The sequence below is a fragment of the Sphaeramia orbicularis genome, chromosome 22, assembly GCF_902148855.1.
Source record: "Sphaeramia orbicularis chromosome 22, fSphaOr1.1, whole genome shotgun sequence".
NCBI lineage: Eukaryota > Metazoa > Chordata > Actinopteri > Kurtiformes > Apogonidae > Sphaeramia > Sphaeramia orbicularis.
The window spans coordinates 49,391,850-49,635,642 of record NC_043978.1 but is presented as its reverse complement, the minus strand read 5'-3'; the positions used below and the strand labels follow the sequence as shown (position 1 = coordinate 49,635,642).

The 243,793-nt window shown below is 37.4% G+C and overlaps 4 protein-coding genes and 2 non-coding genes across 8 annotated transcripts; 4 read left to right on the top strand and 2 right to left on the bottom strand.

The window, feature by feature from the left end:
* The first annotated feature begins 351 nt into the window (after positions 1–351).
* Positions 352–9,028, top strand: LOC115414384 (eukaryotic translation initiation factor 5A-1-like). Its single transcript, XM_030127713.1, has 5 exons — positions 352–468; positions 1,391–1,565; positions 1,709–1,813; positions 3,245–3,376; positions 5,549–9,028. Exons 2-5 carry the CDS (start codon positions 1,404–1,406, stop codon positions 5,606–5,608), a joined length of 459 nt encoding a protein of 152 aa, XP_029983573.1. The 5' UTR covers positions 352–468; positions 1,391–1,403; the 3' UTR covers positions 5,609–9,028.
* A 6,388-nt stretch (positions 9,029–15,416) lies between these two features.
* On the bottom strand, positions 15,417–20,688 carry LOC115414334 (major histocompatibility complex class I-related gene protein-like). Its single transcript, XM_030127642.1, has 6 exons — positions 20,550–20,688; positions 19,028–19,264; positions 18,675–18,938; positions 17,583–17,846; positions 17,324–17,464; positions 15,417–15,979 (listed from the first exon to the last, which is right to left on the bottom strand). The coding sequence occupies exons 1-6, from the start codon at positions 20,611–20,613 to the stop codon at positions 15,750–15,752; spliced, it is 1,200 nt and encodes a 399-aa protein (XP_029983502.1). The 5' UTR covers positions 20,614–20,688; the 3' UTR covers positions 15,417–15,749.
* LOC115414335 (hereditary hemochromatosis protein homolog) lies at positions 15,988–42,433 on the bottom strand. Of its 3 annotated transcripts, none has more exons than XR_003934604.1 (6): positions 42,310–42,433; positions 40,606–40,842; positions 40,250–40,513; positions 38,063–38,326; positions 37,650–37,952; positions 15,988–17,161 (listed from the first exon to the last, which is right to left on the bottom strand). XR_003934604.1 is itself a non-coding variant. In XM_030127643.1 (6 exons), the coding sequence occupies exons 1-6, from the start codon at positions 42,368–42,370 to the stop codon at positions 36,244–36,246; spliced, it is 1,197 nt and encodes a 398-aa protein (XP_029983503.1). In that variant the 5' UTR covers positions 42,371–42,433; the 3' UTR covers positions 35,765–36,243. The 3 variants fall into 3 exon arrangements, 2 of the variants coding, with proteins under 2 accessions (XP_029983503.1, XP_029983504.1); XM_030127643.1 differs by lacking the exon at positions 15,988–17,161 and adding an exon at positions 35,765–36,473 and having other exon boundaries at positions 37,812–37,952; XM_030127644.1 differs by lacking the exon at positions 15,988–17,161 and adding an exon at positions 36,340–36,473 and having other exon boundaries at positions 37,901–37,952.
* A 9,044-nt stretch (positions 42,434–51,477) lies between these two features.
* Positions 51,478–173,611, top strand: rragd (ras-related GTP binding D). The gene is made up of 7 exons (XM_030125880.1): positions 51,478–51,683; positions 62,721–63,016; positions 66,684–66,883; positions 67,892–68,006; positions 104,294–104,436; positions 137,941–138,089; positions 172,680–173,611. Exons 1-7 carry the CDS (start codon positions 51,560–51,562, stop codon positions 172,829–172,831), a joined length of 1,179 nt encoding a protein of 392 aa, XP_029981740.1. The 5' UTR covers positions 51,478–51,559; the 3' UTR covers positions 172,832–173,611.
* On the top strand, positions 109,197–109,269 carry trnav-cac (transfer RNA valine (anticodon CAC)). The gene has a single exon. It is a non-coding gene; the product is annotated as a tRNA-Val (tRNA).
* trnaf-gaa (transfer RNA phenylalanine (anticodon GAA)) lies at positions 113,666–113,738 on the top strand. The gene has a single exon. It is a non-coding gene; the product is annotated as a tRNA-Phe (tRNA).
* Positions 173,612–243,793: the final 70,182 nt, after the last annotated feature.

The window sequence follows — 243,793 nt, the reverse complement described above, 5'->3', positions numbered from 1 at the left end:
GTATAAATTCAGATACTTGTATAAAAGTGCCTGTGTATAAATTCACATACTTGTATAAAAGTGCCTGTGTATAAATTCACATACTTGTATAAAAGTGCCTGTGTATAAATTCACATACTTGTATAAAAGTGCCTGTGTATAAATTCACATACTTGTATAAAAGTGCCTGTGTATAAATTCACATACTTGTATAAAAGTGCCTGTGTATAAAAGTATGGGATAATAGGATGAGTGCAGCAGGTGTGTTACCTGTTCTACCTGTTGGAGACACCAGCTTTGAACAGAGGCTCCGCCCACCACACCTACCTGCTCCTCCTGAGCGGCCAAATTTCCACGCATGCGCAGTTCTGTCTGAGCTACACTAGGTAAGTGTCATTAGCTGAGGGTGCTAGCTTGGGTTAGTTTGACATTTCCAACGGTGTGAGTTGAACTCGACAGCTGAGAGTCCTGTGTAGCGAAGTATCACCGGTACGTATTCATTCCTTCAATTTCACACTAACTTCAACCTGTCAGAGACGTGTTATGTCACTACTTTTGTGTTTAAGGGTGTGGGCTCTGTTAGCCGATGACAGGAGATAAACAGGATGGAAACACGCAGGGAACTGTCTGTGTACAGCTAACATTTAATACAGATTAAACGGCCAGGTAACAGGGCTTTGTGACCAAAACAGGTAACACTTTACACCTAAACACTTCGGTGCGAACTTGTGACAGTGTTTAGACATGTTTTTGAGTCAGTGAGGACAGTGAAGGTACAAGGAATCAAGTTTAATTCGACGAATATTAAAAAAAACAACAGCAAAACGTTAACATAAGTAAGCTAGCTAATGTTTCATTTAGAGTTAAGCTAATTGTCAACCAAGTGCTATTGCCTCTATGACTGTCAAGAGGATTTTCATTTATAGAAAATGTATGGCGATCATGAATATCTTAACTGGCATTTATCTGTTGTGGAAATGTTTTTTTTTTTTTTTTTTTTCCTGTTCATTTTAAATCACTACTTTACTCAATGTTCACCTCTAGTTTGACTACACATGAAGAATGCCATTTACCGTCATTGAATACAACGTTACATTATTCTGCATTTAAGTCTTTGTAAATAAAAATCACACATGACATGATGTGTAGTCTAATGTGAATGACAGTATTTTATTGAAATATACATGAAAGTAACTGATAATGTCAGTGGAAGTGGTGAAGGGTAATTACCATAACAACTATGCAAAATATTTGCAGTTGGATAACAATTGTGGCACAGTTTCCAGACTCCTGGTGAAAGCCTATTCCAGTGCCAGTAAACTTAATCCTCCATATCCCTTTTAGTCATATTGTGTGTTTATATCTGTAACAGAGTTTAACTCCTGCTGTGTTGTGTTTCCCTCTCCTCTAGCCAGAGGTTCGTCATGGCAGATGAAGATTTTGATTGTGGAGAGTCTGGGGCTTCCACCACTTTCCCCATGCAGTGCTCTGCGTTGCGGAAGAATGGCTATGTCATGCTAAAAAACCGTCCCTGTAAGATCGTGGAGATGTCTACTTCTAAAACTGGCAAGCATGGGCATGCCAAGGTAAAAAAAAAAAAAAAATGTACAAGTATCCTTTTGGAATGTAGATCTTAAGGCACTATTTGATTTATCTCTATGTTTTCCAATTTTACAAGAAACCCCTCGATGGTCATCTGACCTCGGGTTATAATTTAATACTTTTTTAGGTTCACCTTGTTGGGACTGACATCTTCACTCAGAGGAAATATGAAGATATCTGCCCTTCCACCCATAACATGGATGTTCCTCATGTTAGCAGGAAAGACTACCAGGTGATGTGTCATCACTGAATACTTTGTCATGAAATAGTGATGTGCAGCAAAATAGCAGTGATCCTTTAATTGTGCATTAGTAAAAATAAGCCAACTAGAAAAGTCTTTTTAAAAAAAAAAAAAAAAAAAAAAAAAGAAAGAAAAGGTTTTGCTCCATGAGTAAAGTTTTTGAATACATAGTCCTGTTGGAATAGTGTTGGAGGCACAGGAATAGGAATGTTTCTGGTCTGAGTAGGTGTGTCTCCTGTGGCAGTGCTGAGTTGTGTCCTCAGTAATTGTGAGAGGACAGACAGGTTCTGGGTACTGGCTGGGCAGGTTTCTGCTGTGCTCAAAAACAGCCATAAACCAGAAGCCAAAACCTGCCTCCTTGAGACCAGTATATAGACTGAGTGTTGCATACATGACATGACAACCCTTGCAGTAGGGCTGCACGATTTTGGCCAAAAAATAAAATCCCGATTTTTTTTTTTTTTTTTCTGTAAAATGTCTCTTTCGATTTTTGGGTAAAACTACAAAAGACAACAGAAGTCAGCATGTCGTTTTCGTGAGCAGCCCACAATGCAAGGCACCGCTCTCTTCAAGAAATTCTACCAATGTAAGTCAGTGACAGGCATCAGTTGTGTGTGCGTGCGTGGACCACGTAATATGAGTGATCCCCATGCGGTTACATTTAAATTGGGGGATCTGTGCATAGAAGAGACTGACCCAGGACACATTGGAGGGACTATATCTCTGGGCTGGCCTAGGAACGCTGTGGGATTCCCCCCGAGCTGGTGGATGTGTCTGGGCAGAGGGCTGTCTGGGCTATTGTGCTGAGGCTGCTGCCCCCGCAACCCGGGTGCAGATCAGAAGAAGATGGGACGGATCCGTGTGGGACAATGTAAGATGACTGATCCCCATGCGGTTATATTTGAATTGGGGGATCTTTACGTGGACCATGGTTTACATTGGTATCACTACTGCGGGCCATTACTGATTTAAAGTCTGTGGTCATTACACAGACTTCTGCAAAAGACCGCTCTCACAGATAGGAGGCGGAGCCTACGGTAGCCACGTGGCTCGGAGGTGTGAGAGAGATGAAATCGATTTGCTGATTTCCCTTTTTAAGAAATTGTCCTCATTTAAAAATTTGATTTTGATTGAATATCAATTAATCGCACAGCCCTACCCTGCAGCACTGACAAGTTTCTGCTAGATGGATGGTGTTACCTGGGTTGACTTTGCTCAGGGCCTTTTTTGTCTGTCAAACAAGCCAGTCATTTTGTTAAAACTTTATTCACTTCTCTTAATATTAAATAGCTTATGTGTTAAAGTGGTTCTAGGGCCTTGACAGACGTGCTGCACAAATTAAACATATTCATAGTGACCCACTATCAGCCTCATTGTAAAACCTTAATCATCATTTTTTTTTCTGCCTGATGTCACATTTAGCTCAGCAATATTGACGATGGTTTCCTTTCCCTGATGGATGACAATGGAGAACTCAGAGAAGACCTTAAAATACCAGAGGGTGATGTTGGCAAAGATATTGAAAAGAGATTTGATAATGGAGAAAACTTAATTGTAAGTTATTGTCCTTTCAGTTTCTTGACTCACGGTTTCGTGCCTGTTTGTGCTGTTACGATAATTTTACCAACTGTAACAAGTCTAATATCAGAATGTAATGTTTGCTTTGTCCTCCTCTGTTTTTAACTAGAAATAAGACCAGGGTACAATGTTAACTTTTAGCCCATCTACCAATGGCAGGTAATACGTGATTTGACTGAAATTGAATTAGTCAAAGATGTCAGTATGCATACTCATCTGACACATAGTCATCAATACATAACACTAGAGATGATGCAAAAGGACTAATGCCAGGAGGTGATGTGAGACAGTCTGTGTGGTGTTGTATGTTTTCCATGTGTCCCACAGTCCAAAGACATGCACCTTAAGGGGTTTTAATCAGTCACTCTCAATTGCCTATTTGTTTGATTGTGAGAGTAAATGGCTGCACTGGTCAATAGTGATTTTGCTACTGGGAGAAAAATACCTGATTGTACCTAGATTAGGTATGCTGATTCCAAATACGATTTTTTCCCAGCATGTCATGATTTTATCGTGCACAAGTCAATGTATAGTCATTGGAGGTATAAATAGTGGAGGAGGAAGCCAGTTTCACTGAGTCCGTTTACATTCACATTAATACTCTGATGATTATCCGATTTCTGGAGTTATCAAATTATTCAGGTGACCATGTAAAACAGTATAATCTGATATGCTTTATCGGATAACAGCAGGAATCTGATTATGAGAAATCAAAACACACCTGTATTTCTCCCCAATACTCCAATGTCCTCCTGCATGTATACAGGTTAATCTGATTTATTTAGTTATTTTACATCTGTGCATGTGCAAACACAATTAAAATCACAGAAAATGTTATGTAGTCAAACATGAGCGGAAAACAATAACAGGAAGTTTGAGTCTACCATCTCTATATACGTATGTACTCTGAAAGAAATCCAATAATGGACTGGAACATCTACACCATGGTTTTCTAGTATCGCATTTCTCAAGTACATGTAAACGCACATTTATCCGGTTACTCCCAGTTATCTGATTTGTATGGTCATGTAAACAGGCTCAGTGGTGTTAGTCATGATAAGGTTAAAACTGGCCAGATCAAGTCATTGTTGTTTGAGCCACAAAAAAAAAAATCTAGTCTCTTCCACTGCTCATTAAACTTGGTTTGATTAAAACCTTCGTGACAGCAGTGACTCAAAATCAAAAGACCCTAAAGAAAAAGTCAGTGCAGTCCAAAGTGATGTAAAGCTGAAATTTTCATTAGACCCCGGATCGATGGACTCATTACACTGGTCAACAACAAATTTATTGTTTAAGTTTTTTGAGCTGATTTAGGATCATTTTGGTGTGCTGAATCCAAAAATCACATGAATTTTGCTCAGTCAGGTCAACTTTCTGAACTATGCTACATATTGGCTTTTTAACATTTTTGCTTACATTTATGGGCATTTTCACATCATATGATACAAAATTCTTTCATATTTCTTGCAATAAACGAGTTCTGAAGAGTTTACTTTTGCCAATTTATGATTAATGTTTTTTTTAATATTACAGGTGAATGAAATGGCTTCGACTAGAAGATCTTGCAAAAATAAGCCTGATGTATTCTGCTACATCTGCAGTGAATACACCATTGTACCGAACAGGAATCCTGTTAGAAAATGATTTTTTTTCTCTTAAAACCTATTTTGGGTGAGAACAATATAAAAAAATCAACTGATAAAGTCACAAAAATGTAATCAATTTTGTGAGAAGATCAGATTTTTCAAAATCAAATTAGCAAAAAAACCTGACCTGATTGAGAAAAACAGATGTCATTTTTGGATTTAGTGGTGCAAAATGGTCCTAATTCAGTTGAAAAAACCTAGACAACTTGCAAAAAACATTTTTTTGTAACCCAGTGTTAGTGATCCTGTTTTCCCCCTAAAGCTCAGCTCAGTAGATGGAACAGCCTGGGATTCATCTGAACAACTGTTAGGAGCAGCTATAGAACCAGAAAAACTGACAGTCAGCTAGTTGAGTTTTTGTTGGTTGTCTGGTTCGTCTGTCTCTAAATGTCAGCCCTGATCCAACTGAGGATTATGTGGGAAATAAATGACTTGAGGTGGATGAGCATGTTCTCACCAGTCCTATATCTTTTTTTTTTTGCCCTTTCTTTTTCCTCTCCAGATCACTGTGCTGAAAGCTTTAGATGAAGAGCAAGTAGTCAGCATCAAGAACGTTTCCTAACCAGACCAAACTACAGAGACCTCACACACCTTATGCTCCTTCGTGGCTTTAAATCCTGGTCTCCATCCCTCCATCTCCATCACTTTCCCCTGATGGTTGGTGTAATGCAGAAACTACACCCATCTGCACTTTGGGCTCGGGGCTGACTGGTCTGCACCCCCCACCATCAGTGTGTCTTTGCAACTGATGCTTTATTATATTTCATAGATTTTTAACATTCCTCTTAGTGGGTGGGTGGCATGTCTTTGTGATTCCTTTTGCTTTTAAATTCCACTTGCTCAGTTGAATGTGGAGTTTCTCAGTTGGGTATTTAAATTCTGCAAAATGACTTTGTTCGGATATAAGTTTGTTCCCGCTTTGCTTGAGGCTTTATGAGAATCTGTAAATTTCTTTTTCCGAAGTCAAAGCAAACTTGGCTTTTGCTGTAATGTAACTCGAATTGATTTGATTGTTACGTCATGGGTCATCAAAGTCTTTTGATCGGTGACCTCTGACCCTGAGAATAGATCATGTTGGTCTGTTGCTGAGTTGTGGTAGGAAGCGAAGTAGTGCTAGGAGGTCAGTTTGGGAGCGTTATGCTGGATCGTAAACTTAACCAGTATTTGGTGCATTTTGCGCTTGAATAGCGACTGGGCTACACCCACATTTATACGTATTCTTGTAAGTCATTATTTTGTGCTGTGTTTACACCTCGTGTCCACACTACTCCAGTGTTTTAGGACGTTTAACATGGAGAGAAACGCTGTCGACATGGTTTTTGTTTGTAAACTCTGAGGTTGAGTTGAAATGCGGTTGGATAGAAACAGATACTTTTGGAAAGGATGATGCTAACCCCTGGTTCGCCGCGTTGGTGTCATGTGATTGTTTTGGGAGTAAAATAAAGCATCAGCCTAGACTAATGGCTTTTTTTTTTTGCCTCTGATAGCAGCTGTTTTTGCAGTTCAATTTGGTTTTTATCATTTTACTACCAACTACATTCAAGAAGGCAGTTTGAGCAATTTGCAGCAATTCCTATGGGATGTTTTTCCGGCGTGTTAGAATGTTTGAATGTTAGGACATTAAAACAATGAAAACATACTTGTAGATGTGTTGTTAGTTGTTTTTTCTTTTACGCTTAAATTATTTGTCTTATTATTACATTTGCATCCAACAAGAATTAGGAGAGTCTGAGGACTTTGGCTGATTGGAATGTATCTGGGCACTAGTGTTCAACCTGGATTGACAAGTGGCTGGGTGGTAAATTGATCCTCACCTTTCATCACTTTTTTTTTTTTTTTTTTTTTAATCTATGTAGCATGTAAGCATTGTGTCTGACACACTGTGGCCTACAACTTTTGTTGTAATGTTGCATGGATTTGGAGTTGCGCGATGTTTCCTTCTTAGTTAAAGCAATACTTAAGTGCACTCTTACAGCCTTCTTGGAATCCTTTCAGCACATAGATCAGAGTTTCTTCACTGTTTTACACAGTGTATGTTCTGTAATATCACATTACTGGAAAAAGATGAAGTGTGTGTGTATAAACGTAATGATTGTAGTACTGACAGGGGAAGTCTGTGTGCAGTTGGATTGTTCCGTTTTGTTTGTCCTTTTGCCCTGAACAGTCAAAACTCTGTTGAAGACATGTCTTCTGTTCATTTAATGTTCAGTACTACACCACAATAGTACCTTGGATTTGAAGGACCAAACATGGAAAAACGATTGTTCTCTGTAGGAAAGGGTCCGGCTCCTATTGAATTTCCATTGCTTTAGTCAGGAGGGTATCAGTTCACTAGGCGGTGAAAGCTAATGGTATCAGTATTGTAATAACTGTAGGGACGTAGGGTTGTGGGCTGTGGAGGTTCGCTGACTCTATATGAAATATGGGGCTACAGGAGAGATGATCTGAAACTGATTTCTTCTTTCCTGGCTCTTACTTGGTAGTAATAAAGAACGGTGTTAAACTAGTTTACCCGATGGGCCAATTCACACTGGCCTATTGTTGTTAATACTTCTGAGGATGCCGTGTGACTTTACAAACAGGATTTTGTTGCTTGTTTTACCTCTTTCTTCAACTCTGATGTTTTGGGAGCTTCATTAGAAATAGGATTGTTACATTGAACTCGTCTTAATGTCTACAGTCTTAGCTGAATTGTCTTCCAAAGGTCATATTAATACGTCATAATTCAGCAGCTTTGGTTGTCTCCAGTTACTGTGCAGCTCTGTGTAGCATTTTGATTCCTAATAAGTGGATCTGATTACCATGTCATTTTTTCGAAAGGGTTTTTTTTTTTTTTTTTATGTGTCATGTAGACAAAGGTAACAGGGCTGATATCTGGGAGGGGCTTTCTCAGATTTCACTAAATCGCATGTTTACACTGTAAAGGAGGCAGCTCTGTCTGTGTGGGCTTCAGTGAGCTGATCTGGGATCAGTCCACCTGTGGCGAGACCGGAACAGTGAGCCTATTTACATGACCACAAAAGTCCAACAACTGGGAGGAATCAGATCATCGTAATAATCAGATCTAACACATTTACATACACTTAAGAAATGTGATAATCAATAAACCCTGGTTTAGACGTTTCAGTCCATTATCGGGTTTCTTTCGGAGTATGGATGTATATAGTGGCGGTAGACTAAAATTTCCTGTTATTATCTTCCACTCACGTTTGACTACGTGACTTAGATTTTCCACGATTTTAATTGTGTTTACACGTGCAGACGTAAAAAAGAACTAAATAAATCAGATTAACCTGTGTACAAACAGGAACACATCAGAGTATTGGGGAGAAATCCAGGTGTGTTAATCCAATCTCTCATAATCAGATTACTGCCATTATCTGATAAAACATATCAGATTGCACTGGTTACATGGTCACGTCAATGATCTGATAACTCCAGAAATCCGGTAATTGGAGTATGAGTGTGTGTGTAAATGGGCTCAGTGTGTGAGGTGTGTGTCAGGATGGCCTCTTCTCAGGGTTCCAAACCAAAGAGTCAGGAGTGGTTACACTTTTCAGGAGCAATAACAAAGATTAGAACCATTGAGTTTGTTTTTTAATTTCGTTTTGTCAGAAACGCGTATTATTCTGGTGTTGGACAGTTCTTGTTTTGTTTCCCATAATGCCTTTCAATAGACACAGTTTCCTTTACTTTTTTAAAAACTGCTTATTCTTACAATGAGTTTTTTTGTAGTCAAAAGACACAGTATCTGATGTTGAGTCAGGGTTTAGACACCTGTATGATCAGGTGGACTCAGGTGCCTTTTTCACTCTGTAAATGTACGATACAAACAGTGCGCAGGTTGGATCTGAAGCCTGTATTGGATCATATAAAGTAAAGACCCTGTTCTAATGACTGTTTGGGCTACTGTCTTTACATCAGAATGTCTTTCTGTTTTTATTGTGTATGGGAAACAAAATAAATTTCATTCTGACTTGTTGCAATGATTGGATCAGCTGTTTTTTTGTTTTTCCCTTGAAGGCACAATGTGCAGACTCTACAACAGCACACTGTAAAAAATGAAGTGTTAATGATCACAAACACAACGACTCATGAAATTGAAAAAAAAAAAAAACAAAACTGGCTGGGCAGTGGTTTAATACATTGGTTTTGCTGTGTAGTGCATTATATTACAAAGTGTTAAAAGTGTATGCAGTACCAGCAACTGTTGAACAAAGTTCAAAAGAAGAGCTGAATCAGAGTCTATCTATCTATTGTTCTATCGTTCGTTCTATCGTTCGTTCTCTCTATCGTTCTATCGTTTGTTCTTTCTATCGTTCTATCGTTCATTCTTTCTATCGTTCGTTCTTTCTATCGTTCTATCGTTCGTTCGTTTTTTCTATCGTTCTATCGTTCTATCTGTTCTATCTGTTCTATCGATCTATTGTTCTATCGTTCGTTCTTTCTATCGTTCTATCTATCGTTCTATCGTTCCGTCGATCTATGGTTCTATCTATCGTTCTATCGTTCTATCTATCGTTCTGTCATTTTATCTATCTATCTGTCTATCTATCTATCTATCTATCGTTCTGTCGTTCTGTCGTTCTATCTATCGTTCTATCGTTCGTTCTTTCTATCGTTCGTTCTGTTGTTCTATCGATCTATTGTTCTATCGTTCGTTCTATCGCTCGTTCTTTCTATCGTTCTATCTATCGTTCTGTCGATCTATCGTTCGATCATTCCGTCATTCTATCTGTCGTTCTATCTATCTATCTATCTATCTATCTATCTATCTATCTATCTATCTATCTATCTATCTATCTATCTATCTATCGTTCTATCTATCGTTCTATCTATCGTTCTATCTATCGTTCTATCTATCGTTCTATCTATCGTTCTATCTATCTATCGTTCTATCGTTCTATCGTTATATCTATCGTTATATCTATCTATTGTTCTATCGTTATAGCTATCGTTCTATCATTCTATCGTTCTGTCTATCAATATGGAATCAGTCTCTCCAATCCAACTTTATTTTTAAAGCACTTTAAAATAACCACAGTGGACCAAAGTGCTGTACAGAAGAATAAAAGCACAATACAAATTAATCAAAGCATTAAAAACATTAAAATCAAATAAAATATTAAACAAATGTAATATAAAATAAAACACGTTACTATTCTCTCACTGAACGTCCTCCTGTGACTGACCAGGATGTCATAGAGTGAGTGAGTGGAATTGTCCAATATTAATGATGATGTTGACTCTAAACCTGACTACAAACATTCTTAATCAAAACTGGGATTCTGCTGCCACACAAGAGCAGACAAAGACAAAAAAAAAGCAAAAAAAAAAAAAAAAAAAGCACAGGACAAATGGGAAGAACATCCAATAATACAACTGCTCAGTAGATGGCAGTGCAGCCTCTCTTTTGAAGACACCATTTCACAACTGACTCCTGTTCACAGTGAGACAGGACACAGACCATTTCATTCTTTAATTAGATTAGATTAAAATCTGTTTGCATTTGTACAGAAACTACATCACCTACGTGTCATTTATTGGCGTGAAAATCTGTGAAATTATGAACAATTATAAACGTACAGCGTGAGAAAGCATAACATACGATGTATTGATGTGCACTTTTTTCATAACAGCCTGATATAAAATCAGCCATAGCAGGAGATTTAACCTTTTTTTCTGGAATGCACCCAGAGATCAGACCAACATTATGGTATGACATAGTTTACTGGGAGGGTGTCCATTCTAATACAGTTCTACTTATTAACCCTTTCATGCATAGTGGTCACGACAGTGGACTGCTATTCTGCAGCTGTTCTCTTGTATATTCATGGATTTTGTTGTTTTAATTGTATATCAACCAACACAGTGGACGCTTATTGGTCCAAACACAGTAATGTCCTGTCAGAGACCGAACTTTAATTGACTGTCATTCCAACATTTATATTTACATTTACATTTATGCATTTGGCAGATGTTTTTTTCCAAAGCGACTTACAGGGGAAAACCAATCAAATCACTCAATCGTTTATTTCAATATAGAGCAGCTCCTTGTTTTGGATGATCCCTTATGGTCCAACTAAAGCAAAACTGAATTTAAAAGTAAAAATGTGGGTCATTTAGCAACACTGATCTGTCAAATTGTGTCTGAAATGTCCCATCAGAGAGATTTTGAATACTGTGTTTTGACCCTTATGTATCATCCCATACACTGTAATTCATAGCATTACTATAACTTTCCTGTTCTACATAAACCTGATCGGCAGTCAAATATTTGAGTGTAAATAAATTGGTAATTGTTGTTTTTCTTCAAGAGCTTCTCAGTCATGTGACCCAGAGACTCCAAACCAGTCTCAGAGGACCTTTAGGAAAAAAAACAGACATTTTTCCATAAACATATGAATAATATTCATTGTGATCTGGCATTATATAAATAAAAAGTTGATTGATTGAGTGATTTAATTGGTTTTCCCCTGTAAGTCGCTTTGGAAAAAAGCGTCTGCCAAATGCATAAACATAAACATAATTTTCATGAAAAATATTAATATAGACGGGAGAGAAATATTAAGTAGTGTTTTCTAAAGGTCCTCTTTATTATAATAATTTGAGACTGGTTTGGAGTCTCTGGGTCACATGACTGAGAAACTATTGGAAAAAAAAAAAGTTTAGAGCAGTAATTTATTGATAGTCCCTAAGGTGATGGCTTTTGAATGTCCGTCGAATATCCAACCCACTGCTAACTTCACCTCGGTATCTCTGATACTCTACAGAAAAGTACCGTTGGCAAAAAAACGCAGCGCAATGCACAACACTTGCTGTGATGACAGCGCATGTCTACGTTGTGTGATGTTGGAGATGTGTGGGCCGAGAATGTTATTTTGATATTGCAGCGACTGCAACCTCGTGGTCATTTTCCAGTCTGCGGCCTTTGGGTCAAACTGAAGGATGGCTCTTGTTGGATGGTCAGGAGGGAGGCGGAGGACATGACCGAACCAGTGGGTGCGACGTTGCACAGCCAGGCTGGATGCTTTGGGCTGGCATGTGCGGGCTCGAAGCACCTCGTTGGAAACCCGCTGGGGCCACCTGATGTTTTTGATGGTTCTGAGAGCCCTGCTATCAAAGCCATCTATTCTGGCAGCCAGAGTCTTGTTTAAGGGCCATGTTTCCGAGCCATAGAGCAGGATGGAGAGGACGGCAGAGTTGTAGATCCGGAGCTTCGTCCTTTGTGAGATGGTCTGGTGCTGCCAGAGTGGTTTCCAGAGAGACTGCAGAGCTGATGCTGCCAGGGCTCTTCTGCGGGTAATCTCTGGTTTTAGGTCCCCGCACCCGATTGCTCGGCATCATTGCAGGTGACCTCCAACAACATGGAGTTACCATGGAGGACGCAGAGCAGCTGGCACAAGTCCGCCAGCGATGGAAAACACTGGTTCACCTGGTCGGCTCAACGCACTGGGACGGGACACCCACCCCATCGCAGGAGTCCTAGTAGTAGTAGTAGCAGCGACTGCAACGAAAAATGGTACCGTTCGATCAGGTATTCCTAATCGCAGTCTGACAATGCACTCCCCACGAAATGCACTTCAGAGTAATTGCATTTTGAAATCTGTGGGATTGTGTTGATATGGACAACCCATGTCTTTCAGTATATTTGCACATGGGAGGAGACCGGTGAAACTCGGGGTTTTTTAAAGAGAACCTGCCAGTGAGCAGATCATGTTCACGGAGCAAGTTACCATGGTAACAGACTCAGGGTTTAGACTTACCTCTCTTTCTGGAACGGAAAACCATGAGTTTCCGTCATCTCAGGGTTGACATACTGTGAGTTTTCACATAAGCCGCTTTCTGGAACAGGCCCCAGATATAGTTATTTACAAACTTCATCTTAGTTTCAGTAGACTCCAGATTACACCTGCAGTTCAGTGACGTGCAGTGGGGTTCATGGCTGGGGAGGCACTGACTCTTTCAGAGCCAGATCTACAAATATATGGTGGCCTGAGAAACTGGAATAGAGAGAGCGAGCAAAAGGAATGGCCTGGGTATATGGGCTCTGCATCAAGTCAGCATAGGTAGACTGGCAGGAACTCAACAGGAAACCTTCAAAAAGAGCCATTTCAAACTAAAAATAAAAAAAGTTTATGGTCTTACCTTTATTTGTACATGAAATCCATGCGCCGATCCTGGTGAATTAAAGTGTATAAAAAAGAACGAAGAAGATTATAAGCGCATGAATCTGTGGACTCACAGGCGCCATCTATCATGAGGCAGGGGTACTGTTTGCCTCCCCTAGTGACTTTTTCACTGCGGTTTTATGATTAATCTGCGAGCCTAAACACATTACAGAAATACATTCCATACGTTATGCAGATTCTGGAAGGACAGAGCATATAATCAGAGTGTTTGAAAGCATTTTAACTGCGATATACAGAGGGACAGCCACACAATATTTTCATCGGGTACCAGCAGAGTTCATGAGGGGAGGAGACAGTTCTCCTGGAGGCACAGCACAGCGCTGCCTCCTCCCTGTATTTGAACGGAGCATGCGGAAATTCTGCTATTCTAATTGACAAAAAAAATAATAATAATAACAATATTGGATTCGAACGGAAAATTAGTTTATAGGACATACCAGCTGACAACTATCAACATTTATTATATTTTATAGTCAAGTTTTTTTTCCTTTTCAAGATCGACAAGGGAAGCTCTGCCTCCCCTGCCTCCTCTGACTGCACGTCACTGCTGCAGTTACAAACCTCCAAAACTGAAATCATGTGGTTTGGTAAGAAGGGGAATGCTCCCTCCAACACCCCCAGTATCTCTATGCTTGATAGGACACCCCCAGACCAGGTTATTGAATATACACTAGTGTATATTCAGTAGTAGTTACCAGTCAAAAGTTTGGACTCAGCTGGTTTTTCTTTATTTTCATGACTATTTCCATTGTAGATTCTGACTGAAGACATCAAAACTATGAATGAACACATATGGAATTATGGAGTTAAAAAAGTGACATAACTCAAAGCATGTTTTATATTTTAGATTCTTCAAAATAGCCTCATTTTGCTTTTCTTACTGCTTTGCACATTCTTGGCGTTCTCTCAGTGAGCTTCATGAGGTAGTCACCTGAAATAATTTCCAACAGTCTTGAAGACGTTCCCAGTGATGCTGAGCACTGGTTGGTCATCTGTGGTCCATCTCATGTCATTTAAATGAGGAGGGGAGTCCAAACTTTTGACTGGTAGTGTAAGCATTTGGGAATCCAGCTGGACAACACTGTGTCCTTTTCAATCCACGATGAGGGTGGAGAATGTCTCCTGTTATACCTGGAGCTTACACAGGGTTTTTACGTGGGGGAACCGTCCCCGTAGTGAAACACTGTAATAGTCCAGCTGCCTGCATTTCAACATGAGGGGAATCTGCTGCATCTCCTTTGTACTAATAGCCAGTGAGTCTGTGATTTTTTTTTGGGTGATTTTTTTTTTCCTGTGCTCGCACCCCCTTGTGTCCTTGTGAATATTTTATTAAAATGTTAATGTCTTCTTATGTTTTGATTGCCCTGTTGGTTTAATTATCGCCGCCAAGGAACAGCGGAAGTTATGTTTTCATTGGGGTTTGTCTGTTTGTCTGTTTGTTTGTTTGTTTGTTTGTTTGTTAGTTAGCAAAATAACTCAAAAAGTTATGGACAGATTTGGATGAAATTTTCAGGAAATGTTGATACTGGCACAAGGAACAAATGATTACATTTTGGTGGTGATCGTGGGGTGGGGGGTGGGGGTGTGTGATCTGCCTTGGTGGAGGTCTGCAGTCTCTGAGTGCTTTTCTAGTTGTTTTAGCTCCCCTTTCCCTCTCCCTCAAAAGCCCTGCCTTTTGTCAGTCATAAGTAAGAATGTCTGCTTAATCTGTCTGGCCTGATTAAATAAAGGTTAACTATTATTATTATTATTATCATTATCATTATTATTATTATTATTTATTTATTTATTTATTTTTTTCTGGGGAACTATTTCTTTTGTAAAAATACACCCATTCCTGATGTTCAGGTTCCAACACATTCAAGAAGAAGTTGCAACAGGAGCAGTTTACAACAAATAATGACAAAAAATCATGAAATAATGTGATGTGAAATGGGTGATGCAAACAGGTGATAATATTCATGACCGGATATAAAAGAATTATCCAGGAAAGGTGGACGTAAATGTAAGGAGGATGATAAGCAATAAATACATTGCAATTGTGGTTTATGGAACAATTTAATCAATAGATCTGTAATGAATGTAAAAATAAATAAATAAATACAAATAAAACACACAAAACAATGACAATGTCAAAACGACATTTTAATGACATTTACAATGACATGAATTCCTTTGTAGGAGGAGGTCAGTAACAGGCTGTAAGTGTTTGTCTCCATAAAGAAAAGAAGTGTTCTTTATCTTTAGTCAGTTTTCAAACAAATGGTCTGTTCTGTCTTTACAGTTTTCACAGGTTCACTGTCCAGTTACTGATCTGTAGTTGTTAATCTATAACCTTACAATCCCAGTTACATGGTATGGAATATGCAAATTAAAAAAGAAATCAGTAATATGTAAACATACCTTGACTTGTATGTCATTACAGACAGTAAATCCACTTCAGAGAACAGAAGTGTTCTCTGTTTGACATTTAAATATGAGACCTTTGAGTTTTCATCATTTAAATTTTACTTAAATTTCACTGACATTACTATTGCCAGCAAAGTAATCAGGATCATAGTAGTTCAGATCTTTTTCCTTCATCCTCTTGGCCCACTCTTCCAGGGACTCTTTATATTTTTCTGGAATATTTGAACCAAATACGAATGAAAGAGCAATGATCTTCAACTCTGGAGAGGAAGAGTTTTCAATGAGTCTCATCATCAGTGAATCCAGTTTTTTAGGCACAGGGATCTTCTTGTCTACAAGGAAAATCACAATCACAAGTTAATACAAGATAATAATAAAATTAATACACAAGAAGAAAGGGTACCTGTGTCAGTGGTGTCCAGGGTTGTCAAGTAACAAAGTACAAATACTTTGTTACTTTACTAAAGTAGAAATTTTGGTTATCTATACTTTACTGGAGTAATTATTTTTCAGCTGACTTCTTACTTCTACTTCTTACATTTTCATGCAGTTCTCTGTATGTTCTACTCCTTACATGTTAAAAACAGCCTCCTCACTCCTATTTTATTCCAGTTTGTCATCGTTCAAATAAAAAAACCCAAAAACTATCCAGATAAATCGTGCCATCCAGATGGAGTGAATTTGATTATGGTTCGATGAGAAGCATAAACATGGACCATTCTGACACCCTGTTGGTTTGTATGTGCTCCATTACACCTGTACATGACACAAGTCAAGTCACACTCCAGCGAGAACATATTAGACATATGTAGTCTAGTATGAAGATGTCCATGGCAGAGACTCAAGAGAACTCCAGCCAAATGTTCCAACCACTCTACTGGATACAGACAACCATACAAGGGTAATAGTTCCTAAGCCTGCCCTGGGTACACCAGTTTTCTCGTCCAGTTTTGTTCTCTTCCATCTGTTGCCCTCACAGATTCCTGCAGCTAAGCTTGGAAGTACATTTACATTCCAATAAAGGTTATTGATAACATGCCTCTGAAGTTTGACTTCTGGCACCATTCCAATACTTATATTCAACTAGTCCTCATATCTTCAGCTCCATGAAACACATGTTAATACTCAGTAGGACACATATATGGTTCTTTAATACATTTGTATTGGACTAAAATGTGTTCATTTTCAATGGGCATATATGAAACAGGTAGACTAGTGCATCCCACATGTTTCAACATTATCATGTTAATATAACATTAATCATTATGGCCTTTAGAAAACTGTTTTTTGGGGAGGTGGGTAGTGCACTATAGGCCCCTGTGGCACCGCCTAAGCTTTTGTCCTCATGGCATTTTTTCCTCTTACATTTACTTTTATAATTTAATTAGTTTTGAAACTTTTACACTTTTACTTGAGTAAAAAGCTTGAGTTGATACTTCAACTTCTACAGAAGTCTGTTTAAACCCCAGTATCTAGAATTTTACCTGAGGAATGAACGGGAATACTTTAGACACCTCTGGTGTCAATACCAGCTGAAATGTTTCATGGTAATATGATAAACAGGTAAATGGGGGACATTCAGGGACAGTGTGTAAAGTCTGACATGCAGCTCAGTGATAATAAATTAACAAACTGAGAAAAGAAAAAAAGAAAAAGAACAAATAAATTAGTCTTACCACATTTTCTGAGAACTATGATTCCATAGAATAGTATGGTGCTCGCAATAATTGTGAATCCAAGTCCTATTAACAGAGACAGAACTTTCCAGTTACTGTTGAACTTGTTTGCCAGATCAGTTCCATCAAGTGTTTTTCCATCTGTAATGAAAGAAAATATGAAAATACAGAATTTCCAAATTTCAGTTTTAGAATTTCATTCTAAAAAGCAGAATACTTCTGTGGATGATGTTGTTTTTTCTGTTTAATAAGTTCCTACCCCAGTAGACGGTCCTGTTGTGACTTCCTGTTTGTACTGTACATCCGTAGGTGTTGGGTTTTTGTGTATAGATCCGAGCTGTCAGTCTGAGGATCACACATCCATCTCCAGATGGTACCGGACCGGTCACTGAGGTCCAAATGGCCTGAGGAGCTGCGTCTCCGACCAGATGAACTGAACCTGCTGATTTGTCAGTGGTGGTCACATGACACCTCAGCAGCGCCTGGTTGGTGTACGCAGTGGGTTTACCGAACACACGCAGTTCTGGAAGTAACAAAGTACAGTTAGAAAACTGTTCACACTGAGCTCCAGCTGCTAAAAACAGAGACAACTAGAATAGTTTTAAAAGAATGAAAGCAGACATATAACTTGTTTGGGATAAATGGCCATTGGATAATTCAAAACATTACAGCAGCAAACACACATGACACATACATCTTATATATTCATTAAAATGTATTACTAAAAAGTTGTGCTTATTGCAGCCTAAATATTTGACATGAGATTAGTTTCACAAGTTTTTTTTTCACAAGCTTTAATTTAGATTTGACAACTACTAAAGCTCAAGGTAACAGTTAGTTTAATTTACTTCATTAATCTCAGTATGCAAATCTAATTCATAAGTTATTTTTTGATTATTTCTTTCTATTGGACTCAGTGGCATCTGATACTGTTCACAACTTTTTACAGCAACAAAGGCTATTCAGTCATCCAGTTATCATTAAACTTGATTTAAGTGTCAAATATCACTGAAAAAAGCTAAAGAATCAATGTTGAATTTAAAATAGTGACATTAACTTAGAATTTAAAGTTGATATTTGTTCATTTGTCTGTTATCAATAGATGTTTTTAGTTGTATTAATTGTGTTTAATTCACCTTAATATTTGTCAAAACCACATTTAATCTGTTTTATTGAGGAAATATTTAATTTATTTATGACTACATTATAAATGCAAACACTTTACACCAGTCAATTCAGATCAAAAGGTCTTTGAATTTACTAAATCTCAATTCACCCCATCTGTCAAACCATTACAGGTCCACATGTCTGTTATTTAATACACATTTGTGTGAACTTCTTCAGCTCTCACCTGTGTTTTTATTGACTGATCTCAAAGTAATTTTCTGGATCATTTCTGGACACAGATGTCTGATGAAATGTCGAAAGGCAAAATTCCTCTCTTTGTCTTTGTTCCAGAGATGTCGAACTGTTTCTGAAGACGGTGATTGAGACGTCCACTTCTGAGACTCAGGGTCAAAGGTCAGGAAGTCCATCCCATTTACTGCCCAGGCTTCAAAAGCAGAAACGCTCCCATCATCTGATTGGATGCAGCCACGCCGCCGCTGCACAACACCTGGAAGATAAAAGGTTTCCATTTTTGTATTTAATAAAAATATTTCCAGTATGTGTCTCATATGACGAAATCAAATGTTGAGAACCCACCGACTGTCCTGTTGATAAATGGAGTGGTCTCATACAGAAATGCAAGGATATCAGCTCGTGCCTCGTCACACGTCTCAGGTAAGTGTTTTGTTTGCAGTGTGGGTTTGAGTTGTTCTTGTCTGGTTCTGCTGTCACAGTATGAGATTTCAACTCCATCAAATAACAGCAGCTGCTCAAAAACAGGTCGACCTGTAGACTTTACCAGTCCAGACGACAAAAATTGTAGAGAGTGAAAACCTAAAAAGACATTTAAATAGTCATGTCATTTATTGTACTAACCAGTTTTTGTAAGTTGTTGAAAGTGTTAACGTTATTTTGAAATATTTTATACATTTTTGTGTGTGTGTGTGTGTGTGTGTGTGTGTGTGTGTGTCTATATCTATATACATAGTTTTGGTCAAAATCTTGTACTGGTGATGGGAGAGTATACATCACTTTGTTTGATTTGTGGTTTTTTTGGTAGATCTGTCTGTATATATAAATGCGTCACTAACGTGTCTGAGCTCTCTTCGTTCCACAAACATCTTTCGTTTGTTTAACTTCTGGTATCGGTGAAACAGTGATACATGGTTAAACTATGAGATGGTTGTACACACACACATACACCCACACACACACACACACAAGATCACAGTTTTTCTAGTTTTTCCTCAGACTGAAGGTTTATTTCTTTCTTCTCTTTGTAGACAATCATACATTTGTAACCAGTGTTGATAATAACACTGATAGTGTTGAGTCCAAAGCTGTAGTTAACCAGCATCAGCCAAAACCTGCCACCTATAGGAGGACAGAAGCAGTGAGCTGCAGACTGAAGACACCTGCTGCAGAGTGTGAGGGAGGGGACTCTGCTTCAGTTTGGCTGCAGACACTGGAGGAGAAACAACTGTTTGGACAAACCATGAAAGGCTACTGGTAGGAATGGACTGCAGTATTTTTGTTTAATGAACTATCTATGATCTATCTATCTAAAAAGTTCAGTTAACGTGAACATATTTTGAATAATAGAGTACTTAAAAAACTTCAAGTTAAAATGTTTGAATAAAAGGTACTTGAAAATATTCAGTTAAAATGAGACAGTGTGAGTAATATGTGACTTCACAAAAGTTAAATTAAAGTTAAAATATTTGTTTAATGAAGGACTTTGAAATGTCTAAAAACAATTGTTTGTGTAAAAATGATTGAGTGATGTGTGTATATTTCTGTTTTGTTTAAAGGTTTTCAACCTATTATTCCTCTGAATAAACAGTAAAAGGAAGAAGAGTTGAGCCGTTTCATCTTTTATGGTTTGCCAGGCGCTGAACAATATAAAAACTGTGTATAACTTGACAGATACTATGAAATGTTTTTCAGTTTGTTTCATGCTTAGATGCTGAATCATAATCTTAACCTTAGATTGAAAATACAATATATATGCCCCTTTGAAATGTAACAAGAAAAAAGTTCAAAATAGATATATTTGACATTCCTGACAAACTGACAGTATTAGAACATGACTCATAAATGACAAAAATAGATTTCTTACCACATTCAGCTGCAGAAAAGATTAAACATAGAATTAAAAGTTCAATCCAATTCAGCTTCATCATTCAGTAAATCTTCACAGCAACTTTAGTGAAAAGAAGAGAAAATATGTGCAGAGTTGTTGCAGCTTTCATGTTGGCGGTTGTTGCTGTGAAACAATAGCAGTGAACAGCAGTATTTAAGGTGACACGAACATGAAAAACGGGTTCCTCTTCTTTGGATTGAACTGTACCTACAGTCAAGAAACAATTTTGTTTACTCACCTTCTTCATTCCAACCCTTGTACACCGCGGGTCACTTCTGGTCCGGAAGAAACACTGAAATCCTGACCAACAAAAGTCAAGACCGAGTTTGTGAATCAAACCTTGTAAATATGGACCAAGCAGTGACAGGGTGTGAATGAAGCAGACTGGTGCACACTGGGGAACATCATCATTCTAATCATTCTCATATTTGGTGCTGTTGTGTGATGGTGTTGTGTGACAATGGTGCAGGCTGTTCGTTGACAACATGAGGTAGGCAACAACAAAGAAAAACTGCAATTTAAAGAATGAAAACACCAGTGAGAGTGTTTCTGAATGTGTCACTCTACAATAAAAGTTTGAAGATTCTTTCATCCAAGCTTTAACCCATAATGACCTGCTGCTACTTTTGTGTCAGTTCCCAAATGAATTTTTCTCTATATTTACTCTTTTTTTAAGTTATTTGTCACCATTTATTAAAATATTATCCTCTGTATTTGTGCATTTTTTTGCAGTGTACATCATGTATTTTCCAAAATTTAATTCACTGATCATGTAGATTTTCATAAAAAGCTTAAAGTTGAGGGTAATTATATCAGAAACAGAAAAGTCAAAATAAAGTGACTTTTTCAGCAAAGACGTTCTTAACTGAACATAAACCAAGTGTTTCCATTCACTGTCACTGATCCAACTCCATTTGTTTTACTGGTGAATTAATGTTGTAGAAAATGACAGTGTTTCCATGTTCACTACGGAGCCTCTGAACGTCCAAATGGGTCATATCTGATGACCATGAAAAGATGACAAACTGTATTTTACACCAGTTACTTACATGTATTGATAGGATTAGTCGATCAACGGGTATTAAACAGTTTAGATCAGTAGATGCTTTGTGGATGTTTGGGTTTTTATGGGTTAAAATCAGGATAAGCATCATCATCTTCTCATCAAATGACTTCCAGGTATGTGTAAAGGAATTTTCATTTCACATAACTGTGGGTGTAGTTTCCCGTATACTTTTCAAACTGGCTCTTCCACATCCTGCTCGGAAGGTGAGATCATTTCAATAATAGAAACCATGCATGAACTAGTGTTTGTTTAACGGTTGAAAATAGGCTGTGTTTAAATTTACACTTGACATTAAATGAACTCAGGCTACATCAAACTCCTTTTGGATTATGTTTTTATATATTTCATACCTGCAGACTGATTAGTGTTTTTATACCATTAAATCACTGATAATATGCAGGTTTTATAAGTGGTAATGCCTTTGGGAGTTGGTTTTATGAATTTATGTCCTTTATGTGTGTTGTGCACATGTTATGGATCCACAGAACATGTTTTAACTGGTCAAAAACATATTGCAGATCTATGTATCAGTTATCTCTGGACTTGTGTCTGAAAAATGCCATTTCAAAGTCAGATAGTCTAAAGATGTGTGTGGCTTCTGTGAATTTAGTTCATGTCTCATCTCATCAATCTGTGTTCATCTGACCAGACAGATTACTATGTATCTATTTCTGTTTCTGTTTCTGTCTTTGTCTCTGATCATATGACATGTTCCACTAGCGGTCTCTGTCCAGTGGAGTGTTTGGTGATGCAGATCAGTTCCACCTCTGTCACGAACACTTGTTTATTTAAGCGGCTGTTCTCTGTCTGTTCTACCCGGCCCTACTCTGCTCTCTTCTGTTCTGGTTTTCCTGGGTCTGATAGTTCATCTCCGGCTGTTGTGGTTCTGGTCTGTCCTTTACCTGGACACCCCACCATGAATGCTGTACATGATGCTCACAGGATTTTGAGTTGCTTTTTACTGCCTTGTCCGTCTCCACTGTCTATGTCTATGAGCCGGGCTGTGACAAGTGGGGGCTCGTCCGGGATCATCCTTGATATGTACAACAATTTTATGTTTTCTGCATAGTCAGAATTTGGTCTGATATGTGTAGGATTTTTGAGTTACTTATGGAATCTGAAATAGGAGTTTAGGGTAGGTAGAAGGGTAGAGTAAGGGGGTGGGAGATTCTAAATCTAAAATCCTAGTGAGGATAAAGCGAGTTCAGAAGATGAATGAATGATCCATATACAAGGTGTCCCAAAAACTTGTATACACACTTTAAATAATTGTAAAGTAGGTGTTTATTAAAATTCATTTAATTTTCCAAATGTAATAGAATTTACAAACATCATTTTATTGTTTTGTCACCGCCTGTTCTCAAACTGACGTCTGTTCTGGCCCAGACACTGCAGACAACACCAAGCAATGGAATGGCACACATCACAAAACAGTTCCCTTGGTATTTGCGTGCATTCACGTTCAATGGCTGCTCTGAATTCAGCGACTGTTGCAGGTTTCATACCATAGACGTCTTTTAGATTACCACTACTCCACCTGTTTGACGTCTGGTGAACTTGCCAAACAAGTGGATTATGTTACAAACCCTGCAGAAGTTGGCTGAATTGAGAGCAGCCATTGAACCTGAATGTACGCAAATACCAAGGGAACTGTTTTGTGATGTGTGATTCATGTTCACGTTGTCAGCAGAGTCTGGACCAGAACAGACGTCAGTTTGAGAACAGGAGGAACAGACAAAACAATAAAACAAACAAAAAATCTCTCTCTCTCTCTCTCTCTCTCTCTCTCTCTCTCTCTCTCTCTCTCTCTCTCTCTATATATATATATATATATATATATATATATATATATATATATATATATATATATATTTTCAGCCAGATAAAGGCATCAGAATAATTTAAGATTCAATGAATGACTTCTAAAATATAAATCCCAGGTATATGTGTGTTCTCTGTTTCAAGTGAAAATAAAACAAATGGTCAGAAAGAAAAATGGGCTGGACTAGTTTATCAGGTTTGATGTGTTCAGACATGTATCAAGTGCTGCAAAGGTTGTTGTAGATAAATATCCTGGCTCTTCCGTGTAATCCTAGAACTCGTGAGCTGTCAGCCGTTATGAAAAAAGTCCTTGTGTGCGTTTCCTCCTGCACTGACACACGAACGCAACAAAGAAGATAGTTTTAAATAAGTTTCCAGAGTCTTTAAACCTATTTTACAAACAGACAGATTCAGAAACTATTTCCTGTCACATTCCATTTCATTAACTCACCTCTGTCGGATGTCTCTGGTCGTAAATCTATTTGCACTTAAATGTCATTTTGCACCTTCTCATTCTGTATATTAGAGCTACAGTTACTGTTAAATCCTGCCGCCTGTCTGTCTATTAACAAAGACTAAGAAATGCCACGTCCACACCAGTCCATTCCCTGAACCCCTCCTCTGGCCTCCCATGTACTTCAGGATAAAACTGAATTTCTCTGAACTGTCTTTAAATCACACACCTCTGCGACCTTATCACTCCTAACAGCATCACCAGAACAAATACAGGCCCACTTTTACTGTCAGGGTTTTATATCAATTGATCAATCAAATTTTATTTATATAGCGCCAAATCATAACAGAAGTTATCTCATGACACTTCACATATTGAGTTGGTCGAAACCAGACTCTACTTGTCATTTGTGTGTTTTTTCAGTTTGGTTTCAGCATGTCTGTGTGTGACACATGAGGTCAGGCTTCTAAAACCACCCATGTTCTCACTAAGTATGGTTCAATGTTTTCTAAATTTTTACTCTTGAGGAATGAAATCACTCCCACCCTTCTTAAACTAACTTGTATCTCTTATATTTATTCTATTTATTGAATCTCAAAGGGAAGGGTGGAATATATCAACTGGGTGTAATACTTAATTGTGATTATGCCGATTTAAGATTTTGTGACTGAATTGTTCTGTGATTGTAAGTGAAGTAAATGAAGCACTGTGTAGCACTGTTGTCCAAAGCAAATTCCCCATACGGAACAATAAAGTTTATCCTGAAGCTTTTTGCTGTAAATCTTTTTGCTTTTTAAGAGCTATATAAATGACGTAAACTTTTAAGGAAGTTATGACTCAATCTGATGTTTTGTAATTTTTTTTCATCATGTTTGATAAAATATGTCATGACTTCCTTCTTCATTCAAAGTTCACAGTAATAGATATACTGTAGAATGCTGTTTATTTAAAATGTTTATTAGGTAATATTGTATACAATAGGTCGTCTTCCATATCATTTCATCCTTAACCCATAAAAACCCAGTGTTATTTTTGTGGCAGTTCCCAAATGATTTTTCCTCTCTATGTAACTTTTCTTTTAGTGCTTTATCAACATTTATCATATTACTCTGTATTCTGCTTTTTTTCCAATGAAAATCGTGGATTTTTCTATTTTTAATACACTGATCATGTAGATGTTCTTAAAAGCTCAGATTAAAGTTGAGGGTTATTATATCAGAAACAGAGAAAACTGAAGAAAAAGTGACTTCATCAAAGTCTGTCATTAACTGAACATAAAATAAGTGTCCTCATCCACTGTCGTTGATCCAACTCCATGAGTTTTACTGGTGATTCAATGTTGTAGAAGATGGCCGTGTTTCCACGTTCACCACAGAGCCTCTGAATGTCCAAATGGGTCATATCTGATGACAAACTGCATTTCACGGCAGTTATTTACATGGATTGATAGGATTAATAGATCAGAAGTTATTAAGATGATGCTTTTGGTGGCTGTTTGGGTCTTTATGGGTGTTGGGACCAAGCAGTAAGACCACCAGGAGACAGGATTAAAGTTTCAAGTGTAGGTTTTTATTCACCCAAACATATTCCAAAAATGATAGTTTTAACAAATAAGTATATAAAAGAGGTCAACATAACAGAACTGTACTAAAAATAGCAACTAACTAACTGGTTGGATGCATCACCAATAATGATGAATCAGAATACAGAGAGGAGGTGGAACATCTGGAGTGCTGGTGCACTGACAACAACCTCTGCATCAACGTGAAAAAGACAAAGGAGATGACTGTGGACTTCAGGAGGAGCAGACACTGCCCCTCTCCCCTGCACATCGGAGGAGCAGCTGTGGAAGTGGTCCCCAGCGTCAGGTACCTGGGTGTCCACCTCAGTGAAGATCTTCCATGGAGCCACAACACCTCAGGCCTGGTTAGGAAGGCTCACCAGCGCTTATACTTCCTTAGAAGACTGCGGCGGGTTGGACTTGGAGGATGGGTCCTGTCGTCCTTCTGCAGGTGTGTGGTGGAAAGTGTCCTCACCTCCTGCATCACAGTGTGGCGTGGCAGCTGCTCTGTGGCACAGAGGGTGAAGGCTGCACAGAGGGTCATCGGGTGCAGCCTCCCCACCACCACGGACATTTACATCTCCAGGTGCAGAAAGAGGGCCAACTGCATCATGAAAGATCCCACCCACCCTGCAAATGCACTTTTTGTCCCTCTTCCCTCAGGAAGAAGGCTGCAGAGCATCCAGAGCAGGACCACCAGACTGAAAAACAGCTTCTTTCCAACAGCGGTGAGGCTGTTGAACTCAGGCACTGCTCCGTAGCCTCTCACCCAAGGGGACGGATACACAAGCACCTAACTGCACCTTATTGCACTGCCTCTGTGCACTTTGCACTTCACTCTGCTGTTTGCACTGGACTTCTGCGTCTACTGTGTATAGGCTAGGTTAGGTTGTAAATATGTGCCATCATTTTATGTAGGTGTTTTAAAGTTTTTGATGTATATTTGACTTATTTTTCAATTAGCCTTAGTTTTAGTCGTTTTTAATGTATTCATTTATTTATTAGTTTTTCATTCTATTGATATGGTAAATACGGGTCCTCAGAAACCAGTTTTGTCCTTTTTTTGTGATGGAATGACAAATAAACTCCACTGAATCCTTTGAACTAAGGCTGAGAACAAGAACTGATGCATCAAACAAACTGACAAAAACTGACTTGAAACTAGAAGCACTCGGAGAGCGCAGACCTCCGCCAAGGCTGATCAGTGGCCCCCCCCGTGGGCCCCCCCACGCCAAGGAGGTTATGTTTTTGCCAGGGTTTGTTTGTTTGTTTGTCTGTCTGTTTGTCTGTCAGTTAGTGTGCAACATAACTCAAAAAGTTATGGACAGATTTGGATGAAATTTTCAGGGTTTGTTGGAAATGGGCCCCCCCACCCCCGATCACCACCAAAATTTAATCATTTCTTCTTTATCCCATTTCCAACAAACCCTGAAAATTTCATCCAAATCTGTCCATAACTTTTTGAGTTATGTTGCACACTAACTGACAGACAAACAGACAAACAAACAAACAAACCCTGGCAAAAACATAACCTCCTTGGCGGAGGTAAAAATGAGAGAAGGAGGAACATATATAGTGGCTTGGCCAGAAATCTTGAAGTAATATTTAATTCAGACCTCACATTCCAACCTCACATCAATAAAGTTATCCAGCGCTGTTTTTTACATCTGTGAACCATTTCAAAAATCAAACCAGTTGTCCCAGACTCCGACCTGGAAACAGTCATCCATTCATTCATATTCACCAGACTCAACTACTGTAACTCACTTCTGTCAGGCATCAGCCAAAAATCATTGTCCCGTCTCCGACTGGTCCAGAACGCAGCAGCTAGGCTTCTCACTGGTTTGAACAGGTGACATCACATCAGCTCTATCCTGGCCTCCCTCCATTGGCTCCCTGTGTGTTTAGAATTGATTTTAAGATTTTACTGATCACTTTTAAAGCCCGAATGGGTCTGACCCCTACCTATATAGAGGAGATGCTAGTTGACTACGAGCCAGTACGCAGCCTTAGATCCTCGGGGGGGCAGAGGTTTCCTGGCTGTTCCAAAGTCCAGGCTTAAATCTAAAGGTGATCGGGCCTTTTCCATCAGGGCCCCTCGACTTTGGAACGGCCTGCCCGAGGAGATAAGGCTGTGGAATCAGTGACATCTTTTAAATCACTTCTTAAAACACATTTTTATAGACTTGCTTTAATGTGCTGTTTGTCCCTTTTAATTTTTAATTTTTTAAATTTGAATCTTATCCTGTTTGAGTGTTGGTTTATATTCTCATACATGATGTTTTATCTCACTCCTTTATTTTTGCATTGATTTGACAGCATCATGTTATGTTATCCCTGCCCTCTTTATTCCGATTCATTTAATTTATTCGAAACGTCATGTTTCTGCATTTGTTGTACACATCTCTCCTATTGTGTTACTTCTGTTTTAGTGTTTTTACTTACATCTTGTATCCTGCTGTTGTACCCTCTGCTTTGTCTGTCAAAAGCACTTTGTAAACTTTGTTTTTAAAGGGTGCTATATAAATAAAGCTTTTATTATTATTATTATTATTATTATTATTATTATTATTATTATTATAACAAAGCATAAATTATTTAATGGTCACCCTACACTGTTAATATAGTATGTGCACCAATAAAACAGTGTACAATTAAAATAAAAAAATACAAAATAAACTAAACTGTATATTAACCCTTTCATGCATGAATTATGAGAACCTTAATCAAGATTTTTTTTTTTTTCCTGAGTGTTTTATTCCTCTTTAGGTATGAAAAAAAAACAATGTGATTGAATTTTTTTTTTTTTTTTTTTTTTTTAAATCAACCTGTTTTTCATGGAGTTACAAAAATGTCCACTCAGCTACACCATGAATTTTATTCTTGAAGCAAAGAAACATGTATTTAAAACCCAATATCATAAAGTGATTTGAAAACAGTGAAATGAAACCATGTTTAATGCAGCTAATCTAATGTTTTCTCACATTTTAACATATTCTAATACTAGTTATTACTCACTTCATGGAGAAAATAGGCAAAAAATAAATATTAACAATGGATTTCCACTCAAGAACTAATCAAGAACAGCAAAGTTACAGTAATGGTATGAATTGCAGTTTATGAGATGATGCATAAGTGTCCACTGTGTTGGTTGATATGGAACTAAAACAGCAAAACCCATGAATATACAAGAGAACAGCTGGAGAGTAACTGTCCACTGTAGTGACCACTATGCATGAAAGGGTTAAATGACTGACTGCAACTGAAGACCATGTGCTGCTAACCAAACTTAAATAATGAGATATGAAAACTAATAAGGTGAAAGTGTGTTTGCGGACGTGTTACCATGTGTGGCTGCGTCCATGACAATGGGTTAAATGGTGTTTTTCCTGTATTCAGTCTAGAAGATCCAGCAACTCAATTTTATTACCTCCGCCAAGGAGGTTATGTTTTTGCCAGGGTTTGTTTGTTTGTTTGTTTGTTTGTTTGTTTGTTTGTTTGTCTGTCCGTTAGTGTGCAACATAACTCAAAAAGTTATGGACAGATTTGGATGAAATTTTCAGGGTTTGTTGGAAATGGGATAAGGAAGAAATGATTAAATTTTGGTGGTGATCGGGGGTGGGGGGGCCCACGGGGGGGGGGCCACTGATCAGCCTTGGCGGAGGTCTGCGCTCTCCGAGTGCTTCTAGTTTATAAAGCACTTTAACACAGACAAGAATGAATAAAAACAATAAAACATAGTGTAATGGGGTGTGGTTAGGACCCAAACACAGCACAGTTCTTGGTAGTTTAGAGGTAAGGCCCAATCCATATAGAGGGTATGCACATACATCACCAGTATCTCTCAGACTTCTGTGTGAGCTGTGAGTCAGTCCAATCCGTCTGGTCATCTGGATCAGGCCGCCTGGTTATAAACCTGGTCTCTACACTGCAAAAAACTAAATCTTACAAAGTGTATTTTTCCTCATTTCTAGTCAAAATATCTCATCACACTTACAATAAGACATAATCACCTAAGGCAGGCGTGGCCAACCCTGGTCCTGGAGAGCCACTATCCCAACTTCTACTCTCTTGCTCTGTTCAATAGCTTTTCCAATCTGCGATCGTGCTCATCTTTAGAGTCTTCCCATACCAGTAAATCATCAATAATGTTAACAACACCATCTAGACCCTCAATCACCTGCACAATGGCTCTCTGGAACACCTCTGATACTGAAGAGATACCAAAGGGTAACCTGAGGAACCTGTATCTTCCGATAGGAGTATTAAATGTGCAGAGCTTGGAACTTTCCTCCTCAAGTTTGATTTGCCAAAAAGTAAGTAAGTAAGTAAGTAAGTAAATTTTATTTATAGAGCACTTTTCACAGACAGAGTCACAAAGTGCTTTATCAATTCAAATCAGAATCAAATTAAGTTTACAGAGACCCAACAGAATCCTTCAAATCCAACAAAAACCCTGATTAGCGTCTAGCACTGAAAAATACTTGGCATTTGGCATACGGGAAACCACTTCTTCAACTGTGAGTAATGGGTAGTGTTCACATTGTAATGGCAAAATTACTTATATCCATATATATTCATATATATTTTCATATATTTCATATATCATATAGGCTTCTAACTCTATTTCAGATATATTCATGTCACTGTGTATTCTAGAGCAGTTTGGACCTCTTTTGTGTTTTGTCCACAGTAGAAGGCCAAACCAACATTTCTCACAGGGGTCTTATCTCTAAGTTCCTGACACTAACCAAAACACTTTTGACACATCATAATTTTCTCATGAGAGACAGAAGACTACATTGTGATTTGTATTTTTGGGTTCAGACCGTCTCAGTCTTTTGTCTGAGTGATATCTCTTTCTATGGAGCTCCAAATAAAGTGATTTCTTTGACACTGAACGCTTGAACTTACCCTTCTTTTTCGAAGATGAATTAGTGGAGTATTATTTTTCCATAACAATGTTTAATTGCTTGGTTCAGGTCTTTAGGGTCCATGCAGATACGTATTTTCTTTGGTGAAACCACAGACACCATACTATTGACCCACTCTGTTGGCTCTGTTTGCCTTTTTATCACTCCCATACTCTGCATGCGGTGTAATTCTTGCACTACTCTGTCTCTCAGTGCAACAGGTATCTTTCTGGGAGCGTGCACTACAGGCGTGACCGTGTGATCTGTTTGTATGTGATGTACACCAGGTAAGCAACCCAGTCCTTCAAAAAGATCTCCATAACTTTTCAGAATGTCATGCTCTTTTGTTACTTCATACAGTCTTTTCATTAAACCTAGATTTAAGCAGGTAGAACCTCCTAGGATAGTAGTGACATCCTCTTGTGTTATTTTAAACTCAATGTTGTGCTTTTGGCCTTTATAATCACAAGTTAGCGTCTTCTTACTCAATGCTGCCACCTTGTGACTGAAGTAGGGAACAAGCTTTGTTTTACTTGCTTTGAGTTTCCCATTGACTTCAAGTGCAGTCAGCGTCTTGATTGACATTGCGTTACAGTCTGCTCCTGTACCCAACCTGACTGTCATTACTTTGCCTTTTATTTTAAACTTTTCAGTCCACATGTCTTATGCTTCGTTTGACTCCGATGACTCCATTCTTGCAACTTGTTTAGTTTCATCCACTCCGACTGCGCCAAAGAACATTTCATTTTCACATTCACTCTGTTCCACTGCATGGACTTTCTTTCCATACTGCCTCCGCTGGTCCTGGGATCTGCACATCTTTGCAAAATGATTATTTCTATGAGATGCATTGCATGTTTGACCAAATGCTGGGCAGTTTTTTCCATGCTTCAGTTCACATCTGTTGCAAATAGTCTCTTTTGGCTCCGCTTTTCCTGTTTTTGGTGTACTTTTTGTCTCTTTGGTTCTGACTGTTCTGAGTTTGTGTACTTCTACTTCTTCAGTGAGCGCTTTCACTTGACTTGGCGTGATTTCGCTTGCATGGCATATATCAATAGCTTTGTCTAATGTCAGATCTGCTTCTCGTAGCAGCCTGCCTCTGACTTAATCACTCTGTGCGTTTACATGACAACTTTTATTCCTGGTTTAATCTGAATAAACGTTAGATCCTATTTCAGATGCCCATGTAAACACCTTATTCCAGTTGAAAAAGAATAGTTCGGAATAAATTTAAATCTGAATAAAGTCACTGGTTTAATCCCCTTTTAATTACGAACTAAATTATTCCTGGGACATGTAAACCCTTTATTCCGTTTGGACTTTATTCCTTCCATTCTGCACATGCTCGTTGTCTTGTCCTGTCGCGATGACGCACACATTCTGCGCTGGTGGAAGAATATGCACTGCAGTCTAGTCAACCCAAACTGTTCCAGTGGGCTATTCTGATGGGATCTACCAGCCTGGAAAACCCTGAAGGAAGAGTTCATCACCTGTTTTTTATTCATTCATTTGTCATGCACTAATGAGTTCGATAAGTGGGCTCAACAGTTTGCACTGCAGTGCACCGACTGCCTTGTTCTCACAGCCCTTCCGTTAGCTTAGCCTAGTTTAGCATAATCGCTTCATTCCTATGGTCAGACGTAGCCAGGCTTTTATAGGTGATTTGAAGTATTTTATGAGTGATTTTGGTAAATTCAGTTCTCCCTAATCATTCCTTTAGTCCGCTGGGGTCAATATGATCACAAACTGAGGCTCAAATCATGGCGATGTGACTTACTGCAGGAATAAAATCTTGGGAAATAAAAACTAACACAAAGCTAAAATGGTAAAGCAAAGCTAATTTAGCGCATGCATCCCTTCCAATAAAAAGATTTTCCAACTTCCGTCAACACAACAGTCCCAAGACTGTATGAGTGCAGTAAGTCGCAGATCTAAAGAAATAATTAGGGAGAAACGGATTTCACAAAATCACTTACAAAAGACAACAAATCACCTTTAAAAAACTGGCTACGTGTGACCATGGAAATGCAGTGACTATGCTAAGCTAAGCTAACAGAAGGGCTGTGAGAACCGAATAAACGTTTCTCATGTAAACCTTTATTCGGGTTTAACATTTCCATGTAAACAGAAGAGAAAATACTTTAGTTCTGAATTAATTTCTTCTGGAAAAATAAATCGGATTTAAAAAACGTCATGTAACTGTACCCATTGAGAATGCCGCATACGATTCTATCTCTTATCAGAGAATCGTGTAGATGTCCGAACTCGCAGTCTTTGGCTTTGTTTTTTAAATCTGTCACATATGTATCGATGCTTTCAGCTTGTTTTTGAGCTCTCGTGAAAAACGTGTCGAATATAAGGTAAGTTCTTTCTTGGTTCACAATAATCTTGAAACCTTTTCTTAAGTACTTCAATTTTATCTTTTTTGTCCTCAGTAAAGTGAAACATGTTACACACTTTTATCGCCTCTTCTCCTGCCACATGAAGAAATGTAGCACACTGTACCTTTTCAGACTTTGTGGCGATGCCGCTGGTCGTACAGAACAGTCCAAAGTGTTGCAGCCAGTTTTTCCAATTCTCTACTAGATAGCCTTGAAGTTCTGCGGTGGTTGAAACTGTGCCATCTTTGTCCAGTTCATCTTCTGACACCGTGTAATATTTATGAGGCAGGACGACCATCAGGTTTAAAACAAATCCGTTACTGCAGAGCCACCACCATTACAGTCAGTAACACTGTAGAACCTCCCCTTAGCTTAAGTACATTCCTATGACGTATGTGTTACGGGTGCCAAGAGGCATAGTCTTAAATACATCACATTTACCACGTTGGACTCCACCAGGGTATGCAGGTAAAAACCAAGATTTATAGAAGGGTGAGGGGAATAATCTGCTGGATGCTGGCGTGGTCTTAGATGTGGATGAGGTTATAGACGTGGTTGTTACCAGGGTGTGATTTGTCAAAAATAGGACCAATGGCCCTGTAGCTTAGTGGCCAAATTAAAAGCTTTGGGAAATGTATCCAGATGCCATTTATTATCACCCAGTTCTGTGTATTTATTATAAATGTATTACAGAAATAGCCCATGTTTTGGTCATATTCAATCAGATCTGTAAAAAAATCAAATTCCAACTTGATATCATTGATACTGATTTATTGGATCAATCCACTTCCTATCTGTTATAATGGGGAAATTTTTCAAAGTCACACCAAATCCAGAATCAGATCCGGAGCCAAATAATTTCACTAACTTTTGTTGACATCATCATAAAGAAGCTGTATACCAAGTTTGAAGTCAATGGGAATTGTAGTTTCGGAGAAGACGACGATTTAAAATTTTTGTAATGGATGACAGACAACGCCGATGGACACCGCATGACGACAATAGCTTATGACCTGTCGGCCGGTAAGCTAAAAAACCAGGGGGGGTAATCATGAAAAAAGAAAACAATCAATCAACATGCTTAATTCTTTTTTAAGTTAACTGTAGGTTCTTTTAAATGTAATGTGATGGACCTGTATGTAGAGGACGTGGTGTCTTATATAGCTCTGTTGGTTACCCCCCCCCCCCCCCCCCCCCACACACACACACACACACACACACACACACACACACACCTCACCTCATCAATCAGACCTCAATCTGTAAACCAGCCAGGTGGGGGGGGTGACTATGTTTCTCTGATATACGTACGTCGGAGCTTACACAGGGTCTTTACACGGGGAACCGTCCCCGTTGAGAAACACTATAATAGTCCAACCGCTTGCATTTCAACATGGGGGGAATCTGCTGCATCTCCTTTGTACTATTAACCAATGAATCTGTGATTTTTTTTTTCCCCTCCTGTGTTCGCGTCCCACCAGGAGAATGTCCCCCCAGTTGAGAACCACTGCTCTATAAGAGGGATGTCAAACTCATTTTCTTTCAGGGGCCACATTCAGCTCACTATGATCTCGAATGAAATACACCCTATAAATAATGATCTCGAATGAACCAGACCAGTAAAATATAGACTATAAATAATGACGACTCCAAATTTTTCTCTTTGTTTTAGTACAAAAAAGTAACATTAAATGCTGAAAATATTTACATTGACAGACTATTCAAACAAAAATGATTTGAATATCCTGAAAAAAGTGAAATTTCATTGAAAAATCAATGCAATTTTTACAGTATTATGACTCAACTTCATTTTCCTCAATTTCTACAAGTGCATTACAGTGCAGATCTACAAAGGCACAAAACATTTAATAACAGGCCGAATATTGCTAAAACTGCACTTTCAGGTTGTTCATATTTGTTCAGGTTATTCACATTTTGTTTTTAATGGATAGTTAGTTAATATTATTATTTTCATAATGTTTCTTAACGTTATGTTTTGCACTAAAACAAAGAGAAAAATTCGGAGTTGTCGTTATTTATAGGTTATTATGCTATTATTTTACTAGCGATTGTATTTATCTGTATGTGGAACTTGAACTAAAATGTTTTCAACACTTTTGATTGTTAGTATCTTCAGCGTCATTTTTGCACTTCACAAATTCCCGCAGACCAGATTGGAACCTTTGTTAGGGCCGGTTTTGGCCCGTGGGCCGTATGTTTGACACCCCTGCTCTGTAGTATCCACTTCTTTTTCACTTTTGCAGTTAGACACTGGTTCTAATGACCATCCTTCCCATGTTTAATAACGATGATGTAATTTACAGATTGACATGCAAGGGCTCACTGGAAAAGCATGTCGTCCTCTACCACTCTGCCATCTAGTTTATAATAAATGCTCCCATCAGAACACACCACTGCATAATGTATGGCTAATGTAAAGCTAATGTATAAAACTCTCCTTGGTCTGTTGTTGATCTGTCCTGTTATTCTTGCTGTTTTATGTATGTATTTTAGCTGTGTCCTTGTGAATATTTTATTAAAATGTTAACTTCTTCTAGTGCTGTGATTGCCCTGTTTAATTTTAATCTTGTTTTTGTTGTTGTTTTAGTTCCCCTTTCCCTCTCCCTCAAAAGCCCTGCCTTTAGTCAGTTGTAAATAAGACTGGTTTCTTAATCTGTCTTGCCTGATTATATAAAAATTAAATAAAAAAAATATTATTACTATTATTATTATTGTTTTTGTTTTTTTTGTTTTTTTCTGGGGAACTTTATTTCTTTTGTAAATATACACCCATTCCTCATGTTCAGGTTCCAACACATTCAAGAAGAAGTTGCAACAGGAGCAGTTTACGACAAATAATGACTTTAAAATCATGAAATAATGTGATGTGAAATGGGTGATGCAAACAACTGATAGTATAATGATTGGATATAAAAGAATTATCCAGGGTGGAGGTAAATGTAAGGAGGATGATAAGCAATAAATACATTGCAACTGTGGTTTATGGTACAATTTAATCAATAGATCTGTAATGAATGTAAAAAAATAAATAAATAAAAACTAAAATAAAATAAAACCCACAAAAACATGACTGTCAAAAAGACACGTTAATGACATTTATGATGACATGAATTTCTTTTTAGGAGGAGGTCAGTAACAGGCTGTAAGTGTTTGTCTCCATAAAAGAAAAGAAGTGTTCTTTATCTTTAGTCAGTTTTCAAACAGATGGTCTGTTCTGTCTTTACAGTTTTCACAGGTTCATTGTCCAGTTACTGATCTGTAGTTGTTAATCTGAAACCTTACAATCCCAGTTACATGGTATGGAATATGCAAATTAAAAAAGAAATCAGTGATATGTAAACATACCTTGACTTGCATGTCATTACAGACAGTAAATCCACTTCAGAGAACAGAAGTGTTCTCTGTTTGACATTTAAATATGAGACCTTTGAGTTTTCATCATTTAAATTTTACTTAAATTTCACTGACATTACTATTGCCAGCAAAGTAATCAGGATCATAGTAGTTCAGATCTTTTTCCTTCATCCTCTTGGCCCACTCTTCCAGGGACTCTTTATATTTTTCTGGAATATTTGAACCAAATACGAATGAAAGAGCAATGTTCTTCAACTCTGGAGATAAAGAGTCTTCAATGAATCTCATCATCTGTGGATCCAGTTTTTTAGGCACAGGGATCTTCTTGTCTACAAGGAAAATCACAATCACAAGTTAATACAAGAGAATAATAAAATTAATACACAAGAAGAAAGGGTACCTGTGTCAGTGGTGTCCAGGGGTGTCAAGTAACAAAGTACAAATACTTTGTTACTTCACTAAAGTAGAAATTTTGGTTATCTATACTTTACTTTAATTATTTTTCAGCTGACTTCTTACTTCTACTTCTTACATTTTCATGCAGTTCTCTGTACTTTCTGCTCCTTACATGTTAAAAACAGCCTCCTTACTCCTATTTTATTCCAGTTTGTCATCGTTCAAATAAAAAAAACTATCCAGATAAATCGTGTCATCCAGACAGAGTGAATTTGATTGTGGTTGGATGAGAAGCATAAACATGGACCATTCTGACACCCTGTTGGTTTGTATGTGCTCCATTACACCTGTACATGACACAAGTCAAGTCACACTCCAGCGAGAACATATTAGACATATGTAGTCTAGTATGAAGATGTCCATGGCAGAGACTCAAGAGAACTCCAGCCAAATGTCCCAACCACTCTACTGGATACAGACAACCATACAAGGGTAATAGTTCCTAAGCCTGCCCTGGGTTCACCAGTTTTCTCGTCCAGTTTTGTTCTCTTCCATCTGTTGCCCTCACAGATTCCTGCAGCTAAGCTTGGATGTACATTTACATTCCAATAAAGGTTATTGATAACATGCCTCTGAAGTTTGACTTCTGGCACCATTCCAATACTTATATTCAACTAGTCCTCATATCTTCAGCTCCATGAAACACATGTTAACACTCAGTAGGACACATATATGGTTCTTTAATACATTTGTATTGGACTAAAATGTGTTCATTTTCAATGGGCATATATGAAACAGGTAGACTAGTGCATCCCACATGTTTCAACATTATCATGTTAATATAACATTAATCATTATGGCCTTTAGAAAACTGCTTTTTGGGGAGGTGGGTAGTGCACTATAGGCCCCTGTGGCACCGCCTAAGCTTTTGTCCTCATGGCATTTTTCCTCTCACATTTACTTTTATAATTGAATTAGTTTTGAAACTTTTATACTTTTACTGGAGTAAAAAGCTTGAGTTAATACTTCAACTTCTACAGAAGTCTTTATAAACCCCAGTGTCCAGACTTTTACCTAAAATAAATAAAGAACGGGAATACTTTAGACACCTCTGGTGTCAATACCAGCTGAAATGTTTCATGGTAATATGATAAACAGGTAAATGGGGGACATTCAGGGACAGTGTGTAAAGTCTAACATGCAGCTCAGTGATAATAAATTAACAAACTGAGAAAAGAAAAAAAGAAAAAGAACAAATAAATTAGTCTTACCACATTTTCTTAGAACTATCATTCCATAGAATAGTATGGTGCTCGCAATTATTATGAACCCAAGTCCCATTAACACAGACAGAACTTTCCAGGTACTGTTGAACTTGTTTGCCAGATCAGTTCCATCAAGTGTTTTTCCATCTGTAATGAAAGAAAATACAGAATTTCCAAATTTCAGATTTAGAATTTCATTCTAAAAAGCAGAATACTTCTGTGGATGATGTTGTTTTTTCTGTTTAATAAGTTCCTACCCCAGTAGACAGTCTTGTTGTCACTTCCTGTTTGTACTGTACATCCGTAGGTGTTGGGTTTTTGTGTATAGATCCGAGCTGTCAGTCTGAGGATCACACATCCGTCTCCAGATGGTACCGGACCGGTCACTGAGGTCCAAATGGCCTGAGGAGCTGCGTCTCCAACCAAATGCACTGAACTTACTGATTTGTCAGTGGTGGTCACATGACACCTCAGCAGCGCCTGGTCAGTGTACGCAGTGGGTTTACCGAACACACGCAGTTCTGGAAGTAACAAAGTACAGTTAGAAAACTGTTCACACTGAGCTCCAGCTGCTAAAAACAGAGACAACTAGAATATTCTCTTATTAAAAGAAAGAAAACAGATACATAACTGAAGGTTGTGTGTTGTTTGGGATAAATGGCCATTGGATAATTCAAAACATTACAGCAGCAAACACACATGACACACACATCTTATATGTTCATTAAAATGTATTACTAAAAAGTTGTGCTTACTGTAGCCTAAATATTTGACATGAGATTAGTTTCACAAGTTTTTTCACAAGCTTTAATTTAGAGTTTAAATATACAAAAGGTCAAGGTAACAGTTAGTTTAATTTAATCTTAGTATGCAAACCTAATTCATGTTATTTCTTTCTATTGGACTCAATGGCATCTGATACTGTTCACAACTTTTACAGCAACAAAGGCTATTCAGTCATCCAGTTATCATTAAACTTGATTTAAGTGTCAAATATCACTGAAAAAAGCTAAAGAATCAAGGTTAAATTAAAAATAGCGACATTAAATTAGAATTTAAAGTTGATATTTGTTCATTTGTCTGTTTAATATAAGATATTTTATACTGATATTTATTAATATAGATCATCAATAGATGTTTTAGTTGTATTAATTGTGTTTAATTCACCTTAATATTAGTTAAAACCACATTTAATCTGTTTTATTGAGGAAATGTCTAATTTATTTATGACTTCATTATAAATGCAAACACTTTTCACCAGTCAATTCAGATCAAAATGTCTTTGAATTTACTAAATCTTAATTCACCCCATCTGTCAAACCATTAAAGGTCCACGTCTGTTATTTAACACACATTTGGATGAATCGAGGCTGGCGGTAGGCATGGGCAGGGGTGGGCTCGGCCCACCTAAATGTCCGTCTGGCCACCCAATTGAAAGTTGAGGGAAAATGTTTATCCAATAGAAAAATATAACAGACTATACTACTATTGGCTCTTATTTGCAATTGGATGGGCAGCCTACAGCCCGCCCAATTCAGTCAGTGATTGGTTGTTATTATTGTTTTGCATTTTCTGAGCGCTTCAGTCACTCATACAGCAGCTCACTGTCTGTCGTCTGTTTCTGAGCTGCGAGAAAATAAACTGCTGCACCTGTCGAGGTTTCTGTTTAATACTGCGATTCTCTCTGTTGGAGTTTCACTGTATCTGTGACTTTTTGACATGCTCTGTCTCTGAGCTTCTGCTGATAATAATAATGATATATGAATTATTATAATAGTTTTGTCCTGTTGGTTTATATGTATATAGTTTTACTGACATTTGAGTCTAAAGTTCAGGGTTTTAGATGAGAAAGCAAGATATGTTGTTTTCTTTGTCATTTCTGACTTTCCAGATTGAATTTGAATAAGACTTTTTGGTTTGTGAAATATGAAAAAATATAATTTAGTTATTTTATATTTACTTTTGGTCCAGTTTCAGTTGTTTGTGCAGTTCTGTTGTGACACCTTTTAGTCTGACTTTGAACAAGAGTAGACTGCCTTCTTTTTGTATAAATTCTGGTCCCAGTGAGAATCATTTTTTGTAGTAGTATTTAGTTTTCATTTTTTTTTAATTTTTCAAGCTCATCCAATGAAAAGAAATATCCATGAAGGACTTTTAAAATCATTTTAATTTTATATTAAAGAGTAAATGAACACAGATGAACCAAGCGACAATTGAATTTCTCTTTGGGGATCAACAAAGTGATTCATATTCTTAAATAAACCACCAGACCACTTCTTTTCAGTGCCATCAGGACTGCAGTTCAAACTGTCAGCCTTCAGGACACTGTTCAGCTTTGCTACCGTCTGTACATACCAACCCAGTTGCCCACCTGTTATTTCAACCAGCCCACCCTAATATGACCGGCTAGAACCGGTCCTGGTACGAACTCCTTCAGCTCTCACCTGTGCTTTTATTGACTGATCTTAAAGTAATTTTCTGGATCATTTCTGGACACAGATGTCTGATGAAATATTGAAAGGCAAAATTCCTCTCTTTGTCTTTGTTCCAGCGATGTCGAACTGTTTCTGAAGACGGCGATTGAGACGTCCACATCTGAGACTCAGGGTCAAAGGTCAGGGAGTCCATCCCATTTACTGCCCAGGCTTCAAAAGCAGAAACGCTCCCATCATCTGATTGGATGCAGCCACGCCGCCGCTGCACAACACCTGGAAGATAAAAGGTTTCCATTTTTGTATTTAACAAATTAAATATTTCCACTATGTGTTTCATATGATGAAATCAAATGTTGAGAACCCACCGACTGTCCTGTTGATAAATGGAGTGGTCTCAGACAGAAATATAAGGATATCAGCTCGTGCACCTGCACACGTCTTAGGTAAGTGTTTTGTTTCCAATGTGGGTTTGAGCTGTTCTTGTCTGGTTCTGCTGTCACAGTGTGAGATTTCAACTCCATCGTATAACAGCAGTTGCTCAAAAACAGGTCGACCTGTAGACTTTACCAGTCCAGACGACAAAAATTGTAGAGAGTGAAAACCTAAAAAGACATTAAAATAGTCATGTCATTTCTTGTACTAACCAGTTTTTGTAAGTTGTTGAAAGTGTTAACGTTATTTTGAAATATTTTATACATTTTGTGTGTGTGTGTATATATATACACACACACACACACACACACACACACACACACACAAAATGTATAAAATATTTCAAAATAACTTTTATCTATCTATCTATCTATCTATCTATCTATCTATCTATCTATCTATCTATCTATCTATCTATCTATATCTATATCTATACATATATATATATATATATATATATATATATATATATATATATATATATATATATATATATATATATATATATTCTTTCCACAAACATCTTTTGTTTGTTTAACTTCTGGTATCGGTGAAACAGTGATACATGGTTAAACTATGAGATGGTTGTACACACACACACACACACACACCTACACACACACATACACACACACACACACACACACACACACACACACACACACACACACACACACACACACACACACACACACTCACACACAGAAGATCACAGTTTTTCCTCAGACTGAAGGTTTATCTCTTTCTTCTCTTTGTAGACAATCGTACATTTGTAACCAGTGTTGATAATAACACTGATAGTGTTGAGTCCAAAGCTGTAGTTAACCAGCATCAGCCAAAACCTGCCACCTATAGGAGGACAGAAGCAGTGAGCTGCAGATTGAAGACACCTGCTGCAGATTGTGAGGGAGGGGACTCTGCTTCAGTTTGGCTGCAGACACTGGAGGAGAAACAACTGCTTGGACAAACCATGAAAGACTACTGGTAGGAATGGACTGCAGTATTTTTGTTTAATGAAATCATGTTAATGAGGAATGTGTGTTTGACAGCTCTGCACCTTAGAAAGTTCAATTAATGTGAACATATTTTAAATAATAGAGTCCTTTAAAAAACTTTAAGTTAAAATGTTTGAATAAAAGGTACTTGAAAATGTTCAGTTAAAATGAGACAGTGTGAGTAATATGTTACTTCACAAAAGTTAAGTTAAAGTTAAAATATTTGTTTTATGAAGGACTTTGAAATGTCTAAAAACATGTTTTTGTGTAAAAATGATTGAGTGATGTTTGTATATTTCTGTTTTGTTTAAAGGTTTTCAACCTATTATTCCTCTGAATAAAAAGTAAAAGGAAGAAGAGTTGAGCCGTTTCATCTTTTATGGTTTGCCAGGCCATTTTCAAGTTTGGGCAGGAGCTGAACAATATAAAAACTGTGTATAACTTGACAGATACTATGAAATGTTTTTCAGTTTGTTTCATGCTTAGATGTTGAATCTTAACCTAAACCTTTAATTGAAAATACAACATATATGCTCCTTTGAAATGTAACCAGAAAAAAGTTCAAAATAGATATATTTGACATTCCTGACAAATTGACAGTATTAGTACATGACTCATAAATGACAAAAATAGATCTCTTACCACATTCAGCTGCAGAAAAGATTAAACATAGAATTAAAAGTTCAATCCAATTCAGCTTCATCGTTTAGTAAATCTTCACTGGAATTTTTGTGGAGAGTTGTTGCAGCTTTCATGTTGGCGGCTGTTGCTGTGGAACAATAGCAGTGAACAGGAGTATTTAAGGTGACACGAACATGAAAAACTGGTTCCTCTTCTTTGGATTGAACTGTACCTACAGTCAAGAAACTATTTTGTTCACTCATCTTCATTCCAACCCTTGTACACCGCGGGTCACTTCTAGTCAGGAAGAAACACTGAAATCCTGACCAACAAAAGTCAAGACCAAGTTTGTGAATCAAACCTTGTAAATATGGACCAAGCAGTGACAGGGTGTGAATGAAGCAGACTGGTGCACACTGGGGAACATCATCATTCTAATCATTCTCATATTTGGTGCTGTTGTGTGATGGTGTTGTGTGACAATGGTGCAGGCTGTTTGTTGCTGTTTGTTGAAAAACTGCAATTTATTGAATGAAAACACCAGTGAGAGTGTTTCTGAATGTGTCACTCTACAATACAGGCTTGAAGATTCTTTCATCCAAGGCAATTTAGATTAACCAATTAACCTATCAGTGCATGTCTTTGGATGGTGGGAGGAAGCCGGAGTACTCGGAGAGAACCCACGCAGACACAGGGAGAACATGCAAACTCCACACAGAAAGGTCCCACCCCCTGTCGACTGGTGTTGGAATCGAACCCAGGACCTTCTTGCTGTGAGGCAGGAGTGCTAACCACTGCACCACCGTGTCCCCCCCCCCTCAAAAAAAAAAACATGATTTACATTGCAAAAAAAATGCACAAATACAGAGGATATTTTAATAAATGGTGATAAATCACTTAAAAAAAAAAGAGTAAATATAGAGAAAAATTCATTTGGGAACTGACACAAAAGTAGCACCTGGTCTTCATGGGTGTGAGAGTGATTGTTTGTCTCTATGTTCAGCCCTGTGATGAACTGGCAAAATGTCCAGGGTGTACCCCACCTTCGCCCATAAGTAGCTGGGATAGGCTCCAAGCGACCCCCGTGACCCTAGTGAGGATAAAGGGGGTTCAGAAAAGGAATGAATGAATGAATGAAATCATGTATTTTCCAATATTTAATTCACTGATCATGTAGATTTTCATAAAAAGCTTAAAGTTGAGGGTAATTATATCAGAAACAGAAAAGTCAAAGTAAAGTGACTTTTTCAGCAAAGACGTTCTTAATTGAACATAAACCAAGTGTTTCCATCCACTGTCATTAATCCAACTCCATGGGTTTTACTGGTGAATCAATGTTGTAGAAGATGACAGTGTTTCCATGTTCACTACGGAGCCTCTGAACGTCCAGATGAGTCATATCTGATGACCATGAAAAGATGACAAACTGTATTTTACACCAGTTATTTATGTGTATTGATAGGATTAATGGATCAACAGGTTTTAAACAGTTTACGAGTAGATGCTTTGTGGATGTTTGGGTCTTTATGGGTTAAAATCAGGATAAGCATCATCATCTTCTCATCAAATGACTTCAAGTTACCTGTAAAAGAATTTGCATTTCACTTCACTGTGGGTGTAGTTTCCTGCATACTTTTCAAACTGGCTCTTCCACATCCTGTGCTGAAGGTGAGATCATTTCAATAATAGAAACCACGTATGAACCAGTGTTTGTTTAAATTTACACTTGACATTAAATGAACTAAGCCCACATCAAACTCCTTTTGGATTATGTTTTTATACATTTTATACCTGCAGATTGATAAGTGTTTTTGGGCCATTAAATCACTGATAATATGCAGGTTATGTAAGTGGTAATGCCTTTGGGAGTTGTTTTTATGAATTTATGTCCTTTATGTGTGTTGTGCACATGTTATGGATCCACAGAACATGTTTAATAAAAATTTAGGTCAAACACCACACATTCTATTCCATGACCTACTATCTTGGTTTTTTTCCCCAGGGTTTTTTGCAGACATTCTTTTATTTTTCCTCCCCAAAACCCTAAATCAGCTTTCCGACCCCAACACCCTTGATGTCATATTTAATACATATGTACAAAAATTTGATATATATTTAATGCAAGATAAATTCCGTTGATTGTTCCACTTTTACTAATGTCACCTCACAGCAAGAAGGTCCTGGGTTCGATTCCAACCAGGGTCCTTTCAGAGTGGAGTTTGCATGTTCTCCCAGTGTTTGCATGGGTTCTCTCCAGGTACTCCAGCTCCCTCCCACCATCCAAAGACATGCACTGATAGGTTAATTGGTTCACCTAAAATGGCTCATAGGTGTGAATTTGACATGTATGTTACTGTTAAGAAATGGACAGTTTATTTTTGTGCATTATTGTTATGAAACAGTTTATTTTTGTTCTTGATATGTGTATTATTGTCATGAAAAGACAGTATATTTTTGTTTTTAATATGTGTATTATTGTTATGAAATGACCAGAGTTTATTTTTGTTGATATGTGCACTATTACTGCTGCAAAATGGACAGAGTCCATATGTACAGCAATTTTGTGTTTTCTGCATAGTCAGAATTTGGTCTGATATGTGTAGGATTTTTGAGTTACTTACGGAATCTGAAATAGAAATTTAGGGTAGGTAGAAGGATGGAGTAAAGGGGTGGGAGATTCTAAATTAAACTTTATCCCACTCCTTTCTGAATGTTTGATTTTCTTTTTATATAAATTCTTTTGTTGTTTGGTTTTAATGTTATGTTCGAAATAAATAAACAAACAAACAATGTGAGAGTGACTGGTTGTTCATCTCTATATGTATTTGTAACTGGGGTGTTTCAAGAATACTCGCAACTTTTGTCAACCAGAGGGCCAATATTTTTACCATGGTGAAATTGCTCAAAACTCACCTGGTCCCTAAGACAGGAACCTAAGGAAGAAAAAACTGAAAACTGTTTTCAAATACTATGCTTTATTATGAAATAACAGCAATTAGAAAACCATGACAACACTGTGGTTATGTACGGGACACACCCACCAAAAATAAGGTGAATGATGATAAAAATGTAATTCTCATCAAGAAAATGGGTTCCAGTTGGCAGGTTTTCCCAAGCATAAGTGAGCTGAGGTACTTTAAATCAATCTGAATGGATTTTAGTATCTGATTTTGAACCTGGTGCATTCTTAACGTCCAACAGCATTTTCAGGATTCGGTTCCATTTGTCCTCATTCCCCCAAATCACCAGGTAATGCCACCAAACAGCTCCTTTACAGTGAGTAGACATGTAACACTGTAAAACTAAGGGCATGAATCACTGGTCTTCGATCAAGGCTGAGAAAGTTAAAAAATTCAGAGTGTACAGTAGGGGCTATGTACGGGACATGAAGGTTAAGTATGGGACACTTGTTTGTTTTGCCTCCATGACCATCATTTTGAACTTGTTACTTCATGAAATGGGTAAAACATGATTAAACCATGTTTTGTAAATGTCATTTACTATTGCATGGTGGAAAGGGGGTTGTATCATTTGTATGAAACAGAAAAACATGACAAAGTGTCAACAATAACTAAAGAACAAACTTCCAAATACCTGAAATGTAGCTAAACCATAGTAACTGAAGTGTTTATGAGGCCTCAAAACTGATGTGGACTGAAGACTAACTTAAGTCTGATAAAAGGTGAAGTAAAATACTTCACTGACCATTGTCTCTTGTGCTGTCCCGTACATAACCCTTCCTGTTAGGGTTAGGGTTAGGGTTAACCTAACCCTGTGCATTTGAGGTTGAATGAGGCCACCATTAGAACATGAGCACATGTTCTAGTCAGAGAAAAGAAGTGAAAAAGTTTTTTTATGCATGACGCGAAATTCCCAGCAAAAAAAATTCACTTCTCAGGTACCATGGATGTAAAGCTTAAAACATCACTTATATTCCACACATCCTGGGTAAAATTGGGTCTACACTAATGAGATGGGTCATGAGATGCCCATCAAGGCCATCAGTTCAAATCAGCAAATCAGAATGTCAAGATTAGCTTAAATATATTAAGGTGTCCCGTACATAACTCACACTGGCAAAAAGTTATGTACGGGACACTCTTTTTAAAGATGGATAAGGATCACTGAATTGTTCTTTGTGCTATGATTTCTTCTTGTGAAGATTAAAGCAGTTACTAAACACATTCTTCCAGTGAAATATAGTTGCTCTAGTATTCAAAAGGTATGAACATTTGAAGCATGGTTATGTTCGGGACATGGCCAGTTTAGGTATGTTTCTTGCACTGTCAGATTTTGGAGATGTGCAGAAAGGTATTTCCAGCATGGGCTTCCTAAATTCCTTCTTTACAGTGATATTTTGGTCAATCTTCATCAGTGGGAAGAGTATTTGGCATAAACTATGAAGTCAATATCAAACCCTGCTTGGATGGAAAAGGCATGTTCCACACTGAAGTGGTTATGTATTGTATTGTATGTATTCCTGACGTGCAATGTTTCAACACTTACTACTGGCCTATTTCTAAAATGACAAGTTTCACATGTGGTTGTTTACCTTCCTCTGTGGTAAAGGACTGTACCTGATGTATTTTTTGGCCTTGCCTCTCTGTTTTATTTCAAGATATCACTTTGAAATTAAGTGAAAATTTTGGTTATGTACGGGACAGGTGAGAACGTCCTGAACAGAGGCACACCAATCACAAACAAGTTGGTTACTTGATGGCTGAACTAGTTATTCTCGATAACAGATGAGTATTGAATGAAATTGACATAAAAACCCATAAAAGCCTCTATTTCTTATCATCTGAGGGACAAAAGATTTAGAGGGTCAAAAAACCTGAGCAGTGGTTACGAAAACAGGTTTTTGAAAAACTGCTGTCATAATGTTAAGATCCATAAAATGTAGACCTAAATTGTTCTATCACTGAGGCAATACCATAGAGTATTCAAAATCATTCAATATGTAAGCAGTTGTTTGGGTTTTTAAACAGGGCAAAGGGTTGAAAATTGTGATTACCCTTTGGTTGACACAAAACTGGCAAAAAAAGGGTTATGTACAGGACACAAATGGAGTTGAGGAGGGAAATGTAGAGATTACTGACTGAATTTTCAGTTGTGCACATTGTAGATAATGTCCAACACACCAGGTAAAGAGTTCAGAATATGTCTATTACTGTACATTTCTGAGATTCACCATGGTTACAGGGAGTTTTTCCAACATTGCAAGTATTCTTGAAACACCCCAACTATCTATGTTTCTATATGTCAGCCCTGCGATGAACTGGCGACCTGTCCAGGGTGTACCCCGCATTCACCCATAAGTAGCTGGGATAGACTCCAGTGACCCCCGTGACCCTAGTGAGAATAAAGCGAGTTCAGAAGATGAATGAATGATCCTTATTTATTTGTTTTCAGCCAGATAAAAGCATCAGAATAATTTAAGCTTCAATGAATGACTTCTAAAATATAAATCCCAGGGATATGTGTGTGCTCTGCTTCAAGTGAAAGTAAAACAAATGGTCACGAAGAAAAATGGGCTGGACTGGTTTATCAGGTTTGATGTGTTCAGGTATGCATCGAGTGCTGCAAAGGTTGTTGTGGGGAAATGTCACAGATTTCCGTGTAATCCTAGAACTCGTGAGACATCAGCCGTTATGAAAAAAGTCCGTGTGTGCGTTTCCTCCTGCACTGACACACAAGCACTACAAATAAGATGGTTTTAAATCAGTTTCCAGAGTCTTTAAACCTATTTTACAAACAGACAGATTCAGAAACTATTTCTTGTCACATTCCATTTCATTAACTCACTTCTGTCTGATGTCTCTGGTCATAAATCTATTTGCACTTAAATGTCATTTTGCACCTTCTCATTCTGTATATTACAGCCACAGTTACTGTTAAATCCTGCTGTCTGTCTGTCTGTCTGCCTATTAACAAAGAAAAAGAAATGCCATGTCCACATCAGTCCATTCCCTGAACCCCTCCTCTGGCCTCCCATGTACTTCAGGATAAAACTGAATTTCTCTGAACTGTCTTTAAATCACACACCTCTGTGACCTTATCACTCCTAACAGTTCCTAAAGCCCACTTTTACTGTCAGGGTTTTATACTTGTCATTTGTGTGTTTTTTCAGTTTGGTTTCAGCATGTCTTTGTGCAACACATGAGGTCAGGCTTCTCAAACCACCCATGTTCTAGCTAAGTATGTTTCAATGTTTTCTAAATTTTTACTCTTGAGGAATGAAATCACTCCAACCCTTTTTAAACTAACTTGTATCACTTATATTTATTCTATTTATTGAATCTCGGAGGGAAGGGTGCGATATATCAACTGGGTGTAATACTTAATAGTGATTATGCTGATTTTTTTTTTTTTGTGACTGAATTGTTTTGTGATTGTATGTGTCCAACTGTGAATGCAGCAATGTGTAACACTGCTGTCCAAAACAAATTTCCCACATGGGACAATAAAGTTTATCCTGAAGCTTTTTACTGTAAATATTTTTGCTTTTTAAGTGCTATATAAATGACGTAAACCTTTCAGGAGGTTATGACTCTGATGTATTGTGATTTTTTTCATCATGTTTGACTAAGTAGGTCATGACTTCCTTCTAAATTCAAAGTTCACAGTAATGAATATACTGTAGAATGTTTTTTTTTAATGTTTAATAGATAATATTGTATATAATAGGTCATCTTTCATATTGTTTTATCCTTAACCCATAAAAACCCAGTGTTATTTTTGTGGCAGTTCCCAAATGATTTTTCCTCTCATTTAACTTTTCTTTTAGTGCTTTATCACCATTTATCATAATATTACTCTGTATTTAGCTTTTTTCTAATGAAAATCATGGATTTTTCTGTTTTTAATACACTGACCATGTAGATCAGTGGTAGATATTTGCTTGTGCTTGTTCTTCAGGTTTGACATGGTCGAGGAACCCAGTATCTCTCAGACTTCTGTGTGAGATGTGAGTCAGTCCAACCCGTCTGGTCATCTGGATCAGGCCGCCTGGTTATAAACCTGGTCTCTACACTGCAAAAAACTAAATCTTACCAAGTGTATTTTTCTCATTTCTAGTCAAAATATCTCATCACACTTACAATAAGACATAATCACCTACAGAGTAACTTTTCAGTGAGATATAAGAACTTATTTTTAGACAATAGATCTTTAAAATCTTATTTCAAGAAATCTTACCAAGATAATTTTCACTTGTTCCATTGGCAGAAAAAAAAATCTTGAATTAAGAATGAATGAATGAATGAATGAAAGAATCAATTACTTGTATTAAGGTAATTCGCAATATCCACAGGCTTACTTATAAAATGTTCCCCAGAATGTGTGTTTTTTTTTTTTTTTTTTAACAAAAAGTGTATTGGCACATCAACCTATACAACCACAACTGGCCCCACTCTCAGTTCGAGGGATTTCAATCCTGGACAAAAAATGTAACAATCATTTCATTAGAAACCGTCTCACTGAAATTCTATTCCCCGAAAAACAAAACAAAAATAATGTATTACAAAAACTGTATAAATCTTCAATTGATAAACTTAGAGCAAATTACATGAATTTCCCTGTGCCACCCAAAGTAAAAAAACAAAAACAAACACACTTTAAAATTATGAATAACATCTATAACATTTATCCCTCTAAGGATTTGCTCAGGTTACAGTTTAGCATTGATGATAATATTTGTACATTTTGTGGTGATGACATTGAGATTACAGACCATGTTTTTTTTGTTTTGTTTTGTTTTTTCTGTTCCATTGGTGGGTTGGAATGTTGTGTCAAAAAATGATACAAATGTGACATTGCATAAGCTTATTGAAACAATGGCACAGCAAAAGCATTACATTACTAAAGGTGAAGGTCTGAAAACATATTAGTATGGGACTTTTTTTTTTGGCCAGGCTGTGTATATGAGTGCAGTTTTATGACACTTGTGACTAATATATGTTTTTATACAGTTATAAAACCCTTTTACAATATTTCTTCCTTAAGTCTTTTCAGCTTCTTATTCAGCTTAATTTGTAAAACTCAGGCTAACCAATATTTTGAGTTTTTTTCCACAAAAGCATCATAATATTATTGTCTTTAAAATATGTTTTACTTTAAATAGTTTTAACTTCCTTTAGTTTTTTAATTTTATCATTGTTTGCTACATTTCAGCATCAGTCCAGCAGTGTTAAAGCACAGGTATTATTATTATTATTATTATTATTATTGTCTTTAGGGAATGTTTTACACAAAAGACTAGGCAAACTGGACGGTTGAGCCTTACCCTAGCTCACTATTACTATTATTATTATCAGTATTATTATTGTTATTACTATAGTTGTTATTAAGTCATTATTCACACTCTTAGGTCATCTTCATCCATCCAACTCACCCTCCCACCTGCTCATTTGACCACCATGGGGTCCAGAGCCTTTGGTCGCTCAGCCCCCCACCTCTGGAATACCCTCCTGGAACACATAAAAATTCAGACTCTGTCATCATGTTCAAATCCCAGTTTAAAACTTATCCAGACAAGCATACTCAATTCCATGGTTTCACTTTTGTGTTCTGCCATGTTATGTACTTATGTGTTTTATATATATATATATATATATATATATATATATATATATATATATATATATATATATATATATATATATGTAATTTTAATTGTTTTATTTTAACAATTTTGTACAGTGACTTGGAGTGTCCTGAAAGGCACCTATAAATGAAATGTATTATTATTATTATTATTATTATTATTATTATTATTATTATTATTATTATTATTGTTATTATTGTTGTTGTCATTATTATTATTACTATAATCAACACTATTATTATTATTATTTCCATTATTATAATTATCATTATTATTATTATTATTATTATTATTAGTAGTAGTAGTATTATTATTATTACCATTATTATAATTATCATCATAATCATTATTATCATCATCATCATCATTATTATTATTATTATTATTATTATTATTATTATTATTATTATTGCCATTATTATAATTATCATCATAATCATTATTATTATTATCATCATCATTATTATTATTATTATTATTATAATTATTATTATTATTATTATTATTCTATTTGGGCTGCAGTGTGTCGGAGCGGAGGCAGGGGGGGTGAAAGTTCAGCAGCATGGCTCCCACATATCAGGTGACAATGTGGGAAAGTTGGACACCACAAGCGGCTTGAAAACCAACCGGAGAAAAAGCCTCCAAGGAACGGGGAAGAAAGTCGGCATGACGAGCGAGAAGGCTCCGGCGCTGAGCGGGGAGGACGAGGAGGACGCGGCTCTGGAGTTCTTTGACGACGAGGACGACCTGGAGGCGTTTTCTGACGCAGAGCTGGGCTGTGAGGACGGAGGTAGGCGGGCAGAACCAGGCTGGAAGCGGGGGGAAGGTCACCCACACTGGAGCCCAGGAGCCCAGGGTGAGGGGGTGCTGGAGCGGCCTCACACAGCTGTCCCTACCGGGGCTGCGGTCCACTGCAGCCCGGTGCCTGCGGTGCTAACACAGGTTAGCTAACGGTACCGGAGCTGAGGAAGACTGTCCCCGGGGGTCAGTGGGACCCGGTGGGGGTCTGTGGAAACTTAGTCCCGTTTATTCACCTGCTGGAACTTTACTGTAGTCCTTTCACTTGTACTTAACTGCACATTTGTCCAGTCAAACTTTGTTGGACACTTGTCATTAATTGTCTTTATATTGTTAGCTTTTATTGGAGCTAATCATTTTTAAGCTAGTCTCTTATTCAGGTCACTATTATTATTTTCGGTGTTAAATTATTCCCAATGAAATTTTCACCTCGTAAAATAAATCACTGTGTCAAATATATTTAAAAAGAAAGAAAGAAAGAAAGAAAGAAAAATAAAGTTTAAAAAAAAAAAGAAAAAAAAAAGGTTATTATTAAGACGTTAATTGGAAACTCCTGCTTGTAAATTATATAATTTCATAATCAACGTAAAATCTTTCCAGGACTGTACAGTACTGATACATGGATTAATAATTTTAAAGTTGTGTCATTTTGTCATATTTCTGACAGTTAAATTGCTTTGGATAAAAAAAAAAGGATAGGTTTGGGAGGAAAAACAGTTTAACTTGATCAATTAATCAACATCAGCAGATTCGTCAATACTCCAGATAACTGCTTTACAACTGTAATATTTATTTCAGTGTATTCTAGTCTGTCAGGTACTTTACTAAACTATCAAATGTTCTGTAAAAGTGAAATATGAGGTTTGTGTAAAAGAACATGGCTTTGACATGGTTTAAGTCACATGACTCAGTTTTAGACAGTTGGACTTAAAGGCTGGTATCAACACTTTTAGAAGTGCATATTGACCTAGATGGAGCATATGTTGGAAAATAAATCTAACTTTAACTGTTTTTTCCAACTGTCCTTTACCTATGAACTTTCTGAAGCCCCTTCATATATTCACGACAGGGTTTCTGCAGGTCATTAAAGAACATTAAATAGATTTTGTGAAAATTAAGGACTTAAGTGGCATTAAAAAGCATTAAATTTGATGTCCAGAGGCATTAAAATTGTATATATTTGATGGGAAAAAAAGCATTGTTATCAGTTAATCAGCAACAGCAGATTCGTCAATACTCCAGGTAACTGCTGTACAACTGTAATATTTGGTTCAGAGTAGTCTAATCTGTTAGGTACTTTACTAAAATATAAAATGTTCTGTAAAAGTGAAATATGAGGTTTGTGGTAAAAGAACATGGCTTTGACATTGTTTAAGTCACATGACTCAGTTTTAGACAGTTGAACTTAAAGGCTGGTATCAACACTTTTAGAAGTGCATATTGACCTAGATGGAGCATATGTTGGAAAATAAACCGAACTTAAACTGTTTTTTTCCAACTGTCCTTTATCTATGAACTTTCTGAAGCCCCTTCATATGTACACGACAAGGTTTCTGCAGGACATTAAAAAGCATTAAAAGTAATTAAATAGATTTTGTGAAAATTAAGGCCTTAAATGGCATTAAGCAGCATTAAATTTGGTGTCCAGTGGCATTAAAAATTAAATACACTTGATGGATAAAAAGCATTGTTATCAATTAATCAGCAACAGCAGATTCGCCAATACTCCAGAAAACTGCTTTACAACTGTAATAAAATTATTTCAGTGTAGTCTAATCTGTCAGGTACTTCAGTAAAATAAAATATGTTCTGTAATAGTGAAATATGAGGTTTGTGGAAAAAGAACATGGCTTTGACATGGTTTAACTCACATGACTCAGTTTTAGACAGTTGGACTTAAAGGCTGATATCAACACTTTTAGAAGTGCATATTGACCTAGATGGAGCATATGTTGGAAAATAAACCGAACTTAAACTGTTTTTCCCAACTGTCCTTTATGTATGAACTTTCTGAAGCCCCTTCATATATTCACGACAGGGTTTCTGCAGGTCATTAAAAAGTATTAAAAGTCATTAAATAAATTTTGTGAAAATTAAGGCCTTAAATGGCATTAAAAAGCATTAAATTTGTTGTCCAGAGGCATTAAAAAATTAAATACACTTGATGGGAAAAAAAGGATTGGTATCAATTAATCAGCAACAGCAGATTCATCAATACTCCAGATAACTGCTTTACAACTGTAATATTTAGTTCAGAGTAGTCTAATCTGTCAGGTACTTTACTAAAATATAAAATGTTCTGTAATAGTGAAATATGAGGTTTGTGGAAAAAGAACATGGCTTTGACATGGTTTAACTCACATGACTCAGTTTTAGACAGTTGGACTTAAAGGCTGGTATCAACACTTTTAGAAGTGCATATTGACCTAGATGGAGCATATGTTGGAAAATAAACCGAACTTAAACTGTTTTTTCCAACTGTCCTTTATGTATGAACTGTTTGAAGCCCCTTCATATATTCACGACAGGGTTTCTGCAGGTCATTAAAAAGTATTAAAAGTCATTAAATAGATTTTGTGAAAATTAAGGACTTAAATGGCATTAAAAAATATTAAATTTGTTGTCCAGAGGCATTAAAAATTAAATACACTTGATGGATAAGAAGCATTGTTATCAATTAATCATATTCTAATAAGGTTTTTCCCAGGATTATCACAGATTCTTCCAGGATTATTTCTGGACCTGCTGCGGTGGTCCTGCCTCTTCCCTGCCCTCATCATCACCACTCACTTATCCTCAACTGCCTCCGTGTGTCTCCCCCTACTCCCCCCTTCTCCCCCAGTCTCTATCGCTCTCTCTTTTCTCTTTCTTTACCCTCTCTCTTTAACCTCAACTGGTCAAGGCAGACGTCCATCCTCCAGGAGTCTGGGTCTGCTCCAGGTTTCTGCTGTTAAAGGGAAGTTTTTCCTCGCCACTGTCACCAGTCACAAGTGTTTGCTCCTGGAGGATTCTGTTGGGTTTCTGTAAATTGGCTTAGAGTCTGGTTTTTGACCAACTGTATATATAAAGTGTCATGGGATAACTTTTTTTGTGATCTGGCATTATATAAATAAGATTTGATTGAGTGAGTGATTTAATTGGTTTTCCCCTGTAAGTCGCTTTGGAAAAAAGCGTCTGCCAAATGCATGAACATAAACATAATCAGCAACAGCAGATTCGTCAATACTCCAGAAAACTGCTTTACAACTGTAATATTTATTTCAGAGTACTCTAATCTGTCAGGTACTTTACTAAAATATAAAACGTTCTGTAATAGTGAAATATGAGGTTTGTGGAAAAAGAACATGGCTTTGACATGGTTTAAATCACATGACTCGGTTTTAGACAGTTGGACTTAAAGGCTGGTATCAACACTTAGGTGGAGCATATGTTGGAAAATAAACCTAACTTTAACTGTTTTTTCCCAACTGTCCTTTATCTATGAACTTTCTGAAGCCCCTTCATATATTCAAGACAGGGTTTCTGCAGGTCATTAAAAAGCATTAAAAGTCATTAAATAGATTTTGTGAAAATTAAGGACTTAAATGGCATTAAAAAGCATTAAATTTGATGTCTAGAGGCATTAAAAATTAAATACACTTGATGGGATAAAAAGCATTGTTATCAATTAATCAGCAACAGCAGATTCATCAATACTCCAGGTAACTGCTTTACAACTGTAATATTTATTTCAGTGTAGTCTAATCTGTTAGGTACTTTACTAAAATATAAAACATTCTATAATAGTGAAATATGAGGTTTGTTGAAAAAGAACATGGCTTTGACATGGTTTCAATCAAATTTGATGTCCAGAGGCATTAAAAATTAAATACACTTGATGGAAAAAAAAAAGCATTGTTATTCATGATTTATTTTGATTATATAATCCTTTAATAATTTTGATTGGAAGTATAGTGTGATGATTGATGGGTGGCTGTTGTTTATGGCTGTTACACAGTCACAACACCAGATGCTTGGAATACAACATGCTGAGAGCGTGCTCATGCTGTGGCAAAAGAGTGAAGGAAAAATGAGCAAATATCGGAAAAATGGGAAAATGCAAGGAGGAGGAACTATTCAGAACCGTCTTAAAACTATATATAAAACTGTATCTGCAGTTGGACATGGGCATTAAATTAGTCTAAAGTGGCTTTAAAAAGGGAAATAAAAAGCATTAAATTAGATTTGCTGATACCTGCAGAAACCCTGCATGAGTACCCAGAGGCCAAACAAAGTACTTGTTTTTTCTATCCAGGACTCTAAACCATAAAATGTTCTTCCTTTACAACATTAACAACAACATTAACTTCATTCATCCCAAAGGGGTAACTTGGTTTGAACAGTCTGCAGATCATACAAACACATATTTACAGTCACAGCAGACAGGACAGGAGTCAGTATAACACTCACAGACAGTAGATATAAACCAGTTAGAGATTAATCCTCACATGTGGGAAAACAAAGCACAAGACCAAATTGCCTTCCTTAACATAAAGACAACATTTTATTAATTTCTTCACTGTTTTCCTTTGTGTCACTTTACAGCAGGAGAGAGGTGGTCCTGAGTGTAGTCATTATCATTTAAGGATTCAACCCCCAAAGTAAACTGTGATAAATGAGGTACTAAGATATACGGTTACCAAGAATTTTTCCAACTTATATTTGGAAATAGAAGTACAGTTGTGCTGAAAGAAGATCATTACTTGGTCAAAATTCTTCTCACGGCTGGCAGGAAGGCCATAACAAGAAACTGGCTTACTATAGACCAGGGGTCTCAAACTCATTTTATTTCAGAGGCCACATTCAGCCCGATTTGATCTCAAGTGGGCCGGACCAGTAAACTAATAACATAATAACGTATAAATAATGTCAACTCCAAAGTGTTGTCCTCGTTTTAGTGCAAAACCCCACATTAAATTATGAAAATACTTACTTTTATAAACTATCCAAACTAAAAAGATGTGAATAACCTGGAAAAGCTAAAATTTCTTAAGAAAAATGAGTGCAATTTTAACAATATTCGGCCTCAACTTATCACTTCTACATGTGCATTATGGATCAGATCTACAAAGACACTAAACACTGAGGAACAGGCAGAAAATTGTTAAAATTGTGCTTAATTTTCTTTAGAAATTTTGGGTTGTTCATATCTGTTCAGGTTATTCATGTTTAATTGTTTCAGGGTAGTTTGTAAATGTAAATATTTTCATAATTGAATGTTATTTTTGCACTAAAACAAGACTAAACTTTAAAGTTGTCATTATTTATAGGCATAATATAATATTATTTTTTTCACATCAAACCGAAAAGAAAATCTGGAGTCATTACTTTTTGTAGGTTTTTATGCTGTTATTATTTTACTGTAGATCATATTGTAAGTAAGTAAGTAAAGCTTTATTTATATAGCACTTTTTAAAACAACATATTACAAAGTGCTTCACATAAAGGGGAGATAGATCAAATCAAATCAAATTTTAAGCCAATTTACAGAAACCCAACAGAATCCTCCAGGAGCAAACACTTATGACTGGTGACAGTGGAAGGAAAAACTTCCCTTTAACAGCAGAAACCTGGAGCAGACCCAGACTCCTGAAGGATGGCCGTCTGCCTTGGCCAGTTGGGGTTAGAGCGAGAAAGTAAAGGAGGAGAAAAGAGAGAGTGATAGAGATAGAGTGAGACTGGGGGAGAGGGAGAGAGGGTGAAGGTAGGGGGAGACACATGCACAGATAACTGAACTAGAACATGTATAGAACAGTATAATAAACACTATGGTAACTATATGGATAAGTGAGTGATGACGATAAAGGTGGAGAGAGGCAGGACCACAGCAGCAGGTTCAGAGATGATCTTAGGAAAACCTGTGAAGATCCAGGGAAAAACCGGTGATGATCCTGGGAAGACCTGTGAGGTGATATAGCACAGAGACTCCAGGGAAGAAGTCAAGTCAGTAACATGAATTCACTGGGGCGTAAACAGAAGAGATTTAATGAAATGCTTGTTTATAAAAGTGAGTTTTTAAGAGTCGCTAGAAGGTGTCTATAGAATCTGATGATCTGATGTAATGGGGAAGACTATTCCAGAGGGTTGGGGCCAGAATTGCAAAAGCACGGTCGCCTTTTGTTGAGAAGTTGGAGCGGGGGATGGCTAGGAGGCTAATGTTTGATGAACGGAGTGGTCGTGATGGTGAGTAGGGAACTAGGAGGTCAGAAATGGAGCTGGGGGTGAGGTTGTGCAGGGCTTTAACAGTAATTAGGAGTATTTTGAAGTGGATGCGGAATTTTATTGGTAGCCAGTGTAGGGATGCGAGTACTGGTGTGATGTGGGACCAACGACTGGTGCGTGTTAACAACCTGGCGGCTGAATGTATGTGGAACCGGAACTAAAATGAGTTCAACAGCCTTGACTGTGGAGTTTTTGCGCTTTGCTAATTCATCCCAGGGGCCGCATTGGAACCTTTGGCGGGCCGCATTTAGCCCCTGGGACGCATGTTTGAGACCCTTGCTATAGACCGACCTTGATACAAACAATAGTTAGATACAGTGATCCCTTATTTTTCGCGGTTAATGGGGACCGGCGCCCCCCGCGAAAATCAAAAATCCGCGAACTGGAGCCGGAGCCCCCCGAGCCTATCCTACACCTAGGTACATGTATGTATGTATCTACAAATAGTATATAAGTACTGCAAATGTAATAATTATGAAATAAATATAAAAGAAAACAATGATTAGTACATGTATACATGCATTCATTCATTCATTTTCTGAACCCGCTTTATCCTCACTAGGGTCACGGGGGTCGCTTGGAGCCTATCCCAGCTACATAGGGGCGAAGGCGGGGTACACCCTGGACAAGTCGCCAGTTCATCACAGGGCTGACATATAGAGACAAACAATCACTCTCACATTCACACCTATGGGCAATTTAGATTAACCAATTAACCTATTAGTGCATGTTTTTGGATTGTGGGAGGAAGCCAGAGTACCCGGAGAGAACCCACGCAGACACGGGGAGAACATGCAAACTCCACACAGAAAGGTCCCACCCCCATCGACTGGTGTTGGAATCGAACCCAGGACCTTCTTGCTGTGAGGCACGAGTGCTAACCACTGCACCACCGTGTCGCCCCTGTATACATGCATATATATATATATATATATATATATATATATATATATATATATAGATCTGATACATGTACATATACGTACTGTAAAACATCTGAAAGAAAAGAATGATTAATAACACAAGAAAATGTCAGTTGGACATGTACATGTACATGCACAAAAATATATACATAAATTTAATGTACATGTATACAAATAATACGTACTACATGTATAAATTACATGAAAGAAATTACATATAAATAAATATATTTTATGAATAAGTAAACAAAGCACACACACACACGTGCATACGTACTAACAGCTGATACGTACTCTCTCCTCTCTTCATTCGTGACGCTTGTCCATCGTATACGTACACACGAACACACGCACATCTACTCCCAGCTCTCTTTTCCTCTCATACGCACAAGAAACGAATCAGTTCTCTCTCTCTCTCTCTCTCTCTCTCTCTCCTCTCTCCTCTCTCTCTCTCTCTCTTTGGTCTCGAGCATCAACACACACAAACACACGTACATGGGCATGCATGAACTGACATTTCTACATTTTCTCTCTCTCTCTCTCGCTCTCTCTCTCTCTCTCTTTTAACATTTTTATATAAAATAACACTTACAAAAAATCCGCAAATAACTAAAACCACGGAACTTAAAGCGCGAATTGGCAAGGGACCACTGTATAGTGCAGGAAATATGGGTGATGGAAAAATGACTTATACCTTAAGATTAAAAAAAAGATGAGTTTGATAGAAAATGGGACAAATGGATTGGATTTAAAACAGACATCAGCGCTGAAATGGTCATGTTATGCCCTTATTTTCCTTTTATCGTGTTATTTATGGATATCTTTTGTTGAATACTGTAACCCTCAGCTGGCCTTGCTCTACTGTTTGTTGTATTTTATGTTCATGAACACGTGAAAAAGAAAAAAAGGAAGGATTCAACCCCCACAGTTGTTCATGTCTGCATTGGACTGCAACCTGACAACAGTCCTGAGAAGAGCCTATTTTGGGTTTAGATAAACTGGAACCATGTTTGACTTCTGTTCCTACCAGACGGTAAAGAACATGCTCTTTGCTGCACACTGACTGGAGATTCATCATTTCATAGCATATGAAAGTGTGCAGTCTCCTCAGTGTTTTCCAGCTGAAAGACTGTTTGTTACAAAGCACTGAGCGATCAAGGTCACAGTGTCACAGCAGGAATGTGAGAAACACACAACTACTGTATTAGTGTGAGTGTAGGACTGTCCACCAGCCTGGGCTGAGAGGAAAGGCAGAGGCGCTCCTTTTCTACTCACAGTCCCCTCATATTCACATGGCTTTCTTTTTTATAAGAAAATATAAGTTGAAGTAAACTGCAATCTGAGAGAAGTATCCTATAGTGTTGTATCTTCATCAACTTACAGTGTAACTCAGGGGTGTCAAACGCATTTTAGTTCAGAGGCCACATTAAGCCACACTGGATCTGAAGTGGGCCGAACCAGTGAAATAAAATACCAGAATAATCTAAATTATGTCAACTCCAAACTTTCCATTATGTTTTAGAGCAAAAAAAAAGTAAAATTATGCAATGAAAATGTTTACATCTACCAACTATCCTTTAAAAAAATGTGAATAACATGAACAAACTAACATTTCTTAAGAAAACTGGATGCAGTTTTAACAATATTATGACTCAGTTTATTATTTACACATGTACATTACAACTGACAGATCACAGTGGATCAACAAATACACAAAACATTTAATAAAAGGCAAAATATTGCTAGACTTGCACTTCAGAAATTTAAAAATGTTCATATTTGTTCAGGTTATTTGCGTTTTTTTAAATGATAGTCTGTTTTAGTGTAAATACAGTAAAATGATATGAAAATGTTTACATTTACAAAGAAAAAAATGTGAAGTGGTGAGTATTTGTAGGTTATTATGATAGTATTTTCCTGATCTGACCCACTTGAGATTAAATTGGTCTGTATGTAGAACCTGAACTAAAATGATTAATATCTTCAGTGTAATTTTTGTATTTCACAAATTCATCCCAGGGGCCAGACTGGACCCTTTGGTGGGCTGGATTTGGCCCCCAGGCAACATGTTTGAGACCTCTAGTGTAACTAAATACTAATACCTAGTGAGTGACTCTTATAGTTGTTTTTGTGGATGGATTAGTCACATGACCTGACAGCTACACCATATTAGAAAAGAGACTACAACTATCACAGATATTAATAAAACTATATAAAAAAAAAACAAAACTATAAGTTGCAAATAAAAGAGTCAAAATGAAAATAATCTGTTGTAATGTCCACAGTTTCCAGATGGCATAGGTGCTGTCTGGGTTCCAGGGTTATCTTGTTATACCATATTAGTAAAAGAACATTGACAACACTTATTGTTTTTAAAGCCAAAAGTGCCTATCTTTTATTCATATATTCCATATGTTTGTGTTGGTAAATTAATATTGCTCCTCCTCCAAGACAATTTTACATTTTCATTAAAAATATAAATAATTTAACAATATTATAACTATTATTCCTACATCTATGTACATAGGAAAAGGTTTATAACAAGGGACAGGAAAAAAATTCTAAAAGAAGTCGACTAAGAAACACCTGCACTCATTACATCTGGAAATGGTTTTTATTGTTTATACTTTATTCTCTGACTAATATGTGTTTCATTAATCAAATCAGTGTCTTTTCAGGTTCGCCTCTGCGCAGGACAGTTATCTCTCCAAGCAGTTTTTTTTTTTTTTACATGTGAATACAGCTTTATAGTGTGGGGAGTCACATCACAGAGAAAACACTTGAGAGGCTTCATGTTTCTAAACATCCAACACCACCATCTACTGACAGAACCTGGTACTGCATCAAAAATACAAGTACCTTTACAGTTTGCAACACTTGTTAACTCTGCTAGGAGGTATTGTGATCACTTTGCTTTGTGTGTTTTTTTGTTTGCGTGTTTGTTTGTTTGTTTGTTACCAACTTTACAGGAAAACTATTCCAACCATCTTTACCAAATCTTCCCCACAGATAGACCTAGGCCCTGGGACCAACCCATTAAATTTTGGGCCAAGTAGGCCAAAGTTCAAGGTCACAGCAAGGTCACTACATCCCAAATTTTCCTCTCTCTCATCATTGAGCAATTTTTGAAAATACATAAAAAATTCAAACGACTCAGATTAGTCTCCAATTTGATCCAGCCATAGCTTAGAACAATATCTTGTATCTGGCACAAAATTGTCCACATCCACTGTGGAATGTGGACTCTGTGGACATTTACATTTAACACTGAAAATCCCATTTACCACACATTTTTCATTATAACTCCACAAATATTGAACGGAATTTAATATAATTTGACATACACATGACTGGTACCAAGCTTTAACTTGTTCTGCTGTGTGGAACAACCTTGAAACTGTTTAATATAAAAAGAAATAGTCCATCTACACATGCACACCGTTCGGGGTGCTTGGCGGAGGTTTGCGTTCTCTGAACACTTGTTCTCCTTTTCCTTTCATGGCTCATTTAAGTAAACTTGGTAACTTGAAAATGGTCTGTTAAGTAGGTAATTGACTGAAGCAGTTTATTTTGTTACAGTTGTAAAAAAAACAAGATGCAATGGTAATCTTGTGAACTTTTATTGAACTTAAAAAATGTTTTGAAATATGTATACTGTGTAGGAAAAAAAAGTTTTAGTTCCATTTTAGAGAAGTTACTAGCCAGTATCAAATCAAATGCTGCTCTTAACAGTTTCATGTGTGGTGTTTTTTTTATCAAGTCAGTCCTAAAGTGGACAGATTTACACTTGTACACACTTAACCTGGTGTTTCTTTTTTGTTTTTATTTGTTTTTGTATTATGTAGTGTTGGGCTTCAGTGATTCTCTGAATGGAGAAGTCAAACCCCGCATCCTGCTGATGGGTCTGAGAAGAAGTGGGAAGTCCTCCATCCAGAAAGTGGTCTTCCACAAAATGTCGCCCAACGAGACCCTGTTCCTGGAGAGCACCAACAAGATCTGCAGGGAGGACGTCTCCAGCAGCTCCTTTGTCAGCTTCCAGATCTGGGACTTCCCTGGACAAATCGACTTCTTCGACCCAACGTTTGACTATGAAATGATCTTCAGAGGAACCGGAGCGCTGATCTTTGTCATTGATGCGCAGGTCAGGCTTTAATGTGTCAAAAATGATCACTTTGTATAAACCTTGAAACACAGTTATTGTTAACACACACCGCTGTGCAGTGCCTTTGGTGTCCTGCAGAATCTGTCACCATGAACACATGGCAAAATAATGAAGTCCTGAGGTTTTATTATGAATGGGCAAACACTTACACATATATCAGTACAATTTAAACCTCTTGAAATGTGATTTTATTATTTTATACAATTTTCTTTGAGGGACATGTCCCTCACACTGCCCTTCTAACTTTATTGAGATTGAGAAGTGTTTAAATAAAAACAAAAAAAACATACTTTTTAGATGTTGTCATTATACTCAGAAAGTCATTTTGATTATTTATATATTTTTTTTCATAATAATATTTAATATTTATTGTACATGTGTCCCTGAAATTGCTGTCCACCCTGTCACTTTGGGGGAATCGTCCCTTTAATAATGTAGTTGAGAACATCACTGATGACATCATTATTTTAAGTGTCTTTATTGGAGGTGGAAACCTAATCTATGGCTACGTTCAGACTGCAGTCAAATGTGGCCCAAATCTGATTTTTTTGCCACTATTTGACCTGTATCTAACCTGTTAAAGGCAGTTTCAACAGCACAAATCCAATTTTTTCGAATCCGACCCAGGCCATTTTCATATGTGGTCCTAAATCTGATACATGCTACATCAGTCAGGCTAGGTCACATTTATCCAACCTTTACGTCATTGAAATGCCAGTACAGCTCAACTGCAACACGCTTGCGAACAGATATAGGTCGCCATAGATGAGTGTCTTATCATAAGAATGTTACGGAGAGGCGGTCACAGATGTATTTGAACGTTCTTCTTCTCATTCGAAAATTCTGAATGAAGTCTGTGTGAGTGAAGCTGCTAACATCACTATCCCACCACTCCTGACTACAACTCTGCATCCAGATACTCTGTTGTGCAGACGTAGCAGCCATTGCACCACAAAAGGCCAAAGCAAAAAACCTGGCGCTCCTCTTTTTCAATCTTCTACTTAAAATTATTTGACTGTGATGGTGCTGACTTTGGTTGTAGAGAAACTTTATCAGTGCCACACACACCGATACAAGATACCTCCATATTTATTTCCGTAAACACCGTGTATGCTGTGTGGTCACATATTATGTCAGGACCTCTATTTGACATGCGGGTCACTTCAGGGTCACAGTTAGTTCATACTGAGAACTGATAGAAGTCACATTTAATTTGTAATATGAAGGAGCACACAAAAAATCAGATTTCACAAAAAAATCCAAATTGTGCATTAAGACCAGCTGTCTGAATTCAGTATTTACATTTACATTTTTAAAAAAGTTATAATTTTTTTGTTTGCACTTAGATGTGGTCAAGCTTAACGTGTCCACCCTGTCACCACAAAATATCATTTAATATAAAACTTCTCAGAAATTTTAAATATATTTGTTGAACATAACACAGTCCTCTTCAAAGATGACCTACTGACCAACATGTGGTCATTAAATGCTAACTTTAGCCAAAACTGTGCACCCTGTCACTTATTTTACATGTATTTGTCGGTGACAGGGTGGACATATTTGTTTCATATTTTGTGGTCTGCTTGGAAAAAATATATAAAAAATGTGGGAGATTGACCAACATTTGAACACAAATGTACCTGATGAAATTTGACCTCAAAAGTCTAAAACTGGGTGACACGGTGGTGCAGTGGTTAGCACTCGTGCCTCACAGCAATTAGGTCCTGGGTTTGATTCCAACACCATTCGACGGGGGGTGGGACCTTTCTATGTGGAGTTTGCATGTTCTCCCCGTGTCTGCGTGGGTTCTCTCCGGGTACTCCGGCTTCCTCCCACCATCCAAAGACGTACACTGATAGGTTAATTGGTTAATCTAAATTGCCCATAGGTGTGAGAGTGATTGTTTGTCTCTATATGTTCAGCCCTGCGATGAACTGGCAACTTGTCCAGGGTGTACCCCGCCTTCGCCCCTATGTAGTTAGGATAGGCTCCAGGTGACCCCCGTGACCCTAGTGAGGATAAAGCGGGTTCAGAAAATGAATGAATGAAAGTCTGAAACCATGTTTTATTTCGATCCACACTCTTAGGTCATCTTCATCCATCCAACTCACCCTCCCACCTGCTCCCTTGACCACCATGGGGTCCAGAGCCTTCAGTCTCTCAGCCCCCCACCTCTGGAATGCCCTCCTGGAGCACATAAAAATTCAGACTCTGTCACCATATTCAAATCCCAGTTTAAAACTTATTCAGACAAGCGTACTCAGTTCCATAGTTTCACTTTTGTCTTCTGCCATGTTATGTAGTTATGTGTTTTATACATAAGCATGTGTGTAATTACCTGCGCCAGGAGGTGTTGTGATCGCTTTGCTTTGTGTGTTTGCATGTTTGTTTGTTTGTTTGCTTGTTAGCAACTTTACGGAAAAACTCTTCCAACCATCTTTACCAAATTGTTCCCACAGATAGGCCTAGACCCTGGGACCAGCCCATTAAATTTTGGGCCAAGTAGGCCAAAGTTCAAGGTCACAGCAAGGTCACAGAATCTACAATTTTCCTTTCTCTCATCATTGAGCAGTTTTTGAAAATTCATAAAAAAATTCAGAACGACTCTGATTAGCCTCCAATTTGATCCACCCGTAGCTTCTAACAATATCTTGTATCGGGCACAAAATTGTCCACATCCACTGTGGAATGTGGACTCTGTGGACATTTCAGTTTAACACTGAAAATCCCATTTACCACACATTTTTCATTGTAACTCAACAAATATTGATTAGAATTTAATATAATTTGACATACACATGACTGGTACCAAGCTTCAACTTTTTCTGCTGTGTGGAACAACCTGGAAACTGTTTAATTTAAAAAGAAATACTCGATCCACACACGCACACCGTTCGGGCTGCTTGGCGGAGGTTTGCGTTCTCTGTTTTTACTGAATTCACTGCAAGGGTGAATTTACAAACTATGCTCCAGCCAGCCACTAGGGGGAGCCCCAGATATTTTGTCTTCAAATAACAGCATTACCATGGTCTCTATTGAGGATACAGTCTATGGAAGACACGCATACAGTCACGGAAAAAAATTATTAGACCACCCTTGTTTTCTTCATTTTCTTGTTCATTTTAATGCCTGGTACAACTAAAGGTACATTTGTGTGGACAATTATAATGACAACAACAAAAATAGCTCATAAGAGTTTAATCTAAGAGCTGATATCGAGCCATTTTCCATGGTTTTCTTGATAATAACCAAAATCACTGAAGTTCTTACACCATTGTACTGCCAAAAACAGTGCTTTTAGGCATTCCATGTTTTCTTTTCTGTCTGTTTTAGTCACATGATACACACAGGAGTTGGTACTTGATTGCATAACCACTGTTTTTGATGACTTTTAATGTTTCTCATATTTTTTTCCGTGACTGTACAATGTCAGTTTTCTTTGTAGTGACTTTTGGTATGTTTCAAATTTGCAAAACATTTTACAGACCAAGCGTTTCTGACAGTTTAGAACCAACCTTGACTTCAAACCATCCAGACATGTTACATCTAACTGTAGTTGTGATTTATCAGTGACAGCAGAAATAAGACGTCTATAAGCCTTCCCCCAGGATGTGGTTGAGTGGATCTTACCTGTCTCTCATTGCAGGATGACTATGTGGAGGCTTTGAGCAGACTGCACCTGACGGTCACCAGAGCCTACAAAGTGAACCCTGACATCAGCTTTGAGGTGTTCATTCACAAAGTGGACGGTCTGTCAGACGACCACAAGATTGAGAAGCAGAGGGACATCCACAAACGGGCCAACGACGACCTGGCAGACGCAGGCCTGGAACGAATACACCTGAGGTCAGCTTTATCTGCAGCTTTATCGCTTGGTTTTATACAAGCGGTTTAGGTGGATTAATCCTGTACGTTAAGGGTGTCAAACATACGGCCCGTGGGCCAAAGGGTTCAGTCCGGCCTGCGGGTTGAATTTATGAAATGCAAAAATTATATGTAAGGCATTAACAATCGAGGATGTTCAATTAATTTTAGTTCAGAACATTCAGACGAGTTTGCTCTCAAGTGGGTCTGACCAATAAAAGACTATCATACAGTTACATGACAATGTTTACAAACTATTCTTTCACATAAAATATGAATAACCTGAAGAAATATGAAAAAGCTGAATTGTCTTAACAGAAGTAAGTGCAATTTTAACATCATTTGGTGAATGTTTTTGCTCATTTTTATGCATATTTTCTTATTGTTTGTTAATTTGATCATATTGGTGGCTTATATTTGGTCTATTTATTTATTTCTGTTCATTTTGTACATGTTTCGCAAACTTTTGTAGTTTTTTTTTCATGTTATTCTTTATTTTGTTCATATTTCTTTTATATTATTATATTTTTTCCTAATAATTGTGTTCACGTTTTTCAAATTTCTCAAAATTCCTGTAACTTGTCATGCACATGTGTAGATGATGAACTGAGACATAATTGCACTTATTTTTTTAAACAAATTTCAGGTTGTTTGTGGATGCAAACATTTTCATAATGTAATTTTACTTTTTTCACTCTAAAACACAAAGAAAAGTTTAGGGTTGAGGTCATTTATAAGTTATTACTTAACTGGTCCACTTGAGATCACATTAGGCTATATGTACAGTATAAGGCTGAAGTCCTTTTTACACCCACTGTTCTCATGTTTCTTATACCATCAAAATTGACCACTATTCATACTTGTATCATTATATAACGGGCTTATTATTTATCTGTTGTGTCGAGTTTAAATTCTGATTATTCTTAGCTTTTTATTTCAACTAGTTTGTGGTCAAAGAGCTGAAATAAGTCTAATTTTTCTTTGTTCCAGCTTCTATTTGACCAGTATATACGACCACTCCATATTTGAGGCCTTCAGCAAAGTGGTCCAGAAGCTCATCCCACAGCTGCCCACTCTGGAAAACCTACTCAACATCTTCATATCTGTGAGTAATCCTGACCAGGCTGAAAGTGCAATATTAGGGATGCAATTTATTGATTAATCGTCATTGGCTTGGATTTTTTTTTTGCTCAAGTCAAGATGTTTTTTGTGTAATTCAAGCAAAAAAAATCTGCCAATTGAAGAAGTGAAAATCATCTTGGTAAGATTTCTTTAAATAAGATTTTCAAGATCTATTGTCTAAAAATAACTTCTTATATCTCACTGAAAAGTTACTCTTTTGGTGATTATGTCTTATTTTAAGTTTGATGAGATATTTTGACTAGAAATTAGAAAAATACACTTGGTAAGATTTGGATTTTTTCCAGTGTATTTCTCTGCCTGTATTTGGTGGACTTTTGCTGTGTGTGTAGTCAGGTGTTTGGTTTGTGTTTTTTGTCTGAATGTACAAAAGACTTGTGTTGTGTCCATGACGAAACCTTGAATCCCTTTTTGTTTAGTTCTGTTTTGAGACACTCATTTAGTGATGCACTGTCAGTAAGACCACGGCCTGTGTGTAGGTTTATCTGACCGTCACACACATCGGACTCAAGGTCTCACTTCTAGGTCTAAAATAGCACAAAATGTAGATAAATGTCTTAGTTGCAAAACAACTTTTAAGTAGTAATGATATATAGGAAATCTGTTTTTTTAATTATTAGTACCAACAGGAAAACTGATACCATCTCACCACATCTATACTCTCTAATTTTTGTCCTAGACATCTCCCACTTAATACCAGGTGTTAGTTAGTACTCATCCATACAGGCCATTAATGTGTTATTTATGTCAGTACATCAGTGAAAATATACTATTAATATAATTTATTATTTACATTTATAAACTTTAAAAGGGAGCTGGTTGTAAAATCTTTTTTTGTTTTTCAAAACAATGTTTTTTCTGGTAATACTTGTGCCCTTTTATTAAACATTAAAGGCAGACTTTCACAGAGAATGTTCACAACATGATGTTTAGCTCCCAGTCCATCTATTGAAAAGGCGCCGTGTCCGCCATCATCATCTTCATCATCATCTTCATCATCATTATCGTCATCATCATCGTCATTTCTTCAAAAATCTTCTCTGACAAAACTACTGTTCAGATTCATTTCAAATTTCATATGTAGCTTCTTTGGGAAAATGTCTACAAAGTTTGGTCGCAGTTTTGAGAAATTTAGATTTTTTGGATTTTAGACATATTTTTGCAATATTAAAAAAGTTGCCTTTACTTGTAATGGTCCATATGCTGATGGTTTATAACACAGATGTCAAACTTGCGGCCCAGGGGCCAAAACCGGCCCGCCAAACAAAAGGTCCAATCCGGTCTGTGGGATGAATTTGGAAAGTGCAAGTTAGGGCGTCAAACTCAAACATAATATAATGATAACCTATAAATAATGACAACACCAATTTTTTCTCTTTGATTTAGTGCAAAAAACATTAAATGATGAAAATATTTACATTTACAAACTATTCTTTAACAATAAAATGTGAATAACCTGAACAAATATGAACAAGCTGAAATATCTAAAGAAAGTTAAGCGCAATTTTAACAATACTTTGCCTGTCACTAAATGTTTTGTGCCTTTGTAGGTCTGATCTGTACATATGCATATGTATGAATGATAAGTCGAGGCATAATATTGATAAAATTGTACTTATATTTCTTAACAAATTTCTTTTTTTTCAGGTTATTCACATCCTTTTTGTTTGGATCGTTTGTAAATGTAAATATTGGCATAACTGAATGTCATGTTTTTTTACACTAAAACAGTTTGGAGTTGTCATTATTTATTGGCTATCATATTATTATTTTACTGGTCCAGCCCACTTCAGATTAAATCGGGCCGAATGTGGAACCTGAAAGAAAATGAGTTTGACACCCCTGGTTTATAACTTGAAAATGGTTACAGATATCAATATAGTCACTGTTGAGCTCTGATAGGAAGTCATATATGGACTTTCATTTGGGTCCATGACCTTTGACCTTGAGTGACCTTAAAGGGTCAAACTCAAGGTCACCAATGTCTAGATTTCAACAGTCTTCTTTTCCAAAACTTCTGGTCGGATTCATTTAAACATTTTTTATGTAGCTTCCTTTGTACAGCGTCTACAAATTCTGCTCACAGTTTTGAGATAATGAATTGCATTTGGAATATATTTGAATATAGGAAGTCATATATGGACTTTAATTTATTGAGTTCTCCTCCAGTGAAAGTACCACCCAGTTCTATTGGGAGATTGATTTCCTGTATCAAGACCACAGGACTCTAATATAGCGGCAGAACCTGACAACCTCACAAATTCAAATTGTTATTGATCCTTGACTGAACATGCCGGATATGTGAGATGCAGGGCCATTGGTTCTATTTTTTTTTGTTTTGTGTAGCATTCCTATATTACTTCAGATTCAGATTCAAGTTTATTTGTCATTTCAGCATATAAAAATACACAGAAACGAAATATTGTACTCAGGTCCCCGACTGGCAGCAGCATTTAGTTAAAAATAGTGTAAGTTACTGATAAAATAATAAAAATAATAAAATACTGATATAAAAAAATAGCAATAACACCCCCCCTAAAAATTACTTATAAATAACTAAAAAAAAAAAAGTTTTATTTATAAAGTATCCACATTCATTCATTTATTCAGTATTAACAACAGGATCTGATCATTCACTACTTGTTAAATCTCACAGAAAACTGACACACCTGTTAGTAATAAATAAAAGTCAGTGAAATCCTACATGAATAATGAAAATTTAAAAATATAAAAATGACATCTAAGGGTGTATTCACACCAGGAAAGTCTGATAGTTCACTTGCTTTGGGCCGGACCAAGTTTTTTTTTTTTTTTTTTTTGGTGCGGTTTGCTTTCACATTGTGCATTTTTGTAAGTGGACCAAAATCTGTAAACAAAACCACATGTGCTGAGGTCGTTCAGCCATTGGACAGAAATGAGCAGTGTCGATTAAAGTGCAAAGTCCAAAGTGAAAGGAGAGAATCATGGAAATTTTGCGTGCTGTTTTTGTTATCGTCATAGCGATATGGTTTTTACAGATGCAGGCGTTTGCACAAATGTTTGCGCAGCAAGAGCATTTGATGCAACGTCAGGTTTACGATATTGTAGAATTCATTTCTCAATGACGAAGACACAGACAGACGTCTACGGAGGACAGCGCTCATGTGCGCACATCATGTTGTGACTGTTGCTCTTCTTTACACAAGACGTAACAGGTCTGAAGTTGGAATTATGCTAGTGTATGAAAAGACTGTTATCAAAAAGCATTAGTGCTCCGTACTGCTGACCTATGTGTAGCTATCCTATATCACTGGTAAGTTTAGCCAGGGACAGAATTCCTTAATGCAGGCAAAGTTTGCAGGGGGTGATGAAGTAGTTTATTATTTTTCTTTTCAAGCACAACAGTCAAATCTAACCGGAGTTCTGAAAATGAAATGTCCACAAGTTATTGTTTTTCATAAGTACTGAATCCAACCCACACCCACAATGAAGCTCAATTACCGGGAACATAAACCAAAATTATACTGGCTTTTGACCTCTGCCTTTCTACAGTGACAATATGAACTAAGAACGCACCGTTTCCACAATAGTAAAAAAAAAAACAACTGTGTCGAATCGGGTCTGGTCTGCTTTCACACCTCAAATAAACCACACCAGGGTTTGTATGGTACCTCTCCAGCTGGGTCTCGGTTCACTTGTTTGGTCCGGAACAGAGTTCGGTGGTTTTTATTCACACCAGCCCAAAAGGTCCGAACCAAGGGAGCAAACGAACTCTGGTTTAAATGGACCAAACAAGGCAGGTGTGAATACACCCTTAATGACACACAGCTTCATAATAAAACATTCATGTGCACTTGGTTCTGCAGTTTGCAGTCCAGTCACTAGGTGGTGCTAAAACATAACTGTTCAAACGAACCACAGACGTAAACATTGGTTGAAATGCCACAAGTGCTTTTCAGATTGTTGTGTATGTTTATTGAATTTTATTCCTTCTGTGAGTATTTGTTCCTGATAGAAAAAAAGTAATGTTCTTGCTAGATGTTGTCTACAAGTGCTGGCAGTGCTGGCATTTGCTATGGGTCACCACACTTACCCACAATGCAATGAGCACACAGCACCCAAATGAATTAATGAAAAATATATTAACCATTTCAGGGCTGTGCACTGTTCTCCACTTTTAATTTTTTTTAAGTAGTTGTGTAACTAAACAGCCTATTTAGCCAAGGTCTGAGTGAGCCAGGATGTTTGGATTTTGCTTTCTTTAAATTTAAGATTTTGCTTGTGATCTTTTTCTCCAAACACAGTGTCCAATATAGTATATTTATCATTTATATGTATTATTTCTACAAAATATTTCTTTACCAGCAGGTAGTGTTCATTAGAGTTAGTAATAAAATGTAAATTTTATCTCATAGGGAGATGGAGAAGTGAATCAAGTGTAGGGATAGAAAGAGGTAACAGTCTGACTGAAAGAGTAACAGGGTTTAAATTGGCTGGAAGTGTGTTAAAGTGACTGGTCCTTGAATCTAGCTTCTGTTAGCTGTGGAAGTGGCAGGGTGAGTTTTTGAAGAGGTCCTGATTATTGAACGTGTTTCAGTGGATGGGATCTGCTCTGACTCCAGAACAGTGGTGTCCACTCATACAATCACACACAGATGGAGGGGGTCGGAGAGAGGAACACCCGTGGATCAGCACCTGGATAAGAGGACACTGAATCAGAGTTGGGGAGGCAAAGCAAACAATGAGCTGCTTTCACATGTATTCAAATATAATACACATTTTTGCTGGAGTTTTAGAAAGCTGCCATAAGAAAATACAGATTTTTGTGTATTCATGGCAGTTCAATCTCCGCTCAATGAACACTTTGAAACTGTTTGTTCCAAAGGTAAGGACTGAATTAGGCAAAAAATCTTTTAGTTTTCAGCTCCTGATGCCTGGAACAAGCTTCAGTCTGAGCTCCATATACAGACACTGATTCTTTTGACTGATTTTAAAGAGAGTTAAAACTCTGCAATCAAGGCTGTTGGTCTGTAAATGTTTCGGCTGGTTGTATATGGTTGTTTCTGCAATTACAAATGCTTTTATTATTGTAAAACTGTAATAATGTAACTGTAGTGCTGCCCCCCATCTCAATGGGACTAACCTGGTAAATAAAGGTTAAATAAAATAAATAAATAAACAAGTGGTGCTGGGCATAATAAAGCATAAGTAAATGGGAAGATTAAAAAAAAAAAAATCATAAAAAATGTGAACTTTGACCTACTTTTCCCAAAATATAATGACATCTGTTCTGGGTCACTGGCAAATTATAAACCCAATTTGGTAAGAATCGAACGAAGAGTTTTGCTGCTGAAATGTTAACAAACACACAAAGAAACAAACACACCGAATCAAAAACAATACCCCTTATCTTCCCTTCGGGGGGTGGGGTGGGGGTGGGGGTAATAATAATATTGTTAGATTGCAGTTTGCGCTCATGCCTCACACCAAAAGGGTTCTGGGTATAAACCTGGGGTCTGTATGTTTACACGCACAAAATGTTCTTGTTTTTGACTCACAAAAGAGAACTCCTCATAAGCTGTTTAAAAGACATGAAATGATTAAAAAACAAAAAAAATCCACTCATATTCCTGTCTGTATCCAGGAGTGCATACCTTCATTAAAAGAGTATTTTTAGTAGCACATTGTCTGAATTCATTCTCCCTCTTTCATTCTTTCAGATTTTGACGAGGTCAGCTTTCGATATTTTTTCATCCAAAATCCCATTATCATTTTTTCTTAAATTTTCATCTTCGCTCTTTGCCTCTACAATGAAAATAAAAAGGATTCTTTGAGTTTACTTGATTTTATTGTGGACATCGGTCCCACACGATCAGAACAAGGAGATGTGACACGCTTTTTCATTTTGTTTCTTTGAACTGGTGCATGTAAAGTTAGTGCATTTAATTCAAATCACAAAGCTTGAAAGAATCATGTTAATGCACATAACACATAATTTCCCTGTTCCCCTCATATAAATTTATTGCATTGTGTGACAGTATTTAAATCATGTCCAGGGTACACTCAAAGAAACAATTTCTTGGATGAATGTAATAAAATTATGGAAAGAATTCCCACCTAATTAAAATGCTTTCATTTAGTGAGACACAATTTTGTTGAACCAACTAACTGTAAGTATGCTAAGTGAACATAAAGTATTGGCATTACTATTACTTATTTGCAATGCATGGGTCCAACTTAATTTGTAAAAGTTGTTTCAACATATTTACTATGGAAGGATTTGACGTAATTGTCTTGGGTCACATTAACTTGTATAATATGATTACGGATAACTTATTTTGACAGGGTAGAGACAGCTGTGTTTTTAGTTGGTACAGTAACACTAATTAATCATGCTGATTGAACAGTACTATAGTAAATTCAGTCATCAGTGTATAGCCTATTAAGCTGTTCATAGATACTCAAAGATTTTCAACCCTTCCCTTCTGTCACGGTTCCTTACTTAAGGGCGTTTTCACTCAGCGTACTCGGATACGGACCCCAAAGTCCGCTTAATTTTATCCATGTGAATACAACTGTTCCGTGCTCGATAGGGATGGGAATCGAGAACTGGTTCTTTTTGAGAACTGGATCCCAGTAGCTCGATTCCTTGGAATTTTTTGCCTGCCTGCTTAACAATTCTGCTTATCGATTCCGCCTTTGTTGCGCATGCGTGATGACGTCGCGTGTACGCTGCATTGTTTTGGTCAGAACGTAGCCAACATGGCGTTGAGGCAGAAATGATCTAAAAAGATGACAACAGGTCCACTGGAACACTGTCAAAGCTTCCATGTCTTCAAAAGGGTAAAATCCCTCCAATATGTTCAAACATTTGTCCACAACATTTACAGGAATGTCACATATTTGATTCGCTACTTAGTGACGCTTGTGAATGTAGCAGCAGAGTGAACGCTGGGCCCAGTTCCAGTTCCAGTGTGGGCAACAAACGTCATACCCAAATACAAGTTTCTGAAGGTAGGGGAAAGGAAATGAGGTGCACAACAACGGGAGACGAGCTGAGTCGAACTGGCAATATGCGGCAATAGAGGAATTAGTAAGCGTCTTACTTTCACTGTAGCCCCCCCCCAAACCAGGCCCAGCGTCATCTGTTATTATTATTTGTACATACTGTATATGTTATATTTTCTATGTAGAGATGGAAATATAAAAGACAGTTAATGCAAACATGCCCGTTTGTACTCTTTTATTCCCTCACCCAATGAGAATCGATAAGAGAATGGGATCGATAAGCAAAATTGATAATGGAATCGGAATCATTAAATTCTTATCGATTCCCATCCCTAGTGCTTGAGTACTGTGCCTGAGTCCAGTTGAGAAGGTAGTCCTGGGTCTGGACTTCCCATACTCCAACACGGTATGTTGCTGTGTGAATGTGATCTCTGCCCGAGACCGGAAGTGACCTAATCACCATTTGGGAGTGGGTTAAGCACCACGAGACCATAGACGGCGCTCCTGACACAGAGAAAGCCCTGTGCTCCCAGGTTTTTTTTTTTTTTGGTTTTTTTTTACCTCTGCCTGGAGGTATTGTGATCACTTTGCTTTGTGTGTTTGTGTTTCCAAAATTCATAAAAAATTCAAAATGACTCCAATTAGCCTCCAATTTGATCCACCTGTAGCTAATAACAATATCTTGTATCTGGCACAAAATTGTCCACATCCACTGTGGAATGTGGACTCTGTGGACATTTCCATTTAACATTGAAAATCCCATTTACCACACATTTTTCATTATAACTCAACACATATTGATTGGAATTTAATATAATTTGACATACACATGACTGGTACCAAGCTTCAACTTTGCACAAAATATCCTTCTGCTCCATTTCTCTTCTGTTACGCTCTGTTGACTTTTGTTATTTTTTATGCACCACTTTCAAAAAATCATAAAAAATGCAATTCGTGAAATATCATTATGAAATTTGTTTTGCACATCCATAGTTTAAAAAGAAATAGTCGATCCACACATGCACACTGTTCGGGGAGCTTGATGGAGGTTTGCGTTCTCTGAACACTTGTTTAAACCTGTCTTGTCCATCATCATAACAGCAGAGTGGTAGTCCAGCTGCCTTTTGGTGCTGAACAAATTTGCTTTGCCAAGGGAAACTTCATAAAGAATAAGAGGCTCCCCCTGGTTTTAAGTGTCGTCTTAGGTAACACGAGCTGGAGCTGGAGCTGGCCCTCAGTGCATGCGCTGGGGTATAAATTTGGATGAGGTCCGTGACGTACTCTGGGGCCAGTCCATTCAAAGCTTTAAACACAAACAGCTTTTTACCGAGAAATGTTACATTTTCTCACAGGTGGAAATCCAAACCTCCACCCATCTGCCTAAGTCCACTACAAACTTACAGGAAATGCTGTAATAGTCTTAAAGTATTAGTTTTCAGTTAAATTGAGTGACATTAGATTTGCTGGGGGGGGGGGGGGGGGTGGATCCCTAAATCCCACAACAACACACTCCCACTGCACCAAACCACAGCACTAAAGCCAGAAATCCGGGGTAAAACCTGACCTTAAAAGGTTCATTTTTGGTTGGTGTAATTGTTAGAATGAATAGTTGTCTGTCTCTGTGACCCGTACTCACCTCATGAGTCCATCTTTTCATTCGCTGCTGTTACGACCAATGTGTTTGTCATCATCATCTCAGTCATGGTGTATTAATTTGTCACTGTTTTGCACAGTAGTAAACCAACTGAGTTTCTAAATGAGGAGCTGATACACGCTAGAGCAGGGGTATTAAACTCATTTCAGTTCAGGGGCCACTGTGTGGTAAGTCATATTTTTTGCTCTAATTATTTTTGTGATTGCATGGTTTGCATTTGAAAGTTGTGTAAATTATATTTGTGAGATAAACAAAGATTTTTGACACTGTTTATCCACCTTCACGATTATCTAATATAAGATTATTATATCCCGTGTAGATCAGTGTTCTTATTTCATATATCGGCCAATATATTGGTTATCGGCCAATATTGGATATCAGCCGATATATTGGATATCGGCTTTTTTTAACCCCCAATATCGGTATCGGCATCAGCCCCAAAAATCCCATATCGGTCGGGCTCTACATGACACCCTGCTGCCGCTGTGGATGGGATAATCCAAACGTACATTTCATCTCTTTTCTGCGTCGTGGGTGCTAATCAGTGAAAAGACCTCCACAAAGGACACATATATCCTTGCTTGTTGTTCCCCTGGAAAGTGTCTTTAATCATCAACATGCATTTTAGTAGCAGAGACGTCCTAAAAACATCATGTTGATTGATTTTCAGGTCAAACGCAGGAGGAATCAAGGAAGCACAAAACAGACAAATGAGATGATCCTATAGACTGCATTTTTGGTCAAATATGTATACATGACTTTTGTAGGTTTTAGATTCAGGTTTCTTAAAGGGTAACTGTTAGGGCTGCATGATATTGGAAAAAACTGACATTGTGATTTTTTTTAACCCTCCGATATATATTGCGATATGAAAAATACTCATGAGGATATAATAGCTGTGTGGTGCCGACGTAAATGGTCAAACGAATTAGTTGTGTTTCCTTTCATTGTGGAAACAGGTGCAAGGCACTGTCGACACAGGACATGTTTCAGTTTCATCCTTCTCGTAGCTGAAATAATTCAAGATAACTGACTGTGCTTTTCTTTTTGGCACCAAGTCTTAGTATTCGGTGATTTTCTCTTATTTGTTGCTCATTTTTCAGTGTTGTTACCAGCAGTTACATGACTTGGACAAAAATAGTAGACTTACCTCACAGAACCGCTGCCTCAGTTGAAGTGGGAGCTGGTCTATAGACGGAACCACCTACTCTTAACATTACTAGGAAAAGAAAGGTGATTGATTTTGCCTTTATTTGATGCAGTAGAGAGACAGACAGGAAAAAATGGGGGAGAGAGAATAAGGAAAGACATATAGCAAATGGCCTCAGGCCGGAATGGAACCCGAGGTAGTGAGAAAAGGCTTTGGACTGTTTTGGATGTGGTCCACCAGGTGATCCACCACACCAGCCTAAAGAAAGGCGATTTCAACATGATATCTAACATACAAATTAATACTCTGTGTGTCTGCACTGTATGTGTGATTTTTTTTTTTTTTTTTACCGCATTTGACTTGTGTGTGTACACTGTAAAAAATGACTGTAGAATTAACACCAAAAAGTTGTAAAATTGCAACATAAAAAAACTGTAAGTGACAATACAATGCAAAGTTGTTAATTTGAAAAGATTTTTGTGTTAACGATTAAATCAAATATAGCTGTAGTGTTTACAGGAAGAGTATGTAAACAAAACCAGATTTGTATGTAGAAATGATGTATTTCTATTGTTTTTAGAAAATAAAACTGGACATTGAAAACAATGTGGTGCTGTTTAAATTGCAAGACCATAATGTTGAAATAACAGCATATTTGCATTATATATATATATATATATATATATATATATATATATATATATATATATATGTTTAAAGTTGTAAAAAAGTACACATTTAACAATGTAACATTTTAAACTTGTAAATTAATGGGTTGGTAGAGTTGGTAGAGCAGCTCGTCCAATAACCAAAGGGTTGGTGGTTCAAATCCTGGCTCTGACTGTCCATATGAGAAAGTGTCCATGGAAGACACTGAACCCTAAATTGCTCCCAGTTGGACCTGGTGGATTTGGAAAGAGCTTTGGACACCATGGAGGTGGAAAAAAATGCGCTAAATAAGTGTAGTCCAGTTAAATCTACATGTTTAAAATGTTCAATCTACATGTTACTCCATAAATATTTTTACAGTTGGATGTGTTTTTTACAGTATTGTTCTGGAAACCATAGCTGCCAGTTTTTTTCCATTAAAACAACAGGATTTTTTTTTTTTACAGTGTAGATATGCACACTTCTTAAATGCAGGGACAGTCCAAATGAGTGGAGGTGACCTGAGGCCATGTTCACATGGGAGGGGTCCAGTGTTGCCTAGGGGCACCATGAGCTGGAGGGTACTCTACTTTGATTGGTGGCGCATTGGGACTGTTTTTATTTTAAATGTCTGTGTGTGACTAAAATCTCAATGGGGTGTTATGTTGCCTTTGGTTATAGGCAGTTGCTGATATTACCTGCAAATTTAACAAAGATCAGACAATAAACCTGCTCCAAACATAAGAGTTTCACAAAACTGAGTCTGTTTTTTTATGTCACATTGTAAGACGCCTCTAGGACAATTACACCTTGGATGAATGTTCCTATTACGTGGCTGTCATCTTCTCAGCTTAGACCCAGACTCATTTGTTAAAACACGTAAGTTATTTAATCACACAAGCAAACAAAAGCAATTGCTGTGTGAGGTAAAATGTGTTGGTTTTGTCTGGAGTTGGCATTGAAGCTCATTTCAGGGCTTCAGCTCCCTTTTGAAAAAGCCATCTGATGACAAGCGAAACAAGTGAAAATATCCTGATTAAAGCTCAGCTCTGAAGTGATAATTATTCTCTCGTCTGGGATCTTTTACTTGTACTAAGTAACCAACCTCTTAAATCATGCTGTGGATGGAGGCTCAGAACGCGGGTGAACTTTTTCTCTTTTAGTCATTAATGAGAGACGGCTGATCGTTGTGAGGCAGTTTAGGACCTTTAGCTGTCAAAATGCTGTAAAATTATCTACTGTACCAAAAATACTTTTTATTGATACCATGCCGTCTACATTCCTGATTTGTTCAAGCTTTTATTTATGGCAGCGTTTTTCAGGTGAAGTGTCTGATTTTCTCTTGCTAATTGAGAATCAAGCCTTGATGAAAACAGATGACAGTTTTGCATGTCCCTGAGGGAAAATCAAACACAAAAACTGCAATAAAGAGGATATTTTTAATTACACCGAGCCTCCCTTTCAGTTTGACTTTGTCACCAGTAACCTGAACTGTAAGATTACAAGAGGCCTAGTGACTTTGATCCTAAATATGTGTTAGCTCGGTTAGTGCACATGTGTTATAGGAGTGCAATTTATGACTCAAATACTTATTTGTACTTATTTTTTGCAATTGGTTACTCTAAAGACTTGTAAAAAGAAAATCCGAAATGTCTTTGTTGATGTATTCAAAATGCTTTACCTGTGGCAGACGCTGCTGCTCTTGTTGAAATCAATGTTTTAAAGTTTTAAAAGCTTTTCCAGCCTCTCTGTTGATATTCCTTATATTTTATTGACTTGAATTAATTACAGTACAATGCATATAAGATTCACAGTTTAACTTTTTGCTGTTTATAGATCGTACACATCATTGTCAGATCTGTTTTTCGATACGGCTTCACTGATAGACATTTACCGATCCAAACCACAGTCTCTGTAAACGTCATCAAAAATTAATACAGACTGCCTAAAGTCGGACCTTTCATCTGTCTCTCCGTCTCTTGCTGCGTTTCTCTGCCTCGAGCATCATGCCGTGTTCATTTCCTGGAAGAAAACTGCCATGCCGTTAAACTCAACTATGTATTATGGAACATTTTTGCCAAAATACAGCTCTGTAAAAACCAGTGGCAGCGACTGGCCATAGAATTTAATTTTAGTCCAGTAAAACCAGTCTTACATACAAGTAATCAAATCACTTTAAGCTCATAACAGCAAGGTTATGCCACTGTTCTCATCATTATAAACAACATATAGGCTTGTTTTTTCAATACAGTGACATTACATGAATAGTTTACTATTACTTTATGGATGTGATACATATGTTTGGTACAAGTCTTTGTTGTGTCACAAGTCCATACATTAACCCTTTCATGCATGAATTATGAGAACCTTAATCAAGATTTTTTTTCCTGAGGGTTTTTATTCCTCTTTAGGCATGAAAAAACAAACAAACAATGCAATTGAATTTTTTTTATTAATTTATTTTTCATGGAGTTACAAAAATGTCCACTCAGCTGGACACCATGCGTTAAATTTTTGAAGCAAAGAAACATACATTTAAAACCCATCATCATAAAGTGATAGACTGTGTGAAAACTATGAAATAAAAACATTTTTAATGCAGCTAATCTGATGTTTTCTCACATTTTATCATACTCTAATACTAGTTTTTACTTATTTCATGGAAATAATACCAAAAAAAATGTTTGAGAAAACTATAATTAGTCTTATAACAATTATAACACTTTATATGATAATATCCCTTTTTAATGTTGAATATTTAATTTTACCGTTTGGTTATTAATTTATATTCTCATACATGATGTTGTTTTATCTCACTCCTTCATTTTTGCATTGATTTGACAACATCATGTTATGTTATCTCTGCGCTCTGTACTCCGATTCACTCAATTTATTTGAAGTGTCATGTTTTTGCATTTGCTGTGCATATCTCTTTTATTGTGCTGTTTTCTGTTGTCTTTGCTTGCATCTTGTATCGTGCTGTTGTCCCTTTCTGCTTTGTCTGTCAAAGCACTTTGTCAACTCACTTTTTAAAGGTGCTATATAAATAAAGTTATTATTATTATTATTATTATTATTATTATTATTATTATTATTATTATTATTATTATTGTTGTTGTTGTTGTTGTTGTTGTTAATTAGCACTTGATTTAAACTCAAACACATTAGTGCAGACCAGGTTTATCAAGAACAGCAAAGTTACAGTAATGGTCTGAATGTCAGCGTAGAAAATGCACCAGCGTCCACTGTGTTGGTTGATATGGAACTAAAACAACTAAACCCATGAATATATAAGAGAACAGCTGGAGAATAGCTGTCCACTGTAGTGACCACTATGCATGAAAGGGTTGAGGTATATCCAGTAGCTGACTGAAAACAGTTTGTATATTTATACCGTAGATGAGTTTAACTCTGTTTGTAGTTGCTAAATGAACATATTCACATATATTCGCAGGATTCATAGTCCCTTAAAATCGAGCTGTTCTGACATCATGTAAATAGTTTGTGTAGTTTTGTTTTACCTGCCTGTTGTAAAATAATAGTGGATTTATCATCTATTCATGAACAGTCACTTACAATAAGCATAGTAACACTCAATCTGAAGTCTAAGCGTTAAACAGCACAACTAAGTGGATGTTTTTTTTATAGGGATGTACAAAAATATTACGTAAACATGAAGCCATCAATGGGGTGTTACACAATAAACATAGCTATACAAGTTCATATTACAGGAATGAAATGAACAGTTGTGAGAGCAAATCTGCATGTCATGTGTGAGCTGTGAGATTATTGTATCTGCTGCATCTGTGAAAAGCTGCTCACAGCTGGCATAGGAGGCGTCTACACACACACACACACACACACACACACACACGCACACACACAGCAGATGACAGAGTGTGCTCTGACAACAAAGGGTGAGTGTGGGTTTGTTATTGCATCCCATAGATCAGCTCCTCAGGTCATTATTTACTTCATCTCATCAGTGCATTGTAAATTCATTCCCTCATCATTCCCACAGGAAATGCTTGGAAAAAGTGTTACGCTGTTATTTTAGTGACTTGAACACTATTTATAAATAAAATCTGCATAAGTTTATGTGAACAGTGTAACTGCAAACAGTGGCAGCGAGCAGACACTTTTACAGCTGATGCCGTTCATCAGATTTATCTGTAATTATAATTGTAACTTAGTAGACTTAAAGTCATTTTGAGTAAAATACCAGATCTCATCCATTCACTTATACTGTAGCAGAGCTGAAAGAAAATGGTTCAACACACAGTAAATTATATATTTTCTGCCATTAGAGCCACTTTCCTAAATGTAATGACAGGGCACCCACTGCATGTCCTGCTGTTAGCTTTATAACACAACAATTAATACAGATCGTATTTGGTTTGAAGAGACGGTAATGGTAAAGTAGCTGGTGTGTTTGTTGGAACTGCTTCATTCATACTGATTGTTTTGCATATCCCTATTATACATATTTTGTGTGTAGCAGTATTTTAAGTTGTTACGCCCGGCCTAGGGGTTTACCAGGGCGAACATAATGTGCTCACTTTTGTCCCCTCCCAGCTCCCAAGCACACACGTCAGTCGAAACTAAAAATTCACAATATTTATTATTAGTATTTTTCTCAACAACTAAGGAAGGGTTAGGGGAGGGAGCGGCTAAAACAACAAACAAAATATCTTCTTTTACAATTCAAACTAACTTACCTAATCAAAATAAATGCAAGAAATAAAATACAGAAAACTAACCTGAACTCCCTAACCAAAAACAGGAGAAAACGGGAAAACAAAAGAGCCGACCTCCCCTACCAGAAAAAGGTTCAATCTACAAAAACTATTTACAACTAGATACAATCAAATTTTGCAGGAGCACACGAAGACTGACGGTCACACACACACGAACACAGGGTTGAGAGCTGGCAGGAGGCAAGAGCGAGCATGGATGGAAGCTCCAGGGCCATTTTTAAAGGGGCCAGGCAATCACCTTCCACCAATCCGCTTCCTGCAACAAACAGACACAAAAGGGGCACAGCACACCTACAGGACGGGGGAGAACACACACTCTAAACAGAAAACATAAACACATATACATATAAATAGACAAATTATGACTCAGGGTCATAACATAAGTACTAATGAGTAAATCACAATCAGATTACCGTACTTTCCGGACTATAAGCTGCTACTTTTTTCTCGTTTTGAGCCCTGCAGCTTATACAGCGATGCAACTCGAGTATAGATTTATACAGGCTAACGGCCTCCAGGGGGCGCTCTAGCAGGAAACGCAAAGTGAGACAGACAGGTGGAAGAGGTGACGTGAAGAGGAGAAGTTTGAAGCTTAACTTTTAACAATCATTTTGCGTGTCATGCACAAACCCTCATCATGGAAAACACACGGAGAAATGCGTACGATGCAGCTTTTAAGTTAAAAGCAATCCATGTGTCTGTCCAAGAAGGAAACAGAGCTGCTGCACGTAAGTGCCATTGAGAGAGACAACGGAGGACAGACTGAGAAGGTGTGTGACGAAGCCTTTCTGAGGCTGTTCAACTCTGACACTAAAGACGACTGCAGTGGTTTCAATGCACAGAAGGAAGATGAAGACACAGATCAATGACTTTTCTGGGTTTTTGTACCAGCCGTGTTAATGCCGTTTTACTGCCGTGTTCCAGGCACTGTTTGGAAAAAAGCAGTTAAGGTATGGAAATAAATATTTAACCCTTTCATGCATGAATTATGAGACCCTTAATCAAGATTTTTTTCCTGAGTGTTTTTATTCCTCTTTAGGCATGGAAAAAACATGTCTAAAGAAAATTTTCTTATGAACCTATTTTTCAGGGAGCTGCAAAAATGTCCACTCAGTTGGACACCATGTGTTTAATTTTCGAAGCAAAGAAACATGTATTTACTGATATATTGTGTGAAAACTACAAAATAATTTTTTTTTTATTGCTTAATGTAGGTAATTCATTTCTCAGACAGGGGTAGTTGTTTGTTTACTTGCTTTACTAGTTTGTCTGATAAATGAATTACCTATAATAATTGTATGGGGAAGACAGTATGAACCTTTACCAGACATTTTTAATGCTACTAATCTTATGTTTTCTCACATTTTAACATGCTAATACCAGTCATTACTCACTTCATGGAGATAATATGCAAAAAAATCCAAAAAATGACAACTTAAAAAAAAACAAACAAAAAACTGTTAATTACAGACTTATAACAATAACAAGCACTTGATGTACACCTAAACATGTTACTCTAGATCAGGTTTATCAAGAACAGCAAAGTTACAGTAATGGTATGAATTGCTGTGTATGGGATGATGCATAAGTGTCCACTGTGTCGGCTGATATGGAACTAAACAACAAAATCCATGAATATATGAGAACAACTGTAGAATAGCTGTCCACTGTAGTGACTACTATGCATGAAGGGGTTAAGTAATCTTTCTGTTTACCATCTTTCTGTGTAAATATTTCCTGTTACATTGTGGACACCTGGCTTATAGTCAGGTGCGACTTAAAGTCAGGTGCAGCTTATAGCCCGGAAAGTACGGTAATAGATTCAGCCAATTAATCTGAGGCAGTAGGATGTTCTAAAAACTATCTACTTTGTCCAGACATGACTTTGATCGCCGCTGATGGCTGTGCTCCCTCCACCTGTTACCTGGGGTGAACCGCAGCTTTTTACATTGATGTTGTTATGAGCGTCATAAGGTGTTTGCTCACTGTTTACTGTTATTAATGCCAAAAAGCACTCAAGATAAGTCTGTTTTGGTAGTAGGCATGGTCAACCAGCTTTTCAAGCCACTGAGTGTAAAAGTGAGCCAAGCTAGATGTCCAACAAGTGTTCATTTTTGATCATTTGTGGCCACTTTTGCTAAAAACTTGTTTACACAGGATTTTCTCTTGATAATAATCTAAACTGAGAGCCCATGAAGCAGTGTTCTGACCTGCAGTCCTTATACGCTTATATTCAGTGAGGCTGACAAGTGGTATTTATATTGTATCTCAAGCATGTTTAATTTATTTCTCTCCACTAAAATAAAATCTTGAATATAAAGCATCACTTCCTTATGCATGGTAACCTATGAGAAACTGTGAGGAAAAGAAATTAGGATTCAGCTCACACTACAGCATAACTCACACTTAAGGACCCTCCTTATCAGAAGCATTCAACAGACTCTTTAGAAGCAACAGAAAACAGCCTAACATGCTGTAGAAAACACACAAACACACACACACACACACAAATCCCAAACATCCAATCCACACATTCCATGATGTTTGTTACCATTTGACAACAAGAAGTTACAAATACTAGTGGGACAGTGGGACTGTTGAACTCAGACAAAATCAAGATTGTAATCGCAACTTGTGATGCTGTTGAGTTTGTGTATACGTTATACAGTGACTGCACTTTTTTCCTCAAAACAAGCCTAATCTACTAGAAAGCTTTTGTGATAACATCTATTTCATTTGTAACTTAATGAAATTTAAACATCCTACTTTGTAATAAACACATAATCATTATTTTTCTTTATGGCTTAACTGTAACTTAAGTCATCTTCAGATTTCAGCTGAATGAACTGCAGTGCTTGTATGAACTGTACCTTTGTGTACTACTTTGTTCAAAAAGACAAAATACAATGAAGTCTACAATAAACATGAATGTATGGGATCATCAGTGACCAAAACAAAAAGAAATACCACCAACTTGTGGACTCACCTTATGCAGAAACCTATTCTGATGCATTGAAAAGAAAAACACTGGATGGCCAGAAAAACTCACAAACACAGGCCACAGGTGTTTACATGGGCATCTGAAATAGGATCTAACATTTATTCAGATTAAACCAGGAATAAAAGTTGTCATGTAAGCGCACGGACTGATGAGCCTCACAACACATGAACCTGAAGGGACTGGAACAGTCAACAGATTGTGTTAAATGTCAAAGCTATGAATGAATCACATGCAGTGCAGCACATACAAGATGGTGGAGCTAACATGGGTACAAATATGAGGCTAACTGAACTTTTAACTGAACTTGAAATAAAGCCTGACCTTTCCAGTCAGAGATTTGTTGACATTATTTCAACCTTAAGAAGCTGTGCAGTTCGCTTTGGTCAGTTCTCTTTAAACAAAGTAGAACTGCAACCGATTAATCGATTAGGTGCTTGAAGCGAATGCAAAAATTCACGATTCGATTAATCGACTAGAATTGATTGAAGGGAAATATTCTATTGCAGTTTTCCTGAATTGAAGCTTATTTGTGCGTCACAATAAGCGTCCGTGTGAAACACAACAGTGGAACCAATGTTTAACAGCAGAGAAATGAAGGAAACAAAGCTTTGATTCAGGAGAATTGTGGTTGAATTATTTTTTTGGATCATTTTGAGTCGATTAATCGGTTGCAGCTCTTAAATAAAAGCTCAGAGCAGTTCAGCAAGAGCTTGGCCTCTTGATGGGGGCCTCGCATAACCATCCATCCATCCATCCATCCATCCATCCATCCATCCATCCATCCATCCCTCCCTCTTATCCGGGTTGAGGTCACAGGGGCAGCAGCTTAATTAGAGAAGCCCAGACTTCCTTCTTACTGGGCACCTCCTCTCGTTCTTCTGAAGGAATTCTGAGGCGTTCCCAGGCCAGTTGACAGATGTAACCCTTCCAGCGTGTCCTTGGCCTGCCCTATGGTCTTCTTTCATATGGACATGCCTGGAACACCCCACCAGGGAGGCGTCCAGGAGGCATCTTGACCAGATGCCCCAACCACCTCAACTGGCTTCTCTCGATGTGGTGGAAGTAAACCATCCTCCAATGGCAGAGGATGAACAAGCAGCAGCGTGCACTAAATGTGTATGTCATCAACCATGGAAATATCAGCTGTCTGTGCTACATTTGGGATATTGCACAGGTGTCAAACATGCGGCCCAGGGGCCAAATCTGGCCCGCCAAAGGGTCCAATCCGGCCCATAGGATTAATTAGTGAAATGCAAAAATTACACTGAAGATATTAACAATCGAAGGTGGAAGAATCATTTTAATTCAGGTTCTACCTACAGATCTCAGTTGGGTCAGATCAGTAAAATAGTATCAGAATAACCTATAAATAATGACAACTGCAGATTTTTTATCTTTGTTTTAGTGAGAAAAAAAAGTAAAATTATATGAAAATGTTTACATTAACAAACGATCCTTTTACAAAAAATGTGAATAACTTGAACAAATATGAACAACCTGAAATGTCTTAAGAGAAGTAAATGCAATTTTACCAATATTTTACCTGGTAGTATATGTTTTGTGTGATTGTAATGTAAGTTGTAACGCACATGTGTAAATGATAAACTGATAAACTGAGGCATAATATTGTTAAAATTGCACTTGTTATTCTCAAGACCTTTCAAGTTGTTCGTGTTATTAAGATTTTTGAGGAAACGTTGTAGATGTAAAGATTATCATAATGTAATTTTACTTTTTTCAGTTATTATTTTACTGGTCCGGCCCACTTGAGATCATATTGGGGTGAATGTGGCCCCTGAACTAAAATAAGTTTGACACCCCTGGGATATTGCATCAGACCTCATTGAGACACTGAAAGTATTTGAGGAAGTGATCCTTGAAATGCATCCTTCTGCCCCTTGTGTCTGTTCTTAAACTGATGCTATAACAAGAAGGTCCGTCTTCAGCAGGCTTAAAAACTTTGGGGAAGACAGTCTAGTGAGGTGATTCTCCAAGACAGAGAACATTAAATGTCTGGTCTTGGCAATTTTCCTCAACCCCTGTTACAAGGGCAAGGCATTCAACCAAACAAAGGCACTGCAGAAAGCCGAAGAAATGATGAAAGAATATGATGACGAGCAAAAATGGAACAGTCTGGTGAAACACAAAATCCAACATAAAGACCAGACTTATCCCTCTCCACTTCTTGGAGACAGTAGATAAGTCAAACTTCTTGAAGCAGCTCAATAGACCAGTCCAGCTTTGAAACTTGAAGTTGGAGTATTACTTGGAGGAGCCATTGATTGATCAGAGTGCCTGTGGAGTGGTTAAGGGAATTAAAATGCTTTCTGCACCAGACAGAAAGTGTCTGTGCCCACTCCACCGCCATCAAATGTCAGACCATGATTGGTGAGGTCAGGATCGTCTATGATAAGTAAAGGAGGCACCTTTCAGGGGAGACCATTGCTGTTTTTTCCATTACAGCCAGAGGGTTTTCAATGGGGACTACTAGTTAATCACTGATATTAGCCTGAAAATTGTCCATATTTATCTTTTCATTTAGATATTTATTTCAATGATTGTGATTTTAATTATTTCCTTTTTTATGCAAATAGTGATATGATATTATATACTATACATATTATGTTTGGGCGACACGGTGGTGCAGTGGTTAGCACTCGTGCCTCACAGCAAGAAGGTCCTGGGTTCGATTCCAACACCAGTTGACTGGGGGTGGGACCTTTCTGTGTGGAGTTTGCATGTTCTCCCCGTGTCTGCGTGGGTTCTCTCCGGATACTCCGGCTTCCTCCCACCATCCAATGACATGCGCTAATAGGTTAATCAGTTAATCTAAATTGCCCATAGGTGTGAATGTGAGAGTGATTGTTTGTCTCTATATGTTCAGCCCTGCGATGAACTGGCGACTGGTCCAGGGTGTACCCCGCCTTCGCCCCTATGTAGCTGGGATAGGCTCCAAGCGACCCCCGTGATCCTAGTGAGGATAAAGCGGGTTCAGATAATGAATGAATGAAAATTATGTTTGATTCAGGTGTTCATTTTCACTGCAGGAATGTTCATTTTCAAAGGATGCAGCCTCTTTGCAAAATAGTGTCAAGGAGACAGTATTCTTTTGTTGTGTCGTACACTTGAGGAAGCACACCATGGTCTTAAGGTGACCAGATCTTTATAGAAGAAAACAGCACATAAGATAAAAAGTATGACTTTGTCAAACCTTTCAGTGTGCAGCTGCAGCTCAGCGTTTTTAGTTTCATGTAATGAGTAGGGCTGTGTATTGGCAAGAATCTGGCGATACGATACAAATCACAATACTAGGATCACAATACGATATATCACGATATATCATGATACTGTTAAAAAGGCAATTTTTTGTTTGTTTCTTTTTCAAAATGATTATTTCCTTGAAGAATTGAATTACACCAGAAATATGCACAAATACTAAACACATTTTTATTTGATCACAACCAGATCTAAAGCTATATCACAAAATGTTTCTAATTCTCCTAGTTTCCAAAGGAACTACCATCTGCCTGTCAGACAGTAAAAAGTGCATTTAGGATGCTTCAAATAACCATTATTTAATAAAACAGTGTTAAATAATAATACGTAAAATATAAACAATAAAGAAAAACAAAAAACAAAAATGAACCTCCACCATATCTGCATTTGAATAAATACCTAAAAATATCGATAGTCATTTTTAATATTGCTACAGTATCGTGAAATGAAATATTGCGATATATTGTAGAGCCGATATTTTCTTACACCCCTAGGAATGAGGGGACTTATCATACGTACAGAAGAGGGAAGGAGAATGTGGCTTTTTGTGTACATTTTGTGTACATCAAAGGTGTGTTCCTAATGTTTCAGGCTGTAGAGTCTTGACCTGGGGAGATGGCTCTTCAATATTCTGCCATAAATCTGTTTAGTGGTTGCTGACTCTTTTTTTTTCCTACTGGATATATGTTGTTCTGTACACTCCCCACTGCTGAAGTCTAATTCAGATGTACACACATATTTACTTTTGAGCTTATATGTTTATTTATTTAGATTTTTTGCCTCTGGAGTGTCCGAGGACTCGTGTGCAAATTTGCACTTGCCTTGCAGCGGTAAATTTGCATATGTGTCTTATACATGAAATTATCTCCAACTTGAGTGACCCAACCAGATCCAGAATTATTTATAAGTTCAACGCCACTGCTGGGTTCTAAAGGCATAAGTTCAGATCATAGATAGTGAACAGAGCACAATAACAACATGCCATGAATAAATGATGCATAAAGCGTTTCTATACTGCTGACAGAAACAACCTCACACACTGTTCCAGAGGCTACCACGCAGAAATCTCTCATTATCAAGTCCTCTGAAGAGACACTGAGTACTCCAGCACCACTGAGACCTGAGCACTCCACACTCTACCATGTTTCAGCACGGTTTCTAAGAGCTGACTTTCTTCTTTTTTTTTCTATGTTATGGCTCCTTCTATTTGTTAACGTGTTCTTTTGTTGGAAGCTCCAAGAAAAAGTCCGGATTCTTTTAGGTCTCATTTTTATAAATTTAATTTGGCTTATCTGGGCGACATGGTGGTGCAGTGGTTAGCACTCGTGCCTCACAGCAAGAAGGTCCTGGGTTCGATTCCAACACCAGTCGACGGGGGTGGGACCTTTCTGTATGGAGTTTGCATGTTCTCCCCATGTCTGCGTGGGTTCTCTTTGGGTACGCCAGCTTCCTTCCACCATCCAAAGACATGCACTGATAGGTTAATTGGTTAATCTATACTCCGTGCCAATGAAAACGCAACACTTGAAGATTCTTATATTTTTTTAAATCGATGAGGATTTTTATTCCATAAGCTCTTTTAGGGCTGTGCAGTTAATCGAAATTCGATTACGATTTCGATTATTACACGCAACAATTACAAAAATTATGTAATCGAGAAAAAACGATTATTAATTTTGAGTTGTTTTAATTCACGCGCACTCAAGCTACCATGAGCTGCTCTGCCCCGCCCCCCTCTAAGCTACTGCTGCCTGCTAGCCGGCAGGTCCACCCCAAGAGGAAAGTTGTACCTAGCGGTCTGGAAAAATAGCAGGAGAATCAGAGCAGAAGTGCTTGGTAAACAAAAAAGGCAAGTCAAATACAATTGTATGGAATCACTTTGGGTTTGATGAAGAGCAAAAACCCATTACGTGCAAAAAGTGTTTCGTAGTTGTGCCCGCACCGACCGGTAACACAGCAAAACGTTTTAACCATCTAAAGTTTAACCACCGCGACCTTTATCATAATCTTATGAAAAAGTAAAACACATAAAAAAAAAACTCCGTCTACAACTTCATCCACAATGCAGTCTTCAGTCTCCGAATCTCTTTACGCTGCAACTCCCGGATTAACCTAACTGAAACCTCAGGGCACGCCACTGAATTTACTATGTTTCATACTACACTGAACATACTTGAATTTATAATTTGCACTTTACATGAGTTTTTTTTTTTTTTATTGCTCCAGTTCTATGGCAAGTCTAGAGCAGTTTAATTCCAGTGCACTATTTGTTTACAAAAGGAAACATACTTGAATTTACAGTACACTTATTTGCATTCAAAGATTTTTTTGTTTCGTACAAAAGTGAACATACTTTGTTTTAATGGTTAAAAGCTTTATTTATATTTAAAGAGTATATCTTAGATTGTTTTGCAAGAAAAAAATAAGCAACTTTAAGGTTAACAAATAATCGCTTTTAATAATCGTGATTTCAATTATTGCTAAAATAATCGTGATTATTTTTTTTTTTCTATAATCGAGCAGCCCTAAGCTCTTTGGAATTAATCATAGGCCGTTTCGATACAGTAAAAATAAAAAATCACATCCAAATTTGTTGACAAAAAATAAGGATAAAGAAACAAACTCAAGGACCCCCAAAACCAAAAGTCACAAAGCGGTCCCGGAGGTGCTGAAGCTCAATGTAGCGATCCTGCTGTGGCGTGGTCACACGTGCTCGTCCAGGGCGAGGTCTGTCTGCAGTTGAGCCAGTTTCTTCATGCCTCTGTTGCATCCTGACTATGGTGGACACATTGCATCCAAAACGGCGCGCCACCTGCCGAGCAGAGATTCCGGCCTCCAGGAGCCCCATAGCATGGCATCTGTGGTCACATGTCAGTCTAGGCATCGCTGAGTTACTGCAAATGATTTTCATGCTTTTCAGTTTATCTTTATATACAGAACATGACCACTCCTTAACTGACCACAATTCCTTAAGTTGAGCAGTTCATTGCTGAGCGATGAGAAAAACAAGTCTTATGAATGCAGACAAGTTCATTCAAGTGTGACAATAGCTCAACCCATCTGATGTTGTTAAGAAATTGTCTGGGATTATCTTATACAGGTGAAACTTAAACATATTGATGCAGCTCAGGAACAATAAAACACATTCAAGTGTTGCGTTTTCATTGGCACTGAGTATAAATTGCCCATAGGTGTGAATGTGAGAGTGATTGTTTGTCTCTATATGTCAGCCCTGCGATGAACTGGTGAAATGTCCAGGGTGTACCCCGCCTTCACCCCTATGTAGCTGGAATAGGCTCCAGGTGACCCCCGTGACCCTAGTGAGGATAAAGCAGGCTCAGAAAATAAATGAATGAATGAATAATTTGGCTTATCTGACCACAAACAAAGTACAAAGTATGACTCAGCGCTGAGGATCCACACCAAGCAGGAAATGGATCCAGACATTCCAATGCACATCACTTTTATAATCCTTGTAAACTGATCTTCAAACTATGGGCTGACCCCCTTCTGCTAGGTGGGTTGGATCACAGAAAATGGACTGGTGTCATCTGACTCTAAAGTCAAGCAGATGTGATACCTCAACTCTATGTAAAACCCCATATTGACAGTGTGTTTACCTCATATCTCCTGTGATTTACAATCGTATGTGGACATGTGTATTTAACCTTCATGCATGAATTATGAGAACCTTAGTCGACACTTTTTTCCGGAGTGTTTTTATTCCTTTTAGGCATGTAAAAACAATACAATTGCTATTTTAATATTTTATTTATGAACCTATTTTTCATGGCATTCCAAAAATCCATCATACTTTGAACTTTTGAAGCAAAGAAATGTGTATTTAACAACAACAGAAAATGATATACATTGGGAAGACTATGCAATTAAACATTTGTAATGCTCCCAATCAGATGTTTTCTCAGATTTTAACATATTCTAATACTCACTTAATGGAGATATTATGCAAACAAAAAAAACAAAAACAACTGTTAATTACACTTGAAGAACAATTAGCAATTGATTAACACTAAAACATGTTACTGCAGCTCAGTCGATTAACAGTAAAGTTACACTAATGGTATGAATTGAAGATGAAATACAGCCAGTGATGCATGGCGTCAATTTAGTTTTAATTGCAAATTTCTTCCCATATGAAATAAATATCTGGAATTTTTAACACTGATATTAATCCTTAGATGTTACAGGATGCAAGCATATTTTTCTGCCTACAGGGGTGTCCTGATATAGAAGGATTTACAAGATATTCCTGGGATGTTCAGCATTTCTGACTTCCTGTCAGCCATCTTGGTTATGAGTTTAACCCTTTCATGCACAGTGGTCACTACAGTGGACAGCTGATCAAAGGTGTTTTCTTGGATATTTATGGATTTGTTGTTTTGTGCTTCATCCCATACGCTGCAATTCAGACCATTTCTGTAACTTTGCTGTTCTAGATAAACCTGATCTACACTAACATGTTTGAGTGTAAAAAAAATGCTAATTGTTACTAGACTGTAATAAACAGTTTGGGTTTTTTTTTCTAAACAAAAAGTTATTTGTTTTTTTGCATATTATCTCCATGCAGGTACACTCAAAAAAATTATTCTTGGCTCTAATAAACATGAAGTAATATTTTAAAGTAAAATGTAACAGAAATATATGAAATTTAAAGTTTATTTATCCGAAAAAGTCAAACATAATGTGAATATGCTTAGTATAAAGTGAATCTAAACAAATAAAGTAAACTTTATTAACTAGATCACACTGAGCGTCACAGTCAAACACAGTTTATGTAAAAATTTGCATTAACTAAAGCAAATCGGACTGAAAGTATTTAATTTATTCATATTGACTCAATATGATAGAGAAAACATTGTATTAAATGCAACTCTTCACATTAAACTTATGTAATAAAATTACATGGAAAATTTACATGTCATTGAAATACATAAAGTCAACATTTTTGGCTTAATTATTTTTTTGAGTGTATATTAAAATGTGAGAAAACATCATATTAGCAGCATTAAAAATGTTTTTATTTCATAGTTTTCACGCAGTATGTCAGTAAATGCATGTTTCTTTGCTTCTAAAATTAAACGCATGGTGTCCAGCTGAGTGGACATTTTTGTAACTCCTTGATTAAATAGATTCATAAAAAAAATCTATCGCATTGTTTTTTTTTTTTGTTTTTTTTTTGTTTTGTTTTTTTTCATGCTTAAAGAGAAATAAAAACACTCCGGAAAAAAATCTTGATTAAGGTTCTCATAATTCATGCATGAAAGGGTTAAAAAAAAAAAAAAAAAAAAAAAGCACTTCCCATGACTGGCCAATAGGTGACAGTGTATGAGATCATGTACAAGCGTCCCACTGTGTTGGGAACTAAAATGTCAAAACCCCTAAATATACAGGAGAACAGCTTTTGAATAGCTGTCCACTCTACTGACCACTATGCATGAAAGGGTTAAAAAAGTGCCTAAGGTAAAACCTAAGTCCTGTGATCATAAATCTGTCAGTTTAGTATGTTGACCAAGATGTGACCTATCCTTTCAGTGAAACAAAGAAATCTAGTGACACAAAGGAATCCTAACTAATACTGACGAATATATGATTGAACTTAAGAATTCAACTATCAAAATTAAAATAGTATTTCATATTAATATACAGTATTAACATACATTATTGTCACTCACCATGTTTGAGTATGGAGCAGCGTTAATACCCAATAAACTAAAAAGACCAAAATAGACTAAACACGCCACGGGTATAAAATGGGACTTTGGCATTTTAGCGGGAGAGGAGAGGTGAGAGGTTGCAATGTCACTGCTAAATTAAAACTTGCATACATAAACTTTAAATATATGCATGCAGTTTGGTTTTATTTTTGTCAGTAAATAAGAAATGATGAAATATTCACAGCTATAACCGGTCGGTCTGATGTTATTCCAGTAGCTGACACCCATTTTCAACAGATGTGTTTAAATGAAAATGAAAATCTAAAACTGTGCAATAACTACTTTATTTACCTCACAGAAGACGACTGTCTTCACTTTAACTGTGTATGTGTGTGACTTGACAAAATGGGAGAGGGGAAGAGTGTGTGTGTCTTTTTTTATACTGTTTTTACCGCTTTTTACTATTTACAATTTTTTTTTTGCTTTGTGTATTTCGCTTTTTTTACTTGAGAAGTTCCGTCTTTTACACGCGCATCAGAATTTCCTAGTGTATGCTCTGTGTATACACTGACAATAAAAGGAATCTTGAATCTCTTCATTTTTTTCTTGATTTTGCTAGATGTATTTCTATATATTATTTATCTTTTCCATCATTTGCTGCCCATTTTTCCCCCACTAATCACCTGTTCAGCTTCTCTGTCGCCTTGTTATCTGTTGCTTGTTTTTGTTATCACTAACATACTGAAGGTCATCGACTGAAAAATCCAGTAACCCGTGTTTCTGTCTGTCCAGTTGCTGGGAAATGTTCCTCAGCTTAGTGTGATAAATGAAACTATAGGTTAAATGTAAGAATTTTAATAATAATAAAATGCTTAATTATCATTGTGTAATTTGCTGACATTTTTCAGATGCCATTTTATTTAAATGTGTTCACATTGTAGCAATGAAGTAGCAAAGTCCCCAGAGAGTGGCTGGTATTTATGGTTTGGAGCCTCACTTGTCTCCCTGGAATAAATTAGAATCACATTATTGCAGCAAAGCAATATAACGCTTAAAAACTACTCAGCTAGAGGATGCTTGAATATTAGGAATAATATGTGTGTTTTATGAAAATACAGGAGACAATTATTTAAAATGTATTCTCTCCGTGTTTAGTTGCCCTTCACTTCAAACTAAACGGTATTTAACTATGTGAAGTTCCTCTGGGGTTACACTAAATGAGATGTTGTGCTTTTTTAGAAGTGCTAATAAAAAGTAAAATGTTTCTTGGATGAATATGCAATATAAAATACGTCTTTCCTCAAAGTTGACCCAAGTTCATGAAGTTTCTACACATTTCTCCAAAAGGATGGGTGTTTTTGGATACAGTGAAACAACAGGTCTTATGGTGTCTGTAAATTGTAAATATTCAGCTCTTGAATGAATGAATGAATGAATGAGCTCTTTATTGCATCATCTTGGAAAGCCAAACATCCCACACTGTAGTCTGTTTTTTTGTGACAGAATGGTGTTACAGGCTCTGTTCCAATCTATATTCTGTGGTTATAGATCATGAAAGACCAGCTCTATCAACTGGTGGATCTGAAGTGAGGTCATCTCCGGTGTTGGACATGTATTTTGTCACAGATGTCAGTAAGGCTTCATGTTGTGCTAGCACTAAATGACACTAACAGTAACTTAAAGGGGTCATATTTGCTAAACCCACTTTTATTAGTCTGGTTCATTTATTTGTGTGTTTGGACACTAATAGTTCCAAAAGTTTGAATTTGAACCCTCCAGGTGCTGCAAAGCTATCTTTATTTTCATTTTGGGGAAAATTGAGTGGATTTCTACAACCTGTTTTAATTCCTTCTTAATTTGTTACGTCTATAACTAGTTGCGTCACGACATTTGCGCATATAAGGTCAAGACTTCCGACGAACATTTCTCCAAGAACGCCATAATTGTTTATCAGCAGCAGCAGTTGTAGTCCATACTGAAAATATGTCCAAACTTTGAGCAGATTACCTAAAATGTTCAGTTGTTGGTTGAACAGGACAGAGCAGTACAGCCAACAACCTGGAGGGGGCGGGGCCTGAAGTGGCTCATGTGCATTTAAAGGGCCAGCGCTGAAAACGACCTTTCTGGTGTCATTACTCAGAAATAGAGTTGAAGATGGACCTGTGGAGTTGAATTAATGAAGAATTTAGACCCAATAGTAGCATTTACAGTTTATGTAGACCACAGGGAAATGTTTTAAAATGCATAATTCCATGTAAAAAAAAAAAAAAAAAAAAAAAAGCAAAATATCACTCCTTTAAAAATATGAGAGTAATTGCATTCGGTAAAAACCTTCCTCCATTTTCAGAGCCAAGGATAAAAGAATTCAAGTAGTTATAAGCTCAATATGCAGTGCAATCAATCCATAATAGAAGCAACAGGAATAAAGTAAGAATGAAAAATGAAAATAAAAAATGTTTTAAAATGCATAATTCCATTTTGTTTGTTTTTTTAAAGGAAAATATCACTCCTTTAAGGTTTACATGAGGTCCTCCCCTTAATGCTTATTGACTGTAAAATTATCCACCATGGTTAACACACAATTTCTCGTTGACAGTTTGATTTATTAGCTTATAAAACATTTCCAATACCAGGTATCAGAATAAATTGAGGCAAGCTTGTCCCGGAAAAGAAGGTATATGTAGTGGAATTCAGAGTTAAAGTTTGCTCTGTACCTGCTACAAAATCTGACTCTCATTTGGGAAGATTAAACCTGAGTAGTTCACCTAAATGAGGCTGAAAAGATGGCAGGACCATAACTGTCCAAATTGTACACGGCAAATTCAAAGTAGACAAAAGTATCATTTTCAATCAAACCTAAACTAAGTGAGAAGGCCAGTCTGACATGGCTCTGAGAGTCTGTCTGTCACAAACACCTGGGTCTCCCCTGATATAGAAAAGACCCAAACTCACTGACTAACTTTGAAACTGTCATTTGCATGGTGTGCTTCTCCAGTAGTCGATAAATCAATGTCAGCCAGGACTTGTTGCTCAACCTCAGATGCAGCTGAATGTATTGGCTCAAAGGTCAGGGTCAGTGCCTGTTCTGAATCATGTATAGTCAGTTGACGCTTACCTTGATAAAAATATAGTTATATCCGTCCAGTGAATACATTATGTGGATCCATGCATACATTTCCTTTTATGCATGGGTAAAGTATTTACCTGTCAGACTTACTGGTTACTTTCACTGAAGGAATGGGACGATTACACTGGGTTACAAAAAAATGTTTTTTGCAAGTTGTCTAGGTTTTTTCAGCTGAATTAGGACCATTTTGCACCGCTAAATCCAAAAATGACATGTTTTTCTCAATCAGGTCAGGTTTTTTTGCTAATTTGATTTTGATAAATTTGATGCATGACTTGCATACCATGTGTGGCGCCCAAACTTTATCTTGGTCACCAAGTTTAATACCAAAGTAAGATTGGTAAGCACACTTTATGAAACTTGTGACTTGATTCCTGTTAGGTACACTGGTGTATTCACCGCAGATGTAGCAGAATACGTCAGGCTTATTTTTGCAAGATCTTCTAGTCGAAGCCATTTCATTCACCTGTAATATTAAAAAAACCCTTAATCATAAATTGGCAAAAGTAAAATCTTCAGAACTCGTTTATTGCAAGAAATATGAAAGAATTTTGTATCATATGATGTGAAAATGCCCATAAATGTAAGCAAAAATGTTAAAAAGCCAATATGTAGCATAGTTCAGATAGTTGACCTGACTGAGCAAAATTAATGTGATTTTTGGATTCAGCACACCAAAATGATCCTAAATCAGCTCAAAAAACTTAAACAATAAATTTGTTGTTGACCAGTGTTATTCGATACGTACCGATACGAGTGCACCGGTAGAGAAGCTACGAGTGACTGACCAGAGCCTGGCTTTTCCACCACATAAGTGCATATCTGCATTTATAGGAAGAAGATGCTCCTCCAGTTAATCCCTCATCTCCTTTTTCCAGTCGTTAATATCTGCTCCTCCCTGATACCGCAGTAAATGTCTTCAGTCCACTCAGTCGGACTCACTGATAACTCCTCCCCTAAATTAGCTGAGCACGTAGCAGCGTAGTTCAAGTGAATGGGGTGTGGTGGGACAACTCGAACTCGTAGATGTCATCAGTCGTTCAGGTGAAGGCAGCGTGGACAACTCAGACTCATGGACACACAGGTGAAGCATGAAGGCAGTGTGGGTAATCTGAATATAAGAACGACTCGTGAACGAATGGCTCGCAACGAAATGGTTCTTATCGTTCACTGAAAAGAGCCGTTCTAAAGACTCGACTCGTCCGCGAACGTCACACCTCTCGTGCCTGGCTGAGCGAGCCAGGATGGATAACAGCTGTTACAGATATCAGTGCAAAGTAACGCACCACATTTCACTGCTGGTAATGGTAACGGCGTTGTAACGTTTCAAATAATTATTCATTAGATTACCTGTTACTGGAAAACAATAATGGCGTTAGTAACATCGCTATTTTTAATGCCGTTATTCCCAATACTGGAGATGCCACACATGTATCTTTAACCCTTTCATGCATAGGTCACTCCAGTGGACAGTTCTTCTCCAGCTGTTCTCTTGCATATTAATGGGTTTTGTTGTTTTAGTTCCATATCAACCAACACAGTGATGCTTATGCACCATCCCATAATACACTGACATTCATACAATTACTGTAACTGTGCTGTTCTTGATAAACCTGATCTGCACTAACATGTTTGAGTGTAAAACAATTATTTGTTAGACAAAAAGTTGTTTTTTTTTGCATATTATCTCCATGAAGTGAGTTTTTAATTGCATTAGAATATGTTAAAATGTGAGAAGACATCAGATTATCTGCATTAAAAATGTTTTTATTTCATTGTTTTCATATCACTTTCTGATATTGGGTTTTAAACACATGCTTCTTTACTTCAAAAATTAAAAACATGAATATTTTTCTAATTCCACAGAAAAAATAATTCAATCACATTGTTCTTTTCACGCCTAAGGAGGAATAAAAACACTCAAGAAAAAAAATCTTGACTAAGGTTCTCAAAATTCATGCATGAAAGGGTTAATATATCGGATCTGAGATGCTGTATCGAGATGCGTTTCGTATCGGCCTTACAACTAAGATTCCCAACCCTGTTACGCTGTAGTTTAGTTAGGAGCATTTCCTCCACAGGACTACCACCCATCTTCTTCCCTTTGATGTGCCTTCAAAGGTCCTTCTTCTGTGGAGAATGCTCCTCCAAATCTCTTTTTTTATGGGAGGCTTATTTATTTCAGTTTTTGGTGTTGTAACTGCAGCACTCCCGAACTTCCACCCCCAGTTCATCTGAAGAAAACTTCTCCTTTCTCTGCCTTCCCTTGATTTGTTTCACGCTGATACCTGAGAGAAACACATGCGTCAAACCCATCCTTATATTATGCTCCTCTGATTACGAGCCGCTACGAACATCTGTGTTGTCATTGGAGTACTCACGCTCTCATTAGGTATGTCTGTGCTTAATTTTGTACTTCTCTTGGTAGATTGGGTTGGTCACTATGGAAATGAACTGACTGTGCCCATGTTCATGATTTGTGCATTGGTAGTAGATCACCTACAGAACTGGACCTCCCATTGGTGCTTCTTCTCGATTGTGACCTCATTCTGACTTGCACTGCTTAGTAGACCTGTCCCCTAGAAACAAATAGGGCTATGGATGTCATGTTTTTTGTTGACTTACAGTAGATCACATCAAATGTTTCCAATATTGATCTCATTCAGTCATTTGATCTATATCACAGGTGTCAAACATGCGGCCCGGGGGCCAAATCCAGCCCGCCAAAGGGTCCATTCCGGCCCACGGGATGAATTTGTGAAATGCAAAAATTACACTGAAGATATTAACAATGATGTTAAAATCACTTTAATTCAGGTTCCACATATAGACACATACAGTCCAATTAGATTTCAAGTGGGTCAGAACCAGTAAAATATTATCATTATAACCTATAAATTATGACAACCCCAAATTCTCACTTTGTTTTTTTAGGTGTAAAAAAGTAAAATTACATGAAAATGTTTACATTTACAAAAAACATGAATAACCTGAACAAATATGAACAAACGGAAATGTCTTAAGGAAAGTAAATGCAATTTTACCAACATTCTGACTGTTACTAAATGTTTTGTGCGATTGTAATGCACATGTGTAAATGATAAACTGATAAAACTGAGGATTAATACTGTAACAATTGTATTTGTTTTTCTTAAGACAATTCAAGTTGTTCATGTTATTCAGGTTTTTAAGGAAACTTTGTAGATCTAAACCTGGTCATAATATAATTGTACTTTTTTCACTGTTATTATTTTACTGGTCCGGCCCACTGGAGATCAGATTGGGGTGAATGTGGAACTGAACTAAAATGAGTTTGACACCCCTGATCTATAGCATCATAATGCCTTTAGTAACAGTATCATTAACAGTAATATTTAAAGGGCTTCTATGTAATAATTAACATTCCAAACCTTCAACAGCAGGGGAAGTTGCATAACGGAACATACTTATAACTTCAACAAAACAACTATTAAACACTACATCTCCATAGTTTATAAGACTCACTAAAGCTTTTTATTTTACGCACATCTGTATTGGTATTGGTATTAGTTTACTTCTTCAAACAAAAATTCATAATTGGTTTGACATATGGCCAAAATAACATCTTATATGTGTCTTATATTCTTAATTTACACCATACCTCTGTTAACTTAGTTCTATTTTTAGACAAAAAAAAAACAACTAAAACATCCTGGTTTAGATGATCCAGTCCATTATTGGATTTCCTTTGGAGAATTTATTTATTTATTTCCACCATTTCTTGGTTGGTTGACGTGCTTTTTTTTTCTGTTTATATATTTACACTTCTTTTTCTTTTAAACTGTTTCCCACTACACACCACAAGAGAGTTGTCTCTTAATTCTGTTGTACATATGTATAATGACGATAAAGGTATTCTATTCTATTCTATTCTATTCTATTCTATTCTATTCTTAAACGTACTGTTTTCTTCTGCTCACGTTTGTCTACATAACTTCTATTTTCTACGATTTTAATGGTATTTTCACATGCACAGATATATAAAACAGCGGGGTATTGGGGAGAAATCCAGGTATGTTAATCTGATTTCTTATAATCAGATTACTGCTGTTATCTGATAAAACATATCAGATTATAGTGTTTATATGTCACTTCAATAATCTGACAACTCCAGAAATCGAGTAATGATCAGAGTATCAAATCAAATCAAATTTCTTTTTATATAGCACCAAATCATAACAAAAATTATCTCATGACACTTTATATATAGAGTTGGTCAAAACCAGACTCTAAGGCAATTTACAGAAACCCAACAGAAATCTCCAGGAGCAAACACTTGTGAGTGGTGACAGTGGCGAAGAAAAACTTCGCTTTGACAGGAGTATTGGTGTACACATAAACAGGCTCATTGACATCTTTGACATAACATCATCGTTTATTCTAGACACTGATAATTCTGAGTAATTTTTAAATGAGATTAAAACAAAACATAATGTGCATAAACTTTTATTACATTACACAATCTCCAAATATGTTTTCTGCTTGAGTTTCATTAGAGGAATGTTTACTGCCTAATATAAACCCGCTATCATGTCAAGAGTTCTGAGAGGTAAATTCATTTATTTTGACCTTTACTTTTTGCCTACACTACATTTACATAGTTCTTGTGGAACAAGGATGCTCCGACTCTGAAGACAGCTCATCATTTTAGTTTTATGCAAACTTTTGACTTGTGAAACTTTGTTTCCTGTAGCAGCTGGTAGCATTTGTCTCTCGGTAAAAACACAGTCCACTTCCTGCCTCACCACAACTCCCTCTCCTGTTTAGTTTTTTTTCAAACACTATCTTTAACTCATTGCAAACAGAGTATGAGGAGAAGCATCAGAGCTTGTTTATTAGTGTTGTTTTTTTTCCAGGGACCAAGGCCTGTTTCTTTTTTTTTTTTTTAACTTCATTTTTATTATTTATTTTATGTACATTACAAAACAAGACAAACATAGGGGACATTTGGGATACATTTACTACAATAAACCTATTGACTAACAATTGTTTTTAGCAGTGTGACGTTGAAGTGAAAATTGTCCATTTCTTCCATTTATCCTGACTCTGTTCTTCTTCAGTCCTCAGTCTATGGGTCAGAATCTCCATCTAAAATATTCCAGTCACAGTTTGTATTGAGTCTTTAGTTGTAGGTGGTTCTAATCTGCATCATTTTTTGGTAATAGTCTTTTTACAGGCTGCTAATAGTATTTTAAACAAGTATCTATAATTTTTTCTTGCATTACTACCAATAATACATCCAAAATACATCACCAAACATGTTTTAGGAATTGCATAACCCAATATCTTAACAATTGTTGAATATACATGATCCCAGAATGATGCAAGTTTAGGACAAAACCAAAAGACATGTGCATGATTTACATTGATATCTCCACATTCTCTCCAACAAGGCTGAACTCTGGACACATATTTAGCTGTAATTTTAGAAGTTATGAAAAATCGAATTATATTTTTCCAGCACTGTTTCCTCCACGTTCTTGAAGAAGTGTTTGACTGTTGAGTTCTCCAGATACTGATCCATTCCTCCTCTGAGACACATATTCCTAGTTCTTTTTCCCATTTCTGTTTCACATCCAAAGTGTTCCAACCTCTCTTCCCCATTAAATGTTTGTAAAGAGATGATATAATTTTGTATTTTTTAGAATGATATTTTCCAATTATCATTTTTACAAGCTCATTGTTATTAGAATCAATATTGTGCTTTATTTTTTTGTTATAAAAGTCCCTTAGTTGTAGGTACTGGAAGTGATCTCAATTTGCGAAGTCAAACTCCTGTTTTAATTCTTGAAAACTTTTAAAGCGGCCGTCCTGGGACCAAGGCCTATTTCAGTGCTGCAATACTGCATTTAGAGTAGCACTGCGTTGGGGCGTTTATACATTGTCTGTCCCCTCGTGTGTAATGGTAATGACTTGGGCTTGTTTGCCCTGTTTTCAGAATTCAGGAATTGAGAAGGCCTTCCTGTTCGACGTGGTCAGCAAGATTTACATCGCCACAGACAGCAGCCCAGTGGACATGCAGACTTATGAGCTGTGCTGTGATATGATCGATGTGGTCATTGACATCTCCTGCATCTACGGGTAAGTGGCGGATACTCAGTGTGATAATGCACAAGTCTCTGAGATGTCAAAAACATCCAAAATAGATGAAGTGCCGTCAGATACAGAATTATTTAACTTTGTAAATGTTTAAAGAATAAGTACGAGCCATTGAGCTATTGATGAGCACTCATCAGCTTGTTCATGATGGCTTTATTATTGATGATGTTATTATTCATCATATTCATCTTAAGATCTGACGACTGAATAATCTCTAAACTATCATTAATCATTAATTGATTAGTTTTAAGAATTTATCACATTAAAAATACACAGACTGACAATGTATGTTTTTCTCCAAAGTGCACATGTTTAACAACTTTATTACTTAAGACTTTGTGAAGCCTTTGAAATGTTATTTTTCTCTTTTCATAAATGTAACCTAAAATATGATCAGATTTCCATGTGAGGGAGCTGTTTAAACAAAGGAAATTAAAACATGAAACTTTTCATTTATTAATGGTTGAAAGAAAAAGGACTGAGAGTTAGAGTGAGCGCTGTATTAATAGTTCTGCGCAGTCTGCACTGAGAAAACAGGACTGTTAATATTCTTGCTAAATGAACCAGATAAATTTATTCAATCTGCAATTCTGTCCCAATTTAAGAGTATTCAGAGGGATCACATCAGATTGAATGAGTGAAGGATATTTTGAAGAAACCATTGGGTGCATTGGAAGAGTGCTTTTTTACTTAAAATGCTTCCTAACTGAATGAAATGACCTGGAAGTGTCTGGAGTGTCAACCATGACAAGAGCTACCCGAATTCTCTAAATGCAGAGGAGAGGAGCTTCACTGCTTTCTTAAGTACCTCCTTTACCAGAGGACACATTAGACCAATTGATCAAGTCAAAATGATATTCATACACAAAAATGGCTCTGAAAAACATCTGTGTTCTCATTCTCCTGGGTGGTCTTGGCTGTTTCTAGGACTGCGCTCTTTTGGACACAGATCTCAGATGTTGTTCCTGGTATCTGCTGGAGTCATCCACCCAGCTCGGAGGTCACTGCCCCCAGTCCCCCGATCACTACTGGTACCACTGTTGCCTTCACACCCCACATTTTCTCTACCTCCTCCTTCAGTCCTTGGTATTTTGGTGGTATTTTGGTGGTACTCAAGCTCCTCATGTTCCTTCTTCCTGATGTTGCTATCATAGCTACATATGTCCACTGTTGTATAAAGTACTGGAAAGTCCCACTTGAGTAGAAGTACATGTACTGGGGCTGTAAGAAAATATCAGTTCTGCAGTATATCATGATATTTAATTTCACAATACTATATCGATATTAAAAAATACTGTATCGATATTTTTAGGTATTTATTCAAATGCAGATATTGTGGAAGTTTCATATTTGTTTTTGTTTTTTTTTGTTTATATTTAATTTATTATTATTTAGCACTCTTTTTAAAATAATGTTAGTTCCTTTGTTAGGATTGCACAAAAATAATGTTATGATGTTAGTTCTGAACTAATAGAATATGAACATTTGAACAGGATCTTAAACTGTAATGTCTGTAAAACATAATTTGAGTTTTAACACAAGAAAATTTTGTGATATAGCATTAGATCCTGTTCTGATCGAACAAAAATGCTTACTATTTGTGCATATTTCTGATGTAATTCAATTCATCAAGGAAATAATCATTTAAAAAAAAAAAGAAAGAAACAAAAAATTGCCTTTTTAACAGTATCGTGATATATCGTATCGTGATCCTAGTATTGTGATTTGTATCATATTGCCAGATTCTTGCTTACTTTGATAGAAGCTCAAGTCACCAACTGAAATGCTACTCAAATTAAAGTCTTTAAGTATCTAGTATTTACTGTACTTAAGTATATCAAGTAATCTACAATTAAATGTACTCAAGTAATGAAAGCAAAAGTACAAATAAATGTTAATAACAACCAAAGGGAGTCAGAATTTGGAATATTATAAAGTTTATCCAGGATTTTAAAACATACTAAAGTTAAAGACAAGCATTCAAAATATTGAAAATGATGCCTACATCACACACTTCAAAAACAAGGTTACAAAACCCTAAACAGGAGTAGGCTACTGCTGGTATTAGAAATGTCAGAATTAAAAAAAGAAAACTATGAAGCTTATGTGGTACCTCAAAACATGGAGCCTACATTACACTTCGTAAACCAGGAATCCAAAGTCTAAACCATTGACAACCCGTTTTTTGCCATAGCTTCATTCAACTCTCCCTCCCTCATGTTTGTTCCTCGTGACCTCTCTTTTCTCCCTCTCTCCCCATCCTCCTTTCCTCCTTTGCTGCCACCCTTGCACATGGTGTGCTGCCGTTTATTAGACTGCTGCTCACATCAACCGATTACCGACAGGTTGAGTGTGGACCATCATTCGGACTTGCACAGTATGGCCCAATGACAAATCAGCTTCCTGGCTTTCAGTCATCAGTAATCTCAGCAGTGAAAACACCGAATTTTCTTTAATTTATTTTTGTAACGAGTAACAATACTGTGCATTAAAAATGTTTCAGAGTAGAAGTATGCAATTGAGTCAGGAAATGTAGTGAAGTAAAAGTGAAAGTAAACAGAATAAAAAATACTCAGTAAAGTACAAATTCTAAAGCATACTTGAATACAGTAGTGAAGTATTAGTACTTCGTGTCTATACAACACTGCATCTATCACTACCACTGACTTCTGATGTTTATCCACCACCACTATGTCAGGCTGATTGGTCGTCACCATCTTGTTGGTCTGGATCTGGAAGTCCCACAGGATCTTGGCCTGTTTGTTCTCTGTCACCTTCAGGGGTGTCTCCCATCTGGACCCTGGGACCTCCAGTCCATACTCGGTACAGATGTTCCTGTACACTATGCCCTCTACCTGGTTATGCTGTACCATGTATGCCTTGCTTGCCAGCATCTTACACCCTGCCTCAGGGGCTTCTCTACACAGCCTGAACTTGGGGTCTTGTCTGGTATGGTAGATCTCGGCCTCTATTGCTCTGGTGTTAAGGGCCTGTTCTTGTGAACTCATGAGTAGTGCCTCTGTGCTGTCTTTCAGTCCAGCCTTTTCCAGCCACTGGTATGTTTTCTCCATTTCAGTCACTTCCGTTGATTTGCTGCTGGTCCACGCTATGCAGGGGGTTGCCCTTCCAGTCTGTCGAGCTCCTCCTTCTTACTGGGCTCTTGTTGCCTGAGGCCTTCACTCAGCAGAGGTCACTGGGGGGCATCTTCTTGATATGTTCCTGGAGGCTTGTTGTTTCCTCCTGGATAGTAGCTGATGCTCATTAGTCCTCGTCTCCCCTCCCTTTGCTTTGTGTACAGCCTCAGGATGTTGGACTTGGGGTGAAACCCTCCATGCATGGTAAGGAGTGTCCTTGTCTTGATATCAGTGACTTGCATCCCTTCCAGTGGCCAGGATATTATGTCAGTGGTGTATCTGATTACTGGCAGGGCATAGGTGTTAATGGCCTGGATCTTATTTATGCCGTTCAGCTGACTTTTCAGAACCTGCCTTAGCCGTAGGTTTCTCAGTTTTTGGTTTCTTGGTCGAGCTCTCCACTCATTTTCAAAGCCCTTCTGTAGTAGATATAGAACTTTAAGGCGAACTAATTCACTTTGCTCACTGGAGTTCAGCAGTAGCTCATGCAGGTGACCACATGTTTGACCATGTGTACATGGTGAACCTGTGTTAGAAGGGAAGAGATCTCAGGCACCCTGTATGTATACTGACAGTCAATAGAAACTCTGAGGTAGAAATGTATGCATATTTCTACTTTCTCCTTTATGTGAAGCACTTTGTAACATGTTGTTCTAAAAAGTGCTATATAAATAAAGCTTTACTTACTTATTTACTTGTAAGGGGGTTGTAATTATTCATTGTGGATTTATTGATGACTTAGTGCTCAGGTAGTTGAGATAATGATGATTTGTCATGTTGTCACGGTTCACTGCACATGGGTTGGTCTCTTTGCAAAAGTGGCCCAAATAAACATTGAGCAATACTCAGTGGGTATCTGCACAATTTGAGGATTGATTTTGAAGGCCTATATAAAGGCCCCAAAAAAGGCCACCATTGTTAGTCCAGTGAATGGCATCATGCCACGTCTATCACGTGAACAGTGTCTCCGGGCACTGGGTATGGTGGAGGCTGGTTTGAGCTACAGTGATACAGCCAGGCGTCTGGGCTGTTCCCAACCCATAATCAGAAACCTGGTTGAACGCCACAACACCACAGGCTCTTTTGATGATAGACCACGTCCAGGGTGAGAGAGAGTGACAGCTCCCAACTAGAAGCACTCAGAGAGCGCAGACCTCCGCCAAGGCTGATCAGTGGCCCCCCCCGTGGGCCCCCCCACACCAAGGAGGTTATGTTTTTGCCAGGGTTTGTTTGTCTCTCTGTCTGTTTGTCTGTCCATTAGTGTGCAACATAACTCAAAAAGTTATGGACAGATTTTGATGAAATTTTCTGGTCTGCCCCCCCCCGTGGGCCCCCCCACTCCCGATCACCACCAAAATTTAATCATTTCTTCCTTATCCCATTTCCAACAAACCCTGAAAATTTCATCAAAATCTGTCCATAACTTTTTGAGTTATGTTGCACACTAACGGACAGACAAACAAACAAACAAACAAACCCTGGCAAAAACATAACCTCCTTGGCGGAGGTAACCAGGACCACACAATCCCCAGAAACTTTAACCTATGTGTGTTATTTGCACTGTTTTGATTTTAGTGCAAAGCTTGTGGGCTGATGAGTTGTGCTACAGTTTCTGTAGTGTAGTGGTTATCACATTCGTCTCACACACGAAAGGTCCCCGGTTTGAAACCAGGCAGAAACAGGTACCCAACATATGCATTTCTTTTGGGTAGCTCTCCCAAGAGGTGCTTTGAATTGAGCACATTGAATTGCTGCTATTAGTGAGCCTAACAAGAAGTCCTGCGAGCCCCAGAGTTTCATCATCTGGTGGATAAAGTGTCAGTTCTACTCGTTTAACAGCATCCAGCCAACAGGAAGAACAAGTGCTAGAGTGAATCCAAGGTTTAGATCAGTAGTGTTTGTGGAGGGTTTGCTTGACATCTCCTGGATGACATTGTTGTGTTATATCTTATCTCTTGGCAGTTTGTCCTTGGGGTGTACCGGAGCCTGTCTCAGGGTGTTGGTGGATTTGTAATATACCGGGACATTGTGTTAGTTGAAAATCCTTTGGGGTTTCTCAGAGACTCCCTCTGTGTACAGAACAATGATGCCTTTTCCTGTTTCTGGCTGCTTCCTGCTGCTGTTGTAATGTGCTTGTTCAATGCCTTGCCATCTTTGGTGCTCAATCAGTGTTGCAGAGACCTAAAAATAATGCAACACTCCACAGCCAGGTGAGCCCAGAAGCCATAACTGTAGAGGTTAAGCCTTGAATGTTGACAAAGAAAACTAAATACCTTTATGAGTACTTTACAAACACATCTATATTTTCTTCTTGGATTCCCAACTTCACCAAAAGAGTTTGTCTGCAATGGGTATTGATTGAGGATGGCTTGCTCTGCCACATGGCTTGTGAAACTTCTGCCAAGACTCAAAGTTGGATCGATGGATTCAGAGCCCAGACTGTTAAACAACCTGGAAACAGCCACTCACACTGACTGTTTTAAGTGCCTGGGGTAAGTGACTGAGACAACTTTAAAAGCTCAAGGGGTGCTTCTGTAGAAAGCTCTATGAATTGCACTGTTTTGGGGCTGAAATACATTTGAAAGCAACAGAATGGGCTTGTCCGGGATTTGAACCTGGGACCTCTCGCACCCTAAGCGAGAATCATACCCCTAGACCAACGAACGTCCTCTTCATGTTTCCCCAAAGCTGTTTTCAGCGGCATACAGACTGAATGAATGTCATGGGCTACTGTGGCCTGGTTCACACAGTTTGTGCCACAAGAAAGATGGGCGGGGGGGCAAGTTGCACTTATGCCTGACCTCGTTAATATAGTGGCCAGTATCTCCCCCTGTCACACCAGAGGGCCGGGTTCAATTCCCTGACAAGGAGTCAAATTTTTTTTGTCACACGCTAGTTTGTGATCAGGACTGCACATTTGAGAAAAATGGCATCATCACAAAATGGTGGGTAAGTCTAGAGCACACAGCCCTCAGAAACTGTAACCTATGTGCGTTGCTCATTGCACAGTTTTGATTTTAGTGCGAAGCTTGTGGGCTCATGAGCTGTGCTACAGTTCCTGTTGTGTAGTGGTTACACACATGAAAGGTCCCTGGTTTGAAACTGGGCAGAAACAAGTGGCCTGCATATGCATTCCTTTTGGATAGGTCTTCCAAGAGGGTTAGGGTCAGGGTTTTATGTTCCTGAGGTAAGTGACTGACACAACATTAAAAGCTAAAAGGGTTCTTCTGAAGAAAGTTGTATGAATTGCACTGTTTTGGGGTTGAAATACATTTCAAAGCAACAGTTTGGGCTTGTCTGGGATTTGAACCCAGGGTTAGGGTCAGGGCTGGTTCTAGCCATTTTGGTGCCCTAGGTGAGATATGAATTTGCCATTATGAGCCAACTTTGCTTCATTTCAATTCAGCTAGCTGTTGCTAGTAAAATCAAACATTTTTTAACATTCTAAAAGGTTACGTACCTCTATAATTGAATTATTTTTCAGCCTTCTCTTGTCTCTGCTTCTAAACTGTACAGCTAAGAGATTGGAAGGGCTTTTCATGGTGATAAATTCTATTCCTTTACCTGGATGCTTAGTTCAACACCTGTCTGACACTGTCATTCAGCTCCGCTCTGTCTCTGTCACTGGGTCAGGGAGAGCTCACCTGAGAAATCACAGGTGGGGTTGTTTTGTTTTTTCATTTCTTTGTTTTTAAGACAGTTAATGAGAAATTATCACATTATCAGTACTAGTATTTCTTTATTTACTATAATTATTATTACTGTTGTTATTTATTTATTTAATTTTATTTTTTTGCCTACCAGTGGTGCCCCCTATAGCGGTTGGCACCCTAGGCAACCACCTATATGGCCTATTACACAAGCCGGCCTTGTACCTAACAAAGCAGGTACCCTCACTGTTCATGCAGAGGTGGACCTTACAGATCCTGTAGACCACATTGGACCTGAGATTGTTGACTCACTGTCCTCACTGGAACTGTTGCTGTGACTGTCTTGTAATGTACAGTATGTATATGTATAATTACCAAAATTTGTCACTTGCCCGATTTAGGGTTAAGACCATAAAAAAGAATTGCCATATATTGTATCACAGCATTTTTTTATTACTTCTAATTAAGCAAAAGGCAGAAACATAATATGCTTTAGCAAATGCTCTGTTTTTCATTATAAAAACCAAAAAAACTGAGGTGTTACAACAAATTACTTCTCCATCTAATCAAATGCTTGGCCCATTAAATTTTAATATGTAGTCATTTTTATAAAGTGCACTAACACATGGGGGCTCTGGTCAGAAAGGTTAATTCTCTCTGAGAACTGTTGACAAAGGTACTTGTTTGGATCCTCCTCCTAATGTACTAGGATGTGGTAAATGTAGAAAATTCATTTTCCCATGGGGATCATAAAGGTGATCTTTACTTTAATTATTTTAATAAGGTGCACTACAGGCAAAAAATTAAAACCTTCACAGCCATTATAACAGTAAACAAGTAATTTCTGTAGATAAAAGTGAGGAACACAGATGCACAATAAAAGCCTGGTCAGTACTTCTAGATAAATTAAAATAAAAAAAAAAGAAACTTGTGTGAGTGCGCTGTAACTTAAACATGAAGGAGTATTTGAAATGGCTGTCCATGTCAGACTGAAGTAATTAGTATCAGAATACTTTATTAATCCCAGTGGGAAATTATTGGGTGTTGCACTCGCTCCATTCAAGTATAATAAAAAAGTAGCAGGAACAAAATTATCAGGACAACAGAAGACAATAAATAAATAAAGACACAAAATTAAAACAGCAATTTGTACAATATGTATTAGACAATATATAATCAATTTGATAATTAAAGAAATATACATAGTAAGTGTGAAAAATACAGTTATGTTTAATTACAATGATGTGGTTGTATGGTGGAGTCAAACAGTCTGATGGCCACAGGCAGAAATGATTTCCTGTGTCATTCAGTGGTGCATGTGGGTGGAATCAGTCTCTCACTGAGAAAAAGGTATGCTGAGTAAGGTAAGAGACATACACAGACAGGACCATAGTCAAATAGTCATTCAGAGCTGAATGTGAAACAAAGCAAAAGCTCCACATTGTTCAGCATTTCTGATCCCTCTGCAGCTCTTCTTCCATATCTTCCATTTTATAGTCCGTCCTCATCACAGTTATCACTCCAGCTGGGAATATAATTAGGTCCTAATCTGGATCTAATTCTGGTCCACAAAGCTAAATTAAACTCTGAACAAAATGAATGAGTGGCCGTTGGCACTGTCTACTAGGATATCTGGAGATAGCTCCTCAGATTATCTCCTGCTATCAATATCAATGGCCTTCGTCTTTTTGTGCTTTTCTGATGTGACGACATTTATTAGAATTAACAGTACTCGAACCAGGAGTGTCTCTGAATGTTAATAAAAAGTGTCTCCTTAAATACAGTTTTATTCAAAGGAGAAGGTTGTTATATTGTACACAGTTGAGTCTGAACATAAACCAACAGAAGTGACAATAGATATATAAAATGTTTTTTTTACTAACATTAAAAAGCTAAATTGTTTATCACAAACAAAATTATTTACATTAGTTAAAAAATATGGTGTATGAGAAAGAAAACCCCTTTGTTGTATCTGTAAATGTAGTAAATGTACACACAAAAATAGACTCAGTATTACTGATAGAAGGACTGATGAGCCATCCATGATTGTAACTCATTTAATAACTTTAATAGTTAATGTATGATATATATATATATATATATATATATATATATATATATATATATATATATATATATATATATATATATAAGGATGTTTCCTGGTTAAATAAAGCTTAAATAAAAAAATAATAATAATAATAATTAATTAGAGTCTTTGATTATTTGGTCTGGTCTGGCCTTTTTCGTTATGGGGATATGAACTCTGGTCCACACTCACATATAATGGTTAAGGTCTTTCACCTTAGTGCTGTCATTAGTTGTTATTATTTTATCTGGGCTCTACCTACTTTATGCAAAATTCACCTGTCATCAAATCACAATGGGTCTTATATTACATCCTCAATTTTCTACAGTATTGTATGAGCCGGAATAGCTTAGTTGGGAGAGTGTTAGACTGAAGATCTAAAGGTCCCTGGTTCGTCCCTGGGTTTTGGCAGTGGATGCAAAGGCTTTTTGAATTTCCCCCTTGGGGGATCAATAAAGTATATCTTATCTCACTGCACATGACTACTTTTTCATCAGTCAGTCCTGTCAGGTAAATCTCAACTCGGCATATTTAGAAAGGGGGTTCAGATGTAGGGACAGGGACTACAACAGTCTGTGACATAAACAGCTGTATTTTTGCCGAGCAGCAGCTGTGTGAGCCAGTAACCATTATAAAAACATCTGCAGACAGTGCATCATATGCAGAGCTGTAGTTCTGTTATCTCTAAGGAAAGGGATGCCACTTCCTAAATTAACATTAAGAATTACATTCTGAGTTTTGGTTTCATCATAGGACGCAGGTTTATATAAAGTGGCTTCATGAGCTTAAACTGCAGCTCAATGGGTGGTGAAGCCTAGGATTTTATACGAGGGAAGGAGGCTGTCACACCTCAGTGGTGTAGTGGTTCCTGGAGAAGTGGGTATACTCTCAATTTTTGGCTTCATTTTTTTTTTTTTTTTTTTTTTTAAAGTCCAGAAAAACGCCATTTTAGAAACACTGACATGTCAGACTACTCTATTTAGTTTACCCAAAAATCTGTCAGTAGTATTTGCTCACTATTATAAAATTATCATGACTTGATCAAGAGCAGTTTGTAGGTTTTACTGGTCACACAAGCAGCTGCATGAATGTAAATGTATTCAACAGGAGGCAAACACAGGATAAAGTTAGCCTTTCATAACGTTAGCCTTTCATAACGTTAGCCTACTCACATAGTTAAACTACTGGAGACAAAATCTCCTCTCCTCTAAAGGTACAGTCATATAACCAGTAGTTTAAAACCGTGACTCATTCTTAAACCACCTTAAAACTTACCTCAGAATTATGTATTCCATGACAGTAGGTTCTCTTGATATGCGTCACTCAGTTGAAAGACGTTTGTTCTGCTTTTCTCATCCACACTTCAAATAATCATGCATCTTTCACTGAGACATGCAGTGACCTGTCAATCAACTGGGGTGGCAATGGTACCTGAAGTGTCCAATCAGGTTCCAGAGGTGGCTGGCACTAGTTAGTGATGTTTTCCTTGGCACAACCTGCCCTTCTCTTCCTCTGATTGGCTCATCAGTCCTTGGGAGGTCATGGCTTCACCATCCTAGAGGAAAAAAATGAGCATTTTGGTTCGGATACTACTGAATGGTGCACATTAGGGGGATTTAGAAGTGGGTATACCCAATGCTGACTCAAAAATACGTGGGTATACTCCATATACCCTGGACTACACCTCTGGTGACGGCTGCCCCAAACAGGCCGGAAAAGTCATCAACACCACTTTAATTCAACTTTTGCTTAGTTGAGCTCTTTGTGTTTACGGTCACAGACAGTAGGTCAGAGTGAATACAGCTGACGTACTTTCTCTGATTTATTGTGTTTCTAAAGCATCTCATTTTTTTAAATACATTTTTACAACTAGTGGGTATCTTTCCCAGTTCATGATTCCTAGCAAGTGCAAAATCCATAATGTGCTTTGGACATAGTATGTGTACTGTTTATCACCTGCTGTGAGTCTCAGCCTTCACCATATCTCTACACAGAAGAGTCAGCCAACACTTCCAACATTGTCTAGGTGAGAAATCAATGAATGTTAGCATAGCATAATTTTTTTATATAGGCTGCAGACTCTCAGCAACTGATTTACTGCATCTATGCAGAAGTTTGCAACACATTGCACCTTAAAATGCAGAAATATTCAAACCTCTGAAACTTGCCTCGAATGATTCATAGAGAAAATTATAGCTCAACATTTTTATAGATATATTTTTATATAAAATTCTTGGCGTCCTTCTGTACATCCTTCTATTCCTTCCATTTCTTAGACATTATTCACCCAATTCTTTTCAAATTGGACACCTATGTTCTTTACTCCTAGGAGAGGTGTAATGCACAGTTTGATAGCTGAATTTCTGTTTTTGGATTTTTTTATCCACATTTTTGAACATTTCAACTTATAAAACTTGTTCAATGGATTTCTTGAACACGAGTCAGACGATTCTTTTCAAATTTCACAAGATCTTTACATGTGGCTTTCTCGCAATTTTTCTTTTTTTTGTTTTGTTTTTTACACTTTTTTTTTTTACACATTTTTGAAAAGTTTTTAAAAAGATTGACAGTTTAGACTCATAATTAATCCCTGGGTCGACAATGTATCTGTGAACAGGAGGGGCTAAGTGTTGACCAGGCGGGGGTATTCGTAAGCTCTACTTACTTTTTCACTTGTTTTTTTAAGAATATCTCTAGATCTTTAATTTTTTTTTTTTTTTAGGTCATTATTACTTTTACTTAGATGTTCAGTTCAACAACTACCCTTTATCTAATACAAAAATATTTATTTTCCAACTGTGTCAAAGAGTTATAATTATTTTTCTCCAGTAGCTAAGGAGAAAGGCATGTGAAATAAAGTGCTTTTAACCTTCAAAACTATCATTATAACATCGACCTGTTGTTTTTTTTAAAGGTCACTGTAATTATAATGAGTTAATGTTTGGCTTGTTGGCTTATGATGCACATTTGTTAAATAAAGCCAACAGCTTCATTTAGTATCATTGTTCACACACTAAAGCTATTTAGATCGAAACATGTCAGTGATACCTTACACCCCTGCCCTCAGGCATCACTCATCTTAAATTGTAACATTCCTTGCACACACTGAATGAAATGAGAAATCATGAAGCACAATATGGAGCAAATAATACAATGAACACAGCCTTGGAGTTTTGACTTGTTCATAAATGAAAAGCCAATATTTCTAGTTGTGGTTCACCAGAAAATGTTTTGGTAATTTCTCTTTTATTCATGAAGCTTTAGATTGTTAAGGTCTGTGAGAGAGCAAATAAAATGTGCCATGGTGAGATGAAAAGGTTGAGTCAGTTTTTATGTTTTCAACCAGTTACTGCTGGGAAATGCAGTGATGCTGTTGATGTGTGCAGAGTAATCCAGAGTAATACAGTATTACAAGAACATGGTGACAAATACATGTACAGAAAATATATGCTAAATCCTGTATTAATCAACTAAATAGGATCCATCTTTTGCAGATTAATTAACTAAAGAGACCACTGAAATAAATATGTACGCCTAATAACTGGTGTCTAAGGAAGTGAAGGTATGTGGGAATTTGTGAAGGCTGAGGGTTTTCCTGCAGCTCCCTGACAATCTGACATTGGTTTCTTATAAAATAAACAATGCACTGCGTATTTGATGAAATACCACCAGTGTTTCCTGTGGAATTGATCTCTTGGTATGGCGGTGTGTCATGGGGGTGGGGGGGGCGCATGCACACTATGTGGGTAAATTTGGTACAGCACACAGCGTGCTGGTTTCACACCCATATTATTTTTACCCCCATTAACTGTGTAGTAATGAATATCCAAAAAAAGTGAAATTTACTACAGTAAATGATAAATAAACGGGCTAAATTCAATACGACAGGTTTTACTACAGGATTTTACATTGAATAGAATGTAGTTGCGCATGTCCAACAGTTTGGAGCACGCACATAATTCTTAAGGGGTAAAAAAAACAATACGGGGGTGAATATTGTACAATGGCACAGGGCACGCGACTTCTTATCAAAAATAGTAGTCCTGTTATATATTATACATAATAAGTCTAATGCAGTGTTAGTCAACCTTGGGGTTGCAACCCATGTGGGTCGCCTGAAATTTCTAGTATTTGATAATAACAAAAAAATTACTAATAAAAAATATTTTTTAATGATTCAATATGTATTTCATTATAATTAAAACACCACACACTTTTCCTAACAAAAATCAAGTTCTAATAAAATGCAGGAAATAATATCTGAGAGGGCATATTTTGATTGACCCCATCATGTGACCGCATGCGTTACTATGCTTCAACCTGCCTGGACACAGTCACAGTCCGAAAACTGGACCGAACAGAGAATGGAAAGATTTCTTCACTCGCCTGTCCACACTAAGACATTTCCAAGAGAACCTGAGAAGCAGACACCAAAAAGGTGCATTATATACACTAGCGGCATTGTACCCGTGGTGCCATTGTACGATAGCATGAGAGGCTAAAATCGCCCAGCATACCTCACAACATTTGAATACGGACGTAAAATTGTGTCTAGTAGATAGTCAGGTAATGTTTGTGTTCATTTGGTGAGTTTGCCGGTGATCAGGCGTGTGAAGGTCTGTGGCGAGCTCGAACTTGGTCCAAGGTGAGGTTAAGGACCCCAGAAAGAATAGCTGTAGCTATGGTACAGCTAATGGGGATCCTAAATAAAGAAAGAAAGAGCTGGGACCCGGTCTGTGGTGAGCTGGGAGCCATTCCGAGGTTAGCAGGGACCCGTTCTTGGTGAGCTGGGACCCTGTTAAAATTGGCCAGCATACCTCACAACTTGTGAATATGGACATAAAATTGTGCCTAGTAGATAGTCAGGTAATGTTTCTATTCATTTGGCAAGTTTGGCGGCGATCGGGCCTGTGTCGGCTGAGGAAAAGCCGTACAAACGCCCTCCGGTGCTGCAACATCAATCGGACACGAACGGATGCCAGACGGACACAGAACGTGCATTATAGTAGGAATATATCGCTTAAATGTAGTCTAAAATTACTTATTTTTTACTTATGTATTTATTTATCTAACATAACATAGTATAACAAACTATTACATGATTAAAAACAATTTAATTTTTGCAAAAAAATGTCTCAGTTTTAAATGTCTAGAGGTCATGAGCCACAAAAGGTTGGGAACCACTGATCTAATGCGACAGTGATGACTTTTTATGTCAAGTGTATGGTGCGGCAGCAAGGATTTTGCCACGGCAAAACCTCGCCAGCGGAAACACTGCCCACTGTGGGAGCTTTCAGCTACTGACTCTAATGGTTATCAACATCCTGTGGTATATGTGTATACAACAAGTCATATAAAAAGGAGATACTGTTATATTTCCTGTTTCACTCTTGAATGTTCTGCCTGTCTTCTGCACTTCTTGCTGCTGTAAACACTGCATTTTCCCCCTCGATGGGATCAATAAAGTCCTATAACCCCCCCCCCACACACACACACACACACATAAGGACGGGGGTGTAGGTCATTCCAGGAATTCTGTCCGTCCATTCGTCCAAGATATTTGTCCAACCGATTTTTTGAAGATTCTTCGCCTGATTCTTTACAAATTCAACACATATTTTTTTTTATCTTATCTTATCTTATCTTATCTACTAAAACTACAGTAGTGGTAATTGTACTGCCCTTGCAGCGCGTATACTGTGCGGAGCTAGACAGCCAGTCAACGTTGAAAGTCCAATAAAAACACGAGGCTTTCCTTTTCCTGTGTAGTGTTTTGTATTGGCATTAAGCTTTCATTGTAAAACTGCAACATAACAAAAAATAAGAAAATAATTCAGTAGATACAACATAGACATTATTTCCACAGATAACATTTTGCATGTAAAATATAAATCCACAATTCCAGATAACATTTGAGACAGCAATGTACTATACAAATACAGTTTAGCTAAATGTTATTGAAGTAGGCCTAATTACAGATCAGAGTTAACGAGTCATGTTAACACAAACGAAAAGCAAACTTGTCAAATAATACTCACAGACAAATATTCTCCAAGGCAGAAGCGTATTAGAGACTCATTCTCTAGATCTACAGCTTGTCTTGCCCATGTGCATGTCTGAACAAGTCCACTACGTCGACTGAAGAGAGTAGCGCGAAACAAAACACAGAGCTCTCACTCTGACATTTTTCCTGAGAACCGTTGAGACAAGTGCTCAATATGATGCTATTTCTGGCAACTGCTGAGAAGAGCACTCACTCTGACGTTATTTATTTAACTATTTAATTAACTTAACTTAACTAACAGAACATTTGGTTTTATATGTTAACTAAGACAGCACAGTAATTAACTACTATTAGTTAGTACTCCTGTCACTAATAAGTACAGTAAAGCTAAAGCAAATATGTGTTGTTGAAATGTGAAAATATACATGCAGCTAACCTCCAGAGATAATATGCTGTAGAATATGTAATATGAAACTTTACAGTTGTATGTCCCCCCCACAGCTGTGTCATTTGGATTCTAGTCTTATCAATATGTGTGAATTCTTAGTATGGTCTGTTGTTAGAAATAGTCTGCTAATGCCAGATATACACTTTGCCATTTTGGGTTCTATCGGTGCAGATGAAGTTTAATTCTAATACTTCTGACTCGCAGTCTCTTGAAAAAATCAGAAGTTTTAAAACTGGTTTAGAGCACAAATTAAAGCCCAGTACTTCAAATACAAATAATAGAAATATTTCATTATGTTTCTCTGTGTGAATTCTTTGTGATCTGTCTATGGAGTATTTTATGGAACTGATACATCTGATGTCAGTATTGGAGTTTGTAATATTTGCGATAATGTGCCATAAAGTCAAGCAGTCCTGCAGACAGTTAGCTGGTTTTATCGCTCTGTCTTTGTCCTGTCAGAGCTGTTTTGCATTCAAAAATGGTTGGGGGAAAAAAGGGGGATTTAGTTTATTTTACACATGATTAATATCTCCTTTAGCTGGCTGGCTGTCTGGCTCAGAAATATATCTGTCGGCCCTGAGGGCTCCAGATCTCTGTCTTTAATGGATACATTTGCTGGATTGCAAATCTGTAGCTCAGAGCAGTGTTGGATGATTATCCTTGATCAATGCACAGAAACCTCACTTCTCACCTGTCTTTATTTTTTTTTTCTGTTTAATATCAAGTCTGGTGGCAAAGTCAGAATATAGAGGACATGCTCTTTAGTCTGACAATTATCTGATATAGTTAGGTCAGATGTAATTACCTCTGTCAAGGAGGTTATGTTTTTGCCAGCGTTGGTTTGTCTGTCTGTTTGTGTGCAAGATAACTCAAAAAGTTATGGACAGATTTGGATGAAAATTTCAGGAAATGTTGATACTGGCACAAGGAGCAAATGATTAAATTTTGGTGGCAATTTTTTTGGGGGGGGGGCACTGATCTGCCTTGACAGAGGTGTGAGCTCTCCGAGTGCTTTTCTCGTTTTATTTATTTTTTTTTTACCTCGAAGATGAATCTGGAAGGACAGTGGACATTAAAAAGTACTGTTTAGTGAAATTAAATGTCATTAAATAGCATAAACATTGTATTACATTTTAATTTAAAGTTAAATTGCTCTACTTTGAGCTGGCACATAATACTTTCAAAGTAATATTAAATACACTTCTTTTTGTCGTTGTGTAAACCTTACATTGAAGGAAAATATTACAAACTAGAAAAGCACTCGGAGAATACAGACCTCCGCCAAGGCAGATCAGTGCCCCAGATTTGGATGAAAATTTCAGGAAATGTTGATACTGGCACAAGGAACAAATGATTAAATTTTGGTGGTGATCAGGGGCGCTACGAGTGCTTTTCTAGAAAAGACAGCACAGACCTCCGCCAAGGCAGATCAGTGGGCCCCTGTGGCCCCCCCACCCCCAATCACCACCAAAATGTAATCATTTGTTCCTTGTGCCAGTATCAACATTTCCTGAAATTTCCATCCAAATCTGTCCATAACTTTTTGAGTTGTCTTGCACACAGACAAACAGACAGACAGACAAACAAACCAACGCTGACAAAAACATAACCTCCTTGGCGGACGTAACTAACGTATTGACCCGTGGGGATCCACAGGTTCTAGATGTGGTAGTTTTTATGCTGTTGTGTATTCATGCATGCTGTACCGCATTTGTCCAGCAGTCACCGCCAAAGCGTTCTGGTTATAGCAATATGATTGTAAGGCTATTGTATTCCAAAATTACTAATATTTACCAAAATATTGGTCCTATCAACTTGCTGTTTTCACTAGTCTGTTCCTTGACCAAAAATACATAAGTATGACAAACTGCAGCAGTCAGCTCTGTACAGATTTTGTGTGAATCCTGAGACACACATACATGCACACAGAGGCCACTTAGCTTTTATGATATAGATGAAAAATGCATAATCTATCTATCTGTCTGTCTGTCTGTCTGTCTGTCTGTCTGTCTGTCTGTCTGTCTATCTATCTATCTATCTATCTATCTATCTATCTATCTATCTATCTATCTATCTAGCTATCTATCTATCTATCTATCTATCTATCTATCTATCTATCTATCTATCTATCTATCTATCTATCTATCTATCTATCTATCTATCTATCTATCTATCTATCTATCTATCTATCTATCTATACCTCCGCCAAGTGTAACAGCGGACGTTATGTTTTCATCAGGGTTTCTCTGTCTGTTTGTTTGTTCGTCTGTTAGCATGATAACTCAAAAAGTTATGGACTGATTTTCATGAAATTTCCAGGAAATGTTGATACTGGCACAAGGAACAAATGATTCAGTTTTGGTGGTGTTGGGGGGGGGGGGCTGATCTGCCTTGGCGGAGGTCTGCCGAGTGCTTTTGTAGTTTATTTATTCATTCATTCATTCATAAAGTCTCACTGAGATTAGAAGTCTCTTTTGCAAAGGAGACCTGGCCAAGGTGTCAGCCATACAAAGTCAAAACTATAGAAAACACATACATGATCCACAATGAACAATTAAACAGAATATCTATATTTGAAGGGGGTTTATATATTTCTGTATGTAAGTATATTATGTCCAGCTGTGTATAAACTTAACAAAGATCCAGTACTTTGGGTGGGTGGGTGGGGGGGCAGTTGGATAGAAACTGGATACAACAGTTGTTTGTTTCTTGTTATACATTTGAAAATTGAAAATAAAAAAAATTACCTTGATCAAAACAAAAAACAGAGGAACAATTTTCAACCATAATTACCTCAAGAAAAACAGTGCCATTCCACCGTCACTGCATTCTCCATGATACTTTTAAAATCATTAAAGGAGATGGATGTTTGTAGTTTAAGAGTTTTCATACATAAGATGTAGGCACAAGGATTTACACTTTCCAGTCTTCACACGTAGGATTTTCCAGCACAATTAAATTAAGAGGACAAACATTGCAGGTGTGGCTCAACATGACCCACGGGCCCTAAACACAGGTCAGAATAACATCACGTCAGCCTTTGTGGACTCACAAAACTTACATCGATATATTTATAGCCCCCTTTAAATCCAGACCTCCCTCCAGCCACAATCTCAGCTGTGCCGGAGTTCTACCCAGGGGTCTCCACTGATGGAGCCGGCAGAGCCACATCCACAGTAAAGCGGCTCCCATCCCCAGGTCACCAATCACACTCTTGTCACACACTCCGTCTCTTAGTTATGTCCTCGTCACGTTCTGTCTGGTTGGCTTCCTGACAATAAACAGACGCAACTTCAGCCTCTGGCATAAAGTGACAGCCTTCACAGTCCCACGGTGCTGTGGAAATCAGCACTGAGGATGGAGGTATAGTCTTTGAAGTTAGGAGTTTTGCAAGAGACAGATAAAGTAGCAGAGGCATGATATTTTTTTTTTTTTTGTCCTAATATTGTCACATAAGTCCTACAACTTGACTTAAGTGTCTTTGCTAATTAAAAAAGTAGATTTTGTGTTACGGCTAAAATTTGCTTAGAGGTCTTATTTCTGTCTTTGTGCATAAGAAATCAATCTAAGTGAATCCCCAAAGGAACTTTGTGTTGGTAAATGCAAGTTATGCAAATTGACAGGATTTCAGTTCTGCTGCAACATGTTGATGGTCATATGAACTATGTTTTCAGCTCAAAAATGTCCAATTTCTTCACAATTAATGCTATATTTTCATGTCACAAATGGCCAAGTTGTATTTGAACTGAATTTACCTGAAAAACAAATATTCTATTCTTTTAGATTCCCCAATTGTTCTTACAAGATTCTATCCGACATATCACATGTTTTATTTTTACAGGTTCAATCTGGAGTATGGTGCTGATCCATCCTGCTTATGTTACGCCAATACATACATGAAGAATGTCACACGTCACTTTTTAAATCAACAGTTTTCTAACAATAAGCATTTTTATAAAGAAATAACAATTCTATATTGTTATTTACTGTTTAGTCTGATGATAAACGATAAAATAAATAATTATGATCCTAGTTTTTGCACAGGGATCATTTGTGTAAACGGTGACATGGCTGCCGAGCATCAGTATGATGGGATCCAGAACAACCATGTCACATCCGTCCACTGCCACATTTTGTGTTTTTGTGTCAGCTGTTATTGTTTTAGATCCACAATACTAACATTTATGAATAAGAGGAGAATTAGCAATAGTAAGTATATAAGTTTATTCCTAATAAAGTACTGGTACTGACCAGAGCATCATGGGTAATGTCACGTCCATCCACCAGCAAAAGTTTTCACATACACGTGCTATTCAAAATCCAATATTTCTGAAAATAGAGCTTCCACTGTCAAATAATATCAGTAGTCTGTGCACAAATGGATTAGCATTATTTCAACACAGTTCTATGCATTTCTGACAACTTCCTTTTTTTTGGACAAAAATGGCCACTCATTTGACCCCCTAAGTAAATTTTAGCCGGTTAGCATGTAAGACAGGGGTAGGCAACCTGTGGCTCCAAGGCCACATTTGGCTCTTGGGCCCTTTTCCAGTGGCTTTGTCAAAAACCACATTTTGACGGCCCCTGCTTAGGTGGCTGAGACTATATGCTGCTTGCCTGTGATGCAACTGTGTGTTCCGTTTCAAGGTAATTGATCAGCTGATGCATCACCCTGATCGGGAGCACCTGGGCTGGTGTTCTTCAGGTGGATAAAAGTGCCAGATCCGGCGTTGCGCTCGCTCTCTCTCTCCTACCGGCACCGGCATCCTTTTTTTGCTTTACGTTGTGTTTCTTTCAGCCATACAACCTTACACTTATACAATCCACACATCCACATGCACACTGCTGATATTACTAACATACACACCTCATATTTACTTGCATATTTTTGTTATCTTGCTTTATGCTTCAATAAATATTTTGCGTTAATTTAACACCGTGTACTTCTCTCGTCTTTTTGTCATAGCCTAGAGCCAGGTCATGACAATATGGAAATAATAACACTTTTTTAGTACACATTTTGCCATAGCAATAGTGATTCTGATGTTATTCAGTTATAAAAATGTGGACTCTACTCCAAATGAATAAAAAAAGATAGTAATAGTTGTAAAAGTAGACTATTTTTTAATTTTGTAACACTGAAGGTATTTATCTGTATTCTCCATTGCAAAGAAAGCCTTTGCTTACCAGTTGCATCAAACAAAAATAATGACAAATATCTCTGTTTTCTTTTGTTTTGTCATTTCTTTCTACTTCTGTAAATGCACTGAAACTTTGATTTATTCTCCACATATTCTGTACAAACTAATCCTAAACAGCTTCTTAAACAGTCACCAGTTTGAGGAAAAGTATAAGAGTATGTTTTGGCTCCAGACAGTTTTGTTTTTCTTTTTCTGTCCTAAAATGGCTCTTCAGATTGCAAAGGTTGCCGACCCATGATGTAAGACAACCGCTGATGTTCATCTCCAACACTGAGCCTGGGGCTCGTTTCTGCACTCGCTCGTTAAGTCGTTAAGGCCAACACAACGCAAAATGTGTCCATTTAAGGCATTATGCTCTATTCCGTTTCTGGGTTTCCTCACTAGGTCATTAACCTCAACACAATGCAAAATGTGTTATCTCATTTCTGGGCTTGTCAGTTAAAAGTCTGCACTCGCTAAGTTCCATGTTACAGGACTGATTTTACCTTTAGAATGAGGATATATTCGTGCAGCTTCATTTCACTTTATTTCTGTAAAGTAGTTCCTCTATAAATGAAATTGAATTGAATAGAATATATCATTTATATTTGAAAAAGAAGATTTCTAGAGCCTGGGAATATCAATGGAAGTGTAGTAGTTCACAGAGTTGGAAAGAGTTTGGCTGGAAAAGCTTGATTAGATATTTCATTACACCACATCAAAAGTCCCACTATAGAGATAACCCCCCAATTTGCTGGAGAAAATGTGGTAATACAAATGCAAATCATTATCATCTCTTCTGGAATTGTTCAGTTATCAAAAATTACTGGAAGGAAATACATAAGGAAACACAAGAAATTATCGGGAGCCACTTATCCTTTGAATGTCAATCTTTATTTTTTGGACTTATACCAGAAGGATGGCCAAAGAGAGACAAATATTTATTTAATATCCTGCTAATAGCGGCCAAAAAAGCCATCACAAGAAAATGGCTCTCATCAGAAAACCCAACGCTGAGCATGTGGATGGACATTACAGTGGACATATATAAGATGGAGAGACTTACTGCAGAGGTGAACTATAAGAAGGACTTGTTCGTTATGTGCTGGAAGAAATGGATGGAATACATCATGCCACGCAGACCGGACTTTGATGCTTTTATTTTTGTATACAAGATTAGATATAGTAAATGCAATAACTGCAATTCACTCCCTACTTGTTAATGTTCTTTTTGTTTGTTTCATTGTTAAAAAATGGGACATCCAGACTAATATACTGTTGATGACATTTAAAATGAATATCTTTGTCAAAATTGATGCAGAATGTCGATAAAAAAGTAAATTAAAAAAAAAAGAAAAAGAAGATTTCTAAAAGAAGTTTGACAGTATATGTGATGATATTAGATTTTTCCCCTGGACATTTTGCACTGACAAAAACAAATTTACAGTGTGAGGACTGATCCGCTCACTGAATTTGATTCTCTGCATCGATTTATGAATAGATATAGATTACTTCAGAACACAGTACAGCAGAAGACAGAGTGGGTGTGGCTTTGAGAGATGAATGAATGAAGGAATGAATGAATGAATAAGAGTGGTATGGGGACAAAGCCAGTGAACTGCTGTGTGTGTGCGCATAATGAGATATGAGTGAGTGGATGAGGGAACGGAGCAGGGTTCAGTTTTTCTATACAATCTGTTTGTTGTATTGTTGCCATGGTTACAGCCAACAGTAACTGTTTGGAGGTCTGTTGATAAAGTCACCAGTGCGGAATAACTCTGGTCATCCTTAGATGTCCAGCCAGACACATGATATATGTGTGTAAATAGCCTATAATCATCCTTCATTCTAACCATAATGCTGACAGATGCATTAATTTCGGGGAGAGAAAAGTGTGTAAGGGGGAGGGGAGTAGAAAATCGATGAATGAGAATAATTCTACTTCGGCCCATGTGGGGCTTGTACACGTATGCAAATCTACGGCAAATAAAATTGGGTAATACTTAAATGTCGTCAATGGTTAACAAACTGAGACATAAATAGAGAAGAATGTTGACAAATCGTTTCACAAATGTGTCATACTTGCGATGAATATTTTCAATGCTTTCACCTGGATGACTGACAACTACTGACGGTCACAGGAATGTAGTGGTTTTATAGCCTTGAAACGGAAACAGCGGGAGTGGAGGTGGTCGCGTTCATTCACTTACCTATAGTTGCAAATAGCAAGCTAACGATGGTTTAGTGAACGCAATGAGCCCAGAAACAGATTTTGTGTTTGCTAAACCTCTGCTTTCGCTGACACATGGTTAGCTCGCTATTTGCAATGAAGGGTATGATAACATGTGCGTTCACTATTCAACCCAGAAATGAGCCCCTGATGCATAACCAGTGATCATCTAAAGACATGCACGAAGCATCTCCCATCGTTGATTCCATGACAAATGCTCACAAGACAAATGCCCACAACCTCAATGAAAAACGAGACAAATGCCCACAATTTGTAGTATGGCATTATTCCAATGAGGGAGCTACAGGGGTTGGACAAAATAATGGAAACACCTAACATTGTGGCATCATAGAAGGTGTTTCCATTATTTTGTCCAACCCCTGTATATGAAGCATGCAAATACTAACCCCTAACCCTAACAATGTATATAATTTTGTTACTTTTGTTGCTAATAAAGTATTATGAAATGAAGTTGTGGGCATTTGTCTCTTTTTTCATGAAGGTTGTGGGCATTTGTCTTGTGGGCATATGTCTGCGCACCCCCATCGTGATGCACTATGATTCACCCCTATTATGACGTCTGCATGATTTGATTCTATGCAGTCTCATTAAACGCATCATACAAAGCAAACGAATTATGCTATTCAAATCAGTAAAATGCAGATAGTCTGAATTCTTTAGCTCCTCAGACAGCAAATCTTAAATTAACTCAGACAAATGCAGTTTTTCCTTCAGATTATTGTAGCTCAAGTCTTAGAAGTCAGTAAGCATTTTATGTATGCTCTACTAAAACCAGTCCGTCTTTCATTCTTAAGCTTGGCAAGAATTGACCAATCACAGCACTGGAAATGAGAGACATGGTTTTTTATGCAAAGTACAAAAAAAATCCATCTGTCAACCTTTATTTAACTGTTGAAAGTACAAAGAAAATACTTTCAAACATAACTTTATTTTGTAAAACTATACAAATTTAAACTGATGTCAGTCATTTGGGACAGATGCAAAATAACAATGACAACCTAATAGAATGTACAAATAACACTGTTCTGTTGAATTCCACGATTAGTAGGTTAATCTGTAACACAGGAAGGACCATCTACCAAGGGCTGTTTTTTCTGTGTGGAGCCTCTCGTCCACACATAAATAGAATTTTAGGTCATTGAAGTAGAAACACCCCAATACACACATGCCTGTTTATGTTTTTTTGTAATGAATGTGTACCTTTGTGTATGTGTGTGTGTGTGTATATATATGCCTGAAATGTCATATATAGGCCAATGCCATGGATTGAAACCACTGTTGAATGTGTGTGACCCTAAAATCCTTAAATATATTTGCACCGGAAAATGTTGCTACCATGATGAATAGACCTCATATAGGCTCAAGAGTATATTAGAACCCCATTATCTCTTAAAGTGGACCTGTACTGGTCATGCTTACAACATTAGTTGTGATTTGTGTATTACTAATAAGCAAGAGAGTTGCAAATTCTGTAAAAAAAAAAAAAAAAAAAAACCATAAATGCACCACACTGGACCTTTTTATTTGGTGAATTACAAACGTGGGCAGAGCCTATGAGAAGCAGCCATTGTGTGCCAGAAGTGACGGACCAACAATGATTCTAATTATCATGATAACCATGTTTGATTACCGCACTTTTAGGGGAAAAACCCTCTGTAAAGATCTGCTTTTATGTCAAATATTTGAGTATAGTTTTAATTTTTTACAATTTTAATTTTATATACCTAATATTTGGAACCAAAATTCACTTTTAAAGTCTTTGAAGAGATTCGTTAAGCATCTTTGTGTTATTTATGTAATAAAGTATATAAAGTTTTAAAATCGGATTTTATATTTTTTGTGTGTTTTCTGGCCTTTTATGTTGATATAGTAGGTTAAAGTGAAAAAAATAATAGGCAGATGATATAAATGAAGTTGTGCTGAAAAAAAGATACCCAACATGGGTATAGTAAACATTTGTTTATATAGTATATAAAGGCAAAATCAAAAGGACTGAAAAACGGACAAAATAGGCTCAGACTAAGGGTTAATATATGAATGTTTCTGCAACAGAAGGTACATTGTGCCAAGTATTTTGTTTCTTGCTTTTTTTTTTTTTTTTTTTTTTTAATACTAAATTAAATTTTAAATTAAATTTTAAGTTAAATTATTTCAGTGTGTGTATAAGTACTTTTTGAACATTTTGAGCACAAGTTCAACAAGAAAAGCACTCGGAGAGCGCAGACCTCTGCCAAGACAGATCTGCCCCCCACCCATTCACCACCAAAATTTAATAATTTCTTCCTTGTGCCAGTATCAACATTTCCTGAAAATTTCATGAAAATCTGTCCAAAACTTTTTGAGTTATCTTGCTAACAAACAAACAAACAAACACACACACACACACAAAGCAAAGTGATCACAACACCTCTTGGCGGAGGTAATAATACCGCGATAATAGTGATAACCATGATAATTTTGGTCACAATAACCGCAATATCAGATTTTCATATCGTTACATCCCTAATCAGATTTTTCTGTTTACATGATCACTCAAACTCCAGAAGTCAGGTAATGATTGTAGTTTTAGTGTGCATGTAAATGGGCTCAGAGAAAGGTGCTAAAGCAGCATCTGTAGTGGTCTGGGCCTGCAACAGGGTTTGTAACTATTAGACATTTTCCTGATTCACTATGAATGGTGCATCTCCAGGTCAGTCAAAATTGAATCTGGTCCACTCTAGTTTATTTTGGGCAATCGTATCTTGAAGCAAATCTGTGAATCTCACCATCCATCTGACACTCTAGTTCAACCACTGGAAGTAAAATGAGTACCCCTTTAAGACACATGAGTAATAACTCATGAAACCATTAGTTTTGCTTGGTACCACATGGGCAGATACAGCAGAACCCCCTCCCCCAAAGTGAACAATGACATGATGTATGGTCACGATGCTTCCCCCAGGGCCAGGTCATCCTTGTGTGACCTATGTTTGTTGTGGAGATAATAGAGGCAAATGTTTATGTGTGTGTTTGTGTATGATTCATTCTAGGTATCACAGCTGGAGGTTTCATCTGAACTAGGCCACAGTTAGCCTGAAGTGAGTGAATATTTAACCCATCACAGCTGCGTGGGGAAAAGTGCACCCAGAAGCACAAACAGGACTCTTGCTAATTCACATTTTGGCCCCGGATAGAGGTATATGCCAGATGTATGCCAACTAGTTTTCCTGTTTGAAACACAACTTGTACGCTTCAGTAACTGTTCAAAGTGTGCATTCACCTTTTTCTGTGAATTGTTCGGTGTTAATAAATGTGGAAGCATTGTCAGCACCCGTTGGCCCTGGCAGCATAAATCAGCAGATTGTTGTACAGAAGGCTGCCATCATTATCATGACAAAACAGCTGGGATGTTATCCTTAATTAGAGGCTTAAGTGAATGGAGTCTTTTTTCACCTCATTTAATTAATGAGCTGTACTGGAGTAAGAAACCTGGCATGCTACACATTTGGCATTCTCAAATGTGACTGAAATATCCCTTGGCCAGCAAACTTAGCCAAGTCTTTTGTCAGCAAAATGCAATTATTTCTTTTTCTCTTTGACAACAGTGATGAATTCACAATTCACCCAACTTGAATTAGCTGTGTATGTCTTCTTTTTCGCTGTCTCCAGCGCTGAGGCTATTCTTAGCTCGCATATGTCATCACGTCAGGCCCAATGGGCATGAAAATATGAGATTAAAAACATCTGAGTATTTTTATTCATTTTGATAATTACATTTAATCCGACATCTGTTGCAACTAGATGCATTTTATCATATTTCTACTGTATGATACATGTTGCCAGCTCATGCCTGAGGTAAAGTAACAAGCAATTTATTATTAATAGAAGCTGGGCTCTGTGTTGTGTGTTTGCCCTTGTGGAGTGGTAATAGATGCTGATGCGTAAAAATAAAAAAACTTTTTTACAGTCATACAGACGTGGGTCTTGGAATTAATTTCCGCAAGCTGTGAACAACAACAAAATACTGAAAAATACTATTTAGCATATGACCTTGACTGCTAAGACAAAATAAAACCCTCAAACAGCAACCCAAGTTAATATATCAACACGTAAATCTTTCTCTCTTCAGCAATGTGTGAGGGCATTGATGATCCTAACGTCAGCCATTTACTGAGTCGGAGAAGTGGAGTCACTTCTGCAGCATTTATTTGCTGGGTAAATGTGCCTCTTAGGTCCTGTACAGAACTGGCATTAACATATGTCCTGAGCAATGGGCAAGGGCTTCAGCTCCAAAATGAGGCCAATGCTGAATTATCTAAAAATTGTAAAACTGCTGGTGATCAGTGGGTGCTGATTTTCGTAGACAAAAGCCAACATGACGACGGCCAAATTACAAACTACTGATTTCATAACAGCCGTTCAGAAACAGGTGACGTCGTAGTTCCTTCGTTCATTTATATAGAGTCTAATTCAAGAGGGCTGTGCAATTTGTCTCATTGATTTGAGTTTATTTTCTTGGTTATTGAGGAAAATACAGGGATTATTCAAAATTACATACTCAAATTGGCATAAAAATACAAAAACTTTGACAAAATTTAACACCTTTTAGTTGTCATATCTTAGATTTCCTTAAATTCTCCCAAATCTGGATCTTAAAATGGCCGCTTATGTGATTATGTGGGCTACGTTTTTAAAAACTACCCATATTCTTATTATTAATGTTTTTATTCGCTCTTACTTTATTCCTTTTGCTTCTATTATGGATTGATTACACTGCATATTGGTCTTATAACTACTTAAATTCTTTTATCCTTGGCGCTGAAAATGGAGGTAGGTTTTTACCGAATGCAATTACTCTCATATATTTAAAGGAGTGACATTTAGCTTTTTTTTTTTTAAATGGAATTATACATTTTCAAACATTTCCCTGTGGTCTACATAAACTGTAAATGCTCTGCTTGGGTCTGAATTCTTCATTAATTCAACTCCACAGATCCATCTTCAACCCTATTCCTGAGTAATGACACCAGAAAGGTCGTTTTCAGCGCTGGCCCTTTAAATGCAAACGAGCCACTTCACGCCCCGCCCCCTCCTGGTTGTTGGCTGTGCTGCTCTGTCCCGTTCAACCAACAACTGAACATTTTAGGTAACTGGCTCGAAGTTTGGACATATTTTCAGTATGGACTACAACCGCTGCTGCTGATAAACAGTAAAGGTGTACTTAAGTCTTGACCTTATATGTGCAAATGTCGTGACGTAACTAGTTATAAACGTAACAAATTAAGAAATAATTAAAACAGGTTATAGAAATCCACTCAATATTTGCCAAATTGAATATAAAGATAGCTTTACAGCACCTGGAGGGTTCAAATTCAAACTTTTTGAACTATTTGGGCCCAAATATACAAATAAATGAACCAAAGACTAATAAAAGTGGGTTTAGCAACATATGACCCCTTTAAATTAATTCATTTTATTCTATTTTATTTTATGTATTTTACCTTGGAGAGGAAGGTGCAATACATAGATTAGGTATATTGCATAATTCTGATTATGCTGACTCCAAAATCTTGAGACTGAGTGTGGTTTGTTTATTTTATGTGTTCAAATGTGAATGAAGTCATGTGTTGCACTGTTGTCCAAGACAAATTTTCAGTGTGGGACATTAAAGTTTATCCTGATCCTGATTCTATAATAGCATAGCCTGACATTGTGATCATGTTAATGACTTTGGAACCTTTGCCTGCCTGACTGTAAAGTCCCTGAAGAGCATTGGATGTAGAAGGGTCAAGAACAGGATACCCTCTACTTGACCCACTGGCCAAAGGCTACATCAGTGAAGGCACCGCAGATGACATGTGTGTAGTATTCAATTAATTTTAGTGTTTCATAGATGTAGTGTTCCATGTAGGGTGACCAGGTGCTTACGAGCCACGTGTGGGACAATGTGGGACACGTAACTGTAATGCTGGAACAAAGTCTAGATTTTTAAACAATGTGCATCTTATTGTCGAGCTTATAAATGTGAACAATAAGAATTTCATTTGGTTGCACACAGTATGCATATTTTTGCACTGGGTATTTATTTTTTGCTTTTTTTCCCCACAGGTTTCAACAACTTTTTTGCTTGTAAAAACAAAACAAAAATCTACTTGTAAAAACTCGTAAAAACTTGTAAGTGAATACTTTTAGAAAATCTGCTTTTTTTATTTGAGTACATATTCTCAGCCCTCAAAGGTAAACTAATCTATGTGCAGTGAAACAAAACGGCATAACTGACAACATTATAACAGCTGTTTCTACTTCCAGTCAAACTAAAATTACTTAGACCAAAAACCTTTGTGCATCCAAATATAGAACAGTCAAACATTTAGCATTCGAACACAGTAATAAAAATAGAATAAGATAAAGTAACTATCCTGTGGAATTTTGTCAAAAAATAAATATCCACATACTTAACAAAAGCATATTTTGTCACCTCAAGTCTCTCAGTTCAAACTCCAAACTTAAAAATAGTTAAAGGGAATATGGATCAAATCTAACCAAACATCACATACACACAGTGTGTCGCTTCAGGTCATACTCGCCTCCATGCGCGATGGAGAAGTAAGTTTGACATAGTTTGCAGAATACCCTCTGTGAATCATCCCCCACCACTTTCACTCATGTATAAACATTTTCCCATTCTTTTCTGTAGCTGCATCTTCTTTTTTTGTACGGAGTTTCCATGATTTCCGCCAATATTTGCATGCTGGTGTCTGAGGCTTTTGCCTTTGTTTTCTGTGTGTCAGTGGGCGGAGCTCAGGAGGACGCCAGTGACAGGTTGATGGACTCCTGACCCCACGTGTATGTTGGTTGATTGACAGCAGACACAGCCAATGGTGATAGCACTGTCTCTGCTATAAAAGGAGAGTCATTTTTAGAGAAAGGCGACTGTCCTGCACTTTGGAGAGCCAGAGCCAATCAAATGTGGGACATCGTCTCAATTTGCAGGACGTGGAGAAAATGGTCATAATGCTGTGCAGTCCTGCACAAAGTGGGACACCAGGTCACCCTAGCTCCACGGGTGCACCTGGAATATGCTTTATTTTCTCTATGAGGAAATAGAATATCTACAGGGTGGGGAAGCAAAATTTACAATGAACATTTAGTTGTTTTTTCTCAGCAGGCACTACGTCAATTGTTTTGAAACCAAACATATATTGATGTCATAATCATTCCTAACACATTATCCATACCTTTTCAGAAACTTTTGCCCATATGAGTAATCAGGAAAGCAAACGTCAAAGAGTGTGTGATTTGCTGAATGCACTCGTCACACCAAAGGAGATTTCAAAAATAGTTGGAGTGTCCATAAAGACTGTTTATAATGGAAAGAAGAGAATGACTATGAGCAAAACTATTAGGAGAAAGTCTGGAAGATACTATTAAAGAAGAATGGGAGAAGTTGTCACCTGAATATTTGAGGAACAATTGCGCAAGTTTCAGGAAGCGTTCGAAGGCAGTTATTGAGAAAGAAGGAGGACACATAGAATAAAAACATTTTCTATTATGTCAATTTTCTTGTGGCAAATAAATTCTCATGACTTTCAATAAACTAATTGGTCATACACTGTCTTTCAATCCCTGCCTCAAAATAGTGTAAATTTTGCTTCCCCACCCTGTACATCTTGCACCATCTGGCATAAATTCATCTACATAGAGATTTTAAGCATACGAAGAATGAATCATCACTAAAGTGTATGTTAACTGTATGGTCAAAGCTAGCTATTACATGGTCGTTTAAACTGTGCAGGTTGATTCACGTCACTTCATGCTTTGAGCCGCAGGCAGGTCTGAACAGGGTTAAAAACAGCAAATTTGCATTTGCCCTTATATTAAAGGGTCACACTGAAGTGGGGGTGGTGGTGGTGGGGTTAAACAAAAATGAGGAAAGATGGCAATGCTGGGAAGTGCAAATGGGGAAAGTGGAAGTTACTGCAGTGTCCACTATAGCTGATTTATCACCACAGACTGACCCATGTGGCTGATATTTAACATCCCAGGAAAGTAGGTCCAGAATTTGCACTGCTTGAAAAAAAAAGTGAGCATGTTCACAGAAAACAAAAACACCGGCTCCTTGAATGTCCAGGTTCTGCAACTTTCACAAGCTTTTAGGTGAAGTTCTTCACTCTTTATCAGGCAAGTGACTATTTTTGGTAATTTCCACATACAAAGTTAAAGTGAGGACAGTAAGTCAACAATCTCAGGTCCAATGTGGTCTCCAGGGTCTTTAAGGTCCACCTCTGCATGAACAGTGAGTGTACCTGCTTTGTTCGGTACCATGAAGTAATGGTACTAATGTAAGGAATGATGTTCAAAGGGATCATGTGGATGTGGACAGGGGTCTGGATCAACACTTATGTTGGTCTAATGTTCTAAAAGTGATGTTCTTTTCACCATACATGTGTTTTTTTTTTTTGTTTGTTTTTTTTATATATATTCATATATATACTTTTTTTGCCACCCAGGGGTAAGTAACCAAATATGGTAACTTCACTGACCTTGATTTTCTACATAATAAAAAAATTTGAAAATGTCCTTTAATAAGACACAATTCAATTTCAGAGTATTCCTATGAGTGCCCTACACCAGTGGTTTCCAACCTTTTTTGGCTCGTGACCCCATTTTAACATCACAAATTTCTAGCAACTCCAGACATTCAAAACAGAGACATTTTTTATGCTAAAATTATTATTATTTTTATCATGTAATAGTTTGCTATACTATGTTGCAAATAAAGGTTAATTTTAGATGACATTTAGTCTATATAATGTACAGGGTGGGGAAGCAAAATTTACAATGAACATTTAGTTGTTTTTTCTCAGCAGGCACTACGTCAATTGTTTTGAAACCAAACATATATTGATGTCATAATCATACCTAACACATTATCCATACCTTTTCAGAAACTTTTGCCCATATGAGTAATCAGGAAAGCAAACGTCAAAGAGTGTGTGATTTGCTGAATGCACTCGTCACACCAAAGGAGATTTCAAAAATAGTTGGAGTGTCCATAAAGACTGTTTATAATGGAAAGAAGAGAATGACTATGAGCAAAACTATTATGAGAAAGTCTGGAAGATACTATTAAAGAAGAATGGGAGAAGTTGTCACCCCAATATTTGAGGAACACTTGCGCAAGTTTCAGGAAGCGTGTGAAGGCAGTTATTGAGAAAGAAGGAGGACACATAGAATAAAAACATTTTCTATTATGTACATTTTCTTGTGGCAAATACATTCTCATGACTTTCAATAAACTAATTGGTCATACACTGTCTTTCAATCCTTGCCTCAAAATATTGTAAATTTTGCTTCCCCACCCTGTATATTATTATGAACAGAGGCAGAAAAGCCAGGTGTAGATTACTGCACAAAGGGAGAATTTTATTTTCCTTGGTCAGGATATGTACAGTCAGTCCAGCTTGTATTTATAAGGCTGACAGTTAATACTGAAAAAACAAGAACTCAAACTATGAATTATTATCAGTTTCAGCTTCAGAGTTTGTCATGTCTTTCATGTATTGGATTCTGTTGGGTTTCTGTAAATTGGCTTAGAGTCTGGTTTTGACCAACTCTATATATAAAGTGTCATGAGATAACTTTTTTTTTGTGATCTGGCACTATATAAATAAAATTTGATTGATTGAGTGATTTAATTGGTTTTCCCCTGTAAGTCGCTTTGGAAAAAAGCGTCTGCCAAATGCATAAACATAAACAACATGTATTGGGATTGTCTCTGTCAGCTCACCATATATTTTTTATTTGTACGTTTTGTTTTTTTTTATATCCATTACTAGAAATTCCAGGTGACCCCACATGGGGTCCTGACCCCAAGATTGAAAAATACTGGGTTAAACTTAAAGTGTGGGTGACCACTGTAGACCAAACGGGACCGGACCTGGTCCACCTTTACCTCTAGGTTTGGTGAAGCTCCCACATGTAACTGTCCGGACTCATTCTTCCCACATAAGGAGGCCTTCCTTCATGAAGGGAAAGGATGTAACGGTGTCCTATTGTGACCACTATCACTATGTGTATGTATTTATACTCGCTACTACAACATTTTCCGTGAGCATATAGTTAATAACTTATATTTTTACACACAAAATAAAGCTGGGACACTGTTAAATTATGGAACTTGTAATGTTGAGCAAGTTCCTCAGAGGGCGTATAAAATACAAAACACACATTATGTATTTAAAAACTCATTCCATTACTAATGGCTCAGTCGCCACTAAATTGTGTTATCTTCCTTCTCATCTTGTTTGTGCTAAGCTCCATCGCTGGTCCTTGAACTTGTTTTGAACCACGCATTCAAAGTCAGTTTACAGGTAGTTTTAATAGCATGGATTTATTTTCTTTCTCAAAGTAAAGAGAAATGTTCTTTTGGAAATGGAGTTCAAGTATCTTATCAAAGGGCTGACCCAGTTTTTGAGTTCATTTAATCATGTTCGGTGGAAGTCGTCACCATCCCCAGCCGAGGGTTCTGATGTAAACCAGGCGTGACAGTGGAATAAGTCATTTAAGATATAGTTGGAATCATTTTAGAGGCTGAGAAGCTGTGTGATGAAAGGGCCTTATGAGTTAACATGACTGTTGAGGATTTTTGGTAAAAAGAGTTGATTCTCTAATGCAGTTTTACAGCAGAATGACGACCTTAATGGGATTTACACTCATATGGGAGGGTTTTATTGTCTTCTGTCTTCCAGTCTGGCTGACAGTGAAGCCGGTTTACCCTATGACAAGGAGTCGATGGCCATTATCCACCTGAACAACACCACAGTCATGTACCTGAAGGAGGTGACAAAATTCCTCGCCATGGTCTGCTTCCTCCGCAAGGACAGCTTTGAGAGAAAAGGTCAGTCTGTTTCCAGTCGAAGCACGGACGTAGTTCAGTCAGCTCATATTACAACTGACACATCACACAAGTTGGCACTAATAACTTCAGATCAATTAATATTAGTCTTCTACACCAGGAAGCCTGAGTTTTCTCCAACCTAGATTTTTTTTTGTTATAACATTTATTCATTAATTACTTTGTGTTTGTTTTGTCTTCAGTAATTCATATTTATTTACAAATGTATTCTTTACTTCAACTTAGGCCCAATACCAGTTCACACCTTGACCCCTCCCCCTTACCCCTATTAGATTATTAGATTTAATTTATTGGTCCCCGTGGGGAAATTCGTCTTCACTGACTGAAAACATTACAGGGAAAAAAAAAAGACATTACGTAACATTACAAGAAAGAAAAAAAAAAAAAAGACAGTAACATTATACAACACAGATGACAGCAACAACAGTAGGGGCAGACATAACGAAAAGAGACATTTATGGAGTGACAGTTGCAGACTGGTCAGCCTGTCACCCCTAACCCTTGGCCCTTGCATTTGGCACTACCCCTTGAAACAGAGGTGGAGAATGAATGAGGTACATTGTAAGACAGGGGTTTCTCTCTCTCTCTCTCTCTGAAGTACAGTCATACGGCCACAGCATACCTGTGCCATCACAGCATACCTGTGGCATGAAGCCATGGCCATACCTGTGGCTTTTCTCTGGCAGTGCTCGCAGGTAGCAATAGTAACCTGACACGTCGACTAAAAAATTGCCGTTGACTGGTCGCGGCAGCACTAGCAGTCATCAATGCCACTATAAACAGATGCGACAGTTTTGTTTCCGGAAGAACTCACCATGCCGTCAGCAGCTGTAATTGTCTCTGTTGCATATGCTCTGAGCATCTTTTAGCGGCTATCAACCACAAACCACCAAAATGCGATCTATAACACGTTGAAACAGCGTTAAACAGTCGATCAAATGATTTAGTCGTTTATGAAGAAAATACGTACATTTGTGTGTTTCTTTCATCACACTGCTGCATTTTTTTGCTGTGTTTACCTCCATCTTGCTGATGATTTGAACAGAATTATGGGAGATTTCTCATACCCCTCCATTTGTACTGTGGTCCTGAAAAATCTCCGTTTCGAGGGCCAAACAGCCCTCCCCCTTAAGGCTGGTTTATGCTCGCTGCACGAACGTGACGTGTGGAAAATAGACGTGGGGAGTTGGCATGAGAGTACGCATGGTGCTTTTATACTGTGGGCGGCTCCGCGCTGCGTCTGTTCCCAAACTGCAGGGGGCAGTGTGCCACAAATGCACGTCTATCACAGTAAAAAACTAGAGAAGATGAAGTTTGTTTTCTGTTTTCACATAGTTATCAATAAACTTACCTCCTCTGGAGGGAAATTTGTGTCTCTTTCCCTGTGTTTAGTAAAATTCCAGAGCCAGCTGAACTCTCTCAGAATCTGCGGGACATTTGGGCTCCCCCCTGGGTCTCCACTTCTCCATTTAGCATTTTTTTTTTTTTTTTTTGCCTTCACATATCTGTCCCGAATGTTTTCCAGGGTTTTTTTTGCCCATTCCTCCTCTTTGCCGACTGTAGCTGCAATTTCCCTCCATGAACTGTTCACCACACGGCTGTCGCGGTGGTCCCGGTGTGACGAATCATACAAGTGCCTGTACTTCTGTACTTCTACCACCAGGAGCTCCTGAATGTCGGCCATGTTATCCGCACGTCTCTTACAAATTTTCTGAGGTGCGCGAAGTGGAAAGTTTCCGCTTAAGCAGAGCTGCGTGGGTGTGAGAATGATGTCAATTGGCCGTGTCAAGCTGCGTGGAGCTCGCTGACGCGGTAAGCATAAAACAGCCTTTATCCCTTCCCCACCGACTCAGCAAGAATTGGGACACTCCTACCCCTTCACGTAAACATGCAAAATGGAGGGGTAGGGGTAAAGGGGCGGGGCCGAGGAGTTGTAGGAATAGCTACGTCCGTTTCAAATGGTGTCAAATGTCACTGCCTTCATATTTGGATGCATCCATTGCCTCGGAATGAGTATTTGTCAATCAATCCACCAGAGGGCGCTACTCTATAATGAACACACTGACTGAATACCATAAAGAGGAGTAAAGTTTTTTGAGAAGAAGAAAATCAATAATAACAAACAGCGGAGGTATTACTAATGTGGATGCTAATATTGATATTGAGAAGGGTATTTGTCGTAAATATGTTGGTAACTCACACAGTCGCGCTTTGAAAAGTTCCACCATTTCTGGAAATTATTCTCCTCAAATGTCAACACTGCCCCCTATGGTTCCTGGTGGTACTGCTCCGTATTTTCCATTTGGGTTCGTATCTGCAAACTCCCAGGAAACAGACAGAAACACGGACATAATGAACGCAGAAGACGGACAGAATTTTCCAGCCACATGTGTATGTGTAATTAATGTGAGGATGAATGGACTTTTAGTGTGGTATTTGTTGACTAAATAGCAAGAGATTTTATTTGACTGAAATTTTACGTTAAAAAAACAAAAGCCAAAAATAGAAAACAATGATCAAGTGTCTAAATTTCAGCAGCAGCGTACAGTTACGTTGAGGATTTTGTGTCAACATACTGATTGTTTGACTTTTTATTCTAGTGGGAAACATGACAAATATTCAGTGCGAGGCAGAGTTGCTCATGTTTCCATAGTTACTCACACACCTGCAGCGCTATGTGATGAGGAGAGAACAAACGTGATGCGGATTCGCGTTCACTTGTGGAACTAAACAATCCAGTATAATAGAGGTGGATATTTCCTGCTTTCTCTGAATTAAGGCTCAGTCATACTTCCGTTGCAAACACAGGGACACGTGTGGATGTCAGTGAACTCTTTTTGTGACGTCAGACATGGATTTGTTTTTCTCTGTGTGAAAAATAGACAGGTGGTGTTAGAACATGTAATAAGGGTCACCTGTGTGAGTTTTAAACACAATAGATGTTTTTCTGTCCAGCTGCTTCTGTTTTTCATTTTCAGTTTGTGCATTTAAAACAGCCCAATGGGAACACAGAAAAACAAAAACTGAGGAAAAGACAGATGTAAGTAAAGAAAAATGGAAAAGTTGGAGTATTGATAATACGTAATGTTGCGACACGTAGCCCAATAATCTCAAAAAAACACAATTATGTTAGTTAAATGTATCATTGTTCCAGATTTTTCTATGTTTATTCGCCGGAAAAGGGACTTTGCTGATTCCTGGACGTCTACGTGTTTGCAGGTACTAAAATCGGTGACTCCATTTAGACTGCTTACCAGAGGGGGGGGGGGGGGGGGGGGTCACGTAATTTAAATTTAACTCACCAGTTACATTTTGGATGGATGGACCAAACCAGGAGAAATGAAGAACTCACCAAAAAGGAAGGTTTGACGTTTTAAAAAGTAAAAAAAAAAATGTATTTCTTCAGACAAAATAAAAAAAAATTACAAAAAGAAATCTAGCATCAAACACACATTTTGTCACAGAGAGAAAAAGAAAAAGCCGCTGAAAAGAGTTTCCTTTATTACTTTTTATAGTCTTTAGTGACTCCTGGAGACTCCCATTATTCAATGACGTCATTCGTTGTGCGCTTATTATTGGTTAATGGTAGTTACTGGGCAGAACATGTCCGTCACTCCATAAGCTAATTCTAAGAAAAGCACATACTTTTGCATGTGCACAGCTCTTGCTTAACACCTGCACTGTTACGCTAGCATGTCTAGACCACAGAAATCCCCTAGTTCATATTCTGTTTTTTCTGCTTTATGCTCTTTACCACAACTACTTTCTAAAGATGTAAAATTAGATCTTTTAGGTGGAATCTGACCTTTTCTCTAAGTTCAGCATAGACAAGTGTGAGTTCATCAAAACCACACACACACACAAATCAAACCTGACACTGACTGTACCTCTAAAATAAAAAGAATACTACTATTATATAAGAATATTACTCAGAATATTACTTAGACTTGCAAAAATAAAAAGACTCTTCAAGAAAAACAACTTTATAATGTAAAGATTAAGCAAACAACTCATAACATTACATTTCCTCTTCTTCTCCATTTTTGTTCATGATGTATGATTTATGATGATCCAGGGAAAACCTGTGAGGCGATAAAGCACAGAGACTCCAGGGAAGAAGTCAAGTCAGTAACATGTATTCACTGGGGCGTAAATAGAAGAGAAACTTAGGAGAGAAAAGGTCGGAGAGAAAGAGGAGCAGAGAGGAGGTCATAGAGGAGGAGGAGCAGAGAAGAGCTCAGTGTATCCAGATGAGTCTCCCAGCAGTCTAAGCCTATAGCAGCAGAACTAAGAGCAGCCTGAGCTGCCCTAACTATAGGATTCATCAAAAAGGAACGTTTTTAACCTACTCTTAAACATAGAGAGGGTGTCTGCCTCCCGGACCGAGGCAGGGAGGTGGTTCCACAATCGTGGAGTTTGATAGCTGAAAGCTCTGGCCCCCGTCCTACTTTTGGAGATTCTAGGGACCACCAGTAAGCCTGCACGTTGAGAACGTAGTGCTCTAGATGGATTGTATGGAACTAAGAGCTCTTTCAGATAAGTAGGTGCCTGGCCATGAAGGGCTTTGTAAGTGAGGAGGAGTATTTTGAAGTCTATCCTAGCTTTTACTGGGAGCCAGTGCAGAGAAACCAACACAGGAGAAATATAGTCTCTGACACTGGTTCTAGTCAGTACATGGGCAGCACCATTTTGGATTAGCTGGAGAGTCTTTAAGGACTTTTTGGGACAGCCTGAGAGAAGTGAGTTACAATAATCTAGTCTGGATGGAATAAAAGCATGGACTAATTTTTCTGCATCGTTCTGTCCTCGTTGTCCTTTGCCAATCACACCTGCGTTTCTCTTGCTGTCATACAGACCTTTCCCACAAGGACCTGAGGCCCTGAAACCTCTTAAATCCCAGAGAAAACTGGGTTTCTGCAGCTTGTGTTTTTGGTTACTGAGGTGTTTTAGTACATTAAGTCGTACTCAAACTGATAAATCATCCAATTTAGGAGGCAGTTTTACAAGACAAAACTCCTTGCCTCCAGGTGGGTCCAGGGACACTGAATGGAGAAATAAAGCTGCTTCAAAATTAACAAGAAAATTAGGTTTGTCAGAATTCGACTGAAGTGTTGGTGGATTGAACACCTCTGATTAAAGGTGGTAACAGTGATATTTTACACTCCACTAAAACTGTTAAAAGTACCAATCTATGTCAGCATGGAGGGGGAAAGGGTCCAGATATTGAAACAGGACGTGCAGAATTGAGCTGTTGTCTCTGACAAATTGCAGATTAGTACACGTTTGATGATTATGCTGTTATGATGATTAGGGGTATGGTTTGGTACATACCTCAAACAATATAATAAAGTCCTATTAAATATACATGTAAACACCTTAATTTATTTTCATTTTTGTTTAACATAGAGTGGTGAAATGTGCATTTTAGCTGTGCTGTGCAGACTGGTGGCATAAACAAATGAAAGCTACTGGGCATGATGCGCCAAATAAGGAATAAGAAGGACTTGTTACACCGCTGATGTCAAAACAGGAAAAGAAGTACAGATTATATTCACTTTTATAGAATACCATTATTGAAGATGCCTTTTTAAGTTAAACACAAGCATTGAACCTGTAACCGGCCAGATCATCAATCATGTGTTTTATTTATGCATGAAATACTACATTAAATTTGGCATTAAGAGGCAAACTTCTGATGATGACTTCTGATGATGATGATCCTGCTCTTAATCTTGCCATATTGGTAGAACTGAAATGAAATGAGATTTGTTTAAAATTTGTAGTGCATTTGTATGAAAACTCATCATAGTGGTTTTGGTCATGAATAAGTTAAGATGTGTTTAATTATCTCTATTTCCTCAATTGAATAAGGTTGATGATGAAAACTATGATGAAAAGCAGCTGTCAATCAAATATCCACTAGAGTTGGTTTTATTAGCTCACCTGCTGATAGGCCTTGAGCTGTTGTGGAGGTGTTGTGTCCGGCGTCGTCTTCATGGGTCATTGTCTTCGTCTTTGTTAACATTTTCTTCAAACATCTTCTCCAACAAAAGTACTGGTCGGATTTATTTCAAAATTTTTCATGTAGCTTTTCTACAAAATGCGTCCATTTTTGATGGTGCATAACATGGAAAAGGTTACAGATATCAATATAGTTATTAATGAGCACTGATAGGAAGTCATTAGGGATGCACCGATTCCGATACGAGTATCGGGCATCGGCTCCGATACTCAGTGTGGGTACTCGTATTCGTACTTGTAAAAGATATCCGATACAGATGCACCGATACCACTTACGGCCGAGTGACATTCACAGTTCAGTGGAGCAGGTACGCGGCGGTGGAATAATGTGTGGGGAGTGTGAAAAGTGTGGAGATTTTTCAAAATAAATGACGTGATAAAAGTAACGCTGACTGCAAGTAATGTTAAAGACACAGACAGATACGGACGCAGCGTTTTGTCCGTCCTCTGCGTACATTCCATCCATTTTCCAGGTGCTGGCGGATGCGTACCCAGACAGAGAATACCACCAGGAACCATGGAGGTAGAGGATCTGTTCAAAGAGCCACTGTGTGAGTTAGAGAAAAAACTACCCAGGGCTGGGCCAGGGGTACAGAGCGGTGTGGACCACCGCCAGCGGAAGTGAAAACGAAAGTTATCGCTCATTTATCTTTTCCGTACCTGCCAAAGCTTCGCCTTACCAGCAAAAACACTGCAATATTAGTATCACATTAGTGTTACCTCTGTCATCTCCATGTTTGTTATTGCTGACTTTCTTCTTCTTCTCATAAAACTTTGCTCCTGTTCATGGTATTTGTCCAGTATGGTTAATTAAGAGCGGCGCCCCCTGGTGATTAATTGAGAAACGCTCATTAAATGTCAGTAGCAGCACTTTGTTCCAGTCAGACTAATGACAACGACAATAAAGCACATTTACAAAAGGAACTAAGAACTGGAATGGGATTGTTAAGTACTCATATCGGTTCTCGGTATTGGCAAGTGCTCAAATGTAAGTACTCATACTCGTACTCGGTCTGGAAAAAAGTGGTATCGGTGCATCCCTAGAAGTCAAATATGGACTTTAATGTAATTAGTTGTGTTCTCCTCCAGTGAAAGTACCATCCACTTCTATTGGGAGATTGATCTCCGACATCAAGACCACAGGACTCTACCATAGCGGCAGAACCTGACAACATCGCAAATTCAGCTTGTTATTGATTTTTGATGGAACATAACGCTGAGATACAGGGCCATTGGTCCTATTTTTGGTCAGTGAGTGAGGTCGAAGGCTGTGCACCATCAGAGGTACATGTTGAGTTCCCAGGTTGCTTCAAAAACACTTGTGCATTCCACTGTTTTTTCTGAAGTATTTCTTGTCTACATTCACCATTAGTCAATACTCACTCTCACAGGTGCTAACAACTCATCTTTCAGCCCAAATTGACGCTTTTTTATTAGCACCATGTAGATCTACTCAAAAAATGTGTGTTGTCTTTTTTATTGACTTAAGCTACAGCTTGGAAAACACTTTTGAGGAAAACAGCCTGTCTTTTGAAGTCATGCTTTTGGAAATATTAATAACAAAGGCTGGGCTTGTGGAGTCTTGCAGTGCCTTTTGAGGCAATTAGAAATAATTCCTCAGGGTACCTTGGGTTCCTCTCACAATGCAAAGACTTGTCTATCTTGTGAATTAAAGTCCATATATGCAAATGATGTTTGTGAGGTCCCTGCAATGCACTGGCAGTTTAATAGAAATCCGGCTCAGATTGGTTTGAATAAGATGCAAAAAGTGTGAAAACCATGTCGCATATCCAGGCCTTTTAGACAGACCACAGGAGTATGTATTATTTAACTCCCATAGTATTAAATTCAAGGTTAAATTCATGGATATTCTTTCAAGGCTTCATCTGTAGGCAAACTGTATTCCTATTTTGCTGTTGTTTTTACCCTTGGCACTCGCTGCAGGGTATTGTCATCAGTTTGTTGTCCGTCTATTCACCCGTATGTGCAAAAACCTTAGCGTGGACTGAAAGCTGAGGGTTTTCAAGTGCGGGCACGTTATGTTTTCATTTTATGTCCCATTAAAAATTTATTATTTTCACTCAAACTGCACCTTTTGCATTCATTCAGGCACTTCAAAGTGTCTTGCTCACAGGTGTCAAACATATGTCCAATGGGCCAAAACTGGCCCACCAGAGTGTCTAATCCGGCCCGTGGGATGAATTTGTGAAATGCAAAAATTACGCTGAAGATATTAATGATCAGTTGTGTTAAAATCATTTTAGTTCAGGGGACACAAACAGAACAATTCAATCTCATGTGGATCAGACCAGTAAAATACTATCACAGTAACCTTTAAATGATGACGACATTTTTTTTTCTCTTTGTTTCAGTGTAAAAAATTACATTAAAATGTTTACAAACTATTCTTTCACAAAAATTTGAATAACCTGAACAATTATGAACAACCTGAAATGTCTTAAGAGATGTAAGTGGACTTTTATTTTTATCATTTCTGTTCGTAAATGTTCAGTGTATTTGTAGATCCACTGTGATCCGTAGGTTATAATGCACATGTGTAAATGATAAACTGAGGCAGAATATTGTTAAAATTACACTTATTTTTCTTAAGACATTTCAGGTTGTTCATATCCCTCACATTTTTAGGAATCTTTGTCAATGTAAACATTTTCATAATGTAGCTGTACTTTCTTCACTGTTATTATTTTACTGGTCTGACCCATTTGGGATCGTATTGGACTGTATGTGGCCCCTGGACTAAAATGAGTCTGAAAACCCTGGTCTAGAGGGACATGCATTACAATGAGAATACAATCAGAGTTGTGTGGCTCACAGTGATTGAGCAGGCTCACCGGCTGCTGGGAGCTGACCTGGAGAACAGGAGGTTTAACACCAAGCTGAAGGGTTCTTCCCCGTCGTCTGCTGAGGAGTGAAATAGCAGAGTTCGCTCATCATCCCCACATCCATCAGCTGCAGGTACTAGATGTGCACAAAACTCTGAACTGCAGCCACTTTTGGAAACAGTGCTGCTAAATTAATTACATAACTAGGGGCACCGGTGCATATTCACAAACATGCCCTCTTGTATATTTGTTTGTTTTTTAAATTCATCATCATATATCATGTGAAACACTAGCAAGGAGGGAGAATAATGTGTGTGTGTGTGTGTGTGTGTGTGTGTGTGTGTGTGTGTGTGTGTGTGTGTGTGCAGTCTAGTCACAGTGTTGTTAGAGTGGAGAGCTATCGCAAAGGCTCTTATAATAATAATGTGTAATGCTCCACTTCTATAGGGAGTGTCATGTACCTGTTTTCATCTGTAAGCACCCTCATTCTCACTTGGCCCTTTGGTAACAGAGAAACAAACTAGCGATTCATTTTGTTTTTTGATTTTTGTTTTCAATAGAAAAGGCTGTTCAGAGCCTGCTGTGCCTTTACAGTCCCACATTTGTGATGAACACAGTTCAGAGGGTGGATGGATGGACAAACTGTATTTATATATATATATATAAATCTGTAATTTATATATATATAAATCTGTAATATATATACATATATATATATATATATATATATATATATATATATATATATATATATATATATATATATATATATATATATGTATATGTATGGTATTTAAGACCATTTCAAGCAAAGTTTTCCAGATCAAACGCACTGACACTTAGGTAGTTTTTTCCTTTCCCAGTTTTGGTCCTATTTTTGGCCCCAATATTTGATTATAAATTCATTAATTATGGGATGGCTCAGAACAAGAGTATAATTTTTTTTGCATTTATCAGAGGTCATCATTAGGTTCATCCTGGGGGGAAATGTGTCTTAATTTCTCTTTTACTATTGGGTCTAAAAAGCTGGAAAAGTGCCAGGTACCAAAATGAACCCAGTTTCATAGAAGCCTCCATATCTACATGTGAATCTCTGCCATCACGCGCATATAAATTCATAAAACTGTGAACTTGAATGATTTACTGTTTTTCCCATCCAGATTAATTGTCTGTGGCCTTAAATTATGTCATTTGGTGCATCTGTGATATCTCTTAAAATTGATTTCGTTAACTTGTTTGTCATTTTCTAGTTATGAAATGTTGATTGACAAAATAATTGCATTTTGTCTGAGTTTCTCGAAATAATGATCTCGTATCTTTGCTCTGTAATTGCTCACTTACCTTCCAAATCTGGTTCAATTCGTGATGGAAGATTGTTTTTCCTGTGAAGACTGAAAAAGCTGTTTAACCCCTTAACACCGCCAGCCATAAATGTATGTGGAACCCGAACCTAAAATGAGTTCTTACACCCATGTTCCAAAATGAAAAGCTTGAACCCTGTTTGTTTGGATAATAATAGTTAAAATGGTTGGTGTTACAGTCAGGACACTGAAAATAATGTGGCATCAATAAAACCATCTCCACACCTATGACCGGAAAATGTGTTTGAAGTATATGAACAATATTGAGCTTTTATTCTTATAGACCGTATTGAAAGAGAAATTCAGATTCTCAGGAAAATTGCCGCTTATCAATTAATCATTAATCGATCGATAAGGTCAACCAACTAATGATTAATGGATTAATTGATAATTTGCATCCTTACTCTTCACACTCCCCACCAGAGGTTGCGCTAGACATTTTTATTGTCAGTCATTTTGACGGACAGGGTCGTAAAAATTCCGTCATAACGTATTATTATCCGTCATTTAAAATTTGTATTATTTAATGATAATGAGATATATTTAGTAGTATTTAATGTTCAAAAACATCTCAGTGATGCAGCAGCTGTAGTTGCTGCTGGCTGATAAACCAACGTGATATCATGACTCGCATAATTATATACGCCACTTTTAATTGGTGTGTTATCTGTAGACATTCTAAGCTTTCCTTGTGTTTGTTCACGCAGTGTCAGATATCATGCACTGAGGGTTAGGGTTCAGGTTCTGTGAACCACAGATCTGGGCACAAACTGACATGCCATCAAGTAACACATGAAAGGTAGAAAATGTGTACATATAGCACACCAAATGCCATAAGAACTGGAGTATAACTTGCTTGTCCATCATCCTTCACCATCAGTCCCTCTTTTTTCACTGCGTTTATTAATGCCATCCAGTTTACTGGGCTTTAAAATAACTAAGGAGACTCGGCTGTCTTCACATTTTGCGCTAGCAAAGTAGCATCTAATTTTGGCTAAAGTCAGCTGAACGATTACCCTCAGTATTTTAATCTGTCAAAATGACGGACGGCCTTCAGAATTTTCCGTCATTTAAAAAAAAAAATCTGTCTATGGCGGAATATTTTTGGTTAACGCAACCTAAGTATGGTAGATCTCCAGTACTTACAGATATAAAGTGTGCACTGCACAGACCAGCATTCTTAATTTCCTCCTCAGATCAATTCTTGTGTCTTAATGCCTGCAACCATAACTTTCGCCAATTTTTCTGGAAGGGATGTTGGCCAGCAGGCATTCTGTAGAAAATTAAATCCTCCTGTGAGTTCTTTCTGTTCTGACAACCCACGGCACAGCAAGACGACGGCATTATTCACACTGGCAGTCAGTGCTTTGCTACGAACTTGGCGTGCTTTCTGCCTCCAAGGTGTGCGAGCAGCATACGTCCTACGTCATCATGAAACTGATCTATACGCCACTTTTAATTGGTGTGTTATCTGTAGACATTCTAAGCGTTCTTTGTGTTTGTTCACGCAGTGTCAAATCCCATGCACTGAGGGTTAGGGTTCAGGTTATGTGAACCACAGATCTGGGCACAAATTGACATGCCATCAAATAAACCATGAAAGGTAGAAAATGCGTACATATAACACACCAAATGCCATCAGAACTGGCGTATAACTTGCTTGTCCGTCATCCTTCACCGCATCAGTCCCTTTTTTTTCACCACGTTTATCAATGCCATCACATTTACTGGGCTTTAAAATAACTAAGGAGACTCGGCTGTCTTCACAGTTTGCACTAGCAAAGTAGCATCTAATTTTGGCTAAAGTCAGCAAAACAGCGACACAAGACTTGACACTGACAGATTAATATGCACACTCACCATCAACTGGACAGGGGGTCTACTACAGGTGAACTAACAGTGAGTCATGTGACTGCAGTACCGCTGTTGTATTCAGTGTAGTTGTGAACAGTGGTGCTGTTGGTTCTATACACGTAGGATGCTGTTATGGACTGTTTGATGACTTGTTCAGAGACAGACAGACCATGATTCTGCGAGCAGGTTCTGTTCACAGTGTTGTGTGAAAACTTTCTTTGGTAGATTACCCTCAGTATTCTAATCTGTCAAAATGACGGACGGCCTTCAGAATTTTCCCTCATTTAAAAAAAAAAAAAATCTGTCAATGACTGAATATTTTCGGTTAACGCGACCTCTGCTCCCCACACATTACTCCTCCACCGCGTACCTGCTGCACTTCACTGCGAAGTAAGGCTGTCGTAAGTGGTATTGGTGCGGTTGTACCAATATCCGATACTGGTATCGGTATCAGTGCATCCTTAGGTTAAATACACCAGCCATTCAAGCGAACTGTGTTAGTGATTTATAATTCACATATTAACCCTTTCACGCGTGAATTATGAGAACATTAATCAAGATTTTTTGTTCAGAGTGTTTTTTTATCCCTCTCTCAGCATGAAAAAAACAAACAAACAAAAAAACTACACAAGTGAATTTTTAATGAACCTATTTTTCATGGAGTCACAAAAATATCCACTTAGTTGGACACCATGCGTTTAATTTTAGAAGCAAAGAAACATGTATTTATTGATATATTGTGCAAAAACTATGAAATAAAAACATGTTTAATGCTGCTAATCTGATGTTTTCTCACATTTTGACAAACTCTAATACTAGTTTTTAATTACTTCATGGAGATAATATGAAAAAAAAAAACTATTTTTTATTTTAAAAAAGCAAAAAATAATAATAATTAGCAATTTTTTTTGTTTACATCCAAACATGTTAGTGCAGATCAGGTTTATCTAGAACAGCAAAGTTACAGTACTGGTATGAATTGCAGTGTATGGGATTGATGCACAAAAAAACAAATCCATAAATATACAAGAAAACACCTTTGATCAGCTGTCCACTGTAGGGACCACTATGCATGAAAGGGTTAAGGTGTTTTCTTTTAATTTAGTACACACATTGCCATTACTGGTTCCTCCACATGACATTTAATCATCTGGCGAAGTTTGATAAAACTAACACAAATCCTTTGACATTTTGTACAAGACTACAAAGTTTTGGAAATCATCCCAAATAAAGGTGGAAAATAAATATGAACAGATGTAGAGTAACTTTAAAGAGGTTTTCCAAACAGGATGATTGGTTGAATTTTTTGCACCATGGATCTGATCAGTCAGTGACACATGGACACATTTGGTGTTTAACAGTCTCTGTCATGTAAGCAGAGTAACTTCTATGCATGTATTATACATATTTGAGTAGGTATTTATAAGCACTTTAACATTATGTATAACAAAATTTGGGAAGATACAATTTTTAGGTGAAAAATGTCAAATTACTGCTCGGTAACACGTGGATTTGAAATGGACATACATTTTTAAGCTTTACACAAAGATTCAAAACATGCAGTTCTGGACAGAAATTGATATCAAGTAGGACAAAACCTTTTAGATATTATGTTCAACTATGCTGAAAATAAATTTTGGAGTAAAATATTGAAAAGTCTCTGTTTTATTGGCATGAGAATGTGGTAACGTGTACAGGTTGCCATAGTAACACATGGACAAGTCTTTACCATTGTATGCATCACCAAGCATGTTGACTTATTTTTTAAAACAAAAAGCCAGATATAATCCCAATGATTTATTTAAATATATTTAATACTAACACAGTGTTATTTACAACTTGTTCTGGTCCATACTGATGCAGGTAAATTACAAATAAAGAGTAATTTCTCAGTAACATTTCACAGATAGTCTTTTTAAATGTGACTGATTGAATGTATGTTCAACTTTTTTAGATGTAATTTTTTGCATCAAATTCGAGCTATGGCTATGGTGTAAAAAGTATAATCGATAATTTTTTTTCTACAAGTGGTATTTTAAAAAAGGATAACACTTCCATAAAATACAGATCTTTGGCTAAAAAATGAGCCCACTTGATAAATGATGTGTGCACATTTACTTTTTCATGTTGACGTTCACTTTCGCTTGATCAGACCCCCATGTGATATTTTGACACTACACACAGTATTTTTTTTTTTTTTTTTTTTTTACATATCCTGCTAAAATATTATTCATATTTGTGAATTTAAACCTTTCTAGTCTAGTTATGACTTTAACCATTTTAAGTGCAAGAAGTGGAGTACTACAAGACTCACTGGTGTGTTTTTTAATAATCTTCACACAACAGTAGAGTGCTTTTGTTTGTTTTTTTTGGGGTAATAAAATAAAGATGGGAAATGTTGCATGTGCTGAATTTCATTTTCATTTAAGTGGTGCTTCTAAACTTTGTTCTGGTACTCAGAATATATTTAACAGGGAGATGCTACAAGTGGGGGAAAAAAAATGAATGTAGAGCCTGGGTTGTAACATCCCCGACCTCTGCAGCTGCTCCTTTTAATCATGGAAAAGTAAGTGAAGCACAGGCGCAGAAGTACCACAGTTCAAGACAGAAGCACTAATAAAACGTGTCTTTGTCACAGCAAGTGTGAATCAGCTGCTCAGCAGGAGTGAGGCCACATCTTTTTGATGCCCTGATGATATGTTGACTCTCATTGCTGAATTATTTTCGCGGCATGTTTAGCTCTGAAGTCTGTTTTCACGGAGGCTTTGAAGTCTCATACATCTTTCCGTGCTTATATTAGTACACCGCTAACTGTCTGTTTCTACAGCGCAGTGTATGATACGCTTTGACATCAAAAATGTCTTCACTGCTACTGCTGAAGGTATATTTTGAAATACCTTGACATTGTTTGACAGTTTGAAATAATTCTTAGCCAGTGTTTTGCAAAACGTCAGTAAGAATTGTAGGGAAATGTGTAGTTATTCTGCAAAGAGGGCAGAGTTCACAGCCCATTTGTGTTTTTTTAATTAGTAGTTCACAGCCTTTATAGAATACAATAGAATAGAATAGAATAGAATAGAATAGAATGCCTTTATTGTCATTATACATATGTACGACGAAATTAAAAGACAACTCTCTAGTGGTGCGTAGTGCAAAACAGTTTAAAAGAAAGAAAAGAAAGGTGTAAATATATATTCAGAGTAAAAACAAGCATGTCACTAACCACGAAACAGTAGAGATAAATATATATTGCACTTTGACCCTGGCTGGACACTAAGGATATATGTTAAATATAAATCCTTATTTGAAGTTATATAAGCGATCTGACTTATGCCGCAAAGGAGAAGCCGTTAAATTCATTTTATTTAAATAGGTTTGAAATACAAATATTATACCCAAATATGAAAGCAAAGTGATGCAAGAATACCAATTATTTACTCTTCATTATCATTATTTCTCAGTTTTTTTTGAGAGTATTATTATTATTATTATTATGGAACCTCAGTTTTCTGAGGGCTCTCCCCCAAAGGATCAATAAAGTTCTATCTAATCTAATCTATATTCTTAGAATTGCACTTATGTTTCTTAAGAAATTTCAGGTTTCTCATATTTTTTTCAGGTAATTCACATTTTATTGTGACAGAATCAAATGTAAATATTTTCATAATATGATTGTACTTTTTTTCACCTTAAACCACAGGTAAATTATTATTATTATTAATTGTTATTAATTTACTTGATATTAAATTAAGTTGTATGTGGCCCCCAAACACCCTTGACTGTTTTTATTTTCAATGTAATTTTTGCACGTCACAAATTCATCCCACGAATCAGATTGGACCGTTTGTTTCTCAAAAAACTTTACTCTTCCTCATGGTATTCAGCCAGTATGGTAATTAAGAGTGCGGTCTTCTGGTGGATTGATTGAGAATCGCTCATTCCAACGTATGGAAGTATGAAGGCAGTGACGCATGACAACGTTAGAAACGGACGTACCTATTTACATACATGAAACGAGCATTAATGAGCCTTAAACCTGCTGCATTTCCAATGAGTCTGAAGTTCCCCAATTAAATATCAAGTGTGTTTCTGTGTCGGTGTCATAGTAAACAGGGAACATGGAAGAGCCTGGAGTGGTCCGTACAGTCTACTGTTCAACATTCTACTTCAGGGACAAATTGGCAGTCAACCCAACCACCTGCTTTCATCCACTTGTGCTGCTTTGTTTACCTGTACAATACAGTACTGGGCTTGACCCGTCCGATTATCCTTTGCACTATGAGATCACTGTGAGCTGTTCTAACTTGTTTGGCTGTAGAATATACACACTAGACCTGAAAAGCAGGCAGAGGTGGAGAGGAGATGGATCAAAAGTTAGTATTAATGCAGTGGTTCTCAGTCTTTTTCTGTGGGGCCATTGCAACAGTGGCGCAATTATAACATTTATTGAAAGAAACATCAGTATTCTAACAATACTTTTTGCTTTTCCGTGAATAATTTATTCTTCAAATTTTTGCTTGAACAATACAAATAAACTCAACAAGACTGCTCCATGAGACAATATTTGTCCAAATAAAAATAGGAAATGTGCAATTATCTTACAACGATGAAAATAAAGTGACTTTTTTTAGAACAACAAACAAATTTTGGGAACAAAGATGAAAATTTTAACGGTATCAGTGGCTGCAATGAGCCCGTTTACATTGAACACCTCAGAACATTAAAGTGCAGTCTGTACAAACTGTGCAAAAACAGAAACATGGCAAATTTTTCTTTTCCAGTCCGATCCTTGTCCATTCTCCAAACCTAAACTCTTTTTCTAGTCTAGTGACAGATCACCATGGCAGGAGATTTGTTTGGTGTACGTCCCTAAAATGAGTCCAGGGTGCTCCAATGCTAAAACATTAGTTCCACCTGCTACATGTTCTAACCTGAAAAGAAAAAAGAAAAAACACGCAGAAGAGATCCCATGCCCCCCCAGCAAGTCTTCACGCCACCCCTAAGGGGCCCGCCCCACAGTTTGAGAAACACTGGTATAATGTTACCTCAGGTGGAGATGGTCTTGATGCCACTGTTCTGCTGCTGGCTGAGGACGTAAAACATAGGGAAAAAAAAAACAAATAGAGATTTGAACTTGTGAATACGTACAGTAAGTCAATATCATTAACAGAGAGACCTTCTTCACTTCAGTAAAATCAACTGAAAGAAAGGACAGAGACATAGGGGACTAAATTATCAGCCTTTCTATTCAGTTGGATTCCTCCAATATGTGTTTTCTTTACAGGAGTCCTTGTGTCTTTGAATCTTTACAACTCAGGTAGAGTCATTCAGTGATGAAGTTACATTTACAAAGTGCTTAACAAGAAAGGTAAATACAACAAAAGTGCAAAATGCTGTTTCACTGGGCAAAAATTCCATAATTACCTTTCAACACCTTGTAAGAGAAGCAGCACATCAGGTCCTTTAACTGATATTCAGTGTTGTGAAGACTTAAACTACATGTGGTTCAACTACATTTTGCTGCAACTTGCTGGTGGTTAACCTGTTAAACCCTGACCATATTTTCAGGGGAAAACCGCCTAAAAAGACCTACCCAAAGTAAATGAAGAATGACTTCACAATAATAAAGTTCATATGGATGTTCTTGGTGTCTATGGACATTTAGAGACCTCATAGAATCTATTCCCATTGTCTAAAATATTGTATCTATTATTCTGCCTGAGTAAACTGTAACAAACTAAAAGAGAAATTGGAATTTTTTATCCTCGCCCGTTTTTTTTTTTTTTTTTCGGCTGGATTGACGATGATATGCATAAATTAATTGTTCGTGTCGGAGATTTTTAATAACGTATATTTCACCCCACAAAGATTAAAAATCATGTTTGAACATTAAAGTTTGCACCAAAATACACTTTTGATGTACTTTTATTAACATTAGGGTCTAAACTTTGAGCAAAAGTTGAAAAAAACATCCATTGTCCTGATTTATTATATTTTTATAGTAGATGAATATTAATATAATTTTTTCGGCCCGTGGGCTAAAGGGGTTTTAAACTACATTCATATTTTGTGCCGCCTCAAGTAGTTCAAGTACTTTTTAGGTATTTTTTTTGTAGTTTAACTACTCAATTTGCAAACTACAATTCTCTGCAACAACATAAAATTAAGCTCCATCCATCCATCCATCCATTATCCACCGCTTATCCGGGGCCGGGTCGCGGGGATAACAGTCTAAGCAGGAATGCCCAGACTTCCCTCTCCCCAGACACCTCCTCCAGCTCTTCCGGGGGGACCCCGAGGCGCTCCCAGGCCAGCCGAGAGAAATTAAGTTGTTTTTTTTAATTTATTTTTTGTAATATAAATTATATTTCACCTTTGAACCCAAGACAGTCCCTTTTTCTTTCCTCCTGAGTTGCTTTGAAGACATGATCATGTCATGACATCAGCCAGCGCTGCTTCTGATTGGTTGGCCCTGGCAGCACAATGACGTCGGGTGGTCCACCATGAACAACCCTCCCACCAGCTCCACTCCAGATAACCATGTGCCTCCTCAACCATGGCCATATTGTGTTTCATATACACCACATGTACATTCTCAATTTAACACTGAAAGTACAAAGTAGTTGCTTAAACTACTTTTTCTAGCCGTAGTTTTACAAACTACTTTTCTCCAGGGGTACAAATATAGTTTGTTTGAACTACTGCCATGATGAACTACTTGTAGTTTTTAAAGCTATGCTTGCAAAGTAGCTTCCCCAACACTGCAGATATTTTAGTTTCACTTTCCAAAAACAGCTTGAAACGGTATCATTCTCGTTTTTCCCCCTAATTTTCAACTCATCAATTTTAAAAATTCATACTGAATTTAAAGTTTAAAGACCTTTAGAGGTGGTAATAGATTCAGCAGACATAATCTCATCAGTATTTCAGAAGTTTTGGGGCTCTGGACTCTGGTACCACAAGAGCCCTTAATCCTTAAATGGATAACATTCATCAGGCTGAAATAAGTAATTGGAATTAAAACTGGCTCTCATTTACTGACAAACTTTACACATCCTGCCTGTTAAACTTGAACTCAGAGTGTGAGCTGTGTTTTAGGCTGTAGATGAACTTGTGTATTTGCATATAGAGTGTTTTCTTGCCTGAAGGTAACACTGAATGAATCAATACACCTTAAAAATCAGTCTGACAGGTTCAACCATATCATTGGTTTTATTAGCTTTCTTCCACAATATGCAGTTATGATTGAATCTTCTTAATCTTCTTAAAATATTTACATGCATTTCCAACGGATTATGTCAATGTGTAGTAATTCAATTTTCTCATGGAGAAAAAAAGATGCCAGATGTTCAGCCAGATATGTTTAGACATGTATGAAACATGTGTAATATTATCAGAGTCATCAGATACTTTATTAAGCCCAGGGGGAAATCATTGGGTGTTACAGTTGCTCCATTCAAGTAGAATAAAAAGTAGCAGGAAAGAAATCATCAAAACAGAAAAAGAAAAAAATAATAATAGTTAAATATAGTACAAAATACATGAAATATAGTGTTCATATTTTGTAACTCCCAAAATCAAACCTAAGATATATATTTTTAGTCATTAGATGCACAATAGTACTGGTAACAGGTTGTATTTTTGCACATCTGTTGCACAAAAATGGTTTCCAGATCTGAACAATCTGAACAGTCGACCATAAGGATTGGAATAAAAAATTTGACCTTCTACATGGACATCAGCGTTCAGGTTATTACAACTGAAGGCAATCAAGACACACAGTCCGTCCATCCATCCATCCATCCATCCATCCAATCAGTCAAATTGTATTTATATAGCTGTATTTATAGTTATGACACTACATTTAGATCTGGTCTAGACCAGACTTTGAACCAAAAGAATTCTCCTGGATTCTATGGTACGTTATGATCATTTTACGTTGTGGAATTGAAAAGTGATTAATACATCTGTGTATTGATCACATCACATGTGTAAGAGACTGCACTTTAAAGTCACAAGAGTTTGTGTTGGGTGCATGTTGATGTCAGTGTGAGCGTCTACATTATTAATGGGGATAAACGGTGTTAGAACAGAAAATGTCACCATCAGCAGCAAACAGCAGGAGCTTTTGTCTGGCAATCAAAGGGGAAAAGCTTCTTTTAGGATCGGCTTTTTCATCCCCACTTTATAGTCACAGAGACACATCCTGGATGCTTGTGCAGTGTACCATGCAGCACAAGCTCAGCCCTCTGCAACACTTTTAATACACAATGCACCACACCTTTCCAACAGTTCCTCTTTAAAAAAAAACAATACCTAGAACCATCAGTGGACTCCAGATTGTAAATGATGTTGATATGTTTTATGGACAGAGCCAAACAGAAAGTGACAGTTCTGCACTTATAGTACAAGGGCCTCAAATTTCCAGTTATGATTTTGGATACCTTCTGTAAATATTTTATGGTTCACCAGTAAAACATGGGATGTCTTAGACTCAGACTCATAATCCCTCAGGATTATAGATTTGTAAATGTTCACATGTCTGTTTTTAACTGGAAGAGCTTTTCCTCCATCTCTGATTGACACTTTAGACAATTTTTGTGTGCATTGTAGACAACCACAGCATATAAATTTTTCGACATACAGTACTGAGTCTGAGTGCGTCATTAGGACATTATTAAGTATAAGTCATAATGTCCACATGTGCTTTTCTCAGTCTGTATTTAGATCCAGTCTGGGTATATGCAAAGTATGTACTTCTATAAACCACAGTGATAGTATTTACCTAACAAAGCAGGTCCACTCACTGTTCATGCACAGGTGGACCTTACAGACCCTGGAGACCACATTGGACCTGAGATTGTTGACTCACTGTCCTCACTGGAACTGGAGCTGTTACTGTCCTGGAATGTGTGTGGAAATAACCAAAAATAGTCATTCGCCTGGTAAAGGGTTAAGTACATGCTAGGTGCCTTTCCATCAGTGTATTTTATGCAAATTTTGATGTTTTGGATGAAGTTTTCATACTCCTTGACCTGGTTTTTGACATTATTTGGAAAAAGTATGATAAACAGTTAATTCAACTCAGCTCTGATGTAGAAGACATTTAATTTGAGACTTATGCGCTAACTGATCCCAGCCATGATGAGGAGCCCAAACTATTTCTTGCTAAAAGAATGCTGTTCCTCCACTCTGTTAATTACAGCCATTCATTATTCATTTGTGGATGTACCAGTGATGAAAGTGTTGTGGTTTTTGCCGGAAATCCGTTTTTTTTTTTTTTTTTTTTTCCGAAAATTGAGCATATGTTCCAGTAAATTAACTCTTTCCTCGGCATTGATGAGATATTCCATCAATTGCTTTCCAATGCTTCCCCGCCAATGCCGAGATTTTCTGTCAATCCGTGTTTTCACTGTTGTCATGTATGTAAATGTGTAAAGTTTCTAAGGAGCCTGGTGCTTTAGAAGATGTTTTGTCTAAAGTTTGGTGTGGATTCCCCTAACATTTTGTGGAATGATGGGATATCTTAGAGCTGTTTGTTATTATTATTGTTGTTATTCTTGTTTTATTTTGTGATTTTGAATACAGTGTTACTGTTTGTAAATAAGAGAGTTAAAAAATATAAATAGGAAATCAGTTTTATCTTGAAAATCAATGTCTTTAAAAAAAGACGCAATTTTTTTGCTCAGAATTTATTTTTTTCCTGAAAATAACCAATATTCAAATGTTTACATCTCACGAATGAATGAAGATAGAATAAAATTGTTTTTTGTGTTTAAAAGTTGAAGTTCTGCTGAAGTTCTTTCTTTTGATGTATTCAGTGTTCACATACTCCTAACACAACATTTTCAGTGAGCCTTCAAAGATTAGTGAATATGACCATTCAAAAATAAATTCAAGTGATTCTGGCTCGAGGAAACTGATAGAAATCTCAATTTTCTGTCGCAGTACGTCCGGAAGACAAGCAAACCAGGTTTGTTACTCATTGAAGTCATTCAAAAAAGTTCAGGGTTTTTTTCTTTCCTCACTTTCATCACTGATGTACACATATGTACAAGCATTTTCTTTGTTTCTCTTCATCATGTCTTTTTGTTTGCTTCAAATGTTTTGCAGCTACTGCTATTGTCAGACCTCTGCTCTAATGTAGTCTAATTATTTCCAGTCAGGTTTGGGTCTGCATTTGTTTTTCAGGTTGAGCTGTTCAACACAACGGGAAGGACAGATACAATGAGTGCATCAGGGTTTTATACTTGGAAACACATCCAAGAGCAAGGTCCAGTTAGCCGCCCCAGGTCCAATCGATTTCATCAAGTCAAAGAGAACACACAGACACCTCAGAGACGTTAGTGTGTACGGCATCAACATCAAATGATTCACTGATATCGGGATGATTTTCAGTGATATTTGTCATTAACTTTCACTCTTAACAATACTAAAAGGGTGTTTTTACCAGACCTTGTGTAATTGTTGAGTGAATTTCCTTAGCTCAGACTAAAAACTATCTCTTCGGTTTCAGACATTACTAATGATGGGGCCTAAGAGTCTTTGCACTAAATGCTGTTATTCTCACCAGTATGAACATCAGTGACAGATCCTGCAGTTGAATGAAACACTAAAAAGACCTGCCAGAGCCACTTAACATCTGTTTATTTGACTAACTGTTAAGAGCCTCTTAACTTCCTTCCCACCACGTCTCCTAAAAGAAAAGCCTCGAGATGTTGTGATTTATGAAGAGGCCCACTTTAGATCAGTGTGAGACCGTCGAGCTGGCTACCAGGGTGGAATCAAAATGCAAGACCCGACACACAGAGAAGGAAGAATAACAAGATCCAACATTTACCCTTCGTGCACAGTTGGAAAGCATACAGACAGTGATGGTCAAAACACCATGTAGAGTAATAAGACAGAAGATCTATGAGTACAGTCTGTGATCCAGGAGAAAGAAACAGAGGGCCGGATCTACTAAAGATTAAATTGGGCTGAATGTGGCCCCCAGAAGAAAATAAGTTTGACACCCTTGACTTAAAGTATAAAAAAAGACTGTATAAAATATCCTACAAACTGTACCAAAAAAATTTGACAATATACAAAACTACAAGAAAATACTAAAATATACTAAAAGCCAGCTCTTTAATATAGATGGAAGAAATATGTACAACATATAATAGATATATACAGGTGTACAATATAGGATTTCTGTACATACAGTAATTCTTATTGTGTTGTATCGGCATAGCTTGTCCTCAGACATAGTGCATTGTTATTTATTGATTTGAGATGAAGATGATGGATTATTTCATTACTTCAGTCTGTTCATTTAATGACTTGCCCCATAACATGGGGGCAGTCGTGGCCTAGATGCCTGGAGAGTTGGCTTGTGACTGAAGGGTCGCCGGTTCGATTCCGTGGTGGAGAGTTGTTGGCTGATGTGCCCTTGAGGAGGCACTTAACCCCCCCCCATTTGCCTCCCGGGCACCTGACAAGTGGAGTGTGTGTGATGCATGCATGATCTAGTGATGGGTTAAAGAAGATGAATTTGGGTGTGTGTGGTATGTTTACGTGCGTGAACTCCCACTGATAAAATAAAAAGATGATCTTCTCTGATTCTTCTCAATAAACGTCAGCATTGCTTCAAAGAGCATCTTTAGAGGTCATCCTTTTTCTTTTTTTTTCTCTCTACATCTTACAGTGGCATATTAACACTTTTTTCTTGGTTTCCTTGGCAGCAAATGCATTGCATTTTATAAAGTTCATCAGTGTCACTTCAAACCTCTGTGTCGTGTTATACATTAAGATCCTGAAAAGACACTTTAGTGCAAGAAAATTCTATGCTCAAAGTCATCCTCATTTATCAAGTTATTCACTCTTCTTGCAAAGTGTTTGAGAGACGTAATGTTTATTCCAATATACAAATATCACAGCAAACAGAAAGGTAGCACCACATCCTCTCCCAGAAAGAGATGGAAGACAGAAAAATACATCAGGGAAAACTACAGGAAATAAAACCTAAACCAACATTTGTCATTTGTCCAAGAGGATTGTCAAACACTAAACAAGATGCCATTATAATCTAATTATAAAACCCTACAGCAGTGTTTCCCAACCACTATGCCGCGACACATAAGTGCACTGTGAGATATGATCAGGCGTGCCATGGAAGATTATCCATTTTCACCTGACTGGTTCTGTAAGTGAGCAACGTGATATCGATACATACGACTACACGCACCAGTGATCCACTCTACACAACAGTCTCCTGTTTCCCTTTGCAAAGTGAAAGTGAACTGACTTAGATGCGGTGCGTTCTGTTGATGAAGCCCCTCTCCCTAGTGATGCATGCAGATCAGCAGGTTACCTGTGGGACCAGCGGATCGGGTTAGGGCGGGGGGGTATTATGTCTCTATTATACTATTATACAACAGACATCAATCCATAAGACAGGGGGTCCGTCCAAGGGGTTCCTGATAGGGACTCACCGATACCAATACGAGTATCGGGCATTGGCTCCGATACTCAGTGTGTGTACTCGTATTTGTACTCGCAAAAGTAATCTGATACAAATGCACCGATACCACTTACGGCCATGTGACATTCCCAGTTCAGTGCAGCAGGTACGAGGAGGAGGAATAATGTGTGAGGAGTGTGAAGAGTGTGGAGATTTAACCAAATAAATGACAGTGATTAAAGTAACGCTGACTGCAAATAACATTAAAGACACAGACAGATACGGATGCAGCGTTCTGTCCGTCCTCTGCGTACATTCTGTCCGTTTTCCAAGTGCTGGCGGATGAGTACCCAGACAGAGAGGGGTATGGAGCAGTGTGGACCACCGCCAGCGGAAGTGAAAGCGAAATTTATGGCTCATTTCTCTTTTCTCTACCTGCTGAAGCTAAACTTTTAAACCTTACCAGAGAAAACGCTGCAATATTAGTATCACATTAGTGTTACCTCTGTCGCCTCCATGTTTGTTATTACTGACTTTCTTCTTCTTCTTCTCAAAAAATTTTACTCTTCTTCGTGGTATTTGTCCAGTATGGTTAATTCAGAGCGGCGCCCCCTGGTGGATTAATTGAGAAACGCTCATTCCAACACATTAAATGTCAGTAGCAGCACTTTGTTCCAGTCAGACTAATGACAACGACAATAAAGCATATTTACAAAAGGAACTAAGAACTGGAGTGGGATTATTAAGTACTCATATCAGTACTTGGTATCAGTAAGTACTCAAATGTAAGTACTTGTACTCGGTCTGGAAAAAAGTGGTATCAGTGCATCCCTAGTTCCTGATGCACCCCTCTCATCTTTCTCGTTCCAAACGCCCTGTGACAATGTTGCCCCCACACCCCCAATGTGCTTGCCCCCCCAGGATAGTGTCCGTTGACTGCTGCCAAGGAGTTCCCCATTCTGGCAAACAAAGCTATTTCAGTTCTGTTCCTGTTCTCCACATCCTATCTATGTGAGGTGGGCTTATTCTTGCAGGAACTGAAGAACGATACAACCGAAGATCTTCAGTTCCTCCAAGAATATCAGCTTTGTGTTCAACTAAACAGGCCCAGGTTTCACACTGAGGAAGAAAATTGAGACTAGGTTTGCATTATATTTCAATAAAAATACTTTTTGTGACATTTTTGTTTGGTGGTGTGCCTTGTGATTTTTCTAATGTAAAATATGTTCCGTGGCTCAAAAAGGTTGGGAAACACTGCCCTACATGATGGGTTTATACTCTATTCTATAAAGGCATTTTGGTGTCAATGCTGGTTTAGTTTTGTCACAATTATTAACAACAATGTGTTTATGACATTAGATAAACTTCATGTTTTATTTAATTTTGGTTCTGGTTAGGGCTGCACGATTAATCGATTTTAAATCGAAATCGGATTTTTTAATTACGACGATTTTTAAAAAAGGGAAATCGTAAAATCGATTTCATCTCTCTCGTGCCTGCGGGCCGTGCGCTTGCGGGCTCCCGTAGGCTCCTCCTCCTATCAGTGACAGCGGTCTGTCACAGAACTCCGTGCAATGGCCGGACTTTAAATGTGTTCATGAGCCCGCAGTACTTATAGCAATGTAAGCCGTGGCTTCACGCACGGATCCCGCAACTGAAATAGAACTGCATGTGGATCACTCATCTTCCGTTGTCCCGGATCCGTACCGTACTGTCTTCTTCCGATCCGGGTCCGGGTCTCGGGGTCATCAGCCTCAGCAGAGGAGCCCACACAGCCCTGTGCCCACACACATCCACCCGCTCCAGGATAGAATCCCTCCAGTGTGTCCTGGGTCAGTCTATTCCACGCACGGATCCCTCAGTTTAAACAGAACCGCATGTGGATCACTTATATTAACCTGGTCCACGCACGCACGCACGACTGATGCCTGTCACTGACTTACATTGGTATCACTTCTGTGGGCCAGATACCCAGGAAAAAAAAAAAAAAAAAAAAAAAAAAACAACAACAACACACACACACACACACACACACACACATATATATAAAAATAAATAAATAATTAATTTAGTCCTCTTACTTGCTAAATTTTTCATTCACAAATGTAAGTTCTGTAACACAAAAACAAATATTTATTTTTTGAAAGATGTTGAACTTTATTTAAAGCTGTTAGATAAATCTGGAAACAAAAAGGCTATAAAAAACATAAGTATTCTGCTCTGATTTGGACATTGTATTATAGTGTATTCCCCCTGACAAACTTCTGTTATTTTCTTGTTGCATACATTGTTTGTATACTCTATTTCATTCAATAAAGATTTAATTAAGAAAAAATAAACTTCTGGGGGTTCATCACGTGATACCATCACAGATTTGAGGTCAGAGCAGTGCCTTGCATTGTGGGCTGCTCACGAAAACGACATGCTGACTTCTGTTGTCTTTTGTAGTTTTACCCAAAAATCGAAATCAAAATCGAAAATCGAGTTTTTAGAGGAAAAAATCGGGATTTTTTTTTTTGCCAAAATCGTGCAGCCCTAGTTCTGGTAAATGGTTGCACATGGTCGTGGTCGTGTGGTATCTGGAGATATCCACACAGTTTAAGCATTTTAAGTCCTACATGGACACATTTTGATAAAATATTATCATCTTTTTTCAAAATGAAAAGTATATCGTTTTAAAAGTGTTTATTTAGTATGTAAAGGATATAGTTGATAGAATCTGTTACTATACCGGAGAGTGACAGAGGGGTGAATTTGCATGTCTGCTCTATCCCAAATATGCTGTCATTCCATCGTGATCCCATAACAGAATTAAAAAACAAATCTTATCCTGTCTGCTGTTCCCATGTTGTTTCTTAAAAGAGGCACTTAGCCTTCAGGCAGTGCAGTGTTTCTGACAAGTCTGACACTTAATGTTGTGCAGACGAGGTGATTTTCATCCACATTTCATATTACTCCTCATGAATTATTTATTAACTCGTCCAAATCATGTGATGAATACAAAAAAACTGACTTCCACCCTGCAGGAGTAACACAAGAATCCTGTGACCCACAGGATTCACGAAAAATTATCTGCCTCTAATACCTTAGTTTTACATCAAATTTAATGGTATTACCGATTTGTGTTTTTACTGTGGTTCCTCTTTTTTACTGGTTATCTGAGTTTTGTTGTCATAACAAAGATGTGTGAAAACTTATCATAACAAAGATGGACGTAAACAACAAGATGCTTCACACTGTTATTTAGGCTACGTTTAGACTGCAGGCAAATGTGGCCCAAATCCGATTTTATGGCCCATTTGTGACCTGTATCCGATCTGTTAAAGACAGTTTGAACAGCACAAATCCAACCCAGGCCACTTTCATATGTTGTCTTAAATCCGATACGTATCTGATATTTTGCAACGCGACTTCAGTGTGAACGGCCAAGTCACATTTATCTGACCTTTACATCAGGGGTGTCAAACTCATTTTCTTCCAGGGGCCACATTCAGTCCAATTTAATCTGCAGTGGACCGGACCAATAAAATAATAGCATGACAGCCAATAAATAATGACAACTCCAAATTGTTTTAGTGCTAAAAATAATACTCAGTTATGCCAATATTTACATTTACAGACTACCCAAACAAAAAGGATGTGAATAACCTAAAAAATGGAATTTGTTAAGGAACATAAGTACAATTTTATCAATTTTATGCCTTGACTTATCATTCATACATGTGCATTATAGGTCAGATCTACAAAGGCACAAAACATTTAGTGACAGGCAGAAAATTGTTAAAATTGCACCTAATTTTCTTAAGACATTTCAAGTTGTACATATTTGTTCAAGTTATTCACATTTTAAAGGATAGTTTGTTCATGTAAACATTTTCAGAATTTAATGTTTCTTGCACTAAATCAAAGAGAAAAATTGGTGTTGTCATTATTTATAGGTTATAATGATGTTATTTTTGAGTTTGATGCCCTAACTTGCACTTTGCAGATTCATCCCGTGGGCCGGATTGGAACCTTTGGCGGGCTGGTTTTGGCTCCCAGGCCACATGTTTGACACCTGTGCTTTACATCATTGAAATGCGACAAATGTCACAATTCTCCATCCCAAGAGAAGCAGCAGGAAAAACATGTTTACTTTCATAAACACAGTACGTATCTGCGTGGTCACATATTACGTCAGGAGCTCTTTTGCGCATGCGGGTCACTTCAGTGTTCATACTCAAAATTGATAGAAGTCGCATTTGACGTGTAATATGAACGTGCACACACTAAAAAATCAGATTTCACCAAAAAATCCAAATTGTGGATTAAGACCTGCTGTCTGAACGTAGCCTTAGTGGGTGCTCTCAGGTACACTACTACCCTATATGTTTTGAATCTGCTACGAAAACTAAGTCCCTTTAAGTCTGGAAATCAATCTTAACCCAAGTGTTCTGTTGAGCTGTGGGTCTGAATAACCAGGAGTTTAACTCAGCTGTGATGTCACTGAATGTCGTGCATTGTTCCTACATATAGGTCAGGTGGAAACCTCTTATGTCCAAAATGCTTATTTTTCAGGAAACTGGAAAAATGATCTATCTTCTGAACAAATGAGTGAAGTTAAAAGATGTACTTACAAACAGTTTTCAACACTTTTCATTGGTTACATATTTTGAAAACTGTCAGGCTAATGTGAAGACTGAACAGTAGAACCATTTCATAAATGTTTATCAATACAACATGTATGGATAATGTCGTATTGATAAATATGCTGTAATTACTGAAGAAAATTGTTGAGTCTGTTTGTATGACTGTACAGCCATGATCATATTGTTGTGTATAATTCAATTACTGCATTATGTATTTGTTGTGGTTGAATGCCAAAATTTGGAAAAATGTATCGTTTGATTGTTGTATTTATTAAGTTGGTGATAAAGGTGTAAAAGCACTTGAGGGTAGGATTAAATAAGTTTATACTTCTTCCTACTCCTTTTCAATCATGCAAAATTCAGTCTTGCACGTACTTGAAGATAGATTCTGTTCATTTAAATGTTATTTTGTTTTTGTCTTAATTCGCTTCGTTTTGTTTTATTTTGTTTCTTTGCATGTTCAAAATAAATAAATAAAATAAATACATACATTTTATGACCCAAAAAAAAAGATCAAAAAAGGACTTTTGAGGTTTCTGCCTGTCAACAACGATACGTAAACGTAAATGCAAAGTTTTGTGTTCATTGGGTTAGTTTTGCAGGGCATAAGTGTGTTGTAGGTGCAGTTGGGTTCTATGTCTGTAACTGTAACAAAGATTAGAGAAGAGTTTGTGTGAAGGTTTTTGTTCCCTTTCAGATGATTTTTCATTATTGTTTTCCATGTTTTTTTTTGTTTTTTCAGATATAATTGCCATGATTAACTCAGCATTTAGTTTAGTGCAATTAATACCCTGTGGCTTATCATAAAAATGAAGGTAATTTTAGTCTGATTTAATTAATTCTAATTTTTTTTTTAAATGATTATCATTATCATCATTATTATTATTATTATTACTGAGAGATTTTTTTAAATATCTATCTGACAACTCAGTTTATGCTGTTTTTAATACACCTTTCACATTTAAAGAAATAAAATCCATCTATTAATATCCATCGTTCCCCCTGATTCAGTAAGTCAATTTGTGTTTTTTAGACAACTTTGTTTTCACATTTTGTGAACATGCCTTCGGCATTTACCAGCAATTAGTTAAATATTGGCATATGCATAAAGAAATTTCTTCGGCATATTAATCACTTTGTGTATTATGCAGTGCTGAAGAATGATGACATACACATACAGCCAGTGCCATGCCTCACAGTGAAATTTCATTATATAATCCTGTTTTAGGGCAAATCGTGTTTGATGTTTGTGTGAAGGAGATATCTTATTATCTCTGCCTCCTGTAGCATGAATGTAGCTTTATGTGCCTGTCGTATGTCCCCTAGCATCATATTTTATTCAGTAGAAGCTTTATGTGACTTAAGTGTCACAAATTTTGTCTATTTTTTCCCCTTATCCGTGCAGTTTAGCTTTGTTTCTCCCACACGCTTTGTACTTCTTTAGTCTTAGTTACGCTCTGTGACTGACAATAGTTTTCTTGCCTGAGATTAAACGCCCTCATGGAGATCGTCTGCTGCAGAGCCTCACATCAGAGCACAGACGTGTCTGCAAACGCACGGAACAGAAAGACATTTTTGTCAGTGTCATATGTCAAATATAGTGCTCGCTTAGTGCATATTGAAGGTGCTAAAATAAAACATTCCTGTAACTTGGCAGTAGGTCCCAGTGAGTCAAACCTCCTTCCAATCACTGAACCAGCTTTTTCCATCAGTTTGTCCGACCATCTTGCATCCACTTGTTTGATGCTACCTCTGTAGTAGACAGCAGCACAGAACAGATAACATACCTACACTGAATAGTAAAATATGTGCAACATGTAACCTTTGAACTTTTCAACATAGTGGAGAGCAACAAGTGATGAATCACAAATGATAAAAAGTTATTTTATTAAAGTTTTGCTGCTGTTAGCTGATGATTTATAGCATACACAATGTACCAAAAAATGCAAAAAGATAAATAAATAATGCTGTAGCAGATGAATTAACACATCACAATAAATTGTGTGTCAGCCATTTTTCATTTCGCTATGACAACAAAAGCACTTGAACACAACTCACTCGTAATTTCAAATTCACAAGTGGAAAGCATCATCTTTCCCATAGCACGTGAAGGCAGCATTAGTACAGACATCAAAGAACCCAGAACCTCCCTGGGAAAAGTCCTCAGTCGCTTTCCATCGAGTGTATCTTCGTTCAGGGTTCAGTCAACCTTACTGCCATGATTAGAGCAACACGATGTTGGAAAAAACTGACATTGCGATTTTTTTTAACCCTGTGATATATATTGCGATATGAAAAAATACTCAGGTGGATATAATAGCTGTGTGATGCCAGCGTAAATGGTCAAACAAATTAGTTGTGTTACCTCTTGTTGTGGCGGCAGGTTCAAGACACTATTGACACAGAACACATGTTTCAGTTTCATCCTTCTTGTAGGTGAAATAATTCCACAGATAACTGACGTTGCTTTTCTTTTTGGTACCAAGTCTTTGTTTTTGGTGAGTTCCTTTTGTTTGTTATTCATTTTTCAATGTTGTTACCAGCGACTCATTCCATGTGCCACTCCATGTGGTCTGCTTCGGCGAACTGGTTAAGAACAATTGTGGTTGGTGGATCGCTGCGCACAGTGTGTCAGGTACCAGGTTGAAATTAGATGAGAATACGTTGAGTTAATATGCCTCCTACATTGCAGCACCTGCAATGTGACTATTGCGCACATGTACATTGCGATGACGATACTTGATATATTGTGCAGCTCTAGTCAAGATGTAAGATATTTTCATGTCAGGACCACTTCCACATCCACCTCACATGTTAACTGACTAAAGAGGGAGTTTGGACTTTTGGAAATCTCTCTCTGACTTTTGTGGATGTGTTTGGGAGAATATAGTTTTCCTTGACCTCCCCTTCTGACCTCCAGTCCTGACACACTCCACTATAGTTGTATCATCAAAGTATTTTTGGATGTACTTTATGTCCTTTGTGAACAGGAAGAGAACAAATACAGTCCCCTGTGGAACCCCACTGTTGCTCATTACTATCCCAGAGACACAGGTCCCCAGCCTGATGAAAATGTGGTGAGGGTCATGGTTCAAACTGAGGAACTTTAAAAATGTAGAATCACAATGAAAGGCACAGTGAGTAAAAAAACAACAAATAAATAGAGTGAAAAACTGATTTAAAAAATGACCTTTGCCTCCTTGACTTTGCAGACTTGTCTTTGCTCATACATGTCTTTGCAGTGGACGACTCTCATAATGATGTTTAATCACAAGCAAAAACATCATCATTCACAGGGTGTGACTAACCAACTACAAAGAATATTGAAGAAACAGAGCTTAGCAGTATGGATCAGAAGAAAAAACAAGCATTGTTTGATGTTTAGCATGTAATCTTAGACAAGGAAACCAAACTGTGTTTGGACTGAAGTTGGCTGATATTATCTTGTCTCTTCATATCCCATAATTCTTTGTATCATCAAGGAGACGTGCTGGAATTTTTACAAAGCAGGATGAAAAAAAAGTGAAAACAAATACAGTCAAATAGATAATCCTGCCACAATTTCTCAATTTGTGCCACCAGTGTAGATGCATGCATTATTTCTCGCAGTTCATGGTAAAAATATTGTCTGTGAAAATGTCTCTTTCTGGATGTTGGATGTGACTTGACCTTCTGAAGAAGGTCTAGGAGCCAAAGCCAAAAGTAAACAGTCACTTCTCATCAGTTAAATTTTTCAGGGGTCAAAAAACCAGTCACAAATTTACATAATAAAACACACAAATATATATAATAAATGGACCTATTTATACTTATCATATAAAAAAAGAAGTAACCTTATGAGTAAATGTGGGAAACACACTGTAAATGTATGTATTGCTGGTTTTACTCAGCTTTGGGTCACTTTTGCTTTACAAGAAAAAACAAAGACTGGGGAGAATGTAGAAAGTGATCAGTAATAATAGTCAGAAACCCTTCAAAAGTGTAGGGAGATAAGAAAAGGATGTCATCTCTCTTTTTTCAACCCTGACTTTTCTGTAACTACAGTTGAAAATACACCAAAGACTGTATGTCAGTGTTTTTCAACCTTGGGGTCGGGACCCTATGTGTGGTCGCCCGGAATTCAAATGGGGTCACCTGAAATTTCTAGTAACTGAGAAAAATAAAAATAAAAACTTACTAATAAAAAATACATGGTGTGTTGACAGAGACAATCCCAATCCATAAAAGACAAACTGTGAAGCTGAAACTGAAACACTGTGGTTCTGTTTATCTGTCAAATGTTCATTGTGGTCGGTTTCAGATGCTGCAGCTCTTTCATAATTCGTAGTTTGAGTTCTTGTTTGTTCAGTATTAATTGTCAGCCTTGTAAATCACAGCTGGACTGACTGTACATATCCTGACCAAGGAAAATAAAATTCTCCCTTTGTGCAGAAATCTACACCTGGCTTTTCTGCCTCCATCCATAATAATATACATCATATAGACTAAATGTGTCTAAAATTAATGTTTATTTGTAACATAGTATAGCAAACTATTGTGTGTACACAATCCATTTTTCCCAGCGTTCAGTACATTTCTCCAACTCAAGTCTTAAAGATAAAGTAAGTCTCTCCATACAGTAAATTTCTTTAATAATCCCACGCCAGAGGTCCAAAGTTGGAGGGTCGGGTTGCAACCATTTTCAGGATATAGCTTTCCTACTACTTGCCGAAAGTATCTTCAATAAGTATTTATCCTTCTGAAGGACTGTTTCCGGTATTTTACCAAGATATAAAGTAACAAAAGAATAATCTAAATCCATCCCTATTATTTTATTTATCTCGGTTGCCACCTCCCTCCAATATGACTGGATTTTCGGACAGGCCCAAAAAACATGGAAGTGATTGGCCATAGTGTTTCCACATGTTCGCCAACAAAAGCCTCGGTTCTGTGTGCCTGTTTGGAGTGCCGTTATTTTAGGAGTTATAAAAAAATCTCACTACATTCTTCCAGCCAAACTCTCTTAAGGATCTAGAGTTTGCAGTGGTCGCTTGTATCTCAGATTCCTTGGTATTTTAACGCTGTATTTCCGGATACAACACTGGAACGTGTGGTGCATCCTCTGGTGTATGGTCCTACAGTGTGAGCAGTCAGGTCGCATACGAGCATCGGTCCGTACAGTGTGAGAACATGAGTCGTAAGCCTGACTTTACGATTGATTCGCACAGTTCGAGATGGAGCTGCGTGCAACGTTTGAAATAATCGCACAGTGTATGGCCGCCTTAAAAGGTCTATTTGGCCACAACAAGTGCTACCTTCTGTTAAAATGTGACATCTTTCTTGTTTGAAATCAATCAGTGTATTTTACCTGAACTGTTTTCATTGGTTTCTGCCTCTTAGATCTGACAGACTTACCTGTGTGTCTCCTCTGTTCCTCTCAGGACTGATTGACTACAACTTTCACTGCTTCAAGAAAGCCATCCAAGAGGTTTTCGATGTTCGACTGAAGGTTCAACAGAATCGCAAACTCCTCAGCCAGAGGAGGTGGAGCAAACTGACAATGACCAACGGTGTGATCGGTAACCCCCACTGACCACAGATAACACCTTGGTGGTCGGTGCGGAAGTACCCGAACTGCAGCAAACGCCTCCTGTGATGATTTCAAGAGTATGTCCAGTGTTTCAGCTTCCAGAGTTTCTCACCGCAGTGCTTTATACTACTGTGGAACACACGTAGCATTGTGTTAATTAGAAGGCTCTTCCATCCAGATCCACTGAACGCAGGCGACCACAGTGCACCTCCCCAAAATGGTAAAATGATGATGAAGTCACCTTCTACAGCCTAATTACACTTATTTCACGTCACACGTTGACATCACAATTCTGCATAAAAAGTGCACTAACTCTGGACTGGGTGACAAAGTTAAGTGTTGATGAAATGGTTACTATGAGCTGCAGGTCAATGAGTGAACAGGTTCAGTGTGTTTGCCTCACTCTAATAATGGCGCCCACTGAAACTCCAAAATGCTGCAAAGTCAGTGTTTTATTTTGTTCTTTTTGGCCTTTTTTAGTTAAAACGATATTAGCTCTGGTCCACAGTTAGACAACAAGTACTGACCTTCTTGGATGATGATTTCCCACAAGATTTTACCCCCCAAAAAAAAGTCAAAATGTAAACAAATGTCTACAAAATCATGTCAGTGAATTAAAGGATACCTGTAGTGTATTTTCATTGCTAGCTAGTTCAAAAAAGTCACGTAAAACACTAGTAGTATTATGTTTGCGCAGTCCCAACAAAGGAACTAACATTATGTTAAAAAAGAGTGTTAAATAATAATAAATAAAATATAAACAAAAAAACAAACAAAAATGAACCTCCACAATATCTACATTTGAATAAATACTTAAAAATATCGATACAGTATTGTGAAATGAAATATCGCGATATATTGTAGAACCAATATTTTCTTACACCCCTACCGGTACTGGCTGCTCCCCATAGGTTTTACCCCCGCCCATAATCCAAGTAATCAAAAGGTCCAGTTTGGTGCATTTATGAGGATTTTTTTTACTGAATTTGTACCTCTCTTGCTTGTAAGTGAAACACAAAGCATAATTAATGGCGTAAGCATGACCAGTACAGGTACATGTTAACAATATATAATGTGAAATAAGTGACTGCATAAATATTCACCCACTACCTTTATCCACAATCACAGCACTGAGTTCATGTGAGTAGGTCTCAGTCGGACGTGCACATTTGGACTCAGTTTCACTCCATTGTTCTTTGAAAAACTGCTGAAGCTCTGACAGGTTCTACAAAGGATCATTTCAAGTCCAGCCATAAATCCTCTACTGGACTGAGGTTGGAGCTTTGAGTTGGCCGGTCCAGAACAGTCACCTCCATGTCTTTAAACTGTTTCTACGTAGTTTTCACCGTATGCTTCGGGTCATAGTCGCGCATGTCGTAACAGGCTCTGCCACAGTAATGTGATTACGTGTTACCGTGACTGTGGGCGGTTGTCTGACTCCAGCTCAGCTGACGTAAAAGCTGTCCTGACGCAGTATCCCCCTCCTGCTTGTTTACTTCTGTCTGGTACTTCTCAGGCCACCGACACCTCGGGCTGTGCTGAAGGCTGCGACATCCAAGAGCTGTCAATGGATATAGTTAATGCCGGTTGAGAAATTCAGAGATGCTGACCAAATTTGACTTTGATTATTTGACATGTTCGTGTGGTTGGTCTGATTATATCACACCTTGTCTTTTTTCACATGCGCACATCCCATGTAGAAAACTATACCTCACACCCCCATAACAGCACTGGAAAATAAACCTCCTCTGTAGTCATAGTTTTGTTGCAGTTCTCTCATTTTAGATCATATTAGATTAGATTAGGCAAAATGAGATTATATTAGATTAGATTGAGATTAGAGACTTTATTGATCCCGCAATGGGGAAATTCAATGGTCAAGGCAGCAACAGAATGAAGTGAAAGAAAAAAAAAAATATATATATATATATATTAATCCATCATCCTGATTAAACTGATTACAAATTTTCCATTTGTCCATCTGCAGTGCAGAATGACTCTGACCGTCTCTGCTAACACATTTCAGGTAGTTTGTCCAAGTACAGTTACCGTCACACATCTGCAAATGGGCAGTTGATCCTTTGGTGACAGGCAACAGAACCAACCGCTAAAGGTGGAAGAGGCTAAACAGCACATTTGTCCTCTGGATGGAAATATAAGGACAAAAAAACAACTCAAGACTGAACAGTTGTTTCAAGTTGTTTTGTTGAAATTGTTGAGGGTGTTTAATAAACACGTTTAGTACATATATATTCCCTGCTTTCCTTAGTCAATTTGCTCATGCAAAATGAAACGCAATTAATAAAGATGAAAAATGGATGATATTTAATAATGATTAATCAAAATTAATCCACAGCAACCCTGTGATTAATCTGATTAAACATTTTAAGCATTTGACAGCACTAATACATGTGCATATACATATGTATATATATATATATATATATATATATATATATATAAAACTCTGACAACTATATACATATTTTCAACAAAGTGGAACTGCTAAATGTCAGGCAGTTCCACTCTGTTGTAAATATGTGTATAGTTGTTTGAGTTTTACTACTTTATAAATATGTGTATAGTTGTTTGAGTTTTACTACTGTTATTATCATTTTTTATTTTACCCGCTACCTTTTCAGACCTTCCATGGCAGCACCCCTGTCATATACTTTTCAATAACCTTTTTCTCTGAGCTGGTTGGAGATTTTTTTTTGTCTTTGTGGCGTAAATGTAGCCACAAATGCTGATTAACCGGTTTGTTGATTTTCCAGACAGAGATGTCTTTATACTACCATCACTTCAAACACATTCACTGCACTTAGGTGATCTGTGTTTCACTAGTTGACAGATTAGTACCAGCACCAATAGGCTGGACCTCTGTTGAAATAGGTCAGTCCCCTTCAATGGGGTCAATACTTATGCACTTATTGTAAAGTACTTTTTTTTTTTTGTTAATTGATCTTACTTTGAAGAAATGTGTTTTCACTTTGGCATGTAAGTGCTTTTACCTTTAACTTCTCCTCAAAAAGCCAAATTATAGTAATTATGAATTGGTGAATGGTGAATGCCTTAAAAGCACTCTATTAGGTGACAGTAATGTACCCTAACAGTGGATAACACCCACCCTATTGTTCAACAGAAAAAAGAATATCACCCCTTTGAGCCACATGTCAGTGGAACATGGCAGGCTGTGGGAAGAGGACCCACTCCCTCTGTCGAAATAAACAGCCCATTCTCACAAAACGAAAAGACGATTCTTATTTTCAGGGGATTACACACTAATGAAAACATAATTAGTAACGTACATCCCATTTCTGCAATTAGATCCCCCTAAATCTTACACACTGAACCTTGAATTTAAGGCTGCTGAACCCTCATTAACTTCACATAATCCTCTGAATGTATTTCTATCACTCACTGGTGGAAGAATATTAGAAAGGCTATTTGTGAGCAGGAGCAGTGATTAGAGCAGGCTTTGGTAGATGGCTTAGTTTAAAGACAAGAGCCGGGCAGATTTTTGAAAGGTTCTCCGTGTCAGATATGCATGTACTTGTGTGTTTGCATTAAGTTTTTGTTGGAGTCTGTGTTCTTTTATGAGCTGGATGTTTGTTTTTTTAGGATTTGGGGACTAATGCTGCCTTCATGTGTTATCGGGAAGATGATCGTTTCCACTAGTGAATTTGAAATTATGAGTATGTTGTGTTCAAGTGCTGTTGTTGTTGTAGCAAAAATGAAAAATGGCTGATGCACAATTTATAATGAGTGAAAGAAATTTGGATGCATTAATTCATACGCTACAGCATTTTTTTTTCAAATTATATATGCTATAAATGTGCAAAATCATCAGCTAACAGCGGCAGAACATTATTAAATCGGCTAAAATTTGCTTAGAGGTCTTTTTTATGTCTGTGCATAAGAAATCAATCTAAGTGAATCCCCAAAGGAACTTTGTGTTGGTAAATGCAAGTTCTGCAAATTTACAGGATTTCAGTTCTGTTGCAATATGTTGATGGTCATATGAACTATGTTTTCAGCTCAAAAATGTCCAATTTCATCACAATTAATGCTATATTTTCATGTCACAAATGGCCAAGTTATATTTGAACTGAATTTACCTGAAAAACAAATATTCTATTCTTTTAGATTCCCCAATTTTTTTTTTTTTTACAAGATTCTATCCTACATATCACGTTTTATTTTTACAGGTTCAATATGGAGTATGGTGCTGATCCATCCTGCTTACGTTACGCCAATACATACATTAAGAATGTCACACGTCACTTTTTAAATCAACAGTTTTCTAATAATAAGCATTTTTATAAAGAAATAACAATTCTATATTGTTATTTACTCTTCAGTATGATGATAAACTATACATCATACTATATATTTGTGGATAATAATATAAAGCCAGAAACCTAATTATTTACTAGTAAGTATCAGTCATATTATGGCATAGTGTATAGATATGATTAGACGAGGAAGGTTATTATTGTTATTAATTATATAAGGAGAAGGGGTGGGAGTTTATAAGTTTTACTTCTTCTCACTCCTTTTTGAATATGTATTATATGTCTTATGTTTCACATTCATGTTCGAAATAAATACATCAATCAATCAATCAATCAATCAATCAATAATTGTGATCCTAGTTTTTGCACAGGGATCATTAGTGTAAACGGTGACATGGCTGCAGAGCATCAGTATGATGGGATCTGTAACAACCATGTCACATCCGTCCACTGACACATTTAGTGTTTTTGTGTCAGCTGTTATTGTTTTAGATCCACAATACTAACATTTATGAATAAGAGGATGATTAGCAATAGGAAGTATATAAGTTTATTCCTAATAAAGTACTGGTACTGACCAGAGCATCATGGGTAATGTCACGTCCGTCCACCAGCAAAAGTTTTCACATACACGTGCTATTCCAAATCCAATATTTATGAAAATAGAGCTTCCACTGTCAAATAATATCAATCGTCTGTGCACAAATGGATTAGTATTATTTTAACACACTTCTATGCATTTCTTTTTTTTTGGACAAAAATGGCCACTCATATGACCCCTTAAGTAAATTTTAGCCGAAAAGCATTGTTTATGATTCGCATTGAATCCCTCGTTTCTCTCCACCATGTTTGAAAAGGCCAAAGCGTATTTTCATCTCAGCAGCTCATGGATCATATTTTTTTCCCAGTGCTCCAGTGGAAAATACAACATGAAGGGTCATTCATGTGCAATTTTGGAGTTGACCAGTGACCGTACCAGAGATGTACTATATTGGCTTTTACCACTAGGCGTCGTACTTGGAATGGAACGTAATAAAACTGTCAGAGTTCATGAAATATAGCACAGCAACTCATGGCCATGTGGTAACGTACGTTTAACCCTTTCATGCACGAATTATGAGAACCTTAGTCAAGATTTTTTTCTTCAGTGTTTAGCCATGAAAAAAACAATGCGATCGAGTTTTTTTTTTCTATGGAGTTACAAAAATATCCATGCATTTAATTTTTGAAGTAAAGAAACATGTGTTTAAAACCCAATATCAGAAAGTGATATGAAAACAATGAAATAAAAACATTTTTAATGCTGCTAATCTGATGTCTTCTCACATTTTAACATATTCTAATGCTAGTAATTACTCACTTCATGGAGATAATATGCAAAATAAAACCTTCTTGTCTAACAAATAACAATTGATTTACACTCAAACATGTTAGTGCAGATCAGGTTTATCAAGAACAGTAAAGTTACATTAATGATCTGTATTACAGTGTATGGGATGGTGCATCAGCGTCCACTGTGTTGGCTGATATGGAACTAAAACAACAAAATGCATGAATATACAAGAGAACAGCTGGAGAAGAAGTGTCCACTGGAGTAGACAGTGCATGAAAGGGTTAAGCTAGCCAGCCACCTGCTAGTAGGGCTGGACGATATGGCCTCTAACTTTTGTCGCAAATTTTTAGGCTATATCCCAATACACGATATATATGTCGATATTTTGAAATTTCCTTTACATCACTGTGTAAATGTAATTCAACTCTATAATGCCTGGTATTGTCACTTATTAGAATTTTTTTTTTCAATATGTGCATGCTAAAAACGAAGGGTCACAATGAAATTATTTTAAAGTATTTAAAATTACTTTGGGTGAAATGTCTTTATGAGAGTCTTGAATCCTGGCTTCTCCACTACGCTAACAGGGTCCATGTCTTCAGCTATGTATTTCGTTACTGCGGCTGTTATTTCTTTCCATTTTAAACGTTTTTTTTTTGTGTGATGTGGGAGTGATTTGGCAAATGTTGAAGCCAGAGTCATTTGCTTAGGGGCTGGTTCCGATAAAGTTTTTAGCGATGTGTAAATGTGGATTTTCAGACATGTCATGTTGTAGTGAATGACTTTTCAGGTGGTGGAACTAATTTGTCTTGCTACTACCTTTTGTGGCAACAGTTTTTCAGCATATTTTGCAGATAAACACTTTTTGTTCATCATCCTTGACAGGGTTTCTGTGGGTCATTGAAAAGCACTAAAAGTCATTAAATAGATTTTGTGGAAATTAAAGCCTTAAATGGCATTAAAAATTAAATACACTTGATGGAAAAAAGCATTGGTATTCACAGTTTATTTTGATTATATAAACAATTAATTATTTTGATCGGAAGTATAGTGTGTTGACTGACAGGTGGAGCCCTTTAATTGGTTATTGTTTATGGCCGATACATGAAGACATAACACCGGATGCTTGGAATGCAGTGTGTTGTGAGCGTGCTCATGCCGTGGCGAAAGAGCAGAGGGAATATTAGCAAATGTCGGAAAAATGGGAAAATGCAAGTTTCAGCTGAAGTGATTGGAGGAGGAACTATTCAGAACCTGGTAAAGCGTCATAAAATGATACATAAAACTGTATCTGCAGTCGGACATGTGCATTAAATGTGTTGAAAGTAGCATGTAAAAGGGCATTATAAAGCATTTAATAAGATTTGCTGCTATCCACAGAAATGCTGCTTGAAACCCGGAGCACTGCCAGATAACAGAGCCAGTGCTGTTTTTCTTCAGGACAATATCATCTGTCTCCACTTTCTTTGCGCTTTCCATGCTACACTCTCTCTCTCTCCTTTCCTGATATACCAGCGCACATGTGCGGCAGACAGTTTTCTGGATGGGTGGGGGAGCTAGTGCTGTGAGAGTTCATGATGAGGGAACGACAGAAGTGAAACTACTGCTCATAAACAACAACACTATCGGCCAATGAACTTTATTCTCTGCAATATCCAACAGTTTCATCGTGATTACACATTTGGTACCAATCTTAATAATAATAATAATAATAATAATAATAACTAGAAAAGCACTCTGAGAGCGCAGACCTCCGCCAAGGCAGATCAGTGCCCCCCCCCCCCCGATCACCACCAAAATGTAATCATTTGTTTCTTGTGCCAGTATCAATATTTCCTGAAATTTTCATCCAAATCTGTCCATAACTTCTTGAAAGGTCCGGATCAGTCTTTGCCATTTCATAGAACACCCCATTGTAAATCCCTGAGTCAAATTGCATGAGATTTGCACAATTCCCCCATATTGTGATTTCCACCATAAATATTAGTCCCATATTTATTTTACCTATATTTTAAGATTCCTTGACCATGAAAACATTCCATTAGCAACTGGATTCATAATTATATCCTTATTAGTTCAGTAGTTATTCACGAAAATCACATTTCTCGTAATGGCGGTTTTCTTCTGGATCTAGCTCCTTAAGTATTAAAGCTACATGAAATCCGGTGGCATACTCCCGATGCGGAACTGACTGAGCTACACGATGGCGCTTGTCAGAAATTTCTACCTTTAATATTAAAGGCACAGTAGGCCAAAAAGTAAGGGCACCCCCATTTTTTATATAAATTGAGATAAAATCCGCCTTCTGGATCAGATCCGGATCAGCCTTTGAAATGTGATAGAGGACCCCATTGTCAATTCCTGAGTTAAATTTCATGAGTTTTGGTCAATAATTAAGCGAGATATTGGGAAACAAAAATTTTGGCCCCATTTACCACAATGTTAACGAAAATTTCAAAGTGATCCAGAATCCAGGATTTCTTCCAGATCACCCCCAAAAGTTAATGATTTCTTCCTTATCCCATTTCCAACAAACCCTGTAAATTTCGTCAAAATCTGTCCATAACTTTTTGAGTTATGTTGCACACTAACGGACAGACAAACAAACAAACAAACAAACCCTGGCAAAAACATAACCTCCTTGGCGGAGGTAATAAATAATAATGATAATAGTAATAATAATAATATTTTATTTGTAAAGCGCTTTCAGTCAAAGTGCTGTACAGATACAAAATCAATCACAATAAAACATAAAAACTAAAAACATTAACAGTAAAAGCAAATCAAGATATATAACACAGAGTAAACAAGTGGGTCTTGAGCTTTGCTTTAAAAACCTCCACAGAGCATGCCTGCCTTCTGTCCAGAGGAAGACTGTTCCAAAGTGTTGGTGCACAGAAAGAAAAGGTTCGCTCACCGACAGTCTTTTTCCTGACTTTAGGCACAGTCAGGAGGACAGATCCTTGTGAGCGAAGGGCACGAGAAGGTGCATACAGTCTAACCAGCTCTGTTAAGTAAGAAGGTGCCGCTCCATTTAAAATTTTATAAGTCAATAAAAGCACCTTAAAATCAGCACGAACCTGACATGGAAGCCAGTGAAGAGAGGCCAACACTGGGGTGATGTGATCATATTTCCCAGCTCCAGTCAGAACCCGAACTGCAGCATTTTGCACCATCTGCAGGACTCGGAAACATTTTTGGGTAATCCTGAAAGAAGAGCATTACAATAGTCCAAACGAGATGTTACGAAGGCGTGAATGAGGACTTCAGCATCTTTATCACTCAGGATTAGCCTGATCTCAGCAATCCTTCGAAGATGAAAAAATGATATTGGAGTCACCTCCTTGATATGCTTATCAAAAGCAAGTGTCTGGTCAAATATGACACCATGGTTTTTCATCTTGTCTCTGCCAAGAACAACACAGTCATCAAGAGACAAAGAAACATTATTGAATAAATTTTGCAATTTCTGGGGTCCAGTGATCATCATTTCAGTCTTTGCAGAGTTAAGGAAAGGGAAATTTTCAGAGAGCCAATCCCTTACAGCTGAAAGACAACCCTCGATTTTTGACTTCATACAACAGGCATAAGAACGGCTACATCATAGCAGGTAGGACAGACATCATAAACTGAACTAATCTGACCTCCTAGCTAACACCACACGGCACCAAGTTCAAACTTTACATGTTCGATGCTTCCATAATCTATTGCACTGTAGGTTCTCAGACAGAATGCATTTAGATCAGAGGCCACTTGGAACCTTATCCCTGGTCCACGCTGGGAAACCATTAGTTCGTTGTTCCGTCCTTGGTAAAGGTCATACACAGATGTTGGTCACCTGCGAAGACCTGTTGTCATCTGAAACAACTCCAAATAAGAATGAAGATGATCAACCAGAGCTGACAGGTGTCCTCTAGATCGGTGGTCCCCAACCCCTGGTCCCCGGACCGGTACTGGGCTGCAAAGAAAATAAATTGTGGTTATTATTAGTCTTCCGGAGATTTTATTTTGAAAAGCGACTGTTTCCGCCCTCACCTCACAACCGCTACACTCTGGTGCCATTTCCTGAATCAGTTGTAACACAAGCTAAAGAAATGAGCCAAAAACAAAATTCACTGGAGAACTTTTTCGGGAAGAAATGATGAAACGATGAGGCTGCAGAAGAGTCACAGACTGCCTGCAAACAGAAAGCTGCAAAGTGAATGTCAGCTTAGCACACTAGCATAAATCTTACTCTTCTTTTAAACTTATAAAACGTGACGCATTCAAAACTAGCCTCAAAATTCAAATATTTTGGAATTGAAATGTTTATGAACCCTTACTAGCGGCATTGTACCCGTGGTGCCATTGTACGATAGCGCCCTCCCGTGGTGCAACAGCGGTATTGCACCCGTACGCCCTCCCGTGTTGCAACATCGGGACACCGGGACACACGTCGGACACAGAACGTCCATTATAGTAGGATAACATAATCCAAACAAAAAATGTTGCCATCATTTTGTTTATGATATATTTCCTGTATTATATTCGATACAGTGGGCACATTTGGCAATTTTTTGCTCACATTAACGTTAGATACAAAATTTTACCGGCACATTTTCAAAATATTGAACATTTTAGGTAGTTTTTTTTTTTCTTTACATAAAACTTTTTACAGCCTTTTTATTTCCCTTGAATGGCACCATAATTTCAGTATTTTTCAACATTTTTCAGTTTTCAACGGAATAACAATATGAGTGGTCTTCTTAACGTAACTTTTTGAAAATTACCAAAGACTTTCCTACAAAATGTGTGTTGGATGATTTCACATTAGCGGCCATATTGAAAAGGGGAAAAAAAAAAACACCTTTCCACTGGTTGTAGTGGAATGATAATCCACCTCGGGTCAGAAAACATGTAACGGGTCGTATACAACAAGTTTTTAAGGAAAGTATTGATCTTGTTGATAAAATAAAGGTCTCAGATACGATACAAATGGTTTTCTAGGGTTAAACTAAACGTGAGCAGAAGAGAGGCACTGAAGAACCAGAGAAAATCTGAAAATCTCAACATAGAATCATTCTGTCGTGGCTGTTATCATGGATGTGGCGAGCACTGTTACATCACTAATGAAGTCAGCTAATGTGAATGACAGATCATACTTCAGCGTAAAATTAACGAAACCTTGCATTGTTCACTTTTAAGGTGAATCTCAGTGAAATGGTCAGTTCAGATACGCTATCGACGGACACTGATCAGATGTGGAGCCTGTGCTCATGGATCTGCTGCTCAGCCTGTAACCTTATTAAACTCAATAGCATACGTTTCATATGATATAATAATAACCCATAAAGACCCAGAGCTACATTTGAGGCAGTTCCAAAATATTTTTTCTCTATCTTTAGGGCTGGGTCAAATGAGTAACAGAGTGAGAAAGCACTGTGCAGCAAAACTAATCATTCCATTTCTGTTTTTAAAAATTAATTTAGCAGAAACCATAAAAGCTCAAATTGTAGGTCAAAGCAAGTACTTGAACATGCCATCAAGGAATAATAACTAAATTTTTAATAAAATCATGAATTTATCATCTTTATCGGAAAAAGGTGGTTTGTCCTCTCCGGGTCGGTGGGGAGTCTTTGCCCCAAGTGGAGGAGTTTAAGTATCTTGGGGTCTTGTTCACAAGTGAGGGAAGGATGGAGCGTGAGATTGACAGACGGATCGGTGCAGCGTCTGCAGTGATGCAGTCGTTGTATCGGTCGGTTGCGGTGAAGAAGGAGCTGAGCCGAAAGGTGAAGCTCTTGATTTACTGGTCAATCTACGTTCCTACCTCACCTATGGTCATGAGCTTTGGGTCATGACCGAAAGGACAAGGTCCCGGATACAAGCGGTCGAAATGAGTTTCCTCCGTCGGGTGGCTGGGCGCACCCTTAGGGATAGGGTGAGGAGCTCAGTCACCAGGGAGGAGCTTGGAGTAGAGCCGCTGCTCCTCCACATCCAGAGGAACCAGCTGAGGTGGCTCAGGCATCTGTTTCAGATCCTCCTGGACACCTCCCTGGGGAGGTGTTCCGGGCATGTCCCACCGGGAGGAGACCTCGGGGAAGACCCAGGACACGTTGGAGAGACTATGTCTCTCGGCTGGCCTGGGAACGCCTCGGGGTCCCCCCGGAAGAGCTGGAGGAGGAGTCTGGGGAGAGGGAAGTCTGGGCATCCCTGCTTAGACTGTTACCCCCGCGACCCGGCCCTGGATAAAGCGGAAGAAAATGGATGGATGGATGAATTTATCATCATTGACAAAGTAACGGAGTGAGGAAAAAATATACAGCAGTTCTTCAAGGTTTGGAAAAAATACCAAAAAGTGCAAATATTTAGCATACCACACTTTTCTTAATATATGAGAGTACATTATATCCAAAAAGGAAACTGATATCATTTTTATTTTAGTTTTAAAAGACTTTAATTCATGGTAATGGAGTGAGAATCCAAAAAAGTATTAGAGTGAGGTGTTTGTTCAGTGTGATGAACCATAATAATAATAAAGATTTTATTAAGATACTGATCAATGTTTCATTAATATTTTTAATACACATCTTTCTATACATATCTTTTTTTTATAATAAATAACATTCAAAATCATTATTGTATTTGATTATTATGAAATATAAGATTAGACACAGGCATATATTTGGAACATATTTATTTACACATTGCTATTTACATTCTGAATTTATGCTGTATACATTCATTTACAACCTTTACTGTTCTTCATTTACTCTGTATTCTCATATATTTTCTTATACATCCAGTTGTAATTCAGGCACAAATTAAATAAACATAGTTTTAGAAACTAGAGATATATGTCTTTTGTGCTGAGTGATCAAAAATATTGTTTTAGAGGAAAAAAAAAGAAATTGACCCTGATGTTCACTTTCACTTGTTCAGGCCCTTTCACTTTTCTTAAGTGATATCTGATCACCATTTATTATAATATTCTCCTCTGTATTTTGCAGTTTTTCAGGGAAAATCAGGTATTTTCATACATTTAATTCACTGATCATGTTTATGTTCATAAAATCTCAGTGGAAAGTTGAAGGTTATTGTATAAAACAGAGAAAACTCAAGAAAAAGTGACTTGTTCAGTAAAGATATCACTAACAACATAAAACAAGCATCTCCATTCACTGTCATTGAACCAACTCCAGTTGTTTTACTGGTGAATCAGTGTTGTAGAAGATGACGGTGTTTCCACGGTAACTGGAGCCTCTGAACGTCCAAATGCGTCATATCTGATGAGCACGAAAAGATGACAAACTGTATTTTACACCAATTCTTCACATGTATCGATAGGATTAGTGGATGAACAAGTATGAAACACTTCAGCTGTTTGGGTCTTTATGGGTTAAAGTCAAAACAGATGTGAAACTGTCCGAAATGAAAAGTCCTCCATCAAGTTTAGGCTCATTTATGTTTCAGATAATGCAGTAAGAGACTCTAAAGAGAATATTTTTCACCACTTGTGTTTTTGGGTTTATTAACATCGGCCTGTTAATATCTTTAGTCATTCATGTGGAGTTTCTTTTGTGCTTTTGAAAGCGATACATAAAGGTATTTTAAAATCTTTGAAAATGACAACTTGAGAGCTAAATACATGATGAAAGGACATTTGTACTTTTTCAGAAGTGTCAGACGGTACACTTGTACTGTTTAAAGGTCAGTCTCAGCGCCATTTAAAGCACATTGTGTCTGTTTGTTTATCTACAGACATGTTTGCGCTGTAAAACCAAAGTGTGTTCAGATGAACTTTTAATGGTCAAAGGGCTTTGAAAGAAAACAGATCTTATTTCTCCTGAAGTGGAAATGTTAATGCTCTAGTGCCAGCATTGTTAGGTTGTATCTGTGTGGAAAAACACAGTGTTGTGATGTGGACACTTTCAGCCGTGCCAACTATTTGATCATATGGACTTTTAAATATTTACCCAAACATTTTTCATGTAATGCACATATACTGACACTGTGCACCTTCTTTGTTTTGACTGTTGTCTGGTTTGCTGTGTGAAGAAGTCTAAAAACTGTCTAAAAACTCATTTATATTCAGTTCTCTGTGTATTTATTAATATTTATGATTAAATTTCTTTTAAAATGCGGTGGTCCTTGTGTCTTAGACATTGAATGTTGTGTCTGAAATCCTTTCTCTTTCTTTGTTTTTTTCAAGTCCTTGCTACAATTTGCAAATTAATGTCTTTTTTTTTTTTTTTTTTTTTTCAAATACCAAATACATGTACCAGATCCATGCTCTTACATGGCAGCGGGAAGAAATCAGACAAGGCAAATTATTTTTAACAGTTGTTTTTCTAGATAGTGTTTTTGCATGAAATATGTTGGAGACAGAATAAGTAACAAGAAGCAGATTGGTTATTTTCTGTTTCAAAGTAATGGATTAAACACAACTTTACAAGAAGAGAAGTTCATCTTTTAATTAAGTTTAATTACTTTTGGGGATTAGTCTGCAATATGTTATATAAAAACCCACAAATTAGTAACATTTTAATTGGATTTTAAATCAGACCTATTAGGGATGGGAAGATTATCCGATACGCATCGATACGCCGACACACACATGAATGATCGGAGTGCACCGGTAGAGAAACTGCGAGCGAATGAAAAGCTTGGAATGATATCGCGATGCATCGGTTATTGAATGTTTGTATTCATAAAATTTGATCCGTTAAGTAGAATATATTTTTACCAGCATTTAAAAGTGTTACTATTTATTTGGGTGAAGTTTTTCTTTCCTTCAGACCCACGTTAACATGTGATGTGGATTCGCAGATGTGTACACTGAACACTAACAGTCTGAGCTCCGTGGATGGACTGAGCATGTGCACCACAGATGAATACTGGACATCTGAATGTGAATGTGACAGACATAAAAGGAGGAGAACACATGTGGTTTATGAACGGGTACTTTTTACCAGATCAACTGTATTGAATACTGCCGTACATACCAGAGATACTTTTGTTGGAGCCACTTATATTATTTATTAATATTTTGGATAATGGTAAATCAAAATAAGGCAAATGATCACACTGATTAATGAATTATGATTGATTTCTTATTGTTTTCAGCTGCTCACGCCCTCCTCCTGATCGGACCGTCCTCCTCCTGTGATTAGGGAGAGAGGACAGCTGGTTCAGGCCTTTTGTCTGACTGTCATGAGGAAGGAGTGAGGAGTGAGAAAGTTTATCTACCACTAAATATACTATATCTGCTTAAGAAGTTTTTTTTGTTTGATTATTGTGACGTAAAGTCAACCACGGAGAATATTTTTGTTGGAGAAAATAAATTTTGATCATTTTTGAATACAGAAATATCTCTGTGAGTGCTTATTAAGGAATTTAGTGAGTCATAGACCTCCTCCTCAGACTACTCTGCTATTTTTATTTTTTACCCTTTTTTGTTTTGAATGCAAGAGTAGCTGTAACAACTTCCTTAAACAGTGTCGTACATTTCCAACAGCGTATCCCAGAATGCCTTGCACAGGTGTGTCTTAAAATGACAGAGCCTTTTTCTGTTTTACTTTCATTACAAATACATTACATTACAAATGGATTCGGCGAGGGAGCAAGAAGTTGAATGTTAAAAACATGCAGAGAAATGACTTTGGAAACAAAGTCCAAACTTTTTCACCTGACTGAATGTGAGGCACGTGTTCTGAAAGTGAACTAAAGACACTTTATAAAAAGTCATGGTCTTATTTGATACATAAATAATCAAGCTCACTGAATTGCACTGCATTTTTTTTTTTTTTTTTTTTTTTGCCAGAATGAATGTGTTCAATCAGAATGTGCTTAATCGCTCTGTATCATGAGTTGGGTGTGAATCGTATCACATCACATTTAGAGATGCCACACATGTATCTTTAACCCTTTCATGCATAGTGGTCACTACAGTGGACAGCTGTTCAAAGCTGTTCTCTTATATATTTATGGGTTTTGTTGTTTTAGTTCCATATCAACCAACACAGTGGACACTTATGCACCATCCCATACACTGACATTCAGACCATTACTGTAAATTTGCTGTTCCAAATAAACCTGATCTGCAGTAACATGTTTGACTGTTAAAAAAAAAAAAAAAAAAAAAAAAAAAAAAATTGCTAATAGTTATTAAACTGTAATTAACAGTTTTGTTTTTTTTTTTTGTTTTTTTTTTAAACAAAAAGGGTTGGTTTTTTTTTGCATATTATCTCCATGCAGGTATTGTTAAAATGTGAGAAAACATCAGATTAGCAGCATTAAAAATGTTTTTATCTCATAGTTTTCACACAGTATATCAGTAAATACATGTTTCTTTGCTTCTAAAATTAAACGCATGATTTTGTAACTCCATGAAAAATAGGTTCATAGAAAAAACTCAATCACATTGGGGTTTTTTTCATGCCTACAGAGGAATAAAAACACAGGAAAAAAAAATCTTGATTAAGGTTATTAATTCATGCATGAAAGGGTTAATATATCGGATTGGAGATGCTGGATTGAAATGCGTATCATATCGGCCTTACAACTAAGATTCCCAACCTTAATATCTATATGTTTAAGGGACATATGGAGGCTTTTTGTCAACAGTGAGGGTGAAAATGTGCATTTGCATCATGTTATGACAGATTATAGCCTCATTATTTTAAAGCTGCTGCATCGAAGGGACTCTGAACAGACAAGGATAAGGGAAAATAACTGATACAAATGTTAATAAGTTGTGATTAAAAGAGCAGGTGAGTGAACAGCTTCATCTAATGCTGTTTAATTCTATGCTGTTACGTAACAATCACACACAAGCAAAAGCAGGTATGACTGTTCTGGACATAAATACATATGTATCCTCCCCCAACACAAACTGGACTCATGTATAACTGCCTTTATCGGTCCACACTGTGTTCCTGCAGTGGAGAAAGAACAGAAATGAAGAAAAAGAAGAAGCAGTCCAAAAATGGTATGACGACGATGAAAAGGCAGTGTGGCTCTTTTAGCTGCCCTGGCTCTCAGCTCACAGACAAACATTAGAAAAGTCACCAAAACTGGATCCAAACCAACACTGGTCCAACTCCATCTGCTGCCTGAGTCGTCAGCCTCCAGGACAGATGACCGGTCATGATGGAAGACTTTATACTGGCAGTACGGTTGAAGAAAAACTGTTGTTTTTTTTTTTGTGTGAAAATTTGGTGTTAGAATTATTAACAGGCATTAACCCTTTGTAGGCCACTCAAAGAAATACTCGCATTCGGAGAGCGCAGACCTCCTACAAGGCAGATCAGTCCCCCTCCCTCCTTGAATCACCACCAAAATTTAATCATTTGTTCCTTGTGCCAGTATCAACATTTACTGAAAATTTCATCAAAATCCTTCCATAACTTTTCGAGTTATCTTGCCAACAGACAAACAAACAAACCCCAATGAAAACATGACCTCCGCCGCTCCTTGGTGGAGGTAATAAATGAATAAATGAATGAATGAGGTGCTGCCATAACAATTTTCTCATCTTCAATAGTTCCACATATCCCCAAACAGGTAAAAGTTCATTTGTTCCTTGTGCCAGTATCAACATTTTCTGAAAATTTGATCAAAATCCTTCCATAACTTTTTGGGTTACCCTGCTAACAGACAGACAGATGGACAAACAAACCCCGATGAAAACATAATTAACACTAGAAAAGCTAGAAAAGCACTTGGAGAGCGCAGTCCTCCGCCAAGGCAGATCAGCCCCCCCCAATCAAACCCAAAATCTAATTATTTGTTCCTTGTGCCAGAATCAACATTTCCTGAAAATTTCATCCAAATCCGCCCATAACTTTTGGAGTTATCTTGCACACAGACAAACAAACAAACAAACAGACAGACAGACAAACCCTGATGAAAACATACCCTCCACTGTTCCTTGTCGGAGGTAATTAACATAAATAATAAACTGGACTGGTGGGACAACACAGATGCTCTGTGCAGGAAAGGCCAGAGCGGGATGTTCTGGTCCTAAGGAGACTGAGGTCTGCAGCAGGATCCTCCAAACCTTCTACCAGTCCATGGTGGCAGGTGTACTGTTCTCTGCTGTGGTGTGCTGGTGTAACTGAGTTAACCCTTTCATGCACGAATTATGAGAACCTTAATCAAAATTTTTTCCTGAGTGTTTTTATTCCTCTTTAGGCATGAAAAAAACAATGCGATTGAAAATTTTCTTCTGAAAAATAATAAATAAATAAATAAAAATTATGTACATTTTTAAGAAAAAATACATACAAAAAATAATAATGAAAAAAAAAATTCTTATGAACCTGTTTTTCATGAAGTTGCAAAAATGTCCACTCAGCTGGACACCACACGTTTAATTTCTGATGCACAGAAACATGTATTTACTGATAAATTGTGTGAAAACTATGGAGAGGGCTTGTGATTCTGGGGGTTTATGCTCAGGAGAGATCTACATAATGTTACCAATTCATGTCAGAAAAGATATGTAGTGTCTTAAAATGTTAATAAAGATATGTGTAAAAAAAACAAACAAAAAAAAAACAATGACGAGAACAACAAAACCCATGAATACACAAGAGAACAGCTGTAGAAGAGCTGTCCACTGGAGTGACCACTGTGCATGAAAGGGTTAATGTATATAGTGTAGGATTCCACTTGCCATCGCAGACTGTTTTGTTGTGTTAATTACTAATTATTTTATTTTGGGGACACTGAACACCACACCCCTGCAAACTACGGTTGTGCACCCCAGGGAGACAGCAGCAGTTTTGCTATGCCGTCTTCCTGGTGAGTACACGCATGTTGGTCCCGTCATTATTTTACATTTTTTATATATTTTTATGTCATATTTGAATGATTGCTATGAACCGTTGTGTTAGTGTGATGATTGGCTCTCCATTGGTTGAGTATGTTTTTTTTGAATGGCAATGTTCTTTATGTATGTTCGTGGTCTGATTGTGGTGTTAGCTAACTGTGATTTCTTTTTTTTTTTTTTTTTTTTTTTTTAGCCTGATAGAATGGACTGCATGGTTTTCATGAGACATAGAATTTTTTTTGTGCCAGGCATGTATTTTATTTACTTCATATTTACTTTGTTGTTTAAGAAAAAGGGCAGTTTTGCTGTGCTGTCTTCCTGCCTGATAGAACGGACTGCATGGTTTTCATGAGACATAGAATTTTTTTTGTGCCAGAATAAACGGCAACGAAAGAAAAAGGATCGTGTTGGAAAATCATTCACAACGCACATGTACAGCCGCTACACTGGTGGGGTGGTGTTAGTACGATGGCCAACAAGGCCCAAACACATTGCAACAGCCCAGTGCATCTCAGTTGGAAACTAGAAGCACTCGGAGAGCCCAGACCTCCGCCAAGGCTGATCAGTGCCCCCCCCCGTGGGCCCCCCACGCCAAGGAGGTTATGTTTTTGCCAGGGTTTGTTTGTTTGTTTGTTTGTTTGTCTGTCTGTCTGTTGTCTGTCCGTTAGTGTGCAACATAACTCAAAAAGTTATGGACAGATTTGGATGAAATTTTCAGGGTTTGTTGGAAATGGGCCCCCCCATGGGCCCCCCCACCCCCGATCACCACCAAAATTTAATCATTTCTTCCTTATCCCATTTCCAACAAACCCTGAAAATTTCATCCAAATCTGTCCATAACTTTTTTGAGTTATGTTGCACACTAACGGACAGACAAACAAACAAACAGACAAACAGACAAACAAACCCTGGCAAAAACATAACCTCCTTGGCGGAGGTAAAAATAGCTGCAAGTACAGAAACGATGCAAATTCACAAACTCAAACACAAGTCATATGCCGTGTTTCCACTACGTGGAACCAGCTCGGCTCAGCTCGACTCGGTATTCCTGGAGACCGTTTCCATTACAAGATACTACCGACTTTACGGTACCTGATCGTCATAGCGATGCAGCGCGTTACTTCCGTGTCGTCTGTTCAGAGAGTTGCTGATAAACTCGCTCGTTGCCTGTTGTCTCGTCTGAATTTTCACATCGGCCACCAAAGACTGAACCTCCTCGACCGACCATGGTGTAGTTTTGGGCTGTTATCATGTGGATTAATGTACCGCTATATTTACTGTCAACTTCTGCATCTGTTTTTTGTAAAGCGGCGGGTCACAGAGAAAACTGCTCTGACCAATCAGTGGTCTGCAGTGTTTACACGTCACGTTTTAGTATCTGGTTCCCAGTCCTGGAACCTCGGTGGAGGTGATACCAAAAAAGTAGTACCGGGTACCAGATTCCAGGTCCTTTTTCGTAATGAAAACGCAAAAAGGCCGAGTCGAGTCAAGTTGAGTCGAGGCGATACCACGCAGTGGAAACGGGGCTTAAATGAGGTACGAAAAGAAGAAGGTGGTGTAAATGATAAAATGTACCACAAGACACAAAAACACATGTATAATCATCACATGCTCTACAAATAAAGAAACGATGCAAAGCAAGAAAACATCTGCAAATGAAAAACGCTGCAGAACCAGTGACTACAACGGAAGTGCTCCAAACCTGTAGGGGGCACTGTGAGCAGAACAGCTCAATGCAGAGACACACAGGATGGAGAGAGAGACGGAGAACAGCTGACTGACAGGGTTTCAAACTACAGTGGGAACAAACTGAAGTTACGATGTAGCGAGGTCATGTGACTTTTATTTGATTCTATTTGACACTAGTCTGTTGTCTATAAACGCTGCCCCCTACAGGATTGGAGTACTTCTGTTGTAATGCAGCATTTTTCCATTTGCAGATGTTTTCTTGGTTTGCATCGTTTCTCTATTTGCAGAGCATTTGATGATTATACATGTGTTTTTGTTTCTCATAGTGCAGTTTTTCATTTACATCACATTCTTCTTTTCGTACCTCATTTAGACTTGTGTTTGAGTTTGTAAATTTGCATCGTTTCTGTACTTGCAGCTGTTTTCTGTAACTGAGACGCATTGGACCGTTGTAATATGTTTGGTCCTTGTCGGCCACCGTACATTAGGACTGGTAACATTGTTGTTTGTGTAACATTGTGTGTAATGTACATGTATAATTAATAAGTCAAAGCATAAAATTGTTAAAATTGTACATATTTGTCTTAGGAAATGTCTTTTTTTCAGGTTATTCAAATTTTTTTTAGGTAAAATATAAATATTTTCATAATTGAATGGTTTTTTTTTTTTACTAAAACAAAGAGAAAGAAGAAGAGAAAACAAGAGGTGTCATCATTGTAGGTTATTATATAATTATTTTACTGGCTAAATGTGGCCCCTGAACCTAAATGAGTTTGACACCCCTGGATTAGTGGATCAACAAGTTTTAAACATTTTAAATCAGTGGATGTTTTGGTCTGTACTGGTTAAAATTACAAGTAGTTGACGGTCTTTTTTTCTTTTGTCTCATGTCATAGAGATGAAAAAAGGATGTTTTTTAAGAGCAGTGCAAAAAACACACTGAATTTATGTCCCTTATAAGATGATTTTTTCAGATTTTCATGTTAAAGTGTTTCCATTTAACATTATGCACAAATCTGGCAAGAAACTCGACCAACATGTTCAGTCTTATTTTGCAACATTTGTTCTCAGTAATTTCTCCAAATAGCTGGGCACTATTTAAGAAAATAAGAAAAATAAACATTTGTGGGGGATATTCAGCTGCAGACTGATCTACATTTAATGCTTTAGTGAGTCTTTACAGCAGTGAGTCCAAATAAACTGTGCTTATGTAAAGGAAAAATGCCTCCCATGGTGACACATTGGACACTGGTACATAAACACAGAATAATCATTGTTATAAAGACCACTTAATAGTTATTTTTGGCTCTTTTAAGTCCCTTTAAGGCACACAGAGCTGCTATTGCATGCAGCTGTTATGATGTGTGATTTTCTTCTTTTTTTGTCTATGATTTAGAAGCACTAGTTGAAAAAGCTGTCCTATTTGACAGCAGGTTATTAGCGAAAGCAGTAGAATGGAAAGATTTAGAAAGTGTTTTTTCCCCCGCGGCAAAATGGCTGACTGGTCACTCATTACAGCTGTCAGATGTGGGTCACTGTGTTTGTTTTGGTTTAATCCATACAAGGTTGATGGGCCTCTGTGTGAAGTTCAAGCACTCTTCAGCTGTCAGTCCACTTCACCCCCCTCCCATGATTAGACACCATGTGAAGTCAATGAAAAAGACTGAGTCTGGAACATGAGTCTGGTTCTCCGGTGTTATGACCCTGGGTCATAATTTGTCTATTTGTGTTCTATGTACAGGGTGACACAAAAAAACGGGAACTTTTTAACAATCCAATAAAACCAAGAGTGATGGAAGAAAAATATTTTATTCATAGTAATTGAAACCTTAAATCATGCCATTTAAGAAACAATGATGGAATTTTCATTTTTTAAAAATGACTTCCTGTAGATGGCGTCCTCCTGTACGAATGCATTCTTGAAATCTGCTGTTGAGATTCCTCATTGACCGCTGCAACATCTCAGCTGGGATACTGTGAATTTCATCCTGAATTCTCTGTTTTAACTCATCCACAGTTCTTGGTCGAGTCGTGTACACTTTACTCTTGAGATAGCCCCACAAGAAAAAATCACAAACGGACAAATCTGGCGATCTAGGGGGCCAGGGAACGTTACCGAATCTTGAGATCACATGGTTACCGAACAATTCTCGCACAGCCGCCAGTGGTTACTAAAATGGGGGTGTGTTTACTTGCTCAAGGTCCCTGTCTCGCAGTGCTGCCACTTGCTCATGTCTGCCAATACGCACTTTAAAAATTCCTGTTTTTTTGGGTCACCCTGTATATATGTTTCTGTTTAGTGTGTGTGTTCTCCCCTGTCCTGTAGGTGTGCTGTGCCCTTTTGTGTCTGTTTGTTTTGCAGGAAGCGGATTGGTGGAGGGTGATTGCCCGGCCCCTTTAAAAATGGCCCTGGAGCTTCAGTTCGTTCTCTCTTTTGCCTCCTGCCAGCGTCCAACCCTGTGTTCCTGCGTGTGTGACTGTCAGCCTGCGTGTGATTGTGTTAATTCAAGTTTGTATGTAGTTGTAAATAGTTTTTTGTAAATTGATCCTTTTCTGGTAGGGGAGCTCGGCTCTTTTGTTTTTCCCGTTTTCTCCTGTTTTTGGTTAGGGAGTTAGGTTAGTTTTCTGTATTTTATTTTGTGCATTTATTTTTGATTAAGTAAGTTAGTTTGAACTCTACAGAAGATATTTTGTTTGTTGTTTTAGCCGTGTCCTCCCCTAACCCTCCGTTAGTTGTTTAAAAAAATAATAATAATAATAATAAACACTGTGAATTTTAATTTCGACTGACATGTGAGCTTGGGAGCTGGGAGGGGACAAACGTAGAGCATATTATGTTTGCCCTGGTGAACCCCTAGGCCACACCGGCCACAGGTCCCATCGCAACACATTCAAAAATCACGCAACACTACGGTCTACAACTGTGTTTTTCAACCTTGGGGTCGGGACCCCACCATAGCTCTTTCATTATTCAAATGGGGTCACCTGAAATGTCTAGTAATAGATAAAAATAAATAAATAAATAAATAAAAGTTACTATTAAAAATATATGGTGAGTTGACAGAGACAATCCCAATCCATCAAAGACATGACAAACTGAGTCTGAAACTGAAACACTGTGGTTCTGTTTATCTGTCAAATGTTCATTGTGGTCGGTTTCAGATGCTGCAGCTCTTTCATAATTCATAGTTTGAGTTCTTTTTTGTTCAGTATTAATTGTCAGCCTTATAAATTCAAGCTGGACTGACTGTACATATCCTGACCAAGGAAAATCAAATTCTCCCTTTGTGCAGTAATCTACACCTGGATTTACTGCCTCCGTCCATAATAATAGACATTATATAGACTAAATGTCACCTAAATTTAATGGCTATTTGTACATGTTATTATGTAATTATTATGGCAGCAGCTCATTCATTCATTCATTCATTCATTTATTTATTTATTTAATCTTTATTTAACCAGGTTGGTCTCATTGAGATAGAGGATCTCTTTTTTAAGGGAGACTTGGCCAAGACAGCAGCGGTACACTCACATAATTACAGTTTTACAATAATAAAAGCATTTGCAAACAGAAAAAACAGTGGAAACACTGTCAGACCAACAGCCTTGAATCCACAGTTTTACGTGTCTCTTCAAAAAGGAAGGATTCAGCGTTTGTAGATGGAGCTCAGACTGAAGCTTGTTCCAGGCATCAGGAGCTGAAAACCTAAAAGATTTTTCCATCAACATCCAGCGAACTCGCCTTGTGAATGTTGTGTATGATGAGTGCGTCCATTCTTCCCACTTGCTATTGTGATGTCTTCAGAATATTTTCATTCAGAATTCAGACTTCAGCGGTAAACCAATTTGATACAGCTGCAATAGCACTGGACCCATACAACTCATACAATACAGAGAAATAGAAGGTTATAGCGTGAGATCCCAAACTTTTTCAGCTCCACACCCATAAGACATGTCTCATGTCTCCTGAGGACCAAAAATTCATTATAAATTTGCATTCGGTCTCTTTTTTAACTGGATCTGGAAGGAGTATTCAGACGCTTTACTTGAAGAAGAATAAACATACAGTAGGCTACTACGTAGATCAAACTGTGTTACAAGTTAAACTTCTAAATGAAAAATGTTGCTTGGGTTTAAAAAAAAAATAAATAAAAAATCAGCTTCAAAAGAATGGCTCCTTTCAAGGTGTTGTATTGTTATAGAATATTAAAGTACTGTGGAAAAGTCCTCGTTCACCTTTAGCTTTGTAGTTTCTGCAGGGTTGAAATAAGCGTAAGTATTTATTTTTCTGCTTCTTCTCTTCAGATACAACATGAAAATACAAAAATACGGGACATTTTACGCACAGTATTTAAAAACTAATGTAGCTATCGAGAAGAAAAGAAGACAAACTAATGCGTTGACTGGATTCTTCAGACGGCAGTCAGTCGTTAATGTGAATTTCATAAGATTTAAAGACGTAAGTGCAAAGGGAGGTCACACACTAGATACTGAACCCTTTGGTTTGTAGAAGCTGTGTTTTAATCTTGTACATATATTTCCTGTCTGTCATGTATCTTAATACACAGTGACTGTAGATTACATACAGTGTGGAGTACAACAGGTATCATACTGTATGTTTATAATTGTTTTTGTTGTCAGTGGGTACGGTTACATGATGTGTTTTTTAAATCCAATTTATTTTTCCAGAAGAAATTAATCCAGAACGAAAGTATTTTCTCTTCTGTTTACATGGAAATGTTAAACCTGAATAAAGGTTTACATGAGAAACGTTTATTCAGTTCTCACAGCCCTTCTGTTAGCTTAGCTTAGCATAGTCACTGCATTTCCATGGTCACACATAGCCAGTTTTTTAAAGGTGATTTATAGTCTTTTGTGAGCGATTTTGTGAAATCCGATTCTCCCTAATTATTTCTTTAGATCTGCGACTTACTGCACTCATACAATCTTGGGACTGTTGTGTTGATGGAAGTTGGAAAATCTTTTTGTTGGAAGGAATGCATGCGCTAAATTAGCTTTGCTTTACCGTTTTAGCTTTGCATTAGTTTTTATTTGCCGAGATTTTCTTACTGCAGTAAGTCACATCGCCATGATTTGAGCCTCAATTTGTGATCATATTGACCCCAGCGGACTAAAGGAATGATTAGGGAGAACTGAATTTCACAAAATCACTCATAAAATACTATGGATCACCTATAAAAGCCTGGCTACGTCTTTTTTTTTTTTTTTTTTTTAACCTTTATTTACCCAGGCAAGCAATTAAGAACAGATTCTTATTTACAAATGCAGCCTGATCAAAGAGCAATGGCTCCTTGAGGGGAAGGGGGTGACCTTCTGACTATAGGAATGAAGCTATTATGCTAAGCTAGGCTAAGCTAAGCTAACAGAAGGGCTGTGAGAACAAGGCAATCGGTGCACTGCAGTGCAAACTGATTTGCCCACTTATCGAACTCATTAGTGCATGACAAATGAATAAAAAAACAAGCAGTGAACTATTCCGTCAGGGTTTTCCAGGCTGGTAGATCCCATCAGAACAGCCCACTGGAACAGTTTGGGAAGACTAGACTGCAGTGCATATGTGTGTGTCATCACGACAGGACAAGACAACGAGCATGTGCAGAATGGAAGGAATAAAGTCCAAACGGAATAAAGGGTTTACATGTCCGAAGAATAATTTAGACCAGATTCAAAAGTGGATTAAACCAGTGACTTTACTCGGGTTTAAATTTAATCCGAACTTTTCTGTCATGTAAACGCACGGAATGTGGTGTCAGTTTTAGGTCTGCTGTATACAGTTGGGTTGATTAGTGGTATAGAACTGTATCAAATTAAAGATGCGGTAGGAGGTGTTTTCCTGGAGCATTTTTTACTGTATTGCTTAAAATCCCCCCACGTCACACCCCAATTACAACCAATTAAGTAAATGCTGTAACACAAAAATTTAAAAAATGTAGTCACCTGTGGAACGGACCAATCAGAATCAAAAGAATCAAAAAAAATCAATCAATCAGACCCAAAAGAAAAAAGAAAAGTATAATTACATTAACAGAAGACAAAATGAAATGGACTGGAGCGTCTAAACCAGGGTTTACGATTATCGCATTTCTGAAATACATGTAAATGAGTCAGATCTGATTATAACAATTATCCGATTACTCCCTGTTATTGGACTTTTATGGTTATGTGGGGCGGCTGTGGCTCAGTATGTAGAGCGGGTCGTCCATTGACTGAAGGGTCAGCGGTTCGACTGTCCACATGGCAGAGTATCCTTGGGCAAGACACTGAACCCTAGTGTCGCATAGCAGCAGCCGCCCACTGGTGAAGAAGGTGAAAAAAATGTGCTATATAAGTGCAGTCTATTTACTATTTATGTAAACAGGCTCAGTAATTTCAGCCCGTACTACAGTTAGTTGAAAGATCGCTCATCTGATTTATAATAAGTATTAGTGACAGAGTCATCAGCTTATTACATATTATAACAAGTGTTCAGAGAACGCAAACCTCCACCAAGCACCCCGAACGGTGTGCATGTGTGGATCGACTATTTCTTTTTAAATTAAACAGTTTCCAGGTTGTTCCACACAGCAGACAAAGTTGCAGCTTGGTACCAGTCATGTGTATGTCAAATTATATTCAATTCCAATCAATATTTGTTGAGTTCTGATGAAAAATGTGTCATAAATGGGATTTTCAATGTTAAATGTAAATGTCCACAGAGTCCACATTCCACAGTGGATGTGGACAATTTTGTGCCAGATACAAGATATTGTTCTAAGCTACGGGTGGATCAAATTGGAGGCTAATCGGAGTCATTTTTTATTTTTTTTAATGAATTTTCAAAAATTGCTCAATGATGAGAGATAGGAAAATTGTAGATTTTGTGACCTTGCTGTGACCTTGAACTTTGGCCTACTTGGCCCAAAATTTAATGGGTTGGTCCCAGGGCCTAGGCCTATCTGTGGGTATGATTTGGTAAAGATGGTTGGAATAGTTTTCCCGTAAAGTTGCTAAAAACAAACAAACACACAAACAAACAAACACACAAAGCAAGGTGATCACAATACCTCCTGGTAGAGGTAATAATAATAATGTAAAGCGCTTTGGGTGCCTTTAAAAGCGATATAGAAATGTAATTCATCATCATCATTATTATTATTATTATTATCATTATTATTATTATTATTATTATTATTACTATTGAGGTTAAATGACAGGAAACCCACTGGGCCCAGTACAGTGCCCTGAGCTTTGTATTATTATTGTTGATAATGATGATGATGATGATGATGATGATGGTGGGAAAGTTGCTGTTACCCCTCGGCCAACTTCAGGCCGAAGCAGTATTGTAATCATTTTGTCGTCTGTCCATTCAACAATGTAATCGCATTATCTGAGGAATGCATTGACATACACTACTGGTCAAAGGTCTCTCTTCTATCATTAATTGCCTTTTTCTCTTTTCCATTTTTATAGTAACACACTACTTTCTGCAGTGCAATACTGTTCAAATAATGCTCCCAACGGTATGGTACCAAAGTGTGTTCCAACACTACTTTTCTGCAGACACAGGGGGTTGGAAGGAATTCACAAACGTTGGGACACTTGGAGGAATTGGTAGCACCAACTTTCCAGGCTTGATCAACCTCCATTGCTGCAGAACTGCTTTAAGTTGTTAACCCATTTCTTGTTTGCCTTTTTGTATAATTCTGAAATGTACATGATTTTTCAGTTTTGTTTGACGTTACCTTTTTTTTTTTTTTTTTTTTTTTTTTTTTTACCATTTCAAGCTGTTCATTGGACTTGAACTGCTTGAATTTCAATACAAAACTGGAAAAATTGGGGTGTTCTAAAACTTTTGACCGGTAGTGTATCTGCACCACATTTATACTGTAAATGCATCTTGGCATGGAGCAGAAGCCTACTGAAAATAAATCCTTTCAACAATGTAATCACATTATCTGAAGAATGCTTTGAGATTTTCGCACCAAATTTACACAAAGACAATCTAATGTAAATCATAAGGCACTGACTTTCAACAGAATCTCACACTATATTTGGCGGAGGGGGAATAAAAGTGTGCAGCACGTTCTGTTTTTTGTTGTCATAAAGGTTGCCAGGTTGAGTAGATTAATCAGTCCAACAATACTGAAAATTCAACCAAGTCCACCGTCATGTTTATGGACGAATAGTGTCCTGGAGTTCATATAATGACATGTAGGATTAGGAAAATAAATTCACATATTATAGCAGGTTTGTGTGTTTTATGGTCATATGTTAACCGTAGGGATGTAATGATTACCGGTATAACGATAAACCGCGGTAAAATGGCAGACAGTTAGTATTACCTTTTAAATTCTAATTATCGTGATAACCGTGTTTGATTACTGCCCTTTTACTTTTTTATGTCAAATATTTGAGTATAGTTTTAATTTATTACAATTTTTATTTTATATTCCTAATATTTGGAACCAATATTCACTTTTGAAGTCTTTGAAAAGGTTCGTTAAGCATCTGTGTGTTATTTATGCAATAAATTATATACATTTTTCAAATCGGATTTTATATTTTTTGGGTGTTTTTTGTCCTTTTGTGTTGCTATAGTAGTTTAAAGTGAAAAAATAATAGACAGATGAGCTAGATGAAGTTGTGCTGAAAAAAAAACCCAGATCCCAAACATGGGTATAGTAAACATTTGTTTATATAGTATATAAAGGCAAAATCAAAAGGACTGAAAACAGACAAAATAGGCTCAGGCCACTAAGGGTTAATACTTGAATGTTTCTGCAACAGAAGGTACATTGTGCCGATTATTTTATATTATTTTTTATTTTTTTAAAGACAAATTGGTTAAATTATTTCAGCAAGTGTATCAGTATTTTTTGAACATTTTGAGCACGATTTCAACAATACTGCAACACTGGTCAACAACAAATTTATTGTTTAAGTTTTTTGAGCTGAGTTAGGATAATTTTGGTGTGCTGAATCCAAAAATCACATGAATTTTGCTCAACCAGGTCAACTTTCTGAACTATGCTACATATTGGCTTTGTAACATTTTTGCTTACATTTATGGGCATTTTCACATCATATGATACAAAATTCTTTCATATTTCTTGCAATAAATGAGTTCTGAAGATTTTACTTTTGCCAATTTATGATTAATGTTTTTTTTTTTAATATTACAGGTGAATGAAATGGCTTTGACTAGAAGATCGTGCAAAAATAAGCCTGATGTATTCTGCTATAGTTTGTAACACTTAATAAATACATCCTGTTAGAAAATGATTTTTTTTTTCTCTTAAAACCTATTTTGGGTGAGAACTATATAAAAAATCAACTGATAAAGTCACAAAAATGTAATCAATTTTGTGAGAAGATCAAATTTTTCAAAATCAAATTAGCAAAAAAACCGGACCTGATTGAGAAAAACAGATGTCATTTTTGGATTTAGCGGTGCAAAATGGTCCTAATTCAGTTGAAAAAACCTGGACAACTTGCAAAAAACATTTTTTTGAAACCCAGTGTTATCAGGCGCAAATAATTCTGTCACACTGTAGCCTAATGTCGGTGCATCGTTTTAATCACAATCAGCAGGTTAAGTGGAAAAGTAGCCTTTACAAGAGTTCTATAAAGTGTGTGGGGGGGCACGAGGGTGAAAAACGCATAAATGCAATAAATAATAAATAATAAATACATCCTGTTAGAAAATGATTTTTTTTTCTCTTAAAACCTGTTTTGGGTGAGAACTATATAAAAAATCAACTGATAAAGTCACAAAAATGTAATCAATTTTGTGAGAAGATCAAATTTTTCAAAATCAAATTAGCAAAAAAACTTGACCTGATTGAGAAAAACAGATGTCATTTTTGGAGTTAGCGGTGCAAAATGGTTCTAATTCAGTTGAAAAAAACCTAGACAACTTGCAAAAAACATTTTTTTGTAACTCAGTGCAATGATAACCGTGATAATTTCGATCACAGTAACTGTGATATTAAATTTTCATGTCGTTACATCCCTAGTTGATCCTGAATAAGTACAATAAGTAGACGAATAAGTAGTAGAGAGTAGAGTGAGTACAAAAGGGTAGAGGACCTTCAGATACTAGTGGAAGTGATTCTTCAAGGACAAAGCGCCTTTAGAGGCCGCAGGGGGACTGAGCAGGAGGATGATGGATCTTATCTGTGATCTAAGGACTGTGTGCATGTGTGAAGAAGGAGGACAGATACTCAAGGCCATGCTTTACTCAAGTCCTTTAGGTACTAAGATGTAAATATTCCACTTCCACATCCTTTTAATGAGACACAGCATCAGTTTAAAGTGAGTAAAGTGCCCACTGTTAATGTTTTTATTTACTGAATTGCTGTAGAAAAGTATACAGGGCGGGGAAGCAAAATTTACAATATTTTGAGGCAGGGATTGAAAGACAGTGTATGACCAATTAGTTTATTGAAAGTCATGAGAATTTATTTGCCACAAGAAAATTGACATAATAGAAAATGTTTTTATTCTATGTGTCCTCCTTCTTTCTCAATAACTGCCTTCACACGCTTCCTGAAACTTGCGCAAGTGTTCCTCAAATATTGGGGTGACAACTTCTCCCGTTCTTCTTTAATAGTATCTTCCAGACTTTCTTGTAATAGTTTTGCTCATAGTCATTCTCTTCTTTCCATTATAAACAGTCTTTATGGACACTCCAAGTATTTTTGAAATCTCCTTTGGTGTGACGAGTGCATTCAGCAAATCACACACTCTTTGACGTTTGCTTTCCTGATTACTCATATGGGCAAAAGTTTGTGAAAAGGTATGGATAATAGTGTTAGGTATGATTATGACATCAATATATGTTTGGTTTCAAAACAATTGACGTAGTGCCTGCTGAGAAAAAAACAACTAAATGTTCATTGTAAATTTTGCTTCCCCACCCTGTATATTAACGGTACAGGGGTTTGTCTGTGGGTTAACTAGCACACATAACCTTAGTGCACCCTTTAACACAAATAGTGATGGTGTAGCAAACAAAGGCCAAATCTGTTTCTGGGCTGGTTGCGTTCGTTAATGTTAACGCAACTACACTAAACAAAAATATAAACGCACCACTTTTGTTTTTGCTCCCATTTTTCATGAGCTGAACTCAAAGATCTAAAACTTTTTCTATGTTCACAAAAGGCCTATTTCTCTCAAATATTGTTCATAAATTTGTCTAAATCTGTGTTAGTGAGCACTTCTCCTTTGTCCTTTGCTGAGATAATCCATCCACCTCACAGGTGTGGCAGATCAAGATGCTGATTAGACAGCAGGATTATTGCACAGGTGTGACTTAGGCTGGCCACAATAAAAGGCCACTCTAAAATGTGCACTTTTACTGTATTGGGTGGTCCAGGGGGGTCAGAAAACCAGTCAGTATTTGGTGTGACCACCATTTTCCTCGCACAGTCAAAACTTGTGACATCTGTGGTATCGTGCTGTGTGATAAAAGTGCACATTTTGGAGTGGCCTTTTATTGTGGCCAGCCTAAGGCACACCTGTGCAAAAATCATGCTGTCTAATCAGCATCTTGATATGCCACACCTGTGAGGTGGATGGATTATCTCAGCAAAGAAGAAGTGTTCACTAACACAAATTTAGACAGATTTGTGAACAATATTTGAGAGAAATAAACCTTGTGTGTACACAGAAAAAGTTTTAGATCTTTGAGTTCAGCTCATGAAAAATGGGAGCAAAAACAAAAGTGGTGCGTTTATATTTTTGTTAAGTGTATTAACGAACGACCGAATCAACGCCTCCATTCCTGCTGTTTCTAATGGAATTCACCGTAACTGAGGACAACTTTATTAAAGCCAACTCTGCTTTGGTTCCAAACGTATTCATTTTATATTCGTTTTATTAATGTATGATAAAACACAATATGACAAGGTTGAAACTTTGAGTGTCATTATTGTGACATTATTGTGAAAAAAACTATTGTGGAATAAATGTATACTTTTCATGCAGAGTCTTGTGTTGAATTTATTGGAAAAATTGTGTAGTTTCAGAATAGAACATCCAAAAATGTGTATCACTTGTCCTTGTGTGACTTTTTGCTTGATGTTTGCTGAAAAGTGGGCAAAAATTACCCTTTTTCAGTGACAAATAATAATAATAATAATAAAAAAAAAACATATTAATCCCGTTGCTGCTTGCAAATGTTCATTGAACTTGCTTCCTTTTAATCTTAGAAGAAGAGTTTATGGTCTGGCCTTTTGAATGAGGATCAGTTTCAGTGATTTCAGTTCAAAGTCAATGACGTCAGATCAGCCAGTTCCTCAGAAGACGTCCTGGGACAATTTGGTTTGGATTTTTTGGCTTCTAGGTAAGAATTTCACTTATAATTCTTTATGTAGAGTTGATATTATTATAAATCTGTATGTATTATACACCGTTCTCTTTCTTTTTCTGTTGTGAATAAAGCATTACCCAACAATTAAGTCTATTCTAATATTAGATCAGTCAAATCATTACTTTTACTAACCCTACCCCCATCAGTTTTTAGTTTGTGAAAAAAATACATACCATTGTAAAAAAAAAAAAAAAAACTTGCATTCACTCAATTTTCAATATCTAGCCTCCAAAATTTAATCTATTATGCCCACCTACATGGGCAACAATTAGTTTAGATTATTTAGGCCCATTTACTTTCCTGAAGTGAGATCAAGTTTGTTTTTTTTTTAAACCAAATTTTCATGTTCGTTTTTGAAACTGCCCACCAAAATGTTAGATTTGGACTTGCTCTGTCAATGTTGAAGCCAATTTAACCCTTTCATGCACACTGGTCACTACAGTGGACAGCCATTCAAAGTGCTTCTCTTGTATATTTATGGATTTTGTTGTTTGAGTTCCATATCAGCCAACACAGTGGACACTTATGCACCATCCCATAATACACTGACATTCATACCATTACTGTAACTTTATGTTCTTGATAAACCTGATCTGCACTAATATGTTAGAGTGTTGAAGGGGTGGGATTAAATAAATAATACTTCCTCCCACTCCTTTTCAAATGTGCAAATGAAATCATGTATATGTATAAATTTTGTTTTTGTTCCATATTTCTAAAGACTAAGTAATAATAATAATAATAATAATAATAATAATAATAATAATAATAAATTGCATTTATAAAGCACTTTTCATTCAGCAGAATCTCAAAGTGCTACAGAGAGAAGACAGTCCAATAAAAAATAAAAAATACTGTATCAAGAATAAAAGACTAGGCCGATGAAACAGAGTATCATGGTGGCCCATAAAAAGCCGGTCTTGTTGCATATTATCTCCATGAAGTGAGTAATGACTAGTATTAGAGTATGATCAAATATGAGAAAACAGCAGATTAGCAGCATTAAAAATGTTTTTAGTTCATAGTTTTCACACGATATATCAGTAAATCCATGTTCCTTTGCTTCAAAAATTAAAAGCATGGTGTCAAGATGACATTTTTGGAACTTCATAAAAAATAGGTTCATAAGAAAAATTACAGTTGCATTGTTTTTTTCATGCCTAAAGAGGAATAAAAATACTCAGGAAATAAATGTTGATTAAGGTTCTCATAATTCACGCATGAAAGGGTTAACCAGAGATTTTGCATAAATGATTTCGGATTCCTGAGAAAATTGGACTCTAAACTGATAGATTTTCACTCCATAACCAAGAACTGGAATTTTTGCCCTTAACGTCACTAAAATGCAACTCAAACCTTGAACCTTGTCAGATGGTTTTATGCGATTTGAAACATTCATAATGTTGATTTAGATCGGCTTGGCCCCATTGAACCCCCACCTGCCCCCAGCCCCACCATTCTCCTGTGCCCCCCATCTGCCACTGAGATATTGTCAAATTTGTGTTAAACATCTTTTGTTTTTTTTAATATACATGATATGTCAAAGGGAATACAGTACATTCCACACTTTTCTCTCCCCCAGATTAATGAATCTGTCAGCATTATGGTTCGAATGAAGAATTATTATATTCACACATATATTGTTCATCTGGCTTGATGTCTGAGGATGACCTGAGTTACTCACACTGGTGACTTTATCAATAGAACTCTAAATGGTTAGTGTTGGTCGTAACCACGGCAACAACAGGACAAAAAGAATATATAGAAAAACTGAACTCTGCTCTGTGCCCTCACCCACTCATACTTCATCACACGCCCACACACACACACACACACACACACTGGTTCACTGACTCCGCCTCCATACCGCTCTTATTCACTCACCCATCTGTCAAAGCCACACCCACTCTGTCCTGTGTTGTACTATGTCCTGAGGTAATCTATATCCATAAATCGATGAATAAAAGAATAAAACTCAGTGAGCGTATCAATCCTCACACAATAAATTTGTTTTTGTCGATGCAAAATGTCCTGGGAAAAACCTGATATCATCAAAGATATTATCAAACTTCTGTTAAACATCTTCTTTTTCAAGTGTAAATATTATATCAAAGGAAATACTTTAACCCAGTGTTTTTCAACCTTGGGGTCGGGACCCCACGTGGGGTGAATATATGATGAGTTGACAGAGACAATCCCAATCCATAAAAGACATGACAAACTGAAGCTGAACCTGCAGCACTGTGGTTCTGTTTATCTGTCAAATGTTCATTGTGGTCAGTTTCAGATGCTGCAGTTCTTTCATAATTCATAGTTTGAGTTCTTGTTTGTTCAGTATTAATTGTCAGCCTTGTAAATCACAGCTGGACTGACTGTACATATCCTGACCAAGGAAAATCAAATTCTCACTTTGTGCAGTAATCTACACTTGGGTTTTCTGCCTCCATCCATAATAATATACATTATATAGACTAAATGTGTCTAAAATTAATGTTTATTTGTAACATAGTATAGCAAACTATTACATGATAAAAAAAAAAAAAAAAAAAAAAAAAGTCTCCGTTTTGAATGTCTGGGGTCGCCAGAAATTTGGGATGTTAAAATGGGGTCACGAACCAAAAATGTTTGGGAACCACTGTGTTCTACCTTTTATGTTATGTTATTTGTATATTTGGTATTAATTTATTCTTGCACTCATTGGACTGAAAACTAGCTAACACTACAGCAGCTGCTGATTATGCAGAACATTTGCAGATAAATAGAATCAGAGCAATACCTAGTTTTAATAAACAATCTGCATAAACACCTCATCTATGGGGCTGCCATTACTACAAGACGTCAGAACTCATAACTGGGAGTACATCGATCTAGTAGGAGTTCACGGGTGGGAAGTCACAGGTTTGACTGACATTCCAGTGCATTTTCACCGGTAGAAGGTTGGAAAAACACGAGTTACGGGTTGCCTGGAATGCACCATATGTCCTTAGATCATCTATATTCATAAATTGATGAATAAAAGAATAAAACTCAGTGAGTGTATCAATCCTCACACAATAAATTTGTTTTTGTCGGTGCAAAATGTCCTGGGAAAAACCTGATATCATCAAAGATATTATCAAACTTCTGTTAAAAATCTTCTTTTTCAAACGTAAATAATATATCAAAGGAAATACTTTACAGAAATAGAGTGAAATGAAGCTACAAGAATATATCCTCATTCTATTGCAGACCTCCGACGTCCTCGTTAAAATCAGACCTGGAACGTGACCCTTAACGAGCATAGACGTTTAACCAACTAGTCCAGAAACGGGATAACACATTTTGCATTGCGTTGAGGTTAATGAATTACCGAGCAAGCCCATAAAACAGGATAACACAAAATGCTTCCATGTAACGCATTTTGCGCAGTCGCGTTGGGGTTAATCATTCAACGAGCGAACGCAGAACCGAGCCCCAGGAGGACCGTGACACTTAGTAGAAGACAGAGGTTCCAAACATCGACATGCTGGAGTTTAGTTTCTTTAATTCACAAAGTGTCGTGCACCACTGATCATACGGTAACACCCTGGTATTTATCAGACCTCATGTGGACTTAGAAAAGAAAATCATACGGAGATGTACGCCGCTGTAACTCTGATTAGCTCTTCATTTTAGGAACAGACTAGCGCTGATGAAAATCACACGTCTTTCATTAATTTCACTTGCACATTCGCTACCAGTAAAATAACAGATTTTGAGATTTTTGGTTCCTATTAAAACCTGGCTCGCTCGAAGGAAAGGGAGCAACACATAGAGTAGATATAATCAGTATGAAAATGTATATCATTTAATGAAAGAAATGATCAAATGAATGCATAACTTAAATTTAACAAAGCAGGTGTAACCACACTCAGCTTTAACCTAACTTCGACGTTTTTTATCGAAAAATTACTTGGACCAGTGTAACAGGGTTAATTACACTGGTCAACAACAAATTTATTGTTTAAGTTTTTTGAGCTGAGTTAGGATCATTTTGGTGTGCTGAATCCAAAAATCACATTAATTTTGCTCAATCAGGTCAACTTTCTGAACTATGCTACATATTGGCTTTTTAACATTTTTGCTTACATTTATGGGCATTTTCACATCATATGATACAAAATTCTTTCATATTTCTTGCAATAAACGAGTTCTGAAGATTTTACTTTTGCCAATTTATGATTAATGTTTTTTTTTTAATATTACAGGTGAATGAAATGGCTTCGACTAGAAGATCTTGCCAAAATAAGCCTGACGTATTCTGCTACATCTGCGGTGAATACACCATTGTACCTAACAGGAATCCTGTTAGAAAATGATTTTTTTTTCTCTTAAAACCTATTTTGGGTGAGAACTATATAAAAAAATCAATGGATAAAGTCACAAAAATGTAACCAATTTTGTGAGAAGATCAAATTTTTCAAAATCAAATTAGCAAAAAAACCTGACCTGATTGAGAAAAACAGATGTCATTTTCAGATTTAGCGGTGCAAAATGGTCCTAATTCAGTTGAAAAAACCTAGACAACTTGCAAAAAGCATTTTTTTGTAACCCAGTGTGATTATTTATTTAATTTTTTTGTTGTTTGTTTGCTTATCAATCATTATGTACCAGTACTTATATTTTGTTGGTTCATTTTTGTTTTGATTTTACTGTCTACATGTTCGAAATAAAGATTTCATTCATTCATTCATTCATAGTTGGGTTGGTCCACCACTACTGCTGTCCTCTGTGACCACTAACTGTGTTTCAGTGGAGCAGCAGCAGAAATCCACTCCAAGAGCAAGACAAATCCAGCGCTGACAGCAAACAGGGAAAACAAAAAGACCCGGCCTAGATAGGCCAAACAAAAATACTCATTCATCTACTATAAACTACATTGAATCTAGCAATATCATTTCAATTAAATCCATACACGCAGGCAACAATAAGTTACAAATAAATAGAGGACTCCTAAATCAGAATAAAACATTTAGTCAAAAGATAAAAATGAGTTAAAACAAAACATGTATTAGTCTCCCTGTGTGGTGCTGCATATAAATACAGCCTCAACAACAACAACAACAACAAACCAAATGACAGCAGGAGAACAGGCCAGTGCACTGAATACAGAATAGAAACTCCACCGCAGAGACTACCACTTAAGCCTCATTTTCAATTTCAGGTGCAGTCGTTGCAATTTGTTTTAAAAGTCTGGAGCATACAACAGGGGCATCTAGATTTTGGACACTTATTTCAAAGGTGATCAGTGGAATATTTAAGATAAAAATTAAGAAAGACCCTGGGGTTTTCCTCCTAGGCCTTCCCTCTAGAGACCTGCATCTCAGCGCATTACACTATACAGGGTGGGGAAGCAAAATTTACAATGAACATTTAGTTGTTTTTTCTCAGCAGGCACTACGTCAATTGTTTTGAAACCAAACATATATTGATGTCATAATCATACCTAACACTATTATCCATACCTTTTCAGAAACTTTTGCCCATATGAGTAATCAGGAAAGCAAACGTCAGAGTGTGTGATTTGCTGAATGCACTCGTCACACCAAAGGAGATTTCAAAAATAGTTGGAGTGTCCATAAAGACTGTTTATAATGGAAAGAAGAGAATGACTATGAGCAAAACTATTACGAGAAAGTCTGGAAGATACTATTAAAGAAGAATGGGAGAAGTTGTCACCCCAATATTTGAGGAACACTTGCGCAAGTTTCAGGAAGCGTGTGAAGGCAGTTATTGAGAAAGAAGGAGGACACATAGAATAAAAACATTTTCTATTATGTACATTTTCTTGTGGTAAATAAATTCTCATGACTTTCAATAAACTAATTGGTCAAACACTGTCTTTCAATCCCTGCCTCAAAATATTGTAAATTTTGCTTCCCCACCCTGTAGGCTCCTTGAAAAACTCCTTTTAGTTGCCCGGAAGTGCATTCTGCAAAACTGGATCAAAATTCTTCCACCTAATGTTACACTCTGGTACAGGGAGATCTTTAATATTCTCCCCCATGAAAGGTTACAAGCTGCTATAAAGGCCAAGGATGAACTATTCATAAAAGTCTGGTCACCCTTCTAAGATTATATACCTGCAGATCTGAAAAATCTATTAATGATGGGCAGACAGTTTTCTGAATGGAAGAAGGCTTAGCCTTGCAACCCTCAAATCCTGTACGACACGAAGTATAATATTATAGTAATGATGACTGGTGTATTGTAATGATGATGTCTGGTGTGTTTTTTTCCTTTTAATTTTATTTTTCTCTTTCGTTTTTGTCCGTATAAGGCTGTAACTGGCATGTGCTGTCTGAGGGGTTGGGGTGGGGGGTCTTGTTTCTATGTTTTATATGTCTAAAATCAATAAAATGTGTTTAAAAAAACAACAACAACCAAAAACACAAGGGCATCGGTCCAATAAACCTCTTTCACAGCAGGAGTTTTCCTTTTAAAAGCAGGTATTTCTGATTCTATTAACAATAACTCTGGTTCATTTTAGTGCAAGGAGTTGACCAGAACGCAGAGGCCAGAAACTGGTACACTTCAGTTGTATCATGTCATTATATAACGACACACTTATACCAGTGTGTTTTCTGCTTTAACAAGTCAAAATGTCTGCTGTGAGAATGTCTGACCGGTCCTGATGGTAGGTGGGGATGTGAGACGAGGGCAGCGATCGAAAAGGAACTCAGACGGACTGATTTACCAGCAATAAAAAGAGCCAAAAGGTTTAGTCATGTAAGAGGAAAAGGTAAAAGACCACAAAAGAAGACCGAAAAGTTACATTTTACTCAAGTATGGAATGCATTTCATCACTCTATATACACATACCGGCCACTCCATTAGGTACACCTTGCTTGTTTTAGATGTACCTAATAAAATGGCCAGGGTGTGTGTAAGCTGCTGTTGTTGTAGTCCACAGGTGTCAAATATGCGGCCCGGGGGCCAAAACCGGCCCGCCAAAGGTTCCAATCTGGCCTGTGGGATGAATTTGCAAAGTGCAGAAGATATTAACAGTCAAGGGCGTCAAACTCGAAAATAACAGTATAATAACCTAGAAATAATGACTCCAAATTTTCTTCTTGGTTTCATGTGAAAAAAATAATATGACATCATGCCTCCAAACAATGACAACTCCAATTTTTTCTCTTTGATTTAATGCAAAGAACATTCAATTCTGATATCCTTTAATAATAAAACGTCAATAACCTGAACAAATATGAACAACCTGAAATGTCTAAAGACAAATAAGTGTAATTTGAACAATATTCTGCCTGTTTTGTGTCTTGGTAGATCTGATCTGTAATGCACATGTAGAAATCATAAGTTGAGGCAGAATATTGATCAGATTTTTCTTCTTGTTGAATGAATGAATGAATGAATGAATGTTTATTTCAGTTAAATACAAGATACAAAACACACACATATAAAAAAGACAACAAAACAAAACACCTACATATTAAAAAAGAAACAAACAAGCATAAAATTAACACATTTTGTAACTGAAAAAGGAAGAAGCTGAAGCCGGAGGCTTATTTCTGCTTCTCCTATTTACACCCTTAGTCCATGTCCACACCTTAAGTTGCAACAGAAAAATACTTAAACTTAAATTATACTACATTCAGTGTAATAAGTTATTTTGTAAACATATTACTCTCATAGCCCTTCATAATTTGACCAATTAAATTCTTTTTGAAACTCAACAGTGAGCTACACAATTTCACTTCATCCTTCAATTCGTTCCATAGCTTGACACCAATAACTGAAACACTGTGATATTTAACGTTTGTTCTTACTTTACACTTTTCAAACACAAACATCCCTCTTAAATTATAATGTCCTTTTCTTAACTTAAAGATTTTCTGAATACAAAAAGGAAGGTTTTTACTTTTAACGTGAAACATAAATTCCATTGTTTTTAAATATACAATGTCAAGAAATTTTAGCAAACCAGATTCTACAAAAAGTGGATTACTTGATTGGAGATAACCAGCTTTGTTTATGACTCTAATAGCTTTTTTTTGGAGTTTAATTATTGGGTCTAAATTAGTCTTATACACATTGCCCCATATTTCCACACAATATGACATATATGGCATTACAAGTGAACAATACAACATATGCAAACATTTTTTGCTTAACAAGTCTCGAGTTTTATAAAGAATCGCAACAGCTTTGGACATTTTGCGTTTGATATATTCTATTTGTGGTTTCCAACAGAGTTTATGGTCAATAATCACTCCCAAAAATTTTGTTTCATACACCCTTTCAATTTCAATTTCATTAATTTTCAGTTTTATATCATCACTTCCCCTAGCACCACCAAAAACCATAAATTTTGTTTTATCTTCATTAAGTGATAACTTATTTACATCAAACCATTTTTTTAACTTGCTCAATTCCTTTTCCACAATTTCTAATATTTGTTTCATATTTACTCCCGAATAAAGCAAATTAGTATCATCTGCAAATATTGTAAATTTTAACTTACTAGATGCCATAAAGATATCATTTAGATAAAGTATAAATAACTTGGGTCCCAGAACTGAACCTTGTGGGACCCCACATGTTACGTTTCTAAGTTGTGAATTTGTATTTCCAATTGATACATACTGAGACCTATTTTGTAAATAACTTTTTAACCAGTTTTGCGTCACACCTCTTATACCATACATTTCACATTTCCGGAGTAATATTGAGTGATCAATTGTGTCAAATGCTTTCCTTAAATCAATAAAAACACCAACAGTATGTTGTTTCTGATCCACCGCTGTTGCTATATTTTCTGCAAATTCCATTACTGCTAAAGATGTTGATCGGTTTTTCCTAAATCCATACTGATGATCATTTAATATCCTATATTTGTCTATGTAGTCATCTAACCTCTTTACAAACAGTTTCTCAAGAATTTTAGAAAACTGTGGTAACAGTGACACCGGTCTATAATTTGACACCATGTGCTTATCACCATTTTTATAAATCGGAATCACTTTAGCTATTTTCATATTTTCTGGAAAAGTACCTGTTTGAAATGATTTGTTACATATATACGTGAATGGTTGAAGGATACTGTTTATCACTTGTTTTATGAGTGACATATCAATGGAATTTCTATCAGTAGATTTTTATTTTTAGATTTCCTGACCACTTCCAACACTTCACTTTCACAAACTCCACCAAGAAACATTGAATTATTGTTTTCAATAGCAAAATTAAAGGTTTTATCATCCTTTTCCCACTTGGTAATATCTTTTGCCAAATTAGGACCGACATTAACAAAAAAATCATTAAATATATTCACGATGTCCTCTGTATTTTCCACCACAGTGTCACCATTTTTAACAACATATGTAGCAAAATTCTTTTTATTACTTTTTTTAATCATATCATTTAACACTTTCCAAGTACCTTTAATATCATTTTTGTGTATTTCTAACAACTTATCATAATAGGCTTTTTTATGTGTTCTTATAATTGCTGTCAATCTATTTTTGTATCTTTTATATTTATTCTCTTTTTCTTTCGTTCTGTGCTTCAGGAATTCCCTATAAAGACTGTTTTTCTTCTTACAAGCCCTTTCCAATCCCTTAGTTAACCATGGTTTCTTATTCTTTTTAAGATCTTGTCTATATTCTTTCACAGGACAATGTCTATTGTACAATGTCAGAAATATGTCTAGGAAAGCATTATATGATTCATTAACATCATCTACATAAACTTCATGCCAGTCATAATTTATTAATTCCTCCTTTAAGGCCATAATTGCTTCTGGTGACTTTGTTCTTACCAAACAAGGTTTTTGCTTATAGTTGGTTAAAGATAATTTGTTGTTCATTTCCAGTTCTAGAAAAACTGGCAAATGATCACTTATGTCAGTCAGAAATAGACCACTCGTTATTTCACCATCAATAATGTTTGTAAAAATATTATCAATCAATGTTGCGCTTTCCAATGTGATTCTACTTGGTTTTGTAATTACAGGGTGAAAACTCAAACTAAACATAGTGTTTACAAATTCTGCTGTTTTTGCATGTTCATTCCATTTCAATAGATCAATGTTAAAGTCACCACAAACCAAAATCACCTTATCACATTTTTTTTCATATAAATTAGTAATCTCCTTATTGAATTTCTCAATACATGACCCTGGTGTCCTGTAAATACAACTAAGAAATATGTTTTTGTGTTTTTCCATCTTAATTTCAACCGTTACACATTCCATCAGATTGTCTATAGCAATTGTCAAATCACCATTTATCTTACATTTCAAATCATTTAACACAAATAGGGCCACGCCCCCTCCTCTTTTATTGGCTCTGTTTTGCCAAAACATCTCATATCCTTCTAACTCATCTAGTAACTCTTTCTCATCACTCAGCCAAGTCTCTGAAATTGCTATTACACTAAATTTATGCTGTAATTTTTGCAAATAATCTTTAATTTTATCAAGATTGCTATATAGACTCCTGCTATTAAAGTGAATCACCGAAAAACCCTTAATTTTAGACTTATACTTGTCTTCTGAATAATATTCACATGTTGTTTTAATGCTGTGGTAGAAGTGGGTCTCTGGGTCAATATCATTCTCTAAGACATAGGGTTTGTGATCTTGAAAGTCAAAAGACTTAAATTCAGTGTATTCACACATTCTCATATTTCAGTCCTCAACAGAATCTGACCTCATAGCTCCATCACAACAAAATCTGATATGACATATCTCCACTGGTCCACCTCTGTACTTTGTTCTTCATCTTCATTTATACTGATCAAGCTCAGTTATGTCTCTAATAACAATAACTTTGGCCCGTTCAGGAGTACCATTCAGTCTTATCATTACCTTACAGTTTCTTACCCATGTGTCTTGGATTTTTTTTTCCTTTTTCAAGATTCTTGCTTGTCTTGCAATTGCAGCATTTCTCTTTGTTAAATTTTCGTTTATGTACACCCCTGTGCCCTTAAGTTTTTTTGCATGCTTGAGCACTTCAATCTTCTGTTTTCTGCTCACCAAACGAATAATAATGTTTGGCCTCTTGCTCTGTTTTTGGGGTAAGGTGTGACAAACAGCTATATCTTTACGGTGTAAAGGAATGTCTTTGCTGTTTAAAAACTTAATAACTTGTTCCTCCAGAGAGTGTAATTCAGTGTTTGATGCATCCTCACCGTTCTTGTCACCGGCTGTGATGCTTGCATAAGTGCGATGGTTAGTCTTTAGTCCTGTTATCATTAGCTCATCCATCCTTATGCTCTGCTCCAGATCTTCAACTCTTCTTTCCAGTTCGTCTATTTTCTTGTCTTTTTCCCTAATCACCGCCTTCAATTTCCGCATTTCCTCAATTAAATCCAGTAGTCCCGTCTGTTGTTTTGCCACCTTGCTTAGCTCCTCAGACATAAAGTTCAAAGACTTCTTCACTTCTTCCATGTCTTCTGCAAGCTTTTTCGTTGCCATGTCTCCTGCCTTAGCTTGGCTCCTGGCCTGGCCTGGTAGCTTACCGCTGGTAGTGGTGGCTCCTGGCCCGGTAGCTAGCCGCTGGTGGTGGTGGCTCCTGGCCTGTTAGCTGGCCTCTGGTGGTGGTGGCTCCTGGCCCGTTAGCTAGCCGCTGGTAGTGGTGGCTCCTGGCCTGGTAGCTTACCGCTGGTGGTGGTGGCTCCTGGCCTGGTAGCTGGCCTCTGGTGGTGGTGGCTCCTGGCCTGGTAGCTGGCCTCTGGTGGTGGTGGCTCCTGGCCCGTTAGCTAGCCGCTGGTGGTGATGGCTCCTGGCCTGGTAGCTTACCGCTGGTGGTAATGGCTCCTGGCCTGGTAGCTGGCCTCTGGTGGTGGTGGCTCCTGGCCCGTTAGCTAGCCGCTGGTGGTGATGGCTCCTGGCCTGGTAGCTTACCGCTGGTGGTAATGGCTCCTGGCCTGGTAGCTGGCCTCTGGTGGTAATGGCTCCTGGCCTGGTAGCTGGCCTCTGGTGGTGGTGGCTCCTGGCCCGTTAGCTAGCCGCTGGTGGTGGTGGCTCCTGGCCTGGTAGCTTACCGCTGGTGGTGGTGGCTCCTGGCCTGGTAGCTTACCGCTGGTGGTGGTAGCTCCTGGCCTGGTAGCTTACCGCTGGTGGTGGTGGCTCCTGGCTCAGCAGCTGGCCGCTGGTGGTGTCTCCTGGCCCGGTAGCTTACCGCCGATGGTGGTGGCTCCTGGCCCGTTAGCTGGCCGCTAGTGGTGGTGGCTCCCGGCCCGTTAGCTGGCCGCTGGTGGTGGTGGTTCCCGGCCCGGTAGCTTACTGCTGGTGGTTGTTCTTCTTCTTATTATTATTTCTTATTATTATTTCTTATTATTTTTCTTCAGAAATTTCAGTTTTTTCAGGTTATTCACATCTTTTTTTGTTTGGCTAGTTTATAAAATGTAAATGTTTTAATAATTTAATGTTACTTTTTGCATATAAAAAATTTTGGACTGGTCATTATTTTAGGCTATTATGCTACAAATCCACTATTTTTCCAATCTAAAACTTTAAAACTCATTGACCTTGTAGAATTCAAAACTATTCAAATAATGTATAAAGCATAGAAAAACTTACTGCCGGGCAATATTCAAGAAATGTTTTGTGAAAGAGAGGGAGGCTATGATTTAAGGGGAAAGTTAAATTTAAAGATTCACAAAGTACGCGCTATGTTAAAAAGTTTCTGTATCACCATCTGTGGAGTAAAACTGTGGAACAAATTGTGTGTGGAGATAAAACAAATATCAAACATAATTCAGTTTAAAAAAAGATATTAAAAAAAAAAGATTCTTGAGAGGTCCAGTATTTAAGAATGACAATGAGGCATTTTTGTTGATGGATGATGTACTGATAAATCTTCTGTAATTATTGAAGAAAATGGTTGAATTGTTGAGTCTGTTTGTATGACTGGACTGCCATGATCATATTGTTGTGTATAATTCAGTTACTGCATTATGGATTTGTTGTGGTTTGATGTTAAAATTAGGAAAATATTATTGTTTGACTCTTGTATCAAGTTAGTGATAAACGTGTAAAAGCACTGAGAGGTAGGATTAAATAAGTTTATACTTCTTCCTACTCCTTTTCGACCATGCAAAATTCAGACTTCTATGTGCTTGGAGATAGATTCTGTCCATTTGAATGTTTTATTTTGTTTTTATTTTGTTTTTAATTTTTATGTTTTTTTTTTTTTTTTTTTGCATGTTTGAAAAAAAAATTAAATTAAATTAAATTAAATTAAATTAATAAATAAATATTATTTGACTGGTCCGGCCCACTGGAGGTCAAATTGGGCTGAATGTGGAAGCTGAAAGAAAATGAGTTTGACACCCTGTTGTAGCCCATTTACTCTATCTACTCTAGATGTTATACTGCATACTTCCAGTAGTTATTTAACCCTTTCATGCATACTGGTCACTACAGTGGACAGCTATTCTACAGCTGTTTTCTTGTATGTTCATGGATTTTGTTGTTCTTTCTGTTGTTGTTGTTGTTGTTGTTTTTTACACATATCTTTATTAAAGTTTTAAGACACTGCATATCTTTTCTGACATGAATTGGTAACATTATGTAGATCTCTCCTGAGCATAAACCCCCAGAATCACAAGCCCTCCCCATAGTTTTCACACAATTTATCAGTAAATACATGTTTCTGTGCATCAAAAATTAAACGTGTGGTGTCCAGTTGAGTGGACATTTTTGCGACTTCATGAAAAATAGGTTGATAAGAATTTTTTTTGTCATTATTTATTTTATTTTTTAAACATTTTTATTTTATTTTATTTTATTTTATTTTTTTCAGAAGAAATTTTTCAATCACATTGTTTTTTTTCATGCCTAAAGAGGAATAAAAACACTCAGGAAAAAAATCTTGATTAAGGTTCTCATAATTTGTGCATGAAAGGGTTAAGTTACTGTTGCCTCTCTATCAGCTCAAACCAGTCTGGTCATTTTCCTCCAACCTCTGTCACCAGCAAGGTATTTTCATCCAGACAACTGCAGCCCTCTGCATATTTTCACTTTTTCGGACAAGAAACTTTGCAAAAATCCCAGTAGATCATCAGTTTAGACCTGTGACATTAGCTAATATTAGCATAAATTGATCCTGGATTATGAATCTGTTAACTAGCCTCGTAAACCTCTTTTTTTATACAAAAGAAGTCTTTCCTGTTGCATGAAATTATATTATAGTCAATGGCAAGAGGCGTGTTTTTGATCCTATTTGAATTGTTCCATCAACTACACATGTGATGTTTGTCAATTTACAAGTTAATTTCATGTGTGAAGAAAATCAGATTGTGGTAAAGATAGAGAAGCATCATTATCAGTGTGATACAGCTCATCATCTCACACAATGTGTGTTACCGACATGAAAACAGCTGTTACCTCAGAGTATTTCAGCTCATTCTCTGAGAGGAGGGTGAAAAAGTATCACAAGATGTGAAAATTAACACAAGTCTGATCATGTCGATCAGTAGCGATGCCACAGGTCATTAGTTCCCACAGCCGTCAGAATACGGACCTGATCAAAATCTTAAAACCAGTTCAGTTGAAAAATGGCATGAATTCACAGTTTGCTCTGTTGGATCTTATAGCCCCATAGCCATATTAATTTAAACTGATTCATATAAACTCAAAACATATAGTAACTGATACAAATGCATTGTTACAAATATTAAATTATTTAACTACAGTCTACTCTCATTAAACCGCCCGCCGTTATACCACCATTTTCACTCACCACCGACCAAAACCATTGCACAAAAATCCCCAATGCATTATTCCATTAGCTACCGCCATTTCCGCCTATCGCCATCCGCCAGCCCAGTTCCATGCACAAACAACACTTATACCATTGATTTCCCGACCGTTATACCGCCAGCGTGATTGCCATCGAGTACACATAAATTTTAACAATGCACTGAAACAAACGCGCCAGACGCTGATCGCGACAAGCTACGAGTAGGTCTACGGAACGGCCACCGTTCATTTATCGCAGAACACTCAGTAGGTCAGGATGTCGGGAAGAGGACGTGGGATTAAGCCAAAGCCTCAAGATGATGGGGTGTCATTTCCCGACACGGTATAATAATGCTTAAAATGTTTCCCCACTTTAAATGATCCCTTACAACATAACAGAATCAAGATTTATTTAGAAACGCAATTAGAACGGGTTAACGGAGGCAGCATAGACATCATATAGTAAAGACATGCACATTATGGACGCAACCCGTTGTAACGCCATTTTCGCTATACCGCCAATTTGGCCGTGAACGGAAGTTGGCGGTATAACGAGAGTAGACTGTAGTAGTTTTGTGACTGCCTCCGCCGCTACCGCTGCCACGATAATTCTGGCAAATTAGGCTACTGGTATTATTAAATATTTTTGTATTATTACAACAATTATTATTTTCCCCCTCACTCCCCCCTCTCTCTCTTTCTCACTTTCATTTACACCCCCCTTTTCCCTATCACCCCTAACCAAGCTATATGGTTTAGTTGCTATTTACATTTAGGCAAGGCAAGGCAAATTTATTTGTATCGCACATTTCAGCAACAAGGCAACTCAAGGTGCTTCACACAGGACATTGAAATAACAGAAACAAAAAGAAACACATTTAAAACATTATAAAGGAAACATGTAAAAGGTGATTAAAAACAGCGAGTAATAAAACAACACATAAAATCAAAAACAATAAAATAGAATAAAATAAAAATAAGAACACACACATATTAAAGTAAGAGTTGCAGTGCAGAGTTTCAAAGAGAATATAAAATTTAAAAAGTCAAAAGCCTTTTAGTCAAAGGCAGCAGTGAACAGGTGAGTCTTTAACCTGGACTTAAAAGAACTCAGACTCTCAGCAGACCTGATATTTTCTGGTAGTTTGTTCCAGATATATGGAGCATAGAAACTGAACGCTGATTCTCCATGTTTAGTTCTGACTTTGGGAACACAGAGCAGACCTGCACCAGATGACCTGAGTGGTCTGGATGGTTCATACTGGACTAGAAGGTCTCTGATGTATTTTGGGCCTAAACCATTCAGTGCTTTATATGCTAGTAAGAGAATTTTGAAGTCTATTCTCTGAGAGACAGGGAGCCAGTGTAGAGACCTCAGAACTGGACTGATGTGGTTTATGATCTTTTTCTTTGTAATATGACGTTGTTGTTGTTTGTCAATACTCTGTCATTGTTGTTGTTTTTGGTTTGTTTGTTTATTGGTTTGAGTTTCTCTTTGTTTATGTGTTGTTGTTGTTGTTTTTCTGTCCACATTGTCTTGTTAACTATCATTAATAAAAAAAAATTAAAAAAAACGATGACGTAACCTGCACAAAAAAAAAAAAAAAAAGGAAGTTGTGAAAATTAATACAAGTCTGATCATGTTGATCAGTAGAGATGCCACAGGTCATTAGTTCCCACAGCCATAAACATAAACATAAACATAAACATATTATTCAGTGGTGGTCCATCAGGTCCAGCAAGACCTAAAGGATCAGAATCACTGACCTACATTTACACCCTACATCTTTATATTTGTTCCTTGAAGATGCATTCAATTCTTCCCAACAGTCTATTATCTTTATTTGATAGATTTTGTCTTCGTCACTACTCCCAGTTGTGTATGTGTAGATTACAGCATTTATCCAATCATATTGCAGTCATCATCTGTTGCCGGGTAAAATAGATCTGCCATGAGGCATCCAGAATCAACGCTGCAGCCTCAGGAGCTTCAAATAAACAGACAGGAACCTGCTGCTTTAACCAATCAGATTTCATGTTGGCCACATGTGGGGCAATATAGCCAGCGGCGCCGCTAGCAACTGTGGGCCCCATGAAAGGTAAACATTGTGGACCCTTTATAAAATACAGTACCTTGACGATCTGTCATACAGGTGCAGTCCATAACTACCGTAACTTACGCTGGCGTGAAACAAAACTGCAACTTAACATAATTTCAAAGTCCGACTCCTGACTTCTGTGCCTCGATTATACAGCGAATCTTACACGACATTTTCACAACTTCTAACCTGTATCCACTGGACCCCCTCCACTGTTCTATCGGCCCCCCACAAATGCTGGGCCCCATGAATTTGTCATGTTTAACCCCCTATACGGCACCCAGGATATAGCAGACGTCCAATACGTCGGCATTTTCACATCAGTTGATCGGATGGAACAAAGAGTGAATAGTCAGAGCAAACTCAACTAGCAAACCACATATGTAGGGGCATGCATAACATTAGCATCATAGCAGAATTACCTTAGAGATCTCTACATAACTTTACTTTCCTAACAGTGTTGTTTCATTTTTTGCAGATATCACAATTTGGCCAAAAATATGACTTAGACAATTATGCAATTAGGATAACAATAAGCTAAAATATGTTATGGTTTAGATTGAACACATGTTTTCCCACAGTGGCTGACAGAGGTGAAGAACTGGATTTGCTTGTAGACATATTAGAATTTAAGCGTAATTTCAGTGAGTAGAATTTATTTTATTAATCTATATTATAAAAGGGAAGTGCACTCTGTCTGTCTGGGGCATCACACAGACTCCAAAAAGAACTGACTGCTACAGGTGAGCATACTTATCGGCTAAAATTTGCTTAGAGGTCTTATTTCTGTCTTTGTGCATAAGAAATCAATATAAGCGAATCCCCAAAGGAACATTGTGTTGGTAAATGCAAGTTCTGCAAATGTACAGGATTTCAGTTCTGTTCAACATGTTGATGCTCATATGAACTATGTTTTCAGCTCAAAAATGTCCAATTTCATCACAATTAATGCTATATTTTCATCTCACAAATGGCCAAGTTATATTTTAACTGAATTTACCTGAAAAACAAATATTCTATTCTTTTAGATTCCCCAGTTTTTCTTACCAGATTCTATCCTACACATCACGTTTTATTTCTACAGGTTCAATCTGGAGTATGGTGCTGATCCATCCTGCTTATGTTACGCCAATACATACATGAAGAATGTCACACGTCACTGTTTAAATCAACAGTTTTCTAATAATAAGTATTTTTATAAAGAAATAACAATTCTATATTGTTATTTCCTCTTTAGTCTGATGATAAACTGTACAATAAATAATTGTGATCCTAGTTTTTGCACAGGGATCATTAGTGTAAACGGTGACATGGCTGCAGAGCATCAGTATGATGGGATCCACAACAACCATGTCACATCCGTCCACTGCCACATTTTGTGTTTTTGTGTCAGCTGGTGTTGTTTTAGATCCACAATACTAACATTTATGAATAAGAGGAGAATTAGCAATAGTAAGTCTATAAGTTTATTCCTAATACAGTACTGGTACTGACCAGAGCATCATGGGTAATGTCACGTCCGTCCACCAGCAAAAGTTTTCACATACACGTGCTATTCAAAATCCAATATTTCTGAAAATAGAGCTTCCACTGTCAAATAATATCAGTTGTCTGTGCACAAATGGATTAGCATTATTTCAACACAGTTCTATGCATTTCTTACAACTTTTTTTTTTTTTTTTTGACAAAAATGGCCACTCAAATGACCCCCTAAGTAAATTCTAGCTGTTATGTATTTTTGGTCAAGAAAGAGACTAGCGAAAATGGTAAGTTGAAAGGACCAATATTTTGGAAGCTATTAGTCATTTTGGAATACAGTACCGTCACTACCAAGTTAACGCGAGATTTCAATTCCCCGAACAATCCAACATGGTGCCGTAGCGATGTTGTTATTGTTTTGTTGCTCTTACAATCTTTTGCAGTACAACAAAATTTCACAGATTGTAAAGCCAAGTGGGTCCATGTGGGCATGAGAGGAACATCTGGAGATAATGCTAAGATCCACCAGCTTCTTCTGAGGGATTGACTGCCCGTTTTACATGGACTACAGCGAGGGCAAAGGCACAGAAATGTGTGTAACAAACTGCACTGTCACTTCAGGTACAGCCAACAGAGAGCTATCGTACAGAGCACCGGCGGACCCGAAAAAGCAAAAACAGGTCCACTCTACACAGAAAGGTGCATCAGATTACTTTCATCATGTTCTTAATCCACTAGGATACTGTTCTAAAATGTCAGAGGAGGTGGTGAGCCCCTCTGTGAACCGGGCTTTAGTTTTCCCAGTGTGTTCAGAACAGAAAAGATATCATGATTTACCAATGTTTATGTCAGTACTTATAAAATATAAACTAACATCTTTTCCCAAAAGTCGGCTCACTCCAGCATAAAAACTACCACATCTAGAACCTGTGGTTCCCCACTTGTCAACGCGCAAGTATGTTTATATTTTTGTAATTTTATTCTGAGGCTGTAGTGAAAGGAGACCTGCTCAGATAAGATCAGATAGTTTATTTGCCATTTGTACGCATTCGGGTTCATAAGCAAACTCACTGATCAATTATGTACAAACTAGAACACTGAGGTCATCAAACGCAGGGTTACTAGCGACTCCCAGAAATATTACAAAGAAAATGGGGGACGCAGCCTTTACTAACTATGCACCAAAGTTATGGAATACAATTCCAAAAGACATTAGAGAAGCCAGTTCGCTGAATATATTTAAAACCAAATTAAAAACATTTTTATTCTCATTAGCCTTTGAAAGGAGATAAAAATGGGGTCACAATTCAGGAACCAGGAATGTGCGGTTTTTTATTTTTATTTTATTTTATTGTATTTCTGTTTTTATTTTTTATTTTATTGTATTTCAAATTTCATCTTATTTCTTGCACTTCAAAAATTCTATGCATAATCAAATATTTTAATGTGCGCTGTTTTTATATTTATTTTTATTTTATTGTATTTCTAATCAAATCTTAATGTATTTTAATATTGTATTTTTTTCAATCAATGTGAAGCACTTTGGGCCACAATTTCTGTATGAAAGGTGCTATACAAATAAAGTTTATTATTATTATTATTATTATTATTATTATTATAAGAACTATTATTTTTGTAGAGATCTGTCAGAGTACAAGTACAGTCTACTCTCGTTATACCGCCAACTTCCGTTCACGGCCAAATTGGCGGTATAGCGAAAATGGCGTTACAACGGGTTGCGTCCATAATGTGCATGTCTTTACTATATGATGTCTATGCTGCCTCCGTTAACCCGTTCTAATTGCGTTTCTAAATAAATCTTGATTCTGTTATGTTGTAAGGCAGGGATCGGCAACCTTTAACACTCAAAGAGCCATTTCGACCCGGTTTCCACGGAAAAGACAACACTGGGAGCCGCACCTCGGAGGTGCCGCGCCGCTGGCGGTATAACGGTCGGGAAATCAATGGTATAAGTGTTGTTTGTGCATGGAACTGGGCTGGCGGATGGCGATAAGCGGAAATGGCGGTATAACGGCGGGCGGTTTAACAAGAGTAGACTTTATAAAAGATTAAAGGTAGGGTAGAAGATCCTGGAAACATGGTTTGAGCAAGCATTTTGAAAATACACAATTCAAAAGCCCAAACCTATGGGGCCATTATTGTAGTAATATTATTTGCAAATGCGTGTGGAGAGTTGAGTGTCCGTATTTCAATCTGTCTGTGCACAGTCGGATTTGCAAATGTGTAAATGAATCTGTAAATGCGTGATGAGATTTGTGTGTCTGTACAACAATCTGCAAATGTGTAAAACAACTTGTGTGTGTGTAATCAGATTTGAAAAGTCAAAGTATTTTCACTACAAGACCCAGAAATACAGACAAATCATCGGTTGCAAGTCAAGCGGCTTCTCAATTGGCTCTCTTTACACACATGAATTTTGCTACACTTCTGCCGTGACAGATCCACAAATGCGCAGCGGGATTTGTCTGTAAAACCAGGGTTTGCGTGCCTGGGCTCAGGCTCACAGGCTCCCTCATTCCGGCTGCGTTCGGCTTTGCTCACTCTTTACATTGGTAGTAATATATGGCCCCATACGTCTCGTCGTTTGCAGCCACCTTTCCTTGCCCAGGTGAATCTTCTTCTTCTTCTTCTTCGATTTTTAGTGGCAGTTGGTGAACCTTGCAAGCACAACTCACGTAAACTCACGTCAGGTACAAGACAAACAAATGGCAGTTGAGTTTGATAGACATATCACCATTTAATCATTTCGATCGTCCAGTTAAAGCTATACCGTATGATGTGGCATTTTTACACTTTTCTTTTGTCATCTTAAAATGCTCCTAATAAGCGTGTGTCAAACTAAAATGTAGAAGAAATCCACCAGGTATTGAAACTCAAAAATGTTTAATTCTCATATATTGCTCATACTTCTGATAAAATTCTGACCAATCATTTTATTCGATCTGAATGAAATAATTGGCCGAACCTGACTGAGCCTCCTGTCAATCATCCATTACGGCCGTCCAGCATCCGGTCCATTATCGCCGTCTCTGCATCTGATATGTGTCCCTCTAAATCTGACGCTGCTCCTCCTGTCACTGACCACAGTCTATGTACAGGGTGGGGAAGCAAAACTTACAATATTTTGAGGCAGGGATTGAAAGACAGTGTATGACCAATTAGTTTATTGAAAGTCATGAGAATTTATTTGCCACAAGAAAATGTACATAATAGAAAATGTTTTTATTCTACTGTATGTGTCCTCCTTCTTTCTCAATAACTGCCTTCACACGCTTCCTGAAACTTGCGCAAGTGTTCCTCAAATACTCGGGTGACAACTTCTCCCATTCTTCTTTAATAGTATCTTCCAGACTTTCTGGTAATAGTTTTGCTCATAGTCATTCTCTTCTTTCCATTATAAACAGTCTTTATGGACACTCCAACTATTTTTGAAATGTCCTTTGGTGTGACGAGTGCATTCAGCAAATCACACACTCTTTGACGTTTGCTTTCCTGATTACTCATATGAGCAAAAGTTTCTGAAAAGGTATGGATAATAGTGTTAGGTATGATTATGACATCAGTATATGTTTGGTTTCAAAACAATTGACGTAGTGCCTGCTGAGAAAAAACAACTAAATGTTCATTGTAAATTTTGCTTCCCCACCCTGTATATATATATTTTTTATACACCCTGTAGTTCATTCTAGTGCATATTATTCCATATAAAACTGCTGTACGGTCTGTATAAGCCCACATAAAATTCGTAAACACTAAAGTCTGACAGCAGCACAGCTCTGCAAGAACAAAAACATGCTTTGATATTTCTGGAGTATATTTTCTCTTGTGTGATGTTAATAGCGTAAAGGGGGTTTTGTGATGAGAAACTTTGGACGTCTGCCTTCATTTACATCATGATCACATTAGTAATGGATGATGGGAACAGAATTCTTTCCTGTATTCACACACTGCTGGTAGTTGCATGTAAACACTTGGGTCTCAGAAATAGAAGGAATATAACGTCTAAATTTTTATTCCCTGCGTGTGAGGCTTCTGCTGCATTCCAATTCACCACTCGGTATTACATATTCCACTTATCCCGATCTGAATTGACAGGTTGTGCAGCAACTAGACGTAATAACACCAAATGTATAGTTTAAAAAAACCAAAAAAAACCACACACACAAACTGGTAGACAAATATATAAGCAACCTGTTAGGATTGAAAACATGGAAAAAGCCTTTCCATTGTGTCTGCCATTATTTTCAAGCTGTGAAAAGATGACAGCGGTCGACTGGCGTAATAGTTGCGTTGGTTACCGTGCAGCCTCCACCATCAGCCCCCCCCCCCCCCCCCCCCCCCCCCATTCAAACCTCATACTTGTACTGTTTCTGCCAGTTAACCCTTTAAACCCCTGACACTATTATTATTTCTGTGAATTGGGCTGCTTGGAATTTGAGAAGTGTCATAAAAGCTGCTGTGAGTATGTGCTTGTGTTCCTTTTCTTCAGTGGTTTTGTTTTACTGTGTGTTTTAGGGTCAAAACAAGTGGAAGAACAGAAGAAGACAAAGAGACGAATTGAAGTTTTATGGGTTTTTACTGAATAATTCAGAATAACTCAGAATTCACTCTGCAGACCTTTAAATTAGAAGTGTTTTGTTTACAGTATTGTACAGGAAGTTTTTTAGAGTAAGTTTTCTAGTAAGTTTTTTTTTTTAGAGTACATACTAACCTTAATGTTAATCTGATTACTAACCTGCCTGTTTTGTCTGTTTTTGTCTTCTTGTGCTGTATGCAAAGCAGCTGAATACTTGAATTTCCCTTGGGATTAATAAAGTATCTATCTATCTATCTATCTATCTATCTATCTATCTATCTATCTATCTATCTATCTATCTATCTATCTATCTATCTATCTATCTATCTATCTATCTAGGATGTATATTAATAAGAGATTTAGGATGTTGAACATGAACTGTGAACTGGAACACACTGAACAACAACAAGTATTTGAATTTTGTCCCAGTAGTTTTTATTTTGAGGCTCTTTTTTTCTGAATCAGTCCAGCTGCTTTTTGGCACGTGGTTGAACTCCAAAAAGCAGGTACACGGTCAAAACTTGGTAAAAACACAGTAAAAAAAAAAAAATCAAGGAAAATCACGACAACATGGAAACAACAGTAACAAGAAAAGCACTCGGAGAGCGCAGACCTCCGCCAAGACAGATCTGCCCCCCGTGCATGTTTGTTTGTTTGTTTGTCCCCCCGATCACCACCAAAATTTAATCATTTCTTCCTTGGGCCAGTATCAACATTTCCTGAAAATTTCATGAAAATCCCTCCATAACTTTTTGAATTATCTTGCTAACAAACAAACAAACAAACACGCATGCACACAAAGCAAAGCAATCACAATACCTTCTGGCGGAGGTAAAAACAAAACAAAATTAAAACTAGAAAAGCACTCGGACCTGATCATCACCAAAATGTAATAATCTGTTTCTTGTGCCAGTATCAACATTTCCTGAAAATTTCATCCATATCTGTCCATAACTTTTTGAGTTATCTTGCAAAGGGACAGAAGAACAAACACCCCCCCAATGAAAATTTTATCATTTTTTACTTGTGCCAGTATCAACATTTCCTGAAAATTTCCTGAAAATCCATCCAGAACTTTTTGAGTAATCTTGCTAACAGACAAACAAACAGACAAACTCTGATGAAAACATAACCTCCGCCGTTAAACTTGTCGGAGGTTTTCAAAAAAGGTCAAATAGCCTATTTTTATAGTGAGTCAGTCTCTGTGTTTTCCCCCCATTCCACAAGCAGCTGGGGGTGCACTGAGCATGCTCAGATGTCTCTAGAAAGCACAAGGTCTACTCTATCAGCCTGTTTTGAAATTTTTCCTATTGAGCAAACGGTTGAATTTCTATGAATATTTAAAATAAATCACACATTCAGAAGGTTCAGCACAGACACATCAGGGGTTAAAGCACTGGTTCCCAACCTTTTTTGACTCATGACCCCATTTTAACATCACAAATTTCTGGTGATCCCAGACATTCAAAACAGAGACTTTTTTTTTTTTTTTCTAAAATTAATTTGTTTTTGATCATGTAATACAGGGTGTCCCATAAGTCTCCATACATAGGAAAAATAAACGTTTCTTGACATAAACCATTTTTATTTATATAATATGCTCTATATTGGGGTGGCCATGGCTCAGTTGGTAGAGCGGGTCGTCCAATAACCGAAGGGTTGGCGGTTCGAATCCCACTCTGTCCTAGTCAGCCCGTTGCATCCTTGGGCAAGACACTTCACCCTCCTTTCCTCCAGTGCCACCCACACTGGTGTATGAATGTTTGGTGGTGGTAGGCGCAAATTGGCAGCCATCCTTCTGTCAGTCTGTCCCAGGACAGCTGTGGCTACAGATGTAATTTACCACCACCAGAGGGAGAATGTGAGAGCGAATGAATAATGGGTCAATAATGTAAAGCGCTTTGGGTGTCTAGAAAGGCGCTATATAAATCCAATCCATTATTATTATTATATGACTGCCATTTTGTCGGGAACACATTTCAATGCGTGTCCTCCACTGCTGAAGAACTATAAAGAAGAAATATAAAGAAATACATGTTAGAACCATATGTATTATGCCTCCTATGTATGTAGACTTAAGGGACACCCTGTAGTTTGCAAATACATGTTAATTTTAGAGGACATTGAGTCTATATAATGTATATTATTATGGACAGAGGCAGTAAATCCAGGTGTAGATTACTGCACAAAGGGAGAATTTTATTGTCCTCAGTCAGGATATGTACAGTCAGCCCAGCTTGGATTTACAAGGCTGACAATTAATACTGAACAAACAAGAACTCAAACTATGAATTATGAAAGAGCTGCAGCATCTGAAACTGACCACAATGAACATTTGACAGATAAACAGAACCACAGTGCTGCAGTTTCAGACTCACAGTTTGTCTTTCATGGATTGGAATTGTCTCTGTTAACTCACCAGATATTTTTAATAGTAAGTTTTTATTGTTATCAATTACTAGACATTGCAGGTGACCCCATTTGAATGCCAGGTGACCGACCCCAAGGTTGAAAAACACTGGGTTAAAGGGTGAAGCTCATGTTGAAACAGGCAAAGCTTCCACCTCCTAACAGTCGCCTGTATGTGGATGTTCCGCAGCCTTATGCACCTGGTGTGGCTGAATATTTCTGCATTCTGATTAGATCTCATTAGACCCCCTTAAAATTTAGACTTGTCAACAGAGATGGCCTTTCGCTGCCTTTTCACATTTCTTGTGTAGCGTGGGGGGGGCTGCTGACTCTACATGGGGCTAATAGGCTCCACTGATATCCTTCACCTATACAGACACACTCATACGAAGCAAGGGGAGGAAGCCCAGTATGAGTACATGTGTTCTAAAAGTGACCGAATAATGAAGACCGAGGCTAAATCTCTTCTTAACTTTCACCTGAACTGAACTGTCGACAGTCTCGGAATTCACAAACATCCCCATGCACTTAAATACATTGTATACCTTACCTATCTCTCTCTGTATAGATCAGTCTCTCTCTCTCTCTGTGTCTAAAAGTGACATTTTTTTGACCCTCCCCGCAGGCGACCCACTGATCTGCTTATCACTAGGACAGACGTACATCTGCAGGCGCCAATGTACACGTTCAACTGCATCTTAATCATTAGGTTTTAGGTTCGGTTTTGCAGCCCGTTGGCCATAAATCCTTTATCACAGGGCTGTCAAACTCATTTTAGTTCAGGGGCCAAATTCAGTCCAATATGATCTCCAGTGGGCCGGACCGGTAAAATAATAACAGTGAAAAAAGTAAAATTCTATTATGATCAGGTTTACATCTACAAAGTTTCCTCAAAAATCTAAATAACATGAAGAACTTGAATTGTCTTAAGAAAAACAAGTGCAATTTTAACATTTTAACAATATTCTGCCTCGGTTTATCAGTTTATCATTTACACATGTGGATTACAATCGCACAAAACATTTAGTAACAGGCAGAATGTTGGTAAAATTGCATTTACTTTTCTTAAGACATTTCAGTTTGTTAATATTTGTTCAGGTGATTCATGATTTTTGTAAAAGTATAGTTTGATAATGTCAATATTTTCATGTAATTTTACTTTGTTACACCCAAAAACGCAAAGAGAGAATTTGGGGTTTTCATTATTTATAGGTTATTATGATCATATTTTACTGGTTCTGACCCACTTGAAATCTATTTGGACTTTATGTGTCTGTATGTGGAACCTGAATTAAAATGATTTCGACAGCAATGATTGTTAATATCTAAAGTGTAATTTTTACATTTCACAAATTCATCCCGCAGGCCGGACTGGAACCTTTGGTGGGCCGGATTTGGTCCCCGGGCCGCATGTTTGACACCTGTGGTTTAGTGTTTCATGTCTCATCTTTGGTTTTCAGTGTTTTGTCTTTGTTTGATTAATCACTTTATGTTAAGTTAGAGTTTCACATTTTGTCCTGTCTTGCATTTCCTGTTTTATTTTGTACACATCTCTTCCCTCTTGTTTCAGACCCTGACGTCCTCCCTTTGTGTGTTTTCCCACCAGTGTGATCGTTAGCCCGACTTCTGATTGGCGTCACCTGTGTTCCCCTACCTCATGTAGAAATAGTCCTGTCTCCCTTTGTTTTGTGCCAGTTCGTCTGATTCCGTCAGTGTTCACATTAAGTTCTCTACCAGGGTTTTCCACGTTCGTCAAGTTTTATGCTTCAAGTTTTCCTGTAAGAGTTTTGTTCATCATAGAGATTTGTTTGTAGTGTTTTTATATCCTCCTTGTGTGCGCTTTTTGTTAATCACTTTTTCATTATTAAAATACTTTTGTTAAAATCTTCAGTTTTTGTGAGTTGTGCATTTGAGTCCACCATGTCATGTGTCAAGGAGCTCTAACAATTAACTTTGAAAGGCAGGAACAGCTGCCATGGGTAAAGAAATGAAACTGACATAGTGGCCAAAGTGTTAATGTTGTAACCTGGCAATTTTGTGGAAAACAAGATGGATGCCCATTGACCCCTCCCATGACCTTTGACTAGATTTAAATCCCACCGCTACTTTGCACAAACCAGTTTTAACTTGGATTGCGCAATTTGCCCCTGCTCACTCATGCATGAAAACCTGGGTCTGTAAATTTGGACAAATATCCACCAATCCCCTACCTACCAATGTCCAGAAAAGAAAATTCCAAAAATTATCAAATGCAGAACTGGGGGTAATTTTTCAAAATGTATAGTTTTTTTAATACATCCTGTAGATGTCCTCAGTCAAACTGGAATCTCATTATTTTTACACTGGGTTACAAAAAAATGTTTTTTGCAAGTTGTCTAGGTTTTTTCAACTGACTTAGGACCATTTTGCACCGCTAAATCCAAAAATGACATCTGTTTTTTTTCAATCAGGTCAGGTTTTTTTGCTAATTTGATTTTGAAAAATTTGATCTTCTCACAAAATATAATAATTAATACCAAAATAAGATTGGTAAGCACACTTTATGAAACTTGTGACTTGATTCCTGTCAGGTACAATGGTGTATTCACCGCAGATGTAGCAGAATATGTCAGGCTTATTTTTGCAAGATCTTCTAGTCGAAGCCATTTCATTCACCTGTAATATTAAAAAAACATTAATCATAAATTGGCAAAAGTAAAATCTTCAGAACTCGTTTATTGCAAGAAATATGAAAGAATTTTGTATCATATGATGTGAAAATGCCCATAAATGTAAGCAAAAATGTTAAAAAGCCAATATGTAGCATAGTTCAGAAAGTTGACCTGATTGAGCAAAAATAATGTGATTTTTGGATTCAGCACACCAAAATGATCCTAAATCAGCTCAAAAAACTTAAACAATAAATTTATTGTTGACCAGTGTTATTAACGCTCTTAGATCAGAATGCGAATGTCTTATGTATGAATGAATGAATTTTGGTTTGTACATCAATCATTGCACTTAGTACCATAACTGTAATAAACATAAAAAACAAAAAAGGAATAGGCTAGAACACTGGTTCCCAACCTTTTTTGCCTTGTGACCCCATTTTAACGTCACAAATTTCTGGCAACCCCAGACATTCAAAACAGAGACTTTTTTTTTTTTTTTTTGCCAAAATTAATTTGTTTTGGATCATGTAATAGTTTGCTATACTATGATGCAAATAAAGGTAAATTTTAGGGGACATTTAGTCTATATAATGTATATTATTGTGGACAGAGGCAGTAAATCCAGGTGTAGATTACTGCACAAAGGGAGAATTTTATTTTCCTTGGTCAGGATATGTACAGTCAGTCCAGCTTGGATTTACAAGGAGGACAATTAATACTGAACAAACAAGAACTCAAACTATGAATTATGAAAGAGCTGCAGCATCTGAAACTGACCACAATGAACATTTGACAGATAAACAGAACCACAGTGCTGCAGTTTCAGACTCAGAGTTCGTCATGTCTTTTATGGATTAGGATTGTCTCTCTCAGCTGACCATATATTTTTATTAGTAAGTGTTTATTTTAACTTTTATCATTTACTAGAAATTTCAGGTGACCCCATTTAAATTCCAGGCGTCCCCACGTGGGGTCCCGACCCCAAGGTTGAAAAACACTGGGCTAGAAGCAAAAGCTGATTTTTTTTGCCTATCCTTTTCACCTGATACACCACTTACATCAACTTAAATGTGTACAGCATCAAGCATTCACACCATTAAAAAAAAAAAAAAAAAAAATCAACAACAAAAACATCTTTACCATCTCAATTCAATATTCCTAAATAATTTTTAACTTAACGCACTTTTTTTTAACTTCACCAAAGGAGTGAATAACTTAAATGCATCATCAGGTGCATTCCATCATTTCTCACCCACAACCCCAGTCCATCTAGACTTCACATTTGTCCTCACTTTAGTCCATTCACAAATATGAAAACCTCTGAAATTATAATTATTCTTAATTTGGGGCGGCCATGGCTCAGTTGGTAGAGCGGGTCGTCCAATAACCGAAGGGTTGGCGGTTCGAATCCCGCTCTGTCCTAGTCAGTCTGTTGTGTCCTTGGGCAAGACACTTCACCCTCCTTGCCTCCAGTGCCACCCACACTGGTGTATGAATGTTTGGTGGTGGTCGGAGGGGCCGTTGGCGCAAAATGGCAGCCACGCTTCTGTCAGTCTGCCCCAGGGCAACTGTGGCTACAGATGTAGTTTACCACCACCAGAGGGAGAATGTGAGAGCGAATGAATAATGGGTCAATAATGTAAAGCGCTTTGGGTGTCTAGAAAGGTGCTATATAAATCCAATCCATTATTATTATTATTATTATTAATTCCAAGAAATCCTGAATGGTCTTTGGGACAATACTATTTGTATCCCTCATCTTCCATATACCTATTTAGAAACCATTGTTTATACCTCTTTGTAAATATATTTATGTTTGTACTTTCCTTTATCTCCTGCTCTACATTGTTCCACAGATTCACCCCACTACTTGTTATGCACATACTTTTCATTGTTGTTCTTACTTTGTTTGTTTTTTTAAATTTAGGTCTCCCCTTAGATTGTAGCCCCCTTCTTTTTCTGTGAGTTTTAGATTGTACTTTCTTTCCACTAAAAGTTTACATTTTAAACGGCGTCTGTTTTAGTTCGACGCTGTTCTGAAACTCTAATGAGGCGCAGATGGCTGACAGAGAAACTGGAGGTGGATACAAACGTGATTCTGCCACATATGATGGCAGGTGCAAAGAAACAAGTTTAGCATCTTTTTACAGATAAAGACGGGTTCATTTGGCCGTCCACATCAAATCAGTACTTAATTAGACTGTGGAGCTGGAACACCTCATTAGAGAGTTGTCTGATGGTAACGAAGCCAACATGTGAGGGCAGCGATCAGAATGATCACACTGTGGGCTCAGTGACAGCACAGGTGTGAACCCTGAAGGACTGCAGACACCGTTCAACACACACAAAAACACACACACTTCTATATGTTTGACCGACCAAAGGGTTTAGAACGTGACCCCACATGGGAGTGTGTCCATTTACATTTTTAACTGTGATACTGTTTATGCACCCTATACTCAATAACTGCACTTATATCATACTTTTAATCTCTGACAGTCTTGCACATTTAACATCTTATTAATCTCTGGCAGTTTTGGACATGTTACGTACCATTTATCTCTTTATCTTTGCACAATTACTCAGATATTGCACATTTAACCCTTTCATGCATGACGTCCACATTTGTGGACACATTTTTTAAATTAATTACCTCCGCCAAGGAGGTTATGTTTTTGCCAGGGTTTGTTTGTCTGTCTGTTTGTCTGTCCGTTAGTGTGCAACATAACTCAAAAAGTTATGGACAGATTTTGATGAAATTTTCAGGGTTTGTTGGAAATGGGATAAGGAAGAAATGATTAACTTTTGGGGGTGATCCGGAAGAAATCCTGGATTCTGGATCACTTTGAAATTTTCGTTAACATTGTGGTAAATGGGGCCAAAATTTTCGTTTCCCAATATCTCGCTTAACTAGAAGCACTCGGAGAGCGCAGACCTCCGCCAAGGCTGATCAGTGGCCCCCCCCTGTGGGCCCCCCCCACGCCAAGGAGGTTATGTTTTTGTCAGGGTTTGTTTGTTTGTCTGTCTGTCTGTTTGTCTGTCCATTAGTGTGCAACATAACTCAAAAAGTTATGGACAGATTTTGATGAAATTTTCAGGGTTTGTTGGAAATGGGCCCCCCCCTGTGGGTCCCCCCACCCCCGATCACCACCAAAATTTAATAATTTCTTCCTTATCCCATTTCCAACAAACTCTGAAAATTTCATCAAAATCTGTCCATAACTTTTTGAGTTATGTTGCACACTAACGGACAGACAAACAAACAAACAAACAAACAAACAAACAAACAAACAAACAGACAAACAAACAAACCCTGGCAAAAACATAACCTCCTTGGCGGAGGTAAAAATACATGTAAGATTTGTATCACCGATTATGTGGGGAATTTTTGCGCTTGGCGGAGGTCTGCGCTCTCCGAGTGCTTTTCTAGTTTATTTATTTTACCTTTATTTAACCAGGAAAACCTCATTGAGATTAAGAATCTCTTTTTCAAGAGTGTTCTGGCCAAGACGGGCAGCAATACATTAAATAGTTACAGACAGACTTTCATACATAAAACGAATACATAAAAAGCACATAGACAAGTCACACCTTCCAAAGTCAACTCAAAAAGTGCTCATGAAATGTAGACAAAAGTGCATCTGCAGTGCAACATCTGCAGTCAGATGTCTACCTCTATTAGTCACAGAGCATCCTCTTAAAAGTGTCCAACGAAACCAGATCCTTCAGTTTCAGGTCTTTCTGTAGTTCATTCCAGGTGAATGGGGCCGCATACTTGAAGGCCTTTTTCCCCTGTTCAGTTCTAACTTTAGGAACAGACAACAAGAAAAGATCCTGAGAACGCAGATTATAAGCGTCTGTGGTTCTCTGACTGATGTAGGTCTGAAGGTAGGATGGGAGCAGACCTAGAATAGACTTGTAAAATAAAATACACCAATGATTCAGTCTGCGAGCCAACAAGGAAGACCATCCTACACGATCATAAAGCAGACAATGATGGGTAAGAGATTTAAAATTGCTGATGAACCTCAGAGCTCCATGATACACACTGTCCAGTGACCGTAAACAGTGGGTGGAGGCATGCATGTACAAGACATCACCATAGTCCAACACAGACAGAAATGTAGCTGAGACCAGTCTGCTTCTTGATTCAAAAGACAGACATGATTTAATTCGAAAGAAGAAGCCAAGTTTTCATTTTAGTTTTCAAACAAGCTGCTGAATGTGCGCAGAGAAAGAAAGGGAGCTGTCAATTAAAATGCCTAAATATTTATAGGTCAGGATGAGTTCTATCTGTTTTCCCTGGGTAGTGATCAATGAAGGCAGGTTAAAGCTCACATAGTTTAAGCTCACTTTCCAAAGGGTTATAAAGGCAACTAAGATGGTACTTTTTTCATTTTATTTCTTAGGGTCTGTAGAGACTGCCCCCATGTGGTTTGGAGAAAAGGCTAATTCTTCCAAATGTCCTCTGTCTTCAGGCTTGCACTGTGCCATAATGGATGAATGTAGAGACCTCTTTTTTTTTTTGCATGGATTCTTATGGTCAAGATGCAACAATATTCTGTAAAAAGACTACATTTCAATGGAAAGTGTTGCTGTGAGGCAATGAATAAAATGGGTTGATTTCAGTTTTTCGCAAAAATACTCTTTATTTGAGCACCCAAATTACCATGTGGCTACTTAATGAAAATTTTGACATTTTTACCATGTCTTCATATATGTTTCAAGATGTTGTGCACAAAATTTTAGCTTTGGGATACACCTGGTTCTATTTTTAATTTTTTTTTTTTTTACAGCATGACTATATTTTCTTCAAATTGCATACAAACATAGGTGTAAATGTCATTTTTAACAGTATAATGGCATTAATTATTGCACAAGTTATGATAATACTTGAGATATTTGAACTAGGGTGTGGAATTGCATGATGGTTCAGATAGAATAATTATAGATTTCCCAGAACTGGCTCAGGTTGATGCCTGTGGTAGAGACTTCTCGGAAATTGGATGGAGCTGGTCAGCTGACCCAATTTCACCAGGGTCAGTGACATAAATGGAGCTAAGATTTCCCAGAATCACCAATTTTCAGAAAGCCTGTTTGTCTTGATAATGTCTTTCTGTGACATTCATCCTTTAAGATCAAGCCAACAACACATTTTTCCTCCATGATGAATAAGGTTGTTCAGGATTATGAATAGAATTCCCAAAATTAGGCTGGCCAGCATCATAAAAATTCTAGGAAATTGAATTCTCTTTTAAGTTTTTCAGAAGTTTTGAAAGTTTTCCCCTCTAAGAGTGTACACGTCGCTGTAATCCCCTTTTCTTTCCACCTTGCAGATGTGATGTCAGTTTCTCCGGGGCTAAACAGAGATGTTTGAGAAGGCCAAATTAGAAGTTTACTGTCTCCTTCTAATTTATATGTTTTTTAAACTATCTCGTACCAGATTTTAAATGCATCCCCCAGGATTGAATTTTCGTCCTTATGCTCTATGTCTTCTTTCCCACCTAACCTGGTTTGAGGTTGTGAATTAACTATTTTTAATTCAATGTGCTTCCTTCTAGTTTGGTACGCTGGAGAACTCCAATAGACAAAGTATCTCATCTGGGCAGCAGAATAGTTTTCCCTTAGATTTGGTACTGCAAGGCCTCCATGGTCTTTGTCAGTTTGGAGTGTTTTAAACCTTACCCTTGGTCTTTCTTCAGCCCAGATAAACCTTGATAATTGTTTGTCCCACATTGAAAACTGTGAAATCTGGGATTCTGAGAGGGAAAGATAAAAAACAAAAAAACAAAAGGTACAACAACCTTGGCAGCGCATTCATTTTCATTGCCTCAATCCCTGAACTAAAATCTAACCCCAGTGGGCCATTTTTTAATATCTTCCTTTTTCTTTTTATATCATTTGTTATTTTCTAGTTTATTTCATATATTTTTTATCAAGTTTCTGACTAATCAACACTCCCAAGTATTTTATTGATTTTGCTTCCCACTTCACTTTATATTTCAGCCTAATATCTTTACTTAGTGTATAATTAAAAGAGAGTATTTTTGTCTTAGCTATCTTCAGTGTATAACCTGACTTTTGGCCATACTTGTCTAAAGTTGCCATGAGTTTAGGGAATGTTAAATTAGGATTTTGGAGATAGATAATGATGTCATCTGCAAAGAGTCCTATTAAATGGTCCTCATATGCTATGTTGATTCCTCTCAGCTCTTTATTTTTGTCTTATACTCTGTACTAGGCGCTCTATGAATATCATAAAAAGTGTGGGGCTAAGACAGTATCCCTGGGGGGTGCCCCTGAATGACACCGGATTGTTTTCAGTCCAACAGCCTCAAAGGTCCAATGGACTGTTGGCATCAGCTGTCATCCGTCCATCGTCCGTCTGTCATCCGTAAAATATTTTTCAACATTTTTCATCTCTGAAACTGTCAGTCAGAAGGACTTAATATTTGATGTGGAACATCTTTGGGGTAAGGTCTGCCAAGTTTGTTCAAAGAATTGGGAAATATTGATTTTTTTTATTTTTAATGAATTTTTGAATTTTTTTAAAATCCCCATTGGTTTATAATGGGACAAATTTCAAAGTTCTATAACTTGAAAACAGTCGAAGATATTGATATAATCACTACTGCAATAGATAGAAAGTCACATATGGCATTCATCTGGTGCCATGACCTTTGACCTTGAGTGACCTTGAAAGATTAAACGAATGTCAATTATTGTCTTTAAATATGCTGTTGTGCTATTTTTATTAAAAGTTGTATATAGATTTCTTTTGTAAAAGTGGCTCATTGAACATGTTTGTCCATCATATTATGACACCAGATTGTTTTGTAAGTAGTTATATATAGTTTTCCTTAAACAAACAAGCAAACAAACAAACAAACAAACAAACAAACAAACAAACAAACAAACAAAAAAAACCACCTGAGGCATTGCTTGCATTTTCATGTAAATAGTTGTATCTAACTTTATTTTCTAAATTTATAAAAAGTAAATAAATAAAAAAAATAAATATAATAATAATAATAATAATAATAATAATAATAATAATTTTAAAAAATAATACGTTTTCAGTTTATATGCTCATTCTGGGGTATAAAAATGGTTTGTTCAACATGCTTCTGGTTAAAAAAAGTAAAGAATCTAACTTTTTTCTACTCCAATTTCACTCCTAGATTTCAAAAGGCTACTGTTTTATCTTTGATGTAATACTGAGAATAAAGAATCCCTGAGATACCATGTTTAATTAATTTTGAAACACTTAGAAGGTCACATATTTCAGATTCATCAAACTGTAGAAGAATGAATGAATGAGCATGTTAAGATAAATTATTTATGATGAATCAAAGTAATCTAAGTACATAAAGGAAAGAAAAAGAGCACTCTCATAAATGCACTGAATAAAATGAACTATCATGAACTGTCTGCTGGCTGGTGACTCAGACACATTCACATAATAACCACTCAAAAGGGATCCGCAGGAATATAATACACATAATGCACTAATAATAGTGATGATACATGGATTTAAGTTGCACTGTTTAAAGCACACAGTTGCACAGAGCTTCACATATAGGATACACATGCAGATATGAACAAACTACAAACACAGTACACACTTGTTAACATACATGAAAACAATAACACAATCCTGTAAAGTTGAGTTTTCGCACAGAACAGATTCAACTGATCAGATTAAAAGTCGGAAGCTCTTCAACAGTTTTAGAGTTATAATCACAGAGGCACAGTCACCAAAATACGAATGTAGAATGAACGGAAACTCTTTTAAGTACAGCCAAACTTCACCATGCAAATCCTTATTAACCCATAAAGACCCAGTGCTACCCAGTGTAGCTTCCCAAATGAATTTTTCTCTCAATTTAACCTTTGTTAAGTGATTTATCACCGTTTATTAGAATATTATCCTCTGTATTTTACATTGTATCAGGATAAATCATGCACTGTATTTTCCTGTATTTAATGCACAGGGTGGGGAAGCAAAATTTACAATGAACATTTAGTTGTTTTTTCTCAGCAGGCACTACGTCAGTTGTTTTGAAACCAAACATATACTGATGTCATAATCATACCTAACACTATTATCCATACCTTTTCAGAAACTTTTGCCCATATGAGTAATCAGGAAAGCAAACGTCAAAGAGTGTGTGATTTGCTGAATGCACTTGTCACATCAAAGGAGATTTCAAAAATAGTTGGAGTGTCCATAAAGACTGTTTATAATGGAAAGAAGAGAACGACTATGAGCAAAACTATTACGAGAAAGTCTGGAAGATACTATTAAAGAAGAATGGGAGAAGTTGTCACCCGAATATTTGAGGAACACTTGCGCAAGTTTCAGGAAGCGTGTGAAGGCAGTTATTGAGAAAGGAGGACACATAGAATAAAAACATTTTCTATTATGTACATTTTCTTGTGGCAAATAAATTCTCATGACTTTCAATAAACTAATTGGTCATATACTGTCTTTCAATCCCTGCCTCAAAGTATTGTACATTTTGCTTCCCCACCCTGTACATGTAGAAGTTCATTAAACCTCAGATTAAAATTGAGGGATATTATATCAGAAACGGAAAACTGAAGAAAAAGTGACTTTTTCCAATAAAATCTATGATTCACACACACAGTGTTTCCATCCACTATCACAGATTTAACTCCATGGGTTTTAATAGGTGAATCAACGTGAAAGCAAGCATTTTCATGAAATGTCTCTGGTACTACTTTTCAAAGTCCTAAATTATTTATCCAGTGTGGGTTTATCTGGAAGGAAACCATGCAGGTAGTATCAGGAAAGGTTGAAGTTAATGTATGCACAGTTTCATTGCTGTGGAATAACTCCTACTTAGTTAGGCTATGAACTTTTCAGCCCCCCCCCCCTCGTATGTCATGTGACGGAGGCAGAGTTAAGGCGTGGACATGTACTGATAGAAGAAACAGGATAAACTCTGAAGCTCCTTGCTCACATTCAGACAAACGCTCTTAAATGAGTAACTCAGTGCTTCACATTGCAGATGGATAATGAGCCAAAACATACTGAAACATCAAACCAAGAGCCTCAGAGGGTAAAGGGATGTGAGGTTCTTCAGTGGGTGAGTCAATCATCTGATCTCAACCCAAAAGATCTGCTCTTTAGTTACTGAAGATGAAACTGAAGGAGCAAAGACATATACACTCACAAAAGAAAAACAGAATCCACTGGTGAATCCACCAGCAGCAAAAGGTCTTAAAGAACATGGACGACAACTGAAGAGACCTTGTGCATATGACGACATGAGTACCAACAGATGACACTGCTGACTCCCTTCTTAAGTCACACTGTAATCCCCTATTACCCACTGTATCCAATCAGAAGCCTGTGTGCCAGCGTAGCCTCTGCTCCACCCGCTGGGCTCCAGACTTTGGCTTCTTCTAATCTGCAGTTTGTGTACATGTTACAGCAAGTGCACCACAAACCCACAGCCTTCACATCCTACTACACACACAGATATACACACACGTGTTTGTTTAACCCTTTCATGCACAGTGGTCACTCCAGTGGACAGTTCTTCTCCAGCTGTTCTCTTGTATATTCATGGGTTTAGTTGTTTTAGTTCCATATCAGCCAACACAGTGGACACTTATGCATCATCTCATAAACTGCAATTCATACCATTACTGTAACTTTGCTGTTCTTGATTGGTTCTTGAGTGGAAATCAATTGTTAATTGTTATTTTTTGCATATTATCTCCATGAAGTGACAAATAACTAGTGAATATGTTAATACTAGTAATACTAGTTAATATGTGTGTGTTTTTATTTTTATTTTATTTTATTTTATATTTTATTTTATTTATTTATTTTATTTTATGTGTTGTTTTCTTACTTGCTGATTTGATCACCTTTTATATGTTTCTTTTATAATGTTTTAAATGTGTTTCTTTTTGTTTCTTTTATTTCAATGTCCTGTGTGAAGCACCTTGAATTGCCTTGTTGCTGAAATGTGCTACACAAATAAACTTGCCTTGCCTTGCCTAGTATTAGAATATGTTAAAATGTGAGAAAACCTCAGATTAGCTGCATTAAACATGGTTTCATTTAACTGTTTTCATATCGCTTTATGAGATTGGGTTTTAAATACATGTTTCTTTGCTTCAAGAATAAAATTCATGGTGTAGCTGAGTGGACATTTTTGTAAATCTATGAAAAAAACCTCAATCTCATTGTTTTTTTCATGTCTAAGGAGGAATAAAAACACTCAAAAAATAAACAAAACACCTCAACTAAGGTTCTCATAACTCATGCACGAAAGGGTTAATAGGCACAAGGAAGCACCTCAGTGGAAACACTCCTGTCATAAGTAGGGGTGTAAGAAAATATTGTTTCTGCAATATATCGCGATATTTCATTTCGCAATACTGTATCGATATTAACCCTTTCATGTGTAGTGGTCACTAAAGTGGACATCTATTCTACAGCTGTTCTCTTGTACAGTCA

Coding starts and splice junctions, on each gene's coding strand:
- LOC115414335 (XM_030127643.1), bottom strand. CDS start 42,370: ATGAAGCTGAATTGGATTGAACTTTTAATTCTATGTTTAATCTTTTCT. Junction 40,514..40,605: donor ATTTATCAACAGGACAGTCG/GTGGGTTCTCAA, acceptor TTTATCTTCCAG/GTGTTGTGCAGCGGCGGCGT. Junction 38,327..40,249: donor ATCAGTCAATAAAAGCACAG/GTGAGAGCTGAA, acceptor TGTTACTTCCAG/AACTGCGTGTGTTCGGTAAA.
- LOC115414384 (XM_030127713.1), top strand. CDS start 1,404: ATGGCAGATGAAGATTTTGATTGTGGAGAGTCTGGGGCTTCCACCACT. Junction 1,566..1,708: donor GCAAGCATGGGCATGCCAAG/GTAAAAAAAAAA, acceptor ATACTTTTTTAG/GTTCACCTTGTTGGGACTGA. Junction 1,814..3,244: donor TTAGCAGGAAAGACTACCAG/GTGATGTGTCAT, acceptor TGTCACATTTAG/CTCAGCAATATTGACGATGG.
- rragd (XM_030125880.1), top strand. CDS start 51,560: ATGACGAGCGAGAAGGCTCCGGCGCTGAGCGGGGAGGACGAGGAGGAC. Junction 68,007..104,293: donor TACTCAACATCTTCATATCT/GTGAGTAATCCT, acceptor CCCTGTTTTCAG/AATTCAGGAATTGAGAAGGC. Junction 104,437..137,940: donor GACATCTCCTGCATCTACGG/GTAAGTGGCGGA, acceptor TCTGTCTTCCAG/TCTGGCTGACAGTGAAGCCG.
- LOC115414334 (XM_030127642.1), bottom strand. CDS start 20,613: ATGATGAAGCTGAATTGGATTGAACTTTTAATTCTATGTTTAATCTTT. Junction 19,265..20,549: donor CTTTTCTGCAGCTGAATGTG/GTAAGAAATCTA, acceptor ATGTCTTTTTAG/GTTTTCACTCTCTACAATTT. Junction 17,465..17,582: donor CAACAGGACCGTCTACTGGG/GTAGGAACTTAT, acceptor CTTTCATTACAG/ATGGAAAAACACTTGATGGA.